A 257,152-nucleotide genomic window follows, 5' to 3' on the forward strand; every position below is an offset into this window, starting at 1 on the left:
AATTCAGGCTTTATTTTTTTTAATTTTCAGTAATCTTCATTTTAAAGGGCCACACTAATCCCATGTGTAACAGTGGTTGGGTTAAACCAGTCATATCAGTCACATTCTGCTCAGCCCTCCTCTGTAGCTCAATTTAACTCCATATGATCTTTGGTTTCTCAGCTTTATAAAGTAGATCTGCTAAATAAGAGCTGTTCCTACAGTCCTACATGTAGAAATTGTTTCCTCCCAGAGCGGCTGATGTGACTTCACTGAGTCATATGATATACGAGGAAAACTTCCACTATTTCTAGTTGCCATGTTTTTCTCTGACCTCTTAGAAACAATTCAAATTTAATAAAGATGTTCTCTTAATGAAAGGTAACCAAACACCAAGTTGTTCTTTCTGTTATGAATACAGGTGTCTCCCCTTGCCAGAGGTGGATGTGGTTATGGGCCTCAGCTCATGGTGTTTGGCGGATCAGAGCAGCTCTCCTTCAAGGTTTCACTCGGAGGAAGCTGAGGTCAGAGGAAGATCGGGTGTTTTGTTTTTTTTTTCTGGAGGGATGTGGTGGGTGTTTTGTCCCACAGTACAATCGAACAGCTGCCCTGTAGCGGCAGCAGGTGCGAAGCTCCATCAGCCTAACATCTGGACAGACCTTTTAGCAGTTCCCTCCATTTTTTAGATGCTTCGTTTAGGCACGGAGATTAGGCCCACAAACGGAGGGATGCAGCGGATGTTGTCCTGCAGGATTGCGTGGAATGGCATGATTGGAATTATTTTCTCTTCGAGTTGGAATTGGTGGTTTCCCAAGAGTCATTTCATCCAATTATTGATTCTCCATAGCTGCATTAGCCTGACTGGATCAAACCACACTGATTTAAATTAGCAGTATGAAAGTAGGACAAGATGAAAGAAATTTCTTGGTTACATAACCCATGACGTGAGTTTAGGTACATTACAGCTCCTGCAACTGATTTCTCCTCTGATGGCAAATTACTGATGAAAGCCTCCATCATCCCAAAGGTCAGCAGTGTTTTAGCATGCATATCTGTAATGGTAATCTTGTGCAACTTGGCCGCATTTTTTAGTTTTTATTTTCCTCAAGGTTCAGTGATTTGCCTGAGCTGGCTGGAAGCGTGCCGCTCTCAAATAAAAGAAGACAAATCAAAAGCAGTCTATAAATTCAGGCCTGCACGTATCTGCTTGTTTTGGATCCAACACTCTTTCAGCGCAGTCACAGCTGTGCAATTGGATAAAACAACTTGAAAAATAAGCTGACTGGCCTTTCCGCAGACCCCCAAAAATACCCCACTGATAATACTGATTTATTTCATTGGTCCTCTAAGTCCTATTATCCTTGTGACCCTGTGGCTGCAGTGAATGCAAGATGTGTTCTCATTTCCTTTGGGCCTCAGCAATATGGGCGATAGGATTCAAAGCTGCTGGGGGTTTGCCTCTGTGGGCACCTGCTCCAAAATCCGACCCTAAAAGCTAATCTACACGTCATTTACGCCCATTGCAAAAATAAGAATGTCAGCTTGCCAGCACTTGGGGGTCTACTCAATGCATGCTTCAGCCAATGAGCCGCTCATCCGTGCATTTGAAAAGTTCAATTAACCATTCAATTTGTACTAAAGGGCGTTAAAAAAAAAAGAATATTTTCAAAGCAGCTTGACATTTTTTTTTCTCCAAAAGTCCAGCACTGTGAGGAGCCATCTGCAAGACATTTCTTTACACTATCCCATAAAAATTTCCCAGTTTGGACCAGGATGTTTTGGATGGAAACCAGATGAATTGGTCATGGGCATTAGGGCTACTTTTCATACACATGGGGTACGAAAAGTAGCCCATGTGTCAGGTTTAGAGATATTCTTAAACCTGGAATGTGAAGGGCTTGTGCAATTTAGCTACGGAGATCAGAGACTCTCGATTCTGAGAATAGTTTTTAAAATAAAACAAACAACAAAAAAAAAGGTTGCCATTTCTCAGATTCTGAGATATAAATACCTCCTCAAGAAGATATGTGAACAGTAAATCTGTTTAGAAAGAAAAACACACACACACACAGCAAGATAGTTCCTGAAAAACACTGCAATAAAAATAATTTCAACAAAAACAGGCGGGTTTTTTTGTTGTTGCTGTTGCTCTGTAAATCAAGCAAACAAGGAGAACCATAAAATCTTTCCAGCATCAGCAGCATGAGCGCAGACACTTGGGCAATCTGTCTCTGTATCTGATCTTATCTGTGCGCTGCCGGTGTATAGATGCGTGCATGGTGTCAGGTCAGTGGTGTGAATGCAGGTTCTTATCTCTTCTCCTGCTCTGTCAGCTCTGAACTCAACGTGAACTCTTGTTTCATTTCTAAGCCCTCTCTCTTGAAGAAGAAGAAGAAGATGAGGCAGGAACAGAAGAACAACAAGGCTGACGTTGGTGTTCCACTGACTGAAGAGGCTCATTGTGCAGCCTGGCAGACACGAGTCAAACGCAGCGCCCAACTCTGACGGCTTCACCCAGGAACAATGCTCCTGTAACCGAAGTGCGACGGCGCGGCGGACAAATCGTGAGACGTACGTGAGGCGAACAGAGGCCCTTTGTTGCTCAAAGTGATTTGTTTTGACACCAGCATCTTACTGCTGCACGTCGCGTGCATTAGGGGTAATTAATCTCGCCGTTGCGATTACTGGAACAATAAGTCGGATTATACAGCATCTACCAAACTGCCGTGACGCTTTGTCTCGCTGATATCAGTTTGAACATCGGGTATTATCAGGTTCCCCTCTGAAAAGTTTGATCCACCCGAGTGAGTGGAAGTGGTTTTAAGTGAGGTAATGCAGCAGGTTGTGTCAGCTCCTGTGTCAGTTTGTCTCATGAGATTAGGGCATAACCTACATCAGCGCCTTTTAGAAATCTGAACTCAGACGATGACAGAAGGAGCTCAAAGCTTTCTGATGTTGCTACATCTTGTTCCAGACTCAAATTCAACATGCATTTCCCCACCTACAACTCTGAGATACTTCAGCCATCTTTAGCAGTAGTTTTTAGTAAGCAACTAAGAAGAAGGATATCTTTTAGTCCTCCAGGAGGAAAAAACGAAGAGATGCCAAATTTTCTGGATGATTTTGAACTAGACCTGAACATGGGTATTAGAATATGTTTCAAATATTTAAAACACTTGAACATGTCTTGTTTAAATCCAAGTTTACCCTTAATTTGCTGAAACTTACATGCAGTTGAATCTAATGTGCTCATTGATCACTGTACACTTTGCATACACTCCAAACATATTTTGCAAGGATAATAAATAATTTTTTTATTTTTTTTTACATTTCATCATGTTAGAAACCTTAAACTTTAATATTTTTTAATATTAGTCAATACTTTGTAGAACCAGCGCAGTTAAGGCTGCAAGTATTTTGTGGTACGTTTCTACCAGCTTAGGATGACTAGATATTAAGATTTTTTTCCAATCTTCCTGCACAATAGCTGCAGCCTCAGTCAGATTAGAAGGAGATCATCTGTGAAAAACAATATTAAGGGTTTTTGGCTTTGACTGGGCCATTCTAATACCTGGATATGCTTTGATCTAAGCTATTTCATTGCAGTTCAGGTCGTGTATTTAGAGTTCTGCTGGAGGTGAACCACTGGCCCAGTTTTAAGTCCGCTGATCTAGCAGGTTTTCTTTCAAGATTGCTTTGTAATGAGCCCAATCCATCTTCTGTCCAGCTTCCCTTTTACTGCTGATGAACAGCATCCCCTCAGCATAATACCACCACCTTTATCACCACATGGATAATATGTTCAGTGTAAGGTCTGACAGGTTTCAGTCACACAGCATTTTCCATGTAGGGCAAAACAAATACATTTTGGATACCCAATTAGAACATCTTCCTCTATATTTTTTGTTATGTCAATGCAGCTTGTGGCAAACTTTAACAACAACAAAAAATACTTTCAATGCTTTCTTATTGCCACGTTTTCATAAAACCCGATTGTCATAACACTCTTGGCTGCTTCTTTGATGAACATTTCCTTTGCCCAGACTCTCATTTTAAGTGGATGACAATGTCTTTGTTGTTGTGTCACACTCTTTCCACTTTTGGATTAAGCAACATTCTGTGAGATGTTTAGAGTTGGGATGTTGTTTTATAACCAAGACATGCTTTAAGTTTTTCCACAACTTTTTCCCTGACCTGTCTGTCTGCAGTGTGTCTCAGTCTTCATGATTATGTTTGTTCACTAATGTTGTCTAAAATAAAAACAATTTTATTTTAGACAAATAAACCGTGACACTTTACAACGTCTGAAGAGAATTCATTACATTTTCTGTTATTTAGGAGTACCATAGTAAAAGGGGACTGCATGAAAAGACAAACCACATTTTTTTCCACTTCACATTTATCCATCTTTTGTTGATCTGTTGCATAAAATATCATTGCATAACCTGACAAATCCTAACGGGGTGTGAATACTTTTGCAGGGCATGTGATGCATTTAAGAATAACGGGGGAAAAAACAACACAAAAGCCACTCATTAAATATACTGAAATACTATTAAAGCAATGATTTTATACTTGTTTGTGTTTCACAGACTTCTGCTTCTGCACAGGAAATACAAATCAAAATGTCCCGTTCACGTGCTGCCACCTAGTGGATAAAGCAGAAGTTACAAAGGCTTTAATATAAAATTGAAAAAATGTGGTTACATTTAAGACATCTTTTGTTATAAAAATGGTTATTTAAAGCAGAAATCAGACAGAAATCCACTCTCACTGGCATACAAAACTGAATGGTGTTTATTACAAAATATATATTTCAATCATACTATTTTTAGGAACTAACAGATAATTTGTTGACTTTTAGAGTCTTTCAAATATCAGTTCATGTTATTTATGTTAAAACCAGTTTAGATTGAAGACTCAAACACTAAAACAGATGAAATTAAGTACTTTTGAGTTAAATAGAAATTAATGGGAATCTTAATTTCTTGCATTAAAAGTAGTGAAGTCGGCCGTTTTAAACAATTGGATGAATCGTCTCTAGAATCTTGAGAAACATTTTTTTGAGCTTCTTCCTCTCTGTTGTCTAAGATTTAAGTTTCTTAAAACTTAAATTCATGCAGTCCAGTTTATTCACGCAGTCCAGACAAAATAAGTCAGACAGGTAATGTGGTGTTTCACTACTAACTTAAAACTGATGAATTCAACTAACTGATGATGTGTTAAGAGGTCACTGATTTATTCGGACCATCCATCACTCAGCCGGAGCTCCCTGGTTCTTCTTCTCCTGCCAGGACTTCTTCCTCAGCTCCAGCTCAATGTCGGTGAACGAGGCCGGGCCCCAGTTAGTGATTCTCTGAGCTCCTTTATGACCTAAACCAAAAAGCAAAAACGGATGTAAGTTGTGCTTAAAACCACAGAGAGAAACACTGGTTCCTGACCTCTGACCTACAGAATGCCAGGTCATTCTGTAGACCCTTACAGCTAAAGGAGGAATGAATTTATCCTACCTGGCTGGATGAGACGAACCAGCCCTTCGTGTTTGGCCACCTTATCTTTCCAAGTCTTTGTCTTGTTGGCCGCTCGCTCCAGCTTTCGTGATACCTCCTTTATAAGAGGAGAAAAGGCGGGGATAGAGCATTTAAAAATATATTTTCTTCTGTATTGATAAGGATTTAGTATGACATACTGTCAGAAATTATTAATTATATTTAGCTTCTGCTAAATTTTCATTTGTTCCCTTAAAATGAATTTAAATTTATTTTTGAAAGCTTTCTACAGTGACCATGAATGGACAAATTTAATCCCTTTTCTCTCCCCTTATTACAAACATTTTCAGAAAACATATCAGATGTTTCTGTGTTTGGTCTGACTGGAGAAAATCCCAATGTCAGGATGCTTGATTGAAAATATAAAAATTGACTAAAACTCTGAATCCATCAGCTATGGTCTTTATCAACCTAATTTATCTACAACATTTTATCTCCCAACAATGACTTATGTAAAAAGCAGGACACTTTGACTTTTATATCAATAATCATATCCAATGGATGTCCCAGAAATATATGTGAGTGAGTGAGTGAGTGAGTGAGTGAGTGAGTGAGTGAGTGAGTGAGTGAGTGAGTGAGTGAGTGAGTGAGTGAGAATTTTTGTTGAAGAGTGAGCAACAAAATTAATTGTTGTAGTTTAAAACTTTGCCACTAGATGTCAGCAAACTCCCCACACTAACGTTTTTCAACAAGTTGAACAGATTCTATCCATGTTGCATACTTTCTTTTTTATTTACATTCTAATTTATTGTTTTAACTGTTATTTAGTAGAGAATGTAATTATTTAAACTACCTTATTCTACTATCAAAGGGAAAATGTTTCATTTGCAATGCTAAAAATATAAATATTTGCTTCACCCCGCCTCTGTCTGATCTATGAATGGTTATGAACCTGATACTGCTCCAGCGCCCCCTGCCGTTCCTTCTCCAGTCTGTCCAGCTGCTGAGACGCGGCCTGCAGCTCTCTCTCCTTGGCCAGCTGCTCGGCCATCAGCTCCTCCTTCTCCGCCTCCGTCTGAGTCAGCGTCCTCTGCTGCTTCAGGTAGATCTGCTCCATCTCCACCCTCTTTGCTGCCTCTTCCTCCAATAACCTGTTAAAAAGCAGACAGCAAACGCTCTTCATATTATCTTTAAATAATCCTGTGAGTTTTAGAAGAACAGGGAAGCATCACAATATTGTTGTGTGAACAGGGCAGATTTCTAAGAAAAAGAGTTACAGTTGACCAACAAGGCGGATTTTGAGTGTTTCTTCTTGTTAAAAGTGAGTTTTTCCTTTGCACTGTCGCCACATGCTTGATCAGAAGGAGGGTGTTGACATTTTGTTGCGTATTGGCACCATAAAATGAATATGAACCAACTTGAAAATGATTTGATTTACATACCGGTTATTAATGCCAACAGTTAAACTTTTACGAAGCCCCTGAGTCTCTGAGGTTGCTCAACCTGCTAATCAAGTTATTACAGTTGGATACTTGTGCATCCATGCTGCATTTTTTTTTTTTAAATGTTTTTCCCTGTATTGTTTATGACTGTATCGCAGCTACAGTTTGCTTAACTCGACACAAAACTGCACAAACACTCACTCACTATAACCACGACAGAGAGGTAATCATTAGCTCTCTTGTAGACTTAAAAAGCTGACTATTAACGGCTTGAACTCAGCAGCTGCGATGCTCTGACTTGGTCATCCTAGGTTTGTTTCTGAGACCTGGCCTGCAGCTTCCTCATGGCCTCCTCATCCTGCTTGGCCTGCCTCTCGTCCTCTAGGGCTTCCTGCAGCCGGTGGTACATGTCTTCGAGCTCTTGGACCCGCTGGAGGTACTGATCCAGCTCACTGGACTTCTGAGCCATCTGCTCCTCCATCTCCTGCCGCACCTGAAATAGATGACACGATTTTAGTGAGTCAGCTAAAATTGACACACTAAAATGTTGGAATGAGGGCTGTCGAGCTCCAGTTCATGCGATGTTTCCCAAATATGACTTAATGAACTTGGAGCGAAAAAAAAAGTTGCAACTCCTGAAATGATGCAACATACATAAATTCCAGAAAAGAAAAAAAAAACAATGTGGAAGATGATAAATGCATGTGTAGGAACTTGCTTTTCCGTTTTCCCTATGTAGGAAAAATCAGATTAATGTCAAGACAGAGAAAGAAGCCGAATTTCTCCTCAACCAGGAAACAAAATCCCCTGGATTTTCCCAAACTTTTCCCACATGATTAGCTGTGAAATCATGGTTTCCTCATTTAAAGTTTAATCTCATGTGGAGTCTTGGTTTTACTCCCAAAGCTTTGAGATTAGGAGACAATTCAGGTTGTCACAGATACAATGCTATGAAAAAATCCTTACTTATTTGATTATTTTACTCGTGACATTTTTTGAGACGTTATCCAAGCCAACCAGCCCGTCGGTGAGTAATTAGTTGCATTCCTTGTTAAAACATAACCGTGATTAACCACTACTTGGCCATCTATGCTCAATTTCAACAACAGCACATTGACCTGTGAAATAAAGACATTGCTCAACATGGAAGTGAAATGTTTTAGCTCCTTTTTTTTAGACCCTATTCAAAGGTTAAGGTTTAGTTAGGTCATTTAAGCAGCCATTCTCAGTATTGGATAAGTTCCTCTTGTTTATGCAGATTTTTAAAAAACTTTTTTGTCAACTTCACGTTTCTGTCGGCACACCAACATGGAAATAATAACTCAAACACATGTCCTTTGTCGTGATCATCATAATTACATTCGTTATTAAGTTTAGTTACGCGTTTACACCAGTGATGTGATACCACACCTATAAAGCAGTGAGGAAAAACCTTTACCATTTTTTCTTTCTCCAGGTCTAATCTGTACCGATCCTGCAGGTCTGACTGATTTTTCTTCCTCCGGAGCTCCTCAAGCTCTGCTTTGGCTTTGGCCTCCTCCATTTTCTGCAAAGCACGACAGAGGAAGGAGCCGTCACTGCTCTGCTTGAATCGAGGCCACAGCCAGCACAAAAACCGTTTATATAGTTTCTGAGGTTTAATTAAGGAGGATGTTATAAAGTGACTCCTTTTTAAATCAGCACTCAGGGCTCCAATATAACTCTGCACAAAACCACTTTTAGCTCTTGCAAATATGAAACATGGTTTGACATTTAAAAAAAAAATAGCCAAGTGGTCAAAGAAAAAGAGAAGTGAAATATGAGAAATAATCCGCCTCAGCTTTAAAAGTATTGGGCGTTCACACCATGTTTCAAACAGACACAGGTGTCTCTAAATGATATATTAGGCAGTTTGCATAAAAAGTTTTACTTCCCTTTTTACTGTGTGTTTTGTGAGATAAACCACAATATGGGGGGGAAAAAACAGCAGATGTGATCAACAGCTAAGTTCAACTGAATTAATGCAAAAATTTTTCCCTCATTCCCAGTTTTGTAATATTTTTATTTCTTATTACAAGGCACAGCCAAGGTCCACAGAGAGACTGAATGACTGCTTGACTTGCAATTGGGATTTATCTTTGAAAATATTTGGAGGGTGTTAACCACAGACCAGCCTCATGTCTTCCAGTTGTCTCTGTTTGGCCTCATTCGCCGCCTGGAGGTTCTTCATCCTCTCCGTCAGGTCCTGGTCCTCCAGCTGCTGCTTCTGCCGCAGCTCCCGACGCCTCAGCCGCGCCTCGCGGTGCGGAGACAGCAGGCCGAGCCTCAGCAGCTGGATGCACGTTTGTATAGCTGCCGGGAAACATGTGGAGAGGGAGCTCAGGGACAGGCGTTTAAAAAAATGACAGGATGATTGGGGAAGTCGTCTACTCGGTACCTTGAATCCATTCCTGCTTCTTCTTTTTGTCCGAAGCGCTGATCTCAAAGCTTTTGTCCAGGCACTTAATAATAAAAAGGCACTTCTTCCCGTCTCTGTCTAGCAGAGACTGGAGAGGACAAAAAAAAAAAAACATCACATGAAAGTGAAATCAAATGAATGTGCAAGACTATTTCTTCGCAGTTAAATCTTAAAATAAAAACTTCACTTTACCTCCACACAGCAGCTTTGGTCAAGAACGATGTCTCCCTTCTTCTCCGTGAGGTCTTCGCAGACGTAGTAGGTCAGCGAAGTGGGTCGAAGGACGAACCAGCGCTCCATCCAGTTCTTCCTCTTGTGGCCTTTTTTCATCATGTAGCCCTTTAAAGCACAACACCGAGTTGAACCGAGGTATTCCTCAGGCCTGCATGTCTTCTTACCAGCCCCCACCGGCGGCGTCCTGTCCAACCTGCTTGAGAATGTCCAGGATGAGCTCCGAAAACACCTCGTTGATGCTCATGGACAGGATCTGCCGGTCCACGTCGTTGCTGAAGTAGATGACTCCCACCAGCTCGATCAGCTCCCATACAGTCAGGCAGCTCTTCGTGTTCTGCCGCATTCTGTAGTCTGTGAACTTTTCCTCACACCACCCGATTCCCATGGCCTCCGTCAGCTTTCGCAGAAAATACTCGACCTTCACAGGTGGACAAAATAGCCTTAGCTGAAGCTTGAAAGCAACGTAAGCACATGGTTATTTTTGAACAGCTCTGAAATTACAACATTTTCTTTCTAGTCTTTTTGGTGACATGTAGGAATGCTGTTTATTGCCGAGAAATACCTGTGGAAAAACACTAGGAAGACGTCCACTTTCTCAAAAGTAATAACAATTAACATGACCAGTACATTAAATTACATTCAAAAAGTCATAATAATAATAGATTATAATGTATAAACACAAGCCTGGAATATCAGCACAGTGGCGGGAATTTCATGGTTTGTTACATCACGGTCAGAACTCCGTATCAACCAAGGATGAAATTAATCAAAACTAACGGCCGCAGATTTCATGAGCGAATTTCAGGCCAGAAAGAAGAACACAACAAGAACAAGATGATTCGGAGAACACAAGTAGAATTCTTGAAACCAACCGTAATCTCTTCAATATGTGTCTCCTGATTGGATTATAACATTTAAAAGTAGTTTGAAGCAATGCCTCCACAGCACATCTCTCAAAGCCTGACAACTGCTTGCACCTGACCATGTCAGCAGTTTTTGTGCAGCTTTTCACAAAAGTTAAGAGTAAAAACATATCTACAGCAAAAGATCCTTTTCTGAAAGTCACTTCTTCAAGAACTAGAAAATAATCCTGCAAAAATAATCCTGCTCATCCTTCATCAGATCATCTACTGTATGCACCAAGTTTTCAGCTCAGATCCTATTATTTGAGTTAAAATACTGTTTACCAGGTTATCTTTGGTATTTTTCCCAAATCCAACAAAAGGAATGGAGACAAATTGCCCAGTTTCTGCTTGTGATCAAATTCAAAGGTAAATATTTTCTAAATTGTCTGAGACATAAAATCGTCCCATCTGTTGTGATTAATCCACTTTATAAACCTGAATGATCCAAACGTGAGAATTGAGAAGTTAAAAATAATTGAAAAAATGGTTCTGAAAATAATCAGGGAAAGAAAAGCAGAAACAGAAAGGCATGGTCTAATTCAGATATTTGGATCTGTGTTTTCATTCCTTTACAGATTTACAGAATTTCAGCTGGAATTCCTAAATTCCTCTTTAAGCCTCTTCCTCACCTCCTCAAAGACAATAACTAGCGGGTATTTGTCTTCCGACAGGAAGTTAAAAATGCACCAGACTTTGAACGCATCAGCATCTGAGATGATTAGACGATGAGGGTGAATATTCTTTTTGTAACACAAAGTCCAGCACATCCGGTAGAACTCCAGCACATCGAAATCCTCCTGCACCTGTGGACGAAAACACAGAGTCAGAGAGGAGTCAAAGAGAAACGCCAGCGACCTGCTTGTTTACAAGTGCAGAGCAAAAGGATTGCTGTTGGTCTCCTCTGAAAACCTTAAAGTCTGCAGGATGTGAGGTGATGTTGTTACAGGGCTCATTTTTATTCAAGTCAGAGTTTGGCAGAGAAAAGGGAAGAAAAACGCCTCGCAGCACAACAAAGGAAGCCTGTGCTGCTTACTAGCTGGACTGAGTCAACTAAAACTTATCAGAGCCACAGCTAATTTTAATATTTATGAGACCACTCTTGCGTAAAAATTAGAGAAAACATCTTACTCAGAATTTGCAACCATTTCCACATTTAGATGATGAGTCATTTTAATTTGGTGCAAAGGAGGTGTGGGATCATGAGATTAATTTGCTTTTTCAACATTTCAGCAGAGAAGTATTATAAATCTTTCAATAATGTAAAACTATATTCCACTGAATCAATGATTGGAAAAGCAGCAATATAAAGAAGCTATAGTAAAATTATTCTTTAACATACCACAAATAAAAAATACAGTGTCAACAAGTCTTGATCACCTTATTATTTTCTATTAAATTTATTTTGGTCTAATTTTTAAAAAAATTAACTCACTAGTTTTTCAATCGGGAGTTTTATCATTTTAGCTTTTGGCAAATAATCAACCAGATAATTAATTTAAAATAGCTTACTTACTTATTTTACAGAACTTATCTGAAATTTAAAGTTTTAAAAAATCCCATATTTGCTTTTAGGTCTACATTATTCAATTTTCAAAAACTTAAACCTATGTTTTTTTGTTGTTTTTTTACATGTTTAAATAGCAAGTTTTATTTTTTTCCTCAGAAGGATTTTTTTTTTTTTGACACGTGATAAACTAAAGAAACTATACTTGTAATAGACACATCATTTGATAAAGTCTGATGAGTCACCACATTATGACCTAATATTGTGCAAAGTTTGAAATTGACAACTGGTAAACAGTCTGAACATCATTTTTAACAAAACATTTAATTTCTAACAAATGAAAGAAAATTGATCAGAGCAAATAAATTATCATGTTTAAAGTACACTTTGTGAACCATGTAATTTAATCAAGGTCAAATATTATTACACCAGAAAAAAATTCATGATTGCCTGTACACATTATTTTATAACTCACACATTTTAAATTTGGATCTTTGTCTCAGAGAAGTCCACATTTATACTTTGTTTACTTTAGATTTTGGGTAAGCCTGAAATTATTTTAAAAATAATAATAATAAAATAAACCAAAAGAAAGACAGTTTTTCAGAGTTCATAAAGCATTATGACAATATAAAAAATAAATGTACATTTTCTTCACCTCACATGAACCACATTGCTACGACTCCCAGATTATAAATCATGCATTCTTTTGTAATTTGGAACCATGATTAAGTTCAAATGCATTCCTATCTCTAGAAGATGTGGATTTAGACTAATATTCAAATTTTATCACCATTTTTCCTTCTGACCAGGAGTAATAGTGATGTTCTGGAGCGGTCCAGTCTCACTGCTGGACCGCTCCAGCAGTCTATTTTAGTGAACGTCTTAAATGTAGCAAAACAAACCGAGCGAAATGATCCAAAATGCCAGCATGCAGTGACCGCCTGATGCCAGGAAGACACAAGAAGATGCAATTTTATATTTTGTAGATTTGTTTTAAATTACTCCAAGACTCACTTGAATTATTGTGAATCTGGGAGACAAAGATTAGGGCGATGGCACAGAGGCCTTCCAACCTCAAATACTTAGGGCTCATCATCAAAGACGATTCCTCAAAATTTCAGTAAAACATGAAAATGCAGCTGAGGAATTTTAATAAATGTTGTATTAATGTAATGCCAAAAAAAACAAAAAACATTTTTCTAATGTTTATTTAAAATTGCATAGTTAATTTTTGGCATACCATTTTGTAGTGAAATGTAAACAGACACATTTTACATCGTCTTATAATATTTTGAGAGACGCCCGTTTCAAGAAACATAATTCTAGGTTGAATGAAGAATATCTTTTGAAATTTTTAAAACAAGTTTGCAAAACTGTAGAGTCAATGGTTACATATAAATGCTCACACAGGTAAATTTTACTTATGTCTCTATATACTGTATGTCTCTTGCAAACTGGGCAAATATTTTAAAAACATGGTTTCAGGGTGTGACAGTGATATTAAAGAGGTTTTTTTTTTTTTTTTACCACTGTTGGTCCTCACCTTATCAAGAATGTACCTGTTGAGGTAAGGCATGTAGCCCTCATTAGACAGAGGTCCCTTATTATCTTCTTTAAAATGCTCTTCAAAGGTCAAAGGGTTATGGGGGATCTTCATTACTGTGCACAGGTTGTAGGAGAGCACCTACACAGCAACAAATAAACCAGAGCACAACTGTGAATGTGACAGCATTTATTCATTCAAAACTCAAGAGTCTGGTAAAATAACGATGAGATCTACAGGGAACAGTAATTATACCGTAGTCTGTCACATCTACACGCATCACTAGCCGAGCGATCCTTCAGCTCCTGTCAGTGACATCTCTAAGCTTTTAGATTACGGTTCAGTGCTCTCAGCTGCACTATTGCAAAAGGTCATCAGCTTCATTTCAGTTCTGCTACTTTGCAGCGCTGATAATATTTTATCTGACAAAGAGCCACAAAAATAAAACGCTTGTCTAGTTTTCATGAGAGAAGTCAGTGAAGCTTGCTTTACACCTTAAAACGCTAAAAAGGCAACAGCTGCTTCCAGTAGAATAACGCACCATCAGGGTTTCCCCCCAGTGCATCAAAGGCCTGGAGGGCCACCAAGCTTTACTTGTGCCCCCAAAATATTTGCTTTTTTTTTTAAGGCTTTGTAGTTGGTGGCCAGGTATTACTCCTCCAATCTTTCAATAACACATAATTATCAAGTGATATTTTCAAATTTCCTATCAACTTTAAACCTTTTTTTAACTCAAAAACACGACGGGCCGCTGGATGAATAACTGCCCAACCACTGAACCACTAGGCTTAGCATGTTTTCCGGGGCGGAGGGAACCTGGACCATGTAATTTTCTCAAACTGATTGCTTGACCGTAAAATCCAATGGTTTCCAAGGTTACCAAATCCCAAACCATTAGAGCAATGGTTTGCTTCAATGGTTTGATGGGCAGATTTGTCTGCATTTGCCGCTTGATCCTATCAATGTGACTATGGATCAAAATCTGGGAACAATGTTTCAGACACCTTAATAAATCTGTACCGCAAAGGATTTAAGGCAGTTCTGGAGGTAGAAAGAGTTTTTCCTCTCAGTAGACAAATTTTGTCATTTATATCCAATTTTGTTTTAACCATGACATGCAAAACAAATTTAGATGTATTTAGTTGCAAAACCATTCACAGAAGAGAAGATTAAATACAGAAACTCCTAAAATCTCCCACAATTACTGTTCAAGATCTGGTAACAGCAGATTAACACACAAAACATTCCTCTAAATCTTTATCATGAGAAAAAACAGAAGGCAACCAAAGAGATTTTGTTTACTATTACAATACAAGCGATGTAAAATTATAAAAAATAAAATATGAAACAAAATCAGAACTAAATTAGTGGTGACATATCTGCACACACGGACGCCATTACTGTTTGGAACTCCGGTATAAACAATAAATAGTCGATCAACGTAAATATTATAAAATTGATTTCCCAATAAATTGCAGAAATAGTTGAAAAGTTGCTCATTATTTTTTCACAGAAGTACTTAGAAGCAGAATCATACAGGATGCAAAAGTGCTGAAACAAGTGTTTGTGGTCAGACTGAACAGAAATTAAAACTCACCTTTAACTGAGATTTGGAGACTTTCCCACGGTGGTCCACGTCCAGGGCCGTGAATGCGTGCCAGATGGCTTTCAGAAGCTCCTCTCGAAGCCACATTTTGTCTTCCAGCTGCAGCAGAACCAGCGGTGGTTCTGTGTTTGGGTCTGAGCCTGTTTCTGGTTGAAAGCCTGCGCCCTTCAGGCAAAACCGAGAGGAAGGGGGCGCAGAAAGAGAAGTGTGATGCGCACTCCACGTGATGTTTAGTTGGTCCGGTTGTTTTTCTCCCCCTCATTATCCAAATATTGGCCAATATTCAGGGGTTTCAATCTGACACGGTGGGAAGAAAACAGCCAGTCTACTTAAAATGTGCTCTAAATTTAGATAACGTTTGAAAAAACTGCTTTTTTTTGTTTTTATTTTAAGAAATTCTGCTCTTCCTGTTCAGTAAGATTCTCTCACTGATTAATACGCCGCTTTTGATCAGCGCCACCTGCTGCTGCTATTTCTTAAGGGGTTTTAAATTTTTCCTGCACATTTTGAATTAAATTTGCAAAAATAAGCATTGATTTAGAGGCGTGTGAACTGTTTCACGAGGTTGCATTAAGGAGCAACCTGATTAAGAGCCTGTTCGTGTAATTCAAATGAGTTATGAGACTTTTATAAATCTTCAAGTGGTTCCCGGACTAACTTGATTCTCCTTGATCCTTAAACGTGAATGCAAATGAATCCTCCGATAACACAGAGAGTTCCAGACCACCCTGCGACCTCTCCCATGTTTAAGTAGTAAATATGTTTTTGATTTGTTTTCAGAGTTTTAAAAATACTATTTGACACATTTAGCAACAAAATATAATCACAGTCGTGTAGCCCTGTTGATGCCATTCCTCTGTTTCCCCCCGAAAGTAGACAAAAAAAATAGTTTAACTAAACTGAAAATCATACCTTAATAAGTCTGAGCTTCTCCAGCTGCAGATGTTTAAATAAATCCTCGTTTTGGACGGGATCAGCCTCCCATTGTGTTTGTTGAAGGTGTTTAGTCACAAAACCCTGTTTTTACAATCCTAATTAGGAGCTTGAACAGGCTGTCAAATAGTAGTTATTTACCCCTTAAACTATTTATCATAATTTGTTCTGGGAGGGTGAGAGAGAACGGATTCTATTTGTATGTTTTGAATTAATGAAGACTGGGTTAGTTTTAAGCATATCAAATTAACTGTTTTATGTTGATGTCCTGTTTGATGTTGCTTAGCAAGACTTGATTCCCTTTTCATGCTTAATTGAAATCCTTATTAAAACTGTGAAGTCCGGTAAACAACACCAGGTTTTTATTCTATGTAGCCTCCTTTATCCTTAGCTGAGTAAAGTTCTAACAGTGACTCCTTCACTCCATTAGTGCTGCATTTATTAAGACCTCTGATCTAAAACAAAAGTTAATAACCTCCCAGTTACAATTTAACATAGGGCTTTCATTAGTTGCAAACCATAATCAAAATGAACTCAAACCTATCATACTCACTGTTTCTCCCAAAATATATATATTATTTACTTTTCTTGAGTTACATTCTTCAAAACTTAAACCATAAAAAATACACAAAACCCAATCAATATTTTTTACATACTAATAAAAACATTTTAAGTTTATTTTGGCACTAGTGGCCTTTATTCATCAGTAGCTTGACAGGGAAAGGGGCAGAGTGAGAAGAGTACATGCAGCAAACGGTCCAGGACTGGGAACTGAACCTGGGTCAGCTGCGCCGAGAGCTGCAGTGTTTGTATGTGGTGCATTTGCTCTACCACTGATCCACCTGCGGCCTCCACAGAAACATTTCTTTGATGATCTCGTCAGAAAATAAAACCCGACCACCTGCAGCATGTGAACGATACACAGGACTGCATGTTGGTTAAATATGACAAAAATAAAACAGTCAAACATGATTCCCTTAGCTTCTTTTTTAATATGTTGTATATATAGATGGTTCATCCATACACCAACCAAAAGCTTGAGACCTTCACGATAAGTTGAATTGTACATGCTTCAACGATGTATCCAACGGCACATCCAGTACTGACAAACACTTGTCCTATTAGCCATACTGAACACCAAAAGCATCCTCTCGTCCTGAAATTGTGTGCAACTGATTCCCTCCAACCAGATGCATTTGTTAATCAGCTGTTAACACCTGCAAAGTAACAAAGTTACAGCCTGTATTCTCCCATTCTTAAATAGTCTTGAATTTAAAAAAAAAAAAAAAATTGCAGTCTGATACAGAAGGCTAGAAGACCTGAACAATATGAAAGTGCTAGTCATTAATTTACAGAGATCAGGCATCACATAGTGCTATGAATTATCCAATATGCTACATATGAATACAGCTGTTGATACCTTACAAAAGCCTCCGGTCGTTTTTCAAGGCTACTTGAAAAAATCAATAACCTTGGCTTGTATGTACATAAACGTGTTTGTTTATGCCGAAAGATTCGCAGATTTCACCACTACCAGAGGTATAATCTTATCGTGGCCCCTTGGCCACAGCGATAATGAAATATTTAGTCCCATTATCAATTCTAGCAGATAATCCACTCCCCTCCCCCTTTATTTGTTTCAGTGGGAAGAAAATACAAAGGAGCTGCTGTCTCAGGGGCTCCAGCGGACAGCGTTGTTCAGAGCTTCTTCTCTTGCATCGTGCTCAAGTTCTTGGTTTGGTTTCCTGAGCCATCGGTTGCATTTTAGTTGCTTTCCCCCCCACATCTTCTGGTGCTATTTCCCATTTGACAGATTGAAGAATGACTCAGAAGAACCAGTTCTGGAACCACTATTTAAGGGAACAACACAAGCTTTTTTTTTTTTTCACTTCACTACAATCAGTCACAGAGTAATAAAAAAAAAGTAGAATAGACGACTCAATTCATTCCTGGAGCTGTGCCCCCAAAGTTGAAAGTAGATGGCACCACCGGCGCTGTGAACTTGTAGCCGCCGTGTTTCTCGATCATTTTGGACTCTGGAAGAAGATGGAAAGCAACAGGGATTTGAAAATAGAAGAAATGTTCCAGTTTTAGTTTTCTTTCTTTAAAATCTCTCATTTTCCCATGTGAAAAAATTAAGTAATTTCTGTAGGAGCAGAAGTATTTCCTTTACTACTCTGCAGTTAAGTCATTTAGTTTTCCAGTGCTCTCTACTGCCCCCTTTCACCACCTCTGAATATGTTTTGTACTTGCTTTTAAAAAACACCATGAAAAGCTTAAGACATAACACACAGTGTTATGTTTTAACAGGGACACAGACTAAAATTTCCGTTTATAATATATACAGATTTGCAATTTGACATGTTTATAATAAAACTTAAAGGTTTCAACCAATTTTAAAATGTCAGACTTTGTCATTCCCATAAATGTTGAAAAAAAGGCATGATTCAGGTGTGTAATATTGTTCCATTTCTACATCTATTCAGCTCTAATGTCTGCTGCAGGAAAATGTAAAATAGATTGGTTTGTTATCTGTTATGCCTTTATTTTTCCTTACATAGGAAAAAAAGCTGATATGGTCTAAAGTCCAAAAATTGGTAAAATTGCCCTTTTTTGGAGTGAGAGTACTGCTATTTCTGACCACTTTGATAAAATCTTAAATCTCAGGTGTGTGCTGTGGTGGTGCAGGGGGTTAGCATGCCCCACGTTTGAAGGCCTTAGTCCTCGACGCGGACGTCGCAGGTTCGACTCCCGGTCCCGACGACCTTTGCCGCATATCTTCCCTTCACCCTCCTTCCTGTCTGCCTACTGTTGAAAAAATACGAGCCACTAGCGCCGCAAAAACTTTTTGAAGACAAAAAAAAAAAACAACTTAAATCTCAAGATAAACTCCAGAAAATGAAAAAAAACTTTAACACTTTCTGATTTTTTTCTTTTCTATAAACAACCAATGAAGTGTATACACTCAAAAGCCTCATATTTATACCCAGCCTTTAAAATAAATTCCATACCTTTACAGAGTGCATTGGAATGCATTAGATTTGAGTGGTGACAATTCTGATCACTTTTTTGTGTTTAAATAGCATCATTTAACCTCCTTCTTATCTTTGTTTTCCCATTAATATAAATGCAATAAATAAAGAAAATAAGCAAAGCGAAAGAAAGAAGCCGTGCATAAATCATTTTATTTTCGGAGTTGAACACAGTTTTGGAATTGATTTAGTCTTAGGTGGCGCTCACCGTGTGCCGCCCGCCTCTGGTCTGCGAGCGTGCCGATTTCCAGAAGCTGTTTGCGCTGCTCCTCGTCGAGGGTTTGCGTTAGCGCCTGGTACCATGCGGGGTCGCGGCTCTGGATATCTGCGTCAAGAGACGGGTCATAGACGGTTGAGCCCCACAGCTGCTGACTGCTACTAACACTGACAGATGACAGGCGGGCCTCTTACTCTGTAGTATGGCTTTAAAGATCTGATACTCGTCCACTAGATTATCCTCATCATCTACAGATGTAGTGTAGCCCTCGAGTGCCGTCTCCTCGGCGTCGTCCTCCTCCCAGTCCTCGTCGTCTCCGTCCTCTCCCGCGTGCTTTGCCAGCATCTCCAGATACTCCTGTCCCTCCTCGTCGATGTCGTCCTCGTCGCTTCCCAGCTCCGCTACACAAAGTTAAAAAACAAAATCCATTTAGGATGCACTCGATTTACCCAGAAGCAAAACTCTGAATAAGGCTGGTGCAACAGAGAAAACGCGCACCGTTTTCATCCTCTTCTTCCCCGTCTTCGTCTTCGTCGTCATCTTCGTTCTCGTGTTCCGCTCGACAGGCGTACGCCCTCTTCAGGCCGCTGAACAAAAGGATGGCTGCGGGAAGAAGCTGCCCGCCCACCTGGTTGATGGCCTGAGGTCTGTGATCGAGGTCGATGAGAGCGCAGAGGCCCAGGATGCACATCTTCCTGTCATGGAGGCTGGTAAACAGGAAGAGTTAAAGTTATATCATCAGAAAATGTAAAACAAACAAACAAAACAAAAAAAAAAACACCATCAGTAAACATTTAAAATTCCTGGCTCTTTGTTTTCATTTCAAACAGACTTTAAGGAGAGTAGCAGGAAATGGCAACGTTAAGCTCATACCCGAGGAAACAGTCGACATCTTTAAGCCACTGGGTAATGAAGTGGTTGGTGATTGGTTCAGTGCTGTTGGGGAAGCGGAGATTCTCCAGAGTGTTGAGGAGGAGGGGCGGGCTGTAATAGAGAGCAGCGATGGCCACCTGCAGGCACATGGTCCGCAGCTCGCTGGTCTTCACCTCCCGCGTCAGGCGCTCCAACGCCGTGCCGACAAACAGGGGAACAACCTGCAGCAAGGAGGAAGTCATGTTTGAACAATCTACGGTGAGACTTTTAACGGTAATACCGACATCTTAGTAGCTCATCTATGTGAAACGTAAAAGCCTGACCTGATCAATGCCGCGACCTTTGCACTGCAGAATGATCACCTCCAACATCTTGGCAGCGTGGCACTCTGGATCTTCACCTGGATCACCCGTCAGGACCTGCACCAATCACAAAGAGGGATTCATCTCTATGGTCAGTCATCAAGGTAACTTAAAAATAACCTTTTATTTAATTGTATGGTTTCAACTGCATTTTTGCATACCTTTGGCAGTATTGAATGGCATGAAATTTTATCAGGTTGATGATAATTTTTGGGTGAATGTTAAATTTTTCACCTCTTTTGTTCCAAATTCTTAGAGAAATTTGTATCTCTTCTACATTTAAACAGCATTTTCTTTGTATTTCCTGACTCTGAAATCTCTTCAAACTAATATATTTTATTGTGTAAAAAGATAAATCCTATTCACCAGAACCAGCATTTCATGCGTCAACATTTCAGAAGATTCATGAATTTGTTAGATCTGGTAAATATGGACATTTCTGGCAGAATTAATAATAATAAAAACAATATTTTGCATGTAATATTCCCAACGACGTTTACCTTCTTGCACATGCTGTAGATAATCTCCAGGTATTTGGTGTCTGAGAGGAGTGTGTCTGTATCCACTGTGACGTAGTTGTGAAGTAGAGGCATCATATCTAGTAAATATTATGTAAATTAGTTTACAGCATTTAGAAGTCTTAATTTGACATTGAACATATTTCACTTCTACGATGAGACTCAAAGCTTTCGTCAGTGTCTGTACCTGTAAAGTAATCAAACCCGTCTTGCTGGAAGACTTCGTACACAAGTGGAAGAAGCTGCCACATCTGTGGCGACACCTGCTGGCAGGTCAGGCTGTGAGCCAGGGACAAGATCTCCTCGTAAAACTCTGAGAACAACGGAGCCAGGAGTTTAAGGGTCATTTGGTTACTATTAGGTTTCCGTAGTTCGACATGCAGGTGCAACGTGAGCCACTTGTGCTTACCTAGAACGTGCTGCTGCAGCACCGTGCCGATCACCTGCAGACAGATGCCCTCCAGCTGCTGGGTGATCTGCAGCAATGCAAGTTAGAGGCTATAAGCATTTTATCCAGAAAAACAAGATACATGGATAAATGTCATGTACCTCTTCGTCAATTAGACTTAAATTGAAAGATCTTATAACCTTGTCCTAAGCAGCATTTCTATGAAAGTAATGTCAGACAATTCTGAAATCATCTCTGAAATTTGAAATTGTCTTTGAAAATGTTTTATTTTCCTTAATTTAAAGTTAAACAACTTTGGTGGAATTATTTTTAAAACTGATCAGAGCTAAAAGAGCTTGCTGCATATACTGCAACATACATGGATATTAATGGAAAGTTGAGTGGAAGGACAAACGGTGGAACGGATTGTGACAGGCTTATACACTAAGCCTGTCACAACATGAATTTGATTTCCATTCAGATTAATATTTTTGAAGGGAATTTTTTTTAAAAAATACTTTACTTTCTTTTCTTTTACAGAGACGTTGTAATTGATTTTATTTACAGTTTCGTTTGTGTGTGGTTTTTTATTTATTGCTTTGTTTGGTTGTGTTTTATTAAATTTATTAGTGAGACTAAACTTTCATTAATAAGCTATTATCAAAATATTAACTGAAAATTGTCTCAAAATAAATATTGTTTTTTGCAATAATTTCTGGGACAATTTTTTATCCAGTAAAAACCCGTTCTTGTGACAGGTATTAGTATAACTAGAAGCAGCGACGTCTTCACATGCGTAAATCGCACCAATTTACTTCATCCAATGTGAAAAAATGCACAACAAAAAGGTTGGATTCCTATTCTCAGGTATGGAGCCATTATGCAATCAAAGCCTCAAACGGGATGGTCAATCTGTTTGGAGTGCTTTGACTTCAAGCATCAGCAGTGCATCAGCAGACATGGTGGCAAAGTGCCCCGGCACTATTTCTAGCGTCTGCCTCAGCCTGTGAGTCATTCAGAACATGGAGAGAGCAGAGCCTGTTCCCAGGAGTTGGTGGGTGGCGCAACTGTGTTGGCAGGAACCCTGCAGCAGACCGGAACCCATTTCCCATCATGAAGTGGCGTGAAGCGGAGCGGTCAGGACAGTAGTGCGCGCGCATGTGGGTTTGCGCTGATGCTGCTCACCTCTTTGTGATCCTCCACCACACTCAGCAACGTGTCGATGGTGTTGAGGATGCCCATGGCCGTCACCGCTTTATCATCGCCTCCCTCCTCATCAGGCCCCGTCTGAATCACCTGGTTGAACGTCATTGCCTGTGAAAGAGCAAGCACATTTATATCGCAGGGAGACACACAGCAGATCGGTTTCTCTTTGTATTGCTTATATTTTGTCTGAACCAAGTCTTCAATAAAATGATACTGTTTAAAAAAAAAAAAAATTCTGGTCATTTATATTATCAGCTCTTACCAAGTGCTGTGTCATCTCCACGGCTATTGGAGTGACCTCCTCGCTGTATTCGCAGATCATCTTTTGTATGACGTTGGTGAGGTCATCATTCTCCGTTTCCCTGACGATGTGCAGGAGAGCCTGCATCACCGGTCGAATGTAGGGAGCGATGTATTCTTTGGCTGACAAAACAAAATATACATCAATGTGTTCTTCGTTTTTTTTATTTATTTAAGTTAAACCAAGTCTGTTATGCCTCACCTTTCTCCTGGTTGCTGATGAGAACCTGCAGAGCGATGGCGGCCTCCACCTTCACCGGCATCTCATTGTCATTGATGAGGCAGTTTCGGGTCAACTCCAGGGCGGTCTGCAGGTTCTGATCGCTTTTGAACTTCACCTCGCAGAAGTAATGCAGCACCCAGCAAGCCTTTTAAGAAACGGATATCAGGATAATGTGGTATGATGAGCTGGAAGTCCAGCCGCACTGAGGCTTTATTAAGAGGAAATGGTAATCCGGTGCTCCACACTCACTCTGGCTCTCATGTAGCCTAGTTCACTACGGAACAGGGGGAAGACGTGATTCTGCAGCATGAACTCCATCTGGTCTTTGTAGATCTTTTTCTGTGCAAGAAAGAATTATACAAATTAAGTACAATAAAATCTTTGATTAAAATTTGATTTTAAAAAAAAAAAGCTACTGTGAAACAGCTAAACATGAAAGCATCAGAATACTCGTTTTGTAAATACTAAAAGGTGACTGCTGCAACAAGAAAGGTCTAGGATGTCATTAGCGACCGTGCGACCCCGGCCCACTCTGCGCCTCTCTTCCCCTGGCTTTGTTGTGAAAGTATTTGCTTGACAAGGGGCTGCTAGCTGTGCTTCCTTTCTCCCGAGTCATTTTCCTTCCTTCTGTGCCTCGCACACAAAGCGGTACGGACATGTGCGCCATTCTGGAGAAAATACAACGCTTCACTGTGAAGCGAATCCCAAACAAAGCCGTCTCCCACAACATAACAAGACAGTGTTATGGAAGGGTCTTTTTTTTTTTCCCCCCCATACGCTCTGGAGGAGGAACACTCAAACTAATTTCTTTTTAACTGCCATCTGGAGAAAGTGACAGATTTCCACCAGCAATTCATGATGGTGTGATACAGAACAGAATTGAGGGGAGTTTTACTGCAGAGGTGAAGTGGTTCGTTTTCTCGATGTCAAAATGGCAAGAAAATCTATGTTATGTAAATAATCAGCCAAAACAGCAATATTAATATCAGATATTAGCTCAAATTTGCACATTGATGCATCTCTACCAAATACAAATCTTCAAGATACAAGCTGTGTGTTCAAACTGTAATTTAGATGCTCTTTAGGGACAATTTAGATAATGATTTTACTCATGTTAATGTTTCAAACCAAAATATAAAGTTGGTCATTTCAAATGATTCCAAAGAGAGGATCATTTAGCATAACAAAAAAATAACAATACACACGAGTATTAAATGGCATAGATAGAAGACATCAACTTTGAAAGTTTTCGTGGACCGCTTACTTTCAGCAAGATTTCAGCCAGAGAGCCTATCATATGCAGGGCCCCGTCCTTTTTCCTGGGGTCCGAATTGGGATCGGTGAGAATCTGGTAGCAGAAGCCCATTGTCTTTTGCAGTACCTTAAAAGGAGCAACAACCAGAATCATTTCTTTAGCTCATAATATGAATTATAAAGTAGACAGAAATAGAATCTGCGCCTCTTAAAATTTAGATTCAACGCACTTCTTTCCTCTTGTTGCAGGCAGTGAAGAGCAGCGTCTGGGCGGCCGTGGTTGGAGAGATGAAGTCCTCGAACACGTCTAACAGAAGACGACATGTTAGATAAGCTGTTAGTCATTACATTCGTGCTCAATTGCTTTCGGATGACGAGCGTGGAGGGAATTCCTCACCGAACTTCATGCGGATGTACTCGTACGGATCCTCCTGCCAAAGCTCCTCGTCGGAATCTGTGTAACACATGAGGGGGAAAACCACATCCTGAATGATGCCCTGAAAAACAAGAGCAACAGCCACAGGTTTAGCCCAACAAAAGCCAGAATTTGTAGCAAAAGAACTTTAGTAAAGCAAGTGTTACGACACAATTTGCATGCATCGAACAGAACACTACATGCAACGACACTAAAACTTAGAGAGTGTGGTGGAGAAATTGTTATGATTATTAATTTAAAAAATTGAGTTAACTGCAGTGACAAAGACTAGATCACTGCAAAGACCTTGTTTATGGGATGCCTAAATAAGCCACACTAGTACCTGGATATGTGGTTTGAGGTTTTTCCACGTCAAAGCGTGTGCTATTCCTTGATTGATGTAGTTAAGCGTCTGTTGGAGAACTCTGGGAGCAACGTATTGCTTTTCCTTGTACTGGTATAAGACTTTCAGCAACACCTATAACACACAAGCACAAAAAAACACCCAGACTTAACTTCACCAGGCTTTTACACAGTAAAGTTTAATTTAGCTGTTTGCAGTTTGACTTTCTACCTGCTGGGCAGCCGCTGCGTACTCCTTCAGGAACAGTTCAGCAAACTCTGCATACTCTTTGGTTGTGTTACCGGGACTTCCGTACCTGCAGACGAGATTTGGGGAATAATTCTGCTTTCCTTTAGATTTCCTTTTAAATCAAACAGTTGTGGGGATTTGTTTTTTACCTCTCAAACAGTCGAGCCAAGATGTGAAGGGCCCATTTCTTGCATTTCCACCAAGGCAGCTCTGGTCGCTCATCTTCATCGATCTGCATCGTCTCCTGCATAGATCACATCAGGAGAGTGTGTTCACGAAAGATTTAAAAACAGGGCTCCTGCAGGTTTCACCATTCACAATTCAATACCTTTTAAGTCCATTAGCAGTGAAATTTAAGACTTTTATCATGACAGAAATGTAGAAAAGAACATTTTATATAGTAGCAGTGACAGTATTGTTTAGCCCACAATGAAAGCAGCATTGTACAGGTTGGAGACAGAAGTGAAGAAGAATGTCGCCCAGCCAACAGGTGAAAAATTTACACTTTATCCATTATGGACGCAAAAAGCTCTCTAGCCAGCTAGCTAGTTTGTGGTAGCTACAGCCGCCGTGAGTCACGGAACGCAATGTTTGCACATGACTTAAACATTATTTTTAATAAATTTAAGACTTTTTAAATACCTTCATTTTAGGTAAGCAAATTTAAGACTTTTTAAAGATGCAGACACCCCATGTAAAATAAACATAAAAAAAGAAAGAAAATAGTAGACTTGATTTTTTTTAACATTATATTAAAGGTGTTCTGAGCTTACTGGGGGAACGTCTCTGTCCACAACTGTCTTCAGGATCTCCATCCACTCTGTCAGGATCTGTCTGTTGATGAGCTCCAGTGGGAGATTATACTAGGGGGAAACAACACACTGACTTTAACATAAAAGTCCCATCATAAAAGGAAAAACTGACTTCAAGTCAACATTATTTGTGGTGGTTAAACTCAGATTCAATGTGTACCTGAAAGAGAGCGTAGAGGATTTTGAAGATCTGTTTCTGAATGAGGACAGATTCGTTTGAGTGGTCCTGCAGCAGCTGGATGAAGCGGTCCTTAAGCATGGGCATGAAGATGTGCATGGCTGCCACCAGAGGCTGCCTCTCTTCTGGTTTCTTATATCTGAGTCAAACATGAACGTGGTGTTAATTCTGCCACAAAACATGGTGAGAGAGAGAGAACAGAAGACATCCAGGATGAAGAGCCAGGACTCACTCGTAGTTTTTGACGAGTTGGTAGAGGCAAAGCAGGATGCCCAGCCAGGCTAAACTGTTGTCCGACTGCAGGTAGAAGCCGATCTTGTCCACGATGCTCGTCCACTTCCCAGGGTAGTCGTGCTTGATGATGTGGTGAATACATGTTGTCAGCTGGACTCTGGTGGAGCCAATTTAGAAAGCGACAAAATATGAGGCGCGAACGGGAAGGGAAAGATGGATGCATGACAAAAATAAAAAAAATCTGAGCTCCTTTAGCTTAACTGAGCCAGCAGGATTTGTGGTTACCTGATGCGCTCAGGGGACTGGATGATTGCCTCTACTATGTTGTCTCGGATGAACTGCCTGTCTTCCTCTGGGATGTTATTAACGGGTGGCTCTGTGCCAGCAACTTCTCCATCACTCCAGTGCTGGATGATTTTGTTCTTTAGGTAAATCACACCTAAAATAAGAAGTAGCACAACGCTCAGGCCTTCTTATCACTTCCAAATTAAATAAATCTGACAAAAACCACCAGATCCTACTTCACTTTGTGTCTAAACTGTAGAAATAAACTCTTCCCTATCTGAGTGGTTTTGAATGTAACACCAACATGAGCTCGCGTCGCCTCTACAATGTGCGGCTGCATGACACACGGGGAGAGGCATTTGACAAAGCAGAGATGAGAAAGCAGACGTCAGAGTGCTGACACAAATGTCTCCACCGCTGGTGATCCTAATCCGGCCCATCAAGGCTGACAAAGCATAAAACCCCCATCGGACACCCCCCTTCTATTCACCTCCAACCAGTATAGCACAAAACACCCGTTCAAGTAGTCACCAATGTTGTGATGTTTTCATATGAAAGCAAGATAAAGACTTGGGAATAGCCAGGAGTTTAATGTGAGTCAGCTTTCTCTGTTTTAATATAATAATAACCCTTATGAAGGGGGGAAACTCCCGGACAAATCTAATCTGTTTGTAATTTGGTACACAGGTAATTTACTACATATGAACGTTGCTGTATTAGAGCTTTACCTTAAAAGTAGAGCTACGAATGTGTGAGAATTAGAAAAATGAACCAGTTTGACCTGACAACTGTTAAACATGTATTCTTCTCCCCATTTAGTAACATGTGACTGAATCAAAACAAGTTCTATTTAGCAACAATGTGTTTGTACACAACTTCAGGAATGCCCTTTAACCTCATAAAAGCAGGCATGACTCATTTGTCAATGCTAATGGATCCCAATTAAACTTGTACACTGGTCTATGCTTGCATAAAAACATTTATAGTCAAAAGTTAACATTTCAGTAAAGAGGTAATTCAATTTGAAAACAAAATAACTAATCACTATAGCTCTTATGTTCTAGAGCCCTGATCAAATTATAAAAACTTGCTGTAAGCACAGTTGCTAGGCAAACTGTGGCAATTTAATCCTTAATCATTTCATAAATATGTGTATGAAATTTAATTATGGCATGCGGTACATAGTTACTGAAGGGTATTTACAACACGTGCAGTGCTGGCTTTTGTTTACTCTAAAACAGTCAACAAGATGAAGCCTCACCTGCTTGCCTGACCGGCAAATCCAGCTGATCAGACATGGTGACACGCAGCAGAGTAGACATGAAGTTCACCTGGGTGTGAGCCTGCAAGTATTTTCAAAAACAATCGATTATGGTCAGACACGCGATCTTAAAAATAATACAGACTTTAGTTATACAGCCCAGCATTTCTGACTTTGCAGTTTGAATTTTTCCAAAGCGACTTGGGTGAGAGTACCAAAAAAGGCAAGTGGGATATGTGAAACAAAGGCATTTGAATGGTTATACTTGCTTAAACTGTTACTGAGCAACTAAAAACAAAAACAGAATACACTCCGTTAGCTGAGCGTTGAAGGACTTTTGCATACATATACAAAAAAGTAAAAGTAATTTGTATCTTAAATTGTACAGTATTAACAAATTAGTAAAAACAAATGAAGCAACTATTTGTGTTGAATAAATTCTAACTCTGCTGAAAGGAAACTTTCCAAAACATTACACATCCTTTAGCACAAAAAAGATAAAGTTATTTCACCAAGTACATTTCTGCATAAGAGCAAAAGGCTGTTATGCTTTAAACAGCACTGATGCATGAATGGGACAAAATAAGTACGTGAGCAGTGCAGTGGTATGCCAAGCTCTTTGCAACAAACACAACCCAACAAGTGTCAGTAAACTCTTTCAGTCTCTCTGCAGCGACTCTTTGTCTATCTGTCTTTGAACTCTAATCGACTAAATCCCAAATCTTCCCCTCAAAAAGGCCTGCAGTTTTTTATTTTTTTTATGATTCATTTGATTTGATTTCTGGAGGTCTTAAACCTTAGGCCCCAGCTTTGGGAGCCACTAATTAAATGCACCAAAAAAAAATTGCCACTAGCAGTGTTTCATGAAAAAAGTCTAAGTGTAGGAATGGACATCACAATCCATACATTTATTCTGATCTCTGCAGACATTTTATTTAAACATAGTCCCAATAGGCTGAGCTGGAAGACAACACTATTCTCTCTACTCTGCCATTCAAGTGAACTATCGATGCATATGTGGGTGTAGGGAGAAAAAAAACTTGCCCTGAGCACAGCCAAAAATATACTTGAGATGTTTGAGTAAGTAGAGCAAAACACGAACATTTGTCATCATCTCCGTTATTGTTTTGGATAGAAATCACAAAACTGTATTGTGGCACACCTGCGAAACTAAAGCAAAACAAGCCAATAAGGGAAATTAGAACTAAGATTTTGATTCAAGCATGATTTTGTAAACTCCAAAACAGAACCTGATTCTATTTTTTATAGTGGGATCTTTCAAAATTGCCAAGATGTTTTTGCAAAACACAGAGGAAACAAATAATATGGAAACTGTTAAACCCATAGTCATTGGCATTTTAATTTCTCAGAAAAATAAAAGGATTCCTCATACTTATGACATAAATATAACTATTTTTACATTCCAATTGTTTACATTATAAGTTTTAAATCCACTGGTGTTTCTAATAATTTTCCCCTTTGCTGTTAAATTTAATATTAAAAGACTAATTTGTTACTGGAGCTATTAAATGTGAGGAATATTTTATGACAACAGTTTTCTGTACATTTCAGGGGATTTGTGGACTATTCCTTTTTGTCACCATCTTTCAAGTCAGTTTTCTTCCCATTGCTCTGATCATAATTAAAAACTTAAAGATTATCAAACTATATAAAGACCAAGTGGGTACTCTTAAAAGCCCAGTGTGTTTTCTAGAATGTTTCACCTAATTAAGTAATTACTGGCTGAGGATCTGGTAGTCATCATTATTAATAATAATGAAAATTCAATAACCACTACAATCTGTGATGGGCGTTGGTATCATCTGCCATCTGTAAGTCATTTAGGCAGATAAAGACTCAACTTCTACTCCAAGTTATGGTGCGTCGTCACTACAACCTTTTTAAACAGCGTAATGAGACAAACACAACTATGTGTTTACAGCAGGGCATTTAAATAAAGCCTAAGGACAGACAACGAACTAAGTTGGTGGACTTTAAATCTGAGCTTCCGCGTGTTTGCTTGATATAGAAAGCAAACACGCGACCTCGACCTGTTCGCCACTAACGTGATTAAAGAAAGTCAAATAAACATCAGATTGATTGTGAACTGTGTCGTTTCCCTTATCTAAAGCAACATTGTGTACAGATCCGAGCATATCACAGTGACACGTGAGCAGAAGAGGCAGCTATGTAGCGGAGCTAGCTGATATTAGCCGCACAGCTACTCTTCCTCCTCCTGATGCCCAAGATTAGGAATTATCCGAGAACTCCTACTGCTTTACTTGTTACCAGATAACCCAGAGGTATGGGTTTGAGCTTATGTGGGCTCTGGCACGGTTTTAGCTGTATCAAAACAGGACGTAGCTGAAGAAATTGCCCGTACACCTCACCAGAACTGGTTAGCTTGTTTAGCATTAGCAACACAGCTGGCTTCAGATGAAGCTAATAGCGGTTACTGACATCGCCATTAAAAAAAAAAAAAACCTTCCTAGTTAGGGCTTGTAGTGATAAGCTGACAATACATACACCCGTGGTAATACACAGTACACGATCCGACAAAGATTTCGCGCTTGATATATCAAGCTAGGGGCAGCAGAGCCCGGTGTGCGTGATGGCTGCATCTTTATGTTTGTGATCGGCCGAGGCCCGAGTTCAGAACCGCGCCACAATCTTCACATCACCGCGAACAGCTAACCTCAACTTTTTACCTCGTTCAGCTGTCGCTCCGCGGCCTCCCGCAGGTTGGGGTCCATCGTCCCCCGAAGGGCCTCGACCAAAGACTCGGGATCCATCGCGAAAACTCTGTTTGCGGCTCGGATTTTAATATTTCAAAGGTCTGTCAGTTCCCAGTCACTGCGCACATGGACGCACGGCTCTCCGGTTACCCGGCGCGAAAGGAAGCAGTGAATGAAGTACCCGGATAGATCAGCGCCAAATTTGTGCTACACGAACATCCGGCTGCAGCTGCACCACTGTGGGAGTTGTAGTTTAGACACCGGCTGCTATTAATTCTGTTTTCTTATATATTTTTTTGCTTACAACTAAACGTTATTTGAGACATTTTAAAGTCTGCAATATTTATCTATTTCTAAACAGCACATAAAAAATAATTGTCATTTCATAAAAACATAACAACCATTGAAATACGTAGAGATAATTTTATTTTTATTATATTTTTGTATTAGGACAATTCATTAAATTAACTGTAACATGACCCTGAGGTGGGTATTTTACTTATACACAAAACAACGATGCACTTGTGATTTTATTATTCATTAATTGGAGCTTTATAACAATATTTTGTTTTTTCTTAGTACATTTTGTAATAATTTTTATTTTTTCTTATTTTCTGCTCCTTTTTTTTTTTCTCCTTTACATCTTTGTAATTGCATGTTGTCATATACACATCTCTTCATATTGGAATTTATAACATACCGTCACCTTGTGCTACTTATCCGACATGTTTAGCAGGAAATATATACTGAATATTTTTATGTTTTTCTCCTTTATTTCCATACTTTTTATATCTTCAGAGGTGTGTTTTTTGTTTGTTTGTTTTCTTTGTTTTGGTTGTCTTATTTCTCTCTTTATGGATTATTCTCCCACAAATAAATTGGAACTGGATTTAAGTAAGGTCCATTTTCCAAGCAATTCTGAGAAAATAAGGGTTACAAACCTCCATCAAGATGAGTTGTCATGGTTGATTCTTCATACAATATCAGACGTTCTTTTGTAACAGTGGCTCCAAAAATCTTTATCTACCATAGCAGCAATGAAACATTTTTCTGATAAAAAGCTGTGTCTCTGTTGTTGGAATTTCAACTGCTTCCTTCAAACAACCTCAAGGTATTTTAGGTTGAATGACTTTCTTCTCATCACTAAAACCTTTTATTGGATGTCACTTTGGTTTATGAAAAAGCATGTGGGGAAACTCTTGGAGTATTTTCTAGATGTCAAATTAAATAATAACATAATTTGCCATTATTCTAATATATTCCTAGAGTACTTGCTAGATTTTTTGGAACCTGTGGTATGGCAGGATTTGTAAAAACCTTAAAATAAAGGTATCTATTATTGCTGTACAATCTCACCAAAATACATAGCATATAAAAGAATAGAATAAAAATATTCTGTATTGTCAATGAAGGAAGTGGGAGCAGGCATATTCACACAGTGGTAAATAATCTACACATAAGAGCCTACACAGTAAGGTAAAATTAAATTGCCTTCTGCTTTTCATACTTAGTACAATCTCTTACTGTCATTGAAAATATTTATATTGCAATTACATGAAGTCATGTATGTGGATTCAGGCACAAGTTATTTTTACTTTTCAGATACACAAATATCTATTGTCAAACATGTAAAATAGACTAAAAGTGGGACAAAATGAAAACAAATTTTGAATCTTTCCTTCCTATCTAACCACAAATATTCAAATTAAATCCCCGTAATTAACTTTTATCCTTTGATTTTTGAAAGTTCTCGATTTTCAGAGGACGTTTAAACATGATGAACTTATTTATGCTGTAAGTTCAGCTATATTTCTGCAGGGGGCGCTACTGTTGGTAGTTGGGGGTTTGCAGCTCGACGTGTGGAGGTAAAAGGTCACTCTGTCTAACGTGTCGTCAGACTGTCACCCGGTGTCACCGTGCCGGGGTTGCTGCTGATTCACCCATCCATATACTGAGCACCTACCGTCGTAACAACTGTAAAAAATTAAAAAATGGCCAAAAAGCGGAGAGATGTACGAGACTCGGACAATTTGTCCTCATCGGCGCAGACGGAAGTGAAGTCTGGCGACAGAGACTCTAAGCTTCTGAAAGGTAAGTTCTCTAAAGAGGCTAACTGTTGACCTGAGAGGAAAGGGGGGGATTGAATACCTGTCGGCAATACAAATTAGGCAACACACTGGGCCTCGGTCTTCTTATTTACACGAACATCGGTCAGTATTGAAGAGCAGGAGCTAAAGTTAGCCACAGCGAGCTAGTGAAAAATTACCCTGGAGCGATGACTTCGATGGTTAGCATGATACCGTCAAATATAGTAACAGTTAAACAGCGAAACATACTTCTGTCTTTTTAAAATAGCAACCCGGGGCAGCTGTAACTGTAACATTAAAATCACACGACATAATAAAGTTTTACCTCCTATGATTAGATAAATAGTTTACGATATTCGTCGCACCATCGTTGATCCTTAGGGGCAGTTAACTCTTAATTTAGTCCTAGGAAATCTACAGACATTTGTCATGAAAACAAACCGGAAATTAATCAAAGGAACTACAGTACAGACCAAAAGTTTGGACACACCTTTTAATTCAATGAGTTTCCTTTATTTTCATGACTATTGACATTGTAGATTTCCACTGAAGGCATCAAAACTATGAATAACACATGTGGAAATATGCACTAAACAAAAACGTGTAAAACAACTGAAAATACCCCTTATATTCTAGTTTCTTTAAAGTAGCAACCTTTTGCTGTGATTACTGCTTTGCACACACTCTGCATTTTCTTGATGAGCTTCAAGAGGTAGTCACCTGAAATGGTTTTCACTTCATAGGTGTGCCCTGTCAGGTTAATAAGTGGGATTTCTTGCCTTATAAACAGTCATGAAAATAAAGAAAACCCATTGAATTAGAAGGTGTATCCAAACTTTTGGTCTGTACTGTATATTTATCACTCGTGTTAGTTCTCTGATTCTTGGTTACAATTTTAGACATTGCTGGAATGCTGTGGCCGAAAACATATTTGTTTACGTGAATTGAGTGAATATGTAAATTATAGGTCATTTAATTTATACCTGTACATTATATCAAGTTTTCATGGTCTAAGGCTAAGCAGTATTAAAATTGCAACAGGTGCCAGAGTTGCACTGCCTGTCAGGTCATGATACTCCCACTGCCATGAATTCATGTCTTTTACACATCTGTTAACATCTGTAAATTTTTCCACCTGATTCTAGCCATCATACATTTTTTATGAGTTTGATTAAACAGAAGAATGCTAAAAGGTTTTCAAAATAACATGCCATCTTGAGAAAGTCATTAAATTGTTGTATCTTTCCTGAAGCTCGATTAAATGAGCTGTGACACCAGCAGCAGGAGTCTGTCCCACATGAAAACCAGAGTTTCCTTAGGGGCCTCAAACAGTGATCCAAAAGACATAAACAAATGACTCAAAACTCCCGAGGAGCAGGATTATCTGTTTTTTACAATAACTATCATTTTCTTTTCTCACAGAGGCTCAACAAAGTATAGGAGGCTCAACACGCATGTCTCTGCTAATTCTGGCATCAATATTTGCCTGCTCTGCCTCAGTCATGTACTTGGTCTACAGGAACTTCCCAGAACTTCAAGAGTAAGTTGCTGTTTGGTTTAGCAAATTTTAAACGGGTTATGTGTGGGGGTGGCAGCATCAAACGTTGTACCTTTTAGTGTGAGTCACTATTATTAATAATAATACTCTGTTGCTTTAATACTTTACTGTTGAATACAATCAGTTTATTCTAGTTGAGAGGCTTGCTTTCACTGAGAGCAAGCCTCAGAAATAATCTTTTGATTGAAATTCTCAGTCCTTTTTTTCCTGACCACTGCGGATTTTGTAAATGAGTTTTAAGAGAGCTTCAGATTTAAATATGAAATTTTACTAATAACATGATCAAACCCAGAGAGCAAAGTCTTCTACCTAAAGATGAAGGGAGACTACTACAGATACCTGGCAGAAGTTGCCTCTGGAGACAACAAATCGAAAACTGGGGAAACAGTAAGCAAAACTTAAAGTTGAAATGAACTTGTCAGCTCTTTTGTTAAACGTAGATAAAGGCTTTATATTAGTATTTAAACTGAAGGAGAGAAATGTTTATGATAAAAGCAAGAAATGGACTCCAACAGCAGAACATCTGTCAAACATGAGCAATAGAACTGATGACTTATTACAGGTAAATTAAAAACTATATGTAACCCTCCTTGCTTGGTTGTTTGTCATCTTCTAGAATGACACAGAATGAAACACATTTCACAATGTGACTTCTGACTGCATGCTAGTGGCCCCACCAGCATTCCTCAGAATTCTTTATTTTTCTTTTCTTTTTTTTTTTTTGATGTGATTGTATAATTTTTAAAACAGTTGACAATTTCTCAAAAATAAAACAAAACATTCTTATTTCAAAAATAATATCCAACAACACAAAACAGTAAAATAACAGACAACTGCCATAGAAGTTAACAGTTACAATATTCACAAAACACATCTTTTTAAAAAAAATATATTGATTAATTTATACTTTGAACCCATCTAGTGTGACACAGAATGAAACGCTCTTCACAATGTGACTTCTGACAGCATGCAAGTGGCCCCACAGCTGAAAAATAAAAGACACAGTTAGTGTCGTGACTGAGTGGTCAGCCACAAACACCAACTTATAGGGTCATATTTTTCCAGCCCAACCACTTTACAACTTTACAAATTACATTTGTAGATGTTAAAAGTTCTTACAGTATTTTGTTAATTGTTGAACTAGAAAAATATGACCCTCAGTAAAAAAAAAAAAAAACGTAGTGAAGAGCTGCTTCACTCGCACCTACCTTCACTAGCATTCCTCAGAATTCTGGTGGGGGAAGCCGCGAAAGTGCCTGAAGGACCCGTTGCATGCAGTTACTTATCACATCACTAGGTGGTTCTAAACATATGCATCGATTAAAAATCTCATTATAAATACATACTATTATTATTTTGGGTAAAAGTCACATACAGGTACATACACACTTTTCTCTCTGTAACATATAGCTGCATCATACTTTAGTCATACTTCCTCACCTTTTACTTTTACCTCAAAACTATCGAGTGTTTAAAACATGTCATGTTTAGAGGAGTAGCAGTGCTAAAGGAAGGACTCTGCTGTCTATCTGAGAATACATGATTAGAATTTTATGCTTGTTTTATTCTGAATTGCAATTGTCTTTTTTTTATACAGTGATGAAATGGAAAAAATCAAGATCCCTAAAGACATGGATGATGCCAAAGCTTTAGGAACAGTGTTGTCCAAATATAAGGACACCTACTACACCCAGGTGTTGGTGGCATATTTTGCAACATATATTTTGTATCCTTAAATAGAAAAAAAAATCCCTTTTTGATTAATGAATTTTGGTTTGTTTTTTTGGCATTTAATCATTAATTTTGATTCAATTTTGTTTTGAACTTGGTGTAATATTGTTAGGCATGGCTGTTCTCTGATTTTTGTTCCCCCTACTATTGCTTTTCACTGTATAGAAAGTGTTTCAATGTGTTTGTAGAGGAGTTCACCTTAACACTTGAGTCAGCCTCCAGACGTTTGCTATCCCTGGATCAATCTTCCTCAGCATCCTGTCTGGCTACCTTTACCCTTTCCCTTTGGCTCTTTTCTTAGTCTGCTTGGTGAGTAGAAAAGCTGTGGAAAATGAATTTGAAACAAGCCCTGCATAGTAACAAATACATCTATGCAAGAATATACACATCCAGGATGAGCAATGGTTTTTTTAATTACTTTATTGTATTTCTACAAAGTATTAATTGAACATAAAAATCCATCGGATCATGCAGTTTTTTTGCCAAGCAAAATACTTTTTCAGAAAGACTTATTAACATGGTTTAAATTTCAATTATATAACTAGTAAGATTAAACTTTGTTGCTGCTATATAGAGTTCCTTAAATTTATTCAATTATTATTATTATTATCATTATTATTACAACGTTTCTGACTTAGTTCAGCACATGAATGTGCTACTACTGGTTTTATTGTTTTCTCTGCCCGTCTTGCAACACTTTCAGTTTTCTATATTCTAACAATCTGTGTGAAAACTGTTTTGCAAAATATTATTCATAAATGTGTTCATAGTAGCAAGGGTTGTGGTTAGAGCGTGAAAACCCAAAACCCTCAGCGTCATCTTTGGAACGTCTTGGTGTGGTTTCTAAATAACTGCACAACTGCTGCTTGATGTTAAGTATGCTAAGTATACAGCTGCTGGTTGGAGATAGACATTATTCTAATCTGCTGTTTATTTGTTCATTTAAGGTTGTTTTTCAGTTTATTATTTTTAACTCCTCTTTCCCTTTGATGTTTTAATATGTCGTCATTTTTCACATGACGACATACGTATGTAACTGCTATTCTTCTGGCAGTGTTCTGGACTTGGAGCTTCCTTCTGCTATATGTTGTCATATCTGGTGGGCCGACCGGTGGTCTACAAATACCTCACAGAGAAAGCACAAAAATGGTCCCAGCAGGTAATAATTCATAATAACATTAACTTGTGCTTTTAGCGGAATTCTGAAGACATAGAAACAAAGTTAAAAAAAACAAAGTTAAACTGAAATTACATTTTTGTAATTTTTTGAATTAATGACTAGTCTATGAATCACGCAGTCATAGCTCTAGACAAATATAGTGAAGCTGTTGCGTTTTTTTCCTTTATGTTGATTGTACTATGAATGTTTTGAAAAGTTAAATTTTTCTGGTAATGTTTTACCGAGGTAGGACTAAGTTTCTTCTTTTTTCTTTACTTGTTGGCAGGTTGACAAACATAGAGATCATTTAATCAATTACATCATCTTCCTGAGGATAACCCCCTTTCTTCCAAACTGGTTCATTAACATCACCTCTCCGGTCATCAACGTGCCTTTGGGGGTGTTCTTTGTCGGAACCTTCCTCGGTAACATCCTTTGTGCTTTCTATTTCATTTTCCTTTTGGTGAGATTGGTTGTTCCTCACTCGCTTGTGTTTACCCCGACTGACAGGAGTGGCGCCGCCGTCCTTCGTAGCGATCAATGCTGGAACAACGCTGTACAAGCTCACCACAGCCGGCGAGGCCGTGTCCTGGAACTCCCTGGCCGTGCTCGGCATCCTCGCCGTTCTCTCCATCTTGCCCGTCTGCTTCCAGAAAAAGCTGCAGCAGAAACTCGAGTAAAACTCTTCAAACACCTCAGCATCTTCTTCGCCGACTGACCCTACGGTTCCCTTTGGTCGGCTCAGGACCTCAGCCGTCGCACTGTAACTGCTTTTGCGTCAGTCTCGTGCACAGCTGCTGGCGTGCCGTTCGTGGAGAAGTCATAACAAGCACTGACCACAAAATGCATGCTGTGGTGGATTTCTTTTTCTTTTTTTTTTTGCTCATGCTAAGCAACATGTAAACTACTTCTGTGCAGAATTATTTTCTGTGACTCATGTTGCTGATTCTGGCACAGTTTGTAAATAAGAAATTAGATTTATTTGTTTTTATTTAAGGCACTGCTTATTTTTTATTCTTTCCAGACAAGTACAGGTGCTATTGGTAGGATCCTTTCATGGTCTTGCTGCTGTGCACAGGTTGTTATTCTGTCTGCAGCAGTGCCATTAGTATCTTATTGAAACTGTAGTGAACATCCGCCTTTAAAGTCACCAGAGCAATGGTTGGCTATGTCTAGCTGAATAACACCTTCCAAACGGTCAAGTCTTTAATTCTATTAATATTTATTTGAACATTTTTGTGTCTTTTTTTATCTCAATTGTCTGTACCACCACAGCAATAATGTGACACTGTTCTGTTTTGATTTTATTTTTTAATGCTTAATCTTTTGAGGTGAAAATGGATGTTCTAACTAAAATTGTGCCTGGATTCTCTGCCACACTTTTCCCTTTTTAACCTCTATTTTAATATAAGCAGCCTAAAGAAGGACTTTGCTTTTTTCCCAAACATGCTCAAGCTTAATGTTTCATTTCCTGAGAAGATTTCCAGGGATTGATACTCTTCTGTTATCTTTAACTTATTCAAAGTAAATATTAATGAGAGGGGGTTTATTAGAGCTATTAAGAGGTCTGTATTTGTATGCTTAAAAACACTATTGACTTTGAAAATGGAACTTATGCATTTGGTGAGGGAAATCAATAAATTATGATTAATGCAATCCTATCCCTTTTTCCTATGTAGTCAAAAACTTCTAACTTCATATTTCTCGCAAATGCCGATTCTCCCAAAAAAATTAATAAATAACGCAGGTACATTTTGATTGCTATTACAGTGACGTTTTCTACAGAGTCCCATTACCAACCTCCGACTGAATATTTATTTGTTCTTAATGGTATTTTATTCCTAAGAAAGTAGATAATTTTTGTCATCCCCTTTTTCTTTTTCTTTTTTAATTGCAGTATTATTCTGTGCTGAATAGTGAAGTCCTTCTGTTTCTGTAACAACCGGATAAGTTTATTTCTGTCCAGACTAAGTTTTTTTAATTCACCAATTAAAATGTTTTTACTTTGCAATTAAACTGCTGTCTGTAAAAAGAGCATGTTTGTTTTTTTGTAGATGCTTGATGTTTAATTTCTCAAGTATGAGGTTTTAATGGATGGGTTAGTTCTTTGTGTTCATAAAACATTAAGTTCTCTTGAATGACAATGTTTTTCTTTCACATCTCAATTATTGTTTGCTTTACTTCAAATTTGAAAAAACAAACAAAAAAACCCTTTAAATAGAGCAAGAGATTCCACACAATTAAAGTGTGAATAGTGCCACCAAGTGGTGATGATTGGTTATTCAGGCCATTCTTCAAGTTCACTGGCAGAGCAGAGATTTTAGATTCCTAAAAATTTGGCAACAGACAGTTTCGGGTTATTTTAATTGATATTACGAAAATGTACAGATCAGAGCCCCTCCTGCGTAGCAGAAATAATTTGATGCTATGTCTATATATTTTAGAAAACGACTAAATAACTTTAGTTATTCTTATTAATAACTACAATAAGAATGCCTATCTGTATATCAGCAACCCTTTGATTTTGACATCCTCTTCAGAAATAAAAGAATATAGCAAAAATATACTCTGCAGCCTTTATTTGTTGAAAATAATGAGTGCTTATACTCAATAATAATTGGGGACCTCTGTTAACGTGTTCTGAAAGCTGAAAATGTTGCCACTGCTAGACATATGATCTAGCAGAGGTCATGGTCATGAACATTAATTCAAACGTTACTCAAGCATTTCAGAGAAATATTCTTTCTTTAATATTCACAAATTCCTACATGTATTTAGGTTTCAAATTTATTTCAAATGCACATATGTTTACTTAGATACTTAGGTTAACCTTAGGTATTTAATCTTCACTTAGAAGAAAATATATTTGAGACAATTACTCATGTAAATTAAGTTTGTTCGTTAATTTAGAAGCTAATGTTAGAAATCTAATTCAATTCTAATTTTAAAGCTTGTGCATTTGAATTAGAGCTTTTAATTTGAAGGGTGTTTTATTTTGAAGGATGCGTGAGCGGATGTGTTCGGATCGGCTGTGCCTAATGCGGGCTCAGCAGCTAAATATGAGTGCAGATTTTCGAGCCTCGCAGTAGCGTCTCGCACGTAATGGCCAGGAGAAATCACTTTTCCGAGTTACTTTAATATGCTCGGTGTTCCAGGTGTGAGGGCATCACCGGACCAGTCCCAAAATGACCACCGGTTTCAGCTCCGGTTCCTCCCGGTTCGCAGATTATTTTGTGATCTGCGGACTCGACACCGAAAGCGGGCTGGAACCCGACGAACTGTCCGGTAAGCCTATTAGCCGTTGGGATAAAATGTCGTGTTGATGCTGGGCGAAATAAGGAAAAACTAGATTGCTAAACATGTGTTCCTACAGTATTTATTTTTCCTTTTGGGGCTCTTTGTTTTCCGTTGTACTCACTCTTGTTTATTTGTGTGTTTTTAATATGTAATGTCGGCTGTTGAGGTGAAAGCGAATCGAGTATAATAACGCTGGGCCTAGTTTACCTTCCCTCCGCCTGTTTGTTTGTAACGCTCGATTAGGATCGACGGGATTACTGACTGACTATTCCTCTTTATCTCATTTTAATTCAGTGGTTGTCCTTAACCTCCTCTCTGTCCGTGTTGGGGTGTGTTGTAGTAAACATTTAAAGTGGAAAACACTCAGCTTCAAATGCACTTTAGAGCGGAGTACGTATATTTAACAGTTATGTGGTTGTTACAATTACATAAAGAGAATACATGAAAATAGTCATGCACACATGACGTAGTTCAGACTGTCAGATGTCCCCTACACAATACCAGCATCCACCAGAGACTCGCTGTACTTGTAACATTTTAAAAAGGGCACACCCTTCCATTCATAAACAATGACATAAATAGCTTAAATGCCTAATCTTAGCACAATAGTCCGTCACACTTCTGTATTTTCCCCCCTCATGGGCCCCTTTTGTTGTTGTTTTTTTTTTTCCTCAGCAAAAGTATTGTGATTGAAAGAGACCTCTGCAGCATATAGTTTGGGAGCTGAAGTGATAGGATACAAGTAATTGAGACTTTCAAGGGACAATCTTCACCTAGGCCTCCCACTGTGAATAAGATTTGATGGCATTTGTTATGCTGTAGGGGGGACACTTTGGTGCCATGGCAAGTGATTAGTTTAAATGCAACGATGAAGTGTGACGTGAGTGGCCAACACTGTGTACAAGTGATTGGCACATTGGTGTGTGATGACCAGGACCGTGATGTCAGGGCCGACATGTGGTATTAAATCACCAGATCTCAGCTCAACTGACATGCAGGACTGATGATTGCCTCAGAAATGAAAACACAAACCGAGAAAACACCTTTTTGTTGCCTGTTGACAATGAAACAGACCCGAAGCACTGTCAGTACTTTAGACAACAACTGTGCTAGGGTGCAGCAACTTAGACTTAGACTTAGACTGACTTTGTTGTCATTTTGCATGCACAGGGTGTATACAGAACGAAATTTCGTTGCATACGACTCAGGACAGTGTTTTGAGCTTTGCAACAAATTAAACTAAACATTTTGAATTCAATGATACCTTTGACATAAGAAGTCTAATCACTGTTTTCAAATTTAAATACAGCACTTTATATTTTGTGCCTCAGTTAACAAAGTCTGCTTTGGGAAGTTTTTAGGTCTGTTAATTTCCTTTAAGTGTTTTTACGGTTTTATGACATTAAACTTTGTAAGATGTACCAGGCTTTTTAGTGCTAATGTCAGGGTTTCCCACTCTAATGCCAGTGTTAACAATACTTTATGGGGAAACCCTGAATGCTTAAGAACTAAACACCAGTCTACTGACCTCAGATTATATCTTTAAGATTATATTTGCATTCAAATGTCCCATTATGCTTATTAATACTGAAACTTCTTGTTCTGGTTTGTAAAAACGACTCTTTTCAACTTAAAACGGGTAACAACTGGGGCTAGAATCCCATTACTTTCAGTCTTGTTTAATTGGGCAACCTTGAATATTTTGCTGTCTGAAAACAGGAACCAATTAAAATCTGTGAAATTTTCCTGTTATCTTGTTTCTGTGTCATTCAGGTGTGATTTATTGTGACTCAACAGGTAGTGAAAGGCCTGTGAGGCTGCTGTAGCTGAAAGAAACTTCTTCCCTCCTTAAAGTGACAACCGCACTAAAAATCGTTTTAGTTGTTTAAGGGTAATGTGCTTCTCCTTTTTACTTCCTTTCTCAAGTTCCTGTTTACAGCTTTAAGGACAAATTCTAGGATGAAATAAAACTTAAGAGCATGCAGTCTCCTTTTTGTAACCAGGCACTATGGTTACCCTAATACTAAAATTTCATGCTTGATAGTGATGCTAAGAAAAATGCCCCAGACAATTTTTAATACCACAGAAACCTTTTTTGAAAGGACAGACATCTTTCTAGAGAATGCCCTCAGAAGCATACAACTAAAAACAGTATAAAGATACTGGCTCTATCTTTATTGGGGAAAGACCAATGAATAGAAGGCAATTTAGCACCCATTTAGAAAAGAAATATATAAATTGAAAGTGTTACTTTCCTGTAGAGCAATACATTAAACAAACCCTTCATGAAAGTATGCATGTTGAATTCAGGTAAGCAGTTCATTGGAAATACCTTGTTTGTTATGAAATAAACAAAAAGTTGTGGCCCATGCAAAACATGTTTACAGTGTAGAAAAATCCAGTTTGTACAAATGAATGAATGAATGAATGAATATACTTTATTAACCCTACTGGGAAGTTCACAAAGTACTTAGCAGCAGATCTGTTCAGTTTCTGGTCATTTTTGCACCTTTTTTTTCCTCCATGATCAACTTGAGTGAGCTAGATTCATAAAAAGTCAGATCACCATGAGTTCTGACTGGTTTCTGCTCACTGTTGTTGACACATTGTCATTTTAACATCGCAGTGGGGCTATAAGTAAGTTGTCAAAATTTAAATAGAAAGTGTTACATCGCGTGGCTTTACTACTTCAGTTCAGGACATGCAAGAGCTTTACGTAGCTTCTCACATTCATCTTAAACAGCGGAGCTTCTGTATTTAAGACGCTTCACTGGCATAATGGTGCTAGCAAAGCTAGCACGATGACCTACTTTCTCCCTTCAACTTTTTTTGACATTCCTGTCTTATGAGCAATATCCCTTGAGTCAAAATGTTTGCTTTTTTCACTGAAGAGGGCCACAGAGGTTCTTCTCCAGATGTGCTTGCCATGCTATGGGAGTTGAATCGCACTATAGATGAAAATGTGCTAACCAATTGTCAATTCCCAGCACCACACTGCTGTTTTGATTCTTAGCCATGATTGTTCAGGTGAGCTCTTGCAAGTGAGGGAAGGGAGTGTCTGTGTGTCTGCAGGGCTGCTGTGCAGCATTCTGTAGCAAATATTGATTTTTGCATCAGTATTTGATGGAAAATAGAATCTTTTTAAAAGTTTGTTTTTTAAAATATTATGTTGACAACTACACTATACACAATCTTAAGCAGACGCAAGGTTATTTTGTTTTCTGACCACTGATCAGTTTTGAAGTTCATCTTGTCTGCTTGTCTTCTGTTTTAAGTTGGCTTTACATTTAATGTTCATTATAATTCATAGTTAAAGACAAATCTAATGTTTTTTTCCCATTAAGCAAAAACAATAAGCTTTGTGGTTGTAACACAAAAAAATCTATGAAATATGTGTGGGCAGAAGAAATACTGTATTGGGATTCCTGTTTTTCAGAATGTTCTGTAGTGTGACTAAAAATGAAAATACAATGACTTTTTTTTTTATTATGGTTGATCAGATCAAAGTGTTTTTTTCATAGGTAGTAGACGGCAGCATGAAGTGTGAGTCAGACATTTACAGAATAATTTTTACAGGTTCCTAAAAAATGTGCCTTATTGTCACTGTGTATGATTTTTATCATGCTTTTAAAAATCACCTTTTTTAAAAAACATAAAAACAAAAGTTGACGTCATTGCATAGGAAGTTCATGTTTTCCCCAGGTGTGTGATAACACTTCTTTTAAGTGTCTGTGCATAGTCAGAAAATGCAACCCACCGAAACCTTGCTCAGATGCACAGCCTGAAGGTTTGAGGTCAAACATCTCTGATGTTCTACTTACAGCCCTTTGCTGCTGTTTACTGTAGAACGAGGTTAGGGGCTTGCCCTTATCAACTGTTTCAGTTATGACTTGAAGAAAGGAAATGGTGTGGAAATTCCATTGTCACGGGCTGAAGATAAACGTTTGTTGTAGGTATGCTGTTCCTAGAAGTTCTCATTTTTTGCCAAGTCAGGAATAAATAAATGGCGTTACAAGAAGGTTTCATGGCTTCAGGTTTCAGTTTGCTCGCTGCAGTGGATTAGATTTTCTTTGACAAGAGCTGCATGTAATTTTTCAGAATGCACATAAAAAAAGTACTCAGGATGTTCATAAATGCTGCTGTTTTTCTGTTATCTCTAATAAGGTTGCCTGAGTCAGTTGGGTAGAATTGCAAAACGGGGATTTCTGTAGCCGGTTGCTTATGAAAGGTCAAGTCTGCATCCCTGAGTTGTTTCGGTCATGATTAGAGATGAACCAGTCAATCAGCCAAAGATGAGAATTAGCCATTTTTTCTCTGATTGGCTTTGATGTGTGGTCAACGGGTAAAATACTGTAAAATCCGACAGTTTTATTCTTCTACTCGGTACGTGTTTCAAAACTAAGAACTTTGACCAGATTTCTAGAAATGCTTCAACCAGATGGGTCTAATCATGTTTGACTGAAGAAATATTTTTTGATGCAGAAACAGGGAATCTTATAATTCCTATTTGTTTTTGGATGGGATTCATACATTTCAGTCTATTAAGGAAAACCCTGCTCTCTTTGTCATTCTGCATTTTCAAAAGTTTTTTAAATCCAAACATTTGAGGACCACTGCTTTGTCATTCTGTTATTCCGAAAGCTCACATTGAACGATTTAACTGAGTTTAGGCTGCTAACTTGGCTGAAACAAACTGCTGGCTGGTGATTGATACTGTGAATGAAATAAGCAATTTCTTTCTCTTTCTGTTGGATTTTCTCCAGGGAATTAAATGAAACTCTTTGTGTGATTTATTCTTAATATGATGTGAAGTGTTAACTCATGTACAGTGGAGAAAAAAAACAACAAAGAAATGGATTCAAAAAATTTATTTCGGCGCTGTGTTTGGCAGCACACTTGGGACTTGATTTGCATATGTATGACCCTGCGGCCTCTCAGCGACACTGGAAACAGCAGGAACTGGGACATGAGTAAACTCTATGGACAGGCTCTCTTTATTCAGATGCTAAATATCCTTTTAAATTTTCTGGGCTGCCTCTCTTCAACCCTTCTCTGCAAACAAATGAGGACGAATGGTTCAACTAGAAAGCTTGGTCAGTTTCATTGATAATTTTTCCTCAGGAGCTTGATAAGCAGTTCAGGGATATTAACAATCTACCTAGAAATAAATTTTAGGGTTTTATTTTTATTTTTTTTAGATCAAGTATGATGGCAGTTTGCAGTTGTGTGCCTTATTAGTTGAATGCAATAAGATGCAGGATCTCAGATGTACTGTTGAGAAGCAGTTCTTCAAAATGTTGGTTTCTTACTTATGTTATCTTCACATCTTTGACACCTTTTTTTTTTCCCCCTGAGTGAAATTTCACTTTTAAACTTGACGCGTTGAAGTGGATCACATGGACTTCTTGGCTTGAAATTGTCATTCATCGAGAATATAGAATGTGACAGACAACGTTTGACAGCCTCTTGTAGTGCTGGTTGATGGGATGTTGAAATGGTTTTCCTGCAGTGGGAGAACATTTTTTAAATGTTTTGATAAGGGCTAGATGATGTGGCCTAAATTTAGCACCACAATATAGTTTGCATTTATTTGCAACGTACAATATCTACTGCAAAAATTAAAATATTACTATGGCAATGATCATTCCCCCCCCACCCCCCTCCCAACAACAGGACAAAAGCAGCACATTTTGCAAGTATTTTTCCACTTGATCCAAAAGCAGATGAGATCTTTAAAATGGTACACTAGACCGGTGAACATGTCAGCAAAAACAGCAAGCCATCACTCATCATCGGAGACAAATTCAGAGCTGTTTCTGTGTTGGGACTGAAGTGTTAAGGTTGCGAACTGAAGAAAAAGAGTATCTGATGCTCAGAGCTCCGGTTATTGATATTTTTTTCCCTAAATGTTAGCATGTATTTCATGCTGTTCTGCAGGAAATTGGGTTGAGTTCTTCTTGAATACAACTTCACAGGAAGTGAGGTCCATCCCTTTTCTGGTGATCCTCTCTACAGTAGGCGTAAGCGTGTCGGAGCACAGAAGGACCGTAGAACTGTGGGTGGTCTCTGGCTCCTCATCTGATCACTGCTGCTTTACTACTCCCACCAATATCCATTTATGTTCTCATGGCATCACAGATCTTTTGAATAAATGACAAAACAAGGAATTATGTGAGCTTGATTGGAGTAATTAGAAGTTTGTCATATTGGTTTTTTTTTTTCATATTCTCAAATTGACTTGGACCTTCAAGAACATCTAACAATTTTTTAAAAATCTAACAAGGTAGATAGGAATGTTTTATATCGACTTCCTCTGTTTTGCTGCTGATGTGGACTCCGATAAACACCTCCCCATGTTTCACAATCAGTAAACTTTGCTTTTTGAGTGCAAAGTTCAGCCTTTTTGTGTATTCCCCTCTGCCCCTCTAAAAGTTGTGGTTACCAATGTGCGCTTATTTTTGCATATTTATTACCAAAAAACCCAATTCTGTTCAGCAGAATTACATATTAGAAAAATTTAAATTTGACAGCCTGCTCTACATATTTATACGTATATACTGTATATATTTTTAATAAACACCAATGATTAATTTGCTTGATTATGTCAAACTGTCATTGCTGCATTTTGAGTTGTAGATAAATCATTGCTCTCAGTTACAAACATCACTCCATGGTTTGTTTTTTGAGGCGCTATGGGTTAGTTTTAAAGCCAATTGAAAGATTGTCAGTTTGAGCCCTTGCTCGGCCACGTGTCAGTGTCCTTTGGCGAGAAAACAAACCCCTCACTGACCTCAAAATGATTATCAGAGAAAAACTCTTGCGTAGTTGCACTTCGTCTTCATAGGATTTAAATAGTTTACTCCAAACATATAGAGAATGTAGGTTTTTGTGGTGCTGTCTGGATTCTGTTTCCACACATTTCTATTAAAGATCGTAGAATTTCAGTATGCTATCATTATTACAGTAGAATATTAACTGGAGACAATTTCTTTCTTTTTCTGATGTTTTTAGTCTTAGTAATCCAGCTGTCTGGCTCCTGTTGTAGTCTGGGTTGTGTGTCTGGCCTCCTTTCGACTCTGTGGGTTGTTTGGATATGAAGGCATCGAACAGATTAAACCAAACCCTTAAGATTTTCAGTCGGTCACTAGGATATCTTCAACAATACCAAAGACCCCAATATAAAAGTCAGTTGGCGGTCACTGACGGTATTTTAATTGGATCATTTAAAGATGAAGGCTTCGTTTGTGAAATTGATACAGCTTGAGTCAAATGTCGCCCACATTTGTCGAAAGACACCATAAAAATCGACCAAATAAATCTATTATTCTAAAGTTATTTCTAATCAGTATGCAACAGAGGAGGATCACCTCCCCACACATGAGGAAATTGATCATTTCTTGGCTTTGTGAAAGGAATCATTTAATAAATGTAATAAAAAATGATTTCCTTTGTCTCGTGGAAAAGGTCTTGTTTCTCATTGGCAACATTATAGCTGAAGAACAGCTTTACTTCAGTGCTGACGTAGGGGAGCCAGAAACGCTTGGACAGCATGTGTTCTTCGTCTCACATTTTTGTACTTTATGTGCTGCATGAAAGTGCTTTTGTGCCGGCAGAGATTTTTCATTACTTCTTAGCAAATGTGATGCATCAGAGGGACTGTAAACAGCATTGCCTGGCCGCTTGCAAAGAGTACAAAGGGTTTGCTTTATGTGAAATGTTAGATAACCTAACGTAGCCACAGGGCTGAGATGTAAGTGCAGTCATTCACCATTATTCAACCCATGACCGCCTGCTGACGACATCCGCATTCTACAGAGTTGACTCGGTCGGAAATATTTGTATGAAATGTTAGAATTAATACTTTGATAAATACTTTGGGATTTTGTGTTGGTATTTAGGCACATGGATACACACAGGTTCATCCCACTGAATAAGAATATCTTTAAGGACAATTTTATGGTGTATCTCATCCAGGGTTCCTTAAAGAGTTGTTGCTGATGCTGAAAGCTGTGGGCAGGACGTATCTAATGTTGCAGACTTTATTCCAGGGCTTCTGATGAAGCCTCTGACTGAAGATGCTTTCTTATTACTGCATCAGTGCTGTGCGTTATGGAGGTGATCGGCCTGTTACTCTGCTGAGGAATTAAGAAAACCCAAATTTCTTTGATAATCGTCTTCAGCTCATCTGCATTGTTTGGTCTGGTGTTCTTTGTTCAATGCCCTGTAGATTTTTTGCAGGGTTTACATCAGGCTAATCTTCTGCCCAATCAAATGTCATTATGAATGATGAATGGACCTAACTTCATAATTCTCTATGCTACTGTTAATTCAATAGCTAATATCTGTTTTTTTATTTTTATTACAACTTTTTAGTTTCATGCTTTCTCCTTCCATCAGTACCCTTTGATGCAACACTCCCTGAACTGTTTTATTTTCCTTTTTTTTTTAAATGGTCTTACATGAGGTCATGTTTTGTGAAAATTAATTTTGTTTTCATTAGCTGGAAGTCAAAAACACTCTAAATATGTCACTCTGTGTGGACTACATCTACATAAACTTCACATTTTGATTACTGAAACAAGTACATTTTTTGATGATGATCAAATTTACTGATCTGCACATCTATGCTCAATTTCATAAACCCTCTTAAACATGAAGTAAAATGTGTTGTATGTATCATTTAGTGTGCTTAGTTGCTTGATCTTATTCCATAGTTGGGTAAATATGAGAATCTGTCATTTACTTCCAACTTCTAAGCAGTTTATTTCACTCAGGTTTACATTTAGCTCAGAAGATTTTTCTCTGTAATCACACTCTAAGCTGCTAGTACAACTGGTTCTGTTCTTCTGTTTTTGAGTTGAGAACATTTGTCCATGCTGCAGCAGTATGTTCACATTGGATCTTTAGGAGGCACCTATACCATTCAGAACTGCTTGGTTCATATCATAACCCCGGCAGCTGGCTTGACTCGGCATTCCCACCTGACGCTGGCGGATGTTGTTCTCCGTGTGTATTTTGTGCTTTTTAAAAAATTTTCTCCGTAGAGTGAAGCACTAAAAGTAGAGTTGTGATAATGTGTATTCACAAACTGAGAAGTGATGCGCTACCCAGCAAGAACCAGGCTTGTAATTATCATATTTTGTTTTTATTTGTTGTGTAGCTTTATGCCAGTATATAGAGGATACTAAATTCAGAGATGGGGCCAGAGGAAAATTGGCGAGGTCAAACGAAGGTAACCGTTCCCACCACACACACTGCTTTTTTTCCCCCCCTCCCGACCAAAGCTTAGCTTTGACCCCCTTTGACCTTCAACCTGATGCACCTTATTATCACCCACCTCTCCCACTTCTGCATCCCCTTCTTTTTTTTTTTTTGCAAACCCCCAGAATCTGGGATGGATTTTTGCCCTTCCCGTTTTGTGCACTCCTAACTTCTCTCCCCCCTGGTTTCGTGTCCCTCCTCTCCTCCAGTAGCAGCTGAACAAGGAGCTGATGTCTGACAATCACTGCTTCTGTATCTCGCACACACATCCAGTGTCGCCTGCACTGGCATCGCTTGGTCAATGTTTACTCTCCCCCTCCTGCCCCCCCCTTACACTCTGAATGACTTTTCAGTGCTGCCTTGGTGTGTGCATCACTTCTGCTTTACTCTGGGTCTAAATCAACTCAACTTGTGCTTCTCTGACTGATTTACTCTGTGTCCCTCTGTACTGCCATTAAAGCTGTCGTGAAGCATTTAGATCCGCAAAGTTTCACTTTTCACAAGATGCAGCTGGTAATTTGTTTACTTTTTCGGGCACAGGATGCAGATGGCAGCTTTACATGATGCAATACAAACTTCCTCTAAAGAGAAACGTGCTGATTTTATTTCTTTTTATCTCTTTCCCTTGGTGATGCGCCTGGCACTTTAAGCTTGCTTCTCAGTAAACTGCAGCTTTTTTTCCCCAGTGTCTGCATGTGATAAACCAACTAACTAATTGCATACTTGTCTGTTGTTTTTTTTTTTTTTGCATTTCTCTCTGTCGTTTTGACTTCCAGGTGAGAATTTTGAGCAGAGTCCGTTGCGGAGAACTTTTAAATCCAAAGTCCTAGCTCATTATCCTGACAATGTTGAGTGGAATCCATTCGACCAGGATGCAGTTGGCATGGTATGATTATTTGTGTTTGACAAACACGTAATGATTGTTCACAGTAAAAACACAAAATCTTACCAAAGTAATTTTGGTAAGATTTTTTTCTAGAGCAAATACACTTGAAATAAGACAAAGCTGATTTACAAGTTACTTTTAGGAAAGATATAAGAGCTTGTTTTAGGTCAATAATTTCTTCATTTTGATAAAGTACTAGTTCTATTGGCAGATTGTTTATCCCATGTTGTAAGTGAAATAATGTGACAGTTGAACTATTTTTTTAAGTCAGTATTGAAGAAGCTTAAAAGAAGCTCCTGTATCTTGCTGAAATGTTACTTGTAAGTTAATTTTGTCGTATTTCAAGTGTACCAATGTATTTCCACTAGAAACTAGACCAAAAAACTCGGTAGGATTTTGTGTTTTTGCATTGTTGCTAAGGTTTAGTATTATTTCCCACAAGATTATCACTGATTTCCTTTCTGCACCTCCTCCCCCAGCTCTGCATGCCGAAGGGTCTGTCCTTCAGGACGCAGGTTGACTCCAGAGAGCCGCAGTTCCACTCGTTCATCATCACCAGAGAGGACGGCTCGCGGACCTACGGCTTCGCCCTCACTTTCTTCGAGGAGGTGACCAGCAAGCAGATATGCAGTGCAATGCAGACTCTTTACCACATGCACAATGCAGAGCAGTACGACATCTTGCACACCCCAACAACCCCGCACGGACCGGAGGACCAGCGCCTCCCTCAGCCCCGCCCTGTGCTCCACGCCGCTCCGGCCATCTCCCGTCTGCAGCGCTTCAACTCGTACGACATCAGCCGCGACACGCTGTACGTGTCCAAGTGCATCTGCCTGATCACGCCCATGGCTTTCGCCCAGGCCTGCAGGAAGGTGCTGGAGCAGCTTCACCAAGCCGTCACGTCCCCCCAGCCCCCGCCGCTGCCGCTGGAGAGCTACATCTACAACATCCTGTACGAGGTGCCCCTCCCGCCGTCGGGACGTTCGCTCAAGTTCTCGGGAGTCTATGGTCCCATTGTGTGCCAGAGGCCGAGCACGTCTGAGCTCCCGCTCTTTGACTTTGCCATCAGTGAAATGTTCAATCTGCTCGGGGTGGAGAACGTTCTTCAGCTGTTCACCTGCGCCCTGCTTGAGCTGCAGATCCTCCTCTACTCACAGCGTGAGTCTCACTCTCCTGTTTCATACAGTTCTTTCATACATCTTTTAAACAGAGTCGTGCGAGATTGCAGTAGATATGACTGGTTAACAATGCAACCAACATTAAACTAATTAATGTCTTAATATCCTGAAATATACTTCAGCAAAACTAAAACATCTCTTGACATGGAAATGGGGAAGGAAAAGTTACAAATGAAGATCTATCAGGTTTTGTAAGTTTGCTGTTAGTCTTGAGGTCTCTGGGGCTGATAGATCCACCCTTATCTGTGTGTAGTTAGCCTCCCAAAAGTATTCACACCCTTGGAACTTTTTCACACAGCAACTAGAAACTGAGATATCTTGATTCAGTTTGTATGAGACAAATAACAAAAAATCTTTGAAGTTGAATTCTAAAAAAATAAAATATTGGAATCTTTGAACTTCATCCTCTGTGTTCAGTACGCCTTCTGAAAATGGGAAGAGTATGCCACAGCTGCACACCTATCAATACATAAAGGTCGACCAGCTAGATGTTGAGTGGAGTAGTTTGGATCCAAGGAAATTACAGTATTATACTGGCCCAGTCAAAGTCCAGACTGAAATTCAATTGAGAATTGATGGGGAAGATGAGAATAGATGCTCACTGGCACGTCTCAGCCAATTTAAGATGAGATAATTTATTAGTCTCCTGCAGGAGAAATGTGTCTAGGAGGCAGGGGCAAAACTGGAGTACAACAATAAGAACAGCACGTTCAAAAAAGACAATAGCCATAAATAAATATGCAAAAGCAAAAATGCATAAAAACACAAATGTCATATTGGCAGTACATCCCCATAACCATTTCCATTCACATATAACACATCCTTTACATGCTATACATCCTATTACTCTGTCTAGGGCCCTCTAGTCTGCCAGATCTGAATGATCATGAACTGGTTTTACGAAGAAGAACGGGTCAAAGTTTAGTCTCCAGATGTGCACAGCTGTTTCTTGTTACCCACATATCCGAGTTGCAGCCTGGGGATCTTCCGGCGAGAAGAAAATTGGATAAGCGCTTGAATGATTATCCTGAAGAGAGAGATGCTTTGCAAATACAGAAACAAGCTGTTGGAAGTAGATCTACACATCATAAGCTTGATCAAGAATAAAAATTCACAAACACCTTTGTTTTTTTTGTATTATGGGAAAAACCTTGTAATGTTTTCTCTGCGAAGCTCGTTGTGTGGGTAACGAGCAACGGAGACGAGGAAACATGCCTCCTGAAACTTGCAGCAGAGTGTTCACTTAAGCAGGCATGCCCTCCATACAACCCCCCTATCTTTTTTCTAATCTTTTTTTATTGAAAGCCATGTATTACTCCTCTTACTTTACATTTAGACACTACTTTTGTGTTGGTTTATAACATAAAATTTCAATAAAATGTATACAAGCTGATTTTGATGAAGGGGTAGGAAAAATGGCCACTGTAAATCACTTTGGAGATGTTTCTTTAAGGAAGTCTTTCTTACACTTTCTCACCTGGAAAGGAAGCAAAATTATGTTAAAGAAAGCCAGGGGCAGATTTTAGAGAAACCTTTAACTGACAGAGTGCAGGTGTCAGTTTCTACGGCTGGTGAACTGCTTTGCATGCTCTTCTTTCACAGTATTAACCATGTCAAGCAATCTTACTCATCCATGACGAGCTCAGAGAGTCTGCATCGACAAAACTTTCACAATTTAAAAAAAACAGTATTGCATTCATCTTGAGACTTATGTGTTGTAATGCTGCAATATATCTTTCTGTATTTATTTTTGCTTTTGAATTTGTACAGAGCACTGCAGGAATCAGATTTCTATTTGTAATGATTTTATGAAGAACACTTAGTCCTTGGAATCACGGAGAGCTGATTCCAGTCCACACTTATTTATCAACAGTTTAACTCTTGCGTTGCCTCATGAACAGAGGCTGCATGTTTATTAAAGAAACTTTAGAGAAATTAGTAGATCGCTAAGGGATGCTAGATCTTGCGACTGGATCCATTACAGTTGCGAGTGATTTACAAAACGGAGGGGGCCGGGAGGGAGAAGCTTTTAAAGGGGGAAAGCTGTCGTGTTGCCATGCAACCCAGAGCCGGGGGAGGATGGTGATGATGCAGGATGATTATTATTGGTCGGGAGTGACATCATACCTCTCCTCACCCCCGTGAGGCTCATCACTGCAGAACATGTGAAGGGTGTTGAGCCGCGTTGCGGCCTGGGGATCTTCCGGGAGAGAAGAAAATTGGCTACGCGCTTGAATAATTACTCTGAGGAGAGAGATGTTCTGCAAATGCAGAAATAATCAGAAACTGTTGTGTGTTTTAAATAGAGCTACACATCAGAAGCCTGATCAAGAGTAAAAATAACAAACACCTTAGTCTTTTTTTTGTATGATGGGGGGGAACCTTGTCCTGTTTTCTGAGAAGCTCATTGTGTGGGTAAGGAGCAACGGTCAGGCCTAAATTTGTTTCTATTCCTGGATATTTTCTGCCTGTATGTGATTCGTGCAGCTGAAAGTGACAGGATAGATTAGGGGAGAGCAGCTTGACGGGAAGATCTGACCCGACTAGGGATGTTTAACTTCCACATCTACGCTCATTTGAGCCACAGCAATGAAAATGACTACAGATGTTCTTCTGTCTGCACATCTGGATTTTTCCTAAGCATACAGGCTCCTGTTTTCTTTTTGATCATCTGCATGATTGTTAGGGAACGAGGTCACCATAATTTTCTGGTTTCCAGAACAGAGGCCATTTAGCTCCATACTAGTCACTGTATCTATTATTTTAATTTCTCCTGACATCTCTGAGGAGCGACAGGCTGATCGGACAGAATTATGCTGCGTTTCTGAAGACCTGAGTATATCACTTTAGCTTTCTAATTCTTTTTTTCTTTTTTCTTTTGCCCAATTAGGTTAAGATAAAAAAATAAATAAAAAAAACATCAAGCTGCTCCATTTGTGCTGCTAAGGAAGCTGAGGTGTTGAAACTAATCCATTTGGTGCTTTATAGTGTTTCCTGTCACATCTGCACTGAGTAAGTAAATAGTTATCAGCAAACTCTTATCAGCCCTCATTTGGGTCAGCTGCGAAGTATTCGAGTCATGCAGCTTTTTAAGTAGTTTCTTGTTCTGATGGCCTACTTTAAAAGGGGTTGGCTGATGTTAGTATTCTTGTCCCTATCCTGGGAAAGACGGCGTGCTTGAAGGGATGAGTGTTCCCCACTTATGGAGCAGCTCACAGCCAAATGTGGCCGTGGCATTTATTCTGGCACCATAAGAGGAGAGGCAGCGTGGCTGCTGAATGCACAGTAGGTGTCGGCTGGGATTGAGCAGGAATGCAGATGAGGACTGCGCGCATATTTGCTCGCATGGCCGTTGACTTAGGTGTGAAGCCCTGAGCTGGGAGGAGTGTTGCAATGTGAAGTCACAGTGAAGGAATTTAAAGTTAGCCAGCAGGTCAGCGTGCTGCAGCTGTGTCACGCTTCAGTGTGTCTGTTCTCCTGGGGGCAAAGGGCACACACGCCCCACAGGAAGAAGAAACCAGAACTTGTGCCTAGCCTGTTAACAATCTGAAATGTTTGGTTTGCACTAATAATGAATAGTAGAGACTTTTACTTATTCTACCCTACAGGACAGTGTACTAGATGGCTGCCTGTAACTCACCTAATCCCTTAATTTAATTTTCTTTTTGGTTGCTGATTTTTTTTAATTTTTTGTAATCCCTTTGCTTTACATTTGTAAAAAAAAAATACAATACGGTTTTTTTTTTTTTTTCAAGATTTTCTTAATTTTCTCTTATTCACATAATCTACACCAAAGGTTTTCAAATCTAGGCATTGAGGGCCGGTGTCCTGCAACTTTTAGTTGTGTCTCTGCTTCAACACACCACAATGAAATAAGGAGGTCATTAGCAGGACTCTGGAAAACTTAACTGCATACCGATAAGGAAGTTCAGCCATTTGATTCAGGTGTGTTCGACCAGGGACACCAGAGACCATCAGACCTGGAATTGAAGACCCCTGATCTAGATATTGTCAATATGTCCTTAAGAGTAGTTCATGATGATTCAGGAGTCAAGAGGTTGTGTGGTTATGATTAGGTAAAGCAAAGATTTAGAGATGCATGTATCAGGCTTTTCCTGACCGATGACTATTTCTGGTTTTCAGTCAATTTTGTTTTTTTTCTTTTCTGTTTTTTTCCCTCTCAGGACAGTGACACATAAGAGAAAACTGCACTGCAGGTCCTTTGATGGGAGCAATTAGTTTTGAGTCACAAGGGAAAATTACAGTGTTGTTTTTTTTAATATTACTAAACCTCTCGAGTACTAAGTTGGATAACATGCACTTTCAGATTAAGAATAGTTGGATTTTATGGCTTGATGCATTTTGACTTTCCTATATTGGGAAAATTTGGCTCCTTCTGACTGATTTTTGCCTCTCTACATATGCAGAATGTCGATAGATATGCAGCTCTACGTTAAAATACACTAATTCTGGTTTCACCTAATCTCGACTGTGGTTTTAATGTTTAATACCCCTGTTATTATTACCCAAGACAGATTTTTACATTATACCCCAGTTGGAAAATTTAAGCTCACTTCGCCATGAATGCTAATTCCTTACAGACTGAGCAGCCATATAGCCACACTCACTCAGTTGCACAACAAAGACAGAAGCAGCTTCCTGTCATGTTCTGTTTTTGCTCCACAAAACTCCTACTGCTCTAGGTTGATTTAAAACAGCCATGTTGTTTAAAAATAATTTATTTTAGCTGGAGCTCATTTCTGCCAGAAATAATAAATTAGCTGATTAAACTTTCGGATCCTCAGCTTATCAGCCTTATGATGTCCTTAGGCTTCTGTTTTGTGTTGGACTTATTTTATATGAGAGCTTCAGCATATTTAATTGGTCAATATATTAGTACATTTTAGTTAATAATGTATGTATGTGGTTGATTTGGGTGTAGCTCAAATCACACATGAAAACTGGTCATATGAAAAGAATACTGCCGTTGCGTGTCCTCGATGAACCTCTGCTTTTTGTGAACCAGATTACCAGAGGCTGATGGCGGTGGCGGAGAGCATCACGGCCTTAATGTTCCCCTTCCAGTGGCAGCATGTCTATGTTCCCATTCTGCCCGCTTCCCTCCTGCACTTCCTGGACGCTCCTGTGCCGTATCTAATGGGCCTCCACTCTAATGGGCAGGATGACCGCACAAAGCTGGAGCTGCCACAAGAGGTACAAAAAAAAACATGCGCACAAACACACGCGGCCATATCTAACAGAGTTTGAGTTTAACAAAAATAGAGAGGTGTGCAAAGAAGGCTTATTTTTTTGTGAATTTAAAAATAGAGGGCTGTCCTCACAGCGTCTCCTCTTCTCTCATCTGTCTACTTTTTGAAGTTACTTTGAGGTATCTAGTTACTCCAGATAATTGGACACTGAGCCCATTTATATTTAACTTGCATAGAGCCTCAAGTGCACCAGAATATTTCAAGCCTGTCAGCTTTACTTCCCAGCTTAGTTGGCCAGCAGGCGGCTCATTATCAGGAATTGTTTCCACTCCTGCTTATTCACAGAAGAGTTGAAGGCATAACCTAATGTCACAAACGTAAATTCAGTTATAAGTTTGAACTTTCAAGCCTTCAGCTTGTGGTGTTTCAATTAACAATAGGACTAGTTTAAATCATTATCAATTCAATGTGGGTTTCTCATGGTATTTCTAACTAATTTTTTTTTCCTCCATACCTAGGCTAACTTGTGTTTTGTGGACATTGATAATCACTTCATTGAACTGCCGGAGGAGTTGCCGCAGTTTCCCAACAAACTGGAGTTCATTCAGGAGATCTCAGAGGTTCTCATGTCGTTCGGCGTCTCTCCGGAGGGAAACATCCACTCCAGTGAGAGTCAGGGAAGATCCCGCTTCCGTTCTGTCGACATGGTCTCCGACAAGCGCAACGGCAACCTGGGGTCGCCCCTCACCTCCTACCTGCTCAGGGAGAACGAAACAATCGCCCGGCTACAGGCCCTGGTCAAGAGAACAGGCGTGAGCCTGGAGAAGGTGAGAAGTGACGTCACCTAATGAATTAGAAATCACCCGCTCAGATGCTCATTTAACATGTAGTGGGGGTTAATGTTTAATGGAGGAGTGATCCAATTAAAAGAACAGTGTGACAGTCAAGTTACTTATTTAGCCAGTGGAAAATATATATAAACTGTATAATATTAAACAATAAGCCTCTCCAGTGCTTGATGCATGCAGATGCTTTTTTTTCTTCATTTCATTAAAATATTTAACAACTTTTAGCCCTTCAGTCCTGCTTCAGAGCCGCTCGTTGATTAACGTTCACACTCCTACTAGAGCAACACCAGATAAGGAAAACATGACACTGCAAAAGTATGTCCTTAATACCATGAGACATTGACTACCTCACTTTTTTCTCACTGTTCATCACAATTCCCCCGTAGTTCTTCCTGAGCTTTAGCACCTCTGTCACTTTGATCTAGATTATGTACGAGAATAATGGAAATGGTTATGAAACTGCCTAAATATATTATTGGTAAGCGTCTTGCCAATTACTGAAGCGTTTTTGTGTCATGCATTGGAATTCTGATGTCAGCTTTATTTCAACATATTGTGCAGCTATAAATCTACCAAGTCTGTATGTTTATTTAAAGTAAGACCAAGACATTTTTTTACTCTCCTACATCTTGACTAGGCTGCTGTATTATCTCAAAAATTTTGTTTTACCTCCATGTTTGTCCCTTAAATGATGGCAGTGTTGTTTTTCAATATTTCAGCTGAAAGATGGATGAAGCCCATAATACTAATTTAAAACCAAATGTTAATGAAAATACAGTTAATTAGGGAGTTACAGCTCATTCAGATAGACTATACTGGTTTCAGTTTGCACATTTTACAAGCTTCTTTGCCAATTTGCAAACAATAATTGTTACAAATAACCACTAGGAGGAATTTGATGGGTGACTAAACTAATCTCTATACGTGAAGTCTAATCCACTTATGCACTAGCGGCAGCCATTAGCTCTCCCTGAACAGATTAGCAAGGCGCCTCTGTATAGTTTGTCAGCTATGAGGTCAATCCTTTCTTATTCTTGATAAACCTGCTGCTGAGTTACTAGAAGTAAAAAGGAAGGAATGAAATTGAGTCCTTAGTTGTTAGTAATAAACCTAATGCAATATATTTTGGTTTTTAAGCACTTTCATAGTGGCTTCATTTCACTTTCTGGTGGCTGCCCTGCAAGGAAACATTTTTAGTTTCCTTTCAAAAGCTGATTCTTCAGCAGTCATAGCAGTCATTTCGTTCATTTTATTTTATTTTAGTGTCACTGATTACTACATGATTTTTTTTTCAATATTTCCTCAAACCAGTTGGAGGTGAGAGATGATGCCAGCTGCAACAAAGATGCGCGGGCTCAGTGCGACGAGGAAGAGCTGAAGATGCACCAGCTCAACATCCAAGTGCGCGAGGTCTTCGCCAACCGATTCACGCAGATGTTTGCCGACTATGAGGTGTTCGTCATCCAGCCGAGCCACGACAAAGAGTCCTGGTTCACCAACAGAGACCAGATGCAGAACTTTGACAAGGTGCGTTGTTGTGGTGCAGTTTTTGTCGTGCAATAAGCTCATACACAAGCTCATAAATGCAGGGGCGAAAATGATGCAGTGACATATCATTTTGCAAACCATTTGGAAACAATCTGCATGACTAGCACCATTTCATGTCTGTGTGCAGGCCTCCTTCCTGTCTGATCAACCAGAACCCTACCTGCCCTTCCTGTCACGTTTCCTGGAGACTCAGATGTTTGCCTCTTTCATCGATAGTAAGATTCTTTGTCACGACGATGAGGAGAAGGAACACACACTAAGGGTGTTTGATGCCCGTGTGGACAAGATCCGCATGCTGAACGTCCGTACGCCTACGCTGCGAACCTCCATGTACCAAAAATGCACCAACATCGAGGAAGCGGGTAAGAAGAGATCAGTTAGTTATCAGTATAAAATCGGTAATCTGTGTACTAGCGTGAGGATTTCTCGCCTTTTTGCAATGTAAGATTTCATGAATATAATTATGTAAATTGTAGAACTAATTTAATATGAAGTCTACATTTCCAACCATCACAGATATTTGGGTAACACTTTATTTGACGGGTTGTGAATAAGACTGTCATGACACCGTCATAAACATGACATAACACCTGTCGTGAACATGAGTAAGTCTTCATGACTATGTATGACTGTTGTCATAAAGTGTCATTAAAATTTAGTTTTAAGGGCGTGCTGTGGCGGCGGAGGGGTTAGCGCGACCCACATTCAGAGGCAACGTAGCCTCGACGCGGCTGTCGCGGGTTTGACTCCCGGACCCGACGACGTTTACCGCATGTCTTCCCACTCTCTCCTTCCCCCTTTCCTGTCAGCCTACTTTGAAAAAGGGACACTAGAGCCCACAAAAAGACCCCTTGCGGGGTGATAAAAAAAAAATACAAAAATTTTGTTTTAATAACATAAAGCTGCATAATTTTTAAAGTTTAATCAGTAATACTTTTATAAAAAATTTATGTCAGATCATGATTTCTTGGTTAATGTCACGTTGTCATAACGAAGACATTTTGAATTATTTCAACTTTGTATTAAGTGTCATGATTTACCGAATGACACTTTATGACAACAGTCATAAATATTCATGAAGACTTACTCATGTTCATGACAGGTGTTATGTCATGTGTATGACGGTGTCATGACAGTCTTATTCACAACCCGTCAAATAAAGTGTTACTGATATTTGTTGTCATTCGCTGTCTTGTTTGCAGACAGGCCAATTAAAAAGCGCTTTGAAAAAACAGATTTTGTCGCTGCTGGACCACAAATCATTGGGCTGGAGAAAAACAAGACCAACCATCGTAATATTTGTTTTTGTCTGAAATGTCCGTGGGTGACAGGCGGCTCTTTAACTGTGTATTCAGTTCATTCCATCTGTAAACTCAGAGGATGGGTCGGGCTCCTTTCTGATTACTGAACTTCTGTAATGTCTTTATTTTAACATATTAATGTTATAGATGTTTAATTCTGAAGAGATGTTTGAATGTTGAAGGATTAACTTATTCATCATTTCTTCTTATTGGGGTTACCGGATTACTTCTAACGTGTAACGAGTGATGAAGTCCTTTTTATTTTAACCTCACCCTGATTTCAGGCTGTGTTCCTACACATTTTTATCTCACTCTTTTCTGCTACAAGTCCTTTTCGCTGACTGACTGAAATATTCTTATTGACAGTGTGGGCGTACTGTTGATCTGAAATCACTGTCTAAAGCAGCATTCATTTTACTTCCTTTGAGAGTAATGTCGATGCTCCGTTTTTGTTCTGATGCTGCATCTGGTTCTGTGGGTGTTGGGAGGAATTCTTTTTTTTTTTAAGAAGATTTTCTTTGTCGAGATGCCAACTTGTTGTTTTTACATTTTCAGATTTATTTTAACATACAAGAATACAAAGAAAATCAAATGGTCGTAGACAGATGAATTGTGAGGAGAACAAAAGCAAAGAGAATTGCAGTCACACAGTGAGACATTTAAAGTCAGGATAACCATATTTAATGTATTTTGAATCTTAACTTGAATAATAGAAAAAGTTAAAGCTTGTGTACTAAGTTGATTCAGTACACAAAGGATAATGTATTTCAAGTATTTTTATGGCTTACAGAATGTAAAAAATCTAACATTATGAATTTCAGAAGATTACAATATTGTACAAGACGGCATATAGAGAAAATCATATCAGATGCATACATGTACAGAACATGGACATACTTTTCAGTGAGCCAACTTTTCCGTAATAATTTTTTTTTATTATCTTAAGTCGCAGTCAGAACATTTCAAAGATTGCATTTTTGTGGAATAGTTAGAAAAGTTCTACTTTTTCAATTAATTGAACTGATATTTACTGAGCTCCCCCTGTAAAATGGTATTAGTGTAAAGACTGAACAATCTATCAAATAAATTGCAGGATTTTAATTAGAAATATGCGACATAAACAAATCCTCATTCCTAAACCAATTTAAACCACCAATCAAAAATGCATGTTTTATTCATATCTGCAGAGAAAGCTATTGAGATGAGAGTGGCAAAGATCGACCACACTGCTCTGCACCCCCATCTGCTCGACATGAAGATCGGCCAGGGCCGCTACGAGCAGGGCTTCTTCCCCCGGCTGCAGTCGGACGTGCTCTCCACGGGGCCCACCAGCAACAAGTGAGCATGCCTGAGCCGTTCTGCTCCTTCTGAAGTGACCTCTAAATCAGGTTAGTTAAAAGCTGATCAAAGCGCTTTGTGCCACAGATGGGCTAAGAGAAGTGCCCCGGCTCAGTGGAGGAGGAGAGACCGGCAGAAGCAACACGCTGAGCACCTTTATCTGGACAATGACCAGAGAGAGGTATGAGGTCCTCAAATGGGTTTCATAACTGGGTTAATTCAGTCTGTCTGCCTGAGCTAGAGTAAACCTTCTCTTTATGCCTGACTTCTTAATCTGCTTTATTTTTCACCTTTCTCCTGCACTCCCGCCTCCTCTCACATATCTGCTTTTCTTCATTTTATAAATGTTTTCATTTATTTATTTAATTTTTTGTCTCTGTCTTTCTGCATTTCTTGCCCTCGCGATCTCACACACTCTCAGCATGTAGAGTGTTTGTTTCCGGAGCCGCAGCTCCTGCTGTTTCTTGACTACTACTGGCTCTCGCAGTCCTTCAGGCCCTGTCTGAAGTCGGTGTCTGTGGACTTGGTATGTGACGGTAGACCACAGACCAGATGTGGAAGTCCACTCACGTGATCTTTAGCACCATCTGCTTCTCTAACTTTCAGCAGCTGAGCTTTATCTGAACTTTTCATTCTAGTTACAATTGATATTTGTCCCCTTTTTTTGCTTCTTAAGCTTGTGTTTAAGACTTGTTGGTCTTAAGTTTGACAGCCATAGAAGCTATTAACATAAGTACAGTAGCTATTGCACATTTCATTTAAGATGAATACCAATACAGTGTATTCCAGTGTAAAAGCTGGTTTTGAACTGATCCTGGTAAGGTGTAGTTGATCATTTCTTTCTAACATTTGCTTATTGAATTCTCTTCTTAGAAATACATCCAGGAAGCTCGAAATTTGGGCACCACCATCAGACAGCCTAAACTGTCCAACCTGTCGCCCTCTGTCATCGCTCAGACCAACTGGAAGTTTGTTGAAGGACTATTGAAAGAGTGCAGGAACAAGGTTTGTAATCTGTTGGTTTCCCACTTCTTCCACATATTTACCATTTCAGTTATCAATTATCCGTTATTTTCTTCAAAATTATTAAATAAAACCCTAAAGAATAAATACAATTATTTGATTATTACTTATTTAGCTTGTATTGTAGGTTTTGTAAGTCCTAGTAAACAGAGATTTTTATTCCTTTTGAAACTGTAAACCTGAAAAATGTTTATTCTGGTTTGTTTTTGCTTGGATTTTTATTTGTTTTGTTTTGAGTATATTCTTCTTTTTTTACTGCTACACTTAAATGGATCTTGGTTTGAGGTTTAACAGCGAACCTCTGGAATATTAGTTTGAATTCTCAGTATTGGCATGAGTTCGTTCGTTTTTATTTTATGTTTTTTGTTTGTAGACAAAACGAATGCTGGTAGAGAAGATGGGTCGAGAGGCCGTGGAATTGGGTCACGGCGAGGTTAGCATCACAGGTGTGGAGGAGAACACCTTGATTGCGAGTCTCTGTGACCTCCTGGAGAGGATCTGGAGTCACGGGCTGCAGGTTAAACAGGTCTGGAAAACATCACCATGGTCACAATGAGCCAATCACGAGAAATTACTAATTTTAAACAGGAAATGTATTTAATTGCGACTTTCTTCTCCTTACAGGGGAAATCCGCCTTATGGTCCCACCTCCTGCATTACCAGGACAGCAAAGAGAAGAATGCCACTCCAGGCGGGTTGGGACCTCCAGGTAAACACTCTTGTCATTTCTCTTTAGGGGTCCAATCAGCTTAGAGAATGGTGACGTTTTCATTAGGTGCGCTTACTTTCCTCCCAGGGTTCATTCATGACACGGAGCGGAGGAAATCTGATGGTGGTGGATCAGCCATGCCTCCACTCAGGATCTCCCTGATCCAGGACATGAGGTGAGGAACATCCTGACGAGCGATTAATGAAATCCTCTATTCAGGCACTTGTTGACCCAACTACTGATCACATTGGACAGATGTACAGTTTGGTAGAATAATGCTGCCCCCTTGTGGTAGATGTTGAACTGCACCACAAAAGACACGAGCATGTTTTCTGCCGTAGCGGCGTGGATGCTTTAGGAACAGTTTAAATGAGCAAATCTCGTTGATCAAACTATTGCATGTATTTTTAAACGTAAACAGAGTTAACAATTTCCCACAAAATATTAGAAATATGTGTGTGGAAAAGTTACAACAGTTTTCATTTTCAGTAAATGAAAAGTTAAGCCTAAATTATAAGAAATATATAGACTGCAACAAAGTATTAGCACCGATTTTTATTACTTTACAGTAAATGAACTATATCAGATATTGTAATTTACAAAATCAGTCCTGTGAGTCACACATAAAGTATATTTTTAGAAGAATACACTTTTTTAATGTTTTAAATGTGAATTTAAAAAATTATTCTGCACATGTTTTATGTTGTATCAACTTCCTAAAAAGTTCCTTTTTTAAACTCTTGTCATAACAAAGGCAGAATTGACTCTCCTGCAATGAAACATGTTTTAAATACTGTTGATGGATCTGGCTAAAATGAGAAAACATCAAATCAATACATTTGTGTAGATTAGTAAAAATAAATAAATAAATAGGGTTTAATAACATACATTACTAGTGGGGGAAATCATCTACCAGGACATGTGTAAATAAATACATAAATATAATTATGAAAATATTCATAATAGAAAAGTTTTTATTATAAAGTTTTACAACTAAAGTTAGCTTTTCTGTAAGAGTTTGAAATGGAACCATGTGGCAAAATGTGCAAACTATGGCAAAGATAAAGAGGATGGCATGTTTCTAATCTCCCAGATGACTTTTTTCTTCTGTGCAACTAAAAATGTTTATCAAGAATGTTTAAACGTATAGAGAAGTCACCTTTTCAGAGATGCTCTTGTCTCTTTCAACACATTTGCATGCTTTAGCACCTATGTAAAGGTGTGTGACTGCAGACCCCGCTGTCATCTACTAAAAGGATTCAGCGTTATTCGTTCTTGGCTTACATGAAGAAGACACAGAGTGAGTCTGCGTGGAACAGCGAGTTACTTCCAGCCTAATTATCACACCTCCCACCAGTCTCACTGAGACGAAGAGAAGGGAGGAGGGGTCATCTCGGGACACAGCCATGCAGCTCTACTTTATGTTGTGAATACATCCTGCTCCATGTTGTTGTAAATGTCTGACAACATTAGCAGAAGCACAGTCCTGTAAATAAATGCATTATTTAATAGCGGGTACTGTGTTGCTATTATCATTTTTCACCATTATAAAGCTTCTAAGCAAAAGCTTAGGCTTGTGTTTACTCTCTGGATTCTGACATTATCAGCTCACAAATGTTTCCTTCTGGAGCAGAAAAATCTAGGTTAGTAGGTTTGAATGAGGGTGGAGACAGCAGAGTGGGTGTGGAAGGTGGAGGAGGCTTGGATGTGGCACGCGTATGGCACAGGTGGAGTGGAAGGGAATCTGTCTGGACATCAGAGACATGATAGTGGCTGGAAGCCATCTCAGAGGGACCGGCTTTCACATTAAGGGAATGCGCCGTTGTTGAAATGCCATTCGTAGGCAACAGTAGGCAGTTTTCCCAGCCTACTGTTGTGACAGGGATATGATGTCCAAATCATAGCAATAAATTTTAAAAAGTACATGTTTTTTTTTTTTCCAAATTATGTCTTTGGTTTCTATATAGAACAAAACTCCTTTGAATTAGGAAGTTATTAAATGGCAAACTGAAACTTTATGTGCATTTTTCACTAGTGTGGCACATCTTATACACATGCATAGAGAAATTTATCATTCAAGATGGTTCCATGTGTAGTATGGTATCAACCTCTTCCCCTGGAATGATACTCCTTCAGCTTATTTACCTATTTGTATGTTGCCTTTGTGTTTGTCTTCCTTTCCTGTCACCCGAACCCGTCATTTCACCTGCAGACACATTCAGAACATTGGGGAGATCAAGACCGACGTGGGCAAGGCCAGAGCCTGGGTCCGCCTCTCCATGGAGAAGAAGCTGCTTTCCAGACACTTGAAGCAGCTGCTCTCAGATCACGAGCTAACAAAGTGAGCTGAACTACCACTCTGCATTAGCAACAATTATTTCATTGTATTTGGAGCTGCAGCAGTAACCTTTGTACCTTTTTAAGACTGAAAGTATATCTTTCTGCCCTTGATTTATTTTGCACATGGAGGAATGTCCATTTTGAAAGCCAGACGGTGTGTGATGAAGCCATTTATAATGTATTTCTTCTGGAATTGCAGAGCATCATATTGTAGTCCAGACTGCATTAATATTTCAGACTTCTTCATAATTGATATCTGGGGGACAAACTGGGTTTGGAGAAGTTCTGTCTGCCTTTCAGAGCGTAGAGTCACTTTTCTCCTAAAACCTGAACCACAAAAATTTTTTAGTTTACCCAATTTTATTTATCTGCCATCTTTATCAGCTCAGAATAATTATCAAATGTCAGAAATTCCTGTTATTTAGTCAGTGTCAAGTGGCTTTTAATATTCTTTGGCAATCGTCTTCTGCTTTTTAGAAAACTGTACAAGCGTTATGCCTTCCTGCGCTGTGACGACGAGAAGGAGCAGTTCCTTTACCATCTGCTGTCCTTTAATGCCGTCGATTACTTTTGTTTCACCAACGTCTTCACAACCATCAGTGAGTGTCGCCTAAAAATGCACCCTGTTCATGTTTTATTGATTTGAGCTGCCAGAACGTTTCCCTTCTCTCTGGCTGCCAGTGATCCCTTACCACGTGGTGATTGTTCCAAGCAAGAAGCTCGGCGGCTCCATGTTCACAGCCAACCCCTGGGTGTGTGTTTCCGGCGAGCTGTCAGAGACCGGAGTCCTTCAGGTCCCCAGAAACACCTTGGAGATCACTTTTGAGGTTTGTGTCCTGACTTATAAAACATTGATCATTTTTTTGTTAATAAAATCAGATCTGCGAGAAGTGCAATAACATGGCAACAATGAAGCCTCGCACGTTGTTTTTTAAAGGCGCCGTTCTTTTTATTGACATTAAACTGTTTAGTTTAATGTAAGGGGATGATGATACCTGTTCAAATCCTCTCCACTATGTGTTTGTTTTGATGTGAGATATTTTAACTGCAATAGTTTAGCAATCTGAATGTAGTTTGTGTTTACTCTCCTTAAGTCTAAAGGTTTTAGTGAACTCCTTGAAACAAGAAAAAGCAGCTGCCCACTGTTGCTGTCTTGTAAAAGTACTCATTATGTGTCTCTCTTCCCTGTATAGTGTTTTGTTTGACAGCTTTCCAGTCTGTGATTGAGGTGTCTGAGTTTTTGGGGGTTTTTTGCGCTCTGTATAGAGACTAAGTATTGTATTCTCCTTTTTCACATTACAACCTTGGATTACCTAATCAAGCCACTCGAGAACTTTTTTGAGATTTTGTAACATCATGGGTTTATTTGCATGTAGAACCTGATCACTCGGGTGGTACGCTCAGGCCAGGTGTGACCAGCCACCCTCACAACTGTCCATTTGCATGTGAAGAAAATAGGACACATCTTAAAGCCAGAACAGAGCCTGACTTCAATTTGCTTTTAAGGTCTTATTCACAGAACAGTTCTGCAATATGGCTGTATAAGGGAGCTCCTTTTTTAAACCACTTGAGTTGTTCACTCATGATCTCCTGTGAGGATAAAGCGGTGACCCCTCCCCCCACTTCACACTTCCTTGCCAACTCTGCTCAGCAAGGAGCTCCTTTACCATCTTAACAGCTGCTCATTGACTACAGCAACTGGTGCCATTTTACAATCGCACTGTGGTGGTTAAAAAAAAGCTTCTGAAGTCTAGCCTGAAAGTGTTTATCCTTAACTCTTTAATATGGGCCAGGAACTCCTCAACTTCACCCCTAAACACACAGCAGTAGAGAGGGTCATGTCAAGTCTAGAACCAGTCTTAGAGATGGCTTCACAGACGCTTGTTGTTCTCTATACAGTAACAGTAATATAAAAACATAAACATTCAATGTAATATAAATTAACAATGCTATTTGTGACATCAACAGAATGCGAGAAGGTACTAAGTTTGTTTTCTAAAAGTTGATGACGATTGTGTTTGATTTTACATTTTTGTACTCTACCAGCAAGAGTGAATACATAAATTTGCTTTTTCTTTTTCATTTTTTTAATTTCTACGTTTTAACATTGTTGTGGTTCTCTGTGTTTTAGTGTCAGAACCTGGGAAAGCTCACAACGGTACAGATGGGTCACGACAACTCAGGACTGTACGCCAAGTGGCTTGTGGAGAGTGTCGTGGTCCGGAACGAGATCACAGGGCACACTTACAAGTAAGTTAGCCTCAAAGAAAAAAAAAAATCTAGTATCATTTTAATAAAAACTGTTTTTCCCTTTTAACCAGCTCTGTGTGCTTGGTGTTAGGTTTCCATGTGGTCGCTGGTTGGGGAAAGGCATAGATGATGGTAGTCTGGAGAGGATACTAGTGGGAGAGCTGATGACCCCCACTACTGAAAATGATGAGAGGATGTGCCGCACACCACCCATGCAGCAGTCTCCGGGGATGATGAGGAGATTTGTTACCATCTCACCAAGCAGCAAACCAAGTCAGTTAATCATCGACATTGCTCATATCTTACAATTTTATTAAAGTTATTATTTTTTCCCCCTATGTTTAATTAAGCTGCTCCTTTAAGGATTATGTTAATCACCGTGTGATTTCCAGCCTTCACAGAAATGAATGCATGAATGATGAAACAAAATGATCGAGAGATAAAACCCGGTTGGGGATTTGCCTGCCTGATCGTGCTTCTATTTTTTTAGAGCATCATTGTTTACTCTTCCCCTCCCCTTTCAGAGTTGAACACAGGCCAGATCCAGGAGGGAGTGGGAGAGGCCATCAATGGTATCGTGAAACACTTCCACAAGCCGGAGAAGGAGGTGAGAGATGAACAGTCTAGACAGGCCTGAACACGTAGTTCTATTATTCATCACGTATGAAGAAAAATACGCCCGTGTGCTCCCGTCGACCCCACTAAACCTTCAGTTACTCAGGGCTACAGTGGGAAATTCAAATATAATAATGCTGTTTTGTTTTACTCTAAATTTGATCTGTTGTCTTTATTTTTTTATTTTTTGCACCCTCAGTGAATCTGTACAAACACAAAACCCCACTAATTATTGTGTAGTGAATGCAGGTTCAGTTGACATCTTCAATTAAAAGGAAGATGCTCAGTGGGGATTATTTAGGTGCATCAAAATCTAACACTTGATTGTAGGGTTGATCACTAATTCACTGTTATAAAAGAACAAAGGGCCTTTATGGGGAAATCCCCTTAACTCTCACTCCACCTTTTTTAAGAGACCAAAAGAACAAAGGAGCCTGATGAGAACTAAAAGTTCTTTCGGAAATTAGTCAAATTTTCATTTGGTTGTTTCACCAAGTCTGTTACAATATCCAAATTGCTGATGCAGTCATTCATAGTATTTATGTAAAAAAAAAAAAAAGTAAACCAAGAATATTAAGAATCACCATAAATCGAATAATTTAAAAATTGGTGTGAGGTGTAAACATCTGCAGTCCTAATTTTGTGAAATATTTTGTGAAGGATTTCATATTTTTAGTAGATTGGTCTTGTGGTGTTTTTAATCAGAGCTGTGTTTTGTTCTCTGAATCCAACTCCATGCATTTGTTCCCTCCACAGAGAGGCAGTCTGACGCTGCTGCTGTGTGGGGAGTACGGTCTCGTCTGGGCTCTGGAGCAAGTTTTCCAGCACGGTTTTAAATCACCTCGACTCTTTAAGAACGTCTTCATTTGGGACTTTTTGGGTAGGAACTTGAGCTTTCTAGGACTAGTAGACTGGAGGTTTAATTTTCTTTCCCCTAGCATTAGAGAATAAAGCAAGTATTAAACTCATATATTTCAAAGTAGCAACAATAAGGAATTTGAAATTGACACAACATGAAGGTAACTGCAGAAAATGCATTAAATTTAATAAGATACTTTGGGGATAACAGATGAAGCAAAGATGCACATCATGATAACAGATGCAAACTTTAGAAATACCATGATATGGTTCTGAATATTTCTCAATAAATATAGCAAATTTTCTAACACATAAAACTCTGACAAAACCCTCAACAAAAAGATGAATGTTTTCCAATTTGACTTGTGAATGAAGCATTTTTTGCTTCCCTTGTCTTTTGTTGCATTTTCTGTTTTGGTCTTTTGTACAATGCTGCTGTTGATATTGAAAACGGTATGAGTAATAGCACGTGAGGCCAGCTTAAACAATTTGCTGTTTTTATATTTAGATCAAAACATGTTTTCATGGTTTCAATGAGAGCGTAAAGGCCTTCCATGGGCTGCATGGTCCAGTTCAGCATAACAATAAGCTCTCCTGTGTCTTAAGTGTTTTGAAATTTTCTATTTATTGTATTTTTGCCTTGAAATGAAATGCTCTATTGCAAGCAATGTAAGGTTGATGGTTCAGCCAGTCCCACTGCAGCTAATTAATTGCTTGAATTGACTGGATCAGAAACAACAATTTAGTTAAGAATTGTGTAAAAATGACTCTCTAAAACACTACAAACATTAAACAAATCACCTCTGTTTTAACTTGAGTGATTGCTTTAAATGGGTTACTTATTCATGCATATGACTGTGCAGTGAGTAATGTCTTTGGATGATTTTAACCCTTCGACAGAGAAGGCACAAGTGTACTTTGAAAGTGCTGAGCAACGGGAGGCCACTCCAGATGAAAACTGGCAAACCAGAGTGCGCCACTTCTGCCGCTTCATGCGGGCCATCAATAGCACGTCGAGAAATATTGGCAAGGACGGGAAGTTTCAGATGCTTGTCTGTCTGGGAGCAAGGTGAGTAAAATGGAGCGAACAACAACATACACTGTTAAAACTCGTGATCATTTGTTTGATGTTTGTAATAAGGATTTTGCCCATTTTAATGTTTTCTGGATTCCCTAAAGGCTGCTCTGTTGATTTTGCGTGTTTGTCCCTTCCTCTCACAGGGACCATTTGCTGCATCACTGGATTGCTCTGCTTGCAGATTGTCCAATCACCTCCCAGATGTACGAGGACACTGCACTCATTAAGGACCGCTCACTGGTAAACTCTCTGATCCGAGTGCTACAGACTCTGCAGGAGTTCAACATCACCCTGGAGGCTTCGTTAGTCAAAGGAGTTGGCATCTGAAACCAAACCACGCTCTCCACCAGTCGTACCCAACAGGAATATCACAGAGGACCACTAAGAGAGAAGAATAACTGACCTTTTTTTAATGCAGGAACAGACTTGAACAAAGAACACTTTCTGGTTTACTGAAGCTACTGTCACATTTGCCATAATTTAAGTGCAATGAGCCTTTCAAGATTTATTTTTATCCTCAATGATGATGATGATGCCATTAGATGTTGAAGAATTATGTTTTCTATTATGGACCGTGGTTTTCACATCATTGAGGATGACCTTGTGCTATAATGTTTTACTGAAAGCTCAATATTTTCATCGTTGCCGTGACTTGATGACAGCGGTTTTATTTAAGGGAAAGCGAGGATTAAAACTGTTAATATATTTTCAGATAAAAACAGTATTATTTTGTTAAATCAGTGCTGTTGCTTGCTCTGTTGTCAAATCTGATTTTTAAATGTCATAGCGCAGAGTTTAAAGCAAATGATGTAGAAGTATGCTTTATAAGTATGCGTATGGCAGGGTAGAGTGGTAGGCGATTTTCTTTTTTTTATATATACAAGTTTGACTCTTTCCCAAGCAAACATACATGTATGTATGCAAATATTTTATTTGGAATACCTTCAATTGAAGAAAAGGTCATCCTTTCACGATGAGACTGTGTGGCTCAAGCCTGCTCCAAGTAATGAATGGTATGTTCAGTTGGTTTCAGGAAAATAAAACCAAGTCTTGTGTTCCAGAGCGCTCCAAGAGATGCTTGACCCTGTTATTTTTTGCAAAGTTAACAACTTCAACCTTCAGTGTAAATACCTCCCAGCAGCCATTTCCTTGTACCATCATTGCAACCCTTACACTACATGTACTCTGTTCTTTGAACTACAATGCGATGACCTGAGTAGTTCCTGTGCTGACTTCTGACCTCTTGATAAATATGTGAGGAGCTCAAAGGACTGTTTTATTTCCCCACACTTGTTCCTGGTTTTTGTCATCCTGGTTTCTTGCTATGCAATAACTACAAGAGAAAACTGAGATATTACTGGGCTCTCTCCATTTACATAGGATTGAACTTTATCTTGCGGAATAAGAGATTTGATATGTGACGGACTTTTTTTTGTGTGCCAACGGCGTCTGGAATGACTGTGTTGTACTCATCTGTGTACGACCCACAAAAGCATCTTGGGAGATATATATTTTTCTTTTCCAGTACAGTTGTACATTTATCAACATACTTGTGTAATGTAGTGTTTACTAAGTGAGCAACTGTGTACAGTGTAAAAATATTAAGAATAAAGCATCTGTAAAGCATTATTCTGGGCCTCATTTATTTCAAAAAGGTATGTTACTACCGGCAAGTCAGAAGATGGTAACACTTAATTGAGACCGTTAAGTGCTGCAATCACTTACTGTAATTGATCTCCTCAAAAATAGCTTTTTATTTTTCTTTACAGATTGAAGTTTTTTTTTAAGTTACTAATGATAAACAAATCTTCAGTATCTTTTTCTTTTTCCTGTGAATAACACAACCAGTGCTTAACCTTTACGTTTTGGTCTAAGAGAATGTCAAATAACTAGATTTTTGTTTTTGAGTATGTATCAGAAATTTATTTAGGAGGCAAGCACATGCCAAATTTGTCCTCAAGCTCTAGATTACATGAACATGTATTTATAATTTCATTTAAGGATTCAAGTATATTGTCTTGTGGAAAAAGAATGAAAGCTAAATGTTTTAAAGGAGAATATATATTTGTGACATTTTATCAAGGGGAACTGACATAAAGGCAGAATATTATTTACAGTCCATTTGTTCACCTGGTTTATGGCAGTGTCCATGTACAGATTTCAGAGTAAATTGAGGGACCCCGGGCTTTTAAAAAGGTTTGCCTTAATTTGTAAATCTACATTTATAATTGTATCATCCAAAAGTTATTTAGACGATACTAAGGACTGTTAGTTCTTTTAAATTGTTTTTGATTTTTTTTTTAAACTCAACATATGACTACTTTAACAGTTTACTTTTTTTTCAATAGGGAACATAGTTTGTTATATAAAAATGACTTGTTTAAACTTCCTAAGCACTGTTACGTATGGTTATGGGTTTGTTACGCTTCAGTAATATATAATCATTATTTGGTTGGGTGCTTGTTCTGTTCAAAATTTTACATTTGCCCAATCTCTGGCTGTTTTGAGTTCCCGTATTTGCTTGAAATGGCTTACACGTGCCCAAAATACTGCTAAATCTGTGTTTTACAATAGCTAACCAGTACTTGTATCTTTAAAGTTATAATATTATGGTTTCATATCCCACGCCAAGCCATTAATGATCAGTTATATTCTCTGTTGAATGCGCTTTCTCAGCTGTGAAAACGTAAACAAAGTCGTTCGCGCCATGTCAGGGAGCTGTTTTTCTTTGAAGCCTCGGGCCAGGTGGTTTATGGGACTATGAGTTCAAAAAGAGGCCCTTCACCACTGACGTAGCCGTGTTTTCTTCCTCATTCACTACGCCTCCCATCATTCATGTTGTCTGAAGAGTACGAGATTGGTCGAGCCCAGGTTCAAACCCAACGGCTGCACTCCTTATATGGTCATTGTCCGCTCGCCTTTTCATTCCAGCTTTTTATGTAAAACACATTTTAATGACCAGCTGTATGCAGCAGTAGTAAGAGCATGCGCAGTACGTGAAAAGAGGACGGCGAAGATTCAAAGTTTTTGTTCAGTAAGTACACTGTTATTTTCTTTGTACAAGGTTTATACGATTTTGACTTTTACACACTTGTTATATGTGGGACTTGCGGCCATATTGTAAGGTTCTGGTGTCCTGACGTGTGCGTTCGTTGTAGTTTTGGGTTAAACGTGTAAAGACTTACCATGTCGACAATGGGATAACGTGGAAGTGAACGAGAGCGTGGCCTCGTCGGCTAGCATTCATGCTAACGGCTAACAACAATGAGCCATATTTGGCGCACTCGCAGACGAAAAGTTTTAATCTGAAGGGGAAGACGGTGTCTGCCTTAACTTTGTGTTTCTAACCATAGAGTTAAACCCTTGTATTAAGTGTGTCCAAATGTAGTTGTTTAAAAATTGCGGTAGCTTTTTGTCTTTGGTTTCAGAAAGTGCAGCTGCCCGCTTTTTGTTTGGGGCATCCACTTCAGACAGATCCGCCGCTTAAAAAAAGTCCCGTAGCAGAAACATGCATTGAAGTTACATATGAAGACCAGCTTCTTCTCTTTTGTCGTCCACATTTGTCGTTCAACATTACCGCTCATTTTACGGATAAAGCGGTACTCGTGTTATTGTGGGTGTAACGTCCCAGACTGTTGTGTTTAGGATAAAATTTCAAACAAATCGGTTCACTTAACTCGATCTAAAGTTTAGTTTTGATGTAGTAAAATCCCTTCATAACATTAGATTCGTGTTTCTGTTGTTTGCCTTGTGCTAGTTTGGTGTTGTTTGGCTTTAAACAACGTAAGATCGTGAAACAAAGTGGGTTTTTTTTCCAAGTACCGTTATGCTGCTTTTGGTGTTTTTGAGGTTTTAATTTTACAACCTGACACTTTAAATCTGTGTGTTCGCAAGATTTGCTATTAAAGGTTTAAAAGGGTTTCAATATTTCTGTCTTATGTGTGTGCGTATACGGACCGCCCCCTTTTAATAGCAGAAAGCACAACTGTGTGCAGACATCTATGCTGCTCATAAACCAGCAAGCACCGAGACTATTACGGGTCGTGTTTTCTTACATTTGCAGGAGTTTTCTTTCCTTGACTTGCACCGACCAACAAATTCAGGATGTTTGGCTTTCACAAGTCAAAAATCTACCGGAGTAATGACGGCTGTTGCATCTGTAAGACCAAGTCCTCTAGTTCACGCTTCACGGACAGCAGCAGATATGAAGAGACCTTCAGGATGTGCTTTGGGTACAACCTCTTATTCCATAATATCATACATTTATACGTCAGTAATAGTTGCTTACAGAGGTTTCAGATCTAATTACCCTTTTCGTGTTGCATTAATTTTAGACTCTCAGAAGATCGTGTTGGAGACATTTGTAATGCGTGTGTTCTGCTGGTGAAGAGATGGAAGAAGCTGCCTCATGGCTCCAAGAAGAACTGGAATCATGTAAGTAGTGCCTCCAGTTCAGCACACAGAGGTATACTGGGTCATGTTTTCAAGCACAAGTTAACTTTGTTGTGTGTTTTTAATTGCTTTTCCTCAGGTGGTTGATGCTAGAGCTGGCCCAGGTTTTAAGGTGACAAAACCCAAGAAGATCAAGAACAGTGATGGGAAGAAGAAGAGCAAACTAAAGAAGCTTCATAAGTTTAAGAGGCAAAGTAAGTAGTTCAATATTAAGAAACATGTTGTCTTCCATTTTTGAAAGTTATAAGTAATTTAGCAAAAATATTTGAAATCCATGCATATTTTTTTTAATTCGCACTAATGCTCTTTTGACACTTGTGTATTGTCTTCTTTGTTTTGTAGTTTAAGCTACTTGCTTAAAACATTTTGTATTCCTAGTTAAATAATCAGTAGTTGTGATTTAATGTCCAATACAAGTATATTGTAAAAAATAACAATTCCTAAAATCACTGCATTTTCATTCTGCTTTTGATTTTTTAGTTTTCATCTCCATATAAACTAAATGCCTTTGTTTAATAATCTCTAGCAGCACCTAGTGGCTAATTTAAATAAAGCATGAAATGTGTCTAGTTTTCTATTTTCTAGTTCACACTTCATAAACAAGTGGCATCTGGCTTGTTTTGCATCAGCTTCATATTTATATAGGATTCAAAATTCAGCTTTGGTGTGCACACCTTTGGTATTTGTACCCTTTGCAGAATAAATCGCCTGCAATCATTCTTTCAATATAATGAATAAAATAGTGACAAGGCAAGTAAATACTGCCCCAAGTCCTGATTATTGCAGTGAAGGTAAATGTAAATTTCTTTCAAGTTTATTTCTGTTTCATTTTTTTAAGCAGACTCAGATGCTCACAGCACAACGTCCAGCATGTCTCCTGCCCAATCTCCCAGTTACAGCAACCAGTCAGATGACGGTTCCGACATCGAGTCCAAACAAAGACGCTCATCTCCTTCCATCTTCTCCTTCCTGGATCGTTCTTACTGGAAGAGGTAAGATATCTTCATGGCTCCATCACGAAACAAAAATATCACAATTTTTATTGCATGTTTTCTTATTTTACTCTGATTAGTCTCTTATATATATATATATATATATATATATATATATATATATATATATATATATATATGTAATTTATATAAATAATTTATATATATAATTTTTCTTTCTTTCTTTCTTTCTTTTAGGCAAAAGGTGTGCTGTGGAATTGTCTACAAAGGTCGGTTTGGAGAAGTGATTATCGATCCCCGACTTTTCAAGCCTTGCTGCAGCTCAAAAAAACAGAAGACACTGACGCCCACGCAGGTGCCCACACTCCAACCACAGCTCCCAGAAGATTTGAAAGAAACCTGGTGAATGGTTTTTGTCAGTCTCCCTTTTTCCTTTATGGGGCTATCCATGGCATCCACCTGGATTTGTCTCCAGTGGCAGACCTCATTTTCATTCCCCGTTAGATCAGTTAATGTTCGTCCTTGTAATAATCATTTTTATATGGGTATTTTTTTAATCTTTTGTATAGAGTTGAGCTCTTTGTTTTAAAAGAAAAAATAAAATAAAATAAAAAACTTTTGGGCATTAGTGTTATTTATAGGATAAGGATTAAATTTTGTTGAGTTACATTTTTGGTCCTAGATTGCGTTTGGTTATTTTTGTACTGAATGATCAATTTTTGTAAATAATTTCTGTTTTTATTTCATATCAGGACTGCTTTATTTTTTATAACTTGTAATACTGTAATTGTGTGTATGAAAGACACCAGCTATTTCCAATACCAGCGTCGTGGGTTGAAGGGAACCTTCAACATTTTTGCTGCAATGTTCCGTCATCTTTTAGCTTTATTTGTTTCTTCTAGTGCACAACTTGCTTTTGATAACACACAAGGATCATTAGCAAATCTGTTCTGTATAAATGTAATTTCTTTAAATGTGTACAGATTAGACACGTTGGACATAAACAGCTTTAGCCACCAGTTTGAAACACTCAGTTTTAATTTGCTCAGCAGTTTGTGCACATTAGACCATGCTTGCAGTATGTCCCTCTGCTTGTTGCATTGACAGTTTTTATTTATTTCTTTTGTACAGCCTCCAATGAAATTACATTGCATGTTGTAAAGCAAATTGTTTTTTCAATGAATTTTGTAAATACAGCATTTTTGGCTCGTGAGTTTTCCAAAAAAAAAAAAAAAATTACATGAAACAGCAAACCACTACATCTGAAAGGTGCTGAAGGCATGTATTTCTTTCTTTTTCTTTTTTCTTATGCTAAAAGACAGCTTGATAACTCATTATTTCCTCAGGTATGTTTCTCGAAAGGCTTGCATTGTATTGACTTGTGCTATGTGCAGAAGTAGGTGTAAACTGCAGGAATCGGAGAAACTCACCTGCAGAATCAGTGAGCTGTGAACATCTGTTTTCTGCTGTCAAACTGAACATGCTGGAGACCAGTGCTTACTCTACATCTTTGTGCTTAGAGGAACATGTTCATCAAAAGAAGCAATTGTCTAAAGTTCAAACTATGCAGACATTTTGAATGTGAGAATTGCTCTGGGGCTTTTAGTCTCTTTTAGATGATTGGCCCTCTTTTTTTTTTTTTTTTAACCAAATTGGCTCTATTATTTCAGCAATAATGTCACATTGTCGTCACCAGTCAATGTCTCAAAATGTATGTATGCCATGTTAAAAATATTGCTTATATTGCACAGTTATTGCCATGGTGTATACTGTCTCAGAACTACAGTGACAACGGTTGCTGTTTTTTTTTCTCTCTTTTGAATTTTTGTAACCAAACTCGACTTAAAGTAATTGACAGGCACTGCTCTGTAAAGTTGCTTAATATATATAAACTGTATTCTGCGGCAGGGTAGTGAAATGCTGAAAAATTATGATTCTTATTGAAAAGAGGTAAGCTGCTTCCTTTGTAAGCTGGAAAATAAGCTGTTTTATATCTTTAGGAAGTTGCCATGTGTTTGCAAGGTACATTTTGGGATGTAAGATGTGCCTTAACGAATGACCTGACCTTTTTCTCTATGATTCGTATGTAATTTATATTTATTTATTACACAACCTTTTTTTTTTTTTTAACTAAAATTTTGAGCTAACTGGTGTTGAGCCTTTCAGAAAAAAAAGTCTGTTTCTAATTTTGTGCACTTCCTTTGAACATGCAATGTATGGTTTTTTTATATGCTTTTTGTATACTGTACCACAAAGTAGATCTGTATAATAAAAATGAAAACTGTTCTCCTGTGGTATTTTCTTGTACAACTAGGTGGTGGGCAAAAGCCACACACGGTCTATATGTTATACCAGCAAGACAAAGTGTGTTAGATATGTGTTATAGTACAGTTCAATTATGTGAATTCATATACAGATCTCCCATCTGCAGCCAAATCCAATGAAAAAACTTTGAATGTTCATCAGAAATTATGAAGCACTATTATTCAAGTTCACTTTATAAGGTTACAATTTTTTTTGAAAATTAAATTCTTTGAAAGTTCAAATAAAAAAAAAAGTATATCGCCTAATTCGATTAAAAAAACATCCTCCTCGATGCAGATAGAGGGCGCACTTTATTTACTAATAGCTGGATTCATCAGGAACAGAGTGGAGAAGTGTTAATTTACAGCACTGTTATAAAGAATTACATATTGTCATGAAGTCAATATTTCCAGCACTAATGCTTTTATTGAAATAAACTTTTAGCAACTTTCTTTTAAGTAAATTGGCTGCAATTTGTAGATTAAAAATACAACATTTCATATATTTTCCATCTGTTCAAGGTATCTGCCCCACAATTTTCAATATAAGCACTGGATATATCTTCACTTTAAAGTTTTAAATGTATCGAGGAATTTTAGACAAACTTCTGTATTTACCACATAATGCCATATCTGTAAACATCAGAGTAAAAACATTGGTATTATATTCTTGTGTTAGAATTGTCAATAGGAAATTGAAGCTATTGGCAATAATGTCTATATCTCATAAAAAAGTCAATAATAAAACCCGACATATACTTCATAATATATCTGTACGTCACTCTTGGAGCACTGACGCACTCCAACCTTGTTATCTACTGTCTTGTGCAACTCCCTGTACTTTTTTTACAATTCTCTAAAGCTTTTTTTGTTTGTTTGTTTGCTGTTTTTTTTTTTTTTGTGGTTAATTTAAAATGTTTGTTTTAAATGAACATACATTTTTGCTTGTTTCCTTATCCACTTCTCTGTGGATTCTGTGATAATGAGAAGACAAGGTCCTGATGCAACAAACAATCCCAAACTGTGGTACTTCTGCTTCCATGTTTTGTGGGCGGTTTTCTCCTGAAATGCTTTACATATTTTCCTCTGTTCTGGTGTCCAAATGATCTGGTTTCAGACAAAGATAATTAGTCCTGAAATCCTGGTCTGTGTTTATTTTTATGAAACTTTAGTCTGATCTTCATGTTTTGTTTAGAGAACAAAGATTTTCTCTCCTCTTACACCTCAAACGAAAGTTAACTCGAGCAGTCTGTTTCAGATTGCACAGGTATGCACTTTCATTTCAATAGTCAGAGGAACCTGCTGTAGGTCCTGTGATGTTGTTTTAGGGTTTTTGGAGACTTCTTTTAATATCTTGTGGTCTGCTTTCAGGGAAAACTTTCTTGGATAGCAAGATCTGAGCATGTTGGTGGTTGTTTTAAATGCCCTCTACTTATAGACTATTTCCCGTAGGCTTACAGGGAAACGACTGATCTCACTTTCTTTTGAGACCTCTTTAACTGCCTTACCAGACTCAAAAGCTGCTGCAGTCTTCACCCATGTCGATGACGTCAACATGTGGGTATGTGTGTGTGTATTTTATAAAAAATGAAATTATGACATTTTATAAATAGTTTAAAAAGTTCTTTTCTTTTACTTTGTTTTGTTGGTTATATGATCTGGTTGTTTTTAAAAATATATTATATATATAACCTATTTGTGCAAATATGTTTTAAAAAAAACCCTCAAAGATCCTTATTTTAAGTGTAAGTCAATGTTAGTTATTGCTCTGTGGCTATTTAAAAAATTTATTCAAACTTTAATCTCAGAATTTTGACTTTAATTGGCATATTAAGAAAATACTTAACTCTGACATGTTCCTCCAGAAAGTTAGTTCTCCTTGTGCTTAATTCACATCTTTGTCACTGAAGCTGGTTGCTCCCAGGTGCCCATCTACATTAAAATCAGAATTATTTTTTACCATTGGCCCTTCCATGCTGCCCATGGTCTACATCTCTGTCTACATCTCTATTATGGCCCCTGTACTGAAGAGATCATATTAAGTCAACTTTTTATGATGATATGCTCTGGAGATTGTAACTAATTGGTCCCCTAGGACTAATTACATTTTTACCTTCACAGTTTTACTTCAACAATTAATTAAAATGTAACATGTTGAACTTTTAGCTTAAGTTGTACTAACATGAAATCACAGTTTTCATTTGCTGGATCAGGGGTCTGCAGCTTCCAGCTCTGGAGCTACAAGTGACTCTTTGGCTCACTTAATTCATTAAACAATGAGATAAATGCCTTTTCTATTTCTTGTTTCATTACTTTGCTCTGTGCCCTCATAAAAAATTCAATGACCTCCTACCCTGCCCCCCTAGAAAGAACCACCAGTTTATAAAATGTCATAACTTACATATTCTAACTGAATTTAGAATAACAAAAGCAAACAACAACAACAAAAAAAACTTGATAGCACTAACTAATAAGAAATCAATTTAACTATTAAAACCTGCCTTGATTTTCGACCTTAAAATTGGCAAAAAGCTTTAAAACTCAGATTTGCATAGTGCCGGAGAACCTGCGGACTGCAATCTCTTCCGCTCGGAGCTTTCAAAAATAAAAGCCTACACCACTCGCTGGTGCCATTGGCTCTTTGGACGCTTCACCGCTCAACCCCCCACCCCTCAGTTTACTCCCTCGTGCACGCACACGCACACGCACGCCTTAATTCTCTCTCTCTCTCTCTCTCCCGTACTTTCAGTCACTCTCTCCTTTCTCTTTTCTAAAGCCCGTTTGTGAAGCGGATTGACAGGCGAGAATGAAAATGAGGCGGACGCTCCGTCACGACTTCAGTGCGCCCGCGTCCTTTTGAGAAGACCTCTAAAACTTGGACCATATCACTATGGGAGCTATTTGTGCTGCGAGAAACTTTTGTTTGTTTTTGCTCTTGTTAAATAGTCGTCAAAGCATAGCGCTTCCAGAGACTCGAGGTGGGACTGTAGTGAGTGTTTGCATGTGTTATGAGTTTTTGTTTTTTCAGCCGAGTGGAATGCGACTTTTTACGCACGCCGTATATATATATATATATATATATACTGCGTGCGTAAAAATATAAAATATATATATTTTATATATATATATATACTGCGTGCGTAAAAATATAAAATATATATATTTTATATATATATATATATATATATATATATATATATATATATATATATATATATATATATATATATATATATATATATTTTATATATATATATATATTTTATATATATATATATATATATATATATATATATATATATAGTTTTATGGGATTTTATTCCCATAATACTACTTAGATTTTAGATAGTGTAACTGGTATTAACTTTTTTGTATTAATTCATTTCCTCACTTTCTCATTTCAGTTAATAATTTAAACATAAAAGAGCCTTTAGGCTGTTATTAATGACATACTGGCATGTTTCCCACGTGTGTTGATAAATCTGAACAGATCCCTGCGCAGAAGGAAGTGATGGCTGTCACATAGATGCTATTTGTCAGACTATTCAAGGCTCATATAAGTGCACATGTAAAGGAGGCTTTAAAGGAGATGGGAAACACTGCGAAGGTAAGTTCTCAATACTTTGAGAACTGTATTCATTGACTCCTGTGTTGTCATTTTATTGATATCTATGCATGCCTCTTCACTGTTGTTCACTGACTCAAATCTTACTCCCTTTGACCAGCAGGTAAACATATATTCATGTGGTGTTTACTCCTCAGATATTGATGAATGTGACCTGGAGTACAATGGCGGTTGTGTACATGAGTGCACCAACATACCAGGCAACTATCGCTGCACTTGCTATGATGGATTCAATTTGGCCAACGATGGACACAACTGTCTGGGTAGGATTCACTCTAAGCTTCAGAGGGAACTCTCTGTCAGGGAGCTCTGGCTCATCTAAAATGATCTCTGAGGAATCCATGTTTGTGTGGGTTGTGTTTGAAGTTTCACGCAGTCATTTAAAAAGTATTAGCCTCATCTGCAGTGTTTATAACACCAAACATGATTTATATGAAGGGGGAAAATGAGTGATGAGGACAAATAATCTCCAGGAAGACTGTAAAGTGTTTTTGAATGCAGCCTTGCCCTTGTCCCATAGATGTGGATGAATGCGTGTTCAACAATGGTGGGTGCCAGCACACTTGTGTCAACACTGTGGGCAGCTACGAGTGCCGCTGCAAAGAGGGCTTCTTCCTCAGCGATAACCAGCACACGTGCATCCACCGCTCCATTGGTGAGTTTACATCGTGAACAATGTGTCCCATCTTGGCTCATTTACAGCTCAGGTTTTGAATTTAAAAGTGTATTGACGGACCCTTTTAGGTTTTACCAGGAGAATAAACTTTTCTGCTCCTGTGATAGATAGTTGACGTAAGGAGGAGTGACAGATTCAAGCTGTCTCTTCATAGCTTTGGGTTTTTTTTTATGTGCAGCAGCAACAAGCTGTGGGAAAATATCCTCTGTGTCCCAGAGAACAAAATAAGTTAATAACTGCAACACTCTGGCTTATGTGGTCTGTGTCACAGATTAGTCAGAAGTGCCTTTGTTTTGTCATCTTGACTGGAGTCAACTTAAATGCAAGTACTTTCCACTCCATTGGGTCTTGACAGGCTTTATAAATCCTGCAGACCTGACCACTCAGCTGTGACCCATCTATATAAATGGCGCCTCACCTCCTCTCAGCTTCAGGCTCAAAGCAGCATCAAGTGGGTTGTATGCAGAGGAACAGCTTGCTGTGTTTTCTTTTCATGCAAAGAGACTTGCAGAAATTTCCCTTTTTCTCCACAAGGGTGATAAAAATATCCCAGTGTTGGATGTTTTTGGATTGTGCAAGGCATGAGAACAATTGATGTCTTTGAGGATGCTGGACTAATCTCTCAGTATGTGTGCCTTTGTGTTTAGCTGGTCAGTCACTGCAGGAGAGTTTCATTGTGTACCTCTCTCCCACTTTCTATCCCAGAGGGCCTCAACTGTATGAACAAGGAGCATGGCTGCGCCCACATCTGCAAGGAGAGTCACAGAGGAGGTGTGGCCTGCGAGTGTCGTCCAGGCTTTGAGCTGGCCAGGAACCAGAGAGACTGTATTTGTGAGTGAAGCCACCGTGGCGCTACTCCCAAAGTAATGCTCGCAAATACCCCGATGATTTGCCTTGTATCCGACTGTCGTTTGCTCTGCAGTAACCTGTAACCACGGCAACGGAGGCTGCCAGCACACCTGTGAGGACACAGAGGACGGTCCCTTCTGCAGGTGCCACGTTAGGTACACCTTACAGCCTGACAAGAAGACTTGTGTGGGTAAGCATCTGTGTAAAACAGGAAATGATGTAAAAATTAACTTCTCAATTAAAGAAGATTAATATTTACACACTTTGATATTGTGTCACTTTCCTTTTTAAAACTTAAATTCACTAGTACACTTGAAAAGTAAAGATTATAGTTAATATATTTTGATTGACAGCATTCAGTCAGCTGAAGAACATGTATGGCTGCAAAATATATTATCGCAATATCATTGTGTGCAGTTGTAATATCTACTATTTAGAATTATGTATTTATTAGTTATACAAAATAGGTGTATATGTATTAGAAATTTTACATCTTGCACATATGATGACCATGTTGGATGGGGCTCACTGTAGTAGTTGTCCATACCTGAGATAGATCATAGCGGCTAATATTCTTAAAAGAACAGAAAGAGTTGGAAAGACAGATATGATAGATATAAAGGAAACAAGTCAAGAAAAAACATGCAATTATCACAATTAACACCCTTCTCACAATATTTGGCAATAATATCATGATTTATGAATATCATATGGCCCTGACAAAAAGCCCTATAATGGGACAAAAAAAAATCTGAAATCAGACCAAGAGTTTAAATTGTTTCATAGCAGTCACATTTTAAAAGTAAGTAAAATCACACCAAACTTTATAAAAATATGTAACTGAGAGACGTTGAAGAAATTAATCAAAAAGTTAAACATTTATTCCCATCTGTGGTCGTTAAAAGAGAACATGAAGTTTCTTACTTATTATTCTGTGACATCGCTTGCACTCTAAAACGTTAGTCAAAATACTTCAAAGTTGGGAAAATCTGTTACTTAAAGAAGTTACGTGAGTTCAAACACCAACCTCCACATTTACTTACGTCTGTAATCAGAGAGACAGAACATGGAGAATGTAACATTTTACTCGCTCACAATACTTATGCTCTAAAACGTAAGTAATATCACTCCAAACTTTGTGAAGATGTGTTACTAGTGCGTTTGTGTTTGGGGACAGAAAATAAAGTAAATCACTTCTACATAGCTGTTATACTTTAAAACATGTTTAAATACATTCTAAGTGTTTTTGGAAATGTGTAATTTTAAGGAATGGAAGCAGGAAGAGAGAAAAGAGAGCAACTTCCATCTGATTATTTCACAGCAGTTTTACTCCTACAAGCATAAGTAAAATCCCCCCAAGGTCAGAGGAAACATGCAGCATATTTTAAACTAAACAAACTATGCCATTGAGTAAATTTAAAGGGGAATATGTTTTTTTTTAACTATTAGAGTTAATAAATGTAAGTCATTGAAGAACTGAATTATCCTGTTTTTTCCAATAGCATTCCAACAAGTTTCACAATCAGAAAAATCGTTTCTGTTATGAATATAACAAAATTGGGTGTTTTTGTTTCCCTTTATAGATTGCAGGGTATCTTGATGAATGTTTTGAAAACATTGTAGGTTTTGCTCTTACTCATTCTTCTACACAATGGATTGGACAGATAAGAATCATCTGCAAGATGATGGGTTAAAGGGTTATCTCTATACTTCCAGCAGCAGTGCGTGTGAGGTCCAGGCGTGTAAATGTCGTCTTTTCTGCAGATCCTTATCTGCTGTAATATTTGACATACACCAAGCCATTACAAGCAGAGTATCCCAAAATGGCTCTGGTTTCTTTGAAGTAACACAAACTCCTAGAATTGAAGTTACTGGTCAGGTTGCATGGTTGTGTTAAAATATAAATCTAAATTTAACTGGTTTTCTGTGTGTCACAGAGCGAGATGAAGCCACCACTGAGTCCTCGGACCACAATGCCACGTCCTCGACTGAGGCAGATAAACGCGTCAAGAGAAGATTGTCAATGGGTAACAGTTACACCCTTCACAGGATGACAGCTTGAACTGGCATGGGCGGGAAGACGAGTAATGTCTAGAACACCGATACATTCCTCAGTCCTTTAAGCAAACTGTGAAATGACTGCATGCTCGCTGTTCCACCTCAAGTCTCTCTCCTGTAATATATGCACTTGTGACAGTGTGGTAAATTTCACATTTTCCTTCTATTTGACTAGGGTGGCATTTGAATATTTTCTGTCTGAGTTTATATTCATCAGTTGTGTGATTCAGTCTTTTAGAAAGCGTGTAAAAACATTGCAGCTTTTCAGCATTTTATCTTGAAAAATGCTATGCACTGGTTATCAGAGCTGTAGTCTCGTTAAAAGGCACACATCTGCACTGCACTAATCACTTTTTAAGGATCAATTTATTTAGACAGAAATTCAAAATCGGTTATAAATCTGAACGTTCTACATGTTTTAAGGTGACACATGTCAGAAAACCAGGTTTTTGTGCATGTATTGATGTGTTTTCTGTCTATGAGAAGCAAAGCACCACTGTCAGCTGATGGTCACACATTTGGGTTGTAATTTTTAGAAACCTGCGCGCTGAACAATGGGGGCTGCGACTCAACCTGTAAGGACACATCCACTGGCGTGCGCTGCAGCTGTCCCGACGGCTTCACACTTCAGCTAGATGGAAAATCATGCAAAGGTCAGACTGACCGGTCCATAACCACACCTTTCATAAAGTGTAGCAGCACACTGATTTGGTATGTCTGTGAAAGATTCCTTTTTCCCTGGAAATTTGATTAGAAACTCCTTCCTCACAGATATCGATGAATGCGAGAGTCACAACGGCAGCTGCGAACACTTCTGCAAAAACACTGTTGGCAGCTTTGAATGCAACTGCAGGAAAGGATTTAAGTTGCTGTCAGATGAGCGCTCTTGTCAGGGTAATAATTGTTATTACATTGGTAATAAATAGGGGAAAAAAATTACCCTGATACTATGTAACTGCATATTCCCACGAAGCTCCCATTGAAATGAATGTTTTCAACTTATTTGGTATTGTTCATTTGTCACATAATTTCAATGGATAACAGAGTAAAATGCCTCGTGGTGACGGCTATGACTGACTGCCCTGCTATTATATCATCTGTGTTTGATTACAGATATAGATGAGTGTTATTTTGAGCGCACATGCGATCACACATGTGTGAACTCCCCTGGTGGTTTTCAGTGTCTGTGCAACAAAGGCTACACCTTGTATGGACTGGCCCACTGTGGAGGTGAGATAAACCTCTCTGGTGAAGCATTCAAAAAGGCTGCACAGAGTAATTTTTGAAAATGTGTTTGCTTTTTCACCCCAGATGTGAATGAATGCAGTGTAAACAACGGTGGCTGTGAGCATGGATGTGAGAACACTGTGGGTGGATTTGAGTGTTTTTGTCGTCCCGGCTATAAGCTACACTGGAACAAAAAGGACTGCGTCAGTAAGTCAATGCCTCTCTATATATTTACATATGTATATATTGTTTGCTTTTTCACTGTGATTAGATGTGAAATAATTTGGAAGGCAATGTGGGGACAAAAACAGGAGATACTTTGAAATGTTTCTCTTTTTTTCTCTTTGCTTTTCTGTCTTTTGTTTTTTCTCACGCGTGAGTAAAAAACATCAGAATTGCAAACATGCTCGCATGGGTTTGTATGGAGTTTTTTTTTCGTCTCGTCTTCTTTGTTGCGATCAAACACATTCTTTTTTACCTTTGAGTTTTGTTGTGGTCTTTATCCAGAGGCTGAGGGTTTAACACCTGCAAACCCCCCCTCTAAGCCTACCTTGAACTGTAGTAAGCAGCACGGAGGGGATCGCTGCTTTCTGAACTGCCAGTCTCAAGTTCATATCAGCAGCGGTGAGTTGAGCCAGATGTCTTTTCTTATCTGCTGTTTATATTATTTACTTTCACTTTCAGATCCATATTCTCTTTGTTCTTGTCTAGTTAAAACAGCTGAGATTTAAAGATGAAAGTACAAGCATCCTTGTTAGGTTGCTACACAGATGCATGCCTCCATCCCATTAATTTGATCACAATTTAGATAAATTGTATATTTTAGACAGCCTAAAGTTCTGTGATAAGTTTTAAGGTTTTAAATATATAATTTTATAAATTAAATCATTGAGTATAGTATGTCTGTTCTAGTTTCTTTAAAAAAAATCTAATCCAGATCTAATTAATTACCAAGTGTCAATATGAATTGTGTGTTCAATTTATAGGTACTGAAATGTCTTATAGTCACCAATTAAAATAAAAAGTGGAACAAATGGTGACTCCCAATTAAACAAGCTCTCTCCTGAGATTCTGGAAGCTGTTCTAGCAGGGATTGTAATGCTTTGGGTTTGCCCTTTTCTATTTGGGTCTGAATGACTCACAAGTACAAAATAGCAACAAATCATTTGATCCTAATGAAGCTGAAATTGACACATTTGCTCACCAAGTGCAAACTTTTGTCACATTATTATTATTGTTGTTATATTTTCAATAAATTAGATGGTAATACCCAGTCTAAATTTAATTATCACTCATTGTGTTGTCCTATTTTACATGGCTTCAATAGAAATTTATCTTCTTATATTTTGAAATGTCATTTTATTTCTGAATCCTGGGAATTTTGTCCTTGTCTTGTTGTCTATGTAATGTCCATAAACTTATTTATCGTTTGTAGTATTTGTTTGAAAAATAAACTCTAATTTTAACATCAGATAGAGATTACCTGGGTAAATGTAAAAAAAAAAAAAAACACTTTCCAAATGTGGATTTAAGTTATTAAGGAATAAAACTGTCCAAACTAAACTGGCACTACATTAATAGGACCATTCTGACAACATGAGCTAAAAGAGCTCAAAAAGCAACAGATGATGGTCTGATTTAAAGACATTCAAGAACATATTAGAAATAAAGACATTGACTTCAATCAGTCTGGAAAAGGTGGCTAGTCTATAAACATTAAGAGTGCATTTGACAGCGTATGAAAAACCCCCAACACACAACAACATCTAAATCCCTGTTTAAGGTCAGTGTTGATAATTCAACACATATAAAGAGATAGGAAAAAACTGGCATCCATGGGGAAGTTTCAAGGTGAAAACTACTTATGAAACATTCATAATTTACTGAGGGTTCATAGACAAGATATGAGAATTATTTATAAAATATTAAATTTAACTACTTTTAAACAGTGTTTACATACATATTTAGATTTCATTTCTGTATAACCAAGTTCTCAAATATAAGTAGTCTTTCTGAGTCTTTTATTATACCAGGTGTTCAGGAGGCTAAAATATGTAGAAAGCTAAATATTCTGATCCACTGCCATCCACCATCAGGACATTTGACAAAAGCTAAACGTTTGATCGGATAATCTGAACTGTTGTGGCAACATAAAATGCTGTTGTATGTAAACTCGATCTTTGTCAGACGTTTGGCAAACATTCTGCAACCAAAATCACATCCATACCGCTGCCGTCTCCATCACTGTCGTGAGTAAGCGCCGATGAAGCCATAGGAAACATGAACATAAAAGTGATTGAATGGCATAGCTTTAACTGATTGATGAAGCCATCAGTGTTGACACTGGTCTGAAAAGGAGCTTAAGTTGAGTTGTTTTAGATCTAGCTGTGTGAACAGTTGTCAGCTTTAGTCTACGGAGAGGACTCGTCGTGTTCCTACATGCTTCCTCTTTGCTCTTTGGCTCGGCTTTTGTGGCCCTGACTTTTGTCAGCCTCGGCCTGTGTGTCATGCTCCCTTGTGTGTTTTCAGGGACGGAGGATTCCTACACGGTGACCTGTGGAATGCCTCTGCCCTGCTTGGCTGGCATACAAAAGAGCAACAGTGGCTCTCATTGCTTGGGCAAGTACAAAACCTCACAGATCTTTCTGCTTGGTCACACAAAGCATTAACCTGAGGACAGGTTAATGCTGTGCTTGTGTCTGTTGTTTTTGGAGACGTATAAATACATCAGAATGACAAGGTTTCCTGTTGCTCTGCCCATTAGGCCCAGCAAAGGCCGGAGTGCACCGAATTAAAACCACAGCCACTTTCAAGTCTGGCACTGCCAAGTGCAACCTCAAACGAAGTCAGGAGAAACTGTGGGAGAGCTTCAGCTCAGCTCACTCAGGTACAAAGATTGGCCCAGCAGCCTCTCCAAACACAAGATGACAGATAGACATGACTCTTTTATTTGCTGCTGGTTAAAACATTTAGGGTTTAGTGAGAACTGCCAGCATCTAAAGAAGATAAAGCAGACCTGAAAGCTGCTTCAAAGAAACCAGAAACCGAGGGCAAATGTGAAAGACGTTTGTGGTGAAAGTGATGTGGTTTGGGGTGTTTTTGAATGTCTCGGAGCTGCACTTTGTCTGGCAGTGACAGGGGAGGATGTAATTAGCCATTGCAAGCCTTTTAGTTGTGTTTGACCCAACCATCAATCAAATACCTCCTTGATTGTTGGATTATTTGGCCTCTCTGAAAGGGGTTCAATCTTTTTTACAGCGTTTGTCTACTGAAAGGAAGCTCAATTGTTTCAGATGCATATTTCAGTGACATCTCAGTTCCTACTCAAGGTTATTGTGAAGATTTAACCATCTACTGCAGAGTTGATTTTAACATGTTGCCCATGTTCACAGATTGCAGCTTTCTTTTTACCGAAAATGTCCAGTTCAGCTACGTAAGACTTCACTGCACCTCATTGGGCCAGCAAACACGCAGCCGCCACAGCAGGAAAGCTGTTGAGGACGATGGCTTCGCTATCACAGCTGAGTTTGAGCTGGATGTTAACCTTGAGGAGGTAACAGGTTGGTCTCTCTGCTTCCTGCCTGCCTCCCTGCGTGCAACCTTTTCTTCTTATTCTGTGTCTGACTCCCTTCCGCTGCTGTCTTGTCACTAAATAGACCCAAAGCTCTTAAAGTATCTCCTGTTTTGGCTTGGCTCTAGGTGCAAGGGCTGTAAGTTAGGGGCTTTCTGTTTGGCTTCCTTCATTGTTGTTTTGGCATCTCTGGATGTTTATGTGAGCGAAGCATGACATGAAAATCCAAGTATTGTAGGTTTTCAGAATTTTGTTTTCTGCAAACAAACGTGGTATCAAGTGCTTCTCTCAGCAGAGAGTTGCGACCTGAACTGTGTGCGTCGACGCTCAGAAAAGAGACTGAGGAAGACCATCAGGACGCTGAGGAAGTCCATCAACCGGGAGCAGTTCCACCTTCACTTTGCCGGAGCCGACTATGACCTGTCCAGGAGTCAGCGTCAACTGGTGGAATTGCCGGGACACTGCCTGGCGGGACAAGTGTTGGTGGGCAGAAAATGTGGTGAGTTGGATATTTTTATTGAGAACAGAAACATTTTAAAACATCAGACTTACAGTATTGACTCAGAGTAACTGCTATGCATGCACACAGTAGACAGTAACAGAGGTGGCTCATATGGGGGGAGATATATGTAGAAAGTTGGCTTAATGATTGGATTTGGTGCAGGTGTTTGCCAGATGAGTGCCATATTTGGTTTGCAGACATGTTGTAATGAGCGAGCTGGAGCACAGTGGTGCGAGCGGGTTTTTGTGGAAGTACAGAGGAGCTGTTGTTGGGGCTCCAAAGTCTGTGAGATCTTCCAGCATCTCTCCTCAGGACAGCTCTCCTGGTAGCTGTTGCGCCTCTCGGTTGGGTTTTATATACAACCTACGATGGAGGAAACGTTGGTTAAACGCGACCGCATGCTGTCAGAAGGCGAGTCGGGAGCTGGATTGTGTTTTTCCTGGCTGGTGTTACTGTACGCCCCTGTTTTTTGGCCTCACAGTGAGTTAGTTTGCTGCTGAAACATCTTCTGGGGAAAGTAGTGCCTGTCTTCTAAATATTTATTCAGACAGATCTTGCTTTGTGCAAGATTTGGACCACGAGTAATGCAATCCTAGATCTTGACTAAATCTGAAAAAAAAAGTCTCCAAAGGCATTTGAGACTTTGCGACTTTCTTCTATTTTTAGATTCCTTGTTGAGACTTGATTTGAGTCTGTACTGCTCCTGTTCAACATACATTAAACATCTTGATGTCTAATGTCCCCCTGCCAACACTTTCAGATTGACATTAAGCAGTCCATTGGCCATGGAAGGGGTGTAGACATGTAATTTGGGAAAGGGGGAGCGGAGGGGTTCAGAGAGGCATTCTTCTTAACCTCCAGCTTTTTAAAAGAGCTATATTTTTCCCTCCTTCCCCCACCTCCCACACTGGCTTAGCGCAGAGTGCAGTTCATTCTTTTTCAGTTTGGCCGCTCCATTGAGTAAAAAAAAAAAACACATTTGGGGCTCGCTCCTTAGAGAAAAAAAACAATACAGGCTTCTGTGAATTTGGACAGAAAATTGTGTTGATTCCTCTGGTTTCACTTTAGCTTATATAACAGAGGATTGTGTGTTTAGTAAGGAAGTATAAGAATTTAGCCACATTATTAAATCCAAGTACAAGTCTGCATTATTCATGATTTTCAGTAAATTGCAAAAAAAAATTTTCCTATTCTCTTAAAGACATGAAAGGATTATTAAATGAGATGACTGAGGTGTTTAGGAAGTACTGGTGATCCCAGCTGGCAGTTTGAGTCTTGGGCAGCCCATCATCAACAACCCCTCCCTCCCAGCTGGGGCCACTTTGGATGACCCCCAGCCGCTAAACTGCTAAAAAGAGCTGACTTCAGCCGCACCATGGGAATCAATTAGCATCAGCTGTTTGTGCCTCAGCTCGATGGGCGCGAGCAGCGATTGGGCCAAGTCGAATGGGGGGGGATTCAGAAAATCTGACCCCTTTTATTGGGTTCAGCTCCTCACCGCTGTGATACCGCGGTGTTTTCCTATGTCATCAAGTGGGCAAGAAGCAGGGCCTTGAATAGAGGTGAAAGGTCTTTTAAACCTCTTTGAGGGCCATCAATTCGAGGACTCTATAGAGGCGTTCTTTGCATTTGAAAGGCTTCAAGGTTTTTTTTTCTCTCCCTCTCTTTTTCACCCCAACTCTCTCCTCTTCCCTCACTGTTTCCCTCTGTCAAATAAAAGCTGTTAGAGGACAATGCAGTGATGGGCTCCTCATGGTCTTTCAGAGTAAACAATGGCCCTCAAAAATGAACTGCTCTTGATAGAATTACATTTTCCCCCTTTTAGAGGAAAATCCAACACTTTGTTGAGTATAATGAAGCTCCACTCAAGCTGCAGTGTGCTGAGCCTTCCTGCAGCTTTAAAGGCTGCATCTCTAGGGCATGTTTATCACCACAGACTGAGGGATTTGGTTGATTTATTCTTGTTTGAGATCAGCTCGTTCTTTTTGTTTTGTTTTTTTTTAATTTTTAAGTCAAGTTCTTTAAACTATCAAACAGACACAGTAATTCCCAAATTAATTAAAGGCATTGCTCTGAGGGGGAGGAACTGAAGCAAAAAAAAGTATTTTCGTCCCTGTAATCAAGCCTTTGCACTTTTGTGAGGTAAGAGGGAAAAACCCCCCTTTGATTTTCCGCTAGGTCGGCTTTTAAAAGAGGTGAGGGTGTTTATACTAGCATTAAAAGTTTCCCCTTAATGCTTGGCAAAATCTTTGTTGTATCAAGCATTAAGAAGGTGGTTTTGAAGAGACTGGTGCTCTTAGTTTCATGGCTGATTTAAACTGGTCTTTTTTTAAAGGCCTTTGAACAAATAGATTTGGACACTTTGTACATAATCTATGTTCATTTATGATGTGTGTTTTGAATTTTACATAAACCGATTTTAAAGGTAGGCAGCCCTTTTTTTTGGTGAACCTGCATTACAAGAAGCACCATTACATGCTTTTCTAATTGCACATATCAAAAAGCTTTATTTGTAAGCTTAATCTGTACTCACATTAAGCATAAATTATCTGTAAAAAATACGTGTAAATTAAATCCTTATAAATCCTTACATATCTAAACATAAGGAATAATGTTAATTTCATGAATAGATATAAAAAGTATAGAATATAAATATTTAGCTTTTCTTTAAAAGCAATACCTGTTTTTATTTCACTGGGAGACCAAAACATGAGTCTGTAGTCCAGATTATTATGTAAATGATTAAAGACTTTATCTTGTATGCAGTCAGGTTGCAAATATTACAGATCTGTTTTTGATCTATCACAAGTTAGAACTTTGTGGGATTTATTTGTGTTATTTTCTCATAGTTCTCCATTTTCTGACAGAAGAGCTTGATTATGAAAACATCAAAAAATGATGTACGTAGTTCAGTGTGTTGTGGATAATGTACAATCATAGAGGTTAACATTGTTTTGAGTGTTAAAGAACATCACAATCGATTTCCTAATGGATGCAGGTTGTGTGTTGCTAAACAATGTCTGTTTAATAATTTCTGACAATAAGCTAAATAAATAATGACAAACAATCATTAAAGCATCGGCCAAATAAACGTAGGTTGAAAAAGTTTTGATTTCAAAGCCACAAAATATTCTGTTATTCTGTTCCTATGGCTTAAAGTTAACTAAATTAGATTCCAGCGAAAGTGCTGGAGTGACCATTTGTTTTGTCTGGGTGTACAAGAGAAAAAGTGAGACAGGACTGCCCCTCCCCCACCTGTTGCTTTACAATGTTGGCCAGCTGACTGTAAAACGGCTGCTACTGTTTTCCCTTGTTTCTATGAAAGCAAATTTTGCTGATTGGAAGTATTTCCAGCTATAAAAGAATAGGCTGTTATTAGAAAAAAAAAACAGTGGTTCTTGTTGAAATAATGCTGTTTTATTTCTAGAGTTGGCGTGCTATGGACAAGCTGTAAAGAGCTAAATTAAAGTTAAAACAAGATAATAAAAAAAAACAATACACAACTTGTATAACTGTGTTGCTCTGTAGATTTTTTTTCAAATTTTTGCAGCAGTAGATGCTTTTCTCTTTTAATCAAAACAATTAACAGACATATACAATATATTTTTTTTATGTGGTAGCACTAGAAACTAGCATAATTGTATTAAATGTTACCACACAATGAGGTTCTACTGACTTACACCTACTACTTATTCTGTTTAGTTCTATGTCTTGAAAAGGTCCCTGTTAGTAGTTGAGACACAGTGGAAGGTAACGCCTTGAAGCTTAAATTACCAAGTTTATTCAGCTTTGGAGAGTAATAAAAAAGTTGATCTATCTAGTGTGCATATTATACAACTGCAGGATTTAAGGCTCCAATAATCTCTGAATTTTTGTTTTTAGCATTTTGAATTATCTGATGAATGGTTTGGCCTGGGTAAAGATAATATATTATCTTATTACTATTTTTAACAGAACTAAAAGTCATATAAAGCTTTGAGGAACACCTTTGATGTGTTAATATTTAAACATTACACTTGAAGCTCTTGATTGTATTTATCCTTTTCAAGTACGCACCTGGGCCTCATTGCATTAACCTCAGAGATGGTGAGTTCTGGGTTATTTTATTGGTCTTGTCATTCAGCTTTACAACTGTATTTGTTGTCTTTATGTTGTGGTAAGAACAGTTTGACAGTGTGCAGCCAGGGGGCAAAGTGCGATATTTGTTGATTCACGCCTGCACATCACATTGTTTTTCTGCCCTTTTTTCATGTCAGAGTTTGCGCATTTACGTGAACTACAAGTTCAGATACAACAGACTGTTTTTGTTGTCTTAAGTGTTTTGAGATGGTGGACACTTGTTTTGATCACCTTTTGTTATTGAGAGTTATTCTAGCTTTAGTTTTAGTTTTATTTTGTGTAAAAACTCAACGCATTGATGTATTTTTGATCTGCTCATTCAGTGAGCTGCAGTGCTGGGACGTACTACGATGGTGATCAGGGACACTGTGTGCCCTGCCCTGCTGGAACGTATCAGGACGAGGAGGGACAGATGTCCTGTGAAATCTGTCCCACACCTGACGGGAGAGAGGTGGCCAAAGTGATTGGAGCTAGAAACATGTCAGAGTGCGGAGGTGAGATACAATTCTCAACAAATCACCACTTAAAACAGATGAAGGCATAAACATCACTGTCATCATTTTAAAATATATCATTAGTATTAAAATGTTTTATTACATGTGTATAATGTTTTTAAAGATAATTATTTCTTAGTGAAAATAAGTAAAAAAAATGTTTCAGCAGCAGGCACACGTTGAAAAATCTCCACAAATCTCAAAATATTTGGCTTTTTCATTCATTTTGCTTTATTGGTTATGTATAAAGTAATCGAAAAAAGGTGCTAATAAGTCAGCCTATTTTTTTTATTTTTTTCCACATTAATGTAAAGAAATAGGTTAGGTTTCTTCACATTAACATCCAAAGTGACTTTCATTTTAGTTTTTTAGGCCTTTCTGAGGTGGGTTCACCGTTGTTTTTTGTCAGTTTTCTTCTTTCATTCGCTCTCCAGCGCCATTTTCACTAAAATCGTTTTTTGATTTTTAGGCCAGTAATTGCATCCTAGAAATGATTCAGACATAAAAACAGTCGTAAACTCAAGGAATTTCCCAGCGTTGACAATGTCTACAAATTTCAGACAACTTCACAAGAGCCAGGAGTTAGCTAGTTATATTGGCCAGTTAACAGTTTCAAGAAAAAGAAACACTTTCAGAACTACAAAAGTATTCTAACATAGCATCAATATGACTCAAGGTCCTTTCTGTTAAGATGCCAAAAAAAGTGCAGGATGGGGAAAAAAATACTTGGCTATAAGAAAGAATGAAGTGGTATGGTAAGAAGACTGCTTAATATCAGGTTGCATCATCTATATGCTTTCAAGGCTGATGAAGATTCACTCACCTCAGCATGTGAAATGCTTAAAATGGAAAGTGGAACTGATGGCATTATCTAATATGTTTTGATTAATTTGTCCTATACTTTGGCCACTTCTGGGGCACTCATAGTGCATTGACAATTCAATCACAGATGGTGAGTTAATTTTAAGTATAAAAATTAAATAGATGAAATGAGATGGTGGCTTACCAGCAAGAGTAACATTGCTATTTGCTGTATTGCTGTGGATTAGATTCTAGAACTGTTATCTCTGCGTTTGACCTCCATTTGTCTCTTTCTCATGTTTATTATAAACTACACACCATGGTTGAGGTAAAAGAACTGGAAATCAGTCAGAAGAAAGACAAAAGAAAACCTGGAGAACTATTGATTGAGACCAATTTAAAAGATAGCAAGAAGTTTTGGCTCCCTGGAAGCAAAAATATGAAAAATAATTACAGCCTTCTAAATGTTCAAGAATTGTTATTAACTGATTATGATATTTATTGGAGGTCAAGAAATTTGAATAAAGCTACAGTGTCATTTGAATAATATATAATGTGCACAATTCTTCTGAAGAAATAAACAGTTTTGTGAGATTTACAAATGCAAATTAAATACATACGAGGCAAATGATTACAAATTTGCGAAGTTTTCATTCACTTATGCCAAGCTAATTTCCTATTGCCTTTATTTTTAGGTTTAGTGATCAGCCATAGCCCTTTTTACAGATCTAAGCTATAGTATCAAACCGTAAATTTGAACAGAATTTTAAAAAAGAAACTGCTTAAGATTATTGGAAACTATTAGACAAATCTGAGATGTTCAACTGTGTTTGTATCTACATTCCCAAGGAGTGTGATTTATTGTCTTACCTTTAAACAAATAATAGAAAAAGCTGATAAAGACCCACACAGTCACAAAGAGAGCAAAGTAAGTGTTTTGTGAATCAGAGGTGCTCACAGGAAGCATTGGTGCCATGATAAAGATCTGTGTCCTCTGCAGATGTTCTTCTTTGTGTAAACCCAAAGAAGCTTGAACTCAGGTGATAAAGATGTGTTTGAATTTCAAGTTCTTTGAGCCCTGAATAAAAGCCGAAGCAGCTATCATCGCTTTTATCAACAGCGACTTTGTGGTTGAATCTCAGATCCCATCTCCTTGGACAGACTAAACAAGGGGAGCAATCAGGGAATTCCTGCTGACACCCATTTTGTATTTATCATCTAGGATTTACAAAGAGAAGTGCTGATGAGACATGTTGTACCATAGAGGCATATCTTATCCAAAATACTATATTGATATACATTTAAAGAGCTTGAAGTCTTGCGTACAACTAACCACATTGCACCGTCACCACGGTTTCAGCAGTCTACTCTAACCAGAAATTTCTTTGTATGTGCATCCAGGTCAGTGTCCACCCGGTCAGTACTCTCATGACGGCTTCGTCCCGTGCCTTCCCTGTCCGCTGGGAACCTACCAGCCAGAAGTGGGACGGACCACCTGCTTCCTGTGTGGAGGGAACCTGGTGACTAAATACAGTGCTGCTGTCTCCTTTCAGGAGTGTGAGACCAAAGGTGTGGGAGTTATCAGGGCTATTTTCCCCTATTAACGCATGTTTGGTCTTGTTTAGTTCTAACATAAATTCATGACTTATAGGGATGAGTTGGAGCAGAAAGGTTTATGAATACCTGTCAGACTTATTAAATGAATTAAAACATCTGCAATTTGAAACTTTTTTTTTCTTCTACAACTCCTTAGTTATGGAGATACACAGTCTACACAGCTCTCTTCATCCCAGTAGGAGCTCTGCTGCCCTCTTCAGTTGCCTGGGGGCATCACTAGCTAAAAGTCATTTTTTGTTGTTGGATGATGTGCCTTTTATTCTATTTATATTAAAGTGCTCTTTTTTGCCATGCAAGTTTATTATACTCAATTTGACTGTGAATAGTTCTATGAATTTTGAACCTTGTGTCATTTTCCTTGGCTCCTGCAGTCCAGTGCTCTCCTGGTCATTACTACAACACCAGCACACACCGCTGCATCCGCTGTCCGACAGGCACTTACCAGGGCGAATTTGGACAGAACTACTGTGTCACCTGTCCTGGAAACACCTCCACTGACTTTGATGGCTCCACCAACATCATGCAGTGCAAAAGTATGTTTGTTTATACACCTCACCAGTCAGAGCAGGCTAAATGTTGAAGGAGGCCCTGCGCAGTATTTCTTCTGGGGCCTCATTCATTTATTCATTCAATGATAATTTATGCTCTTTGCATTTCAGATAACATGTTTAGAAGTTAACTAGTGACCCATTGATGAGTTGAATAAATCATGTGACAGAATGTGCTTTACTACAGAACTATCTCAGTCCCTTTATAGTATTCATTGATTAGATCCAACATGGGATACTTTTACTTTTTATTCTTTATTTATTTCCCGATTAACTCCATAAAGCTTTTCTGAGAAAATATACTTGCAGATATATTTTTCCATTCCAAATGTGAGATTCTTGTAAGATTTGTTTACTTTGACACATTTTTTAGCTTTTGTACCTCTGTTATGATTGTTCAATTGAAGAGAAAACTGCAAAAGAAGTGAAAAGAAGCAACATTGCACACTGAAACTAATGGCAGAATGTGAAGCTTAATCAGCAACATTTTAATCTAAAAACAAACGGACTATAGATATAAAAATCTTAAGGATGATTTTTTTTAAAAGTAAATTTATATATGACAACCACATGCATTTAGGTTTTTAACCAGGAGTTAAAATGGGAGTTTTTTATGTGGAAGGAATCACAGATTTAGGAGGAGTGGATCTCTTCTTTGTAAGCAAACAATAAAAATCTAGCATCAAAAAACAAGATCATTTTCTGTAGATCTACTGTATTTACTAAGTCACTATGTGCTGACACTAAGGAGCTAGCAGCACAAATATTTGAAGTTTTGCATTAGCTATGCACAAGTGTTGCAAAGTTGTCATATCCCCAGGCCAGCAAAGCTCCCTAATCTGTTTCAAATTCCATATTGAACAAGGACCGACTCTGGCAGTAGACAAATCTTGTGAAATAGGAAAGGAAAAATCATTTTTAACACGTATGTGTGCGTTGCTTAACAGACCGGCAATGTGGTGGAGAACTGGGGGAGTTTTCTGGTTACATCGAGTCTCCAAACTATCCGGGGAACTATCCCTCCAACATTGAGTGCACTTGGACCATCAACCCACCGCCTAAACGCCGGGTCCTCATTGTTGTGCCAGAAATCTACCTGCCCATTGAGGATGAATGTGGAGATTACTTGGTCATGAGAAAAAGCTGTAAGTTTTATTTGTTGGTGTGTAACAAGTGAAAGGCTGCAGTTGTAGATTTGTTCAAATTAACTTTAGCCATCATAAACAAAACTAAGAGTGTGTTGACAGCATGCATAAAGTAAAATTTATTCACTTAACATCAAAGTGACAAGAACTGTAAAAAAATGTTTTGCTGGTTGAGAAGTAAGTCTAGTATAAACTCTTAGGACTCTTTTTGATTCCAGCAGATTTTAAAGTATCACTGCTGTGCATTACTTGAAGAGGTTCTCCTGTGTGTTCCCGTTTATATCTCACAGCTCTGCCCAACTCTGTGACGACTTATGAGACTTGTCAAACATACGAGCGGCCCATTGCCTTCACATCCCGCTCTAAAAGGCTATGGATACAGTTCAGATCTAATGAGGGAAACAGCGCAAAAGGTTTCCAGGTGTTATATGTCACATATGATGGTAAGGATAAACTGTTTGAAGAATCAAGAATCTTTTATTGCCATTATGTGTTTATACACGCGTCGTCCTTTAAATTGATCAGTGATGGAAAGGTTACGTTACATCAGGGGTGTCCAAAGTGCCATCTGCAGACCTTTGAATGTGATTGAAAGATCACACAAATTTTACCTGTAAGTGGTTTTAAAGTCTCTTAGGGCAAGATTAGTTAAAAGTAAATAAGAAACCAAACAAACAAAAAACCCAGAAAGAAATCAGCATGTAGAACACAAAGTGTGAACTTTTATTCACCATGCTTTCATTTTATTTCATAATAAACACCACAAACATTCAGCAGCCTTTACTGAAAAGCAACTTTTCATTAAACTTGTCAACCATTTTTGAAGAAAGATAGAAAGAAATTTTATGCGATCTATATCAAGTTCTTTTTGCTGAAGATAGAATAAAAAATTATATGGACCAACAAAATATAGAATAAAACATTTTGTGAAATTGTTTGGCTTTTTTCTTTTTTACTAAGACAACCCTGTTTATACTTTTGATCAATGATATTTCACAGATTATTGTCATTCAAAAGTCTAACCACTTTAATAAAATATTTTGTGCTTAGTTTATTGTTGAGCAGGCGAAAAGAAATCACATCAAAGTTTGTTTTATTGTAAATTTTTAATTACTACTCCATGTGTTATTCAGAGGATTACCAGGAACTGATTGAAGACATAGTGAGAGATGGAAGATTATATGCATCAGTGAATCACCAGGAAATACTCAAGGTATCTGTGGTTTCCACTCATCCTATTCATATTTATATATCTATATAAGTTAGTAGCATATTGATATAAAATGTACATTAATTTGTCCATATTATGTTTTTATTTGCACAAATAAGCTATGTATTATTTAATTAAATACATTTCCTCTAAATGGAATCCAGTAAGAATGTAGCTGTCTCTAATGAACACATATAAAACACACTGTTGTCTCAGATTAAGTTGTTATAATATCTTCTCTTTTGTATTTTCGTGTCAGGACAAGAAGCTCATGAAAGCGTTGTTTGACGTGCTGGCTCATCCACAGAACTACTTCAACTACACAACACAAGAATCAAAAGAAATGTTTCCAAAATCCTTCATCCGCTTCGTGAGGTCGAAAGTCATGAGATTCTTTCGCCCTTAAAAGGCCGTTCATTCAAACAACATTTTTCACAACAAACTCAAGTCAGACACTGGTGACAGTATCAGTGGCCCCTCTGAGACCATTCTGTCATTCTTTTTATCGTTCCGGGGCCAAAGTAGAGCGGATCGCAAATTGAGAGGACTAAATTTAAGCAACTGGACTTTAGCCATAAGTTTCAAGACTGAGTTCTGAAGATGTATGGATTATTTATCTGCTATGTTATCCCTGAATAGAATCTGGATATCTTCCATTAGTTTGGAAATGTGTCTGTAAGGACTTTATGGCTCCTTATTGACCATCCAGGACTGAGATCCAAATTGCAGATCTTTGCACTGGAATTCTGCTTATTAATGTGACATAGTGACTTTATGGGGCTTTTCCTGATCTGGTCATAAAGGAATACAAGAGTGGTATCTGAACAGATAAATATTGAATGTCAGTGAGACTGTATATAAAGTGTGTAACTAGTTTTAATATAGGTTACTTTCACAGTTAGAAAGTACAAAAAATATCCAGAACAAATAGAGCACAAATAACATTTGGGGACCACTAGCACTACTAAAGAGGTAGTCCCATCACAAAAGCAATTATTCGGATTGATATTTTGTATATGGTGTATAAAATTTTGGGTGAAATGCTAACATATAGCGTATAGCTTCAAAGACTGGTGGCATTTGTTATGTTTTTCAGGGTGTCTGAATAACTACTGTGATTTATGCATCCATGATATAAGGACCTCCACAGATCATACCCAAACAGTGTATTGTGATCTAACAGCTGAACAGAGTAAATGATAAATATAAAGCAGATAGAAAAAACTAAATGAAACATCCTGTAATATATAGCTGAGTGGTTCACCTGTCCTGAATGATACGTATGTATATTTTTTATAGCTATGTACATCTAACTTGCTGTAAATAAAGACTGAAAATTGAATGGTTCACGTTCTGGATGAACTTTTTTATTCATTTATGTATTTGTTAAACTGTGAAACACTTATTGTGAGATTAATATAAGCAACTAGGGATAAATGCAGTTGTTGTGAAAATGTTTTAAATTGCCGCTAGGTAATTTAAAACATAGTGGCAATGTATTTTTTATTTGTAATCCTTTACATAACAATAATTAACAGTTCTCCAGGCTTTCTAATAATTTTTCAAATGTTTTAGACTTTGACTGCTTTTTCCGCTCATTGTTTATGTATTTCCTGTGTATGGCAACGGCAGCATTTGATTGAGCTTTATCTTAAGTGCCCAAAGATCAAATTGAAATTAATTCTTTGTTGGACCGTTTTTTAGTTTGATGTGACATTCCCTAATAATTCACATAATTAATTAGATTATTAAAGTTCCCTTTAGGATTCACGAAATATTGTGAATTTAATTGAACTATTTGCCATTGAGGATTTGACTTCAGTTGTACTTTGCTCTCAGTGTACATTTTAGATATATTTTAGATATATACATTTGTTTAAAAACAAAACGTGTTTTGTAGAGAAATATGTGTATATAGTTACTATAATTACAAAAGAAGAGGTTAAATTTCCCTCCATAAAAGTAGAGCAAATTCTGGAGAAAATATAAATAAATTGCTACCATCCCATTTTGATGACGCAGCCCTGATTGCTGTAGACCTGTGAGGTCACGTGACTAAGTGCGGAAGTGGAGTCAGCTGACGGAGGATCTCGGTTTAGCTCTATGGCTAACGGCGTCTCTTTCTAGGTTGTATTTGTCGTTGCTCTGCGGACTCTGGCAGCGGTTTATTGACTAATATTTTCAAAGGAGGGTTCCCGAGACTGGTCCTGAAAGATGAAGTTCCTGTTCGGTGTCGAGGCTCTCTGTTTGGCGTGTTTCGTTCTACTCAGTCAGGTGTCAGCAAAGGTAAGGCTACTGATAGCCTGGTTAGCTGGCTGTTGACAGAAAATTGTGATGGTGGCTCAGTGAAGCTGAAATCTGCTCCCTGAAACATTCCTCTTCTCTGTTTTTAAAACACATGTCACAGATAGGACTATAATAGTGTAAATATGTATTAAGGCTTTTCTACATTTCTACGTAGATTTCTTGAATAGGATTGTGTAGAAATTAGGACAGACATACTAATGGAAATGACATTAAGGTACAATTTAGCTTCTGTAAATCTAACTTCACTGCACTAGGAAATTCATATCTGTATTTAATCATTCTAATAATCGAATTTGTGTTGTAAAGTTGAATGAATATGAAAACTAGAATATCAAAATCAAGTTTTGAGACATCTCTGGTGTCTTAAAACTCTAGAAAACCTTGTTTATTATCATTGATGCACTTAATAATCTGAACTGAATTATGTGTCCTTGGCAGTAAAATGAAATTATGACAACTCGTCACAGTAAACCAGAACTTTTCTTTTAATGCAGAATTCAGAAGACATTCGCTGTAAATGCATCTGCCCACCTTACAGAGATGTGGAAGGACAGATCTACAAGCAAAATGTCTCCCTCAAAGACTGGTGTGTTTAAAACAACTACTATATCTTACTGATAAGTTATTTTAATCTTAATAACAACCTAACAATGCTGTTCTCTTATCAGTACCTGTCTTCATGTGGTGGTACCGATGCCAGTGGATGGCAAAGATGTTGAGGCCTACTGTTTGCGCTGTGAGTGTAAATATGAAGAAAGAAGCTCGGGGACTATTAAGGTACATTCACTTTGGAAAAAACGTGATGGCCAGCGAATAACATTTGTATGTTCTTGTTCATGTAAAAGAAAAAAAAAAAGTCAAAACTTTTAAAATGCTTATATTTATTTTTGATGTTGCTGCAAGAAAGTCCCAAATTGAGCCTCCTAAGCATGCAGGAATTCTCTCTAAGTATTCTGACTTCCTCACGAAACCCTTCAAAAAACAATTCTTGGCTATCTGAACACTTTAATTTGCCCTTAGGTTTGAAAGCGGGTGTGCGTGATTCTATGTGTGTGTGTTTGTTGGCTTTGTGATGGACTGAGCTGTCCCCACTCCTGACCCGTAGAGATGGGCACCAGCTCCCTCTTGTCTTTATAAATGCCTAGCAGATGTAAAAAATGGATTCAAAAGTTTAAAAGAAAACTAGAAAAACATAACACTGCAGATTGCTAAAGCCCAAGGTTTATAGTTACTCTTTGATAGAAATATTGTTTGTTAGTGTAGTGCTGGTGTCCTTACAGTTTGTGGGGTTTTGTTGTAATTCTTCTCTGACGTTTGTAATTTCCTTACTTGTTGTGGTTATTAGCAATATTTGCTTAGTTTAGTTACTTAAATCTTTGCGGCAACATCATTATTTCCCCCCTGCTTAACATTTAATCTCTTTTTGTAGTCATTCAATGGGTACACAACATATATTAACATTTTTCCCTTCTAGTAATTGATGCATATTTTCAGATTGAATGAATTCATCCACTGGTTACTCTCCATTTTTAGGTTACCATCATAATTTATCTTTCCATTCTGGGCCTGTTGCTGCTCTACATGGTCTACCTGACTCTCCTGGAGCCCATGTTGAAGAGGCGACTGTTTGGACACTCTCAGCTAATCCAAAATGACGATGACGTTGTCGGGGTATGTGTTTCTTTTAAAGACACAGGCCATTCCCCGTGTTACATTGCTCTGAGTCTGAACTCTGTCTGTGTTGTCAGACTTTTTATATGTTAGTAAAGAGGTCCTCGTTGCACAAAACATCACATGGTAGCCCTCCATCCTGGGTAAAAATGAACAGTTTCACTAGTCTGTGTGTTGCAATACCACTTCATTACTTGGTACTGGTACTGCAGACTCCTTCTGAGTAATATCCTTTAGAAAAAACCCCACTGAAATATGACACTGGGTACTTAGCAAATCTACAGCCATCTCAGCAGATGTTTAAAGCAGCAACTTCACAATACATTAGCAACCACAATGACAAGCAAATACACTGCAGTAAGGAAGTTCTTAAAAAGGCATTGTCCATAATCTGTTCACAAAAACACCAGTATGTGGCATTAGTATTATAAAGCTTACTATATGTACCTTTTCTACTTTTTCTCCCATTTTGAGTCAAGTACCCAATACATTTTAGAGGATTTCTTTTTTGTGCTCTTGAAGCCATTTAACTTTGTTCTAGTTTTGTTGGTTGAGTCTATGTCAGGATTAGGGCTGTGTAACTTTATCGATGCTTTTCCTCAGAAAGTATTGATTTTTCATCCACGAGTATCGATACATTAAATCTTACTTTGAGTTTTATGTCAAATCCACATGAATTAAATGACAGCTTCACACAGGGCATTTTTTACCCAGTTGCACATGTACATTAAAAATGACATGTATTGAAACGACCAGTTGCAATTAATGAAATAATGAGATGAAATAGATAAATTACATGATCTAATATGTGAATAAGACAAAAAAGGTTCCTTTAAGTCCTACAGAACATCTGAAAATGTTTTTTCACAAAAAAAAAAAAAAGGAATACGTTATTGTTTAGCGTCATGCATGATTTCATCTAGCAGGTTCAGTTTAAAAGACTGAATCTATGAAAAATTCTGTAAACAACACATACAGACAGAAAATAGTAGTTAGGAAGTTTGTGTACTGTTCACTTTAGAAATAATCACTTGTTCACTGATTGGGAAATACAAGGACTGGACTGAGTGCTGCAGGGCCTCATTAATATATGTTGGAGGTATTGTTTCACAATTTGTTCTGTACAGAACACAAAGTCACTCTTCCAAATGGATCAGATCGAACTTCAAAAGAGAGTCAAGCGAGCTGGCAGTGAATGAACATGACTAATGCTTCAAGGCTCAGAAATGAAGTTAAAATCGATTCTGTTTTTCATTGTGGCATTCTTTTATACTTTTGTGTAACTGGATTATAAATATGGGAAAAATAAGGAAAGGCACATGGTTTAATCAGCCTCCAGCAAGGTTGGCTTTTACAGCATCGTATAATTAGAGCACATGCAAACATAAAACAAACCGTAATCTTGTTTCTGACTTTCCCATTACTCCACGTGAAAAAGCCCAGAATATGTAATAGAACAGAGGATAAAAGTAATCAAGTTTGGCCTCCTTTGGTCTGGCTGAATGTTTAGATATTAACAGAGGAAATATGTGGCTGCCTTTCCTTGAGGGTAAAGGTGGAGCTACAGCTGCTTTTTGATCATGCTGTGATTTGACAAAGTTCACACAAGACTTTTTATATGAGAGGGGTTTTAACAAAATGTTAACAATTTCATGAAACATGGGTCGGGCACAAATTTGTGTCAGTTCTAAGTGCTGAGCTACAACTTTTAACAACTAAAGTCTTGTGAAGTTTATCTAAATATTTGAGTTAATACAGTTTTTCCTCTGAACTAACATTTATTACACAGCGCTCTTTTCCTTCACTGCAACAAGCAAGAAGCAAAAAAGAACAACCAAATTACTAACATACAGGACTAAGGTAGGACTGTTGTGAAGTTAAATACATAGGAAAGATTAAACTTGTGAAGTTTACTCAACTCTTGGTTCTAAGATCCTGCCAGACTCTTATCCAACATGCATTTGTCTTTCTTGCCTGGCAACCATTTTTTTTAAAAGAACAGTCTTGTGTTTTCTTTTTGTTTGACTCCTAACCAACCTGTTTTTTCACATTTTCAGGACCAACAACCTTTTGCCAATGCTCACAATGTCCTGTCCCGCTCACACTCCCGACCCAACATGCTAAACAAAGTGGAGCACGCCCAGCAGCGCTGGCGGAGGCAAGTCCAGGAACAGAGGAAGTCTGTGTTCGACCGCCATGTTGTTCTCAGTTAAACGGCTTTCTGAGCTGTTGGTGGAGGTGAAACAGGACAAACGGTCTGAAGAAAAAAAAAGAAACACTGTGAAAGAGACCCCAGATTAATTTGGCTGTACTCTTATTTATGGTTTGGTTTTGAGGTGAACTTGGTACAGAAATGTCCATCTTTCAAGCAGAGGTCACCAGGAGTTGTTGTTTAGTCTATAGAAAAATTACAATGGCTTTAATTTTGCACATGCTCAAATGAACAAGAATAAATAAATTACTCTGCGACTCAAATTCAAGGTGGAGTTGACTGTCTCAAACACTCCTCATTCAGGTTTACAAGCTTAATGTCAACAACTGGATCAATCAGTGGTCAGTATTCGCACCATAGAACTTGAACATGACATAAAAAATGTGATTCCAGAGGAACCAAACGAGTGTGGTGTATCTGAGTTTTTAGCCTTCTTTGGAAAAGCATGTTTTGTAATAGCTCTTTTTTATAAATATTTCTCTATCCATTTGTCCTACCAGTTTAATGTCTTACAAATCGTGAAATGTTTCTTACATACATGAAATCTAATATTTGGACTTGGTGTAATTGAACTCTGCAGAAATTGATAGTGACATTATCGTTAACATAGCTGTGTTACTGATTCTGGCCCTCAAGAAGTCGGTGCCGTCTTTGTGTAATGTATTTACTGAATAGTCTTTGATATATTTTGTGGTTGGTTTAGCATCTGATCCCTAATGAAGTCCTTGTTGTTAGAGGCAGTGTGGATGTGGCAGGGTGGAGTTACACTCAGACCTATGAAGTTCCTTTTATATAAAGTTTGGGTGGCGTAGACGGTCCTAAAAGTGGAAATACAACCACCGGAGGAAAGGTGACCCTTGGAAGTGTTCTTAACTATTGTTTATGTGTGACCTTTGACTTTAAAATAAATTTATGTTAAATATCTGGCTCGTTTTTTTTGGTTTTTATCTACTTTTCTATGTAATATTGTTTAATCTACAGATACGTTTTAGTATGGGTACCATGAATACAGAGCTGAAAAATGCTTATCCTAGTACAACAATGATTTCTAACACCTTCAAGCTGATGAAAAACATTATTTTCATGCTTCAGATTTCTGCAGTCTTTCATCTCTGTCAACATTTGATTATGCAAAATGTAAACAACGGATTATTTGAGAGCAAGATTTTGCTTGACAATAGTTCTTTATCTGTGGCTTAATAAACTTATGTTCTGCTTCTATTTAAACATTTGTTCAGGATTATAGATGAAAAGTAGCTCAGTCTCTAAATATTAACTAATGTGTGCTGCCTATGCCTATTAAACAAATTAAATATGTATTTAAAGATAATTTATCTAATGAAGAACTCATCTACTCATGTTAAAATTTTAAAATAAATTTTAAACCCATCCATCCATCCATCCATTTTCTGTTCACCCTTGTCCCTAATGGGGTCGGGAGGGTTGCTGGTGCCCATCTCCAGCTACGTTCCAGGCGAGAGGCGGGGTTCACCCCGGACAGGTCGCCAGTCTGTCGCAGGGCAAAATTTTAAACCCTCAATTCTATAATAAAAAAGGAAAATTTCATTTGGGTATAATACAAAATAAAACATTATTTTATATTATAAAATAATATAAAGGTCCTCAAGGACTTTCAGTGATTGACTCCTTATTTAACAATTTAGATATGTGTTGGAAAGTTTAATTGCGTTCCACAGCATTTACAATAACTTTCCAGCTCTAACATAAAGGTAAAGGCCCTGTTTTCTGTGCAGATCTTGACCAAAACTGGAGTTTGGGCTCAAACAGCAATTACTCATAATTTATCAAGAAAGACAATAGGCAGCATATTACTGGTTCTGAACAAACTATTTAACTAAACCACACTGAATGTTGTTTTATAGGCAACATGTTGTACAAAAATCTGGTGTCAAGACTTCTTTTAATTTCTCTTCATAATTTCTGTTCAGTTTGTCAATTTTCTTAAAGGTTTAATTTGCTATTTTAGATCCTGACGTCTTATCACATCCTGACTTATGGTGATACTTTCCTTCCTAGTGCTTAGATTTTTCTTATCCTCCCACTTTCTGAGAACTGAACACAGGTTAAATTTTTAAAATCTGGGAATTTTCTTGTCATGCATCCAAGATTTCATCGTTCTGATCTTTGACCCATTTTGCAATCAGTTTTGTTTTGACAATGCGCTCCATCATGCCGGAAAGAACACAGATTATCTATCTGTGCCTGGATTGTTGCTCTTCAAGGACAGATTAGTCAGAACAACACTCATGGATTTTATCAGGATGCTTTACCACTGGCACAATAAAGGTAACTCTCTATGTTTCTCCAAGACAAATGATTTTCCAGATGTCCCTCAGATCTGAAAGTTCTCGTCAGAGGAAGTGTCGTTACACAACTCTTCTGCTGTCCATTCTTGCACTTTTTGCAGGATTATGACTCCACTTGAGTTATTCTTGAATAAAAAGGAATTCTTCGCTGCCCTTCTTGCCCCAAGGCTGTTGTCGAAATGTTTTCCACTTAATGTTGACACACTCACCCCCACCTGATGCTTTTATGAAGCAAGTTCTGCACTGGTGGCAAGCTTCTCAGTAGGGGATGGTTTTGGTCCTTACCGAACATTCTTCCCCACCACCGGACCTAATACCTCTGAAAACTGTTCCCTCAGATGCAGCGTTTTCAGATGCAATTTTCCAACAAGGGAAGCTATCAGAATGCAAAATAATGATGGGTACACACTTGTTAGAAGTAATTATTGTACACACGTAAAAAGAAAACAAAATTAAGCACACCTGGCCCTCTTTTGTAGTAATTACAAAAAATAAAAATAAAATAAGCTGCCACATTTGCGAAACACACAAGTATTTTTGCTGTCCAAAGGAGTTGGCCGCTTTTGTGGTTTTCCAGATTAAAGAAGACTCTCTTCTGTGTCTTTTGTGCTCTGAATCTAGTTTGTGTAAAAAAAAAAATCCCAACGTACACATGTAAACAAAAACGTCGTTATCTCGTTTTACTTTTTATATAATGGATTCTGCTTTTTTATCCTATTCTGTTTTTCCTATATTCTAAATGTAAAAGTGAACTTATTGCAATTGTAGCTCCAGATAATTATCACCATTTTAAGTTCTGGCACAGCTGAACAATTTTTTTATTATTATTATTTAATGGACTCAAAATATCCCGGACGCGTAAACGAAAAGTCCGTGATTGGATAGTTTTGATCTTTGAGAAAACTGCAACCATCTTCTTTTCATTTAAAAAAAAAGTGATTTCCATCCAGCTGCGTCACCGTTTCCTGTGCAGTCCGCTTTTCCCTGTTCCCCCCCTCCTCTCACTCATTGGATGCAGTTATAGACGGAGAAGGTCGTTTTCCCCGCAGAAAAAAAAAACAACAAACGCAAATCAGTTTTCAGGCTGCACGAAGACAGAAAGCCACTCATCTTTTATGAAGAATGGATTATTAAGCAAACATCGCAACAACACAGAAACACGGGTACGTGTCTTTTTTCTGTTCCTTAAAGGCTGTTTAGGGAGAAATCTAACGGAATCATCTATTCTTAAGAAAGTTTACTAAAGTTTTGTTGTTTATAAAACAAGACACAAAAAAATAACCGTATATCTTTTGACCGTGATTATATCTTTTTATCACCTTAAACTATGACCAAAGTCACAGTTACTGACTTTGGTCGATGCTGTCTGTCTTCTCCTCTTGTTAATGATGGTTTTTGTTGGAAAATAGTTTCTAAGCTTTTGCCATGCAATTGTCACGTTCAACCTACAGGGGGCAGTCAAGGGCTTTGAATGCGAAACAGGCAGCAATCGACGGCCTCTGCTCTCTTTGTGTGTCGTTTGACTTCATGCCACAACAAACCACAGATCGATTCTCCCCCCCGCCCCCCCATGAGTCAGTTTGGAAACTGTAACTTATACAACCCCCCACACACACACACTCTCACCCCCACACACGCACACACACCTCGATTTACATCACCCCAGTCCATTGTCCTCACAGTAAGTTCAAACCATGTTATTGTCTTAAGATTCAATTAAATATGCAAGAAAGACTCTTGTTTCGTCAGGTCTGGAGGAAACACATTTATTCACAATGTGCATCTATAAAGTTGTTTTCAATGATTTCCAGTTTGGTGTTGTGACATCTGGGAGATACTGAGATAAATGCCAAATGCTAAATTCAGGTCTTTGTATATTAAAAGACTGGAACTCCAGCTAGTCAGAGGATTTTCTTTTAAATAGAAACACATTATTATTTGTCACTCAGACTTATGCATGCTTAATCAAGCAACCACTAGCGTGTTCTTTTAAGTGTTTTACTATCAATATCTTATTTAATTATTTCTTTGAAGTGTATGTTTCACACTCTGATTTATTAACTGGTACTGAAGCCGAACATTTTGAAGCAAAATAAATGGATATAAATCCAGCTGCATCTAAAGCAGATATGTGTCCCCGTCTATGCTTGTGCACTAGGATGAATGTGTGGGTGAGTTTTATTTTAAATTAGCATGTGCCAAGTGGTGACAGATGACTAGATGGATAACCCTGAAAGCAGATTCCACTGTAGGCCATCAAGTGCCAAATGAGGTTTGTTAATAATGAAAACAGCCCACATTATTGTCGCTGAACAAGCACAATGCAAAAATGGCTTTTCCTCAGTCAGAATATAAAAATAAAACAGCTGGCTGCCTTCTTGTGGAGCCAGCTGCTCTGCATAAGGCACTTCCAGCTGATAGCTGTAGTTTTAAAGAGGGGGAGATGTCTTCAATCCACAAGTTGTGTCTTCTCTCTCTCAGCGTTGACGAAATATGTCAACTTAATCTTGAAGTCAAAGGGCTGCCTCGGGCCTGTTTCTGAAATGCGATATTGAGTTTACATGGCAAAAGAAACTGAATTGAATCGTGGATGAGATTGTTGGGTTATAAAACGCACTTTGGCTTCTTTAAACTTGCCTAGAAGCTAAAATATCAGGGATGAATTTGATTGTGTTGGTGGCAAAACACTCATGAATATATACAATTTTCTCATTACATTTTCATTACCCTAGCAAGAAAAAATAAGGTAAGCTAATAAAAAAAGTAAAATCAATTAAACAGTGCTACTTCAATGCCTAAACCCATAGTATTTCTGCTACTTCCTGAATAAGTTAGGATATTCCAGAGTTTCAGAGCATTTGGGATACAAGGCTCCACGCTCAGTGATGTTTCATTTCCAGTCTTAACTTAGGGACCGACACCCTGAACAGTTAGCCTCAGGATCCCAGTCATGGCATATAGTAGCAGAAGATCAGAGATACTGTAAATGTCTAAACCAGAACAACAGAATATTATTCTGCAAGCAAGTCAGAGTTTAAATAAGGCAAGTAAACAAAGAATTACATCTAAGTGAGAGGAAATGACAACACTGGATGTAACAGAGCTCAGCAGCAATATTCCTCTACTGATAAAAATAGCAACAAAAATCCCATTGGCTATGTTGTAAAAATGAGAAATCAACACTAAACGTCTGCTCAGTTCTTTAACACTGACACATTTGCAGTATGTTGGTGTTTTAAAAGCAATGAGAAGATGAATGTCAGCAGCACAGAAGTGATAGGTAATATCACCAAACAATCCTAAACAATTATGTAGGGGAAATAAAGCTAGAATAAACATCTAGGACTTCAAATCGAACTGTAATAAAATATATTTCAAAGTTTTATTTTCCATCACAATACTTCTAAAAAATAAAGAGGAAGCAAACCAATCTGAAGCTGTACCAGACATGCCTGTGTATTTAACAGCGAATGCCATGACAAGTTAAGAGTACTTTGATGATTCCCGTTCGGTAGAAAAACAATATATCGTTTTCGGATGCTCGGTGAAAGAATGAGTGTAAGTTCAGGCTTTGATGCTCCAGTATAATGGGAGTTGAGGATGTGGTTTTTAATGAGAAGTCCAGATGGCTCAGCGATCAATGTAACAATGAAGCTGAGTACTGGTAAAACATACCCACAAATAGAAGCCAGTTGTTCAGCCTTTTGCGCTCAGACAGTGAGATTTGAAGTGTTTTCAGCTTTACGAGACCTTGAAAGGTTTTGATGGGGTCTCTGAGAAATGCTTCCTGCTGACTCAAAGTAACAAATCACCATCACCACCACGAATGTCTGTGTTTTTGTGACTTCCTCTATCTTTGCAGGCCTGTGGGATGACAAGACACACTTGCTTTTGCCCAAAAGACTAGATAAAGGCAGGTTTATGGCAGAGGTTAGCTTAAGATTTGATTTAAAAAGCTTCACATTATGGTTGTTTTTGCTTTTTGATAGTATAAAGTGGACAGGCTGTCAGTCTTTCGCTGTGGTTGAAACAAAAGTGAAAAAGCTTCATTTAGAAAAACAAATCTGAGTCATAATGAAAACAGGATCTCACTGATTAAAGGGATCTGAGTGAATGCCGATATACTTTGCAGAAATATCTTGTTTTGGTCTAAATGCTTTGAAAGATTCAGACCATTTTAATCACTGAGCAGCAGACTAAGGATTTTTGAAATTCATGCGGCTTTCTTGTGTTGCCTCGTATGATTTGATTTAAAGGCTTGAGAAAATATATGAGCATTTTATTATTTAGATTTATGTGGTTTTATTGACTGGGTAGAGAGAGTGTTTGGTGGATAACAGTTAAATTCCTTGTAAAATGTGTATTATTCAACTTTACACCATTTCAGACATTTGGCTCATTTCAAAAACAGTGCAAATTTACAGCAAATAATAAAACAACAGTTTCATTATTTACATTGACTTTAAAGGGAAACATTTCAATGCTGCATCTGAATTAAGTATTTAAACTCCCCGTAATAAGATGACTGGCAGGTTTGAGCCTCAGAGTGTTTGCACATGTGCACCCCCTCTGAGGGGCCCTCTGGGGCCCAGTGCAGCCGCATTGTGGGACACTGCAGTGGACGTAAAGCGCAGGTGCTCAGACACACCTGGTTCCTTTGTCGTTTATATGCTGAGGATTGAGAGAAAATTCTTGGACATCGTGCTTATTCATCAATTTTTTAAAAGGATGTAAACTAGAAATTTAGTTTTAGCATTACACATTTGTATTTTTTTTACAAATACAAATGCTCATAGTTTTGCCTTTGTGTAAGGTTTAAAACAGACTTATACATGACTGAGGATCCAACAAGAATAAATTGCTTGAAGTAAAATGTATTTGTTGCCATGTAGTTACATACCTGAGACATTTTGCCATGTTTTGTGAGATGATGACGGTATTTGATCTTTATCTAGAAAACAATATTTAGATTGGTAATATTCCTTGGTAATTTTACCAAGGAATATTACTGATGGACTGAAAATATAAAACAATTGCAAAGTAGAGTATTGTCAAAAACCCCCCCACAAAAGCTTGATCTTTTGATGTCTCTGGATCATTGACCATCAAAGAAATAATCATACTAGCAAGAAATGTAAATAAGACGAGCATATAGACAATTTTAAACTTTAAATGACAGCAGTAAAACAAATTTATGAACCTTTCAGATGTACAGTATGTTCACATTTTGTTTGATATTATTTAAAAGACTGTTTGTTCATGATGCAGGGAGATCTGATCTGGAGAAGCATGCAAAGTGGGACAGAGAGAAAAATAAATAACTTTTACAAGGTTTCAAAGGAAGATAACTTTATCTTGTAAGGACAATGTTAATGCTATAGTTATACCTACAATTGTCTTTATTTCATACAACTGTAATGTTTTATTTGACTGTATATTGGATGTCTCTGAGCTCAGTCTGGTTGTGTTTGGGCAACCTTTACGACATTTCTCTCAGAGGTTCAGCCTTTTGCGCGGGAAGCATCATGGTTAATGATGATCAGAAACACACAATCACAAAAAAAGAGTTTTGTGTGTGTTTTTCCATCGCATCAATGTATAAAGAGAATCTTATTATTATTGTGGCTTAAGTAGATAGCTCAACAATTTTGTTGAATGCTAATCAGATGTTTTGTTCCTAGAACACATTTGGCACTCTTGTATTACTCGACATTAAGACAAGTAAATATAAATGTAGCTAAGCTTGTAGAAAGATTATCTGTATCATAACAACGTGTCACAAGTCACAATATAGAGACAGTTTTGACAAATATGTAAAAAACACATTTTTAATAAAAATTACATAGTGGAGATTCAATGCTATTGTGAATGATCTATGCTCAAAATCACAAATTTATCTGATGATTTCATTTCAAATGCTTGGCTCAACTATAATTTCTTTTAGGAATTGTTAAAAAACGCTTATGTGCAGACCTGTTACTAAAAAAGGCAAGTATTAGACTGATGTTTGATATTGGTAAATACTTAATCCTAAATTACGTTGATCGGTGTTAGAGACTTAAGAAAGAATAGAATACCCAAGTTCTGACAGCAATTTTGTGTTTAATTTGCATTTAAAAGTTACAATTTCCGACCTTAAAGTCAGAAAAATCAACTGGATAGGGAATGTCAGATGATATGAGCATGTGCTGTCAGTCCACCAGTGGCACACGCAACACTGCAAAATTGCCAAAATGGCTTTATGGCAAACTCAGACATGCTGCTTTTGCTGAAGAACAGATGTGTCTTTCCCCCACATCTGACTGTAATTAAGAGATCTTCATTACTGGGACTATTTCTACTCAAGTCACTGTAGAGCACTTTAAAAGCACTTTTTGCACTTTATTAACAAGCACTTTATTTAGCACTGCACTTTAAGCATAGATTTGCACATAAATAACAATTTGCACACAAGAAGTTCTAATTGTATTTATTGAGTATTTTTAGTGATTAGTAGGTAGCCTTTTGTTCTGGGCTCTGCACAGCTGCTCCTCATTGAGAAGTGAGGTGGTTGCCTGTGAAGGGAGGATAATTGTTACTCAGAGCAATGAGCTACTGGTGGGTAAAACTGAGCAAATGTTTGTGCATAATCTGTTAAGTGTGGAGTGCTAATATGAAGTGACACCTGTCTTTTCTGTGTCCTCTCCAGGGTGTTTGGACAAATACTGCCCCAGGGGTCCAGACACCATTTATAGGCTCCAGGAGAGGCCATTGAAAAGTGTGGGGGGGAAGAGATTGTTTATGGGTTTTGTGGTGTTTCATTATGATGTAATGATAAAACATTAAATATTTATAAAACGTAAGTGGAAAAGTTTGTATTTAGTAAAAGGTATTTTATTTAAATAGGTGGAGGTTGGTGAATTGAGACTCCCCTGTGAATTAAAGGTGGTTTGGTCCGTCACAGCTGGGACTATTTAAGGCTACAGTTTCACCTGTGAAATGATTATTGATGCTGTGAGAAGAATAAACTGTTCTACCTGTTCTACTGCCTCAACTTTTCATCCTCGCTGTAAAACCCAGCCGCAAAAGGCCGCCTTGTTACGCTGACATTGTAGCAAAACCAGGTTGCCATTGTTTTTTTGGGGGGGGGCAAGTCAAAAAGTTCTGCAGTTTGAACCAAGGAACTTAGAGACACCGCTTATACAACGAATAGGCATTGCTTCTCCAGGATTTACACAGGTGCTTTATGTCATGATGCATCATTCAGATGCTCTGTCTGCTCCAACCCAGATTTACTCACCTGGATGCTGAATGTGTAGTGTGGATCTAAGAGTAGGGCAATTATTGACATAATTAATGTCAACTAATTATTATTTGAACATTTTGAAGCAGCGATAGAATGGATAGAGGAACTTTCCTCTCCAGATAGTCTGGTTATATTCCATGTATATGTAACCAAAACAAAGAAATCAAAGTCAATGTAGCTGCCTTGACCCTGACCATACATTTACACCCAGCACAACTCAATGGAAACAGAGGTACAGAAAAAGCGACACCAAATGGCACTTCTGGCATGAATTGTACCCTGTATGACTGCAGGGTGGGATTATTCTTACACGTGAATTTTTAGCGATTAGTCTTTCATTTTTGTCACATTTGAATATCCCAACAAATGTCACCCCGAGCATGCACACGGCGACAGTGGGCATTCTCACCTCTGGTGTACTGAAAGACACCTTTGTGCGCTGATGGCTGCGGAATGTAACCCCGGTTTCATCCCATCATCAACCCTCAACTCCTGAATATTCATCCGCACCGCTCAGCCCAGCGGAACAATAAACAAGGCGCAGAGGAGCTGAATGCCTGTCTGAAGGAGGAGGAGGGCAGGAGGGGGGTGGAGGATAAATCCCAGGAAAACTGGGGGGCAAACAACCCGTTCCCATAGCAACAAGTCCTGCCTCTTCTTTCTGGAGCAGGCTGTGGGAGCAAAGAGGGAAGGCTGGAAGTTTTTTTTTCTTCTTCCTATCCTTTTCTTTCTTTCTTTTTTCTTTTTTTCCCCCGTTGCTTTTATCGGTTTGTGTTGGAAAGACATGAGACGGAGTTTACTGAGGAGGGCAGGTATCCGGAGCAGCCAGCCAAAAGTTTCTATCAGACGAACGGGATTTAAGCGTCGCAACGGGATTATAATCTGAAAATATCACCAGCAGTCATGGATGTAAGGAGAGAAACGGAGGTAAAAAAAAAAAACAAGAAAAAAAACCACATGCTTTTTGAACCGTTACTGACGAGCTGCAGCAGGAAGTTTATCGCAGTGGATAAGACTAAAAGAAGAGCGTTTAAATCACTTTAGAGTTGCAGAGAAGGTGATTTAAATAGCTTTGTAAGGGTCGTTAAAGCTGTTCCCATGTGACCATATTTGGTCATCGATGTGTTGAGGTAGAACTATCTAAGCAGAAAGCTTCTTTATTCTCTCAACTGACCCTTTGAATGGAGAAAAATGTCCCAGCGGACACAAGCTGCTACTTTGTGGGCTGTAATTAGACCGAGCTATTATCGCATAAACACCCAAAACGTCAAAGCGGCAGCAGATAAGGAGAGGAAAAAGAAGGACTCCTCTGAACCTTTTTCATGTTGTACTTCAAACTTTGGGGGAAATGAGCAGAAAGTTGACAAAAGATGGGAATCTTAGCTTTGCATTTCGCTTTGTTTGATAAGATGAAATGTTAACATAGCACTTTCAGGCAGATTTCAGAGGGACTGCTGTCTTATTCCCAGTTTTTCGGCATCGTAGCATTTCACAAAAAAAAAAAAAAAATCAAAAATAAAATAATTGTCGGTATGACATGACATGATTGCATTATTTTTGAAGAAAAGAGAAACGATTACTCACCATACTGCAAAAATAACATGTTCTTTGCTAATAATATTAGCAAACAAAACACGTTAAGTCTTGTTGTGCTCTAGTAATTGTGCTGAATTTTCCTTTTTTTCCCCTCTTTATTTTACCAGTTTCAAAACAGCATTAAATACATGAGAGCCCTCCTGTAGTTTCACTAACTAAACTGTCTGTTTCTAACTAAAACAACTCATTTAGTCGTTGTCAATCAAGAGAGATGTGTAATGAAGTTCTTTAGGTCAGCTGACCAGCAGTGTGCAGCAACATGTTGGGGAAGGGTTACTGTGCTACTCCATGTTAGAGATGGAGAAATGACTGTTCCTCCTAGATGTTCTCTGACAAATCATTAAAAAGACATAGAAACAGCATACTGGGAATGTTTTGTGGTTTGAAACCCTTACTGTTTAAAACTCTGGTGTGCCTTGATATCATTGTCATTGTCTACTTTATTGTAGTAAATTCATTTAAGTTCATTTTAAATTGGTTTGCTTATAAAGCGCCAATCTGTAACAGATTTTATCTCAAGACTCTTTACAAGACAGTCAGATCCAGTTATTTTAGAGAAACATAACAAATTGCAGTAATCAACCAAATTTGTACCCTGTGAACATTTGGATATTTGTGTATTTACAGTATTTGAGTTGTCACAATAACTTGAAGGCACAACAGAAATTCAGATTCTGAGCTCAAAATTATTCATACCCATGGGACAATTAATTTAGAAATAATTTTCATTGAGCCAGGAAGTTTCTTTTAAAAATTAAGAGACAAGCATAAGTCAAAAGTCAGTAAAAACATGTAATACGAGTATCAATTCTGTTGGATGAATGAATATTTTTAAAACTTATTTATATAAACATTTGCAGAAGAAAACTAGGTAGGTCAATCTCTGTGTCTGTCCTGAATAGTTGTGGTATCAAGAAATACGACAGCTTTAGTAAGTCACTGTTTTAAAACTGCTGACATTTTCCATCATACTCTTCATTTGATGCAAGGTTCATTCACACAAATTTTCCACGACTGTATAAAACAGAGTGACACAGCAGACCGTCTCCCTCACATATTGCTGCACCCTAATTGAATGAAAAAAGCCCCTTTACTTTTCCCTCACTGTTTAGAAGTATTCTGGTGTGAAAATAGAGACCGTGATGATGTGGAAACTAATGGAGCGCCACACATCACACTTATTCAGGTATGCTGTTTTAAAACTACAGATGAAAGGCTGGGAACATATCTATTAAGCAGTTGACTGCAGGCTTTAGTCGGACAGACAGCCTGATTGATTACATGGCTAATATCTGGTTGTTATGTTTTGGGGTTGTCTGTAAAGAGCAGAAGGGCAAAACACTTTACTGTTCTGCACAAGACAATTACTGCTAAATGTAGGGATTTTGTCAATTAAAATTAAAGTACGAATAAATATATGCAATGAATAAGAAATTTGTCAGCCTATTGTATTGTTTTAGCAGGAGTATGAATAATTGTTGCTCATCTGTTTTAATTAAACTCAATTACACAAAGTTACAAGGTCTTCATTTTAAAGTTTTCTCTTGGTATTTGTTATACCACAGTGTTTTACTGAAAGTTATCATATCAACCCATGTCTGCATCCGACACAATCTTAAAGTTCTGGTTCTTAATTTTTTTTATCTATTTATTTTCCAATATATATCTAAATATATATGATAGTATGTTAACATTTAAAGGAGAAGAGTTCTTTCTGAGATTCTTGTTGCTTTTTGAGCATCCTGTCTCTTCCTTAGCTGGAGTTTTGCTAACAGATAGCCTTAACCCTTATGATCTTATCTTCTAACGCAAACCGTATGGCTCAGGCTGCTTTTCCTCCTCTTGAAACCCCCTCTCCATTGTGCAGGTCAGACAATGACCTTTCCCTGTCGCAGGACTGTCAACACAAAACTATGGAGGAACTTCCTTCCCATTACCTCCTTCAATATGGGAGGAGTAAGTCTGAAGTATCAACAGATAATTTACTGTAAAAGCTTTCACCATCCCTGCCAGGTGCCATTGATGTCATTCGCTGAGCTAATAGAGACAAAAAAAACCAAACCCTTTAGCCATCATCATCATTACTTAAAGGATTTTCAGCCACATAACCATTAAGAAGGTTGGGTACTTCTGTTACAAGTGGTCCTGACAGATTTTCCTTTGGCTTTGTGCAAATCATAAGACTTTCTCTTTAAACTTTACCCTTGCATTCAGCTGATTTTGTCAACCACACAGAGAAAGCTTCCTTTCAAAGTAAGGGAAAAAAAACTATTTGCACATTAGATAAGTGCTCACTTGAACAGTTCACTCACATGGCTTAAAGTCACACAGCCAATTTCACATCTGTAATTCTGTTTCCCAGCATTTCTTCCCCCTGCAGACGTAAATGACAGAACAGAGCAGTCTGATTATATAGTCTGACTTGGACTAACAGGTCTGTCTTCTGCTGCAGGTCAGTTTTAAGTGTTTGGGTTAGGCACGCCAACTAGTGTTGGTTAGTTTGCCACACTGCGTTACAATTCTGAAATGACAGGAGTCTAAATGTTAGCTCCTCCGACCTCCGTCATGTTGTTTTCCATTCATTTTTGCTGCTGCTTCAGAAACCGTAGGTTTGCCGTCAGCAGAAGAAAACAATGCAGCTACAGTGTGTTTCAACAATTTATGATCTCCCCCGGCTCTGTATATTGTGAGGATTATTGCTGTAATAAAAACTAGTTCACTATATCTCAATAAAAATAACAATACACCATTAATGGTAACATTACTTTACAAAAGTTGATCTCCCTTAATTATTTGAGTACATCTGTTACTCTTACTCAGATGCAAGCAATTGTCCATCATGTTGATGCTCTGAATACAAAGAGCCAGCTGTTATATTTTTTGTCTCCTGTCAGAACTTGTTGATGCTCATAATAAATAGTGCAACCCCTGAAATGACAAAAGCTGCTTTACAGAGCGCTGTAAAACATTCAGCCATAATGAACTGCTGGTGATTTTGTGTCGAGGACAACATTTTTATCATAAATCACCATAGCTGACCTCTAAATGCTCAGTTTGAACATAAATAACATGAAATATCATTTTTATAAGTCAAATAAATCATATGCATAATCATGTAAGCTCCGTTTGGCAGTAGAGATTATTATAGTTGCTTTACAATTTCATACAAAATAAGTCCTTATAGCAACTTAAAGTTCTTGTTTAAGGAACCGTGTTACGTGACTCTAACAACTTTTATTCATGTGATTGCACATCGCTTTCATCATTTTTCAGCATGACAAATATTGGTGTTGCACAACATGCTGACACTAAAATATACTTGAGGAAGAGAGAAAGTATCAAGTAGAAATAATCAAAAAAAGAAAAATAATGTGAAACATTTTAAATCACTATTTAAGTGGCATTTTCCACCTTTAGTGAAAATGTTCAGCCCTAATGCTGGAGCCCTTTTCAAGCAGGATCGTTACAGTTTCTAGATCCACTGTAAAGGACTGAGGACATTTTCAAAGAAACTGTGAGGAGGCTGGTTGAAGGATAGTTACTCAATCTTTACACTGCCATACATTTTAAACAGATTTATTCATCCTTTGCTCATTAATACCCTCTAATATACATGATGTTAAAATATTCCCATCAGATATAAACACATCATTATTGTATTTGCCAATTAAAGAAATTTCAGAGAACCATGGTTTGTCAACTTTTAGTTAAGCCATGAGTGACTGATGGACACTTAAATTGAGGCTATTCTGGTTTCAGCAGGACTATGTGCTTTAAGTATCAACTCATGAGCTCTAGACAAGAAAAAACCCCTTTGGTGGTCTAGTCTTTTCTGTAGTTTACCATTTTTAAACTCCCACTTTAAGATAGTGGTAAACAAAAGCACAAAGTCCAGACTCCTGTGTCAGAGGTCGAATCTGTGACAAATTTTTTAACCCTCCTGGTGCAGCTCAGAGGGACATAACTCTGTTTTTCGCATGCCTGCCTCTGCAGCTGTGCATGCTCATATCTAGGTTACACTGAAAGCCTCCTTTTCTTTTCCACACACAGAAAATATGCAGTGATTAACCTGAAAAAAGGGAAATGAACTGAGCTACTTTGTGGCAGCATGACAGACCATGAGGTGGTGTAATTGCGGTTGCAACAGCTGCTGAAATTGCTCTCTGTCTGCACAATTTGTGAGAATATCAGGAGCAATCCTCCAGTCTTTTTCACATCAGATGGAAATATTGTGCCTTCACACTTTACATTTAGCCTGCCATGTGTTTTGTTTAACACCACTGGCTGAAGTTTTGTTCAAAAAGAATGATTAAAATAATTTAATATGCCACACTTGTGATAATAATGCTTAATTTAGCCAGTGATTATTTTAATAACTGGCACCACAACTGGTCTTTCTGCAGTTACTGAAGCAGTGGTGTGGATAAGTGTGTGTGCTCTCCTCTGCCAGTGAGTTCTGGCGTCTGGAGAGAGTTGAGAATTTACAGAGATTTTCACTCTTCCTTTCCCTCGTTGCCTTTTTGGCTGCCTGTGAGCTTTGCGGTGGTTTGAAAAACCTTGAAGTCAGGTTGCTGATCAGCAGAAATAGATGAGCAGGTCAACCAGAAAAGCAGAATACAAGGAAAAAAGTTATACTTCAGTATAAGGATGCTATTGTTTCCACTTCTGCTGCATGTTTTGGGTTAAAAATGCTCCTGACTGGAAAACTCTGATGCATAACGTTAATGAGACCTTACAAAATGTAAAAATGATTTTAATTTGTTATACAGAGTCAACAGGCAATCATGAGCATACCTGTGTATTTTCTGAATGACAGCAAAGCCCTTGGCATCAACTTCATGTGTCTGCGCCCCTCTCTTGCCTTCCGAAAACATTCTTTAATATTACAAGTGCAGCCGAACTCTGATTGATGGAACAAATATTAGCACATTCCTAAGTGAGGTGGGCGAAGAGGACTGTATCAGAGGATCTGTTAAATGTGACAGGGCCAAGGACATGTGGACTGTCTTTAGAAGATATTTAACCGCACAGTCTCTCCCTGACACACATACCGATAAAAAAGAAAACAATGTACTTTTTAACCATTGCTGCCGCTCAAGGACAAATCAGCACAAAGAGTCTGTTTATTCTGGTCATACAAAGCTACTGTCATTGTTTAAAGTTTCATTGATTTATTTCTTCTTTTTTAAGTACCAGTTGTTTTTACAGTTAAATAATTTAATAGTAGGTGTTTGTTTTTGCTAACTATTGTAAGAGAAATTAAACCTCTAACTGACAGGCAGAGGAGTCAGTGAGAGAAAAAGGAAAGATGTGGCTTTAATGGAGAGTCACAATATATTAACTTCTACCAGCTTCTTTGTGGACTACATGATATACCCAACCTGCCCTCTATGTGACCAGACGCTCCTCATTTGTGTCCTTTTAAAGGTACAAAGTAGAGATACGCAATCAGGATTTTACTGGGTGATTTCCAGTTTCCTTTAAGGGCCAGATGTTTGTGTTTAAGGACTAAAGCACAGAGAAGCAAGTCTGTGGAAACTTTGTCTTAATGCTACAACTATGAGATGACAACAAAAAGTGAACATTTCTGTTTGGTGCGCCAGTCGTTGGTTAAAGATGAGAATCAGTCAGGAGAAACCTTGATCTTCTCTGATGATAATCAGTAGCTTAAACATAGAAAAATCCCATTTTGTTCTCCTGTTCACTAATACATTAGAATGAAAAATTCAACCACATACTGTTCAGTTTGATTCAAGGACAGATGCTGTTTGTTATAATTGGTGTACCGGTAATTTATTATTTTTTTTGTGGGATTTAAATCTTCTTACTGCATCAAAGAACCTGCAACATTTGTATGCTTTTGTGTTGTACTTGATAGAATAAATAAATCACAGTCCGTCACAATCAAAGTTGCTATTAAAGGCGGAGCATTATTTTCGTAGTTGCAGACCAGAACTTGTGCCAGTTCAAAGTAAGATGCAGCTAAGCCAAAAGTGTTACTTCTCATTCGTAGTTAAGGTCCAACCATTTAGTAAATAGGTGAAAATTTAGATATCTGAAGTGAATACTGAAATCATCTTGATAAAGTCACACAAAACCACATATTTTTAAAACTTGTCATCTGCTTTCTGGGTCAGTTTTTGTTGCTTGTAATTTTCTGTTATCAGAGTTGTTAACAGCTGTAAAACACTCTGTCAGTCAGGGTATTAGCTGCCTGGCTGATTTGTTGTTTTGACTGTTTTTCCTCTACCAGAAAGGAAATTAGTAAAACATGTCTGACCAAATCAATTACAGGTTACTTTATGATGTATTCAATTGCATAAGAATAAACACTTAAATAAAAAGGATACAGTAATCTGTCATCTCATCATATGTGACTCAACAAATGGGACAAAGCAAAATTCTCTCAGAGTAGAACTGAACAGATTTGCCCATCCTAAGAATTTTTCTGTCATAACCTCTGGCAGGAAGAGCGGCAGGAATATTTAAAAAAATCTTGACCGGAAAGCAGCCCATGCCTAAATAAAAGCACAGAGCAGTTAGCTGACTTCTTACTAAGTTATTTTTTGCATCATGTCCTATCTCAGGAAAGTCATGTAGTTGTAATACTAACATGGACAATCTACTTGTTGTGTTCTTTTGATGAAAAACACACAACTATAACAGAAAAGGAACAACACAGGAAGGTCCCTCTTTCAGAAAGACCTGCAGTTTATAGACCAACATGGCACACTTATATAGCATTAACATGAACTAGATAATATGTTTGTATGCTAAGTAAAAAGATGCTTGAAGGAAGGATGTTGAACTCAGCAATACATTTCTTTCTATGCAGCTTTAGGCAATTGTTGATCAGTTTTGGCTCAGATATCTCAGGAGAAACTTTCTCTTAAATCTGGTTGAATGCACTTTAAAGGTACTCTGGAGGTTTCTCAGTAGTCCTTGTTTACAGCTGGTGATTTTGTGTAGGAAGATGGTATCAGCCCTCAGGAAGTCAGTTGGCTAACGCCTTGGTGTTCACAATGCAGGGTCCATCTTGGGTCCGTGTGACCCAATTCTCTTGTTGCGCCTTTTTCAGCTGCAGAAAGCTGAAAAAGGATGAATTTAAAAGTTACTTTCAAATGAATCCATATGAATCAATGAGTAAAAGTGGCTCCGATTAACAGATTTATGTTTCAAAAAGTTGTGGTCTCTTTATTTAGTAGAGTTATTTCAAGACAGAAGCTAGATTTTGAGCATGGCATATGTTTTATAGGATTATATCAAACATCATCCATAATTCTCTGCATAAAGGTCAATAATACTAATGTCTTAACTGGTAATATATATTTTTTAGATTTTTTAAAGATAAAAACATTTGACATAAAAGTTTTTTGTTAAATTCTATAGCACCAACTATATCGCTGTGATCAGTGTTTATCCACACCATCTCTACCCCATTCTGGTGTTGTATTTTATTTAAATTCACTCAGTTCAGAGTTGCTGTGGTTCCTGGAGAAGATGAAGAGCTGGAGGTTTATGTTCTGCACAGAACAACATCAGTCTTTGTGTTCTAATGAAAAAATGATGCATCTTGTGCCCTTCCAGCTCAGTCCACAGTCACAGGAAATAGCTGACAGCAGGAATGCTTATTCTCTCTCCTCATCTGTCTCTTCAGGAATCAGCTTCAGCCCTGGTTGGCTTGCTCCTTCATACAACAACTTCCTGTAAACAAGTCCTGCTGCCAAGCAGCCTCCTATCCTCCACCTCTGAACTCCGGAGGTCTCTGTTTGACCCCCTTTTGCATCAGAACAATTGCTTTGAGCCCACTTATAAAAGGGTCCAAGTTGTGTTTTCAGGAGCGTTGGCCTTTAGTTTGAGGGGAGGCTTTAAGTAACTTTTGGTCTGATGAGTGATAAGGTCCAGGAAATGTTTCCTGCAAGGAACACGTCTTTACATTGTTTATGGTTTATTTGTTCTAAGGACCTTAGTTGGTATGAAACGAGAGGATGCTGGGCTGCAGGGAAACAACTGACTGACAGTTGATGAGAGAGGACTAAACACCAACAAAGTCATGCCCTCCTTTGTTTTACCTGCCATCCTAAGCAAACATTACACTGATGGTTTATGTGCTTCTCTGATGTATATCTTCTTCTCGCATCTTTTTAAACACAATAAGATGTTAACCTGTAGAACAAATCTGTCAGTTTTAGTTCTTACAGTGAGAATCAATGAGTCAATGACATTTTATCCAACCATCTGTATATTACCAACCAAAAGTGTTAGCTAAAACAAAGCTACTCAAATGTTTCAAAAATAACACCAGCAGCAACCTGTGACCCCCGACTGGAACAGGGTGAAGAATAGAAACTTTTAAAATAAGTCCATTAAATATCACCGTAATGACAACAGCAATGGCTTCATCATTTTTAAAAACCTATTTCAAATAAATGTTTTTGTGTGATTATTGGCTGGATTTTAGACTTGTTATTTCTTGCTTATTGCTTTTTCTAGTTCTGTATAGAGTTTTGTTTATGTGCCTCAAATGTTGTTTTTATATAAATTCAAGTAGATTATAAGTTAGCAGTATTTTCTGGTTATTTATTAATTGGGTTTTCTATACGATCTATCATATTGATAGGTCGTATAGACCTATCATATTTTAATCACAAGGTGATTAAAAAATCACATTGTTTCCCCTTAAAAAGATGAGATATAGAATAGAAAAATGCTCAAGCCCTCACCTTTTTGCCTTTTCTTAGAGTGTAAAACATTCAGTTTGTTTTCTCTTTCTATGTGCATCAAGTGACAAAAATCTGATTACAATGATTTGGCTGAAGAGATCTTCACTATTTTCTTTCCTGTCAGTTTACTTGTTTGTTTGTTTCTTACTTAGGTTTAATTTTTCAGTGTTGGAGGATGCATTGTCCTGTCCAGGTTGCAGTCAGTGCCATGTGTACATAGCTTCTACAATGTTTCTCTGTTTCTCTGAGCTTTAGTGTGAAACCAAAAACCAAATGAATGTTAGGATTTACTTGTCACCGTTAAGATGACCGGTTAATGTTGAGGCTGATACATAAACTGAAAAACAGTCAAATTAATAAATGTTTTGGTAACATTAACCATGTGGTTTTACGTTTTAAAATACGGACCACTTATTATTTCCACCAACTTTGTGCTGATGTTGATAAATGTTAAAAATCTGTTTCATTGTTAGCTTAGCTTTGTTTGTTGGAAAAATATTATGTAATCTGCTTGGTGTGTTTATGGTCATCTTTACCATACAAACCCTTTTTTATATTACATGTCAGGCAATGCTGAGATGTAGAGATTGCTCCTGAGTACATCTGTAAAGCTGAAATCAGCTCCCAGTAGTTTTTCAGTCATCTCTCAGCTATCTGAGTTCTCAGGGGAGGTGTGTTGACTTTACCTGTTCATACAGCTGAAACTCTGTGTTTGGTCCTGAGTTCTGGCTGTGGTTCAGAGGAATCTCAATCACCTGTTTTTTTTTGTTGTTGATGGAAATGGGGATTAAAGTCCATTAGATGTCGTTTATTTTTTAGTTATGACTCTGTTAAATCTACACTTCAACAACTATTAAAACGAACTGAAAGGATTTTGCGAGCCTGATTTTGCTGACATGCATTAATAAAATGTCTCATGTTCTTGCCTTGCAGGTGAGTGGATGGTTTGCAGACAAACATGACTGCCAACAAGAACTCGAAGGCTGTGCCCCGAGCAGGAGGGGGTAAATGTGCACGCGACGTCCCCGATAGGTCAGTGACATCTGGGACAGTTTGGTTTAGTCAACCTGCACTTCCAGTCATCTCACTCTGCCTGCCAGCTCCTTCATTTTCAAACAAGTCTTTCTGTCAGATATCAGTTTGTGCTGGATTTTCTTTGCTTTATTTTTTTATTGTTGAACTTCTGGGAAAAATAATCAAAGATTGTCAATCAAACCATCTGCATGTGGGATCCTGTTTTGAGGACAAGGGCCCATCCATATTTGAACTGTGAGTGCTGAGCTTGTGTTAGCATGTTGAAAGCTGACAGTGTCCTGCTCTAAAGGCAGTTATTATTAACATGTGAATCATTTAAACCAATCCAGTGGATTAGTAAAACAAGTTTTTTGGGATTATTTTGATGAAGAATGATTGTTGTTGGAGCTAACAGCGCTGCTGAGCGGTTTGCTGCTCAGTTTTAGTCAGTGGTGGTAAACGTTTCCCAGAAACCTTTAAGTATTTTACAGATGCTGATTTCTGTAATATTTGTGTTTGTCTGTGTCATTTTGTTTATGAGGCAAACACATAAACCTGCAGTACCAGCCATTATTTCTGTATGCTGCTCCTCCACCTAGAAACCAAACTTAATTGTTATCTATCACAGAGATTTTAATCAGTATCTCTTTTGGCTTTTCAAAAGTTTTTGGATGCTTTTGCTATATATGAGCTCATTTTATTTCTAGGCTTTTCAACTATCTTTCTGATCCTTACAATCTTGAATATTGTGTACAAAAAAAAAAAGAAAAGAGAAAATAGAAGTGGCTATAGGTGGCTAAATTTAATAAAAAACAAAAACCAGCAAACACCTGAGCGTTGTATAATTTTACGTTAATCATAAATTCTCTGTCAACATTTCAGGATCTCATTGTCAACTGTTTCTCGGTCCCACTGTCCTTCATGTTTTAGGTTGATCCCTTCTGCCACACACCTGATTTACATGAGAAGGTAATTACAACAGGGATCTGAAGAGGTAATGTTATTATTTGAATCAGGTGTGCTGGAGCTGAGTCACATCCAAAGCATGAAGGACTGTGAGCCCTGCTGATCAGGATGAGCAACACTGTCCGACAGTTTCTTACTCTCACATCGCCATACGCCCCCAGCTTATGTCCATTTCTTACCAGTAAGAAAACCATTTTATACCCATGGACTTAACCTTTTCCCTGTCAGTTAGTTTGTCCTTGTAGTTAAGTATTTTTGGTAAGTTACTGCAACGAATAAATAACCAACTCTTACCTATAATTTTATTTAATTTATATTTTACACCATATTTCAATTCATTGTGGTTGTGATACCAGTTCAGCTACATTAATTTCCATTAATTATCAAAGATTGTGCTTCTTGCTCAACCCAAAATAACTCTAATATGTGGTAGATGGTGTTTACTGGAGGTACTTAACCAAATTACCAGACTTTGACAGTAAGGAACATAGTAGTTGTTAGTAGTAGTCTATTTTTCTACATATATAGTTTTCAATGTGCGATATGTGATAAATGTACATTTATCAGTAGAGCCTTACAGGTCCTTATGGGCTCATGTTACACACATAATTATACAACTTCATGTGCTTGAAACCTGGCAGAGATGTTCCTTGCAGCTGGATGTTTTGACAGATGGAGAGCACTTGCTTGTCTTGGAGGATGCTTCACAATATGTTCCTCTAAAATATGAAATTGACTTCGGATATTTTTCAGGCAAAAATTATGCTGCGGCTTTTTGTGGACTCTGTGATCCTCTCCAATTAAAACATGTATCCAGTGCATGTTGGTAATCTCAAGGTGTATTTTACGGTGAAGGATTTCAGCTAACTGTAAAAAGTAATAGGGAGAAATGTTTGCGGTGCCAAACCACATGTTAAAACATGTTAAACAAGTCGTTATAAGGTGTAAGAAATACACATTTTCCTTTCTGAATGAACTTTTCAAAGCCCTCAGACAGGAGTTGGATCCCGGGTTGTAAACAAATGAAGAAGTGACAAGCAGCTGGTGGATTGTGAACCCCAGCAGTAGCAGTGCTGGCTCTGTGAGCAGTCCGCGCTCCCCGTTCTGGTTAGCAACGGGATGTGGCTTGTGGTTTAGCATGCCCTGGAAGCCTGAGTTAAAGCCAGAGGCCAGGCTGTGACTGACGTTCAGCTCTTTGTGTAGTACTTTACGTGTGGCCGACCCAGCTGAAACTGACAAAACTGGGATTATTATTCCTACAAAAGCTGATTCACCTCACTAGAAACCCCTAAGAAAATATGGAAAAAGGAAAGAAATCAGCACATTTCTTTATAAATGTTTGTAATTGTGAGGACTTCATGTGGCAGCCCACATTGATTTTACAGCACTGGAAGTAAATCTTACTAAGCAAAGCCGTGGTATGGCTGAATAAATCAACATCTGAAAATAAATCAGGTGTAAATCTATCACTAGATCTTTTGTCAAATCAGCATTTTAGACTGAGGGTACTCCACCTGAAACCAGCGTATGAAGAGTACTGCCCAAAGGGTGTAAACCATCTGTAATTTTGCTTTAAAGTAGAGAAACATTTCTTCGTTATGACAACGTGACATTAACCAAGAAATCATGATCTGACATAAATTTGTTATAAAAGTATTACTGATTAAACTTTAAAAATTATGTAGCTTTATGTTATTAAAGCTAAAGTTTAATCAGTATTACTTTTATAACAAATTTATGTCAGATCATGATTTCTTGATTAATGTCAAGTTGTCATAATGAAGACATTTTGAATAATGTCAACTTTGTATTAAAAGTGTCATGACACTTTATGACAACAGTTCACTCATGTTCATGACAGGTGTTATGTCATGTTTATGACGATGTAATGACAGTCTTGTTCACAACCCGTCAAGTAAAGTGTTACCGTAGATAGTATATACTAAATCTAAGTTAACTTGTTTCATTTTCATTGTGCATTATTTAGAATCCAAACATAATGGCAAACTTAAGGACTTCCTCCTTAAGTCCTTAATTTAATATGTTAAGGACTAGGAGAAGTCCAATTCATATAACAGCTATTGCAGAAACACCTGAGCATTGTGTGAGGACATATTGTTTACTTTGCAAAGTGAAAACCGGCTGTAGAAATCTGCAGACAATGACTCTCATGCTTCCTGGAAGGGATGTAAGATAAGTTTCATCCATCATGCTCCAAGCTTGCAGGCATAGAGCTGCTGTGAGTTTCTCTCCAGCCTGAAGCAGAGAGAGTGAAATATGGGAAGGGCAGATAGGTGTGAAGCCAGATCTGTCCTAACCTGCACTGTTGGATCACAGTCAGCAGCCTTCAGCTTCCTCCTCCCAAGAGTCGTTATTCTAACCAAGACGGTGACATCAGATCTCCCAGTGCTTCACTTTCACAACTCTTAGTCAGCTTCCAGATAATCACAGGCTTTCTGGGAGAATATGAGTGTTGGAGTGTCCTGTGACTGTGTGGGTACATGTCTTCCTAAAGGAGGTGAACAGCATGGGAAAACTTGTGTGAGACAGTGGTAGAGTCCAGAATCACTTACTGTAGCTGCAGGGATCAGAAAAGGCTGTGAGAACCCGAGAGGTGCAGTCAGACTTTGCAGGTAAGGTGGTTTCCATAAATCTTCATTGCGCTTAATGCCTTCTGTGTGAGGTCTGCTGTGAATCTCTTCAAGTAATTTTTCAATTACCTGGAAAAATCCGCAGTGTCATTTAAATGAAGTGTGTGTTTCCTATTGCCTTTGGTTTTATTCTGATGCTGCCAAACACTGAATACTTTCCTCTGGTTTTTCTGAATACGTGGCTTCAGGTTTTCATGCCGGCTTTGATCCTGGAAAAGTTGTCCCATCTGTTCCACAGTCAGCTTCTTATTAAAAGATTCAATAGACATGTTTGCAGTCCCTATGTGTTGTCTCTTTTGGTTGATTAAAATCTGTAAGTGTGCTACATAGAGATGCAGCACACTTACCATCTGTTAAAAAAATCAAAGTCTGTTCTACCCATGTTATTTTGAAAAGCATGGACAGTAACACATACAAAGTCATTTGAATGAACTTTCTTTTTATGAAAAATTAACTGTGCCAAACATTGACTGTTGTAGAAAAATATTCACCAAGATCTTCAGTCTTGGAAGTTGTTTGTAATTCAAAGGATTTAGACATATTTTAATGATTATGGACACATTCACATATTGATTTGTAATCTCATGAGAAAACTTTCTTGTGTTTTAATCTACAAATGTGTCAAAGAACTGCTTGTTTAAAACGCGGGAATTTTCAGTTTGGAAACAATCTTATTATTCTAATTCTGTGTTTGATCTAGCATTCACTGGTCATAGCCAGTCGTGAGAAAAATGGGTTTTTACTTTCTATTAACCCTTACTGCTTGCTCTGTCCTGTTTTAGGAGCCAGTCCACATCCTCGTTCCCAGCACTTTCTGCCAGCCAAGGGCAGAACCAGCAGCCTGTTCTTAGTGACGGAGAGACCAAACAGGCTAAGTACGTGAGGACTGACGGCAGGTTCCTGCTTCGAGCTGGATGGAGCAGCAAGACCGCTAGCCTCTGCAGCGGTGTCTCTCTCACAGGTGACACTGACCCCCAGGGCCGGCTCTCCAAATCGAAGAGCATCAGCTGCCTGGACAACAGGCTCTCAATCTACAAGCCCCCGTTACCGACCAAGTCCTGTCAGGAGGATCAGGGGGATCAGGAACAGAAGGAGAATCAAGGGGAAGTCCCCGCAGGGGAAGAACTCAATGGTAGGCCTCTGAGCTGGAGCACTTTCTCTCTGGGACCTTCCTCAAATCAAGGCCACAAACGCACCCTTTCCCTCACCCACTCGGGAGCAGACATCCCCCCCACCACAATCCGTAAAAAGATCTCAGAATGGGAGTGCAGGAGGGTATCTCTGCCTAGGATGAGCCTGTGTCTGGATAAGCGAGGAGGGGAGCTTGTTGGCGGTAGTGAGGGCTGCCCAAGTCTGCTCTCTTCTCCTTGCAGCGAGAAAACCTTTGATTTTAAGGGAGTCCGTAGGATGAGCACGGCTTTTTCTGAATGCTCCTATACAGGGACGGAGGATGATGAGGGAGTTTCAGACAAAGATGGCCTGGGTCGTTTCCAAAAAAGGAAAAGCAAGACAGAGTCTTCTGGAGGGTTTGTGCGTACCCTGTCTGCTCGTAAAGAGACGTCAGCAGTCCTAAACAGGATACAAAAGATAGAACAAGCCCTGAAGGAGAATCCCAGCCCTCCTCCTCCACGATATCTCAGTAACTGCTACGCTCCAGACAAGACAAGACAGAAGTCCTTTGTGATAGGTGATGACTTGGACAGCACATGTGCCAGTAAGCGCAGCAGCATCTGCTCTGTGGCCACAGAACCAGATACTATTTTGGTCTCTGATAAGCTTTCCAGGCTCAGACAAAGGTTTAGCGTGAGCTCAACCAGGTCCGAGAGCCCGGAACCGCAGAGTCAACAGACCTCTGTTGGCACACAAGTGAACCCCTTACCTAAACCCAAACGCACTTTTGAATATGATGCCAAACAGGACCAGAAGGACGTTTTGTCAGCTAATGGATTACCTCCGGACAGAACCTCAGAGTCTCCCCCACCCCTACCCTCCACTCCTGCACCAAGCACCACGCGGACCACCAAGCATGAGGGGAGCAAGCCAGTGAGAATCCCGGACAGGTGAGGACGTCTCATGTTCTTATGTCTGTCTAATCGCTCAGGTCTGTTTCCTGCTGTCTCCCTGTAAAGTGGTTTTGGCTCCTTAGTGTATGTCATGAAAACTGTTCATGCTGGAGATATCTGATTTGCGTTGGTTTACACAACATTTAAAATGTCAGACCCGTTCCAGATTTTTTTTGATGTTCTACAAAACAGATTTAGAAATTTCTTGAACTATGTTCTCTCTTAGAGAAGTGCATGGTTTCTCACACTTACCAGCTGCAGTCAGATCTTGCAGCTGACCTTTGCCTTTCCTTTTATTTCACTCTCATGTGTCAGACCTTTTTTGAGTGAGGGTGTTGCCTCACCAGATCGTTCCTCTGTGAAATCCTCAAACGTTCATCCCATGAACTCTGTTTAACATTCCTGCGGTTGCAACCGTTTCAGAACGGGCCTTAAAACCACATGATGTCGATGGCCCGTTGTGAAGATTCAGTAGATTCTCCCAGAAATGTAGCCCAGCTATCATCTGTCTGCAGCGTTTTGACATGTGATGTGTTCTAAGAGATAGTAAGCTACCTGCATGTTTACTTTTCTGGAACTTTCCTAATGATAGAAGCACATTTCTTCTTTTGTGATTAGTTTTAAGGTTCTTGTGGGATGAAACCACCTGTTGGAGGAGTTAAACAACCCCATGTCGACTGTTTTTTGTATTCCAGAAGCATGGGATTCCTCTTCTATTTTTTATTTACTTTTTTCATTTTATGACACTCAATGACTCATTCTTACTTGTAGCTTTTCTTATGGATCTCTGTTTGTTTTTACTTCTCTAACTCCTGCTCAGAGAGTTGTGTGAATCGGAGGATGCTGCCAGCCTGCCATCTTCATACCCTTCCTCCCCCACAGAGAACGGCGCGCTGACCGCAGACCCCAAGAGTCGGCCCAGTTCCAAAAGCACTTTAGAGGAAAATGCCTATGAGGACATAGTAGGTAAGCACAGCTCAATTGTTTTTTTCTCTTACAGCAATGCTCTGATATGGTATGAGATGAAAGAAAATGTATTCTATGCAGTTAAATTGATGGAAGACAAAAATTTTTGCAGAATAAATTTAGTTGCAGCTTTGATGTATACAAGTATATTGCAGAGGAAAAAACTACTTGTTCAGTCCTTGTTTTAAATAAAAACTTAGAATCTAGCAAACTAACAGTCAGCTGTCAGGCCGCTCTTATCTTGTCAACTGTTCTTTTAAAACAGTGTTACCTGAATAAGGGCGGTAGTTTTGGCACCAGGCACTTTGTTTTGAAAAAGAAGCAGCAGATGAAAGTAGAGTTTAGATAAGGCCTAAAATATCCAGCCCGTCCCAACCTGAACCTGTAGACATTGTGTCGTACCCTGATCCAACTCGACAAATGAACTTTAATTATATGCCCAAGCCTGTAGTCAACATACATTTCATTTTAATTAAAATGTTGCTGCTTTTGCTTTTTCACCATAATTTGGGCAAGCAATGTAATTTCTCCCACTTTTAGCTTTTGTCAAACATCTCCCATCTCTATTTTGTTGCTTGTTGTCACCACAGGGTGTGCAAAGTGCAAGTCATCTGGGATGTGTGATTGATAGGAGCCGAATAGGGCGGAGCTGCATGCGCATTTAGTGTGCAGTTCGCTGCACTTAGAGTCTAATGACGTCTAAGTGCAGGATATTTCTTTCTATCCTCTACAGGGTACACTGCCAACGCCTCTATTTAGACTTTAATAAGTAGATCAGTAAACCTTTACATCGTGCAGTCTCATTTGGGTTTCTCTGTTCTATATGTATTGTAGGCTTATTAAACACACCACTGACGCCCAATCGGACCCGACCATCAAGCAAATAATTTTGAATTTGAACGGACCCAGCCCAAATTTCGGGTCAAGTTTGAATCGGGCTCAGGCCATAAATCTGTACTTTACCTCGCAGTGTGCAGAAAAATATTGGGGAGGGGCAGCATTGTGTTACCCTGTGCTTTGTACATGATCTGTTGGCGAATATGCTTTGATTCTGTTCCCTCTGTTTTTATTATGTTTTTCTCAGCAACAATTTTTCAAATAAGATAAAGTAAGAAAGCAGAAATCTTCTTTTTGGATTAGTCCTTCTAACTTCCTTTAGTTAGAACTAAACCTTGTTTCTCCAAACTGAGGGTTTTTAGACAGCCAGCTGCCACTTTAACACATAGCCCACAAAGGATGGTAAAGTTAATTAGAGGACTAATTAACTTTTGTTTATTTATTATAAACAAAAGCTACTAACATACTCTTTATATTTAAAATATTGGAAAACTTGAGCTACAAAATAAAATTTGGATATTTTCTGAGAAAAGAAAAATCTCAGACTGCGTGAGTTTAATAATTAGATGTTTAGTGAAATTTGCAGTCTGACGCAGGAGGCCTAATATAATAAGGCTGGAGACAAACTGCTGCTTTCTCTTCCTGTTGTAGACGTTCCAGGTTCAAAACTCTCATTATAGATTCAGTCTGTCAACACTCAGCCTTTAGTGTAAGATTAATGGGTGATGCACAGAGTTATAGTCTAATAATTACGGCATTCCAATAAAAACATGATCATATTGTCTCTTACACGCTAACTACTTTGTTCATTAAGCTGCTGTAATCAGTAACAGAGGCACCAGATAGTTAGGGTGGTTGCAGAGCTTTGAAGAATGCAGTAATTTGTTCTGAGAGATGATGTGTGTATGAAATACCGGACATGTTGAAAAGCCAAATTCCTTTCCACTAGCAAATGACCCCAGGCCTTCTGCCCAGTTCAGCTGCTGACTCCCCCGGTGCATTTTCAATGCAGCGAAAATGTGTGTCAGTGTGAGCACACAGGCCCATGATGTAGCTTGGGTTTCACACGCAGAAAAAAAGCTCTCTTCTCTGAAATATTGTTCATGCTATAACACTTAATGATTACCAAATAAGGGCTGAATCTTTTTTATATACAAGCATATCATTACTTCACGGTCCATTGCTTGCTCATAAGTGTCTTTGTTTTTTTTGTTTCTCCCTCACTGAGGATGTGCAGCGCCGGAGTGAATGTCAGGGCATGACGGATTTTCTTGTGAATCTTAACAAAGCTCCCATTGTTCATCCGGCGCTGCGAGGGTTAGACTTTGCAGTTTGGAGACGTTTTCTCGGCAGTCTTTGTGCTTGACCAAAATTGTGTCCCACAGAGTGATCCCAGTGGTGGCCTTGAACTGCAAAATGCAGTGAGACAAGATTAAAATGGAAAAAAAAGAAGCGATAAACAACTGAGCAAAAAACAAAACAAAGAAATTGTGGATTTATAGAAAAGAGACAGACAGCATGGTTTAAGCAAGGCATCATTTGGGGAGCTCACAATGTAAACCCAACATTATAGAGGACAGTATGGCATTTGGAAAATTATAACATTCCAGGAAAGCCAACAATAAAACTGAAAGCACAACACAGCTTTAGACAAAAATGACAAAGCAACAAACTCTAGACAGTTCGCCCTTTACTGCACGATAGCTGCAGTAATCGGTACTGTTGTCTCACAGTTAGAAGATCTCTGGCTAAAGACTCAGCTAAGTTCTTTCTATGTGAAGCTTCCATGTTTCCATGTTCTCTCCGTGAACAGAGAGAACTTCTGGTTCGTTTGTTTCTGGAATCTCTTCTGCCTAATTTGTGATTGTATTTGCAGCTGGGCGTGGCTGTGTTGTTTTGTATCTCTGTATTGGTGTTGTGATGAACTGGCGACCTGCCTGGTTTGTACCCAACCTCTCACCTATTGACATCTGGGATAGACTCCGCCCCCTAAAGGCTATGAAAGAGTTTCAGTGGGTACAGAAAATGAGCTTGAGTTTATATGTGGTGTTTTAGGGTTTATTGGATTGATTTTGGTCAATCCACCATAGAAACTGTTCAAACCATAGCAACCTTTCCATAACCCCTTTGTGTGTAAAGTCCCACAGTTGACCCAGATATGGTCTAAACTTCACCAAAACAGCTCAGCTTGCTTTCATCATTTCCTATCATTTGTGGTTCTTGCACCTGTGTTTGATGTTAGACGTTTACCTATGGAGTGTCAGCCTATTGTGTTAATACAAGGAAATGGCAGATTGTTATCTTAAAGTACTTTTCAAGTGCCTTTAGCCGGTGTAATGAATGGAGTGGTGGTGAGTGATGTGTTGCTTAGCGGGTCATGAATCATGAATCTGTACAGCAGTGACTCGATACAAATGTCTGGTCTTAGGCTTGTAAGCAAATGTGGGAGACTGCGTCAGGGATGATTTAACCTTATGATGAATTGACAAACCTATAATTTTGCAACTCTTTGTAGCAAGATTTGAAGTACATTGCGAACGTATTCACACCCTTTGAACCATTTCATTTTTATTTTCAACATGTTTCGATGTATTTTGTTGAGAATATAGACCAACAGGAAGTTGTACATGATCCGGAAGTGGAAGGAAAATGAATTGTATTCAGCCCCTTTTTACTCTGACACCACCAAAATAAAACCTGTGAAGCTTCTATGTTTAGGACTTATCTTATTAGTAAATAGACCATCGCTGTATAATTTAATGTCAGTATAAATGCAGCTTCTTCAGTTCTTTGAAGGCATCAGGGCTTTGTTAGAGAATATTCATAAAAAACTGCATCATGAAGACCATTGAACACAGCAGTCAGGTCAAAAATAAAGTTGTGAAATTTGAAGCAGAGTTAGATTATAAAACAAAGCTCTCACATGGTTTTCCACCTAAATGGACATATTGGGTGTTGTTGCGCAACACCCCCCCCCTCCTTTCTGTCTCTACTCTCTCACTCTCGTACTTCCTCTTCTGAGAGGGGAGATGTGCTACCAGCTCTCCTTCTAACGGGTTAATTGAGTTTCCTAAATCTGCTGGGATTTACCCTGTCCAGAACTGAAGTAAACTCTGTTTAAGCTGGTTTCGAGAAACGATTCGCCTGGTTATCTGACGGCCTACATCCAGGTGTCCCACCCTTCTTCCCCCTGTGAATTAGCCAGACTGAGCAGCCTACAGCCAACTAGTTTCACAGAGCACACCTGTTAACGGTCGCTCGTTCTCTATTTTACAACGTGCATTTGTTATTGAACCAGGTAGGTTTTAGTGACTCGGGCGAGTCCCAAGGATGATGTTTTACATATGGGCTACCAGCAACCTAAAAACATTTTCCACCTCTTCCTCTCCAGAATCAAACATCACAGCTATTTTACAACCATCAAAGAACTTTAAGGTGACTCATTAACTGAATGTCCACAACATCTTTTAGATTTTCTTTATGCTAAATATTTTATTAGTAAGGCATTTTTGCAAGGGTCAGTACAGCTTAATTCAGTAGCAGAAATAATCAAATAAGTAAAATCAGTCATCTAGTCTATCTTTCCCTACTGCTGATACTGAGAACTAAAAAAGGGAACCTTTGAGAGAGACGGACGGAGTTTGGCGTCTCGAACCCCAGACCTGGCCCGACGATGAAGAAGGTGTCGCAGCAGGAGGAGGAAGTTGATCAGCGAAGGCAGGGATCTCTGTAGGTCTGATGAGCTTCTTCTCCGAATGGATGGTGAGGTCACACGGGACTTGGTGCTGGCAGGAAAAAAGGCACCAGTTCTTCTTCTTTGTCTTTGCCTTTGTCTTTGTCTTCATCTTTGTCTTTGGGGTCTGAACCCAGCCGATGAGAGAAGTGCGATTCGAAGCCACAGGTTGTGGGCCAGACGGGTTGGTCCCCATGGCAGGACAGTCTTCGGCTCCGTGGCCCCGGCTCTTCTTCAGCTGCAGAGTTCTTTGTCCATCTCGATCTTGGCTCGAAGCTGCCCGGAGGATCCAACGAACGGTTCCTCTTTTGCACCCACCTTATATAGGGTTTATCCACCCTTTTGGGGCGTTTGCATCATGATGTCTGTGCCAATGCCTCAGGGTTGCTCAACCTCCTATGTCCCTTGCCTGCACGACCTTTCCTCTGAAAAGTTTTTTACATTGTTCAACAACCTGTTTCCAAATAAGGTGCTGATCATCTCTGCTCTCCTGTTAGTTCCCCTTTTTCCCTTCCTTTCACCTTTCACCTACCATCTACCTCCAACATATCAGTGATGTTTAATTGCAGTTTTACACCTTTTACACCATTTCAAGTTCAATGTCAAAATCACATTTATATCACATTTATTTTCTTTAGCTTCTCTGATTTAGCATTCATTTATAATTTTATAACCATAACTTATTAATTATTCTTATTATAATCTTAATGTGAGTTATTACAGATGTTTTCTGAAAAGAAACCAAGAATAATCCATGATTCTAATTATTTTATACCAAAGTTACAGTTACTTGTTTTTCTTGTAAGTGTTCCCACAAATGTAAATGTAAGTATTATTACAAGTAAATCAATATTAATATAAGTATTTTACTTTGAATCTTATCAAATTACTCAAAATGTTTAGATTTCATTTTTTTAAACTTTCATGCTTTAAACTAAGGAATAGTCTCAGCTATTTTTATAAATCTGCAGGCTGGAAACTTACTTCCTCTTTTTCCAGGAAACCTGCTTTTCCTGTTTCATGAATCTCTCTGACTGACTATGATTTCTTATGATTAGATAGAAAAAAGTTGAATTAAAGCAAAGTTTGCATGAGACAAAAACAACACACACAACTAGATTTATTTTATTGACACTTAAGTCTACTGTTGGGCCTTGATGTCACTTGAGTGATTCATTTTAAAGATAACTTTATTTATTATTACTGTTAAACTTAAATCTCCAGCATGGGGAAGCGGGATGAGCTCGGATTTTCTTGACATGGGCAAGGAGAGCATTAATCAGAGAAGCTGTCAGGAGACCTATGAGATCTATAGAGGAGCTGCAGAACTCAGGGTTGAAAATCTTGACAGGAAAACCCGTGGTAGTGCACTCCACAAATTGAGCAAGTAGAGTGCTACTTAAAGTCATCATTTAAGAATGCTATAGGAACATTAATTTAAAGTCATATTTTAAAGTCATGTGGAAAGAACAGCAAATATGTAGAAGAAGATTCTTTGCGTAGAGCAGTCCAAAATGATAAACGTATGATTCTATGGAGATGTTATTCTTCAGGGAAAGGGAAGCTGATCAGCTTTTGCAAGACACTATAACTAAGCTTTTGCACATTCTCTTATGAAACCTCTTCACGCGTTTTTCTAAAGGTTTGCAGTGTACTTGTACTTGTTTTTCAGTCCCACAACTTTGCCTTTACAACAGAGCAACTGTAACATAGCTCACCTCTTTATGTCCTTCATGGTGAAAGCTGATACCAGCATTGTTGGTATAGTTTGTTTTGTGCCTCGCCTTGCCCACAGAGTCCATTGTGTACATAGAAGTGCACAATCACAGCATGCAGCAGAGGTGTGTCCACTGCCTACATAATACCGTATCTGGGAGCGTGTCAGAGAAATGTTTGTAATCAGAGGAGTAGATTAGTACCCTGCTGCATATAAGTAGCTATACAGACATGTCATTTTCCCAGCAGGCTCTCATTACAGTATTGCTCCGGTTTAATGGAGCAGCCGCACAACGTGGGGCCGAACTGAGCCCTCTTTCTCTCCTCAGTGTTAACGATGCACAGAAGATTACTGCAGTCAGCTAATTTACTGTGAGACCCAACATGACGCTTCCAGGAGCCGCTGGCAGTTCACACTGTCTGTGTATGAGCGCCGGCTCAATAATTAACCTAAGAATAGATAAGTGAACGAAACTCTGGCTGTCTTTATAATCCCAGATGTTTGAAAAACACTCCCTCTTGGTTGGAGTTCATTGGGTTTTCCATCAATATGCTCAGGAAGCTGGGCCATGGCTACCACACAGATACTTGTTTGTTCAAACTCCACTGACAGATAGCGCTGATTGTCTTTCCTATAAAAGTTCCCTTCATGCATTTTTACTCCATCTGGCTCTGCTTTTGTTTTTCACTGTAGTTTCTTCTCATTTTCACAACCTTTTTTTCAGGCACTGCCAAAAAAAGCCATTCTCAGGGCACGTCTGAATAGAAACAAACTGCAGCTTTACACAAGTTCGTGCTTTATTAATGTTGGTCCTCTGCCAGGTGACATCAGTGAAAGCTGCTGGTTGTGCTGTATTGCTCTTTCGTTTCCTTTTTCCCAACATAATTTATTGTCTGAGGAACATCTATAGAACAGTAGCTACATGTGCTAGTCTCATCCACAGCTAAGATCACAGTGTAACAGCATAGCTTATTTGGTCAACACTAGTGTCTGTTTTGAATGTAGTAATAGAAATAAACACACAGAAATACTTCTAAAATGACATCTGCCAAATTAAATTAGATACAAACTTCTGTTTGCATTAAATTAGACATGAAAGTATAAGTATAGCTTTAGACTTTGAAACATAAATTCAGATAATACAAGTTGCAAAAAACATTTTGACTTGTCTTTTAAAGCCTTTTTTGATTTTGATGAAATAATAGGTTTGTATGCTTGACAAACCTATTTTGTCAAGCATACAAAATATGCTTGACAAAAGCATATTTTGCTTTATAGTGAGTTATTTTCTCACTATGAATAGTGAGAAAATAAGTGTTGATTTATTAACAAGTATTAATATTCAGTTTCTGCTCTAGTTAGGATTGCACTGTATTATATTTAAAATTTTGAAGATCCTTTCTCAGACTGTACTCTGGTGCAGAGAATTGCTGTTGTCTAAGAAAAGCTTGCAATTTAATCGTAAGTATTTTTTGATTTTTCAAACTTACTTTTTGGTTGAATTTACAACCAGGTTTTTCCTGTTTTCTAAAAGATCAAAATCTTTGGCTTCAGTCTTGTGTTGTTGTATGATTTGTGCCATAAGCAACAGATAATAAACTTTATTTGGATGAATGTTTTGTACTCCAATATCATTAAAAACAACAAATATAGATTTTAACAATGAGTGGGAGAAAAATTCTGATATAGAGATATCATAGGAACTCTGAAAAGAATATTTCCCTCATATATGTGGAATAAATGACCTGGAAAGAAAGTAAAATTGCAGTCAGTTGTAGAATATATTTATTTAAAATATGTAATTAAGAAGTGCTTTATTACATTGTGTTAAGGAGTTATATAAAACTAACAACTAGATGAATAAACTACTTTGCTCACTTGTGCTTCTGAAGTATGCATTACACGGACTGTAAAAGACATATAACTATTCTTTAAAAAATGTCTTAACCGAACACTTTTATTGCTCAAATCTCTAAGGAGTAGACCCTCCTCTTCCTCTGCAGACATGTTGCATGCCTGGACTGTGACTCACCGGCAGCAATATGTCCACAGGTTTCAATGAGGCCATGGGGGTCTGCAAGGCCTGCTGCCAACAGTAACTACTTTAAAAGGGAGTTCACCAGAATCAGCTGGGAATGACCTTTGACCTACCTTCCATGACTCACCTCTTTTTCAGACTGTCCAAAGGGAAGGCTCGATTATGCGGTGGACATCTTTACTGCCCGCTCTGACCCCTGAGCCTAATCAGTCTTTGATCGAATACTACCCTCTTTTCACAACGAGTTACAAGGTGACGCTGAATTTGTTTTTTGTTTTCACAGAGAAGGAGAATCCATACGAGGATGTTGACCTGAAGCGGAGGAGTTTGAGTAGGAAGTCTGGTCTGTCGGAGAACAGCCGATCTTGGGCCGCTATGGACAGGAAGCTTAACTCCCCGCCTCAGGTAAGCCCTTCGGTTGTCAGCATTATCTCCTGGATATGTAATATTTGAGGGTGAGCAAAAAGATCAAAACCTAAAAAAACCAAAAAACCTTCACACCAGAGATAAAATTGCTTAAATAAATGTAAATTGTATCAGTATACTTACATGTGCAACTTGAAATGTGTATAATTTAGTGCTAAACCCAATTCTACTGGAGGTTTCTTCCTGTTGAAGGGATTTGTTCCTCTCTACTGCAATGTGCTGGTAAGGAGGATCAGGGATTGCTGCAAAGTTGATGGCAGATTTAATCAGCTGGGCTTTCTCAGATGCATATTTCTGCAGCTGAATTTGAATGAAACTTATTAGAATTTGGTTTGACCATTATTGAAATGAACTTAATTGAACTTAACTGAATTTTCTTGACTGAATGAAACGTGTTGTGACAGATGTTGTGTATTGCTGTTATATAACCGAGAAGACTTGACCTGAATTTTAATCCTGCCTTTCACTGTAAATAGTGCCACTGACAAGCCTGGGCTGGTTTGTGACCAAAGATAACCAGATAAACTCATCCGCTCTCAGCAAGGCCACATGGCAAATGGAAATATCTTTAATTGAGTCAACTTGATGATTGACATATTCACTGGCACAATCTGTTACTGCAGATCTACAGACTTTGCTACATGTCCAAAAGAGTAATACAGGTGTTGAAGTGAAGACTAAAATGTTGCTGCTTGATTGTAATCAGTCATTTTGTATAAAACTGTTGATTATTACCTTTTATAAACACTCTGTTTATCCATAGATATTAAGAATAATCTCATCTGTGCAGCTTGTCTAGTGGGTTAAAGATATATAATTTGGTAGATAATTTGTATGTTATTAATGTATAATAATATTCTAATACACAATAATATATAATATATAGATTTAATATAAGCTGAAGGAACAGGAAGTCTAAAACTCAGTTTTGGAAATGTAGTATGAAGTAATTAATATTAATCCAATTTGTATCAAAAACACACAGCTCTACTCATGTTTCTTCTCTTTATGTGGTTTAATGTCCAACATTAGGATGATATCAGATTATTGCTGCTTATGCAAACAAATGGAAATTGGCTTTCATCTTCCCAAATGAAATGAAACAGAAACGATAACCACCTTTACTTTAGGAAAAGGCTTCACATGTTGTAACACCAGCACAAAAAAAGGAAGACTTCAGTAGTTTAGTCCGTCTGGAAATAACCAGTGACTTATAGTAGAAAACACCCATGTTTAGGTGTCTTGTTTATATGTAAACGAACCACCTAAATGGACTGGAATGTTAAATGGTGGAAACATATATGCTTCCTCTACTTAACATTCCAGTCTGAGCAGGTTAATAGCAGAAAAAGCTCATTTATCTGAATTACTAAATTACTTTCAGCTGTTTATTGGCTTTCTGTGCAGTTTTGAAAAGTGAAAAAAAAAGTGTCTTTCAGTTTTAATAAATTTCGAGAAACAGTAGATTATGGAACAATATTAGTTTTCCACAGTTTATCCCAACAAGGAGTAACTGATGGCGTCGTAACGCTCAATGGAAAGAGGTTGTTTCTGAAGGAACCACATGATTAATAGCGGCTGGTTATTACTCTGTAGGGTTTAAAAAATATTTTTAAGTCTAATAATCATTTAGAATCTAATGATGTGAAAAGGACAAGTTTTATTTTTGTAGCCTTTTTGTTTTTTGTTTTCCTGCGTCTTATACAGGAAGTAAAGGTGGAAGCTGTAGTTGGTGAACTTGGTCATATTATTTCCTGTTATTGCTCATAATAGAATCAGGCAGCCATTAGGTCAACAGTAAATCTTCATCTGCATGAATTGCTTTGGACTGCATCTGTTCTCTTCTTTGTGCCCAGTTGCCTTCCAAACCCAGCAGCCAGTCTCTCCGCCTCCCCTGTCCAAGCGACAGGAAGAGTCACCGCATGTCCCAGTTGTCCAAACGCTACAGCCACGATGAAATGCTGCTCATCCCCCAGATGGGCATGTCATCGTCCCCCTGCGGCTTGCTGGACGATAGCCTTTGTGGCACCAGTGATTCCCTGTCTTCACGCAGGCACTGGAGGATCCCCAAGGTACACACAGCCAGATCCCACACAAACTGCTGCAAAGGGCCTTTTCAGAGCTCCAGCTTTCACAAACCTGATCAGGTTTCTGTCGGGACCAAGTCAGAGTCTGGATGGTTATGGATCATTTATAATTCCTCTGTTTGGAACAGAGGCGTAATGACACCGGGCTTTGATCCAGTTAGATATTTTTGCATGAAAATCAACCCTTGGGGTGCTTTTTAAAGAGCTCTCCCTGAGGCATTTCTTATTAATATTCTGCAATGCTTGAAATATATGCAATGTGCTTTAGACTGTTACTTTTGGCCAGGAACAGGCCTGCTTCCTCTATACTTAGGATCAAAAGACAAACAGAATGAACTCCAAGTTCCTCACAGAGAATTTCCTCTCGTCTCTGTTTACAGCTGGTCCAGAGGATCAACTCCATTTACTGCACTAAACGAGGGAAGAAGAGGCTAAAGAAGCTGTCCATGTCCAATCTTGAGACGGCATCTCTCAGAGGTAAGGCTGCTCCTTATTCCCTTTTATCCCAAGGCCAGATAAGTGTGTAAATATTTATGTGTCATCTACCCACAGAGAGCCTTCTCTCTCTCTCTCCCTCTTCTATTTGTGTGTCTTTCTCATGACAAAAACACAGATCTGAAAGTACCCTCATTGACCCATAGGAAAATATCATTGTCTCTTTAATGTTTGTTTCCAGATGACAACAGTGAGAGTGAGAGTGACTCAGATGACAGGTTCAAAGGTGAGCAATACTTTCATCTGTTTTCTCTGAGTTTTTTTTTTCCACAGCTGTAAAGTTATTATTTTGCATCTATAATCAATACAAGGATTGAGTTATGGGTATTAGGTTGTAGTAAACCACATAATTATACCTAATATTGCTTATTTATTTCATGCAAAACGTTTTCCCTGCTCAGCGCACACCCAGAGGTTATTGAAGCTGCAGTCCATCCTGCGACGAGCCCCAAGCTACCGTACGCTGGAGCTGCAGCTCATCGAGTGGCAGGAGAGAGAACTCTTTGAGTATTTTGTTGTTGTTTCTCTGAAAAAGAAACCTGGAAAGAACTCTTACGCCCCAGAGGTCTCCTATCAGTTCCCCAAGGTAAAAGCTTTTTCTGAAACCTGAAACCAGTCCTTTGAGGCAAACTTCACACCTGGCATGACAAGTTCAGCTCGCTCATTTTATGTCATTTAAGTCAACTTTTTTTTTGTACTATGAGCAGTTAAATGGCTCGCATTGTTTGAAACCTATCAAAATCAGCGATTATGTTTAAAGTCTAAAAAATAAAATTGTGAATTTTTATTTCTAGTCAAAGTTCTTATTTGAAAGTTTTATTATGTTGGCTCCTGTCATAAAGATGTAGATGCAAATCTCTTTGATACTGGACTATAAAGGATCTACTTAATTCAAATTATTTATATCTGCTCTCAGGAAATGCTTTGGGTTGCCTTGTTTTTGTCACACATGTCTAATAAAGATCTGTTTTCAGGAAGTTATCATGGGTATTAAGGTTGTATTAATTTGGGGGGTTTTAGCATGTGTGATGTGGTTCAAACACGTCAATAACAATCCAAAACGACATGAGATTCATGCAGATAATGAGTGAATGTAAACTTCTGACTGAATTGTGTAAACGCTAAATTGCGTTGAAGCACTCCAGAGCTTTGACTGAGATATTACTTTTGGCAGATGTCATTTTAGAATACTTTTTAACGGTTCAGTTGGTCTGAACTACATCATGGTGAGTAATAAATGCCATTTAAACACTCTGTTGTTATCATTCCTATTGCCACTACCAGCTCTGGATTATGTAAAGGTTTTCTGGTTTCTCTGACTAATTGCTATATTAATAGCTATAATAATAAATGTTCCATGTATTTTTTTCATGTGACTGTCCACTTTCTTGATCATTTAAATCTTTGTGGGTAGCTGCAGACTCTACTTTAAGCTAAAAATAACTGGATCTCATTCATGTGACAGGCAAGTGTTTTATTAGAAAATAAATTCTGAAGGTTCTTTTAGTTCAGCAGAAATGTCCCCTGGGGGATGCAGACTCTGTGGCGGAAGCCTTAAAGGTCGAGAGGTTTAAACTTTTATGACACGTTTATTGTAGCCTTTTGTAAAATATCAACTGGTAATTTCATAAACGATAAGGTGGAGTCCTCCTGTTGCGTCCCCTTGCAGTTGGAGAGGCTGACCAAGCAGATGAGGGAGGCGGAGCAGAGGCTCAAAGCTATTCCTCAGTTCTGTTTCCCGGACGCAAAAGACTGGAGTCCCGTCTCCGAGTACACCAGGTATCCTCCAAGCTTTCTCTTTATTTACTCGTCTCTGTTAGGTTATTACAGAAGCATCTATTTATATAGCTGATATGTGTTAGAACTGCTATTAAGTGTTAATAAAAGTTTTAATTTAAAGAAAAATTTCTATTAGTGAAGACTGAAACTCCTTCTCCAAAGTCAACATGTAAATAATTAGAATAAAAGCTCTAATATCACTTAATTTGAATTAAACCAGTTTAATAAATGACTTTTAGCTCACCAGTTGGTAGATAATGCCCAACAGAAAGTATGAACTGACACGAGTTTGGTTATAAAACATCCTGATGACTTTTCATAAAAACTTGTCTGTTTAACAACCAAAGCTGCAAAAGCTCAAAAAGCAGAAGAAGTGACATGGCCCACATTCATTTTTAAATATTGTTCTGCTTTTCGCCTTGTTTCTCACTGTACACATTTTTAATACAATCTTAAAGGGTTGTTTGAATGACTCACCATTTAGCGCCTGCTAAATAAATACCAATATGTCTTATGCTTTGACTTTTTACACAAATTCAGTTTTATGCTTAAGTTTTATACCAACTCATTTTGTTTTTCTTGCATCCAAGGAGCCTAGTCCTAGCAGGAGTAAGAAATGAGTGTGTGCTGCTGTGGGAGAGTTAACGGGACTTGCCTGAACTTGCAGAGCTAGTAGCTATGCAGAGGTGTGCAGGTGGAGGGGTCATGATACTGCAGCTACACACGGCTGGTGGGAATTGACCTGCACTTTATCTGTGAGCAGACAAAATAAAAATGCTTATAACGTAGGAACACCGAATATTTAGGTAATTTTGAAACTAGGATTTTTTCATACTGCTGTTTCTGGAGAAGAGGTGTGTTTTAATAAGTTTATAGTTCCACCCACTCCTTTGAACATTTATTATTTATTGTATTACTGCAATTTTTCAGCTGGCTGCTCTTTAGAAAGCACCTTGTTTGTGCTAAAATATCTTTTTTTAGGCAGCCAATTGCTAGGATTAATAGGTTTCTTCTAATTCATATAGAAAATGTGAAAAACCACAAAGCCACTTCTGAAACCAGTCAGTTGAGAAAGTAACCAACGTCTAAAGAAAAACAGTCAGAAACCCCCAAAAATATTTTGCAAGACAGTTTTAAAATACTACCAGAAAGTCTGGCTCTAGCAAGACAAATATGTCATGAAATAGGGGATTTTCTTATTAGATGTCAGTGGGTTTGTAGTGATGTTTGTTTTTTTTGTGTTGCAGTGAAACATTCTCCTTCATGCTAACCGGGGAGGACGGCAGCAGGCGGTTTGGGTACTGCAGACGGCTTCTGGTAAGAAGTTCCTGTTTGTCTCCGGTTCCCTTTCACCCTCTTTACCACCCACCCCACACCTCAATCAGCCATGTTTGTTGTGACAGGCCTTTTTCTTTGCACACGTGATGTTGTTTTCCTGCAGACATGTCCATGTGCTGCCTGATTGTCTGCTGTGGTAACAGGAAATAAAATCATGAAAATCATGCACAGCTGAACAGATTAAAGAGACTGAGACCAGTGGGAAAAGCGGCAGTATCTGTTTTAGCAGCTGATCGGAGTGCGCTTCAGGACAGGAAATGGCTCTGCAGAGTTACCAGGAGAATAACAAACATGCAAGCCACATTTTTAAAAGAATGATTTATGTCAAATGGGAATAAAAAAAACATATAATTACATTTGTAAATCTCTCTCCTTACATGCGTTATGACAAAAAAAATTGCACATCATTTGAATAACTCATTGTTAAAATGCCATAAAATATGTAATAAAAACATAATAACCAAAGATGAAAACCCAAGTTTAGACATTTAGTTTAACAAGGCGTTCTCAGGAGAGGGCAAGACAAAGAAAAACCAGGTAAAATCCAAACCTTGTCATTCTGGAGCATTTCGTCCCAGTAATGAGGCTGCAGAGCGCTTTGAAGGGTTTTGCTGAGCCTCCCATTTGGCTTGTGGGCAGAGAGCCTGACTGTGTGGGATGTTGTGACTGCGCAGATGATGTTGTTTGCCGATTCTTGTTTTTGTGCGTCTTTTCACATCTTCAGCCTGTTTGTTTGTGAGTGTTTACCCTGGATGTCCAGCATAATAGTATTCCTTAGTGAAAAAAAAAATTGCTTCCTGCTAACAGTTGTGCTTGATGCGCTCATTTGGTATAAGACTCACCCAGAAGGAAGCAGATTTTCACGAAGGCAGAGAGCGGGGAACTGCGCTCCTTCAGTAACTTTGCTTCCCGCCCGCCATCCGTCCAGCAGTTGGCAGTAGCCGAGCATTCCTAAGGACTTGAATCAAGCCCCACACAGTTGATTTAATCATCCGTTTGGAAAAGCAGAGGAGAAACAAGAGAGGAAAATTGTATGCCTAATATGGACAAGTGGATTGGCGCTTGTAGAGTGCCTGTGTTCATTTGTGTCTTTCTCACTGAGAGTCTCTGTTGTTTCAAGACACATAATGGTTTGGGAAAATGCAGGGGACAGCAGATATGATCAGCTGTCCCCTACAGATAAACCTGTATTTAGGAGGGAGGTAACCACATAAAAGACTCTCACATCGGGAGGCAAATGAAATTAAAAGACATCCCTGTGTTATACTATCACTGTGCACTGTCCTAGCTCTTCCGATGACCCTGTATATAATGTATTTTTGTTTCATACACACAGATTAGTCTCATAAAATTTAATTTACTCATTGTGGCTATGTTTCATTCTGTGGACAGAGAGGTTTACTGTGGCTCTGAAGGAGCCTGAAGAATCACGTTAATGAATCTCATTATCTCTGCAAAGAGGCAACAAATCTTAAGCAGAGAGACTGTGGTGTTTTAAAATGTAATGGTCACCACCAGACAGGCAGACGCTCTCTAAAGGCAGCGGCAATATCTAAAATCCACTCTATAAAGACTTTAATTAAAGTTAACTGAATCCTTGTCATATTTTCCAGGCCAAATTGTTAAATTGCTCCTCTTGGAGGATGCTTCATCACTTATTTGTTGTGTTGCAGGGAAGGACAAATCACAGACCATGGCTCAAATAATGAAATGACAGTGTTCAAATTAACGATCGTCTTTCTTTTCTTTGAAACACAGTTATGGAACAAAATCTTCAGGTTCATCTCGCCGAATTCAAATCTCATTGAACAAGTTTATTTTTTTTTCTCAGTAACTCAGTTCAACATTTGGAATTCATTGGTTAAATGAAGTCATACAGAAACAGTGATAAGATATTTCCAAATAAATTAATTTTTGACATGGAAACTTTACGTTGTGGCCTACACTTTCATGATGAAGTTTACTGACTTTACAGGCAGTAGTCATAGTTACCCTCTGCAATAAGTCATCCAACCGTCCTATACCCTTATTTGCCTGCTTATCCTTTCTAAATAGCAATGGGGGCTAGTACAACACAGCAGTTTACCTCTCATACACACTGTATGAGGACAGTGTTTATGACAGTGTGTACACTGCCTCTCATTGGGTGAGAGGCAGTGTACAGATTACCACTGTGGACAAATAAAGAGACCAATTAATGTAGCAATTATTGTTTTTGAACTGTGGGAGAAAATACACAAAGAGAACCCACACATGCACAGAGAGACTCCATGCAGAAAGACTCCAGCCTGAGATTCGAACCCAGGGCCTTCTTGTTGCAATGCAACATTGCTACTAACTGCACTAAGACAATAAAGGTAATTTCTGAAGAACTGGGATGCTCATAGAGTATTATTTCCAAACATATTCATACAAAATTGAATGGAAGGACAAATTTGATACAGAGAAATTGCTGCCTTGAAAGACACTGTTCAAAGCCTATTGAAGAACTTGGTGAAAATTCACAAGATGGTGACTAAAGCTGCAATAAATGCTTCAAGACACCCGCAGAACATCGGTTACAGCTGTGGTATTCCTCGTGTTAAGCTAAGGAACCTGAGACAATCTCAGAGGTTTACCTGGGCTTGAAGAAAAATATCTGTCCAAAGTTCACTTTTCAGATTAAAGTAAATTTTATAATTGATTTAGAAAACAAGATCCCAGAATCTGGAGGAAGAGACTCGAGGAAGAATCCAAGTTGTGGTGCTGACAAGAACCAAGACATCAGCCGCTGTTGGTCCGCTGTGTTTTACTAACTCCAACGTAGATGCTGCCATCTTCCATGAGAGCACACATTATACCGACAGGCCTTATGGAGATGCACGTTTCACTTTCTAGCAATTTATCTTTTTGATACACTGATGTCATAAAAAAACAACACTGACAGCTGAAACAAAAGTTTCAAATAAACATTTAGAAGATAAGACAGTTCTCTCCTGTCAATATTTAAGGAGGAATTGGCTATTCCTGGCACCTTTTGAAAATAATTGTTGTTCTTGACTTGTGTGTCTTAAAGGTTTTCAACTGTTTGTGTTTCATATACAACCTTATAGGTGAAACTGCATACATAAAACTCAACACCAAAGCTACAAATTTATAGTTGTTAGCTGCATTCACATCTCAAGCTGCTGCTAATACAGCAGTCTAAATTTGTAAAATTGTGAATTTTTTACTGCTTGTGAGATCTAGTTATTTCTTGATCGTTTTGACTCAGCTGTTTTTTATTACAATAAAAGTCCTATAAATCCCCAGACTTGATGAATGTGTAATGTTATACTGATGGAAGGCCTGGTGAGTGTATTTATAACCTGTTTTAGGAACATCTGCAGATGTATCTGCTTACGTCTGATCCGTGTTCTCTCGTTATTCCAGCCGACTGGGAAAGGACCTCGTCTTCCAGAGGTGTACTGTGTCATCAGCCGGCTGGGTTGTTTTGACTTGTTCTCCACAGTAAGTTCAGTCTTGCATGCACACACTCCCACACACAATAAGATTCACATCCACCTTGATCAGTGTGGTGCTGCAGCTGTGTTTAACAATCTGACAGATGATGGAAATGAGTGTCTGCCGTGTCTCTGCAGACTTCATTTGGTTTTCTAATTTCCCAGACTCTTCTGTCTCACAGCAGTCATTCTTTCGCTTTTCCAGCCTTATTAATTCAAAGTGAGGAAGTCCTTATTAATCAATGAACACATATGCATTACTATCAATTTGAATTCTTGGAAATTCTGCTTGTGATTCTATTTTAGGAACTTTGACAAGAATAATGTAATGGTTTAGAGCTTTCTTTTGGTTTTGGCATTCAGCTGAGATTACTGGGAGTTTTTGTAACAGATGAGAGCAGTGAATGATTTTCCCAATCAGCTTTCCAGAAAGGAGACATCTCTGATCCAAACGGTGCTCTGTGTGGAAATTTCTTTTACAGTAGCCATGGAAACAGATTTTTAAATTTTTTTTAACAAAAGAAAAAATGACTACGTTTATCTGGAAAGCTATTATTGGTGAAAAACTGTATTTTTCTGTAAATGCCCTCAGTTGTCCATAAAAGTAATGGCTGTTCAAGGGCCAGTTTTGTGAAGGGAGCTGTCCTCTTTCTTGCTTCTTTAAGATTCTGGATGAAGTGGAAAGACGCAGAGGAGTCTCGGCAGCACTGGTTTATCCCTTCATGAGGAGTCTGATGGAGTCGCCCTTTCCTGCACCAGGGAAGATTATCAAAGTAAAGACCTTCCTGCCTGGTACAGGAAATGAGGTCAGTACTGTTGCCAAAGCAACACCAATTTTCATCAATGATACAAAACAAGCAGGTTCAATTCCTGTCCAGAAATATATAATCAGATAACTGCATATTCGTAATCATAAGAGGAAATATGCTAAGAAGTTAGACTTTAATGTGTGGATCTTTTCTTGGATTCAGGTCATAGAGCTGAGGCGACCCAATGACTCTAGACTGGAGCATGTTGACTTTGACAGCCTGTTCAGGTGCCTCAGCGTACGGCAGGTGTTACGCGTCTTTGCCTCGCTGCTCCTGGAACGCAGAGTTATCTTTGTGGCTGATAAACTCAGGTGAGTTTCCACTACAATGGAAAATATGGGTGCTGGGTGAAAAATACACAGAATTTTGCAATATCTACATTTATAGGAACAATTGCTGTAATTTTCAGTAGATAATAGATTTGTTCTCCTTTCAGTTGTCCACCCTTTTCTTCTTAAATCAAAGTTTGTTCACATTATAGAATCATTTTAAAACCAAGTACTGGTAACTTTTTCAACAAAATGATTTTCATTATTTGTTTCAAAGGAATCAAAATCTCTCCTGGTAATAGATGAATGCTGCAGTGGGACAGTTTAATGTTTTAATTAAGCAGAGCTACAATGTTTCATGATTAGGGCCCCAATGTAACAAACAATGCTCATCTCAAGCCTTCTGTATGGGTCCTTACTGGCTGTTGGTTGTTGATGTTTGTGTTGTCATCGTACCTGTTTTAATAGATTTACCTGATGCTTGGACACTCAACTGAGAGTTCTCAAATTGTCTTGTTTGTTGGAACACAAAATGATTGGATGTTTTATAATAAACCCCAGATAAGAAGAAATCCCCCAATTTTTGAACATTTTAAATTAGAAAATGTTAAATTTTACATATCATGTATCCTTTTCTATATTGATTCCGAAAACATAACCTCTCTCAAAAGCTTAATCAATGTTTTTTATATACCCATATCATATCTTACTTTCTGTGGTGAAAGATGCAATAGGAAGATAAAATCATCACCTTTCTAAACTGTTGACATTGTAGATTGCAACAGGTGATCACTCTATGACCTGAGGTGCAACAGCAATTATATAATAATAGCATGGCTTAATGCTAAGCTAAACATATACATATTCTTCTTTTACTTCAGCATAATGGATGTTTGAAGCTGAAAGTAAATCTGATGGTTCTGCTAAAATAAACTCAGTCAAGGTGCAGTAGAGCGCTGTGATTCCCACACCCTTCGTCCCAATTCAATGCAGTATTGACAGTGGGAACGCATCAACAGCGATACACATACGTGATTGATATTTCACAAAATCTCTTTTGCTTTTTCTCTTTTAGACCCTTATGTGCATTTTTCAATAGACTAAGATAGAAAGCATTGTGACAGGAGCTTTAATGTAACAAGATTTTTCTTGTCATTCTGACCTGTCTCAACTATTTTGATTTATATAGCTGGCATCACATTCAAAACAGACACATTTCTGGCCATTAACAGGTAGTCATAGCATTTAGGTTTTTGTTTTTCATTCAGTCCTGCTTGAGTACTTTCTTTGAATTACATTGTCAAGACATAATACAGACAATGTATTACATAATGTACATACAGCCATGTGACACCGTATACATAAAATTATCTTTATTTTTTCTCTCAAAGTTCCATTTTCAGGACTCAATGAAACAAATAAATGACTATGAATGAAACAAAAAAAGCCTCGTTAGTCTTGGGTTTTGACTTGTTGTACAGACACTGTTATACTCTCAGTTTGTCAAATGCATAAATCTGGTTGTGACGTCTGACGCAGTGCTGTGTCCGGTGTTTCAGTTAGCTCTGTTGCCAGCAGGAAAGTGGGACACCATCAGAGCAGTACATCCAGGGTGGGGTCTGATAAGATGTGAACAGTCCCCAAGGACTCCCTGTCCCACTCTGTCCTGTTGTTACAGAAAGGAGCTGGATACTTTTAGAGCAGTGGAGACGAGGGTGGAGAATTTAACCAAGAAGTAATCTCTCCACATATCAGAACCCAGTTTAAACAAACATCAGTGGGGGCAGTGACTGTGAGGGGAAGGAATGCACTTCCTGTGTGCACGACTCTGCCCTCTGTGATCTGTGGCTCAGCTGTCGCCGTTTGACTTATGATGCCCCCGTTCACTCCCAGCGTACGAGCGACCTCTCTGTCTGTGTCCTTAGAGAAAATGAATCCTTGTTGCTCATTGCAAGAGGTGATAGGATCTAGGAGTCACTGGGAGGGAATCATGAATTTCACTCAAGATACATTATCCTGATTCATTGTTCAGAGTCAACACATTCTGCAGTGTTTTAAGATCTTTGGTGAACTTAGTTTGTGACCTTTTTGTTTAGGCCTGTCTGAAATTGACCTCAAATGTCCTAAGCTTATATTGCAAGTAAGTAATTGTATAGCTTGTTTTATTTTAGATGTAAATTCATTGATGGTTTAGAGAATATCTGTTTATCTTAAAAAATATATACAAATATCCAAAGCACTAAAGAACATAATATCTCATAATCACTACATGCTGTTGTTGAGGGAAAAAAAGTAAACCTTCTTGCAGTTCAAGGTTTTAACATGTCAGGATGTACTTAAAATGATCCGGTCTTTACCCGAAGGAAAGACATCAGCAACAACATATACAAGGCAATTTCTGGTGCTTGTTGACGTCAGAAGGACAATAAGGCTATTTTAAAAGATTGTTTCCTGGGCATCTTGCAGTCATCAAGTCAACCTTGAACTTTTGCAAATACCAAGCTAACATAGAATCCAATTTGAAATCTGTATCAGAATTTTGGTTCGAATTGGGTGATAAACAGGATCATGTTCCATACACAACAGCAAATTCTTACCAGAAAGGCTGAGAAACAAAACTCTCAATTTGTCAAAGTTTGTTCCCGTCAAAATCTAGACCTACCACTGAGTGAAACGTTGCAGTTGAACCTTAAGAGGGCTGTTCATAAACAAATAGGCCCAAACCTCAGTAACTTGAACTGATATTGGATTTTAAAAAAATCAGAGACCAGGATGTAGATTATAGTTTACTCTACAACTACTTTCAAAATACTTTATATAAATTAATACTTTAAAAGTCATAGGAAATAACAGTAATTTTTCTCATCGTTTATGGTGACCTGGGGAGATCTTGCTCTTATCTTTCTTCTTGTAAAGTTCGATTTGTCTACAACACAATAATGGAAGTGAGATAATATTTCATTTTAACCTCCTTGTAAGAACTAAGCATATCAGTAGTAAATAGACATGTGTATGTTTTTCAGTGTCTCCTTCTTTAACTTTGTTTTTTAGAGTGCATTGATGTCATAAGAGTGACATCAGCCATTGAAATGAAGTTGAAAAGTGAGTTCGTCCTGCTACTCATGTTTTGTTATCATTCAGAAAAACTTAGACAGAGTTTTCTGGCAGTTTTGCACAAATACACATAGTAGAGATAAAAAAACAAAACATTTACACCCAACATTCGTGTTACATCTTTGTTTTTTTGTACACTATTATATGTGCTGTGATTTCTTTGTGCTTAGATGTGCAGGGTAAAGATTTATGCACACATGCATGCTGCTAATCATTTGAGACCTGTCACAGAGGCTCATTGCACTCTTAATGACATTGGTGATAACAGAGCTTCCCCCTCTGGAACTCTGTCTTATTACATATGCTTAAATTACCTCTGCTGCAGAGCTTGATGCGTGTTACTTGTAGCACATATACAAGCAAGAAACAGGAGAGGAAAGCCATGTTAGGCAATAGCTGCATTCAGTCAACTCTTGTGTTTATTCCATAAAGGTTCTGTTGCCTTCAGATAAAAGCGTGCACACACAATTTCTCTTAAAGCGTTCATCTGCCATTTGTTGCCAGTAATAACAGGTTTGAAGCCTAATCAGATAAACACATCATCAACTCTGTCACTCTGTAATTGCTCAACTTGACTGACCCCAATGTGGCTGGTGAGATTTTTCTCTCTCTTTTTGTGGCAGACTTCCTTATCTGTCCTCAGGCTGGAGCTGTGAACAGTTAGCAGCTTGTATGTGTGTGTCTGCATTGATCTCATGGCAGGAATCAGGAAGCTCCTCTGACGTGTAGCAGTGGCTTTGTATTTGTTGTATTATCTTGTTACTGGAAGTCCTGGAAGTCCTCTGCTAACATAGAAACACAGAGATGAATTAAATGAAATCTGAGAGGTTTAGGAAAGCAGCAAAAAGGGAGTACAAAAAGCTCCTGGGGTTTCTGCAGGAAAACAATCTGTGGCAGAGCTATGTTAAAAATGACAAACTAAATGTGTACTGCAGATGTCATGTCAGCTTATATATTTGTTCTAATCCATTTTTTAAAAAAACGGATGCATTTTTGTGATGGAGGAAAAACTTCATGCCGGTAGATTTGTGTGTTCGGATTCGGTCATCGTCTTTTCTTCCCCTCTGTTCCTGACAAACACTTTCTCAAGCGTGCTCTGAAGAACTGTTTCAAAGCCAAAACCATGTTGAACAACTTAACCGGTTTCCCTGTGAACTTGAGTGGGACTGAAGAGTTTTTGAAGAGTTGAACAAGACATTGATATCACCAGAAGGGTGGAGTTTTATTCTGTGTGCAGACGTTTACTTGATTTTATTTTGAAGTTTTTAGCTATTGATTTCTAACAAAGTTGATTTTCCAACTTTGTCAGAAAAATGCATTAAAAGCCTTTGGATTAAAAATCTCCAAATATCACAACCATCATTGTATAAAAATATAATTAAATAGAACAACTTAAAGTCATCCTCATTGTCATGCTGTACCAACGTCTGTGTTATTGCTGAGCATCTGATGCACTAAAGCGGGTCTATTTTATTTTTTTTTACAGTGTGACAGATTAGCAATGTTATTGTCTATAATAAAATACAAAGTTGTCTACTTGTTTGTTCCTGTGCTCTGTTTCTCTATAACCTGGTTTATTTCAGGTTGATCTGCCTTCTTTTTCCTACATGTAACAGATCCAACTTTATCACTCATCACACCCAGCCGGTGTCACTAATCGTTTCTGCTGCATATATTTATTCTTGTCAGGTCATCATCATTTTAGTTATTGTTAAGCTTGATTTTTATCTGTTTTTATTCTTATGGCAATGTATACCAGAGAATGATCTGTTACAGGCCTACAAAATATTTGGGAAATATATGCCAGCTATATTAGTGCTCAGTGTTGCTGCCTGAAAATTGTTGGAGTTAACCCACACAACTTGCTTTCCTTTTTATTCTCTTATTTCCCCTCGTCATCACAGCGTCTTCCAAACTCCCACTGAGCTTTGGTAATGCTGGGATTAACATCTACACTGCATTGAAAAAAATACTTGCCAAGAGATTATCAAACAAATTTATGATCTTACTATAGCCCTTTCTCCACTGTCAAGTCTCACTCTAGAGACAGTTAATGTCTGGTTCGGTTCTAGCCAAGTTGGGTGTGTCTCCAGTGGCAGAGTGTTCCTCAATATGGGGGAATTTGATGTGAATGCGGGTGAGCCGTGTGTGCATGCAGGAGCTGTGTTTGACACTCTGATGATGCCATTTTACATGTGTACCATTAGGTAGTCAGTTTCTCTGAAATCTCTTGGTGTATTTGTGCGTTGCTGGTTGCCCCCGTTCAATTGACACTGTTTGTATTTTTCTACCACATTTGACAATTATCGATTTGCTGCTCAGCATCTTGTTAACTATGGTGGTCTCAGATTGAAAATGATGGTTGGGATGTTGTTGACGTAAATTTGTAGGCCAATCGTTGAATGCAGTCTGCTGCCAATCAATCAAATCACCTGCGTACAATACCTAGCTAGGTCCGGTTTGCACCACCTGTTAGGTGATTCCAAAAAACAGTATGTGCAAAAAAAGTTGAGTCTGGCCAGGATTGACTGAAGAAGAACTGATTAAAGATACGACCAACCTAGCCATGTGTATGAGAAGTAATTATTCCATACACATAATATCTGGTTATAAATTCACATCACTGTGGAGGAACTAAAATAAATTTGCAGGATTATTTAAATTTAGTCATATTGGGAGGTATGAATAGTCTATTTAAGGTCATGCAAGAGCATTTCAATCAGATTTAATGCAAAACTTCAGAATCTTAAGTTTCATCTTTTTTTCAACCTTTCAGAGGTGAACTTGCAAATGAACGCCTTTCAAAATGTTTAACTTGTGCATCGTCAGTCCACAGAATACTTTCCCAGAGGTCCTGGAGATCACTGTGACAATGGTTTGGGAAATGTGAGATTTTCTTATTATAAAGCTCTGCTTAGGAAACAGTTTTTGCTCTTTCTCTTTCTCATTACTAAAATATCATATCGTTTGATTATGCCGTGCTTCAGATTATTTATTCTTATTTATCTCATCCTTTGAGACCCGATCAGAAAAAACTTATTTCACAAATGTTTAAACGATCTGGTTTATGTTCTCCTGGTGATGAACACTAGCAAGAAAGCAACTTAAACATAACAATAAGACAAGAAGACACAGCTGTAGAATTAAGATGGTGCACAAATTGCACTGTATGCATTCATTTTAAAAATATGAACTTATATAACGGATTGATCTGACATGTTAACTGATTTCTGCAAAATACCACAACACTTAGCAGTTCCCAACCTTTCATTCTAGATAACAGGAGGTAGGAGGAGCACAATTTTTTACACTCCAACTTGATTAGAAACACATCACTTAAAGCCACAGTCACACGGTTTCTCCATCAGTCAGCCTCATGGCATGCAGCTGCAGCTGGAGCAGATGGCTTAACCTACATCTGTTGTTTCATTCCAGCCAAAATGTAGCTTTATGTAGGCCCCCCTGTTCAGTGTGGGTCCTGGAGTGATCTCACCCTCTTCACCCACAGGTGCTCTGCTTTACCAGCTGACTTTCACATCAGTCTCATTTGCTGTGAGCGATAAAACGTACAACAAGCCGACGCTGTGGCGCGCCTGCGCACTTTCCCTACAAACTTGACTGAATCCGGGCATTATTGAGGTCTGAACTGGAAGAGGAAAAATCAGCGGTCTTCCTTTGGGAGGGAATTTTTTGTGTCAAACAGTTTTTGCTGTCAAAATGAGAGAGTTGGTGGCTGTAGGTCCTCACAGAGAGGAAGTGAGGGAAAACTGTTCAGGGAGTCAGGGAGCAAAGAGAGAACATTATGCTAAAGGATAAAAATACATCATGTGCAGCTCTGTCTGCGTGTACTTTACCAGATGTTATTTTGAGCACAGAAAGAGGTGAAACATAGACACGTTTTTTTTTTTTGTTTGTTTTTGTAGCTTTTTGGCACAGCTGTTGTCTGACATAAATTCAGACCTCTACCTAAGACCCTCCAAAAACATTTAACTATTGGGTGACAATAACCACAGATATTCACAGTAGTATGTGATTATTCAGGCAACATTCAGTGGTGAGCTACGAAACATTTCAAACATTCTGGTGAAGCCAAATATAACCTGAAGCCATATTGAAATATAACCAAGTCTAAGTAACGTATGTCTCTTTTAATTTCCAGATGTGAAGAGCATTATTCAAACAATGATGGCCGCTGAGCTGATTGTTACCTTTAATCCAATCTTGGCCTGAAGTTTTAACAATCTTCATATATTTCCTCTTCTGTCATTTTAATGCAACATTGAACAAACTGAGTCAGAGTGTCAGAGGCAGCAGGTCATATTTTTGCTACACATAACACAGCCGACACAACTTATGGCTACATTACAGCCTGTAAACCTGTCATTTCTTTTCAGCAAACATCTGGATGGAAAATGGAAAAAAGCTGATCATTAAAAATGTTTTTGTCTGTTTAAAACATCACACATCAGTTCTTTACGGACTTTTTAAGTCTCACATGTGTTGCTTAGCTAAGCTTATTGATATGTCAAAGAAATATTCACGTCACTTAATGTTTTTTTGTTCATGTCCCGTAAACCCTCCAGACTATGCCTATGAGTTAATGTAGAGCAGACTACTAGTAGTCAACTCTGACAAATATTTATATATGATATTAATGTGATGTGTTAACACAGTTAAAAATGTGGGCAGATGTTAATCCAAGCTCTGCAAATCCAGTTTATTCTGTGATCTGCACAGTACAGACCTTCAAAACATGAGCTAGAGTGTAAGCATAGTGCATTAATCCAAGTCCCTTCTCCTTAAACACTAAAATGTTCCCTCCTCCTCCTTCGGGATTCACAGACTACTTACTTTCCTGGAGTATCTGCCGTTTCAGCCTCACTAACATTGTGCCTGGCCTGACAAAACTATGACAGATAATATATCAGGATTAGCTGTCCTACTTTAACACAAAGCAGACCTGCACTGACGTCAGAATTGCTAAACTACACTTCTATTTTCCTTGCAACTGGTCACATCTAATTATTCATTCCGATTCATATTGATTCATTTGAATACAATCAGCTAACGCAACACAAGAAAAACGCAATATTTTAGAAAACATATTTTCAAAACAGCAACAAAACAGAAATACATAATTCATTTATTCAATATAAATTTCTTTTAAACAATGGCTGAATTTGAGGCTTGCATATATCCAGAACAAAATCAAACGCACTTTAGGAGAAGTCGAACTGAAAGCTGTTCAGTCATCTCGATGAATCTTCCAATAAATAGGAGGACTGGCGAACCCTCCTAGATTCAGGCTGGGTGAGATTTGTTGGTAATTTTGCCTTTGCTTTTGGTGGTTACTGAGGCTCAGGCCAAAAAAATATCCCAAAGATCCTTCCACATGGACCCAATGCCTGTCCCAAAGAGCAACAGGGTTAGGTTCAACACAAGCTGTGTGGGAGTGAGTTGCTAATTCCTGCAGAATATTGTTGCATAACCTGGAAGTTTCAACTATGTGTTATATTTGAGGCAGCCATGTTGGTTATTAATGTTTGTACAGCATGGGGATTACTGACTTACCAAGGCAGAATTACAACTTCTTAGGATGTTTTAGAGTATGTTTTCAATTCGGAACAAGTTGAAAACTAATAACCACCTACAACGGAAGAAGATCTGCTTCTCCTGGCCCTGCTGAAAGAAAGCTGCATCTCAGGATGTTTCTGGTTATTTACTTGGTTGTTACTGTACCTGGTCTGAAGCATGGAGCTCACTTAATTCTTTTTTATAACTTTTCTCATTGTGCTTTTGCCTCTTTCTTTCCAAAGTTGAGTGGCAACCTCTGGTGGAGCAGAGTGTTTTCATTGTAAGTTCATTTTCTCCCAGGAGTTTGTGGTCGGCGGATGAGTGTAACGGATCCTTTTGGTATTGGTGGAGCACCGGGCCATGTGTAGCCTGTGGCGAAGGTTATTCTCAGATCTGTGCCCCATCGCTCCCTGTTGGAACTTGTCAAACCCCGGAGACAGGATCTGTTTGAAATTATCAAGCCCTCCCCGGGCAAATGGAAATCAGCCTGGCCAAAGCGAAGCTGTAAATGTTCCGTTAGCGGAGTGAACTGAAGGAGGCCAGAAAAAGTCCCCGATCGCTGCGGTTATTGTAGACTTTGGATTTCGCTTAGTAATTCTGTTTTAGCCTGTCAAGAAAACATGTTGTAATCTTGGCAATTTGACTCATGGGAAGAGGAGATGAAAAGCCACCATGGCAAACGTGTAGCCTGAGTAAACACCGTGCGAAAGGCTAAGGGAGTTATTTTTCTCAGCTCGGGAATCACGCTTCTGCTCCTTGCTTTCTGCATGTTCTCTAAGGACAGCTAAGTTTCCCTTGAATTAAATCTAATGAGTTTAAATAAAAAGCAGTAACCGCTGTGAACCGGAGTGTGCTGCTATGAGGACAGTAACTGTGGAAAATATTTCTCACAATTATTCCCTTAAATAGGGCCAATCACATACCATGTTTGATCCTTGGTCTTGTTCTTGATCCATACTGATTTAATGCTTGTGTGTGTGTATGCACGATTAGACCCACAGTTTATTTTCACTGTTTTTTGTACACATGAACTGAACACTGTGTGGAAGACAGAGAGGAGGAGGGGTCAGCCACTGTCAACAAGCGACGGATCGTGAGAAAGATCCGCTGGGCCGCTATTTGGGATTTTCGTGTTGTACCGCAGCTGTCGACGTCAAAACCAAACTCCTGCTTTTACTTATTGCGTCAACGGGCCTTTGGCTTAACTATAGCAACATGCCACGGTCATGCCACCCCTGTAAATGGAGCTCAGGAAGATCTCAAAGATGCATTGTAATGGAGCCGGCTTTTGTCATTGTGGTTTGAAGTGTAAACTAAACTACTAGTAGGAGAACACAAGGACTTATTTTTTGGAAGCTGCTGCAACTTGTAAAAATGCCCTCTGTTTTTTTTTTTTAACTCTGTTGTATCAGAGATGAGTTGTAGGAAGAGAAAAAAGCATTTAAGTATCTAACTGAGCTAAAAGCCTAATATTACATTACAGTTGTGAAGGACACAATGATGAAGTAGTCATTTAAACATAGTACAAGAACAACAATGTTTAGACTAAAGTTAGCAATTACTGTAGGTCCCAACATTTAGAAAATCTAATTATGATTTTGTATTTTTGCGTTTTTAAAGCACTTTCAAATGCTTTGTTGTTAAAAGGTGCTATACAAATAAAATTTGATTTGATTTAGAAAAACACCATAATGAAGTCAGTGTGCCATTCTTAAATAAGATTATCTTGTTTTTAAATAATGGAAACTGTTTATTTTAAATAAAGCAGTAACTTACAATAATAATAAAAAATGCCCAATGTTAATATATTGAACTGTGTAGTAAAGAAATGCTCTGATGTCTGTGTAAAATAAAGCTGTTTAAGACCAATTAACCTAATTGGACCCGCAACTCTGCTGACTGTGAAAGTTGTAACATTTTGTCATTTTTTAATTTTCTCCCATCATTAGTACGTTGTCCAGCTGCATGCATGCAGTGGTGGCGCTGCTCTACCCCTTCTCCTGGCAACACACCTTCATCCCAGTGCTGCCAGCGTCCATGTTGGACATCGTGTGCTGTCCAACCCCTTTCCTAGTAGGACTCCTGTCCAGCTCATTGCCAAAACTTAAAGAGTTACCTGTAGAAGAAGTGAGTAGAAGAAGTCTTGACTATTCATCTTGTTGTATTAATATAAAAGGTAAATTTTAGACTGAGAGTGCAACATCCTTAATCTACGTGTTTTTTTTATTGTTCTGGTCTGGGGTTTTTGATCCCTCTGACTGAAGTCTGTCTCAGAAATCTTTTTATTTTATTCACTTTCATTACTATTTACGTCTAGACAAAGAAATACATTGTTCAGACACTAATGTCTTTTGAGACAGAAACATTTTGATGCAGTTTCAGATTTTCTTTAAAGACTTGAACAATAAAGTGTTCAGCTTTTAAATTGTCTTCATGTCATTGGCAAAATGTGAAGAAAATGTTTTAATGATTTGATGACATCTCAAAAACCAAAATGATGAACCCACTAATCAAGAAAATGGCAGACTAAATGGTGCATGAAGGGTAACAGCAGCTTAAAGTATGTGAGGACATTCCTCTTGCAGACACCCGCCTCTCCTCTGAACCTTAAAATTACTAACCCAGAAGTTCATATTTGGTACAAAACTAGCATGCACAACCACAGATATGCAGTAGGAGATGCTAAGTGGTGTTGGGAACTGGAGCCAGTAAAGTGCTGGTGTCTAGAATGGGATCCCTCCTTCAGTTTCTGGTTTCAGCGCCAATAAATATTTTGAAGAAAAGCAGAAGCCCAGTTTGAGACAAGCATGTACAGTAGTTCTCATCTGTATTTTTTTTCTAAAAAGAAAACTTATTCTCAGTTCCTACTGTTGACTGAAAATATATATTGGGCATGTACCATGCCTTATCTGATGGCTCCTTTTATGGAAATTGTACTAATTTAATCTTCTTTCCTTCACTCAGGCTTTAATGGTTGATTTGGGAACTGATCGCTTTATCCGACAGGTTTGTACACATACATTTGAATTTAAACCAGCATAATGTAAAACAATGTGTAGTCCCTTGCAAAAGCAGTAAATCCCAAGAAATTAATTTACATTTTAGTACTTTATAACTTCAGACTTTGCTTTTTTATTGGATAAAACAACCTAAAGTAGTGCATAACCATAAAGAGAAAGAGAAATCAAAAAGTTAAAGGGGTTTTCAACATGTTTTACAAATAAAACATAAATCTTGGACAATTCCTTCATATGTGTGTACTCAGGCCCCTTTACTCCACTACCCCTAAATTAAATCAGTTTCATTGGTAAAAATGAGAAAACCTTTGTGCAACAGACTAGACATTGTTGTTCTGTGAAGGTCTCCAAGCTTTGATGGAAAACGTTAGTGAATAAACAGCCTCATGAAAACCAAGGAACAGAGCTGACAGGTCAGCAGTAAAGTTGTGGGGAAGTTTAAAGCAGGGTTTGATTCTGAAATTTTCCAGGCTTTGAGCAAACCACATGGCACTTCATTTTCCAAAAATGGACTCAAAAAAAAAAAATTTCACTCATAATAACTTTGGGGGAGATTCAGACATTTTCTATTCAGGTGGGATAATTAATCTGTTGAAATGATAACTTTTGGGTCATGATTGTCACAAATTTTACTTCCATGGCAGAGATGCAGGAAGAAATTTAAAGAAAAGAATACGAAGTTCCATTCAATGCTTGCCATAAACCATGTAGAAGACACAGCAAACATGCGAAAGAAGATGCTTGAGATCAACTTTTTATCACATATGCTGAATGTTTTGTGGAAACACTTGGACATCACCTTAAAATACACCATCCCCAGGATGGGTGGTGGCAGCATTCAGTTGTGGGTATTCTGTTTTTCAGCTGTTTAGTGTTTATGAGAACATGGATGAAACCAAACAGATGGAAAAAACATAACTTTAGAGGCTGCAAAAGACTGGAGACGAGTGGAGATTCACATTATTCCATGACTATTGCCCTATGCACAGTCAGTGCAAAACTAGAATGGTTTAGATGAAAGCATATTCATCTGTTAGAATGGTCCAGTCAAAGTCCAGACCTAAATCCCGTTGGCATTGCTTGGGAATTGAAAAATGCTCTCATGTCTTTGGAAGCAAAGTATCTTAAGTTAACAATATGTTGACACAATTGCACAGTGTGTCAACTGGAGGCTCCATAAACTCAAAGATAAAAAACTTCCAGATTTTTTAGCAGTATAGGTATTGGAAGCCATGTATGAATTTTTTCTTTTTAGTAACTATTTTGTGTTGGTCTATATTAAAATTGAGCAAAAAATAAAAAAAACAATACAAACAGTTTGTATATGTAACAAGACAAAATGTGACAAAGTTAAATTGTGATGGACACTCATTGAAGGAGCTACGCCTGAGGATAACTGTACAGTTAAATCACACTCAGATTTTCCTCTTTCAATTCCTGTAAAACTTGAAATAACTTTGTTAGTTTTTAGCTTTTATCACTACATCAGTAGTGTTTGTTAAACAAAATTATCCATCTGAGACTAGACAATTATCAGCCATAGCTTGCAGCTTGTATTGAACAAAAGTAGCACAGAAACAATAACTCTAGAGCTGAAGATTGTGTTATTTATTTTGCCTTTTTTAAACATGCGGTTCGCAGTTGGAGCAGACCTTTTAAATGTCTTTTCCAATCGTTTCTGTTTATCTCTGCTGACTTCAACTGTTTACAGATGGATGACGAGGCCTCGCTGTTGCCACGAAAACTTCAAGCAGCTCTGGAGCAAGCGCTTGAGCAAAGGAATGACATCATCAACCAGGACTCTGACAGTGAGTCAGATGAAGGTGAGTAAGTGACAGATCATCATCTAACAGGCAGATGTTCTCCTGGTTAATCGGAGCAACAGGCTGTGCTGTACTCAGTTTGACTGTCTGGGAAACTCTCTGAGAGATGACATCTTTTCTTCAGACATCTCATGCGGTTTGTCATAGAGGCTTGACATAGAGATGAGATTTTGAAGGTAGTGGAGGCGAAGTGTGCTGGATGAGCTGCCACGTTAGGATTATGTCACACATTGATTATGAAACTCGTATTGAGTTCTCTATTCTTGACAAAGTCCCAAGCTACATATATTTCTTCCTTTATAAATTGTTAAAACCAGAAATCTCCTGGTTTATGTTTTACTCTACAGGTATATAGTAATTCTTAGTAACCAATTCTAGATTTATTACAAGTTTGGTTAAACAATTGTTGGAAATTACTCTGACAATTTCTCAATAATCCAACTGTCTAGGTTGATTGCAGGTACACAGCTGCTGCTGAATATTTTAAAGTAATCATTTCTCTTGAAATCTCCAAGTTTCCCTCAACCAGATTTGTTTTTATTCATGTGATGTCAACCTAAATTTCCTTTTCACATCTACAAGCAATTTTTTAAAAGCACAATTCTTAAAGAGAAACCTTTAACAGAGTATTTAGTCCAACTACTATTACAATTTCTATAACCTGTGTCAAATTAAATCAACACTTGAAGTACACTCTGTCTCAATTAGTAAATGATGCTAAAGCAAATGGGGAAAGTAAAACTGATAAATCTGCTTTGTCAGAACATCACCTTGTCGACCGCTAGGTTGGTGTTTAAATGTCCTACAAAAAAGTCAAGACCTGTCGCAGTGAAGGTATTATAACTGTTTCGCAACTTTACAAGCTTCGGGATTCCTTTCTGCAAGGTTACGTAATGTCTGCTGCATGTCAGTCACAGTCAGTTGACTTTTCTCTGCAGTTCAAAGACGCTTGCTTATATAACTTATATCCCTTTGCGGCAGACAACAAAGTTTCATTGGTCAAGTAACTATTAAGAGGTGGCTAGGGACTTGGGTCTTTAGCTCTAAGAAACAGATTTTTTAAAATTAAGCTCAAGCTCTTTCAGAGTCTCAGACATTTCAGCTGCTTTAGATCTTCTCTTTTCACTCATCTCCTGGATTCAAGCAGAATATTTACCATGTTTCTTTGTGCTTTCCTCATATATGTAGAATATAACTCATTGAACAGCCTGGTGTCAGAGGCCTTCATCCGCTTCTTCCTGGAGACGATGGGACATTACTCCCTGTTTATCACTCAGAACGAACGTGGCGAGCGTGTTTTCCAAAGAGAGGCTTTTCGCAAGTCTGTGGCGTCCAAGAGCATCCGTCGCTTCCTGGGAGTCTTCATGGAGTCTCAGATGTTTGCTGGGTTCATTCAGGACCGGGAGCTGAGGAAGACACGGGCTAAAGGTGGGTTACTGTCAAGTTAGTGGAGCTGAGCACTTTTTTTTCTGATTTCCTCTCTTGAACTTCTAGCAGTCCCTGGACTGCAGTAAGCATTGTACTGATACTGCCCTCTTGTGGAGGAATGTTTTTACCTACCCGTCTCTCACTTCACTGAATTCTTCCTGGCAAACAAAGAGGTTGTAGGTTCCTGGAACGTGTTGATGAGCCGTAACCTTTTTTTGTTTGGATTTCTGTTGTTAAAATGCCAGGGCTGTTTGAGCAGCGAGTGGATCAGTATCTGGAAGAGTTACCAGACACAGAGCAGAGCGGCGTCAACAAGTTCCTCAAAGGCCTTGGTGAGTTTTGCTTCAGACGTTCTGGACAAGACAAGTCTCAGATTTCAGGAGCCTGAAAGAAGCAACCTATTGGAGAAAAAGATGTTAAAATTCACCAGCTAACACATTGACTTACCTAAAGGAAAATAGCACAAGAATTTATGGACTAATGAAAGCAAGATGGTTCTCTTTCTGTAGTGTTTTCAACGTAGCTGTTGGTGACACCGAGTTAAACCACAAATGAAGACCCTGGAGTTCAGTTGCAGCTTGTTTAATTGTCTTCATGAACATGTGGTGAAAACTGAAATGACAGAAAATATACTCTATCTCAACATGTAGAGAGATATATGCCCAAATTAAGTGGTTCAAGTTCGCTAAAATAACATTACAGGAAAATCAACAATAACATCCAACTAAACAGTATAAACTGCCATATGATGTAACTTACGGCGTTCCTGCATGATAATTCAGAGTGGATGGCATCGGATAACATTTCCATGCTGCCTCTTGCATGTGAACCTTTGTTTTTAGCAAAAACGGAATACCGGAAGTACGTAACCGGAACCGGAAGTAGGTAACCGGAACCGGAAGTAGAATTTACCGATAAAGCATTCTTTATAAAAACTTATATAAAGCATAAATTGTTTGTCTAAACAACTTGCAATCATTTTAATTACAATGAAATACTTTTAGAATTATTTATTCAACCTTATGAACTTACTTATTTATAGGAATGTCTTAAGGACAACACACTTTCGGTCAAGAGGCCATAGACAGTTTGTCAAACAATCCCCAAATGCTGAATTCAACCCACAGTTCACTGCAAAGCATGGTGGATGAGCCATCATATGTCAATGTTTCTCATTCGATGGAATCAGGCCTAGATGATGCATAGCTGTGATCATACATCAGTTTAATTTCATAAAAATATTTGATGAGGTCAAATGTTTTTGTGTTTATGAATAAATGCTCTTAAAATTGGTGTTTCAACAAGAATGACCACACACACCATTAAGCAAGCATACGGGTTCTGAAGACAAACTAAAAAATGTGGACTTGGGGAAAAAAATATTCAGATAGTTTTTTTTCTTTGAGCAATATAATATTTTTCCCTCATTTCCTATTGATTAATAACAAATGTGATGTTTTTGATTTGGAGTATAATATTAGGTGTTCCCAATGCACTTGCATTGGGGGTGTAGCAATATGTAATAATACCAAAAATATCTATTAGAGTACATGGGTGTACTAAACCCTTGTGTTCAGTACACACATGTACCTAATAAATACATCGTCTTTTCATAATAGAACAAGCAATATGCGGAACTAAGGGCACAAAACAATGTTTGTTTGGGTAACTTTAAGAAGTGACACCAAGCAGAGAGGATTCCCAGTGATCACTAAGCTCTGCTATTAGTTAGAAAAACAACTCCAAAGTGATTTAAATGTGTTTTATTCTCAAATATGGACAGAGTTGCATTCATAAAAGGTTTCAACTTTAACACTGAATGTTTTCAAATAGTTGTATTGTTGTAAAATCTGCAGTATCTATGTGTTGTTGCTGAGTTATGCTATACTTCATTTAAATCTTAATCCAATTCTATACTTTCCAATTTTTAAAGCTATAGAACATAAAATCTAAAATAATTTCAGAAATTGAAAAAGAGAACTTAATGAAGATTTTTTTTATCTTAATATAAGCGTACTGAAAACCTGCCCAGAGTGGTGGAGTGATTGTGTGTAACGCTCCACCACTAATCTGCATGTAGGGAAATTAAACCTGTTTAAAAAAAACCCCAAAAACCTTTACTCACTTTTTAATCATGCTGCTATCATTTGAACACATCTGATTTTTTCTTAGCTTCTGCTCTACATGCTTAGCCATTTCCTTTGTTAAAAATTAACTTTCGTGTAACTTTTTTTTCTTACATTTTTTGCAACTCAGAACCTCCTAAATCTGTATTATTAGTGGAGAGTTTTAATTTAGATCTCCAAAGCTATGTTAGTTTTGAATATGCGAGATTAAGCAAAATGCATTTTAATTAGTTTTACCTTTTTTTCCTCCCAGGAAATAAAATGAAGTTTCTCCACAAAAAGAACTGAAGACCTGCAAGTCTCTGCTTCAAGATGATTCTCAGACATTTTGTGCCTTTTCTTTTTTATTATTAAAAAAGTAAATATATGTACATAATATTTCACTGTAAGCTGTGATACTCTTCAGTGTATGTTTATAGTTCCTATATGAGACAGCGATAGCAGGACGGTACACAGCGACTGAGTCGTAGAGTAACCACTGAGATCCGGGTGTGCATGTGAGGAGCGTTATCAGAGTGAGTGTGTGTTACTTGATACGGATGTAGATGTACAGTTCATGTGTTCTAACGCGTCATTATTTTGGCATCACTATTTGTCCTCTGTTTAAGGAGTGTATTCGAAAACTGTACATGCATCAAGATAATGAAGACAGATTATTTTAACAGTCTTGTGCATCTGTTATTAAATATAGTCATCTAAGTGCTTTAAATATATGAATGTGTCTTGAGCATTTCTTTGCTTGTCTATCTCACAAATTTTCATAATAACATAAGGGTCATCTCAATGACAGCGTTGTTTAAAGGTTTGCATTAGGAGGCGCTCGCAGGATCCCAAAAGGCGCCATAGTCGAGCACCAGCCACCACATGCAGCCGATAACCTAATTACGTCTCTGCACATCACTCCGGCTGCTGTCACTGCCGTGCTGTTATTAGTTCCCCTCACTGAGAGGCTGTCTGTGGGTGCCAGGTGCCATGTTACTGCCCCTCTGTCTGTGTCCTTTATCAGGAAGGAGCGATCTGATGTTTTGAATTAGGCTCCTGAACCACAAAAGCCACTTGAAGGAATGTTTGAAGAAAAAAGGTAAAGGCACACAACATTACGAGGTTTTTATTTTCTCATAAAGTCCTTGAATTTATGTGAAGTGCTAGTTAAGTTTAGCTAGTTTTAGCTTGCATGCATTTCATGTGTAAATAAGAGGAAGGTAAGATTTTAACACAATTAAAATATTTTTCAAACAACTTCAACTTTTCTGGTTTTCCTGTCAAATATGCCATTACAAACCAACATCAAAATTTTATTCTTTTACAAAATTAAAGTACAAAACACTGAATAAAATTAACAGTAAAAATGAAATGTTTCAAAATTACCCGCTAAAATGCAGTTTTTTATTTAATTAAAATTTTGTCTGCTGCAGCTAATATGTGGTGAAATATCCATACATGTTGAATTACACTGCCTGGCCAAAAAAAAAGTCGCCACCAAAAATGGTCACACTCTCTAATATTTTGTTGGACCGCCTTTAGCTTTGATTACAGCCTGCATTCGCTGTGGCATTGTTTCAATAAGCTTCTGCAGTGTCACAAGATTTATTTCCATCCAGTGTTGCATTAATCTTTCACCAAGATCTTGTATTGATGATGGGAGAGTCTGACCACTGCGCAAAGCCTTCTCCAGCACATCCCAAAGATTCTCAATGGGGTTAAGGTCTGGACTCTGTGGTGGCCAATCCATGTGTGAAAAAGATGTCTCATGCTCCCTGAACCACTCTTTCACAATGTGAGCCCGATGAATCCTGGCATTGTCATCTTGGAATATGCCCGTTCCATTTGGGAAGACAAAATCCATTGATGGAATAACCTGGTCATTCAGTATATTCAGGTAGTCAGCTGATCTCATTCTTTGGGCACACAATGTTGCTGAAACTAGACCTGACCAACTGCAGCAACCCCAGATCATAGCACTGCCCCCACAGGCTTGTACAGTAGGCACTAGGCATGATGGGTACATCACTTCACCTGCCTCTCTTATTACCCTGATGCGCCCATCACTCTGGAACAGGGTAAATCTGGACTCATCAGACCACATGACCCTCTTCCATTCCTCCAGAGTCCAATCTTTATGCTCCCTAGCAAACTGAAGCCTTTTTTTCTGGTTAGCCTTACTGATTAGAGGTTTTCTTACGGCTACACAGCTGTTCAATCCCAACCCCTTGAGTTCCCTTCGCATTGTGTGTGTGGAAATACTTTTGCGTTCACAATTAAACATACTCCTGAGTTCTGCTGCTGTTTTTCTTCGATTTGATTTGACCAAACGTTTAAGTAATCGCCGATCACGATCATTCAGGATTTTTTTCCGACCACATTTCTTCCTGGAAGACGATGGTTCCCCACCATCCTTCCAGTTTTTAATGATGCGTTGGACAGTTCTTAACCCAATTCTAGTAGTTTCTGCAATCTCCTTAGATGTTTTCTCTGCTTGATGCATGCCAATGATTTGACCCTTCTTAAACAGACTAACGTCTTTTCCACGACCACAGGATGTGTTTTTTGCCATGGTTGTTTAAGAAATGAGGAGTTACTCATTGCATCAGCTGGGGTTAAATAACTTGTTGCCAGCTGAAAGATAATCGCCTATGCAGTACTCATCCAATAGGAGGCTTGTACCTATTTGCTTAGTTAAATCCAGGTGGCCAGTGTTTTTTTTGGCCAGGCAGTGTATCTTTCTGCAAGTTATTGCAGTATTAATATCATTCTGGGAAAGGGATATAGAAAATATATAAAGCATATTCAGCTGCCACCTCCTAAATATAAAAGATTGAACATACAGAAAATGTTTAAAAGATACTTCTAAGTGGTTGATTTTACTTTTTCTTTTTTTTTTTTGACTGGTTGAAAAATCTTGGCATTTGTCAGATAGAAGAAAATACAGCATAATTCATAAGTTAAAAAGTTCCATTATATTTTTTTATATTAATATATAGACCAGCCATTTCCCCACCGCTGTCGTGCTGTTATAACGAAAGCGACCATAAAAAGCCATGTAAAGTTTTCACAGAGAAACAAAGTCTTGTTGCCAGGTGCCACGGCACACTTTCAGCTTTGAGAAACGTCAGAAGTATTGCAACGAGAAAATCTCACGATTAACTGCGAGACTTTGAATCTCCAAAATTTTGTCCGGACCAAAGAGCGACATCCGATCAAGGGGGGATGGCCACCCAGAGATGCTCGGGTCAAGGTAAAAACTAAACCCCTGATTTATCCCGACTTTTAGGCTGCTGCACATTTAATAGGGCGATCGTCAGACTGGCTGAGTTTTGTCGGCGGGCAGTCTCGTTTGTTCTGGACCGAAAACATCACTCTGACAGCCTCAGACGCGCAGATTCACTCCTGTTTAGGCTGGGAGGATGTTTTGCAGGCGCACAAGTGCAAATAAGCGTTGACGGAGACGGCGCTGTTTTTGCACGGAGTTTTTTGTTTTGCGGACTGAGCCGCTGTGTTCTGGATGGCACCACGATGCCATGATAGGGGCGTAATCTCCTGCGCACTTTCTAAAAAATAATATCACGCTCAGTGATGCGCTGGAGGTGAGGCTGCTGATGCAGAGGCAGGCTGAGGATGCGGGGGTAGACACACTGCATGCGATTTGCATGCCTGTCAGGCTTCTTGTTTTAATCGAAGGCGCTCTAATAAAGTGCTGTCAGAGTGACACATGCATGAGGAGACGGAACAGGTTGGCAAATGTGTATGATGACGGGAACATGACTGGAAATCCCAGATTCCCAAAGCTCTGCCGAGTGAATAACATGTCACAGAACTACAACGATGTATTCATTTCTAACGCCGATTTTCTCGTCTGAACATAAAATATGCACACAGATTGGAGGGATGATATAAAATGCTTTTTGGCTGGGTTTTTTTTTTTGGTGTGTTTTACTAATCCAAAGATCTCCTTAAATGGCTTTGCATGAAAAGTCATTGTCATCATGCTTGGATGCATTTTTTCAGTGTTTAAAATGAATCCAGATGCCAATGTGATGATAAAGCAACCTTGATCATGGAACAAGTTGGGGTACCAAGAAGAGTCTATTTTTATATCCCAAATGCACACAAAACCTGCAGAGTTTCTACGTTTAGTCTTTTTATGAGACATGAAAGGTTTAATATTAAAATCCTGACCAGTGTTAATTATTTTTATTTTAAATTAATATAAAGATCATCCTCAGATTCGCTACAGTGACATCAACGTTGAATCTAATTTTATTTATGTAGTTGTCACATTGTCACTGTGAATCCCCTAAGAACACTTAAATTAGCTCCAGGATTTTTTTTTTTTTGCACTGTGTTATGAAGGTGTGCAAATGGAAATAAGAGCATGATCTCAGTTTATACACAGCAGACTGACAGCCCACAGCAACAGGTGGGGCTGGGGGAGCTTGATACAAGAGAAAACAGAACTATTTCTTACAGTCGCTTATTATTAGACCAACTTTTAGCTGCAACCATGAATTTTTTAAACAGGACTTGGTGTGGTCTGAAGGTGCAGAAAACTCACTAAGGGCAATGGATGGATCATGAATTTTAGAGAGTCACTGATCAGGCATTTCCTTTTGATTTCCATTCAGTTTTTGTTGAAATCTGATTTACTTATTCTGATTTTGACCAATTTAGATTTTTACTAGTGTTTCTTTCTAAGGACTGTAACAACTAAATAATGCCATTAATGAAAAGATTTGTCCCTAGTCTTTATCTGATTTATAGTATTTGTGTATAAATACATCAGAGTACATATTGTTTGTTGATGATCTTATAGAAAGAAAACCTGGCAGGAATTATACTTAAACAAATTTAATAAAAAGTGAAGAGAAAAAACCAACAACTTTTTTTTCATCTTAGCTTGCTGATCAAAACTTTTCAAGGAAAAACCATCCATTTCTGATTTCTAGCTGATTGATCCGTCCATCTCTGCTGGCTGTAACATTTGGTTGTTGCCAAACTTGAAAACGTTTTTCTTTCTGAGGTCGACCTTAGTCATGTCCTTGCCTGTAGTGATGGATGTGCACTCAGCTACAACAACAGCTTCAGTCTCAACATTCATTAAGCCTAATTTTAATCCTTTATGATAATAATGATATAACTTAATGAGGCTTTTTCATAACCTAGAGGTATTTTTCTGGCCTGGTGAAAACTAAACACAGTAATATTTCTGAAGCATTTCATTGTCAGTTCTTTTGTTTTCTAACAACCCAATTCTAACAACTTGTCTATACTATTTTATAAGAAACTGATGCTCCTATTTTTCTGTAAATTTCTTAGCTTACTACAAAGCAAATTAGTTGAGGAAAAAAATCTTAAGGCTGCACTGAAGGTTCAGTCTTAATACCTTAATGCTATGCCCTGTGTGACCTTATCACCTCTGTGTTAATAGATGTTACAAAGAAGTAGCTTGCATGGGACAGATTGCTGCTCAGCTTTCTATTATTGTGCCATCTCTTGAGATGATGTGCATATATCTGGTGCCTGCTTAGCAGATCACAAAGCGGAGGGCAAGTTTCAGTGTGAAAGATAAATGCTGTGAAGGTGCGGAGAAGGAGCTTGCCTGGGTTAAACACGATACAGAGCGAAGCAGGGTGAGCTGCAATGCACTAATTGTGCTTAAAATTGGGTCTTTTGGTGCACAATGGGGAATGGGATTTCTCCGAGCTCCCCACTGAAACATCCAAGGATAAGAAAGTTGTCAGATTTGTAGGTCAGGCTGCTAAGGCTCGTCATTAGGCAGACCCACTCTTAAGGTCCGTGTGGCTATATTTGATGTTGGTTATCGAGTTTTAATTGTTCTCACACTTACAGCCTTCTTCCCCTTTTCAACTGTCACATCATCAAACAGCATTCTGAGTAGGGTTTTATAAATATCACCGTTGATGAATCTGCATCTCACTTTGAGTCAACACAAACTTTTTTTCACCTCTTAAAGCATGTTCTGTTTATTCAAAGTGCAGGGTGTTGCTAAATCTTAATTGATTTTTACAATGTTAGAGGGAGCTGCATGAGTGTATCGTAGTCCCAGCTGGGGCTTATCCAGGCTTGACCCGGTTTCAGTGTTCTGCATCGGTGTGTAGTTCCTCTGGGACACGTCCCCTCCTCATCGCGATGAAGGTGGGAGAAGGCCACTGCTTACCCACACTGACCCGGCACAGCTCAGGGCTAACGTCACCTCCTGAAAGAACCTGCACCGCGTTACAAATTCTCCCCTCTGCCTCATTGTAGGTCACTTGGTCTTTCTCCTTCCTCCATTTTGGAAATGGCTTCTGGGTATATTATGTCCTACAAAAAAAATAATTATGTTATCTCCCTAATTCCCAATTATTATGCACAGGCTTATTTAAGAAAAAGGATTAGGTTTTCCCCCTGTCTTTTTCGGCATCAGCAGCAGCAGCAGAGCTGAAAGAATCTGAACGTGACACTCGTCTGCTCCTCTGCAGAAAGGGGTCCTACACTTGGATGAACCGGGGGAGGAGAGAGCGCTGCGAGGCTGTCATGTAAGCTGTCTCCTCTGGGGGCCTCCTCTCGGTTCGCGCTGCTTCCTGCCTCAGGTAGAAGCCTCAGTGGCAGCAGTGTTTCTGCTGCCGGTAGCTTCAGGGCTGCTCTCTCTCTTCTCTCTGCTCCCTCCAGCTGAGCAGGCAAAACATCCTCTGCTCCAAGAACGAAAATGGAGAAGGTAAGAGACGTCTCTCTGGCATTGATTCCATTAAATATTGAACTTTTTGTTTTTTTCTGACACGGCAGAAGCTTGTTTTAGTTTGTGCAGCAGTTTCTGAATTTGCACTTGGGGGTTTATGGGGGGGTTTCTGTGTAAAGTTGAGGAATTGACAGGGTTTTTCTTTGCTCTTTTCTCACCTCACAAGTCGTTTTAGATGGTAGGAAAACTCCTAATATATTTTTGGTTGAGATTAGATGCAGTTCAAATGCTGATTTTCGTTTCTAAGCTGCAGTTTTTGATTATTTCCAAAGGGAAATATCATACCTGAAATAAAGGACACTTGAGATTAAAACAAGTTTGGAATATTTTAAAGGTGAGACACTTCAAATCCATTCAGTATTTTAGTATCTAACATCTATAAAGGGTGTTATGTTGAAAATTAAATCAGTATAATAATATTTTTTATTAAAAAAATATTATTTTTAATACTAGTTTTTTAAATGCAAAATCACATATAACAGCTCGTTGAAGTTCAATTTAACGGGTAGCAGCAAGAATATATTTTCTCGTATTGCAGCCATATGCTCTCATCACCCAGTGTTGGGTTAATAAATGTGTTTATTTTAGACCTGGTAGATTCTTTTTTTCTTACTTTCAGATCTGCTCAGAGTGCACAGAGCCAACACTTGCACAGAGTCTCTGTACGCTGTGCAACAAGTGGCTGTGCTACCAGTGCACCAACGTGCACCAGCACCAGAGAGCCTCCTCCCAGTATGCTGATTCGTTCCAGCAGCAGCAGCAAAGGCCCAGTGCTGCACAGTGTCCTGACTTGCACCAGAGAAACTCCAGCACACTGCCTCCTACTGGACAAGGTGGATACTTAGTTGCTGTGCCCCTACATTTGCTGTTATTGTGCTCTGTTCGCTGTGTTTAATGTTTCAGCCTGAGTCTTTTGCACTGAATAATGTATGATGATGCCGACGGTTGCAGATCGTTCCTGGAGATCTGTGCGCTTTGTTGTACCTATCTTTAACGCATGGCCCAGATTCTGGGGGACTGGGATGATTTCATCTTTGCTAATTTTAGTGTCTCGCTATTTAAAGCCCGTCAAGTGTGCCCCCAGTGTGCCGCTTCGGTGCCAGCTTCATTTGCAGGTCGACATCTAATCATAACGAACACGTCCTCTCGGCTTCTTAATTGTGACAAGAGAGTGTTTCTCTTTGGTTTGTGTATTTGTGAGAAAAGACGTGTGAATGTGCTGACAGACAGGATGTGGTCAGTCAGATCAGGCTGATGCACCCGAGGTGATGCTCAGCTCTCTGCCACAGAGATCTGTGATGATCTGCAGGCTCCGGGGAGCAGGAGGAGGGTGGGGTGGGGGGTGGAGGGGGGGGGGGGATGTATGGATGAGGTGAGCTGGCCAGCAGAGAGCAGCAGGGCTTTGGTTTTACAGCCTTTGAGTTATTGTTAGGCACAGGTTCTGTGGGCCAAACGTTTATTTGCTGGCTTGTTTAAACGTGTGTCAGACGTATTTTGGCATATTTCATATTTGATGGAACTTCAAAGGCCCTGCGCCGACACTTTGTTTATTTACCTCCTCTGTCGCTCAACACAAGACCTAGTTTAACCTCAACTTCCTTTTGCTTCAACCTATTTACCACATCTGTATTATTGTTTCTGTATCATAGTGCAGATGCAGCCCAGCTTTAACATAACAAGTACTTTTAACTTGATTCAGATTAAGTTGATAGCTACTGAAGGGCCCAGCTGTAGCACCATGTAGCAGTTTATTATATTGTCCATGTCATTTTTAGACAATTGTGCTGTTTAATATACAACACATGGTGTAATCTACTGCCTTTCTAGCCCAAAGAAATAATCTCAGTTTTTTTCTGCAGGAGTGCTACCTGACCACAAAATATTTTTTCATGTATTTTCAAATGTTGATTTTTTTAATTTAAAAAAATCAATCCAAATCAACTTGTTTCTATGGGTTATATGTAAATACTCCCATTGATAATTCATGAATTTTTCTTTTGTTTAGCTGTCCACAACTGAGCCTGATTAATGCCTAACTTAAAAAAATAGGAATCATATTAATAAAACCTGTTTGACAGAGTAAAGTGCACAAGTAGGCAAGTGAGAGTCATTATTCTCAAATAAGAAAACATAGAATGGTGAGAAACATCCCCTCCATTGACCAGGACAAAATTACCCAAATAGGTGCAACCATGAATTCTGCTCTGTAGTAAAATATGAAGGAGTATCTCTGACCATCAGTTACACAGCAGGAAAAATGATCCGAAGAACACCAGGAAGTCCAGCTCTGAATGGCACAAAGCAAAATCCTTTTGAGAGGCCCAGTCAAAGTCTGAACTTAGATCCAATCAAGGTGAAGCCGTACATGCTCAGAAATGTTCAATCGGATGCTGTTAAAGCAATTATGCAAAGAGCATTCCTCCACAGCAATGTTAAGGAGACATTGTCAGCTATCTTAAACACTTGATGGCAGTTGTTGCAACAGAGGCTAGAAGAACCAGCTGTAGATTTAGGGAGCAATTACTTTTCCTAATAGGGCAAAGTTAATTTGAATTGCCTTTTTTTAGACATTTATCAGTAAAACAATAATTAGAAATCAGTTTTCTGCATTTACATAGATTGACTATGATATTAAAGTATTTTTGATGACTGAAACAGGGGTGTCTAAGGTAGCCTGCAGGGAGTTTGAGAAATAATTTTGTGTGGCAAATTCCCTCAGTTAAATCCCACCAGCAGAGGTGTGTGACACAGATAATTTTAGGCTTTACTGTATAATCTTGCTGTTTTATAAGCAGTAGTTTAAAGAACAGAACAAAACAGGAAGTTGCACATTGCTATAGATTTTTTCCCCACGGTTTATAAAATGTGATGCTTTTATTTTCTCTTTAATTGTGATGATCATAGATTGCAACTCACATTGTCTTGTTTCTGGCATTTTAACAAGCAGAGAATCTAAAAGAAAATGCATAAATTCTTGCTTCCTACAATGATTCAGGTGATGTCTCTGCAGACCTTCAGCTTCTGTTAACTATCAGCCAGGACTGTAATGATGAGGATGGTGGTGTGCTTTTGACATCTTTATCAATAAGTGAACTTCTGTCTCCATTCTGAGGCGTTTTCTGCCATCAGAGTTTCTGGCTGGCAGCAGGAATGCCTCACATAGCTTAATTCATCAGCCTATTCCCCATCCTATGAGCATAAAGGGATTTTTCTAAAGAAAATATGACATTTTCTGGATCTTAATATAAGAGGAATTTAGTATTAACCTTTGCACTTTTCTGCCTTTTTCAAGTCGACACCACTTTGAAACAATGAATGTTTTTCTCATTCTAATGAATTTCTAAGCAGCTTTCACAACGATGCAGCGTGCTGTGCTGCTCTGTCTCTAGCTGTGTTGTGCTTGTTGACTGTTTCTGATTTTGATGTGTCGTCCCTTTCCCCTCCCTCTCCATGCATTTCAGGCCCCGGTTCGTATCCTTGCTCTCTCCTCATGTGCCACACTCACCGACAGGAGCCCTTGGAACTTTTTTGTGAGTCATGTGACCTTTTGTGCTGCAGCAGCTGTCACCTGTCCTCCCACAAAAACCACAGGTTAGTCCTCAACCATGTAGCACAAGGGCACTGCAGAGAGAGAGGGGAGCGGGACTCAAAGGGGGCTAACCACAGGTTAAACACTTCCTCTGAGCTGAAGAGCTCGTTAACTGCCCTGTCATTTTTATCTCAGGCATCTGCATACACTACCCTTGGCGTTCGGACGCTCATTAGCTATTCATACCTGTTTGTTTTCTGTGACATTAAACTGCATTTGCTGTCTGCAAGGTCACATGCATAATAAGCCATCCTCAGGGAAAATGCATGAAATTCTGGTTTTATTTTGGCCCTGCTGAGGAATAAATTAGAGAACCTTCTGTGTGCTGTGTGCATGTGATTAGGGTGGTGCAGATTGGCAAGGCCCTGCAGGATCAGCAGTGGCTGTTCGAAAACCTGATGATGCAAGTGGAAGAGAGGCGGTCTTCAGTGGAAAACAGTGCAAAACAAATAGAAGACAGGTTAGTTTCAACCCACACGGTTTTAATTAGCAGACAGTCAAAGAGCATGAATATTGTTGTAATAACAAATGAAATATTGCTTGAAAGGTAAATTTTTTGTGCATTGTAAAAGTAATGAAACCCCTATTTCTGTCTCTGATTGCAGACTGCATGGAGTAAAGATCGCACACAGGAAGGCAGAGAACCAGATTAAAATGGCAAAGATGATTATGATGAACGAGCTTAACAAACGAGCCAACCTATTAATAGAGCAACTGGAGGTAATTACTTTCTCTTTCTTTCCCTCTTATCGTTCAGATAGCTGTGAGTGTTCATGCATAGAATCCATAGCAGCCTTGATTTAATCAGCCCCCAAAACAGATCCAACAGGAGCCCATTAGAACCCGCCGGTGTTCCCAAAACCGATATCTTGGGCTTCTAAAAGCAAAAGCATCTGTTGATTATACAGTAGACTACACTGCTGGCACAACAAAGCTGTCTTCCAGTAAATACTCATAACTTTTGTGCCTGTTTCCTTTCATTTTATTTGTGCAGAAGATTACGGAGGAGTTCCAGCAGCGTCTGGAGGACCAGCTGCAGGGGGCAATAGAGATCTGTGGCCAGCTGGACCACATTCAGAAGTTCATCACAACCCATCACTGCAGAGGTCCCGTGCTCTTCAGCAGGGCTCTGGTGAGACAATAAGCAGATGTCCTGAGTACCAATGTAACACACACACACACACACACACACACACACACAAACACATGTGGAATATTAAAATGTGCAAACAAAACAACAAGAAAGGGAAGAAGAAACTCCTCTGCCACGTCTTTATTAGAAGTAAAGCAATCATTATGCCGGTGTCAGTAATGGCAGATCACCCTGTGGGAACATTTGTAGTTCATAGTGTCCTTTGGGTGTATGAAGAGTATGCATGACATTAAGCTTAAGGAAAGTTGACTAAGTTCAGCAAAAGGGCCAGAAACTCCAAATAGCATTTGTTAGCTGGAGCAACAAGTTTGAAGGATGGAGATGTTACCATTATTCTAGCATGTCTAAAAATAGACCAGATGCTGTTTATTCACACTTGCTGTACATATATTTACATATACATTCTGTTCTGCATTTTGAATCCTTGCAAGGACTGCTCTAAGCTGCTTTTTATATTTTTATATTGACAGCATGTCATATTTTATTCTTATTTTATCTTGTCTACAATTGCTACTCAGTGGTGGATGTTGTGTGTCTTGTCTCTATGCTGCTGTAACTGCGAAATAATTTCCCTGCTGGGATGAATAAAGTAATTCTATTCTATTCTATTCTAAAAATATCACAATATTAACAATAAATAAGTTGGACCTGTCCAGGGTGTTTCCTGCCTCTTATTCAGTGACTTCTGGAGACATGCAACAGCCCCCCCACAAGATTAAGCGGGTATAAACAATAGATGGATGGATGAAATAAACAAGTTCGCTGACTCATCAATGTGTGTGATGAATCTATGCATGCATGAGTTCCCCTTTTGAACTAAATTAAATAGACTTTTAATCATCTTCTGAGAAGCATGTGTATGTTCAGTTGTTTTTATAGAAATCGTGTTTGTGTTTGTCCTTCAGATTTCTCTTCAGATGCAGCAGCTGCTGGAATCGTCTCTCCACACAAACTCCTGGAGTCCTGTCAAGATCAAGTTTAACTGGGATGCCAGTTACTGGACAAAGCAGATTTCCTCTTTCGGTAAACCCTGCTGTATATAGGCAGTGAAGAATCTGTACTAAAATGTTAAAGCTTTTCAAAAAAGATAGAATTTAATGTCGAAATAACTTGCTTTTTTTTCAGGTCAGCTAACTGTCGATGGGGGAAATTGCACTTATCCTTCGGGATTGGCCTGTTCCAGTATTTTGAGGCCCCAACCCGTCGCCTGCTTGACTCTGCCCGCCATGTTTCACCGAGGCCGAGAGCCAGGCTGCGGCTACCAGACCTGCTGCGAGCCTCAGATATGTTGCCTGCATGGCATGCCCCCTCAGCAGGAGTTGGCCACTCTGGACAAAAGCCAGATGGAGAGCACTCTGTTTAACTCCAGCTGTACTCAGCCTGCTCATTTCTCTGCTTCACTGCACCAGAGTCAGCAGCTCCAGAGGTTTTGGGAGACGGAGAGCTCCCTTCAGTGTCCTCCTCCTACATCTCCTCTCCCAGGACCCATCCAGCTCGGCTGCAGCCAAGGATCCGCATCCCAAGATCCTCAGTCTTTAACGTACGTCTCCTGTCACCAACGTCAGAAGGAAATCGCTCCAGACAGCCAGACTCACCTCAGTGCCGACCGTGGTGCTCTGGGTCAGTGTAAGGCGAAGTTGTCTACGAGCCCGGCTCTGCAGCAAGAGATCAGCCACAATGTGAGGGACAAAGATGAGGAGAGGTGTAGGGGGGAGACTTGTGGACAGTCGGCAGAAGATGAAAGCAGAGAGCTGGATGAGGATCTGGAGGCAGACAGAAGGGAGCAGAGTCTAGTCCAGCTTCAGGCGTGTTTAGCTGCTGACCAGCAGAGGACCAGACCAGCTCTCAACCTCAGAATGCATAGAAATGGCAAGGTGAGAGACTTTATTATATTAGACCTTACTGACAAGAATTTACAATAATGTAAATATATGCACTTGCTTTACAGTGTGTGAACTACACAGCAGTTTAAGCAAATTAAGAGTAAAAGTCAAACTAAAGTGACAACAAGGGTTAACACAGTTGTTTAAATGTAACTATTTGGAGTTAAATATTTTTTCCTTGGTCAGTAAGTCACACAAAGTAATCAGTAACCACAAACATCACTGCAATTAAAAAGTACAGAATTATTGTGAATTTAAAGAAAACAGGTACACAGTTTTCAAACTTTGTTTTTTTCTTTACAAATAATAGTTTGACCATGTTTATGTGCATGCAGTCCCCTTTGTTCCAATAACGGTAAAAATACTGCTCAAAAAAACAAAGGGAACACTTTAAGTGTGAAACACCTGTTTAAGTGTTCCCTTTATTTTTTTGAGCAGTGTATAATGTCTCCTAAAGGTAATAGCAGATTATCTTTAGGAGACATCTAATCTGTAAGTAGAGTCGACCTGCAGAAACACAAATATTCTGTGGCCGCTGAGGTTTGATACAGAATGTTATTGAATGGGCAGCGACTTTAAGACACCCTATTCCTATTGCCTGTATGTAGGGCATACAGGCAATAGGAATTGTCTGTATGCAATTACTGTACGCCCTACAGGCAATTCTAATAGAAATCATTATATTTCTATTAGAAAAAAACATTAGAACTAATGTATCAAACTCCACTTCACAGTTTTGCAGTACTTTGTGTTGGTCTATGACATGCAATCCAAAAATAATAAGGGGATATTTTTGGTTGCCTGACAAATGAGGAAATGTTCAAGAGATTAGAGGATTTTTGCAAAGCACCATGACAACCAGCAAGTCAGCTTTTTCATAGCCCAATAAATACGTATGGGGGAAATGAGCTCATCCAGTGCTGCGTCTTACAGCGCCAGTAGCAACATCTCAGGCCAGTAACTGTAAAATCAGTTCAAAAAGTTTTAGTTTTCATTAAATTAACTGACTGAGTAGCACTAACATGTGCAGTTTTAATTTAACTAAATAAATCTAAATATATTCTAATTATTCAAGTGGCACTGAAAACATATTTCTTTAATTAGCATATGCAAAAAAACTAAAGCTTTCTGAAAACTCACTTTTCTTTTACTTGAATCTACTTTTAAAAACACATTAAAACCAATTTTTGTGACAAAGCAAACGTGTTTCAAGAAGTGAAAACTTTCTACACTAACCTTGTACGCTTCCTGCCACTGGTGGTGCAATGCATTCTGGGATAACTTGTTGGCCAATCCTTCCTGTCACACAACATCCACATACTTCAAATGAACTAAATCAATTTTTAAAATGTTTTTTCCTCAAGGGGCTCTCAACTTGTTTAAATTGAGTGCTAATTATAAGTACTTGAAAAAGTAATTTAAAGCTATTTAATTGATTCAGTCCATTAAATTCACTATTTTAGCTTCACAATACACCCGGAGGTCTGAAGTCAAGTCATATCCACTCACCTTTAAAAAAACAAAAAAACAATTCAGTGTTACATTTTACAGTCCACAGGTTCAATACATCTTAAAATATTTACCTATTTCTGGTTGGAAATGACTTCATAACTTTATGAGGTAAAGGTGAATATGTTTTCAAGTTTGCGAAGACATCAAAGCAAAGTGTGTGGCGGGACTTTTTTGTGTGTTTTTGCACGTCTGTCTTCTCATTTTTGTTTCACACGTGGTTCTAGCTAGGCGACATAAGCTCAAAATAAATCCATTTGGGCTCAGTCTCAGATCACAACATGGTAAGCCACACAAAGCCGTTGAGACGCACTTTTCGAAAGTCACCACTGATCGGTCAAGTCAAGCTCATTTCCTGTAAAAGCAGAGTTGTTCAGCGGCTATGCAGACAACCAAAGAAAGAAATTAGAGGCAACAAAGCACAATAAAGAAAGCATTGCTATCAATATTTAAAGGCAGCAAGAGAATTTGTTAAATATTGAAAAAAGTTTAAATGAAGTTGTGCTGAATATGAGGCAGCTTTCAGCTTCAGATATCAGTAGTTTATGACCAAAGCTCTCAGTTTAAATCAGAGGACTAACTTGTGAAAGTTGACAGCTTGCTATTAACAGATGGCACACCATAAAGCTGCTCTTGCTTTTCATGAAGAAATTATGAAAAAACAAAGAGCTGCTCTGACAATTAAAATAACGCATTCCTAAAATTGCAGTAGTGCACTCATCATCATCAACCTCATGCTTAATGCCAGAAGTGTTAGCAGCCGCATAATCACCTCTCTCTCTGAGATAGATGGTTATGAGCACAAAGACACATGTTATTTTTACGTTTTTCAACTCACTGCGTCTGAAATGATATAAAACCACTTGGGCTCACTCATTTATGTACTTAACCTATCAGTAATGAGCCACTGTGGGAATAGTGGGAGCTGCCAGTTTGATTTTAGCCCCGGTTTGTACAAAGATGATTTCCTGCTCCCCAGCTTCCAAAGAGAGGGATTAGAGTCTTTTTTTTCTCCACAGTCTAAATCCTGCATCCTGCTCCCAGGGGGTGGAGATCAGGTAAGTGTTTTAATCGCATGATACTTGGGAGCGTGTGCACCGTTTTTAGTCTGGCCTGAATATGTATGATGGTAAAAAAAAAAAGGGAAGAAAAACTGGTGCTAAACTATTCGCCGGCTTTCCTCCTCGTACTTTCTGAGACACAGCTGAGGGGTTTAAGGAAATCTGTGCATTTGTTAAACTGAAATGTAAAACAGAGGGGTAATAAGTGCTCAGCAGGTCTAGTTTAATCAAAGAGCAGCACTAAACCTGCTGCTGAATTTACATTTGATAATTGGTGTGGTAGCCAAACCTTTCATTCCCTGTATTATAACACTAATTCATGCAGTGTGTTTGTAAAGACTGAGTTTTTTTGGCTCCCCAAATAGATTCTCAGCTGTGTTTTATTCATTTGTGCACAACACACATCCCACTCCTTTTCCTTTCAGCTGCTAATGGTGTGAACAGGTGCGTCTCTGTATTTGATTTAACTTGAAATTCTATTCTCTCACCGTTTCCAACAGAGGTCCACATCCCTGGAGGTGTCCGCCAGAGCCCACGAGCGGGCATCTGATGTGCAGAGCAGCAGGCTCAGCCCCAGTTTGGTGTGTACAACGAGGAAGCGTCGCTCCCGGAGCATCCCAACCGAGCTGGTGGCCCCGCCCTCCAGCCCTTACACTGAAAGGCCTGCTGCAGGATGCACAAACAGCCAGGAGGCAGGAGCAGCGAAGAAGGTGACCCCTGCATGAGGATCTTTCAGTTTCGTCTTTAACTTTTGCAGAGAAGCAGTCCTCCTGCACAGTTAGTCAGCAATTTATAAATCATTAACGTAGTACAAGCTTAGTTTCCCATCACACCTCAACATGTATAGACTATGTATGTACAGTGTATTCTATCATGGAATCACTCTTCCCTTTTTAACATAATAAGCAACAAATATTATAGCAGCAACGATACAACACAAGAAGTGACTGCATGATAAATGTGCAGAGCCTGCTTATCGTTCTGTGGAAGACCTTATTCAGCCTAAGATTATGAAGCTCAGGTTTGTGGCCTGGTGAGTAATATGAACTCCAGTTCACACTGACCTAAAGTTAGTGAGAAAGATGAGAGAACTGTTAAACAGAGTCTCAATTCCTGTTTCTTAAGAAAGCAAAAAAAAAAAAATCGTATTTGAGTTTTATTCAGTCAAAACCTCACACAGAGAGTGCATAGGATCGATTAGATTAGATTACAAATGACCTCTATTGGAAGAAGGATGAATTTGACAAAGACAATTAAAACTTTATTGGCGTCCACATAAGGCTTATAATTCTAATAATGTATGCAATTATTTAAAAATAGTGTACACATTGATCAGTAGGAAATAACTTAGTTGTTATTCATTTATTAAGGTCTGAGTTTATACCTTGAGGAAAGGTGAGAGTTGAAGTGTGTGAGTTGAACTCCAGATTGATTTCTATTTTTGTTGTTTCTAAAATGAGTAACTTCTGGAAAGATGTTGACGCATCTCTTAATGCTACTGTTGAAGTTCATATTTATATGTTGCAAAGAGGGTACTTACTTGACATTTTTCTACTCTTTTTTAAAAATATTTTACTGTAGTGTACAGATTTTTCACACTTTCTTTTGCTTACTTATAAGGTATGGCCAGATTTTTCAGTGATTTAGTTTTATTTTGAGTCAGATCAAGCATCACTCCACTTGGTTAAGAAATAGCACTGTACAAGATTAATTTTAGCTTGGAATCAGATCTGTATTAAGAAGAAATAAATGATCTGCTGACATCAACTTGTCCCAAGGCTACAAACTGCTGCAAACAAACTGCTGATGCTTCGTTCTTGTTTCGCTTCTCTTGCTAAAACATATTTCTTCTTGCATACATGCTGAAAGCATGGCCTATTATGAGTCTGAGCAAACAGGAAATGTAAAGCTGTCTACAAACAGGAGCAAACGTGGAACCTCTGGTCACATTTCTGGTTGTTATTCTGTTTTTGCAGCATATGCGATTTTGACTTCAGTTTAAAATGTTTGCCTCTGAATGAAGCTGGTACTAAGTGTACTAAAATGGTGAGAGCACAATAAACGACTCAGACTAGACTGCAGAGCATGTCATCTGCTGGAGGAAGCAATGTATTGTAGGAAGCTCTTGGATGACAGCTGTGGTGTATGCTTCGCGTTTGAAACATTTGATTTAATGAGTGTACTGGAACTTTGTCTCATCTATGTTTAGGAATCAAAACTTAACTAAGTTCTATTGACCTAAAAATGACAGAAAAAAACAAAAAACTTAGATGTTATCATTGACTGGGTCCTGAACTTTAACTACCACATAAAGTATATAAATAAATATGTCTATTGTCACCTTCAAGACATTGCCAGAATAAAGGGGTTCTTATTAAAACAGAATACAGAAAAAACTACAGCTGCTGCTCATCCAGAATGATGCTTCTAGAGTCCTGACCAACATCAGGAAAACATATCATATCACCCTAGTCCTTAAATGACTGCATGAGATGCTGCTTTGATTCTCTATTTGTTAGTTTTTCTGGAAAACACTGTGAATTATTTTATATATGAATGGTGCTCTATGTAGGTAAACATGCCTTGCTCTGTTGTCGACCATAAAAAAGGATTAATCCAGACGACTTAGAATCTATTGTCATGTTACTTACATTTAGAAAGCAGGTGAAAAGCAGTTTTTCAGTCAGAGAAGCTTGTAACTCAGTGTAAGAATCTCCTTGTTTTGTTTTCAGTCTGACATGATAGATCTAAAACAAAGGAGAGCTTCAGATGGAGGACTTTGTGTCGTCAACGAAACCGACTCGATCCAATCCAAAGGATTGTCTCCTTCACCTCCCTATAAGACAGAACCAGGTGCTGAATTTACATCTGTTACTTTCATGAAGTTTAAATGAATTATTTAATATGGAAAAACTGAATGCCTACCGCCTACTCTCTTCAGATCACCCAACTGCTTTTGTATACGAAGAGGTTGAATACAGAGCCAAGGAGAAGCACAGGCTACCACGAAACAGCATCACAAGGTGAGTAGTGTCTTCAGTCAAAAATGACTTCAGATTTCCAGCACGTTTCATGGCAACAAAGTTTTTCTTTTTTCTTTTTTAAATCATCCATCCTCTGCTTCCCTGTGAAGTAATGGAGAAGCTCTGAAAGATTCGGGGAGATCCAGGGTTCCAGTGGTTTGCTTAGAGCGTCTCAAAATCCTCGTGTCACAGCTCCCCCCACATGGACGAAGACAAAGTGACCCTTTGCCTGCCAGTGAGACAGAGAAGAGTGAAGGCCTTCCCCAGCACAGCACATGGCACACAGTAATGCAACACGTTTGACAAACTTCTTTTCATCCCAAACGGTTACAAATTCATATTTTTAAAATCACATCAAAATACAACTTCCGATCACAAATGTTTGCATGACTTTTGTGATATTCTGTAAAAAAATTCACTGTATAGGAGAGATGATGCATCTCTCACAGATGCAGCACAAAAAGTGAGGTTTCACATTGAATGCTAAAAAAAAGTTGGACCTGTGGACTTATTTTTCATTTAGGGGGCGATAAGTTTTTTATGGCAATGATTTGAATCTAAAGAACAATGTGCAACTTAAAAAACAAATCAGAGAAGTAAAATTTATTGGTTGTCATCTGTGTCTGAACAATTTACCGCTTTGACTTTTGGAGTTTCTTAATGCATTCATATTAACCTCACAAGTAATGAACACAAATCTAAGTACGACTGAAGGTAATCAAGTCATGTCCATTGGTAACTGCACCACAGATTGAGAGTTTGCAGTTATCCCAATACCAATAACTTACCAAACTTACCCAAACCTGTTGATATATTTGTTGTTGTTAGTTCTAGATTAGATTAAATCCAGATATTTTCAGTTTTGAACCAAATGAGGTTTGTTGTTTTTCATAATTTTCGAGCTGTTTTTGCAAACAAAGCCAAACAGCTTCTGGTAACTACAGCTCTGTTGTTCTAGTAATAGCTTTATTCATGCTTTACTTGTTCAAGTATTATACAATCTAAGCAAGTAAAAGGAATGCTCATACTTTAAATATCTGGAATAAAGTATGTATATATATATATTGACAACAATGTACGTGTGAGCTTTTAAAAATTGTAACGAAGCCTTTCTTTTTTAACAACAGGGGACAGCCAGGGGGTCTGACACCAGAAGGACCACCCGCTCACTCACAGAGCGATCCACTCGCAGCCCATCTGCTGCCTACTCTGACACCTGTGACTTTAGCCGGAGACTCAGCACCCACACAGCATCCACACAGTTTCCTACTGACTCCAAATATGTGCCAGAAAGTTACTTTGCACCCGATTTGGACACCGACTCTGATCCCAGGTCAGTTTCGGAGGACGTCATCTGTTATCCGAGTGACCCAGATCCACCGCTAAACTCTGATGGATCACTGGATTCTGATCCAAATGTAGCATCTTCTTCTGAGGCTGAGTTTGAACTTGTTGCTGCAAGGGAGTCAGCAGGTTCAGGTGAGGTGAGACAGAATGTGGATTCAGAACCGAGCCTTGAGTACGAAGCGGAGCCAGACACGGATGCAGGAGCAGGATCAGAGGACGGTCAGGGGTTGGATGTTGATACAGAATCAGGGGATGCTGAGACCGAGTCTGACAACCAGCCTGAATATGATCCCAGTTTTCAGGCTGAAACCGACTCTGATGCTGTATCCGGTCAGCCTCCAGACTCTCAGGGCTCCGGGGAGTCCGATCTCGACTTGGAGTCTGAACTCGAACCGACAACTGACGACCCCCAGCCGCTACGTTCTGACCTGGAGGAGGAACCGCAGATGGGTCCTGGTCCGAGGCAGCTTTTGATCGCAAACCCTGCAGCTCAGAGGGACGAAGAGGACATTCAGACAGAGCAGGACGTGGATGAGATGGAGAGTGAGGACTTCTGTGCAGTCTGCCTGATTGGAGGGGAGCTGCTGTGCTGTGATCGCTGTCCAAAGGTCTTCCACTTATCATGCCATGTGCCGCCTCTTCTGAGCTTCCCCACGTAAGCTTCTTCTTTATACACTCTACAGCTCTCACGTCCTCTTTCATTTTTATTTTGTAGCAGACTTGAGGTAATATTGACCTGTGTTTTACCTTGTTCAGAGGAGACTGGGTGTGCAGCGTCTGCAGAGATGTTTTACAGCCTGAAGTCGAATATGACTGTGAGAATGAGAGATCATCTGCAGCGTACACTGCGCACGGACTCTCTGCTTGCGATCAGAGAGTATGATTTTCTCCCAGCTACATGATTCAGATCAATAATTCACAGTTTCTGTCTTGTTTATAGATTTTTCTCTTTTAATGTCTAACACATTTCATGTTTTGTTTGGCTGCAGAAATGTGAGCGACTGGCTCTTCTGATTCTCAGCAACATCTTGAGTGCTCCTTTCCACGAGCCCGTCAGTCCACTTGTAAGTGATCATCATGTTCCTACAACCCAGCTACAATGAAGCTCATGTTATTCGTCTTTCATCATAGTGGTAGGCAGACGGATATGCCCTCAGGAGGTTACATCGGGGCTCTGGATGCACAAACATGCTTTTATTCCAGCTGTTTTTGATTCTTGGAGGTTCCCCCCTATGGATTTCTTTTTACCAAAACAAAACAGAACCAGCAACATCAAATGGAGCTGTGCTAGTTTTCTTTCTTTTTATCCTTACCAACCCCCTGCTTCCTGTGCTAAATTTCAGGAGGGATGATTTGCTTTACATTTTGGCAAGTATGTTTTAATAGACTGAAGCAGATTTCTAACACAATACAACAGATCTCAATACAAGTCAAGAAGTTGTTTCCTTTTTGGGTATACACATGCTCAAATGTTTTGCCATGTGGGCCAATTTTGTCAAGTTGGAAGTGTGAGCGTCATTAAAGTCTGATTTTTTTTTTTTTTACAAGTACCAAACAAAATAGTAAATTCATTGTAATTTTTTTTTCCTTTTCCTTAAAATAAACTAAAAATGCAACGATTTCATAAAATGGACAAACTAATTGTTCAATGGCTGTCATTTCTATTGATCAGAAAAATAAAAATTGTTTTGCATTTCCTAAATTTCCAGAATTGTGCCTAAATAAAAAAAGATATTGTGTGTTGCAACTATATTTTTTTCATTTCAAGAAAATTTTAATTTGTTGGTAAAAACATTTTGTCCACCTGTATTAATCACCTGCGATGGCGGGGCAAATTTGCGTCATCCTTCTAATGCATTTGGGGAGCCGAACAAAATTAAATGGCTCCAGCGCCGCACTTTGGCAGCCCTGTTTCACAAAGATTGAGTGTGTAGGTTGAAGTTCATAACACTGCTTTATCTTCCAGGCTCGTCATTACTACCAGATCATCAAGAGGCCAATGGATCTGTCTGTGATCAGAGCCAAGCTCAGTAAAGGGAATCCCAGGCATTACAGCTGCCCGGACCAGTTTGTTGCTGATGTCTGTCTCATGTTCCGCAACTGTGCAAAATTTAATTATGTGAGTTAAACAATTTTTAAACCATATTAAATTGATCTATAAAAACATATAAAAGTGCTAACTAAAGTTGGCATCATTCTAAAAGGCCTTCTTTTTACTCTGACCGCAGCCTGACTCCGAGGTGGCCCAAGCAGGCCACAGCCTTGAGGTGTTCTTCATGTCAAAACTGAAAGAAGTTTTCCCAGATAGAGATTTCCCGATGGCTGAGCTCGATTCTGACAGCGATGAGTATGACGAGACCTGCAGGGCCGCTAATGGCGGCTTCCTCTGGCCAGAGAGGAGGGAGCAGTGTCACAGGAAAAGGAAGAGGAGGCAGTCGCTCAAGTCGAGGAGGCATCACTTCTAACTGGATGGCGATCAGAAAGAAACTGTGCTCACGAATTTTTATTTATTTAATTTTTTTTTTTTGTAATTTGTCCATTTGGAAGTGACAGCCTGTGGAGTGACAACGGAGATTTTATTTCCTGATTCATCTTTCGATGACCAATGTTGTGGTTTGTTGTAAATTGTCAGTGCTACCATCCGATGGCAGCTGAACATATCTTCTTTAGTTATTCTTCCTGCAGGCAGCTAATCAAAGAAGCTGAATGTGTTAAAATAGTTTCGTTGGCAGAGGGTACGCAGCAGAGTGTACAGAGTTCCTCTTGTACCCATAAACATGTTCTATGTATTACTTACTGTAAGAGCTTCTTTATCATATCACCACATAACCCTCTGATGCACTGCATTGCTTATTGCTTTATTTACATGTAGATATGTAATCGGTGCACGCTTTCTGCCCTTTGCTGTATTGTACAAACAGGATGCTGTAGCTGGATGTTTTTGAAACCTTGTAATACGTGGACATTTTTTAAGTGACATGGTCCTCAGTATAAAAGAAATGTTAAAATGTTAATGCTAGCAAATTCTGTAATGTTTTTACTCATATATGTTCTACATAATATAAATGTTTGCCTGCATAGAAACACTTTTGCTGTTGCTTCCAGTTACAAAAATAATTTTGCTTCTTCTTGACATGACCTGAGTTTTAGTTTGTCACTCAAAAACAACAAAAAAAGTCTCTCATTTTATCTTTTTGATCAGAAAGAAATAAAGGGTAAAAGAGTAAGAAATATACGTTCTGTTAAAGCTACAAGGATAAGAATATTGACATAGGATTTTATGTGTTAAACAATAAAAATGAGCTTTTTCTTGAATCATAAAGACGTGAAACAGGATCCATCCATGTTCCACAAAAACGTGTGAACCTTTCCTATTTAAATACCTCAGGCTGAATAAAAAAAAATACATTATTCATAGTTCTAAAACGCCAGCATTATTTGTACAACAAATTCTGTTTATAAGGACACGGAAATTTATAACTCCTCAGATCACTCCCTGTTTACAAGTACTTCACTGTAGTGCATCTCAAACTAGACATAGCCTGTTTTTATTTATAGACTTCATAGAGAAATGTATTAAAAATAGTATTTCTTTTTGTTTTGAGGAAGGCGGACAAACTTTACTTAAAATCTATGTTTGATTTTTTTTTTTCATTATTTTTAACTGTAAAAGCTTCAACTGAACGCATACAGAATATACTAGCTTGTTGAAATATAGACCCATTACAAGTGTCATCATTTCTACAATAAATGGGATATTTGAAAACTTGTTTTACGACTCTTGCCAGTGTTGGGTAACTTCAAATAAAATATTTTTATTTTATTTGTGGGGCAACACTATCTATGAAGAGCCACAAAACAATATAGTTCCCTATCAAATATGTTTGCATATGGTTACCTTGTATATTCTCTTGTTTCTCCCAAAAATATTTTAAACATTTAAGAGAGATTAAATTTTTATGATGTATTGCTCCCATTAGACCTTGAGTTAATTAACAAGAGTGTCAGAAATTAAACCTGAGCAGCAACTGACTTCAGGATTTGTACCTGGACGAATATTTAGAAAGTAAATAAAAGCCTTAAGAAACATCCACTGTTATTGTCAACTCTGGTAAAGATATACATACAAAATAAAAAAATAAATATAAACTATATAAAAATAAATTCAAGCTTTAGCATGAAGGATAAAAATATTTTGTCATCTTTTTCCCCCCAAACATTTCAACAGTAATTGGCAGCTTAAGCAACTTTTATAAAATGAATAAACCCAACATTCTCCTACAAAGAATTCAACTGAATTAAATTATTGAAGCATTTTTAGAAAAATCAAAATGTCTAGAAACATTATTTGATAAACACATTTACTAAATTCCTGCATTATAATCATGGTATCATCCAGAAACCAATTTTTCTCGCTGTTCTTCAAATTGTGACGTAAATGAGAACACGATGCCGATCTCCAGCAGTCAGTAGGTGAAGTGTGTTATAAAACCTGGAAATGTTAGCAGCCTACCACAGACTCTGGGAGGACAAACAAGCATACACAGAGGCTGTTGCAATTTAGGTAAGACTTTTTGAACTGTGGGAAAGAAACTGGAGTACCTGGAGAGATGAGGTAAAAAAATGAAATTAAATTATGGTATTTTCTTTAATGCACAAGAGTCTTATGAAGTTAGCAACTGTTTGGAACTTTAAAAAAAAAAAGTACCTTCTTAAAAGGTACATCTAATCTGACAGGCATCGCTTGTTGATTATGATGTGCTATGATGTGAAATACACATGTGTAATCATCATGGACAATATAAAAAAAAACCCCAAACTCTCTCTATTTAACCCTTTCATGCATGAATTATGATCCTTTGTGTCAGAATTTTTTTTTCCATTTTTTAAAATTCTTTTCTTAAGGCATAAAAAAGGTAGGAAATTTTTTTTTGTAAAAATAATTTATTTTTTATTTTTATGTGATCAATTGTAATTTTGTCCAAATACAAAGTTGTTATTTGAAAAATACATCAGTAGTATTGTTCCTTAGGGGTTATCTGTTGTCACAATATTTTTTTTACTTGCAAGAGTCGTCTACAGTAGAAGGAGGGACCGGGTCGGTTCTCATGCTTTTTTGTCTGTCGGCCATATTGTATTTAACAAAAATAATTTCTTGCATTTGCAGCTGATGGCCAGTAGTTTATGGTATATTTTATGATGCATTAGTGTCCACTTCAGTGGTCTGTGTGCATTTATAACATAAAAATCCACAGGAAGCACAAGAAAATGGCTTTTAGATAGCTGTCCACTGTAGTGACCACTATGCATGAAAGGGATATACATACAATATATGTGTATATATTGTATATATTCATATATACAATATATATATGCATATATATTGCTAAGATATTTTCACATAATAAAAAGATGAAAATTATTATGTTTGATTGAGATTGGTTTTAGATAGATTTTTATTCCTTTACATCATGGTCTTTAGTTTCAGTTTGGCCACAAAATTAATTGCTTCTTAAAGAGATAAAAGTTTTGGTCACACAGAGCATTTTACGTTAATCAGGCGCTGGAATGTTTTGTGCCAGAAAAGCTCTCAGGCAGAAAGGATTTTCAGGCAGAAACTTCTAAATGGTAATGGACTGAGCTAATAGCACGTTCCTAATCGTGTTGACCACTCAAAGCACTTTACACTAGAGCCACATTCACCCGTTCATACCCACAAACCAGAACATGCAGATTGTTAGGCAACTTGAGGTTAGATGCCTTGCCCAAGGGCACAGTTGGAATCAAGCCCGCAACATTCTGAATACAAGACAACTGCTTTACCCGTTGAGGAAAGGTCTTATTTGATAAATTTTGGAGTACATTTATTACATAATTATTTTTCTCCATATTGCATCATGTGTGAGCATAAATAGAAAAGGAAATTACTTGCTTGACAAAACTTCTGACAAGAATTGCTTCAAAGTGATAAAGTGAAATTAATAAGAAGTTTCCAACAAAATGAAGCAAAGGAAATTACTTGATATATATCAGCAAAGTGTGGAATAATTTCCACACTTCATCAACATATGAATGCTTAGTAATAATTTGCATTTCTTTTATGAAATGCACAGAACTTAATATTCATTCATTAAAATTCAGCAACATCTAACTACTCCTAATAAGGATTGTCTTTGTGTCGGACTTATTCTTAAACTGGTATTTAGCTACTGATGCAGTTGTGGTTTTTGGTATGGGCCATGTGAGCAGATGCCCTGGGTGGGGTTTGAAAGACAGGAGATAAAAGATTACAGCTTATCTGTCAGTTTTACTGTGAACAAGTTTTCATTCATGTGAGATCAATGAGGAGGAGGCAGTCTCTGCTTGTTGCAGAGAACAGGAATACATTTTTACATTGTTTGTGCCGGACTGCAGTGCAGGTTATTCTGATGCAGGGTTTAAATGATTTACTGCAATCTGGTAAACTGATGCCTTCTCTTTGCGCATTAGTTTGCTGCATAAAGATACGTACTGGGTTTACAATTTCAAATTTAAGCTGAGATAATAAGGAATCTTTCCTACATTCTTTATATTGTTTCAGGTTTCTGCAATGATCCCCAACAATACAATCAATAGGTGAGTATGCTACCTGTCCAAGTTAATAAGTGAGCAACGTAAATGCAACTGTAACACTGTTATCTCATATATTGGATATTACTCTTGTGGATTTTGCAGGGTTTTTTCCCCCCTGAAAGTAATTACATTTTATCAGTTAAATGGGAGTCCAGAAAACCTTCTTTGCAGTCAATCAATAGTGTGCACATTTTACCGTCGCTCAGGGTTTATAGTGCAGGCTGCACTCAACATATGTTTGTTTGCCTTCTTTGAGCAATTATATGCCATAGTTAATAAGGTGGTCATTGTTATGCATTTATTTTACTAGAACATACCTTACAACAGAGTGTTACTTAGCCTACCTACCATTAAAACATGTTTTTCCTTTTCTTTCTTCTGGTCACACAGTAGTCTTTAATTTTCTGTATTAAAAAGAGTAATTGTTTATTTGTCCATGTACAGACAAATAACAAATAACAAAAAATTGTCAATGCCCTTCTGTTAGTGATAGAAACGCCCAAATAGGCAGTAGCGCCCCCTTCAAAAATGTTGGCCACTCCACTGGTGTTCTGGGCTGCTTTTCTACTCATGACACAGCATGTCTTGAATCTGTGCAGGTTACGAAGAAATCTCAAGACTATCAAGGCATTCTTGAGAGAAATGTGCTGTCTACTGTCAGAAATATTGGTCTCAGTCGCAGGTCATGGGCTTTCCTGCAGTATAATGACCAAAAACACACTGCTAAAGACACCCAACATTGGCTAAGAGCAAAACATTGGACTATTCTGAACTGGCCATCTGTGAACTTGGATTGAAAGCCTATTGAACATTTGTGAAAGGATCTGAAACATGCCGTCTGGAAAAGATACCCTGCAAACCTGAAACAGCTGGAGCAGTTTGCCCATGAGGAGTGGGCCAAGTTACTTGTGGACAGGTGCGGAAATGTCAAATTACCAGTTACAGAAATCCTTTGATTGGAGTGCCTCAAAAGGTTGTGTTACAAAATTAGCCCAACTGCCCAAGTTTGATAGATAGCACTAAGACCCTCCACCTTGCTCTGATTGGTTGTTTCTGACAGGGAGCATTGAATTTCTGCAGATGGCAGAAATTCATCTGCAGAATTTCTGCAGATGAAATTCTGCAGAATTTCATCTTCTTTTGCCTCCTTTGCCGAGGAGGCAAAGGAGCTTGATTTTTTTCACACAGATTATCTGTCTCATTTTATACTATGTTGTGAAAGTTTTAAGAAGAAAAACATGTTTTCATAAAAGTTACAACGGATTGCATTTTAAATAAAGCAGACTTATATAAAGTTCAGTTTAACTCTGTGGTCAAATGGAGAGCAAACAATTGTGCCCAAGCTTTTGCTTAATGTTTAAATGTTTGGGACTTTGCATCATTTCCACATAAAGCTCTTTCTTCTATCTGCCAACCATTTTGTGAAGTGCCCCATTGTCTCCTGCAGTAAAAGATACAGAGGATAATTATTTCAAAGTGTTTTTTTGTCTCCAGATTTCAAGATGGTCATTATGGCTAAACTCCTCTATATTAGCTTCATAAGACTACGGGACATGTCTCAAAAAACTGAAGTCATTCTCTCTGAGTGCGTCTGAAAATTGCATTGTCTATTTTCTGGTTATTTTAAAGTAAGGGTTTCTTTGTCATCCAACACCCATTTCACTGTGGATTAGGTCATCCTCTTAAGTGGTTCTTACCACCATGGACAGTCCCCTGGTGATTTTCCTGGAAACTGTTTGAACTTATGGGCATGACACCCAAACATAAACCACACTTTTGCAGGTCCAACATAATTGTTTAAAATGTCGTTTTTACGCAAGGTCACACAAGGAGGCAGCATTTTTGTCATGCTGCTGGTTTTAACTGTATAGTTTATGCTGTAATTTGGTGACTGCAACATTATAGACTTGCTACGTGGGTGTTTAAGGCATGTTTTCTTTATTTAGTACAGGCAGAAGACCATGATCACCGACTGAAATGAGGATATGAATCAAAAAGATTGATTCATATTAATCTTGGTGGCTGGGTCCAGTTTAGACCTCAAGTCCAATCTCATCATAACAAAAAGGACAGGGAGCCAACCCCTTTGTACAATCCTCGTTTGCACCTAGATAGCTGGGGAATAAGTATTTGCTAAATGTTGTGAAAAATCAGTTTTGAGGTTAAAATAGATATATTTTATTCCTTTCTGTGTCAGACTGTCAGTGCTATGTTGTCAGAACAACTTTCTGAAGGAAATGTTTTAGATAGCTTGCCTTACACGGTTAACTGCTATAAATTTGAACTGCTAGAATAATGCAGCAGCTCATGTACCACTCAGCTTCACAATTTCATGACAGGCAGGGGGAAGTATATGATCTTCTTCCTGGGAACAAAAAGAAAAAAAAAAAAGAAAAGATGTGAGCTCCTCTGTTTTGCTTTTCATCTGTTGCAGACAAGTAGCTTACAACTTCCAGCCTCCTGACAAACCTCATTTGTCATGTGATGGAGTGCCTGAAATACTCCTCTTGTGGCAGACAAACAGTGGCGCCAAGTCAATGGCCAAACTAATCAATAATGGTTTTGGTAAAAGGCAAAAGCCTGTCTGATGGGAGAAATCTGTGGTTTTAGATTCTAATCACTGTTGAAGTCATGTCACAAAGAATGCTGTTTATCTCTGAACAAAGCTGGACTTGTGTTAACCTTAAATACATTTTTATTGGGTTTCTGGGTAGTTTAACCTTGCTATAGACTGACATTTATCTTTTCTCTTTTCAGTGCAGAATGACAGAAACTTAAATCCAAAAGTGATTTTACAACCTGATGTGAAATATAACAGATCAGGTTACCATAATGTAGTTTGATAACTAAAATCACTTTCTTCTTTCTGTAACTATGTTGTTTCTTATAGATTTGTGTTATGTTTGACTTTTATTTATACCTGCTTGCTATGAATTCTACAATCTATTAAAATTAAAAGACATGGTCTTTTAAGATTTTTTAGTCTTCTTAGCCTATCCCGCACAGCTGCTTTTTAATCTGTCGTATTGTTCTTATTGTTTGTGCAAAAATAAATTACAATTACAATAGAATTTATCTTAGGTGCTCTAAAAATGGTAACTTATTCAGTCATAAAATACATTTAAAATTTTGTGGTATAACTAATTATGCAACTAACTATGCAACACAATGCGTTGTTGTGTGAAAAAACCTTATACGGATAAATTAAATGAGATACCAGTGGCGATTTGGTATGGATCATGATATTTCCTAGAAGTGAAGCCCCAGAATCACACAACACACTGGGTCTAATCTGATTGCAGCTTCTCAATCTTTCTTCTTACAAGTTTTATTTCTAATTAGACAACCCACAATGTCGGTGAAGCTTGTATTTACAAAACCAAACTATAACATCTTCTGGCTTCTTGTTTCAGACAAGCAGTCCGAAGATCTAAGGCGCTATTATAATATTTGTCCACCAGGTGGCGACAAACATCAAGATAAATCCAGGTGCCACAGAGAATAACTGGTTTCATATTTAGATATTGAAGGTTAGTTGTTGTACTAAGCTAAATGTCTAGAAATCTAGCAAATTACTTTAGGTCAATATTTGGGCATATACTTAACAGGTGTCAGGTACTGAGCAGAGTGGATTACCTTTAGGACTTTTGTCCCTTTTCGCTTTCCTTGGTCATCCACCGGCGGAAAAGTTTGCCTGATGAGCAACGTAGTGAGCTAAAATGATTACTTCGAAGAGGTAAGAGCACTTGGTGAATTTTATAAGAAGCAGCTGTCACTGAAAAAAAATACTTATTCCGTATGTGTGTCACTTTTGTTCCAATTAGTTTTTAGTCTTATTTATAAAAGCTAAAATCATCCGGGAATGTTCACATTCCGTCTCCATGGTAACTATAGGGAATGCCCTCCTAACTTAAAACTAAGGCGTTTAGATTGTTTTATGCCAAAAAAATAGTGGCTATGAGTCGGAGCCACTTATTCTAACGACACAAAAAACCGGACGGCAGTGATGTTTGATTAATAACCTCTTTTTAGTTGTTCTTATTTTATTAAACTAATCATGCAATGTTTACTACTAGCTAGCGCAAGCTGTTTTTGGCATTTCCCTGTTATGTACTCTGCTAAAAAAAAAACATTTTAAAGTCACAAAAAACACTTAAACGGCCCCAAAATATTTCCACAAGGTGTTAAAGTTACTTCACATGTAAATGTCTCCTCAGAGTTTTTGAAGACCTATATTATTTTTGTCCATTCGTAAAAATGATCATTTGCGTTAGTAGGACAATGTCTGTGGCGCATTGCAGTCTTATTTATGGACTGTATTTTCCTCCAAGTTACCTTTGGAAATGAATTTGATTTGCTCTTGTTTCTGCAGTGGCCTAAATTTTTTTTTTTACCCGTCTCTTCTCCTCGCTTCCCAAGGCTGAGCCCAGCAAGGGCAGAGATTAGCTTTAACCAGGATTAAACCAATGAGGAAAATTTGAATTTGTTGGCCCTTATCTTCTAGCAACATGTGGAGTGCCCTAAGCGAATGGCAGAATTTGATCTTTTGCTTCCCAATAGCAAAGCATGTGTTTCCCCCCCCAGTAGACACTTATCATACTTGACCATTGAAGACAGGAGGGGTGGGAGGGGCTTTTAAATGGTTTGTTTATAAGGAAACAACATGCACTTGTTTGCTGCATCAGAATTACAGCTTAACCCAGGGGTGGGCAATCCTGGTCCTCGAGGGCCGGTGTCCTGCAACTCTTGCAAGTCTCCCTGGTCCAACACACTTGAATCCAGCAGCTGAATCACCTCCCAAGTGCAGTCAGGTTCTCCAGAGTCCTGCTAATGACCTCATTATTTGACTCAGGTGTGTTGAAGTGGAGATGCATCTAAAAGTTGCAGGAGTCCGGCCCTCGAGGCCTGGAGTTGCCCACCCCTGGCTTAACCCCTTGACATCCTTCTAATAGGAGCCTAAAAACCGTGCACTGGTGCTATTTGTCTGAGACGTTTGTTGATCAACAGATAGTTTAGTCTTCAATTAGATATGCCTACCATATAGTTTAAAACATTTGGATACAAGTATATACTGAAAATCACAGTGCTTTGCAACCTATTCTCATACCTTTGACTTTGTTTTATATTTTGCCACTGTACAATCACAAACGTTGTGGTATTTTACTGGGTTTTAACGTAAAAGGTGGAAGGAATAGCATCCATCTGTCCATTCATCCACTGTTCCAGGAGGGAACATCAGACATCCAAACAAGAAAAAAAGTTGATTTGAAACTCCTGTACAGTTCTATTTGTATTTTCCATTTTATGCATTTTTACACCAATACGCATTACCAAAACACTGATATGGCAGAGAATGTTTAGATGATTTCTTAAAATCCAGAGCAAGCAACTCCCCTCCAAAGTCATAATTTGTAGGCAGTGTCTACAAATTACTGTATTTCAGTAATCTCAGTAAAAATATGGTTGTTCTATGAAGGCCTCTGGTTTGTTAGAGACTGCACAGAGGAACACAGCAGAAAAGTCAGTAATATAGTTGTGGAGAAGAATTGTGGAGAAGAATTGTGCAGAAAAATTAACACTTTGCCTAACACCAAACCTTCTCCATGGTTGAAGACAGTATTGACGGCAGTATACCATGGCCATGGTTTTATTCAGAAGGGACTGAAGAAGCTGATTAGATCCTGAGATAAAACCTCTTAGAGGCTGAAAAAGAACTGAGAGTGGTCTGAATATGCCATATTACTGTATGACAATATTTTTCTGATTTTATCCTAAAGAATCTCCTCTATTGTTTTTGAGCTGTCAATTACAATATACTTCTACAGCTCTTTAGTGAGTTGGCAGCTTTAATGCCTTAATCCTGATGTGTTATTGGTATATCATATTTAGCCCACAAGCTCTGATAATCTAGCTGCATAATATTAGGTTTCCCTCCAGAACTTATTGAAGTAGATGGGACATTTGCATTCTAAACATGCAATTTCTTGCCTCATCAGGTAACGTAATTCCACGCTTCATTAGGACTGTGAAGTTTATCATTAGTCATAAAAGCCAAGCTGTCAATAAATGATTAAGTTTCACATGAGTCAAATATAATATTAGGGCTTGAGTAAAATAGATAATAGTGCATATTTTGATTACATTTGCAGCAATTTAGTTTTTGTTTGATTTTCCAGGATATATTTTTGCAGCTTTGTGTTACAGCAGGAAAACATTACATAGCTTTAATCCTCACGGTCTTCATAGGAAGCAAGCCTCAATACAATAATTTAAATGTATCTTATGCAAAGAGTAACTATTTTTTAACTGCCTTTTTAATGTATATCTTACCTGTAGTCTTGCATACCTCAACAGATTAATTCACAGCATTGGTACAGTGATCCTTTAGTACAAAGTATCACACAACAAAACAGGAAAGATTTTATTAAACAAATAATAAAAAATAAACATGTTCAAAAATACAAATAAACACTCTCAAAAAAACAAAATCACAGAAATAAATTTGTTGTGACATTTTGATTTCATTGGCACCAACCATTATAACATTTGTCAAAGAAGGGGTTTTATGTGAAATCAACACTATATCATGCTATAATGTTATTCCCTGATCAAAAACATACCTGGAGTCTTGCTTTGATTCTTTCATGCATGTTTGAGGAATCCTTAAATTTCCTGTAGCAGCCATTTGGAGGTGCCTAAACGCTTGCTCCCACAAAGTTCCTTTCAGCTGCACTATCCAGCTAAGCTTCCGCCTCAGAGACCACCCATCCCCCTTAGCTTCCTCACCTAGCTGTCCCAAATTAGCGGCAGCTTCTCATACAAAACACTTTGCAGTTCGACATTGCAAAGAACGGCTATCAACGGCATAATGGCTGAATCGTAATGTCATGTTGAAAGCAGGAGCTTCTTAAAGAGACAAAAGCCTCATTTTAAGGTGTCAAATTTCTTTTAAGTTACAGGTGATATATGCAGCATTTCTATAACAACTGAAGTCACAATAGTTACTTGACACTATATGCCTCGAAAGTCCATTGTATTTTGCTACAAAATTTTGTAAAATTTGTCAAAGTGCATAGATCCTATTTTGTTCTGAACCCTGTAACTGCATCAGATTTCCTACAAGAACCGTACCGTATGGACTAGCATCCATATGGGGCATAGCCATCTTATGTGCTGTGCACTCTACAACAATCCATTGGCAATGAAAAATGTATGGTTTGACTTTGGCTTTTAGAGTCCCTGTTGCAGTGTTATTGACACTAAGGGTGTGAGGCAGGATAAATATACATTACCTTCAGCAAATGAAACACAAGCAGATCTGAAGAGAGAAAACTTACAAAAATGAGAGTCATCTATTCCTTGTGATCATGGTTTATTTTGTTGGAAAATATCTTTAGTTTGTGTGAAAATCATTAAAGAACTTGCTATTTGCAGCCATTGTGCATGTTCATTTTGTGCTAATGAAAGAAAGGTGGAAATTTCTCCCTTAAATGATGGAGAGGTAAGGGAAGTATGCACTTGACCTGTGATGGTCTGTCGGCTCTAATTACTTCCTGTTGAAACTGGAGATGAGGTGAACACAGTGTAAAAGGTTGACGGGAGTGTGTGTCTCCTGGGCTTAAGGTGTGTACTCGTGTTTACTTGTCTCTAATTGTGAGCGAGAGTGAAGACAAACTATTGTGGCTTAAATGTTTTACTAATCTTTGTCATCTATGTCATCAATATATGACCTAGTTCTGTAGTTTTTTAAATAGGCTCATTATCTTTTTACGTAAATGACAGAAAGAAAGGGCACACAAAGAATTTGGCTGTGCTGACTTAATGAAGTGAAACAGGGTCCTTGGATTTGGTCCTTCTGGGAGTGTTTTAAATCTCACAATATGAGTACAAAGTGCATTCTTAATGGGAAGCATTTAGGTCCACATGTGACACTAGGGCATAGTTCTTAACCATGACTGCTTAGTGGTCTAAATCCCAGTTGTACATTTAGCAATCTGGTCATCCAAAATGCTCTTTTGTTGAAGCCTTGCATATCACTGATTGTGTCTTCATTAACAATTCTTTAGTGTTCCTTTTACCAGCTTTACTTTAATACTGTGAAAACTTTTATCTTTGCAGAGTACTTGCATTCTTTATAGATAATAGTCCACTGGATTTCTGTCTTTTACTCCAAATCATGACAGATAGAATAAAAATAGCTGTTTTGGTCAGTATGATTTTTAGATTATGGTTAGGTTTCTTGCAAATGTTGCAAGTTCATACTAATATTATACACAAGAACAACAAAAAAGCTAAGTAAGTAATTAGTTTTGCATTTTTAACCAGTAGTTTGAGCTGTGGCTGCTGGGAGACAGGTCTGAAGATTGCAGCTTGGCACTCGAGACTTAAAGCAATTTGTGACCCCTTTTAACGTCCAACTTCTCACCCTACGTTGACCTTGGTGTCCCATTTCCTTTGCATCAGAGATTAGAGGGGCAAGGATCATTCACCTCTGTCTCAAAAGACACCTGAGGCACATAAGACCCTGTTGGAGTCACTTCGGTTTCTCAGTGATACACTCATCACATTCCTCTGTCTTCCACAAATGAGCTCTGATTGAGATGATTGGAATTTCCAGAGGCTGTCACAATCATTTTGATTGGAAAATAGACATAAAATAATGGGAGAGACAGGCCTGTTATGAGAGCCCTGTCAGGGCTAAAATAATGCGTCGGAGTGAGGAGGTTAAAGACACTGCTTCCTTGTTAATAATTAATTGCTGTGTGTGTGGTGGATCCACTTCATCGCTCCTAGTCGTCACTTGATAATTGCTTTACATTTAATTTGGCTTCAGAGACTGTTTTTCAAGCTGGCTAAATTGTGCTTAAAGTGAATATAGGCTTAAGCAGAGGCAACAGTCAGGTTTTCAGGGAAATAAAGACTAAAGATGGTATTTCTTATCTGTTGTCCAGTCATGCTGCTGTTGGCATTTGGTTAAATTTGAAAACACAATTATTTAAACAGGTATTCATTGTTTTTGGAAAAACATTGAATTTAGTCTTTTGAACATAACATTTTACTTCATACCTTCTTGTTTTTTTAATGTAGGATATAAGCAGATGTTATTAAGGAAGGCATGAAGCATCAGTCGACAGCGACCCCTGGTGCTACATCTAAAAGGGAGGTTCCTGTTATACGCCTCCAATCGGATTCAGAACTGTGGGTAAGGAAAGTTTCTGTTTAGAAGTCTTAATGACCTGGTAAGAGCTGCATGATATCTGGAAAAAATGTGACATGTGATATAGTAGGCCACATTGCAATGACAATATGATTTGTGATAATTAATCCAATGTGGAATTTATAGTGTTGAAGCCTTTGTGCTTTGAGTCCTTTGCAAACATACCTTTGATAACTGGGAGTTTAACCAGGTACTGAAAGAAAATTAAATTAGTTATTTTAATTTCAGCAAAAATCTTTTTATTGAAAACTTGAATCTGTCTGCAGCTGCTGCAATGTATTTTCTTTTGGACTTTTGCAGAATATCTTATTTTGCTGCATTAAACAATAAATACTACTAAACATATTTCTAGTTATTTAGTGCATGAATGTGTGGTATGAAAAAGAAATATTTATTATGAGCATATTAGTTTTTACAATACGGATATTTCATGCACTGATACCGCAATGATGATAAATGTGTGACATATTGTGTAGCTCTAATGGTTGTGTGTGTTTGTGTCACTGAAACAATTAACTCGAATTGCTCCAGAAGAAGCTCAATCTCTACTTTCTTTTGCCGAGGCCGCTTTCTTTGGGGAATTTGACCGCTCTGTTTGCCACATGCAAAGCAGCCAGTGCTCAGTCTTGCATGCACACAGATAATAATCAAGTTAATTAGACCTGAGATTGAATGAACTGCAGCAGCAACTTAATCATTTGTGAGTTGATTAAAAATACTATATTCTGCAGCGCTAGAAACTAGAAATCTGGCATGTTTACCTCAAATTAGGCCATGTATCAAAGTTAAGGTGAAAGTGTTTGGTTTGCAGTCCTAATCACAAACTGAGCTATTGACAATTTGCTACAAATGCATTAATGTTTTCCTTTTTTTTTATTCCACTCAGAAAATTTATGAATTTGGAAAGACATTGGGTCAAGGAAGTTTTGGAATTGTTTATGAAGCCACTCACATCGCAACACAAACAAAATGGGCGATAAAGGAGGTTCGCAAACCAGCGGTGAGTCCTGCTTTTACTGATTAAAAAGCTACACCTGTTAAAGAAGCCCATGTAACAAGAGCAATCAATTCTTCTATACTTTTTCATTTTGCCACAACTTTTGTCACAGGCAGGAAGTTCAAAGTTTAAGATGTTGGATAACGAAATAAACATCCTCAAGCAAGTAGACCATGCTCACATAATACATCTTGAAGTAACCTACAATACACCTACGGTAATGACTGCTTTTCCTTGGGTCTCGAGCTCAACATAAATTCTCATCAAATGTACGATTGATAATACTTATCTTTTACTACTAAGTCTTACTGAACTGAAATTACCTTGTTTCCCATTTTGTTCCCAGAAGATTTGTCTGGTCACTGAGCTCTGCAGAGGAGGCACCCTGAAGCAGCAGCTCCAACAAAAAAAATTCTTTACAGAGGATGAAACGAGAAAAATTATATATTATTTAGCTGATGCAGTCGTCTACCTTCATAAAAGAGGTGATGTATATTTAGCAGACTAACAGTAGTGTGTGAATATAGTTTACGGACATGGCTTAGACAGATAATGTAATAGACAGAAAATGCAAAGTGTATTTTGATCATTCCATTTGCTTAGTTGGTATCTTTATATTCGAAAACCACCAGAAATATAAGAAACTAGTCCTTATAGCAAACAATAATGATCAGTTCAATATTAAATAAAGTAGTTGAGAAGGCCACCTCATTATCTCATGAAATAAACTTATAGCCACAAGTCTATCAATAATCAGTCTGAAAGGTTCTGGTCCAAGATGGTTCTATTAAGGCAGTGAGTTCTAACAACATATTTTAGAGAAAAAAAATTATAAGAAGTACTTATTATGTTGATTAATGAAAATGTTATGCTTCATGTAGAGATCATTCGTTCCTCATTAAGAAAGACTTGAGAATTAGTGTCTTTAGCCATGTGACATAAGATTGCAAAAAGAAAAGAAAATGTTTTACCTTATGATTAAATCTTTGCGTTGTTGTAAGTGACTACTTGCTATTGTCCTGATCCCTGTTCCTTGTCTGCATGGCTGAATTTTCTCATCTTCACTGATATTTGTACTTATGTTGGTTGGTAGCTTTGAACCAAATCCCTTATTTGCAAATGACTTATCAAAGTTTTGAATATTCTTAAGTGTTGATTTGGTTTTCTCTTATTTTTATACTAATCCAGAACTCGTCACATCCACCACCTTTGTATTGAAAATATTGTTCTCATTCACTAACTTTATAAATAATCAATTTTTACATACACCAATTAAAGTGTAGCTGTCTCGAAGCAATTTAGAAAGTGGTGAAAAATATTCATCAGAACACTTACAAGTGATTATATTTTTTTCTTTTTTACATGTTTTTTGTATTTATTATTCATGCTAAGTATTTGCATTAGAGTGGTACAGTAACTAAATAAGGTTGACATTTAATAAAAAGAGGTTTCTTCTTTCTAATCTTTAGTTTTCCTTTGCAGATATAGTGCACCGGGACCTGAAACTTGAAAACATTCTTGTGAAGAATTGTCCTGATGATAATGACAACTGGTTTGACATTAAGGTAAAGTTGTGATATAAACATGTAATTAAATGTTTCATCACGTGGTTTCCTTTCTCTCCATGAATTTAAAGAAAGCCTCATTAGAACCCATTTTATTTAATTAATCTTAATATAGGTAAAGGCCTGATTTAATGTCTTTTTTGATACCCATATTCTCGCAAAGATTAAGTTGTTTCCCAGCACATAATCATCAAATAACATTATTTTGTCTGAACTCATAAAACATACAGTTGATAGCAGAGGCAAAAAGGAGGTAGTTTCTTAGTCTATTTTTTCTGCTCAAGTACGTAATTATAAACACATTAAGAATAGGAAGTGTGTCTGAATGTATTTTATTTATAAGTTCTGCATGCTGTAGTACCAAAACAGGAGACCTGAGACATTTATTGAAAGTCTTTTTCTTAAGTGCTGTTGTGCACCTAGGTGGCAGACTTCGGACTGTCAGTGAAGGCAGACGGTGTTGGGATTAGGAAGGTATTGACGGATGCCTGTGGGACGCTTCTCTATATGGGTATTCTCTCTATAAGTAATATTTACCATATTATGCTCAATAAATTAAGTTGAATATATACAACCACTGCTGAATACCAAAGGTTTGGACACACTTTCTCATTGAATTCAATGAGAAAGTGTGTCCAAACTTTTGGTCTGTATTGAGTACAGACCAAAAGTTTGGACACACAGTTGTGCCCAAACTTTTGGTCTGTACTGTATCAACAGGTCATATGACTTGTTGATAAATTGGCTTGAAATAATTTTTCTTTGGATTTCCACCTATTTGTGTCCAGACAGGACTTACAGGAGTTGTTCGCCTACTTCATAAACTAAGTTGCAGGCTTTGAACTTTGTAATCATTTTTTACTAGTGTTATAGCAGACACTAGTCTGTCCCAGGCTGACTGTGAATGTCAGTGTGAAAGATAAAACACTCAAATTTTTAAGGAAATCAAAGAGTCGTCCAACAAAGTGTACAAATTTCACCACATTCCAGTGGATACACTGAATTTTATCTGATTTGTCAAATTCTGCAATTCTGTTGTAGTTTCACCACATCACGGTGGCTGTTCAAACGTCTAGAACTACAGCTTTGTGTGTTTTCTAGAAGCAGCTTCAAAGGATCATTACTACTCAGAAGTGTTTTAACGTGTATGTTTTGGTCCCAAGGTTTCTGTAACTGAAAAAAAAAAGCCATTCGTGTGTGATTTTCAGCCCCTGAAATGATGAGTAGCCGCGGTTACAGCCATTGGTGTGATGTTTGGAGCATCGGAGTCATTATGTTTATGCTGTAAGTAGGCACACTTCACCTACTTCCTAATCACCTTGAATTAGAAGTAGACATGACTGAAATATGTCTACATGTAGGCTTTGTGGAGAGCCTCCATTTCATTCCAAATCAAAGGAGAGACTGCTCAAGAAAATTATGTGCAAGGAAGTACAATTTACTCAACCCATTTGGGCCACAGTTAGTGATGGAGGTGAAATTTTTTCTTAAACCTCACTGTTAACAATGGTTAAACAATACCCACTTTAGCCAACTGGTTTCTGTCTTAACAGGAAAATATCTCCTGACTTGCCTTCTAAAGGCTGACCCTGCTTACCGCATGTCTGCTCATCAACTGCTAGATCATCCCTGGATTACAGTAGGGCACCGGCTCCTCTTCTGCATTTCTGAACTTTAAGTGGCCGACACAAAGAGGTCTTATGGGAGACTTTTCCAACAGGGCGATACAACTGTGCCTTTGGGCCCGAGCAACGTGTTGGAGATGATGAGTCACTACCTGGGAAACGAAGAAGGTAAAAATGAAGATGAATTCAAATGTTGTTCTTTCCAAGCTATGATCAAAATCTTCCAGTAACTGACATTAGGTAAATGTTGCTGAATGGAGCAGAATGGACAAAACATGCATATTGGTGTATTTCTAGTACACCAATATGCACTAGTGTGTGGAAGATGAAATAATCCTGGAGCACAATTAATTTTAAAGGCTTCATAAGCGTTAAGCAATCAGCAGAGCATAAATTCTCAAATTCATAATCACAAATTTCAGTCATAATACTAAACGTTTAAGGCTTAAAGGTGAACTTAAATCCCAAAGTTCACCTTTAATAATATGAACAATATTGTTAGGGTTAGACACAGAGTTGAACTAGATCCTTCTGTGGATTTGTATTTTTCCTTTTTTTATAAAAATAAAAACGATTAAAAATGTCATAGCAAAAATGATGACTGATTTGTTTGGATATACAGTACAGACCAAAAGTTTGGACACACAGTTGTGTCCAAACCTTTGGTCTGTACTCAATACAGACCAAAGGTTTGGACACACTTTCTCATTGAATTCAATGAGAAGGTGTGTCCAAACCTTTGGTCTGTACTGTACGTACAGTTAAAAAGCTGACCTTACTACTTGCTCAAATAAAATATGAAATGTAACTATTATATAAATATACAGGAAACCTTTATGTTCTCAAATAGCTTGGTATGAAAATTGCACTGCGAAAACACAAAATTATTAGTATTTCTGGTCTAGTTTCTAGTGCAGATACCTTAGTACTCTTGACATAAGACAAAACTAACTTACAATAAACTTTCTATCAAGACATAAGAGTTTGTTTGAAGTCAGTAATTTCTTTATATTTATAAAATGTACTAGTTCCACTGGCAGATTATGTCACTTATAACATCTGACGGTGGAACTAGTACTTTTGGTCAATATTAAGGATTCATCCTTAATATTTATTTACTGAAAACAAGCTCATATATCTTGCTGGAAAGTTACTTACAAGTCAGTTTTGTCTAATTTCGAGTGTAGTAAGATATTTTTACTCAAAGCTAGATCAAAGATACTTGATGAGATTTTGTGTTTTTGCAGTTTAGGTGTCCTTTTGCTGATTAATATCTTTTTCAGAAGAAGGAAGTGAGACTGAGAATGACTCTCTGTCCACCTCTTCGGAGGAAGCTGAAGAGCCATGCCTGGACATTATCTGCTTGCCCTCAACGAAAGGCAGCCTTTGTGAGTCCCCAAAGGTTGCAACAGCACAGGGTTCCCCTGAGAGAAGCACCTCCAGACCATCCACATCTACCAACCTGGTACTGTTTGTCTGTTTAACACAACTCTGCAATACTGTCCATCTAAGAAACCTCTCATGTGTTCAAGGGCTGTTTGTGATAGCTAATGTTGTTTCTGCTCTCATATACAGTGCTTTGCAAAGTATTCATACCTCTTATACTCTTTTAGATTAGATTTAGGATTTTATGTAGTAGACCAGGGGTCGGCAACCCTACATGTTGAAAGAGCCATTTTGGACCAAAAAAAAACCAACAAAAAAAAATCTGTATGGAGCCACAAAAAATTAAAAGCCTTATCTAAGGTTTATAATAATTTTGTAACTCGGAAAATCTGCTCCAAAATGCAGTTTGCGTAACGATTGCTCTTTGTAAATAATCGCCGTTAAGTGTGTGATCGAAAAAACAACAAAACGGAAGTGCATAACATTCCCCTTATCTGGGCAACAAACGGAGTGCAATAAAACACAACCTGCAGTTATAATATAAAACAGCAGCCATTTGAAAAGGTAACGTATATAAAATTAAATTAATAGTTTAAGTTTGATTTCTGTGCAAATGCCAAGCAAGTCAGTGAAAGGGTAAAACATAGCAGCATCCTCTTCTCTTTTGACACGCAACCATCCTCGGACCTGAGCAACAAAACACAGTAATATCGCATTATGTCATTCTAAATATATACTGACAAAAATCACTAATCATTTATAAAAACAACCACTTTGTTACTCAATATATGTGCCTATAGCAGGATTGTGTTCTTAAGTGTTTAATGTGACTTCTGTTTACGGACATCACTGGACAGCTTCTCAACATCGGGCATGTAAGATGCAACTTTAATCCTGACGCGGCAGCTAATGTAGCGCCTTCCCTGGAAATGTCTTTCCACATTACCATATTTTTCAGACTATTAGCCACTACTTTGTCCCCACGCTTTGAACCATGCGGCTTATTGCCAGGTGCGGCTTATGTATGTACGTTTCAGTGATTTTCAAAAAAAATTGTAGGTGCGGCTTATAGTAAGGTGCGCTGTATAGTTTGGAAAGTACGATACTCTTTTGGTTATTTGACAACTTCTCGCTACAGAGCAAACGTTCAGGTAGTCCTTTCGCATTGACAATGAATACAAATGATTTGGTCCAAGAATTGTAGAATCTCTCCTCAGCTATATTTTTCTTTTCCCCTTTGCTCTCCATGGGCCCACCACACACCCGTCAGGTTGTTTACAACAGCCACATGCCTCGCACCCCGCCCAACTGAAAGAAACGTGTGTCACAGGCTATGACGCAAATCTTCGTTGACAGAAATGTTGAAATTTAATATTTATTCGACACATTTTTATAGCATTGGAAAATGTTGTGAATGATTGTGTCACGTTTGTCCTCCTACAGAAACCATATTAAAACAAAAAATATATTTCCCACCCCCATCTTTTTCCACTTTCAAACATTTTTTGAAAAAGCTCCAGAGAGCCACTAGGGCAGCGCTAAAGAGCCGCATGCGGCACTAGAGCCACGGTTTGCCGACCCCTGTGATAGACCAACACAAAGTAGTGAATATTTGCAAAGTGAAAGAAAAATTTTACCTTTTTTTAACTAATACTGAAAAATGTTTATAGAGAACGTTAGTGAACAAAAATATTTTTCAGATACCCTTGTACCAGTTTTGCTGGTTTTGGGACTTATTATTGCCCAATTTTGCCCAATTTTGTGCTTTAATGCAAACCAGCACAAGCACCAATATCATTTTCTGTTGTCTCAATTTGATTAATGTGTAGACTTTGACTGGGCCATTTTAAAACATCTTTGGCAGCATATATTACTCTATTGCTCTTCTAGGCTTGGTCTACGTTTATCTCATCTTTTCACTAACTCTGACCAACTGTGCTGTTCCATCTGAAAATAAGCATCCCCTCAGCATGATACTGCCAACACCATATCACACTGTTCAATTTCAAATTTGAACTGACCAGACACTTTCTTCCACATTTGCTTTCCTTTAACAATGGCTTTTTTTTAAAAGCCACACTTCTGTTGAGGTCAGACTTGTGGATTTCTCATGGTTTAACAGATTCTTCCACCTGAGCTGTGGATCTGTGCAGCTCTCTCTGATTAATGCTTGTCTTTATAGTTTAGATGCACTGTCATGATTTTGTAGGCTTACACCAGGGGCATACTCTTTCCATTTTTAGATGATCGGAATGAATAGCACTCTGTGTTCAAAACTTTAGATGTTATTCTAAAACCTAGCCCTGCTTTAAGGTTCTCTGCAGCTTTATCCTAGCCCTGTGTGGTGTGTCGCTTGTTCTCCAGGATGCAATTTGTTCACTAATGTTCTCTAGCAAAGCATTTAGGCCTTCACAAAATACCTTTACTTCTACTGAGACTCAATTTGGCTGTGGTTGGCTGTATTCACTAAGAAGGTGAATACAGCTTCTTAGTTGCCCCTGATTTTTTTAGGGGTATACCTACGGTGGGGGATAAACAACTAAATGCAAGAGTTCTTTTATTGGTTAAAAATGTTTGAAAGCCTAGTGTCCCATTGAAATAAATGGTTGTATAATGTTAAAGTCCATCCATCCATCCATTCATTCATTCATCGTGGGTCACAGGGGGACTGGTGCCTATCTCCAGTCATCATTGGCTGAGTGGGGTAAACCCTGGACAGGTTCACAGGGCAATACAGACCCCCCCCCCACACACACACCCACCTCCGCACATACACACCCACACACAACAAAAATAACATGCACACTCACATCTAAGGATAATTTAGAGAGACCTGTTTTGTACTTTGGGCGAACAAACACATGCAGAACGTGCAAACTCCATATAGAAAGACCCCAAGCCGGGATTCAAACCCAGGCAACAGAGCTAACAGCTACTCCTCACTTGGCAGCCCTGGATGTCAGCGTTTTTAACGGATATGAATACTTTTGTGAGGCATTATAATTTACCTTGACAGCTCTGAGACAACAGCACTGCCACACACTGCAAAGGTTTGTTGAACTGCCAGATCCTTTCAGTTCAATTTCTATTTAAGTCTTCATTGTTACGTTCTTATTATGTCACATATTTGATTTTTAGCTTAAGACTGCCAATATCTTCTGATATGTAATTGTCCTCATTTGCTTTATTCTTTCATATTGCATTTGACACCAAATTACCACTAGATGGTGCCAGATTTTCCTCTTAAAAAGATGGTGTTAAAAGTAGAGACTTTTAGTTGTTTTATGTTGATGTCTGAGCTGTCTGAGATGAATATGTATCTGATTTTTACAGCATCTTAGTAGAAAAAGTTCAACCCAGCTGAGTGCAGTATTGGAAAAATCTTCAGACAAGACGGATACAACACAGAAGTTGACCAGTCTCTCAACAAAGTCAGAGGAGAAGGGCCATTCATCTAGCCGTAAAACAGAAACACCTCTGCCACATGGCAAAGCAAAAAAGCAACACAGAAAAAAAAAGAAAAAAAAGGATAAATCCACCTCATCAGAGCAAAAAAGCAAAACGAAAGATAAAGAAATAAAGGGGAAAAAATGAGTCGAATCAATCATATGAGAAAATGTAGAAGGGAATTGTAGTGTTTTGATAATTTTAATATTTATGCATTTCTGTTTTTTTTATTTTTTATTTTTTAGCAGATGTGGTGCTACCCCAACTGTGCTGGCTGGGGAAGAAGCAGGGGCTGTAGTGTCAAAGGAACGGGCCTCACATGTAATGTGACAATAGTTCAATATGCCTAAACCCATTGCACTTTGGGTGTGCAGCCTAAGCAGTGCTACCTTGTGCCAATGCGAAGGCTCTACTCTGAGCTGTTTTTCCAGCTAGACAAAAGTAAAATCATTAGACAGGTAAAACATGTTTTTTTTTTGTTTTTTTTCAAGAGACGTTAACATGGGAGAATAAATACTTTCTTATCAGGGTCTACCGATACAGTTACCTTACAGAAAGACAGATTCAGTGAAAAAAAGTTACCTTGGAAACTTACACAAAGTGAATGCAGTAGTCATCTGTTTATTGCTGCTAGCAAATAATATAAATGTTATCTTTTTACCTTTACTCTCTGCTAATATTTCCCTTTTTATATTGTATTCTTATCTTGTTTCACTGCTACATGCACAGATAGGGAATAAAAAGATTGAAATGAACCAAAATCGAAACAGATTTGGCACTAGGCTAAATGTAGTGTGTGAATTTTATTTTACATATGCGCATGCTACTGTGGCACATGTACACATCCAGGGTTTGATTTGTGTTTTAAGAATTACATATTTAACTGCAGAGACACTAAAACAGAATACAAACGATTAGTTTGGATATCATTTCACAACACCGAACTAAGCAAAAGGGATTTTGCTCCCTTTGTGCTCTGACCTCTCAATCCCAAAGCGTTGCATATGCAGTGACTGCACCCACTCAGTGTCAAAACAGAGAAACTGTCACACAGGCTGGTTACGCTCCATCTAAATGCAGAGGATTGGGACTGAGGGCAGCCACGGGTCTAATCTCGTTTGGAGGCCACTGAAAGCAGCAGCAGCTACTTTGAGGGCACTGCCATTCAAGCACAGGTTTTTCCCCCCGCTGCAGAGAGAATAATCCCCAGCACAGATACAACATTAACGTATCCAAGCATAACACACAGAGGGTGAATTTCAAATCCACCCATTTGCATCTTGAAGTGAATGAGTGCCAACAATGGGCCCGTGTTCCTCCACAGGCTTTATGTTTTAGTGCACATGTGAGAATGTAGCCTGATCAGTTTTATATTTGTTTTTAGGACACAAGCGATTGTTGATAAAAGCTGCTTGCCAAAAAACAACAAAAAAAGGAATGCTCTGCTACTGCAGAATTACTGACATGCTGAATGTCTCTGGTTTACTCAGATTGCTATAAAACAGCAGATGGAGCTGTAGTTAGTTGCTGAATTCATTAATTTGAGCTGTACCTAAAGCTACCTAATTTTCAGCATGAGGATGTGTAATTAGAATTGAGTGCTTGAGCCACTGCCCATTAAAAAATGTGATTTCCATGTAATCTGTCTCTAATTAATATGTTGTATGCTTATACCTCGACGGTCCATGTAGTTAAAATAAAATTGTTAAGACGTGACTCCTGTCGAGTGCTGTCTTGTAATTTTGTTTTTAAATAATTTGAGAATTTAACAAAAAGCACACAAATAATGATTTGTGTAGTTAGTTAAACATACTTCACATTTGCATAAAATCTATTTACATAGTTGCTTGTTGGGCCAATTGTGTTCTAGTGGAGATGGCATTTCTCCACATGCTCACCTATATTAATTCTTTTTTTTTTCAAAGCAAAATGTGCATACAACAAATCCAAACAATACTTGTGTGTATGTGTGTGTTAGGGTTGGGCAATTCTAAGATGATATGGGAATATTTTAGCTTTTTTGTGCTAACTTCAAAATTGTAAAGGTTCAAAAATCTGTCTGCGCATATTGAAGCAGGTAAACATTAGCTTCCAGTTATTTGGTTCCTCAGTGTGGCAAAACAACAACAGAGGTGGGAAATAACGAGGGGGGCCGCATGAGAGGCTGTATGGTGGGATAGGTTAGGGGCGTGAATTTAGGACAAAGCACGGAGGCAAAGGAAATTAGAAAATTCGTCGGGATGCAACGAGGGATGCGATTGCTCCCCCCCAATCCCGGCGCCACCCTTCACCCACACCCCTAAAAGCCCTCCCACTCTTTTCCTCTAGCAGAGCCCCTGCCAGATGGAGGTATGGGTGGGTGGATTGACGGGGTGAAGGGATTAAAACTCTGCAGCCCTATTTTGGAGCCTGAACACAGTGTCACTCCCTGCAAAGGTGGGGAGCAGAGGGGCACTTGTGGCTAGAGTCGCACAGTTGTGGAAATGAGTGTGCACAAGCTAATGTCAAAAGAAGCAAGGATGCTTCCCCTCCCTTTGTTGCGCACCCCTCTCGGCTTCCTCCACTTTTATCCAGTGAGTACCGAACTGCTTGAAGGCGGCAAGTAGGAGGAGGGGGAGTGCATCTCCATAACCTAATAGAGCTCTCTTTAATTAATCAGCTCATCTGCACAGGCCCGATACCTGCAGCTGACCCCCCTCTCCACCCACACACATACCCAGACACACCCTCCCCTTCTCACCATCGACTACCGTCACCCCAACACAACATCCTCACACTGCTGCTATGACATTGTGGTAATGAGCTAACATGGCTACAATGTCATGGAAACGTTGCAGAGACATTATCAATCATATACCCTGATGTTGCTGATCTCGTCAGCGGCAGAAACGCCTTGCAGTTTGGGACCTCCTCTTCTCTAAAAACAAAACAACTAAATATAAACATGGCTACTATCCACGAAGAATTTTTTTTTCCAAAGAAAAAGAAAAAGGGAGGGGCTGCGTTTACGTCAAGCAAATATTTGAAACAGATGGCGATTTCAAAGCAAGCCTCATCAATCTTTGTTGACACTACCCCCTTTTTTAAACTACTCTTATTTAGGATATTTGCAATTATAATGCATACTGTAACCTCATTTGAATATCAAATTAATTACTGAACACACTGGAGTAAATACCTCTTTTATAAGTCCTTGTTAAAAGTGAAACGTCCTCGACTACGGTTGGGTGGTGTGTTAATTTACAGTGATATCTAATCCCAAGTTACTTCACATAAAAGGCATTACTATACATATTTTAATAGGGAGGTGGTTGTTTTCCAAGCAATTTTCTGCTAGAGTACATTTTTAATTTATTCATATTTAATTTATTGGTCTCTGCATACGAGCTTGGTGAAACTAATCAACGGCATGTATGGCCCTCTTAAAGCCACATCCCTCCCTGGCAGGCAGACAAGCAAGCCTCTGCCGTCGGATAAGCTCCCTTCTCTTGAGCCGCGGCGAGCTGGGTGAAATGCCCCACATTCAGTCAAGCAGGAGGATGCCACCTCCAAGGAGACTCTTGAGTTTCCCACAAACAACCTTTTAATCAGAAGGAGTAAGGGGGGCTAAGGGGAAGTGGAAAAATGAAAAATGTGCCCAGCCTTGAATGATCCAAAACAGCGCAATTTCTAAGGATAGTGACTGTCGTTACTGCTGTGAGAATGCAGCTCACTGGGGACAATGCCTTTTTCCCCCTCATCTCTTTCCACTTCTCCTTGCCCTCATACTCATCTGCCCTTGAATTGGTTTTATGGAGCTTTGGCAGTCATTTAGCACAGTATGACCGGAGTTCTTATCACCTGACTCTTCTTTATTCTCCAAATATCTATCGACCCCTATCATAGGCTATGACACAGGAAGAAGGATTTGCTTCATCCTTACATATGCAAATGATTTCAATTAGCTACCATTTTTTTTTGACAAGTATTTACAACAGGGCTGTCTCTCCGTAGTAACATGTACCAAGTGTTACGAGAAGCGGAAAGGTCATTTGACACATTTTTGCCCCAAAAAGAATACATTTATTTCAAGCACTTAATTTCACAGGAACCTGACCATTGCATGGCTCGGCAGGGCTCTGAGAGGAGGCATTACCACAAGAGGAGGCTTCACTTCCGCCCCAAAAGCAAGTTAGTGACCATGGGTCCGTGGGAATGCCTGAAAAGCAGGGGAGGAAAAGAGACAGTGAAATGGAGTGTGTGAGATCCAATCACCTTCTCTATTATAAGAAAATCGCCTTCATCACCTTCAGCATAATTGGAACATTCATTACAGTCCAGTAAAGAAAAAAAAAATGCAGGTCGCCATTAGATGAGCGATTTGAAAGTAGGTTCCTCCAGAATGAGAGACTCGAGAGGTCATGATACGGGGTCATAGTCAAGTAAATAATGGGAATTGGTCCCACGAGGCTCGAGAAATCACAAAGCTTGTGGCCGTGCACCAGAAAAACAACTCTAAGGAGTCAAGAATTCAATCATCAGACAGAAAATAAAATGCCCCTGTGCCCTTTCAGTCATACAGTAATTACAATTAGAAAGGCAGAATGTAATTTGCAGAAGTAAACATACTTTAATCTGATGAATGTAGAAGCTGCTGTGATGCTTAATGTGATAACTTTTTCTTAATGTTAATCACAAAGCTTTTATTAATGATGTGGAGCTGCTGGAAAATTTAATTATATTTGCCCTAAAGTAAATGTAAAATGTATATCTACGGTATGTGCAAACTCCTTTAGAACACCTCGGAGGATGAAGATATGCAACAATTCGTCTTTGCTAATAAGCTCATGTTCAAAGGAGTGATGTTGCACTTATCTGCCAGTAGAGGCCTCACTCTGGCTTAAAGTTTTCTTTTTACATTTGCACTGTTTTTCTCCTGCTCTTGTTGTGAGTGTTTTAACATTTCTCTGCAGGGAATCCATAAACACCAGGCTGATCAAAGGAAGCATATTTAATATGTTTAGGTTGGAAAACTGAGTTCTTACAGTTAAGATATTTTACAAAACTTTGTTCTAAGCAAAGAAACCATAACAATAGTTCATGGGTTTGTGTGCAGCGGTGCTTTAACTAACTGCAAACATGCCTGAAGTCAGTCATGATTTGAGATTCTCTTTGAGAGATTCAACAGAAGACTTAGGTATTTATTTCTTCTTGATTCTCCCACTAATGACCATGTTTTGCAGGAGAAAATGCCTCTACATTAAATATGAATAAACACATCATGATGAAACAATTAGGCAATGGTCCTCAGTGTGTAGCTGGTTTACATTTCTGGATGCCAAGAAAATGGTAATAACAAAAACAAAGCTGCAGAGTAGGTTTCATCAATTAAGCGTACTTCTCTGTGGAAAAGAAATGTAATTTGCAAAGAAAGACCACAAAGCCCCCCTCCCTCTTCACTCAAGACTGAACTTTTACAATTGATGAAAATAGACAGTGGTATGATCAGCCAGTGGAAGAGGGGCCCAGCAGTTCATGACAGGATGACACGCAGCCTCACAGTCAGAAGCTGGTCCGCAGCATCCGGCCTGTACTTTCCTCTCAGCACTTTTACCACTCAGGAGGCAGATTGGAGTTCTTACTCTCAGTTCCTCCACATTATTGTCCATTATCACACCGTGGTCCATGTGTAAGGTGACAGTGGTGCTCTGATGGAGGGGCGACAGGGGGGACCTAGTCTGCAATAACATATTATTAGCTTCCCCCCACCCCCCTGATCCACTAGGTTGGATTTACACTGGATATCCAAAGACCTCTGAGGGCAGCTCACTGTCATTGTGGTGTCCAGCAGCAGAGCAATTGCAAGGAATGTGCAGGTGTGTGCAGACTGAACAGCTGTGCACACATGCAAGGCACACACATAGAGCACAAGTTTGTCTTCAATCATTGACACACTTTTTCCAATTAGCCTGTATGTGCTGTTATTCTTCTTGATTTAGTTTAAGGGGTTATTTTAGGTGTCAGGACACGTCTACTGTCGGTTTGACACGGACAGATAGACTGTGCACAAAAGTAAATTGCCCCCTAATTAAGTTATGATTTGTTGCAAGCCGCCAGACATTCCTTTAACCTCTTAAAGTTGTTCTGATCAAAGTTTTTCTTGGCTTTCTGCTGAAGTTTTTCTTTGGACTTTGTCAGATTTTATTGTATTGTTTTTCTGGCCAGTACTCTTACCAGGTCAATATCAGATCTTGTACAGGTTGAGCTTAAAATGTGAGAATATTGGACAAGTGATGGACAAAGAAGTGCCAGAACATCAACGACCTGACACAATACCTGAAGAACGCATTGTCCTTTTATTAATCAACTGCATTAGTTGTAGTTTAGTGAATTACTCTGCTGGTGCTTTTAAACTGTTATTCTTTCATATTCAAACAAAGCAGAGGAAATGGCAGCAAGCTGGGACTTCTTGATAGGGTGGTAACTAAATGCCTAAAGATCCCATTAAGAACAGGTTCTTTGTTAAACTGTCTGCATTATGTTAAATGGTTCAATTCTTGATTGACATTGAATTGATTTATAGGTCAAAGCTAAGTGGCTTGATTAAAATAAATAAAAAAAATTCTAAGAATGCTTGAGTACTGGGCTGAAAATGAGCTAAAAGCTAGCTAATATCCAAAGAAGCTGTGTGAGAAGACTAGTACAAGACTTTTTCACATATGGGTGGCCAGTGTTGTCAATATAAGTACGAATTTAAATAAAGTTTGATCAGCCTATCAAAGATGGTGCTGTGATTATCCATGGCTTTTCATATTTTGATTGTCTTTTTGGTTTTCTAGTTGGATTACTTTGTGTTCACATTGATCTTTGACATGCTGTCAAAGATGCTGTTCTTGTACATGCTGTTATTTTGAGTTTCTTGGTTCTTGCATCAGTTTGATACAATGTGTATTGGGCTTATTAATATTTTAGGATTAGTCTTCAGCTTTTGATTTGGAAAGATCCTTGTGTAATCCTTTCTGTGTTCAGAACTCATTTTCTCCTAACTTCTTAGTTCATCACTCATCTATAGTGAAGTTCATTCTGTTGAATAGACTCACCTGGTTTCCATGTCACTCATCTCCACACCAACAGGTGGTTGTACTTTTGCACAACCCATATTTGGAATGGAATATTTCACTGTTAGAATATTCCATAACAGTGAAATATTTTCTTTCAGGTCATTATCTGCTTCGTTGGGTCTGGAGTCTCATTGTTCCCTTAGCTCATAGATTTTCTATGGGGTTCTAGAGAGGGACAGGAACATCATGATCACTGAACCAGCTTTTGGTACCTTCGGTAGTGTGGGCAGGTGCCACGTCCTGCTAGAAAATAAAACTTGCATCACCATGAAGCTTGTCAGCAGAGAGAAGCGTGAAATGCTCTATAATTTTCTGGTAGACGGCTGCAGTGACTGTGGACTTTAGAAAACACACTGGACCACCACCAGATGACATGTTACCCCAAACTATCACTGACTGTGGAAACCTAACGTGGACTTTGTGCCACTCCACTCTTCCTCCAGGCCCTCGGACCTTGATTTACAAATGAAATGCAAAATCTACTTTCATTTGAAAGAAAGACTCTGGACCATTGAGAAACAGACCTGTTCCATTTCTCCTTAACTCAGGTAAGACGTCTCTGGTTAAGGAGTGGCTTGACATGGGGAATGCAACATTTGTAGCCCATGTTTAGAATTTGTGTCTGTGTGGTGGCTCTTCTGTAATGGATCTTGCGTCACCGTCCTCTCAAATCTTCCTTTTACACCTTTTCCTACCACGCTTCTTCCATCCCTTCAATTTTCTGTAAATATGCTTGGAAACAAAATGCTGTGAACAACCAGCTTCTTTCAGGAATGATCTTTTGTGGCTTTCCCTCCTTGTGATTGATGTTGATGACTGACTCAAACGGAGAGAATGTTTAAAGGCTCAGGAAGCATTTGCAAGTGTTTTGGGTTAATTAGTTGATTAGGTTGTGACACCATGAGTTTCCATAATCCATGGGCCATAATCATCTAAAGTACAAGAAACAAAGGCTTGGACTAGATCACTATGTGGATTATAATATGATTTTCAATTTCTGAGATGATGATGCACTTTTACCTAATATTAAGTCAAATTTTAGATATACAGTTATTAGCCAGTCAGTTTCTTACCTCCTCATCACATCTATTACATGACATGTCTATTTTCATGTGTACCTCTTCTCTCACCTGTTTACTTTTGTTTATCCTGTTTATTGTCATCACCAGAGTTTCTCTTGTTCCTCTTTGTTTTTTTCCATTTCCAAGTTCTTTGTAAATAAATCTTAACAAGAGACTCTTGCTCTGCTGTGTGCCTGTGGATCCATCTCCGTAACAACACATGACAGGTGGTGGTAGTGTGATGGTCTGCTTTGCTGCTTCAGGATCTAGATGACTTTCCATTGTTGATGAAAACCTGACTTCTGTTTTCTAACATAAACTGTTGATGGAGAATGTCCAACATAAATTTATTGACCATGAGCATTTTGGTTATGGAGCAGGATAATTATAAAAAGAGACTTGGGGTGAACTAGTCAAAGTCTAGACTGAAATCTGACAAGGCATTCAGGCTCCTAGCCCTCCAATGTTGCAGAATTAAAACAACTGTGAAACAAAGAGTGGGCCAATGGAGAGTTACTTTTTTACACAAGACAAGGTTAATTTTCACCACTTCTTTTCCCTCTTAAATTAAATAACATTTCTGTTTTCTCTATTTTCTCAGGACATTTTTGATATATGGATAGAAATACATATAGTCAGAATATCAGCTGCTCCTTTCAAATGAGCCCTCCTCTTGTCCTTGGTACGTTACCGGTCTCCCTTGTGACTGATACGTCTTGTCCCAGGCCTGTTTATAAAACAGTCAGAACTTCGTTAAAGGACAATAACATCAGCCAAGCTCAATTATGGTGACATTTTGCTGACATGCAGATTGCCTCCCCTCAATCTCTTTTATGTAAAATACTGGTGTGCCAGTCACATATGGATGGATGAACTTTGGAAGGATCAATGGTATTGATGAATCATAGATCATACAAGTCAACAAGAGTGACACCAGGAGGGTGACTTCGTCGTGCATGGAAAGTCAATATTAAACTGTAATCATAATCAGACAAAGTGAGTTATGTGTAATCAATAGCCCAATTATGATTGTTCGTAGGGCTCTCTTCTCTACAATACAGAAAGTGAAGTCTTTTCAACAGACAGTATTTTTATTACAGCAGTAGCTTCTGTAGAAAGAGAATTATTAATTCTGATTTCTGATGTGATGCATGATAAGAGGTGTTACAAACAAAACAACTAATAGAGACATTTTGCATCCATCCTCATCTGCTAGTTTATTTATTTTCTTCTTCTGTGGTGCAGTGGTAGAGCAGATCGTACTGTTTCAGGATCGGGTGTCATCCATTCTACTGTTACCTTTCAATGTACAAATGGTGTTTGAGCCCACGAAGAAGCCATTTCAGTTCAACAGACAATCTACAGAAAGTGAAACTTCTTGCCAGAGACAACAGATATTATTCCTGAAAATTACTCAGCAGAAATAACACTAGGGGCTGCAGGGTGGTGCTATTGTTACCACTGTTGCCTAGCAGCTAAACGGTCCAAGGTATGAATCACAGTTGTGTTGTTTCTCTGTCGAGTTAGATGTTCTCTTTGTGTATGCGTGGGTTTTATCCGGGCATCCTGACTTTCCCCCTCCATCCAAAAATATGCAAGGTCTATAATCCTAAATGCATTATCATCTCCATGCATGAGTTTTTAAGCTTTCCTTATGTATGTATGTTTTGCAGGGGTATTAGCTAACCTCCTCACATCCACAATGTTTTGCTGTACCAGGTTCCTGCATGTAGCAGATAGAGCCCTGCCATTTGACCTAAAGTCAATACCGCCTGACAAAGTTTCAGGCCTCAGGTCTGCATTGAGTTTGGTTATATACAAATGTAATTTATCAAGAAATTTCTTCCTTATTTTCTCTGACTATGCTAATTGTCTGCATCCATCTGTGTCTTGACATATAATTCAATATGCAAATGACCCAAAGCAATAAGGGAAAAAAGCAGAGTGTGGCACTGTGATGCATAAACCTGCTGAGTAAAGTGTCAGTAACAAATACGATAAGTCCCCCCTCCAAAGTAATAATAAAAAAAATAATCATTTGACACACTTTCCATCCTTGGGAAATTCTAAGTAAATAAAAACTGACTTGAATTCTTAAGGCAAAGTTTAAATGACAAGCAAAAATGCTAGTCATCCTTCTGCTCTTTTCCCGACTTTCGTTTTGTAAGATATTTTGAAACAAACTTTTATTTAAGTTATGATTACTAAAAAGTTTTTTCTACTATAGTCCAAAATTATTCATATTCCTGGATGATTTGTTTTTAAAATTATTTTAATTCAACCAAGAAGTTTTTTTTTATTTGAAGTGAAAAATAGACATCTGTCAGAAGGTAAAACAATGAAAAGGAAGCATTAATCTTGATCACACTGATTTAAAAAAAATCATGTTCAACAATTACTTATATCCTTCTCAGTAATTAATTAAATCTTATACTTACATTTTTGTATGTTTCCACAGTGTTTTGTTTTTAATGAGCTCTGGAGTCCTTGAAGTCGAAAATCCTCCTTGCCATCACCCTAATCTTTAGCGCCTTCCAAAGCTTTGGTCAGAACTGTAACTGGGCCTCTTCCAGTCAGAAGAAATGTGTTCAAATTGAAAATGGTTTAAATAAATCTGCCATGAGTAACTCATTTTGTGCTAAGCAATAAGTATTGATTCATTTTAGTAAGCACACTCCATATTTGCTTCAAGGATTTTGTTTCCAAGAATCCTGTTACCTCTGTTAAAAACTATTTTTGATCTTGTAAACTTTAACTTGACCTCCACCATTTCTGTTAACTAGCATTTCTTTGTTGTGTAACCCATTAAAAAGACAACTTCCTAAAAAATATATATCATTCACTTAAGGGTAGCATTTTCCTTCTTTGATTGCATAAGTATGAACAAACACACAGAGATTATGCAGCTCAAAGAGATATTAATATACTTCCTAGAGTGAATATAATCATCCAAACAAGTCCTCTCTCTTCCTCTCTCGCCTGTGAGTGCAGCAATAAAAAGCATTACACATGACTCACATGATGTGAGGCCCCTTTTTTCTAATAAATTCTCTGGAGAGTGTGACAGCCTCTGTCATCTTCATTACAAGATGACAGCTTTTCTCCATCAAAAAGCTCATCATAAGGATGTGTAAGCGCTTTGAATCACAGTGACTGTAATTGCTGACCAATGAGAATATTCAAGGCTGTGCAAAGTCCTCACAGAGGCCTCGTTTTAATTGTGTTGACTAGATTTTGCTACAAGGCCCAATAACTCCAGAAACTTGACAGGTGCACACCCTGAAAATCATCTTACTCTCTTTTATCAACTTTTCCCCTCATTATTTCCACTTAACTGCTGACAGCTCAGAGGCCACAGATTTTCCTTTTCGTTTTTCCTCGACTGTTCAGTGTGCAACACACTATTAGAGGGACAACACAAGAGCTCTGCCACATGAAATGAATGTAATATCCATTAGATAAAAGGTGTGTGAGGTCGAAGACTTTCACCTTTGCTTCTTTAGATTAGACATTCCTTTGCCCTTCACTCTGTTGTCTTACTTCCACTGGCTTTTGTTGATTAACCATAATGAGGTGACCTACTATAGTCCCTTAGTTTATCCCCTTCCTCCCCCTCTTCCTATTCTTTTCTTGCTGAGGTGCTGCTGATAAAAAAGTCCATCCATGCAGTCATGGGGGGAGGAGGGAGGGTCAGCAGAAATCAGATGGAGGTGCTTTTTTGTGTCTGCCTGCCGACACTTTCAAATGTTAATGGATGGGGGCGAACAAAGTTGAAGTGGGTCTGAAAATGCTAATTGTCCCTAATTCATGTAAATAGGTTCCTTAATGGAGGAATTAAGCATTTTAAATATGCAATTGGAGGCAATCAGTCCTTTCATTTGCTGGGGTGGCACAGGTGTAGTGGATTGAAATTCATCTTTCACACAGGGAGGCTCATTTTTCATTTGGCCGTGTTCAGACATGGATGGTTGGGATGTACAGAAGGAAAGATCCTTTTGTAATGCTGAGTGCAGATATGAGAGGAACATGTCACTAAACCTAGAACCAGGAAACGTTCCCATATTGATGATGATGATGATGATGATGATGATGATGGTGGTGGTGATGGCCCTCTAGCAAGCACATCCACATACACACTACACATACTTTCACGTGTATAATGTAGACAGGCGGAACAAAAATATTGTTAGAATGAAAAAGTCACAATGTTTACTAAACTTGTTGAGGCATCTCTGGATTCAGTTTCAACAGTCAGTGTGTATGTATATGTATATGATACTGTACTTCTTTATTCCTTTCTCCTGACTGAGACCTTTATAAACTGTCTGCCTACTTGGATTTAACTAAAAGATGCAACTGCAGAGAAATCATAACAATTCAAGCAGAACTTTGTTGTAGTTTCACCATATTTCACCCAATTTATGGTAGATGTGAACTTAGTAAGAGTTTATAAAAAAAACTGAGTCAGAAGATGCTTCAAGTGCAAAGGTGTAATGGTGTACAGACATAGGCATTTTTAATTCGTTTTTACAAACTACCCCCAGTCCAGTTGTAAGATGAGAGATTAAACAAATTTGAGAAATACATATCTCTTCTTCAATTAGTTTTTATTAACTCAAGTAGGTTAATAATAAGTGTGTTCCAAACTATTTGTAATTAGCAAATTCATTCTCACGTGATCATTCCCTTATTGCATTTTTGCACTTATCTTAGTCTAAAGCTGTTTTAATACCAAAACACAGAAAAAAATGGGGAAAAAACTGAATGTTGAATGTTTCTTTTGGTTCAAACAGTCTTTTGAAGAATCTCAGTTTACTGTAGGTCAGGGGGGCTCAAGCCCAGTCCTCGAGAGCTACCATCCTGCCACTTGTTCCTACTGCTCCAACACACCTGAGTCAAAAGCCTGACTTTGCTGACTAGCAGTAACTCTGCTCTGCAGAGCCCTGCTAACGAGCCATCCATTTGATCCAAGTGTGTTAGAGAAGGAAAGCATCTAAAAGTTTCAGGCTGGTGGCTCTGAAGGATTGGACTTGGGCATCCCAGGTGTACAACAATCCAGTTTAGATATGCTCATTCAAGGTATTTAAGATTTTGAACAAGTGAGTCTGAAATAAGGCATCAGACCTAAACTGTATGAACTCCCTAATAAATAGACTTGAAAATCATTGATATAAGGTTTTGACTCAACTGACCAAAAACGTTTTTTACGTGCCCACCGAACATGGTGCCCAGAAAGAAGAGCTATATCACCTATGTCACAAACTACGGTTAAAACTGTTATTGATTGTATTGAGATAGCAAAAGCATTTATAACCGCAGCATCCATACATTTGTTAAAATTACAGTCTGTTTATGAAGGAAATGTATGAAGCATCAACACACAGCAGAGGAGTTAGGCCACCCACATATCACAGCCAAAGGAGCAGCAAATAGACAGCTCTGACTTATTATTCTGATCATCTCAAACAGACAATAAACCAGGAGGTCATGCTTCAGCGTGCAATAACACGTTGTAGCAGCAGGAACAGAGACACAGGAAAACACACACAGCACATATGAGCAATGAATCAAACAGGCAAGGCATTGTCTCTGAAAATGACTTATTAGTCAATAAGAGGGGGGGATACTGTGTCTTTGAGTTTAAATAGCCATGGCCCTGCGGAGAGGAGGAGGCTGCCCTAGTTAATGAACGAGACAAGAAAAACCTTGTTTAAAAGGACAAATCAGATCACAAGATTTCAAACCCATTAGCTGCTACTCACACTGAATGATAATAATGATAACGGATGGTGAGGCCTTTTGATGGTGAGAGTAGCGAACTGTGTTGTCTTGGGAAAAAATCTTTTCCTGGAGGAGAATCAAAGAGCAGTTCATTTTCACACTGACCTTCAGGGCTCAAGGCAGCCAGACAAGGGCACAAACAGATTGAGAATTAATTGGAGCAATTAACATTTTGTGATTATAAGGACTTCAGATCGATACCTTATGCAAATAGCAGTATTGATGTGCAGCAGAAACCTTGTTAATTGTGTTTGGCGAACAAACAGGCTCCTGTGCTACTATTCCATAATGGAACAGGAGGCATAGACAGGTTCAAACTGCTGACAACTTTAGATGCATGAGGGCATGTGGAAGTTTCTCCCTCCTCCATCCTGCTAGCTCAACCTTGCCTCTGCTCAAAACTCCTACGGAAAGTTAGAGTTTGACACGGTTGCTTTAAATCTGGACTTGTAGTTCCTCTTTGAAGAAGCTCTTAAAAAACCGGATGGAAAATCTTTAGCATTTCTCTGATCACCATGTTCGTGTCAAGCCGCAGCAGATTACATACAAATGGCTGTCGTCTTTCTTCTAAAGTTTTGAGCCATGTGGGGAAGAATTGAGCCCCCTCCTCCCATACTGCGCCAACAGCCATTGGAATGAATTAGTTTCAGCTTTATTGCTGTGGACTGGATTTTCCACTCTCATTATTAAACTGCGTTAAAAATGCACTTTCATTTCAGATAAGTACCAGTAATCCTGTTTGCGGACCACGGCAGATGAAGTTAAATATAATTTAAGCAGAAACGGAAACGGGTGGAACAATGTAATCACTGAAAGTGAGATTGAAGTGATGCTATTCTCACCATTATTATTATTTTCATTACTGTCAGGGTGGAAAGATCCTTCTGAGGATAGTAACAACAACAAGCAGAAGGTGGGAAAGCATGGGGGGGAAAAAAATCTCCATCCAATAACTATCAGAGCCAATAAATCCAATTCACTACTAGCTGTCTGTCTGCGATGGCTGGCTTGCAGATTGTCGCATTGCTTATGTGGCCTTGAAGAAAAACACAAGGAGAGAAAAATGCAAAAAGCGTCATGGCACAAACAATCTGAGTGCAAAGAAACACATTAAAACAATATTTTACATCCTTGTAAAACATGTTTTAATATTGTTGGAAAGTGCAAAGCCATTCACATAAAGAAGTAAACTGAACATTAATACGACTGATCAAATTGGCTGTCCAAGCCTGAATCTAACAAGGTTTATTTGGGTTGAATTTGGGGAGGACATAAATTAGTACAATATTTCACCAGGCTTTTTCGGGAATGTAGAACATTCTGATCATCTCAAACAGATGATCAGAACATAAGTATAAAACTATGACAGTGGAGTTATTGCTATTGGAAGCTTGATTGAAGGAACAATTTAACATTTATGGTTTGTTGAACAGTTCAGTAATTAAAATTAAAAAGTAAAAGTTGGACTGTATATTTATTGGGTTAACACAGAGTATAATGCATGAATTTTTCAGTGGTACTTTAATCTATTGAGAAACATTTCTGTGTTTTATACTACCATCTGTTACTGTGTCTATTTCCCACTATGCATTGATTAAATATTTAGATCTTTCAACCCAAAATCACCAATATTTTAAAAAGGCCCTCAAGAGTAATAAAAATTTTCAGGCAAATATATAACAATTGCGTTTATAATGCCATTTGTTAGCATGCTAATTACAGTTAATTGGTTTCAATTTTGGTCTTTGCTTCTTTAGGCATTGGTTTCAATCTCTCTGGTGTGAAGTTAATGTATTAAATGGGAAGGACAAGAGGGAGGAAAAAGTGGACATGTTGGACATTACGAAACTGGGTGCACATGAGCCTGAACACACCACCTCCACAGCACCACATGTTGTCGGTAACATCAGATTCGAATGACTTCTTCAGCAGGGAAAGGAAGAAATAGGAATGGTTTATGTCAAAACACATTTTTGTGTTAAGGATCCAAACTTGTGTCCAATAGAGAATTTATACTTCCATTAATTTTGAGTGTATTTAATGAATTTAGTCACTGGATGAACAAAGCTTATAGAAACAAACCCTAAAATCTGTGAATGAATGAAACGTAAGTAGAATAGTCATCACTTTTATGAGTTACATTTGTAAAACCTTTTGGAAACCATTTCTGTTTTGTACCTGCTTGCAATTATTGTTTTATTGCAAAACGTCTTTGTTCTCTTATATAAAATCCCAACAAAATACATTTATTTTGTGATTAAAAACCACCAGTAATCACCAGTAACTGCTTAATGTTCTGAAACACTACAGGATCTCCAAGAAACAGATTTCTTATTAGGTGGTTGGTTCAGACAGAGGTGTCAAATTCATCTTCATTTAGTGCCACATAAAAACAGATTTGATTGATAAAAAATATTTAAGCACACAATTGTTGTCTTCAAGGTTCTATTTATGTGGCCCTCGACGATAGAGGTCCTAATAAAGCTCTATGGTGGGCGGATTTGGCCCAAAGACCTCGAGTCTGACACAGTTTAGGATGTCTTTACTTTAAGTCCTTTCAGTTTTCAGTTTTGTTTCTGTTGGACTGAGATGTAGGGATTGAAACTGAATGTTTTGGGACTATTTAGGTTTCTCAGTTGTATTGTGGCAGTTTGGTGCATTGTCCATCCGTACTTTGAAGTACAGTCCAATTGCCATTATAGGATCAACTTAATATGAACAAGGAGTAAATTTGCACAGAATTGATCTGCTTTTGTTGTCTTTCACATTACCAATAAACACAGGTGACCCGCTGTTACTGAAATCCACAAAACACACGTGCCTATAACATCTTGACATGTATCGTAAAATATATTGTTTTCTTGATACTTTGTGGTTTAAAAAACTCTTGGTCTTAGCTTTTGTAAAGTCTTTCAGTAGTGTCAACATGGAAAACCAATCGGTGATTGTATTCCTCACATGGGCAAATGCCAATACTCTAATACATACAGGATACTCAGTTATTCTAAGTTTTTAGCCATACATTCGCTTTTCTTCGGAATGTGCCAAACTACTAATTTGGCCACTCACCTTGTCCCCACTCCTTTTCTAATGGATGTGCTGCTGCAGCCAAAATCGCCTGTCTCACTTTCGCTGAAAACTCTTTTGACTGCATGTAGTGAGTTCACAACAGCTTAAAAATGCAAATATAATAAAAGCGTCTCAAATCAATTCCAGACCTTTTACCTGCTTTTCTCGATGGGAAAATGACAAATGGCCCACACCACTCCACAAATGATGTGTCCAGTCACATGTGAGGCCTACAAGTGGATGATTTTGCAAGTTAAAAAGCTTTAGATCTTAAGCTGAAAAAGTTATCTTATCCTAAAGTAATTTTTTTGAAGCTCATAGTGTGGAGATTTGCGGTACTCTGAATGACTTTGTGCGGTCTAAAAAAACAATTTAAAAGTGGTGCAAATTTGTGACTGATGCTTTAGATTTACAGTCCTTAACTTTTCTTCTAAAAACTGACTATTTTATATGTTTTCATAAAATTTTCAGTGTCTGATTAGTTGTTGATCAGGTAAAAGTGAAAATAAAAAACTGACAAGAAGATATTTATTGCATTTTATAAAAAAAGATTTTGAATAAAATATATAAATTTTGTTGTTCCAGTAGTATTTTCAGCTTGAATTTATTGACTCATAAGGCTATTGGAGACCACTGCTTTGTCAGTGGTTCCCAAACCTGGTCCTGAAGTACCTTTACCCTGCATGTTTTATGTGTCTCATCTCTTCCAAACACTTGACTTAAATTAATGTAGGGCTGGAGTATTTCAGGACCAGATTTGGGAACCACAGAAGTATGGGATGTGCTTCCCCTAGGAGGCGCCAGAGTTTTTCAGTGGGGTCACCACATAAGGACAAAAATGTATACAGAAATGTTTTAGATCTAAAGCTATGGTGAGTAAAGCTAGGTATACAGTTAACGTACTGAACTGGGTCAACTAGTTTTATAGTTGATGCATTGAACCTTTGTGCCAATCGCCCCCTTGTGTGTTTTGCACAAGTCCGTGCCTGTGGGTTGGTCTTGTGCGCTGTCATGATAGCTGGTCATGCGTCTCTAAATTTTTGTAACTCAGTGCAGACTGCATGCGGTACTTACGTTCCTATAGCCATCTTCTGACTTCTAGAAATCAGAACATGGAAATGGACATGGTCTCTTCTTTTTCCCATTTTGAAGTTTGACTAAGAAATATGGACTTCTCTGTCACATTTACCAATTGCTAAATGAAAACTCACCAACACTTTGATCAGCTTAGCAAAAATCACAAAAAATTATCTAGTTGCTGTTCTTTTGTAAGAAATAGATGCTAAGAAATGTTCCACCAGGGTTTTGTTATTATTTCCTAATATATGATTTCCCCTCCACTAATTAAATGTTAAATGGTCCAAGGTCAAGATTTTCTCAAGTTTTAGTTTTTTACATTTGAATTTTAAATTTTTCACACATTTTTACTTGAGGTAGCAAAAAATGTGTACATAAATGATATACTGAAAATATTTTCAGAAGTGTTTTTAATCTCCTTAATAAAATCTAATAAGTAAAACGTTGTTTATATGATTGTGCTGAGACCTAATTGAGATATATCTGAATGTTCTGACGTCAACAACAAACCACTTTAATGGATTTCTGGAAAAGCTGCTCAGAATTTAATATGCTGAGTTTAATTTAACATCGAGTTCTGACTGTTCCTGGCATAACAAAAGACTAGAAAGTTATTTGTATTGGAAATTGCAGCATAATTAATATGGATTGCAGATTGTTACATTGTGACCTTTTGATCATTGTGGTTTTGAAGAATCTGTCTACACACTGATGTGGCTGCGGCCGATGGACTTCTTCTGCCTCTAGTTCAATTACTCTTTACAGAAGCAAATGTAGACTAATTTGTGGGGTTCAGGTTCAATATTCAACTCAAAATTTGAAAAAGATGACTTAGGGCCTGGAGATAAAATACAAAATTTGTGTTAACATAAAATGTGCCATTTTTAACCATGATTGTGATGATGCCACTTTCAGTTTTAAAGAACAGTCTACATCTAGAAAATACATGATGATGAGATATGAACAATTTTCCAAGCACAGTTATAGAAACAAACAAACAAAAAAATAACGCAGATAATAAATCATAGAGCCTGCAGTTTAAATGCCCATCTACGGTTAGCCTGTGGAGACCAGGTGAAAAATACACAACAGTATTGCATTTTCAGACGTGGTTCAAAAAGTCCTTGTCAAGATTGATGTCCCTCATGTAGCTATGGTTAATAGTAGGGAAACACTTCTGAAATTAGAATCCACTTCTTTTTGAACGCACCACCTGTGAATCGAGGACATCTGAGGGAGGGGGGAAAAAAAGGAAGGTTACATGTCATTTCTTTAGGTTTCCAAGACACAGGGAAAAGTGAACAGCCAATCTATGAGGTGTAATGGATATGTCAAGAACTGCTAAATCATAGGTGTTTGAAGCACAAAGACAACCAACCCAAACACAATGTCATTCTGAAGGCAGAAAAGGAAGCAACTGCAAGAAGAACGAGGAAACAAGAGTGTAGATGGGATTGGGTTTGAATTTTTTATTTTCTTTGGAAAAAACTGGAAACAAAATGTATTAACTGTTTATTTGCCTGCATGCTTTTCTTTCTTTATTATTACCTATTTGGCATCTCTGTCTGGGTACATTATGGAAATGAAGTAATACCGCTTTGCTTAACAATAACACACTGACTTTGAATCCTCTTACTTAAGGTCTGATTGCTTCTTGACGGTGGTTTTAAAAGAATTGTGTTGAGGAGTGATAAAGAGCTTATTGCCAGGAATAAAAGCCCGGAGCAATAAGGAAAAGCTACACATGGAGTGGCGAGGCGATACAGGCTATTACGGTGAGGGAATGGTGTCCTTGACTGCCAGGACGGCTTAGAATTTTATTTCATCTTGTTTTGCCGGCTGCTGACAATGATGCGTGACTCTGGCACTGGAGGAAGAGGGCACGCATGAGAATCGCTTTGGATTGCATTTACATAGGCTTTGTCTATAATGACATGATAATAATTGAGATCCTATTTGTGTGGACGCAGAGATGCAATGTCCACATCTCACTTATGTGCAGAAATAACTTTTGCAGTATATTCAGGCGCTTTATTGAAGTATTTCACCAAAAATGTGGTATTCCAGCTTTCATTTGAGAGAAAGTTATGTTTACCTGTGTTGTGTGTTTATCTGAATGCCTTGCTCTGACCTCCGACAGTCATATGCTTTGGAGCTTGTAACCCCTCAAGTAAATTTGGACAGTCGATGACTCAGAGACTCTGGGAATTGTTGTTTATCAGCGCAGAGAAAAGAAGCTGCAAAGCTTCAGTGTGCAAACTTCACAGAGCAGCAACTCTGGGGCCTCCCTTCTGAGCTGCACATCCTTGTGTTATTTCAGTTGGCTGCTTGATTAGTTTGGGACCAGTTCATTTAGAGGTTATCGCTGTTCTGTCAAGGTGAATCAGTATGTTTTTGCTGCACTCACCGGTTCCAATGAAGTTAAGAGGAAACTTTTCTTACTCTTTTTCTTGTTGTGGTATTAATTAAAAACCTTCAGCACAAAATTGAGAAAGAAATGTTAAACCAGTTCTTAAAATGAAATAAAACCAGCTTCATGGAGCTAAAACGTTTTAGTATTTTATTTGTCTGGTGCAATCATGTATGGTAAGAAAAAAAAAAGGCATCAATTATTTTTGAAAAGCAGTTGTTAGAGCCCATCAATCTCGGTAGGGTTAAAAGGCCATTACCAATTTAGAGCTCATCATTCAACTCTGAAAAGGTTATTCACATGTGTGAAAAGATTTAAGGCAGTTATTCACCCAGCCACAAGAAAAGGTGAAGTTCACCTCAGATGACTGCAAAGAGCTTTGAAAAATTAAAAAGACCATAAAACCATATTTATCATATCTCAAAGCAAAATGGCTTTCATGTAATTTCTTGTAATCATTCATAGACTCATGACCCACAGATGAAAAAAAGCACGAAGGCTTTCTGTTTTTGAACACAGTGAAACGGCAAGACCTCCAACTGCACAGGTTAAATGAAGTTGTTGGAAATTTATTGAAAGATCCTGATGGTTAGACTGAACCTGATGACAAACTGTCTGAGAAGACAACCCAAGTGCCTTAACCCAAATTTAGGCTCTTATTGATGCTGACTGCAAATTAATTACCATAAAATGGAATCTGTGATTAAAAAAAGGCATAAAGAACAAAAAACACGTTAAATTGCCACGCCTCCTTCCTTTGGGGTGACCAAACGTCCGTATTTCCCGGGACATGTCCGTATTTCACGTCCTGTCCCGGGCGTCCCGGGTTTTTTTTAGAAAGTGAGGAAATGTCCTGTTTTTTAAATTTCCTTCATTGGACCATTAAATTTACATGCACTAGGACACTGCGCACGGTGCTGCGTTTGACGTAATCCCTGAGCCGCGTCAGTGCGGGCAACCCTGTTCTTAATCAGAAGATAGATAGCGTGGCTGTCAGTACGCCAACAACATGCCAAAGCGCAAATGTATGGAGTTTCCCCGCTTTTAGAGCCCCCCGACCCCCGACCCCCGCTCCAAGGTGTATTGGTTTTCCCAACCCCCCCCCAATCAAGCTTGTCCTGGTTTTCCCAAATTAAAATATGGTCACCCTACCTTCCTTGTCAAAAACTTGTCCAAATATGGGACACTTAAAGGTGAAAGAAAGTTTTACTCTCAGCTGTGAAGCTTCTTGTTGCAGGGATGACAGGATGTTTCTATACGACACAGTGGAAGAAGCTTCATGTGGATCCAGTGTCATGTTTGGAGAAACAACACATCAGAACTTACAGTATATTCTGCATTTATTGTCTTGAAACCCACAATATTTGAGCTCCTTTCAGTCACAGAGTCAAACACAACCTCCAATATTTATACTAAACTGACAGGCATTTGAAGCAATGTTATGCTAAATATGAGACAAAGATGCTCAGACAGAAGTTCGTCATGGGTGGTAAAAACATCACAAGCTCTTTCTTTTGCAAGTTACTTTAGTATTTCAGCTCATTTATATGTACAAAAGTAGAAATTAACCCTTTAAGGTGTTTTCTGGATGATGTAGACGTTAGTTTACTTTGATCGGACCTGCTGTTTCTGATTATTGGTCATGAAACCATGGTCTAAAGGGCCATAAAGGCAGGCAGGCAGCCGACAGGGTGACTTTAATCAGAATAATTGAACAGAAATGTAAAAAACTATAACAAGGTACTCCCAGGTTAATCAACCATGGTATAATGGGATCTGACAAAGGCAGTTAAAAAGCCCAGGCTTAAATGAAATAAGGGTGGTAGAGACAACAAGCTTTAGGTGGTGTTATTGCAAACAGAAGCCTAGTCTGACACTCTAGTGGGAGCTAAGCTCCACTGCAAGCACAAGAGAAAGACTCAAAACAAGGCAAGCATACAAGGTCTACCAAACAATACAAAACACTATCCACCTCATTAATGGCAGTGTTGCTGTAGCATCGATTGAGTGTGAATGCAATGGGTCTTGCTGTAAAGTGGTTTGTTTTTGTAGCTAATCAAATGTAACAAGCTTTATTTTTCAGCTAACTGTTTGGCTGAATATATACTGCTCAAAAAAATAAAGGGAACACTTAAACAACACAATATAACTCCAAGTAAATCAAACTTCTGTGAAATCAAACTGTCCACTTAGGAAGCAACACTGATTGACAATCAATTTCACCTGCTGTTGTGTGTCAAGAAAACTGGTATGAGGTTTGAGATCTATCCAGGTACACACAGAAAAAGGTGCATGAAAGCCTGAAGGAAATAAAGCAATCTTGTGTTTTGATTTATAATGATTGAGTGTTTTGATAATGATTAAGTTGAACATGGATGAATACAATAGGTAAAATGACTGTATGTAAGTAATCACTGAATGATTCACTGAATGATTCTGAAGTGTACGAATCATGATCTGTAATAACATGACAACAATGAAATGATTAAGGTTTGATGATTTATAATAAGTGAAAGAGGTGATTAATGCTTATGATTAATGCTTAATGGAAATCAGCACATAGTTTTTAATATTTGACTGTGTTTAAAAGTTAATCAGAGGAAAGCACATAGGTTTTAATGTTAAAAAGAAAAAGGGAAAAAGCAGAAGGGGAACTTGTGAGTTCCTGCTGTCGCAAGCAGTTCTGAACAGATGGCCAGATGCACAGGATGGGTGGGGCGGTATGGTTGGCTAAGAACAACGCTGAGGAAAGGACGGTACTTTCCATCCCAGCCAGCAGACAGGAGGGGCCGAAACCACGTAAACTAACACTCCCCATACACATATATGGCAGAGAACTGTATATAAGCAGACGGAAAAGGAGAAGTTCTTGTTCTTTGTCTGCGGCACCGAAGTAGAGCTAACACGAAGAAGCAGATCAAGGAAACAACAGCAGACCACACCCTGAAGCCACGGGAAAAGCTGAAGCTTCGTGCCACCAAAGGGAGACAAGTTCCAATCGTCCAACCCGGGTTTCTGATTCGATCGTCGGTCTTACCTCAACCCAAACATTGCAACAGACTTGGAGAAAGGACAAAGGTCCCGGAGGGATAAAAGAGTTGGGTTTTCAAAAGCAATTGAACCCTCTCTACTTTGCTTCCATTCTAAAGAGGATTTTTTCACACAAAGGATAAAGACTCAGACCAAGGTTTTCGGACGTTCCTGTTGCCAAAGATCCACCACCAACTGGGTATGAGTTGAACTCGCTTCCTAAAAAGCTATCTCAGAATCTGCGACATAGGTTAGGGAAAGAGACAGGAGGGTATGATTGTACATGTTGATCTTACTACACTGCTCTCGACTTATATACAATTGATTATTGATTTGTATGTCACATATCCCTGCTTAAGCTTGCTTAATAAATTCTTACTCTAAAATTCTAATGAGGATTGGTGGACATTGGAATTAATTGAGTCATTTAATCATTTTTCAGTTATTTTAATAAAGGTAAAACTAAGGTACATGGTTCGAGGGATAAGGAGGCTTCATAATTTCCTTTGGCGAGATTAAAATAATGACCCAGGGACTTACATCCAAGTCACTAAATTTAATCTAGTCGGTTCCAAGAGCAAGTTATATTTTAGAAAGCGAGCTACCGTTAACAGGAGTGGTTATTGGAATTACGCAGCTGTGAGGGCTACTCAGCTGACTGTTTCTTAACTGGAAAGGGTCGTAACTTCTGGATTGGAGGTAGTTAGAGCTAGACGAATCGCTTTCGACACCAGTTTAAATAGATTATCTCTTATAGATCTCTTTTAGGGTAATACCCAGGTCTTAGAGATTTTCCGGACCTGTTAGACAGAGAACTGGTCAGTAGTCAGTCCCGGAGGGTTATGATGAAGTGGGCGGGGCTAGCTATTGCAGGATAACGGACATGGCGCCCAACGTGGGACGGAGCCAAGTAGGCGGGCCCTAATAAACCAAGTCAGTAAAAACAGAAGTGTGATTCTGAATAGCTCACTTGGATGGTTAACTCTGAGGGAATAGAGTTAACGGTGACTGATAAGGCCGTCGGTCACAACCCTTGCAGTAACTGTATAGCATGCAGGTGAGGGAAAGCTTCCACTGAGGATAAGTGATAATATCCAGACAGTGAAGCCAGTAGCCAACACAGCCTGGACCCATCCCTACTCAAGAGCGCAAAGAGAGGCTTTGGGGGATAGGCAACTCGAAGACAAAGACAACTATGAATGAAGAAGAAAGGGGGGAGCTGGATCCCCTGCAAGAGCCAGCAAAGGGACAAGAGGCAAGCAACATCAGCCGGGATGGAGAGAGTCATCAATCCCATCTTTCCCAATCCACATTATCACAATTGCCTGTATCGTTGATATTACTCGGTGATGGATTGGATTCCTGGATTGAGGTAATTAGGAGGGTTTTCTTTGAATCTCACTACACCATCAAAGAGGACATGGCACGGAACTTAATGAAGTACCTGGTGCAGACTCGGATATACTTTTGCACACAGCTTAAACATGGTCACCGACTGGGAGTCGTTAAATGCCCGGTAAAGGTAACCAAGAAATCGGAGATCAGAGAATGGCTGGAATGGTTCGCTGAACTCCTTGAAGGATGGACGATTGGTGAGCTGCGGATGGTCTACAGCCCCTCCGAGAAATATGACAGCCTAGTGAAGACAGCTACATTGGCAGCGGGCATCGAAGGGATCCTGGTGAACCCTCTCGCCAGTGGGGTGCGCAAATACAAAGAATATGCCGAGGTTCTGCAGAGACTTTCGGCCTTCAAAGAGACCCGAGGAAAAGAGCAGGCCCCAGACAAAGCGGAATCGGAGGTGGCAGAGGCCCCCTCTCAACTGCCCAGCAGAGCCACAACACCGACAAACCTGCCGAAGCAAGCTCCGCAGGACCTGATAGACCTGACGGACGACGACGACAACATCCCAGCTCTACCGGGATCATCGCGAAACGACGAAATCCCCTCTGAACAGTCAGGAGAGGAAAATCATGAGGGATCGCTCATCGACGGCTTCACCAAGGAGCAGTTGGAACAAGCGGCCAGGGACTGGTCCCCTCAACGGGATCGGGGGGTCGGGTTTCATCCCCGAGTCCACAGCACGGAGAGAAGGCAGCCACCGCCACCTACGGAGACTCCAGCGGGCAGCAGTTCTGACGAGGACGAGGAGGAATCGGAGGAGGAGCTGTGGGACCCCGGCCGCCCCAAGAAAAATACCCAGAAATCGGATGTATGGAGGATGGCCCGAGAGCTGGCCAAAATACCATCAGAAACCATCAGCATAAGGCTGCAATCCGGGCTCATAATTTATCAGTTTATAGGAGGAATATGGGACCTTGAAGGTGACGGACTGATTGTGTTCACCAATGACAAATACAAGATCCACAATCGAAAGTTCCGACGCAGCCTTAAAAACCAGGCTGGGAAATATTACAAAAAGGATTCAAAGGTGTTGGAAGCTTCCTGTAGTGTAAAAACTAAAGGAGACGTGGTGATAATGAAGGGATACAGTCTCCCTTACGGTGCCGTGATCCTGGTCCCAATTGATGTTTACAAGAAAGGAGAGAGTCTGGAGGAGTATCGGAAGAAGATGTGGCATGGACTCGAAAGGGGCCTGGTGACCGCCAGCAACGAAAGCATGAGAAGGGTGATGGTGAGCGTGCAGGGACTAAGATCGGCAGATTTGCCAGGGGACACCGCCAGGGCGGTCACAGAGAACGGAGTGGTGAACATAGCCAAGACCAACAGTCATTTCTTTGGGTTCAAAGAGGTGGTGGTAGTGGTTGACCCCCGTATGCATCGACTCCGTACGGAACAAGGTGTACGAATGGCAACCGAGATGGAGGAACAATGCCGCATCAGCCACCCAGCAAAGGAGATCAAGAAATATCCCTTAAAAATACCCCAGAGTGGAGTTTCAAACGCCACCCAGACCGGCACGGCCAAGGTTATGGAGCCACTCAGGATAAAGTTAAGGGAAGCACCAGTCGGGCCAGAGTCCCAGGCCGCAAGATATGTCAAAGAATTCTCATTCGAGGGAAGCAGCAGTGAACTGAGGCAACCCAACGCGGACAGAGTCAAGGATGAGCAGCCGACGGTCCAGAGAGAAGTAGGACCGATGAAACCAGCCAGGATTCAACCGCTGAACTCCCCCAGGAGGGAACCTCTTCGACAACAACAGTATGAGGACATCAGCGACTCGGAGGAAGGAGAAGAGCAACAGGAGATCGAACATTCTGAAGAAGAAGAAGAAGAGAGTGATCACGGCAGCATCTTCTCCGACCCAAAGCAACCACCGACAGGGCATAAGACACTCCGAACAGGACAGCACCGAGGAAAGAAGAAAGAAATAGAAACCTTTGACATCGAGGGTTCTTCTGAGAGACTGGCGAGAGACGTGACCTGGGGCCCCGTACAGGCTAAAGACGGACGGCGTACGTATGTACCAGAGGTCGGTCAGACAGAGTACCAGATTCCAGCAGGATGGGCCAGCAGGCTGGGAGAAAAGGTGCTGCTCGAGGTAGAAGCAACAGTCGGGGAGTGGGCTAACATCCTGATGACACCATCCTGCTCTACCCTGACAGCACACTATTCCCTGACCACCAACTTCAGAAACGCATACATGGGAATTATGTATGATGTGATGCTGCGACGACTGAAGAAAGCGGCCTACAAGTACTCCAGGGAGACTCGACAGAAGCTGGACGAGGTGTCGGCTGATGAAGAGGAGCCGCAGGCGACGTCTTCAGAGCCAGGACCACAGATCCCGCGGGGACCACAAGGAGTGTCAGCCCAGCCACCGGCCACTACTACCGGACAAGATGCATACGCAGAACTAAAGAATCTAAGGCTGGTGATTCGGAGTAAAAACGCAGACGAAAATAATGAGGAGTATTTGAAAGATGTCTGGCCAACTGTGCTATCTACCACCAACCACGAAGGAGCCAAAAAGTTGTGGCTGACCAGCGTGACTGCGGACCCGATGGTTGGAACAGAGTCAGCACAGAGCAACTATGAGAGATTAGTGTTGGAGGACATGGACGACGAAGAGTCCCAGGTGGAGAGGGCTAGAGGACGGCTGGACAAAGGAAGCCGGTTGGAACCGCTTTGGCACACACTAAAGCAAACCGTTTCTCCCGCGAGGTATGTGAAGGTACTGCGTGAGGTGACAAAGGGACGAAGAGGAGAGATTGCGTTTGTGAAACTACCAGTGAGAAGCACAACCGTGGCCCAGATGGATGTGGCAGTGCAGGGATTCGACCTGGAGCAGCAGTACTACGAGGACAAAAGGAAGAAGGAGGCTAGCCAACCAGCCAAGCCACCTGGAAGGGTCAACATCAGACAGCCATCCAACTTCCAGAACAGGCCGTTCCCGCAGGGCACACAGCCATCCAACTTCCAGGGCCGGCCGTTTCAACAGGGAGCACCACCATCCAATTTCCAAAACCGGCCGTTCCAGCAGAAACCACCAGGACCAAAAGGAAGACCGACCAACCCGCCGGCTTCACAAAATCAGCCGGGGAAAGGTCAGTTCCTGACGGATGAAGAATATAGGAAATTGAGCCCAGAACAAAGGACGGCCCTCCGTGAGTTCCGTAAAGCCGGGGCCGGAGGGTCACCAAAGTAATGGCGTCCAGGTCGCGGGTCATTTTAGAAAATGCCTACTGGGAAGGGGACGAAATCTACGCCAAAGTGGAGGGAGTACCCTACCTGGTGGACACCGGAGCGGAGGTGTCTATGACCCGCAAAGACCTAGAAACAGCAGGACACCTGAAGGTTCAGTTTGCTAATGGAAAAATAGAAGAAATGCCATACGGGACATGGAAAGGAGTAGTATGGGTGAAAGGTCCTTACAATCTACTCACAGTAAAAGACTTAGATGAACTCAGTAAAAAGAAAGGCACACATCGCCGACTAGAGCGAAGGCTGACGAGCTTGAAAGCAAGGTTGGTGAAAGTCGGCCCGACCCAAACCGGATCCGGGCAGCAGGAATGGTACAAACCGATTGACATACCAACGGTGACAGAACAGAAGCTCGCAGAGAGTGACTTCTCCCCGGCTGGGAAAGAGAAGCTGCGCGAGATCGTCGTTACAGCGCAAGTGGCACGGTTCAAGAACGATTGTGGGGATTTGGGTCCAAAGTTTGTTCATCACATCGAAGGTGGGGTTCATCCACCTGTTCGGCAGTACCCGCTGAATCCGGGAGCAGTCGAGGAGATGGACAAGATAGTGAAGGAGCTGAGCGCCATGGAAATCATCAGAGAGGAGCTCAACCCGATCACCAACAGCCCCATCCAGGCGGTGAAGAAACCTGAATCGGCTGGAGGGGGTTGGAGACCAGTTATCAACTTCAAGGCCCTGAATCGGAGAACAATAGCAAACCGAGCCAGTCTAATCAATCCCCAAGGAGCGCTGAAAACTCTTCGAGTCAAGAAGTTCAAGTCATGCATCGACCTAGCCAATGGATTTTTCTCTCTACGCCTCGCCAGACAATCGCAAGGTAAAACTGCGTTCACCCACAAAGGCAAGAGCTATGTGTGGCAAAGGTTACCCCAGGGATACAAGAACTCCCCAAACGTGTTCCAGTCAGCAGTGATGGAAGTACTGGGGGACGTAGGTGCAACTGTGTACATTGATGATGTCTTTATTGCTGATGACACAGAAGAAGAACACCTACAAAGACTACAAAAAGTGGTAGAAAACCTCACCAAGGCAGGCTTGAAGCTAAACCTCAAGAAATGTCAATTTGGACAGTTCCAAGTGAATTATCTGGGTTTCCAAGTCACGTCGGACTTGGGACTCTCAGACGGGTACAGAGAAAAGCTGACGAACATTCAACCACCTCAGTCAGAGAATGACTTACAGAAAATATTAGGACTATGCAACTACGTCCGGGACCACGTACCCAATTATCAGAAGTATGCCAAGCCTTTGTACAAATGCCTGAGAAAGAGTGAGGAGGACGAAAAGGACGGAAAAAGACCCTGGGTTTGGACAGCAGCGAATCAACAGAACCTGGAAGACTTGAGAAAAGCCATTCAAGCAGCTGTGAGACTGGAGCCAAGAAGTTTGTCAGAACGACTGGTAGCAGAGATCAGCTGTGAGAATGACGATGCCATGATCAAAGTAAGTAATGAAAATGGAGGCTTGGTTACCCTGTGGAGTTACACCCTGACTTCTGTTGAGAGGAAATATCCGCAGGAGGAGAAAGAGCTAGCGGTGTTAGCTCGTTACTGGGGTGTGCTGAAGGATCTAGCACAAGGACAACCAGTTAAAGTCATCACACAGAGCCAAGTTCATAAGTATCTAAGAAAAGGTACCGTGGAAAGTACTAAAGCAACTAACACACGGTGGGGAAGATGGGAAGACATCCTGCTGGACCCGGAGCTTGAGATTGGGCCAGCACAACCCACCAGTAAGAAGAAACCACCAGAGACATCTGAGAAGCCAAAACAACCGGAATGGGCAATCTACACCGATGGATCCAGAAAGGGGTCCGACCAGTCGGCATACTGGGGATTTATTCTGAAGCAAGACGGCAAGGAAAAATGCCGTCAGAAAGGAAAAGCTCCCGGTAGTGCTCAAGCCGGAGAAGTAATGGCCGTACTGGAAGGATTGCTGGAGCTGGTGAAAAGGAAAATCAAGAGTGCCAGGTTAGTAACCGATAGTTACTACTGCGCTCAAGCCCTTAGAGAAGACTTGGCCATTTGGGAAGAAAATGGTTTCGAGACAGCGAAGGGCAAGCCAGTGGCACACAGAGACTTGTGGAAAAAGATTGCTGAGCTAAAACTACAACTGGAAATAGATGTTGAGCATCAAAAAGCACACACGCATGAGGGAGCTCATTGGCGTGGGAATGATGAAGTGGACTGTTATGTCCAGCAAAGAAAGATCGTCTTTGTCGGTACCGAGAAGTGGGACAGCACTCCCAGAGGACGGGAGGTCCCAGAAGAGTACGTGGTTGAGGTCGTGCGGAGCGTGCATGAGGCCCTTGGACATGCAGGCGTACGACCTACCCGTAAGGAGCTGGAGGAGCAGGATCTTTGGATCCCAGTGAAACAAGTCCAACGCGTGCTAAGGGACTGTGAAGTATGTGGACAATACAACGCAGGTCGCCGAGGGCAGCGGATGGAGGGGTTATCCATCAAAAGCACGGTCCCCTGGGGTTCAGTCTGCATGGATGTTGCAGGCCACATGGGGATAACAGGAAGAAGAGGTGAGAAGTACCTCTTAGTGCTGGTGGATTCTATGTCGGGGTTTGTAACTACAAAAGCAGCCAGGAAAGCAAACGGCAATAGTGTTGTCGGCATGCTGGAACAAGTATGCAGTGCCCTGGGAATCCCGAAAGAGCTGCGCACGGATAATGGGACTCATTTCCGTAATTCACAGGTTGACCAATGGTGTCAGAAGTTTGGAGTAATGCGAGTTTACTCTCCACCCTATACCCCACAAGCTAACGGAGTGGTAGAACGAGCCATAGGGTTAGTGAAAAGCTGGATAGCTAAAAATGCTAACACCAACAGTTGGAGCACACAGGCGGTGGAAATAGGGCAGGCCCTGAACGACAGAAGCAGAGCCGAGAGGCCCGCCCCTGCAATGGAGCTCAACCAACGGCCGTTCACCACGAAGGAAGTGGGGCGGAGCTCCAGCGACAAAAAGGAGAAGCCGACGCCCAGAGTGCCATTCCGAGAGGGACAGCGCGTGTGGGTCAAAGCAAGAGAGCAACCTGTAAATACAGCAGTAAAACCCAAGTTTGAGACCACTGACATCGTCAAGCAAGTACTGGATAGGAACACAGTATTGCTGAAAAGAAAAGGGATTCAAGGAGTTGAGCAGCTCAAGCCAGTTCCTGACTAAAGTGAAACAGAAGCCGGTGAAATGGCCAGTGAATCATGTACCATTCCACCCTATATCGGGCTGGCCACCGTGAAAGGGGTGGTTATAATTAGAAGAACACCTTCAGGGATTTGGGCAGGACGAGCCCTGAAGAAATTGGATTGGGCTAAAAAGGGAGTCCTGTCGGAGGAGCGAGAGATGCTGATATGGGCAAGAGCTAAAAGTCGCTGTCCGGTTTGTTTAGTAAACAACCCACTCCCCATCACCTGGGAGGGACCGGGCCGTGAGAAACCCAGGCAACCAGGAGCCACCGCAGAGATACTACAACATCTTCGCGTCTCTCCGGTTACGGTTTTGAACAACACCATCTGTGGGAACTGCCGGGTAGGTTACCTGCCCCGACTTCAGTTGGAGACCCAATGGAGCTGGCAGAATGAAGAACCAAAAAGCTGTTATTGCGTCTGGGATGGGGACGATCTCCATCACTGTTCTACTTGCGAAGACCAGCTGGGGAGAGGAGAACTGACTTTGACAGGTCAGGCTGAGGGATGGCAGGTGACGAGGTTTTACAGCTCACTGCGATATTACAGAACATATGGACAAGTACAACCAAATCACGGGAGCCCCATACCGATAATATTACCAGGACCTTCAGCTCCCCCAAACACCCCAGAAGAAGCGGATCCATGGGTGTGGAGGAGGGAAGAAGGGCCCCATGATGTCCTGTGGGATTCTGTTCATGCTGCCTGGCCATATGAAGCTGCCGGAGCATCCCTGTCGTTTCCACCATTGAACACCAACCACTCCCCTGTGATCTTCCGGGTACATCGGCCTCACGCGTACCAACCATCAGCTGAGGGGCTAAGTGCACTCCCAGATGACACCAGAGACCAAGCCGTTAATGGGGGTTGGACAGGCCCCTGGGAGCTGACCACATGGGCACATCTGATTTTGGAAGTCATCAATGACTGCACAATTCCTGTGGTGGATTTACCGGACGTGCCAAGGGAAGATGGAGTACGCTGCTCAGATATGTATTACTACACCACTGAGGTGGACGGGTGGGGCAGCAATGCGGTAAGACCTAAGGAAAAGTCTTGCCTGTACTGGATAACAGCGGAGTCCCAGTTTCGGGATGGAGTATTGCAACACCCGGGAGGCGTGGCCCACAGAGCGGGTACGCCCTCCGATCCTAGCACCTCCTGCCAGATTCAGCTGTCAGTGCGCATGATCACCGTCCCCTTTAAAGGAATCTACTCCGTCGGAGCAGCCATCAAAGTGGTGCCAGACGAGCAGAATTACGCCACCGTGTCCTACACCGAACCGGAGCCTCCTAAGAAGAAACCCAAGACCCACGCCTGGCAGAAGCTCGCTTCAGCATTTCCATGGAGGAAGAAGAACCAAGACTAACGGATAAACCGGAAGGGGGAAAACGAGTCGTCAAGTCCCAACGTCAGTCAAAACCCACAAGACGGACAGGTACAAAGGTTTTTGTAACTAAAATGTTCAAAGTAGGAGCTGGAGTCTCGTCGGGACTATCAGATAAAGGTCCGTTCCTGAGACTCCCTACTACCTCTATTCTCCTGGATATGCCAAGAGAAGATTTCACTCCTTCCAATCCGCTCACCGAAGCATATTTTCTCAAGTACCTCATATATCTTCGACCCGCTGATTTTCAGAACACCAAACAGGTGGGGGAAAGTGAAGAGTACACGTCACCCCCTCCAACGAAGCCACATTTATTCATCCCCACCGCACCGCCTGCTTGGCAAGGACGAGGGTCCAATAACACGGTCCATTATGCATCAATTTCACCTATGAGCCCAAGATCTCTGCCATGGACTTTTAATACAGTGTATCACAGGGTACAGGGGATCGAACTACGGATAAGGTGGGGTCCCCATTACCTTGAACCACTGCAAGGACTGTATTGTGAAATTTCACTTAATGACATGATTATTTGGACCACATCACCAAGTATGGCAAAAACCATAGTAAAGAGGGAAATGAATCCAGAATGTTATATATTTAATAACACCAGGCTTCCATTGAAATTGGAAATAGACAGGGTCTACCCCAACCCACCACACCAGAGGATTTTTACCCCGTCAACCTGGGGGTACCGCACCAGACTAACTTTGCATGGGCAACCTTTGTACACCTACATTTCAGTACCCGCCCCAATAGGGTACAATCACGAATCTTGGTATGACCAGGCGTTGAAAAACGGCACCGCCCAAGGCCCGTTTCCTCGGCCGCACTATTGGAGGGTGTTCCACTGGAAGTGGGTGTGGAGGGGGCTGGAGCCCGACTTACCCTACCCCTCTCCTATATTTACAGCCTTGCAACACAGAAGAGCCACCAGACGGGTTGCGAAGAACCCTGCTCACCGAGGCTGTATCAAGGCTGTAAGAAAAATTTGTACAAAGCGTGATGAACCGGATCCCAGAGAATCACTAATCTGGCCAGAATGGATGCTATCGGCATGAGGCGCAAACCTACAGACCAGGGTTGGCTGGACTCAACATCGGATACGGATAGCTCTACCGACGCTGACGACGACTCGGACACCTCTAACGAACCTTTGCTGCGGAAAACGACTACGATAACAGGAAAATCCCTTTGCCTGAAAGGGCTGCTGACGCTTCTTGCTTTGCTATTTGCTGCTGCTGTTCTCGCTACGATCTTCTACTTCATCGGAGTTGGACCGTGGTACCTTACGCATACAAAGGTCACTTATGGACATTCCAAGTATGCCACCTTAAACTGCTGGAACACAAGCACCACGGCTATTTTTGTGCCATGGGACAACGAAACTTCTGCCCAGAATCGAACCGGATTATTCGCCAAAGAAAACGGCAAAAAGTATGTAGAAAGCCGAGCCTACAAATTGAACGACTCCTCTCTAGACGACCTCCTGAATCGGACCTGGGAGATCTACGCCTATGACTTCCTCCATACCGGAGCGCTCTGCTGGATACGGGTTCTACAGCGCAAGGAACGACGGACCATCAGGTGTAACTGGATTCATCCGGATCGAGGATTTCCAGAATGGCATTGCAACATGGCTTGTCGATCACTACTACTGTTGCCGAACCAGGGGTACTGGGATACCGAAGTAGTATACCCGGCCCCGCACAGGTCCTCAGGCTGTCGGGCCTGGCTCCCACGAGGGGAGTTTTGGGGTGACTATCACCTAAATTGCAGAGAGGATGTCAACATCACAGAGCGATCGCGGGTTAACAGCACCTCCCGAAACGACTTTCTCGATTGGGCAACGAGGCCACCCCCCAACGACAGTTTGACTAACATTACGGCCTTCCTGATTCGACAAGGTCCAACACGGTTTATGTACCAATCTGACCAGCAGCATTGTTATAGGAACCACTTTAGGTGGTTAAATGCCTGCCTCTGGAATAAGTTTGTCAAATGCAGGGGCCAAAATTATATTGTCACAGCTGTAGAGGAATACCGGTCGGATTTCTGGCACTCTGTACGCTCAATACGGACAGAAATTGAAACCTGGCTAAATCACACATTCCCATGGACGTATATAGCCAAAGACCAAACGTTCTTTGAGGGAGACTTCCCCGAGGGAGCGGTTCGCTCTCTTGCTGGGTTAGAGGACTTTCACATTGCCAACTTACGTACTCAACCCCTTCCAACTCCTGATGACCTTCTGAGCGCTCCTAAAGGCGACTTTGCAAAGATTGACAAATGTGTTGCGCGCAGTATTTTTGACAGCCTTAATAACACTTGTTGGGTAAAAACCCACTCGTCACCACAATGTGACCTCGTACAAACTAGCAAGACCTTCTATTCCACCTGGAGGTATCACTGCCCTGATCCTGACGTCCTTCCGACCGCTAAATGGGCTTTACGGGCCTGGTATGAGGATTATTCTCGGAATTGGGACTGGGAATGGTGGGGACTTCAGCAAAAAGAACTTCAAGCCTGGGTTATACCCTGTCTCCGTCAGTCTACCAATTATTGGATCCAGTACCAGTACCTCGCCACAGTTTATTCTAAGGACCGCATGATATGGCCTGGGGTTTTTTGGAGACCTGAAAACTACGTCAACCCCAGACCCTGGCGCATGACTTGTAAAAATAACACGCGACAAGTCCTTGAGTGTGTCATAAGTTTAGCCAGAAGACCCTGCCATGAGGTTCGAGGTTGGGAGAGCTACTGCAACCAACATTATGCCGATGAGTATGACACTCACTCTTCAGAAGTTACTTGGCGCAAAATAAATGGTACATGGCGGAGGGCTATTGTAAGCGGAAAGACCTGTACCGACGCAATCCTAGGTTACCACCTCCAGAAGCGCAAGAGTATTCTGGGTCTGCCAGTTCCCTTCATCCCAAACCCCCTTATAGCCATCGCCGAAGGACATGCTTTCCGAAAGAGTATATGTGATGGGAAAGTAGACCCCGGGTTTGACTGGATTGGACCTAATCTTTTGTATTCCAACCTCACCTGCACAATCTCTAAGGAGATTTGGCAGAAATGTGGCGAAGGAGCGGACCAACACGACTGTTTCTGGTATGAAACTATGGGAGCAACCATCGTGACCGCAATCACCGAGGTTGTCGAAGAGGCTGCTAGTGTGGTGGAAGGAGGCCTCCACATTGTTGAGCAATGGCTGCTGAGTGCGCTGAGTATGCTGTGGCCATACATCCTGGGCCTACTGGGAGTGGCCGTGGCTTTAATCGTCGGCAAAGTTGTCCTGGAGGTGTGGCTGAAAGCACTTTGTCGTTGCAAAAAGAGGGAGTACCAGCCCCTCCCCCCGAAGGAGGAGCCTGCTTCTGCATAAAAGAGAGCTGCCGTGTGCCTGCGAGCCATTCAATCCTCGCTGCAGCTGCCGACAGCACCGGAACCAAAAGAACCACCATCGGACATCATGGAATCTAACTCTTCGACCAACACATCGAACCCCAACTCACTTTTTGCTCCAATTCAAGTGAGTACCCTTGAGCACTTAGGGGTTACCCTGGCCTGGGTACTCTACTGCCACACTGGTTCCTGGCCCAGGGGACATCCTATGAGGATCTTCGTTGCGCTACAAGGATATGTCAAGCTTATCCTACGACCCATCATCCTCCAGAAATGGGGGTTAGCTTCATCCCTCTTCGCTTGTTACCTGATGGGCCGTACCCGCATCAACTGGCGCAGGGGCGTTGTGGTCTGCCTATGGCTCGTCACCGACACCACAGCCCTGATACTGGAGTTGGTCGTTGGGGGTCGTCAAGCCACTCGAACCGCCCCACTTAAGATCCTCACAGCTATTCTAGAAGGGCTCTTCGCAGTATCTATCCTCGTCTACTTAGCGCGCCAAGCCTTGTCCATCAAAGGTCGGGGCAGGCGCATATGGCTACAAAAGTGGATAGTTCTGGCTCTTTGGGCAACGGTTTGGGGGATCTTGGTGGTCCTCTACTGGCTTCAGGAGACCTCAGACCTGGCCATCGTTGTATGGATGATGACCTATGCTGCAATATTCCATGATTCAGCTCATGTCTATGATCGGGGCGAACCAGCTCCAGATCATGATATTCCGGTTCCTGTGATTAATTCTCCCTGGCTGGCAGCCCAAGCAGGCACACGAGCTTAAACCGGCTACACTCTCCGCTTTCGCTTTTGCATAATCGTTGTGTTATTGTTAATCCGAAACCCCTAATCGTGAAGTTACCTAGGTTGCTGTTTCTTCTCAGGCACCAACCTGCTGTGTGGGATGTGGAATCGCCGCAGAGTCCTATGGATTCATATGGGTTGCATCATCCTCCCGCTGGTGTCACCGTTGCGTGAGCAGCCGTATCACCGATGTAACGGCAATTCTCTGCGCCACAGGGCAAGGAGATTTGCCTTACATAGCGGCCTCCACATCTCGATCCCTGGAACGGGTGCACAAAATAGTGTGGACCTCTGCCTTTGGCCAAGAAGACGACGACCTTACAACATCTCCAATGCACATGGGACTCCTGCTGCCCGTGATCCAGAAATTATGGGAGCACCAGCTTACTCGACAATGCCTGCCAACTCTACACCTTCTCGATGGACGAGTTGTGGCAGTGGGCGAGTACCTTCCACCAGCGTGTCCCGTGTCGCCGGATATGTTTATCGATGTCGGATGCCAAACCAGCAGTGCGACTCACAGAAAAGGTACCCAAACTGAGATTCTTAGTTCATCTCACCAAGCGTGCCAGACAGAAGACACCCTCTTCGTGTCATCTCCTTCACCGGATCCGCCTTCAACCGATATGGATTTTCAGGATCTGCTGACTGAGTTGGAGGGATTCTGTGACAACCCACCGACACTGCCAGACTCTGAGATGGATCTGTCTTCGCTTCTGCAATTTTCCCTGGAGGACATTAGCCCTCCCGGATCAGCAGGATCTCCACTTCCTCCACAGTTGGACGCCGAGTGCTGGATTTCTCCGCCGTCCAATCTGACGGAGTATGAGGTTGTGGATACCTGGACACCATCATCATCTCCGGTTGCCTGCTACGAACAGGACATCTTGACTGCTGATTGCGGTGATGGACTTGACCTCTTTTGACTTCGGACTTTGTGTTTTTCTGCGATGCACCGTCCGATCTCAAGGAGGGGGTGTCAAGAAAACTGGTATGAGGTTTGAGATCTATCCAGGTACACACAGAAAAAGGTGCATGAAAGCCTGAAGGAAATAAAGCAATCTTGTGTTTTGATTTATAATGATTGAGTGTTTTGATAATGATTAAGTTGAACATGGATGAATACAATAGGTAAAATGACTGTATGTAAGTAATCACTGAATGATTCACTGAATGATTCTGAAGTGTACGAATCATGATCTGTAATAACATGACAACAATGAAATGATTAAGGTTTGATGATTTATAATAAGTGAAAGAGGTGATTAATGCTTATGATTAATGCTTAATGGAAATCAGCACATAGTTTTTAATATTTGACTGTGTTTAAAAGTTAATCAGAGGAAAGCACATAGGTTTTAATGTTAAAAAGAAAAAGGGAAAAAGCAGAAGGGGAACTTGTGAGTTCCTGCTGTCGCAAGCAGTTCTGAACAGATGGCCAGATGCACAGGATGGGTGGGGCGGTATGGTTGGCTAAGAACAACGCTGAGGAAAGGACGGTACTTTCCATCCCAGCCAGCAGACAGGAGGGGCCGAAACCACGTAAACTAACACTCCCCATACACATATATGGCAGAGAACTGTATATAAGCAGACGGAAAAGGAGAAGTTCTTGTTCTTTGTCTGCGGCACCGAAGTAGAGCTAACACGAAGAAGCAGATCAAGGAAACAACAGCAGACCACACCCTGAAGCCACGGGAAAAGCTGAAGCTTCGTGCCACCAAAGGGAGACAAGTTCCAATCGTCCAACCCGGGTTTCTGATTCGATCGTCGGTCTTACCTCAACCCAAACATTGCAACAGACTTGGAGAAAGGACAAAGGTCCCGGAGGGATAAAAGAGTTGGGTTTTCAAAAGCAATTGAACCCTCTCTACTTTGCTTCCATTCTAAAGAGGATTTTTTCACACAAAGGATAAAGACTCAGACCAAGGTTTTCGGACGTTCCTGTTGCCAAAGATCCACCACCAACTGGGTATGAGTTGAACTCGCTTCCTAAAAAGCTATCTCAGAATCTGCGACATAGGTTAGGGAAAGAGACAGGAGGGTATGATTGTACATGTTGATCTTACTACACTGCTCTCGACTTATATACAATTGATTATTGATTTGTATGTCACATATCCCTGCTTAAGCTTGCTTAATAAATTCTTACTCTAAAATTCTAATGAGGATTGGTGGACATTGGAATTAATTGAGTCATTTAATCATTTTTCAGTTATTTTAATAAAGGTAAAACTAAGGTACATGGTTCTAGGGATAAGGAGGCTTCATAATTTCCTTTGGCGAGATTAAAATAATGACCCAGGGACTTACATCCAAGTCACTAAATTTAATCTAGTCGGTTCCAAGAGCAAGTTATATTTTAGAAAGCGAGCTACCGTTAACAGGAGTGGTTATTGGAATTACGCAGCTGTGAGGGCTACTCAGCTGACTGTTTCTTAACTGGAAAGGGTCGTAACTTCTGGATTGGAGGTAGTTAGAGCTAGACGAATCGCTTTCGACACCAGTTTAAATAGATTATCTCTTATAGATCTCTTTTAGGGTAATACCCAGGTCTTAGAGATTTTCCGGACCTGTTAGACAGAGAACTGGTCAGTAGTCAGTCCCGGAGGGTTATGATGAAGTGGGCGGGGCTAGCTATTGCAGGATAACGGACATGTGCAAATGGAACTTTGTACAGAACAAAGTATTCAATGATAATATTTCTTTCGTTCAGATCTAGGATGTGTTATTTGAGTGTTCCCTTTATTTTTTTGAGCAGTGTATATATTTTGTCTGTTTCGATAATCACAACCTTACTTGTCCCTTGAAGAGCTGATACATTTTGTGCTGCTTGGGTCTGCACTGATAATCGGACAAAGCTCTACTTTTGGCTTCAACAAGTGAGTGCTGAACATGCACACAAAGTGAAACAGGATGGTTCCTAAAATTGGTTATTCCTTACCAAAAAAATGAGAACCCAAATCTAAACAGCAACCACCAGAAGGGGTTTGACTTCGCCATAAAAAAACACATCAGCTTCTGAAACTAGATCTGTTATGATTGGTTTGTTATATAATGAATGAAGTAGTTATACCTTTACAGACACTGAACACATTCTCGAACTCACAGTTTCCCCTACAAAATAGTTAAACACAAAAATAACTTACTGTATGGAAAACACCAGGTCTGCATACAATTATTTTTAGAAAATGTAATTGAAGAAGCAGCCAGTCGTGTAAGAATGAAATGTCAGAGGCTGTTTCTCGAGGTTTTCCTCCCAATCTTTGAAAGTTGAAGGAGCAGCTATATAGATCTGAAATTCTGATTCTTTTAGTTTTCCACTGACCAGTAAGAGGTGATTGGTGGACATTTCCCTACTTGAGTCACGGGTGCATCACTAAAAAAGATGATGAAAATATGGATGAGTGCATGTGCATGAGATTTGCTAAATGGTGAAAGTTCAGTAGATTTTTGTTTTGTTGTCATTCCTGCTCATTTCCCATAAGATATCACATGATGTAAGCAAAAGGATTTTCTATTTCCAAAAAAAAAATGACAAAACTTTGAGGTGATTTTTCATTCAGGTTATGTTACATACTACTCTGAGGACTGGAGCTGATTATTACTTTGTCTGCTCATCTGTTCTTTGCACATCTCTCCACAAAAATCAAAATACTTATTGTCGAGTCTTATTGTTGTGTACAGAGTCTTGTTTAACAGTTTGCTTGAGTTGTGTTGCAGGCATTTAAAGTAGTCTGGCATACGGATAACAATCTCTGCAGGGA

The 257,152-nt window shown here is 39.1% G+C and overlaps 10 protein-coding genes and 2 long non-coding RNA genes across 23 annotated transcripts; 9 read left to right on the plus strand and 3 right to left on the minus strand.

Annotated features, from left to right (window-relative positions):
• Positions 1 to 2,086: 2,086 nt before the first annotated feature.
• On the plus strand, positions 2,087 to 3,719 carry LOC114143614 (uncharacterized). Its single transcript, XR_003595283.1, has 2 exons — positions 2,087 to 2,265; positions 2,368 to 3,719. It is a non-coding gene; the product is annotated as an uncharacterized LOC114143614 (long non-coding RNA).
• A 624-nt stretch (positions 3,720 to 4,343) lies between these two features.
• swap70a (switching B cell complex subunit SWAP70a) lies at positions 4,344 to 15,330 on the minus strand. Of its 3 annotated transcripts, none has more exons than XR_003595282.1 (13): positions 15,134 to 15,330; positions 13,537 to 13,677; positions 11,116 to 11,289; positions 9,775 to 9,999; positions 9,540 to 9,686; positions 9,327 to 9,435; positions 9,060 to 9,241; positions 8,349 to 8,456; positions 7,237 to 7,403; positions 6,421 to 6,619; positions 5,490 to 5,586; positions 5,168 to 5,352; positions 4,344 to 4,627 (listed from the first exon to the last, which is right to left on the minus strand). XR_003595282.1 is itself a non-coding variant. In XM_028015818.1 (13 exons), exons 1-12 carry the CDS (start codon positions 15,227 to 15,229, stop codon positions 5,234 to 5,236), a joined length of 1,764 nt encoding a protein of 587 aa, XP_027871619.1. In that variant the 5' UTR covers positions 15,230 to 15,330; the 3' UTR covers positions 4,344 to 4,627; positions 5,192 to 5,233. The 3 variants fall into 3 exon arrangements, 2 of the variants coding, with proteins under 2 accessions (XP_027871619.1, XP_027871618.1); XM_028015818.1 differs by having other exon boundaries at positions 5,192 to 5,352; XM_028015817.1 differs by having other exon boundaries at positions 4,344 to 5,352; positions 15,134 to 15,329.
• Positions 15,331 to 17,044: 1,714 nt separating this feature from the next.
• Positions 17,045 to 31,140, minus strand: ipo7 (importin 7). The gene is made up of 25 exons (XM_028014689.1): positions 30,934 to 31,140; positions 28,226 to 28,307; positions 26,965 to 27,118; positions 26,678 to 26,836; positions 26,428 to 26,584; positions 26,229 to 26,318; positions 25,605 to 25,699; positions 25,438 to 25,522; positions 25,207 to 25,341; positions 24,846 to 24,945; positions 24,679 to 24,755; positions 24,459 to 24,575; positions 23,444 to 23,533; positions 23,174 to 23,339; positions 22,934 to 23,094; positions 22,651 to 22,779; positions 21,487 to 21,553; positions 21,265 to 21,390; positions 21,060 to 21,157; positions 20,521 to 20,616; positions 20,198 to 20,418; positions 19,823 to 20,031; positions 19,519 to 19,725; positions 19,316 to 19,432; positions 17,045 to 18,111 (listed from the first exon to the last, which is right to left on the minus strand). Exons 1-25 carry the CDS (start codon positions 31,015 to 31,017, stop codon positions 18,014 to 18,016), a joined length of 3,120 nt encoding a protein of 1,039 aa, XP_027870490.1. The 5' UTR covers positions 31,018 to 31,140; the 3' UTR covers positions 17,045 to 18,013.
• Positions 31,141 to 32,814: 1,674 nt separating this feature from the next.
• tmem41b (transmembrane protein 41B) lies at positions 32,815 to 39,633 on the plus strand. Its single transcript, XM_028015726.1, has 7 exons — positions 32,815 to 33,051; positions 34,470 to 34,587; positions 36,203 to 36,331; positions 36,552 to 36,645; positions 37,391 to 37,495; positions 37,782 to 37,920; positions 38,006 to 39,633. Exons 1-7 carry the CDS (start codon positions 32,952 to 32,954, stop codon positions 38,173 to 38,175), a joined length of 855 nt encoding a protein of 284 aa, XP_027871527.1. The 5' UTR covers positions 32,815 to 32,951; the 3' UTR covers positions 38,176 to 39,633.
• Positions 39,634 to 40,522: 889 nt separating this feature from the next.
• dennd5a (DENN/MADD domain containing 5A) lies at positions 40,523 to 72,864 on the plus strand. Of its 5 annotated transcripts, XM_028013981.1 has the most exons (24): positions 40,523 to 40,780; positions 49,953 to 50,024; positions 50,830 to 50,939; positions 51,419 to 52,097; positions 57,144 to 57,331; positions 57,846 to 58,154; positions 59,487 to 59,702; positions 59,851 to 60,085; positions 60,926 to 61,015; positions 62,212 to 62,362; positions 62,450 to 62,543; positions 63,236 to 63,367; positions 63,759 to 63,911; positions 64,010 to 64,094; positions 64,182 to 64,269; positions 66,307 to 66,435; positions 66,912 to 67,033; positions 67,116 to 67,261; positions 68,566 to 68,684; positions 68,776 to 68,957; positions 69,209 to 69,291; positions 70,056 to 70,179; positions 71,058 to 71,226; positions 71,379 to 72,864. In XM_028013981.1, exons 1-24 carry the CDS (start codon positions 40,681 to 40,683, stop codon positions 71,560 to 71,562), a joined length of 3,960 nt encoding a protein of 1,319 aa, XP_027869782.1. In that variant the 5' UTR covers positions 40,523 to 40,680; the 3' UTR covers positions 71,563 to 72,864. The 5 variants fall into 5 exon arrangements, with proteins under 5 accessions (XP_027869782.1, XP_027869784.1, XP_027869783.1 ...); XM_028013983.1 differs by lacking the exon at positions 60,926 to 61,015; XM_028013982.1 differs by lacking the exon at positions 49,953 to 50,024.
• Positions 72,865 to 74,092: 1,228 nt separating this feature from the next.
• Positions 74,093 to 78,926, plus strand: sinhcafl (SIN3-HDAC complex associated factor, like). Of its 2 annotated transcripts, none has more exons than XM_028015897.1 (6): positions 74,093 to 74,269; positions 75,299 to 75,467; positions 75,570 to 75,669; positions 75,767 to 75,881; positions 76,526 to 76,679; positions 76,878 to 78,926. In XM_028015897.1, the coding sequence occupies exons 2-6, from the start codon at positions 75,340 to 75,342 to the stop codon at positions 77,044 to 77,046; spliced, it is 666 nt and encodes a 221-aa protein (XP_027871698.1). In that variant the 5' UTR covers positions 74,093 to 74,269; positions 75,299 to 75,339; the 3' UTR covers positions 77,047 to 78,926. The 2 variants fall into 2 exon arrangements, with proteins under 2 accessions (XP_027871698.1, XP_027871699.1); XM_028015898.1 differs by having other exon boundaries at positions 76,529 to 76,679.
• A 2,746-nt stretch (positions 78,927 to 81,672) lies between these two features.
• scube2 (signal peptide, CUB domain, EGF-like 2) lies at positions 81,673 to 102,732 on the plus strand. Of its 2 annotated transcripts, none has more exons than XM_028015189.1 (23): positions 81,673 to 81,921; positions 82,434 to 82,550; positions 82,706 to 82,831; positions 83,089 to 83,223; positions 83,950 to 84,075; positions 84,167 to 84,283; positions 86,031 to 86,120; positions 86,688 to 86,804; positions 86,923 to 87,045; positions 87,265 to 87,381; positions 87,463 to 87,585; positions 87,886 to 88,002; positions 89,908 to 89,997; positions 90,143 to 90,265; positions 90,771 to 90,938; positions 91,245 to 91,448; positions 95,894 to 96,064; positions 98,267 to 98,434; positions 98,854 to 99,015; positions 99,978 to 100,175; positions 100,466 to 100,618; positions 101,309 to 101,388; positions 101,645 to 102,732. In XM_028015189.1, exons 1-23 carry the CDS (start codon positions 81,834 to 81,836, stop codon positions 101,789 to 101,791), a joined length of 3,060 nt encoding a protein of 1,019 aa, XP_027870990.1. In that variant the 5' UTR covers positions 81,673 to 81,833; the 3' UTR covers positions 101,792 to 102,732. The 2 variants fall into 2 exon arrangements, with proteins under 2 accessions (XP_027870990.1, XP_027870989.1); XM_028015188.1 differs by having other exon boundaries at positions 81,674 to 81,921; positions 91,242 to 91,448.
• Positions 102,733 to 103,436: 704 nt separating this feature from the next.
• On the plus strand, positions 103,437 to 108,500 carry tmem9b (TMEM9 domain family, member B). Its single transcript, XM_028015190.1, has 5 exons — positions 103,437 to 103,671; positions 104,187 to 104,278; positions 104,361 to 104,469; positions 105,226 to 105,363; positions 107,421 to 108,500. Exons 1-5 carry the CDS (start codon positions 103,600 to 103,602, stop codon positions 107,574 to 107,576), a joined length of 567 nt encoding a protein of 188 aa, XP_027870991.1. The 5' UTR covers positions 103,437 to 103,599; the 3' UTR covers positions 107,577 to 108,500.
• Positions 108,501 to 110,909: 2,409 nt separating this feature from the next.
• On the plus strand, positions 110,910 to 171,971 carry dennd2b (DENN domain containing 2B). 2 transcript variants are annotated; one of them, XM_028014766.1, is made up of 20 exons: positions 110,910 to 111,065; positions 128,440 to 128,538; positions 132,920 to 134,197; positions 135,021 to 135,166; positions 143,775 to 143,896; positions 145,774 to 145,989; positions 146,385 to 146,481; positions 146,681 to 146,725; positions 146,901 to 147,085; positions 148,169 to 148,278; positions 149,526 to 149,595; positions 153,028 to 153,105; positions 153,764 to 153,904; positions 154,070 to 154,218; positions 164,814 to 164,991; positions 165,829 to 165,870; positions 167,593 to 167,704; positions 168,893 to 169,132; positions 169,378 to 169,464; positions 171,512 to 171,971. In XM_028014766.1, exons 2-20 carry the CDS (start codon positions 128,465 to 128,467, stop codon positions 171,544 to 171,546), a joined length of 3,405 nt encoding a protein of 1,134 aa, XP_027870567.1. In that variant the 5' UTR covers positions 110,910 to 111,065; positions 128,440 to 128,464; the 3' UTR covers positions 171,547 to 171,971. The 2 variants fall into 2 exon arrangements, with proteins under 2 accessions (XP_027870567.1, XP_027870566.1); XM_028014765.1 differs by lacking the exon at positions 110,910 to 111,065 and adding an exon at positions 117,849 to 118,114.
• Positions 171,972 to 174,386: 2,415 nt separating this feature from the next.
• Positions 174,387 to 195,329, plus strand: trim66 (tripartite motif containing 66). Its single transcript, XM_028014715.1, has 18 exons — positions 174,387 to 174,493; positions 177,738 to 177,973; positions 178,614 to 178,827; positions 181,456 to 181,585; positions 181,927 to 182,043; positions 182,189 to 182,303; positions 182,578 to 182,715; positions 183,642 to 183,759; positions 183,862 to 184,610; positions 187,690 to 187,899; positions 189,922 to 190,042; positions 190,131 to 190,212; positions 190,323 to 190,497; positions 191,340 to 192,214; positions 192,316 to 192,436; positions 192,549 to 192,623; positions 193,526 to 193,678; positions 193,788 to 195,329. Exons 2-18 carry the CDS (start codon positions 177,965 to 177,967, stop codon positions 194,022 to 194,024), a joined length of 3,639 nt encoding a protein of 1,212 aa, XP_027870516.1. The 5' UTR covers positions 174,387 to 174,493; positions 177,738 to 177,964; the 3' UTR covers positions 194,025 to 195,329.
• LOC114143030 (uncharacterized) lies at positions 187,823 to 190,253 on the minus strand. Its single transcript, XR_003595144.1, has 3 exons — positions 190,115 to 190,253; positions 189,841 to 190,025; positions 187,823 to 187,959 (listed from the first exon to the last, which is right to left on the minus strand). It is a non-coding gene; the product is annotated as an uncharacterized LOC114143030 (long non-coding RNA).
• Positions 195,330 to 201,679: 6,350 nt separating the features above from the next.
• On the plus strand, positions 201,680 to 218,124 carry stk33 (serine/threonine kinase 33). Of its 3 annotated transcripts, none has more exons than XM_028014721.1 (13): positions 201,680 to 201,907; positions 207,259 to 207,373; positions 208,275 to 208,388; positions 208,498 to 208,602; positions 208,735 to 208,870; positions 209,868 to 209,950; positions 210,374 to 210,461; positions 211,159 to 211,234; positions 211,312 to 211,424; positions 211,504 to 211,589; positions 211,671 to 211,743; positions 212,859 to 213,040; positions 216,295 to 218,124. In XM_028014721.1, exons 2-13 carry the CDS (start codon positions 207,287 to 207,289, stop codon positions 216,553 to 216,555), a joined length of 1,404 nt encoding a protein of 467 aa, XP_027870522.1. In that variant the 5' UTR covers positions 201,680 to 201,907; positions 207,259 to 207,286; the 3' UTR covers positions 216,556 to 218,124. The 3 variants fall into 3 exon arrangements, with proteins under 3 accessions (XP_027870522.1, XP_027870520.1, XP_027870523.1); XM_028014719.1 differs by having other exon boundaries at positions 201,681 to 201,907; positions 208,732 to 208,870; XM_028014722.1 differs by lacking the exons at positions 201,680 to 201,907; positions 207,259 to 207,373 and adding an exon at positions 207,972 to 208,088 and having other exon boundaries at positions 208,732 to 208,870.
• Positions 218,125 to 257,152: the final 39,028 nt, after the last annotated feature.

The sequence above is a fragment of the Xiphophorus couchianus genome, chromosome 4 (genome assembly GCF_001444195.1).
Source record: "Xiphophorus couchianus chromosome 4, X_couchianus-1.0, whole genome shotgun sequence".
Classification (NCBI taxonomy): domain Eukaryota; kingdom Metazoa; phylum Chordata; class Actinopteri; order Cyprinodontiformes; family Poeciliidae; genus Xiphophorus; species Xiphophorus couchianus.

Excerpts from the sequence above, each read along its gene's own strand:
- swap70a (XM_028015818.1), bottom strand. The coding sequence starts at position 15,229 with ATGTGGCTTCGAGAGGAGCTTCTGAAAGCCATCTGGCACGCATTCACG. Across the intron at positions 9,436-9,539 it reads ACCAAAGCTGCTGTGTGGAG|TCTCTGCTAGACAGAGACGG; the intron begins GTAAAGTGAAGT and ends TGTCCTCTCCAG. Across the intron at positions 8,457-9,059 it reads AACTGGAAGACATGAGGCTG|AAAATGGAGGAGGCCAAAGC; the intron begins GTCTGTGGTTAA and ends CGTGCTTTGCAG.
- ipo7 (XM_028014689.1), bottom strand. The coding sequence starts at position 31,017 with ATGGATCCCGAGTCTTTGGTCGAGGCCCTTCGGGGGACGATGGACCCC. Across the intron at positions 23,340-23,443 it reads TAGGCTACATGAGAGCCAGA|GCTTGCTGGGTGCTGCATTA; the intron begins GTGAGTGTGGAG and ends GTTTCTTAAAAG. Across the intron at positions 19,726-19,822 it reads GGAAGAAGAGGATGAAAACG|CGGAGCTGGGAAGCGACGAG; the intron begins GTGCGCGTTTTC and ends AACTTTGTGTAG.
- tmem41b (XM_028015726.1), top strand. The coding sequence starts at position 32,952 with ATGGCCAAAAAGCGGAGAGATGTACGAGACTCGGACAATTTGTCCTCA. Across the intron at positions 34,588-36,202 it reads AACTTCCCAGAACTTCAAGA|TGATGAAATGGAAAAAATCA; the intron begins GTAAGTTGCTGT and ends TTTTTTATACAG. Across the intron at positions 36,332-36,551 it reads TATTTTGCAACATATATTTT|CCTCCAGACGTTTGCTATCC; the intron begins GTATCCTTAAAT and ends CACTTGAGTCAG.
- dennd5a (XM_028013981.1), top strand. The coding sequence starts at position 40,681 with ATGACCACCGGTTTCAGCTCCGGTTCCTCCCGGTTCGCAGATTATTTT. Across the intron at positions 64,095-64,181 it reads AGGCGGGTTGGGACCTCCAG|GGTTCATTCATGACACGGAG; the intron begins GTAAACACTCTT and ends CTTTCCTCCCAG. Across the intron at positions 68,958-69,208 it reads CTCACCAAGCAGCAAACCAA|AGTTGAACACAGGCCAGATC; the intron begins GTCAGTTAATCA and ends CTCCCCTTTCAG.
- sinhcafl (XM_028015897.1), top strand. The coding sequence starts at position 75,340 with ATGTTTGGCTTTCACAAGTCAAAAATCTACCGGAGTAATGACGGCTGT. Across the intron at positions 75,468-75,569 it reads ACCTTCAGGATGTGCTTTGG|ACTCTCAGAAGATCGTGTTG; the intron begins GTACAACCTCTT and ends CATTAATTTTAG. Across the intron at positions 76,680-76,877 it reads GATCGTTCTTACTGGAAGAG|GCAAAAGGTGTGCTGTGGAA; the intron begins GTAAGATATCTT and ends TCTTTCTTTTAG.
- scube2 (XM_028015188.1), top strand. The coding sequence starts at position 81,834 with ATGGGAGCTATTTGTGCTGCGAGAAACTTTTGTTTGTTTTTGCTCTTG. Across the intron at positions 81,922-82,433 it reads AGCGCTTCCAGAGACTCGAG|ATCCCTGCGCAGAAGGAAGT; the intron begins GTGGGACTGTAG and ends AAATCTGAACAG. Across the intron at positions 83,224-83,949 it reads GTGCATCCACCGCTCCATTG|AGGGCCTCAACTGTATGAAC; the intron begins GTGAGTTTACAT and ends TTTCTATCCCAG.
- tmem9b (XM_028015190.1), top strand. The coding sequence starts at position 103,600 with ATGAAGTTCCTGTTCGGTGTCGAGGCTCTCTGTTTGGCGTGTTTCGTT. Across the intron at positions 103,672-104,186 it reads TCAGTCAGGTGTCAGCAAAG|AATTCAGAAGACATTCGCTG; the intron begins GTAAGGCTACTG and ends CTTTTAATGCAG. Across the intron at positions 105,364-107,420 it reads ATGACGATGACGTTGTCGGG|GACCAACAACCTTTTGCCAA; the intron begins GTATGTGTTTCT and ends TCACATTTTCAG.
- dennd2b (XM_028014766.1), top strand. The coding sequence starts at position 128,465 with ATGACTGCCAACAAGAACTCGAAGGCTGTGCCCCGAGCAGGAGGGGGT. Across the intron at positions 145,990-146,384 it reads GGCACTGGAGGATCCCCAAG|CTGGTCCAGAGGATCAACTC; the intron begins GTACACACAGCC and ends CTCTGTTTACAG. Across the intron at positions 153,905-154,069 it reads TGCCTGGTACAGGAAATGAG|GTCATAGAGCTGAGGCGACC; the intron begins GTCAGTACTGTT and ends TCTTGGATTCAG.
- trim66 (XM_028014715.1), top strand. Across the intron at positions 181,586-181,926 it reads TCCTCCCACAAAAACCACAG|GGTGGTGCAGATTGGCAAGG; the intron begins GTTAGTCCTCAA and ends GCATGTGATTAG. Across the intron at positions 182,304-182,577 it reads TATTAATAGAGCAACTGGAG|AAGATTACGGAGGAGTTCCA; the intron begins GTAATTACTTTC and ends TTATTTGTGCAG.
- stk33 (XM_028014719.1), top strand. The coding sequence starts at position 207,287 with ATGAAGCATCAGTCGACAGCGACCCCTGGTGCTACATCTAAAAGGGAG. Across the intron at positions 208,389-208,497 it reads AGGAGGTTCGCAAACCAGCG|GCAGGAAGTTCAAAGTTTAA; the intron begins GTGAGTCCTGCT and ends CTTTTGTCACAG. Across the intron at positions 211,235-211,311 it reads GGAGTCATTATGTTTATGCT|GCTTTGTGGAGAGCCTCCAT; the intron begins GTAAGTAGGCAC and ends GTCTACATGTAG.